At 36.9% G+C, this 288,358-nt stretch overlaps 17 protein-coding genes across 35 annotated transcripts in view; 8 read left to right on the forward strand and 9 right to left on the reverse strand.

Annotated features, from left to right (window-relative positions):
* Positions 1-1,674: 1,674 nt before the first annotated feature.
* Positions 1,675-7,430, reverse strand: tax1bp3 (Tax1 (human T-cell leukemia virus type I) binding protein 3). The gene is made up of 4 exons (XM_067387451.1): positions 7,270-7,430; positions 6,220-6,339; positions 4,567-4,644; positions 1,675-2,478 (listed from the first exon to the last, which is right to left on the reverse strand). The coding sequence occupies exons 1-4, from the start codon at positions 7,306-7,308 to the stop codon at positions 2,338-2,340; spliced, it is 378 nt and encodes a 125-aa protein (XP_067243552.1). The 5' UTR covers positions 7,309-7,430; the 3' UTR covers positions 1,675-2,337.
* A 1,992-nt stretch (positions 7,431-9,422) lies between these two features.
* nr2f6b (nuclear receptor subfamily 2, group F, member 6b) lies at positions 9,423-20,476 on the reverse strand. 3 transcript variants are annotated; one of them, XM_067388564.1, is made up of 6 exons: positions 19,893-20,063; positions 18,914-19,074; positions 18,485-18,835; positions 16,573-16,667; positions 15,772-16,347; positions 9,423-11,140 (listed from the first exon to the last, which is right to left on the reverse strand). In XM_067388564.1, the coding sequence occupies exons 3-6, from the start codon at positions 18,751-18,753 to the stop codon at positions 10,866-10,868; spliced, it is 1,215 nt and encodes a 404-aa protein (XP_067244665.1). In that variant the 5' UTR covers positions 18,754-18,835; positions 18,914-19,074; positions 19,893-20,063; the 3' UTR covers positions 9,423-10,865. The 3 variants fall into 3 exon arrangements, with proteins under 3 accessions (XP_067244665.1, XP_067244664.1, XP_067244666.1); XM_067388563.1 differs by lacking the exons at positions 18,914-19,074; positions 19,893-20,063 and adding an exon at positions 20,071-20,476; XM_067388565.1 differs by lacking the exons at positions 18,914-19,074; positions 19,893-20,063 and having other exon boundaries at positions 18,485-18,901.
* A 14,951-nt stretch (positions 20,477-35,427) lies between these two features.
* On the reverse strand, positions 35,428-60,948 carry ushbp1 (Usher syndrome 1C binding protein 1). Of its 9 annotated transcripts, none has more exons than XM_067388568.1 (14): positions 60,769-60,948; positions 55,861-55,979; positions 55,630-55,793; positions 52,879-53,042; positions 52,580-52,789; positions 52,032-52,252; positions 47,211-47,351; positions 46,916-46,983; positions 46,703-46,814; positions 43,734-43,962; positions 42,014-42,172; positions 41,083-41,180; positions 40,854-40,976; positions 35,428-38,585 (listed from the first exon to the last, which is right to left on the reverse strand). In XM_067388568.1, the coding sequence occupies exons 1-14, from the start codon at positions 60,775-60,777 to the stop codon at positions 38,420-38,422; spliced, it is 1,983 nt and encodes a 660-aa protein (XP_067244669.1). In that variant the 5' UTR covers positions 60,778-60,948; the 3' UTR covers positions 35,428-38,419. The 9 variants fall into 9 exon arrangements, with proteins under 9 accessions (XP_067244669.1, XP_067244670.1, XP_067244668.1 ...); XM_067388569.1 differs by having other exon boundaries at positions 55,630-55,778; positions 55,861-55,982; XM_067388567.1 differs by having other exon boundaries at positions 55,861-55,982.
* Positions 60,949-63,692: 2,744 nt separating this feature from the next.
* LOC137021726 (uncharacterized) lies at positions 63,693-84,053 on the forward strand. The gene is made up of 3 exons (XM_067388578.1): positions 63,693-64,467; positions 81,499-81,641; positions 83,869-84,053. The coding sequence occupies exons 1-3, from the start codon at positions 63,993-63,995 to the stop codon at positions 84,001-84,003; spliced, it is 753 nt and encodes a 250-aa protein (XP_067244679.1). The 5' UTR covers positions 63,693-63,992; the 3' UTR covers positions 84,004-84,053.
* On the forward strand, positions 81,550-94,251 carry babam1 (BRISC and BRCA1 A complex member 1). Its single transcript, XM_067388576.1, has 9 exons — positions 81,550-81,636; positions 84,431-84,843; positions 84,925-84,983; positions 85,092-85,212; positions 87,044-87,122; positions 87,264-87,288; positions 87,378-87,507; positions 89,643-89,729; positions 89,813-94,251. The coding sequence occupies exons 2-9, from the start codon at positions 84,442-84,444 to the stop codon at positions 90,014-90,016; spliced, it is 1,107 nt and encodes a 368-aa protein (XP_067244677.1). The 5' UTR covers positions 81,550-81,636; positions 84,431-84,441; the 3' UTR covers positions 90,017-94,251.
* A 92-nt stretch (positions 94,252-94,343) lies between these two features.
* On the forward strand, positions 94,344-99,637 carry plvapb (plasmalemma vesicle associated protein b). The gene is made up of 5 exons (XM_067388577.1): positions 94,344-96,571; positions 97,037-97,121; positions 97,201-97,889; positions 98,000-98,080; positions 99,148-99,637. The coding sequence occupies exons 1-4, from the start codon at positions 96,185-96,187 to the stop codon at positions 98,069-98,071; spliced, it is 1,233 nt and encodes a 410-aa protein (XP_067244678.1). The 5' UTR covers positions 94,344-96,184; the 3' UTR covers positions 98,072-98,080; positions 99,148-99,637.
* Positions 99,638-101,422: 1,785 nt separating this feature from the next.
* Positions 101,423-122,353, reverse strand: gtpbp3 (GTP binding protein 3, mitochondrial). Its single transcript, XM_067387452.1, has 8 exons — positions 121,924-122,353; positions 118,364-118,450; positions 117,807-118,009; positions 112,960-113,032; positions 112,251-112,394; positions 104,650-104,815; positions 103,316-103,615; positions 101,423-102,405 (listed from the first exon to the last, which is right to left on the reverse strand). The coding sequence occupies exons 1-8, from the start codon at positions 122,252-122,254 to the stop codon at positions 102,174-102,176; spliced, it is 1,536 nt and encodes a 511-aa protein (XP_067243553.1). The 5' UTR covers positions 122,255-122,353; the 3' UTR covers positions 101,423-102,173.
* A 2,333-nt stretch (positions 122,354-124,686) lies between these two features.
* Positions 124,687-164,271, forward strand: ano8b (anoctamin 8b). The gene is made up of 17 exons (XM_067387453.1): positions 124,687-124,977; positions 139,637-139,747; positions 144,210-144,342; positions 145,785-145,923; positions 147,507-147,603; positions 147,855-147,971; positions 149,955-150,082; positions 150,530-150,691; positions 150,787-150,939; positions 151,307-151,433; positions 151,790-151,845; positions 151,957-152,031; positions 154,220-154,957; positions 156,684-156,875; positions 156,990-157,121; positions 159,478-159,588; positions 160,093-164,271. Exons 1-17 carry the CDS (start codon positions 124,803-124,805, stop codon positions 160,783-160,785), a joined length of 3,339 nt encoding a protein of 1,112 aa, XP_067243554.1. The 5' UTR covers positions 124,687-124,802; the 3' UTR covers positions 160,786-164,271.
* Positions 164,272-166,289: 2,018 nt separating this feature from the next.
* On the forward strand, positions 166,290-174,059 carry dda1 (DET1 and DDB1 associated 1). The gene is made up of 5 exons (XM_067387455.1): positions 166,290-166,520; positions 168,753-168,833; positions 168,988-169,039; positions 169,179-169,240; positions 173,726-174,059. The coding sequence occupies exons 1-5, from the start codon at positions 166,512-166,514 to the stop codon at positions 173,834-173,836; spliced, it is 315 nt and encodes a 104-aa protein (XP_067243556.1). The 5' UTR covers positions 166,290-166,511; the 3' UTR covers positions 173,837-174,059.
* A 2,537-nt stretch (positions 174,060-176,596) lies between these two features.
* On the forward strand, positions 176,597-179,281 carry abhd8b (abhydrolase domain containing 8b). Its single transcript, XM_067387456.1, has 4 exons — positions 176,597-177,351; positions 177,440-177,610; positions 178,586-178,802; positions 178,970-179,281. The coding sequence occupies exons 1-4, from the start codon at positions 176,597-176,599 to the stop codon at positions 179,279-179,281; spliced, it is 1,455 nt and encodes a 484-aa protein (XP_067243557.1).
* Positions 179,282-181,870: 2,589 nt separating this feature from the next.
* On the reverse strand, positions 181,871-185,558 carry rps15 (ribosomal protein S15). The gene is made up of 3 exons (XM_067387457.1): positions 185,417-185,558; positions 182,227-182,461; positions 181,871-182,018 (listed from the first exon to the last, which is right to left on the reverse strand). Exons 1-3 carry the CDS (start codon positions 185,422-185,424, stop codon positions 181,905-181,907), a joined length of 357 nt encoding a protein of 118 aa, XP_067243558.1. The 5' UTR covers positions 185,425-185,558; the 3' UTR covers positions 181,871-181,904.
* Positions 185,559-188,162: 2,604 nt separating this feature from the next.
* dazap1 (DAZ associated protein 1) lies at positions 188,163-212,819 on the reverse strand. 5 transcript variants are annotated; one of them, XM_067388580.1, is made up of 13 exons: positions 212,678-212,819; positions 211,787-211,827; positions 209,233-209,399; positions 208,990-209,055; positions 208,718-208,825; positions 208,308-208,356; positions 204,598-204,731; positions 199,247-199,400; positions 198,858-198,887; positions 197,439-197,591; positions 197,060-197,227; positions 191,739-191,828; positions 188,163-188,950 (listed from the first exon to the last, which is right to left on the reverse strand). In XM_067388580.1, the coding sequence occupies exons 1-13, from the start codon at positions 212,743-212,745 to the stop codon at positions 188,778-188,780; spliced, it is 1,401 nt and encodes a 466-aa protein (XP_067244681.1). In that variant the 5' UTR covers positions 212,746-212,819; the 3' UTR covers positions 188,163-188,777. The 5 variants fall into 5 exon arrangements, with proteins under 5 accessions (XP_067244681.1, XP_067244682.1, XP_067244683.1 ...); XM_067388581.1 differs by having other exon boundaries at positions 188,164-188,950; positions 204,598-204,680; XM_067388582.1 differs by lacking the exon at positions 191,739-191,828 and having other exon boundaries at positions 188,165-188,950.
* Positions 212,820-215,218: 2,399 nt separating this feature from the next.
* On the forward strand, positions 215,219-218,891 carry LOC137021209 (protein FAM13A-like). Of its 4 annotated transcripts, none has more exons than XM_067387459.1 (7): positions 215,219-215,516; positions 216,518-216,635; positions 216,732-216,938; positions 217,030-217,207; positions 217,716-217,780; positions 217,961-218,047; positions 218,279-218,891. In XM_067387459.1, exons 1-6 carry the CDS (start codon positions 215,487-215,489, stop codon positions 217,996-217,998), a joined length of 636 nt encoding a protein of 211 aa, XP_067243560.1. In that variant the 5' UTR covers positions 215,219-215,486; the 3' UTR covers positions 217,999-218,047; positions 218,279-218,891. The 4 variants fall into 4 exon arrangements, with proteins under 4 accessions (XP_067243560.1, XP_067243561.1, XP_067243562.1 ...); XM_067387460.1 differs by having other exon boundaries at positions 217,719-217,780; XM_067387461.1 differs by lacking the exon at positions 215,219-215,516 and adding an exon at positions 216,139-216,250.
* Positions 218,892-233,907: 15,016 nt separating this feature from the next.
* Positions 233,908-238,885, forward strand: gamt (guanidinoacetate N-methyltransferase). Its single transcript, XM_067387463.1, has 6 exons — positions 233,908-234,141; positions 235,877-236,022; positions 236,107-236,170; positions 237,711-237,778; positions 237,871-237,981; positions 238,091-238,885. The coding sequence occupies exons 1-6, from the start codon at positions 233,967-233,969 to the stop codon at positions 238,229-238,231; spliced, it is 705 nt and encodes a 234-aa protein (XP_067243564.1). The 5' UTR covers positions 233,908-233,966; the 3' UTR covers positions 238,232-238,885.
* Positions 238,886-240,713: 1,828 nt separating this feature from the next.
* On the reverse strand, positions 240,714-248,601 carry ndufs7 (NADH:ubiquinone oxidoreductase core subunit S7). The gene is made up of 8 exons (XM_067388585.1): positions 248,546-248,601; positions 247,828-247,864; positions 247,434-247,502; positions 247,177-247,294; positions 244,064-244,243; positions 243,502-243,548; positions 243,296-243,384; positions 240,714-241,995 (listed from the first exon to the last, which is right to left on the reverse strand). Exons 1-8 carry the CDS (start codon positions 248,559-248,561, stop codon positions 241,898-241,900), a joined length of 654 nt encoding a protein of 217 aa, XP_067244686.1. The 5' UTR covers positions 248,562-248,601; the 3' UTR covers positions 240,714-241,897.
* A 2,456-nt stretch (positions 248,602-251,057) lies between these two features.
* ctdspl3 (CTD (carboxy-terminal domain, RNA polymerase II, polypeptide A) small phosphatase like 3) lies at positions 251,058-258,103 on the reverse strand. Its single transcript, XM_067387464.1, has 11 exons — positions 257,820-258,103; positions 257,117-257,228; positions 256,908-257,021; positions 256,447-256,555; positions 256,231-256,348; positions 256,017-256,103; positions 253,729-253,791; positions 252,664-252,743; positions 252,390-252,516; positions 251,819-251,914; positions 251,058-251,492 (listed from the first exon to the last, which is right to left on the reverse strand). Exons 1-11 carry the CDS (start codon positions 257,928-257,930, stop codon positions 251,427-251,429), a joined length of 1,083 nt encoding a protein of 360 aa, XP_067243565.1. The 5' UTR covers positions 257,931-258,103; the 3' UTR covers positions 251,058-251,426.
* A 4,593-nt stretch (positions 258,104-262,696) lies between these two features.
* The window catches only part of arid3a (AT-rich interactive domain 3A), a 38,673-nt gene continuing 13,011 nt past the window's right edge, over positions 262,697-288,358 (reverse strand). For both annotated transcript variants that reach the window (XM_067388586.1, XM_067388587.1), the window contains exons 2-9: positions 286,148-286,646; positions 283,585-283,867; positions 270,912-270,984; positions 270,187-270,370; positions 268,513-268,760; positions 267,497-267,760; positions 264,166-264,255; positions 262,697-264,064 (exon numbers count right to left, since the gene is read on the reverse strand). In XM_067388586.1, coding sequence (XP_067244687.1) covers positions 263,934-264,064; positions 264,166-264,255; positions 267,497-267,760; positions 268,513-268,760; positions 270,187-270,370; positions 270,912-270,984; positions 283,585-283,867; positions 286,148-286,458 — 1,584 coding nt within the window. In that variant the 5' untranslated portion in view covers positions 286,459-286,646 and the 3' untranslated portion in view covers positions 262,697-263,933. The remainder of the gene's footprint in view (positions 264,065-264,165; positions 264,256-267,496; positions 267,761-268,512; positions 268,761-270,186; positions 270,371-270,911; positions 270,985-283,584; positions 283,868-286,147; positions 286,647-288,358) is intronic.

The following is a 288,358-nucleotide window of genomic DNA, read 5'->3' on the forward strand; positions in this document are numbered from 1 at the left end:
ATGACATTACTCCACTGTCCTGATGCCTACACTGACCCACAGATGATGAGGGATAGGTAGGGCCGATGGCAAAAGAGACCATGGTGGAGCTGGCAGTTGCTACAGGTGGGCAGGCAGCAGACAAGACCAGAGGGGAGCCAGCAGCAGATGAGACCTCAGCGGGACCCAGAAGCTGGCCAGGAGGATGGTGACCCCACTGCGGAAACCAATGGAGTCCGAAGGGCGGAAAGACCAGGCGACACCAGAGGACCAGGAGACCAAGGCGGAGCCGTGGTGATGCGTGGCTGAGGTGGAGCTGGTGGACTGAGTTGGAGCCAGTGGGAGAGAAGACTGAGGCGGAGATAGAGGGGAGGAGCCATGGTGGAGGCGACTGGTCGACGGGCCAAAGTGGAGTAGTGGGCTCAGAGGCCAAAGCGGAGCCAGGGGATTAACACACCAAGGTGGAGTTGGGGACTGGGAGGCCCAAGGCCTCGCAGCACCGCTTAACTGAATCGGGCTGGAGGAGCCAAGGAGTCGGAAGCCATCATTGAGGAACTGGATGGCTTACTTGGAGGAGGAGGGAGTGGGAGGCTGGTCATAACCATCAGCGACAACAAAAACTTGAAGTTGGGCGGACAAAGGAGACTTGAATCTGGATGAAACCAGCGGTGATGAACAAGACCTGAAGCTGGGTGGGACCAGCAGAGACAAAGGATAAGAAGAATAAAACTTGGAGCTGGGTGGAACCATCAGCAATGAAGGAGACTTCGAGTTGGGCAAAACCAGTGACAACAAAGAAGACATTGAGCTGGACAGGACCAGCAGAGACAATGGAGAAGATGAAGAAGAATTGGAGCCGGATGAAAAAAAACAAAGGAGACTTGGGGCTAACAAACTAACAACAAACTAAAAGTCCATGAAAATTAAACTGAAATAATAACACGTGACAAACATATTCCATATTTAATTTATCAATCTTTGCTCACAGAAATGTTTGTTCAATATAAACATCTCATTTTAGTATTCTGTAAGTTAAGCTTGATGCATATATTTGATATAGTTAGCAGAACACTATTTGTGTTTATATACGAGTACTGAGTAACACTTTTTTTTAGTTTCCTCGTTACATGTACTTACCATAGTAATAACAGCAAATTATGCATAATTACATGCACCTAACCCAAAATCAAATCCTTACCTTTTAGTAAGTATATGTTGTTAATTAATATTACTCAGTCCTTAAATATATAACTACACTGTAACAATGATTAAAATGTAACCGAGTATTGTAGAAAAATGTGAGTAATTCTGTTCATACATCACATATCATATTCGTATCACATGGTTGTATCTAATATGCTCTAGAACATGGATGTGTTAATACACAGCTAGCATTTCCCTATAATTATTGGCAGCCCCACTTTTATAACACTTTATGAATCGCATCGAGCTACCTGGTTGCATGCTCACCTTTGCCTGCTAACATTAAAGAGATGAAAGTAGCCTAAAGTACAAAACTGCCTGGACAAACAGCAAAAGGTCAGGAAATAGATTTGTTGCTTTGAAATGTCACCATCTTCAAGCTTAATGTGAAGACACAGACATTTACAGCCCTGAACAAAGAGCCCATCAGAGACTCATTAGACATCAGAGCTGAAACACAGAACACTCCATTTAGTTCAATTACAATTAAAACATACAAATCATGTGCTAGAAGATTCCTTTATTCGCTTAAGTGAAAATATATCTTCATACAATCAAAATGCCAAAAAAAAAAATCTATCAAAAACACTTTCAAATCAAAAGAACAGAGAAAAAAAGAACTGTAGTTTCCTATTGTGCCAAATCCATCTTTTCCATGGTCAAAAGATACCACGGTAATATTGTTTTAATTAATAACAAAAAGAGGCATAAGAAGAAGAGTTACAAAAATGTAAAAAGAGAAATTAGTGGTCATTAGTGATTAATTAACAGGCTTACAAAAATGTGTATGTAGGTGCAAAGAGAAATGAGGTGACAATTCACTATAGCCCTTGGGATCTATAAATGAAATGATATGGAGTTTACAGGCACCATGATACAATCAGGAGTATATGTAGTACAGATAGTGTAGTATTTGGCATAAAGTGTAGCTAAAAGAAAATTAGTGTAGCAAATTATGGAATGCAAACCATTGTCCTCCAAGAGTGATAATTCACACACACTGTGGTTCAGTTAGAGTCAAAATGATCTATAACAGGTGACTGATCAAGTCCATACAGAGTGTAAATTGTTTTTTTGGAATCACTCTTTGGCTGAGGGAAGCTGTTTGTTTTTTATTATACATTCAATTAGCTCAACGAGTGTTTGAGATCTGCATTAGTGTTGCATCATGGACTGTCTGACTACTTCCTCCAGGGATTTTCTAGTGATGAGAAGCCTGACCACATCTTCTTTCTTCTTAGTGAGTCTTTTTCGTGCCTGATCGTGTGTCACCATGGTCATGTCCCAGCCATTCACCTGAAATTAACATTGAGAGCACACAAAAACTAATATGACATTTTATTCCACATAAACAACTATACACACACAGTATACACAGGAGGACATCGTTTTTATTGAATTGTTGGTATTTTGCCATTTTTATTAGAGAGAAAGAGAAAATTACATTGGAAAAAAAGGAACTACTGTCTTTTGAAAGGTTGCCAGACAGATTCAAACTAGTGTTTCCCGTATGAGCATTACAACTCATTTGCTAACCAGTTTTAAATAGCATGAGGGTGACTACATAAAATAGGTGAAAACTAATAACCTGACTAAGGACCTATTATGCCCTTTTACAAAGTTTTGATTTTGTTTTTGGGGTCTATTAATATAAGTTTTCATGCTTGAATGTTCAAAAAAAAAAAAAGTGTCAGTAATGCTCTGTTTAGTTCCTGTTTCTATAAACCCCTCCCTCCGAACAGTGCATTGTGCTCTAACAGGTCGGCTGGACTAGTGTGTTGTGATTGGTCAACTGCATCAAGCATGATTAAGAAATGTCACAGCCCTTACCATAACATGAGTTTCAAAACACAACTAATGTAACTAAGCCAGGCCCCACCTTGGGCAGGAATTATTTAATGAGGAATATTGTGATATGTATATTCCCAGAAGAAACTCAAGACTGCAAACGAGGCAATTTTAGAGAGTTTAGAAACAGTGCTTAATGATATAGAGAATAACTCCCTTTGTAGTGGACTTTGTGCTATAAAGAATAAGATATAAATGTAAAAAATATTAACAGGTTCTCTTTAAAATAAGTAACATACATAAGACATTGTAAAAAGGGCAAGTATTTGACAAATAAATGACAAAGCTCTATAAAAGTGTTCTAGAACAATTTAGAACAAAGGAAAATTTAACAAAATAGGACATTATTTCTCTTGTTAACTTTTAAAGAGTTAGTTTAGTTCACCCAAAAATGAAAATAAATGACAGAATTACGCACCCTCATGCCGTTCCACACCCATATAACCTTTGTTCATCTTCAGAAGACAAATTAAGATGTTTTTGATGAAATCCGATGGCTCAGTGAGGCCTCCATAGCCAGCAATGACATTTCCTCTCTCAAGATCCATTAATGTACTAAAAACATTTAAATCAGTTCATGTGAGTACAGTGGTTCAATATTAATATTATAAAGCGATGAGAATATTTTAGGTGTGCCGAAAAAAACAAAATAACGACTTATATAGTGATGGCCGATTTCAAAACACTGCTTCATGAAGCTTCGGAGCATAAATGAATCAGTGTATCGAATCATGATTCGGATCGCGTGTCAAACTGCTGAAATCATGTGACTTTGCCGCTCCGAACCGCTGATTCATGAAGCAGTGCATCACTATATAAGGCGCACCAAAAATATTCTCGCCGCTTTAAAATATTAATATTGAACCACTGTACTCACATGAACTGATTTAAATATGTTTTTAGTACATTAATGGATCTTGAGAGAGGAAATGTCATTGCTCCCTATGCAGGCCTTACGGAGACATCGGATTTCAACAAAAAATGTTGAAATCTTAATTTGCGTTCCGAAGATTAACGGAGGTCGTACGGGTGTAGAACGGCATGAGGATGAGTAATAAATGACAGAATTTTCATTTTTGGGTGAACTAACCCTTTAACTACAGTGCCAAGAGCAGATGTAAAGATTTTCAGTGACGTAATTTGTAGTAAAACTTGTGAAAACTTGATATATTCCATGAGTCATATACTACTTTTATGTTGCTTTTTCATTTATTGTGATGTCTGACAGCCTCAATACTCAGTTACTTTCAAAAAAAAAAATAATAATAATAATAAATGAATAAATAAATATAGAGAGAGAGAGAGAGAGATGTACGATTTCAAACCACATGTAAAAGTAAAATAGTAAGCAAGTAATGATTTTTTGGGAAACCACTGCAGGAAAAATAATAGACAACAATATAGACAAAAAACATGATGTCACAGCTCCCTCTTGTGGAGATTCATTTAATAAAATCAGGTTTTGTTTTGGAGAATAAAAGAGAAATCATCACTAATAACTTCTTACAACATGGATGACAGGTTTGGATCTCTCACCTGCATAATTTTGTCTCCTATCCTGAGACCAGCCACTTCTGCAGGTCCACCTTTAGACACACGTGTGACATAGATTCCCTGTGAAATACATAAAGTTACAAGGGTCACCTCTGAATTACTGTGACCAGAAAGTCCCCGGAAATGTCTCTGTTTTACAGCTTGTTCAAAACACCCACAAATACACTACAAAAACCCTGACCAACATAGCCTACTAGTTACCAGAGCAATGGTGTAGTAATTCTTTCCACCAACAGAGGGGGCTGCAAGCTACACTGATAACTTAGTAACCTGAAGAGTACTATTATAAATTATCCAAGAGAGACACTGTTATTGTTATAAGGTAGTCACATATTAGCCTAACTATTCATGTTAAATTAAAGTCACCATGAAACCAAAATTGACAATTCTTTTATAGAAAGTTGGAGTTGCAGTTATTATGAATTATTTATCAGTGCACATCATTTTTTTGAAAATCGTATGCCCTTGTAATCTTTAATCAAAATTTCTAACCCCTTTAATCAATTTCTAAAAGTTTTCAGGTACAAATAACCGCTCACACAGATCCGTGAAAACGACTAAAAACAAAGAAACATTATGTGCCTATAAACTGAACATGTAATGACGTCACCATTTCCACAAATTCACACTTTTGTAGTTTACACAAAGTCGATAACGCTATGCAGTTTTGCACATATGAATAAAAAAAAGAAAGGAAAGAAAATCAACTAAACTTAGTGGATAGAAGTAATAAAAAAATAGCATTAATAATAATAATATAGATAGGAACCAAAAATAAATAAAAACTAAAACATACAAAAATGTACTGCCTTCGTTTTTTTATTCGTAGATAATACGTGTCATTTCAGTTATATTTTGATCACTGAACTAGATAACGCCCCCAGTTAAAGGGTTAGTTCACTCAAAAATAAAAAAGTAAATTATTACTCGCACTCATATCGTTCCACACCCGTAAGGCCTTCATTAAATACGATGGCTCAGTGAGGCCTGCATAGGGAGCAATGACATTTCCTCTCTCAAGATCCATTAATGTACTAAAAACACATTTAAATCAGTTCATGTGAGTTCAGTAGTTCTACCTTAATATTATAAAGCGATGAGAATATTTCTGTGTGCCAAAAAAAACAAAATAACGACTAAACACTGCTTCGGAGCTTTAAGAATCGAATCAGTGAGTCGGAACAGTGATTCGTAAAGCTCCGAAGCAGTGTTTTGAAATAGGCCTATCACTATATTGTTGAAAAGTCATTATTTTTTAGTTTTTTTTTGGCACACAAAAAGTATTCTCATAGCTTTATAATATTAAGGTAGAACTACTGAACTTGCATGAACTGTTTTAAGTATGTTTTTAGTACCTTTATGGATCTTGAGAGAGGAAATGTCATTGCTCCCTATGCAGGCCTCACTGAGCCATTGGATTTAATAAAAAATATCTTAATTTGTGTTCTGAAGATGAGCAAAGATTTTACGGGTGTGGAACGACATGAGGGTGAGTAATTAATTAATTCATTTTTGGGTGAACTAACCCTTTAACATTTCAGACATCTGATCACTTTAAAGACACTGACCTCAGCAGCAGAAAGGAAAAATGCCTCACTCTAATATAATTAATTATAATTAAACATGATTTTTCACCTTGTCTGACTTGTCTTCAGAAAATGGATTCTGGCTTGCATCTTGGTCGATTCCCCCTCCAATGCTGAATCCTAATATTAAATTATCACCATCCCGTAGTTTTTGAATCTCAATTCGTTGCTGAAATAGAGAGAGAAAAACACAAGACAGCTGTCTTTATGAAGCAGGCACACTGAATTTATGTTTCAAAATGTACTTGGCTATCAACATAGGCAGTCTTTTTGAGAATGATGCCCAAAAATCCTGTCTGGGTAGGTGGTTCACTAGGATTTGAGACACATCCTACAGCACAGCTGTTCATGACCATATATGGCAGCACTACCTGAGGAAAACTCAGGAGCCACACCTGAGTGACATCAGCACAGTTTAAATATAGCAATGAACAGTTAAACCCTAATTAAAATGCATCGTTCAGTATTGATTGGATCTTTGTACAAACAGTAATTCAATGAGCCCACATACACTCTCTGGTTTCGCTCTCCCTTACGAAAATTACCATGGTATTACTACAAATAAAACCAAAACCAAAAAAACAAAAAACAAAAACATGGTCATTAAACCATGGTTTTGCCACACTAACCATAGTTTAACCATGGGATTTGTAGTGAAACTGGTTATACAAATGGTAATCAATCTGCCAAAAAAAAAAAAAAGTCACTTTTAACAAATAAAACCATGGTTAAATTTTATAAGGTCTGTTTTACTCGTAAAAAGTTTGGTTTTGTTATATTGTGTCCCACAATATTTTTTTATAATCTTAAAAAAAAAAAAGAGAGAGAGAGAGAGAAATAAATAAATAACAGTTTTTCACTTTGTTCGCCCCTGGCTAACGTTAGCCTAGCATGCTAACTATTTCGATTATATCAACTGTTAGCTTAAACTCAAATAAACTTTACTAAACTGTCCTGAAATGTCATAGATTAATGTTAGGAATAAAAATAAAGTTTAAATTAACCGCTTCTCACTCATTTTCGGAATTAAAAACACCAAAGCAGTGCACTAATGCTAGTGAAGCTTCACATGCTAAAACTTTCTCGAACACAAACTCACCACAACAGCTGTGACAGGCTGGCCGGGTATGAACGACATTTTCTGCTCGTTAAAAAAAAAACTTATAACCGGTTGGGTCTCCTGGGTGTTTATTTCAGTGATTTTCACTGATAACAATGTGAGTGATTGTGTTCGATTCCTCCTCTTTGTGTGTCATGATGGGGCTGGGCTGCACCACACACACCCTGCCCTCAAGTCTACGTTACACTTCTCTCGTATTATTCGTCTAATTCATTCCTTTACTTAATCACTTCTGTGAGTTGAGCATGTGTACATGTTGATGGGATTAATTAATGGGCATTTATACACAACTAAAACATTGATTTCGCTCTCATGATGTTGATAAGAGCCAGCACTGAATCACCTGCAGATGACGCTGCTTTATCAGTATTCATGTGAGAGTCAGCCACATTATCAACAAACCCAAAAATAGCCAAGGGTTTTCTTTTCAGCATTTGAAACAGCAGGTGGGTGGTATGATTATCATAAAGTGATATGATCATCATTTAAATTTCAGATTTTTTATGGATGAAAAGTAAAAAATAACAAGGTGGTGTAATTATCTTGTGACCATAATGAAGAAAAAGTCTCAACTTATTATTATTAAATAAAAAAGAAGTAAACCTAAGTTTAATTTTCAATTATTAATATTTGGAAAACCTTCAAAAGACAGTGTAGTATGACTTGAGAATTTTTATAAAGGAACTTTGTTTTTCCTCACTTAATGGACTACAAATTTATGAATGTATTCTAAATTACTTTGAAAAATTTTCCTTGTGAAAAACAAATACTGAATCTGCACTTGTAGTGTACTTCAAATCTTAGAAGTGTATTTTTTATAAAACATACTATATTTGCTATAAACGACTTAAGAGTACTTAAAGGATTAGTTCAATTTCTAATTAAACTTTTCCTGATAATTTACTCACCCCCATGTCATCCAAGATGTTCATGTCTTTCTTTCTTCAGTTGAAAAGAAATGAAGCATTCCATTCCAGGATTTTTCTCCTTATAGTGGACTTAAATGGCCTCCAAACAGTTGAAGGTCAAAATTACAGTTTCAGTGCAGCTCAAAGCGTTGTACACGATCCCAGACGAGGAATAAGGGTCTTATCTAGAGAAACCATCATCATCATTTTCTTAAAAAAATAATAAAATAATTATATATATATATATATATATATATATATATATATATATATAAGTTTTAACAATAAATGATCATCTTGAACTAGCTCTCTTCTCTATTAGAATTCTGGCAGTGTAGACATTGCTAAGTGTATTACTGCCCTCCTCAGGTCAAAGTTTGAACTAATTGGTATATACTTGCACTAGAATACTTTATATGTCAATTTAACTTTGAGCTGTGGAGGGCAGTAATAAACTTAGCAGTGTCTACACAGCTGGAATTCAAATAGAGAAGAAGAAGAGAGCTAGTTCAAGATGAGCATTTATGGTTAAAACATAATTTTTTACATATTTTTTAGAAAATGAGCGATGGTTTCTCTAGATAAGACCCTTATTTCTCGTCTGGGATCGCTGTAAACTGTAATTTTGACCTTCAGCCGTTTGGGCTCCATTTAAGTCCACTATAAGGAGAAAAATCCTGGAATGTTTTCATCAAAAATCTTAATTTCTTTTCGACTGGAGAAAGAAAGACATGAACATCTTGGATAACATGGGGGTGAGTAAATTATCAGGAAAATTTAATTTGAAAGTGAACCAATCCTTTAAAGAGAGCACACTTTCATAAATGTTTAACACACACATTTGAAAAATGTGCACTTTGTAATAAAGTTTCACTTTAAAGTAAATATTAAATAACTATGTTTTAATAAAATTTTGTCATACTTTAAATAAGTAACTACACTTATTTTGATGTGTTGACTAACATACTAAAGCACATACTTGATTTTAGAATTACAAGTAACATGCAGTTGTCTGAAAACACTACATTCAGTTTGCGCTAAATCATATTTTTAAATTATATTATTTCCATAATAAGTACTTGTACTTCTTCAAAAGGGTATGCTTTTATGAAACCTGTAAGTATAGTAAAGCAAATGAATAGATTTCACATAGTTTCACTAATCACGGAAATACAGTATTCATAAAATTCAGATGAAAAGTTGGACCAAATATCCTTTTATATTTTTAGCAGTTTGTTTATTTGACATTTTTCAATACACATCTGAAAATGCAACGGTCTTCTTACATAAGAGCTTATTTATTTATCATTCATTTTTTTAGTATGCAAAAATACTCAATACTTCCCACAGTCAGCAATGTAAAACTTTGTACCATTTTTCCACCCCAATGAAAAACTCACTAAATCTGTTTAAAAAGGACAAGACATGGTCTATGTTTGGAGTAGCATACTACCATACTACTCTTCATATTTCTTAGTAGGCCTAGTATGTATAATGTGCATAGTGTGTAATACCTGGATGGCCATTTGCCAACATATGCAGTACACAACCAGAACACACTGCACTGAATACTGTATCCCACAATGCAGTGTATCATATTTATATGATAAACATGCAATATGATGAGGTCATGTGACAAAAATGTAGCATAGTACTGTTCAGAACATGTAGGTTGCATATTTCATACTGTTTCACATAGTATTCAATATAAAGCAGTATACAGTAGTGTGCAGTTTGCAGTAGAGATGTGCCCAAGGCCTAAATCCGAATTCAGAAAGGCACGGAAAAATGAGTGACGCATTCTACGGAGTCCCTAAAGGGGGAAGGCTTGCTGCAGTAGTTGGTTATATCACAGATTGTACTTATCATGTGAAGATAGTAAGGAGAGATGACTGACAGGACGATGTCAGACGATTTGGTGTGCAACAGATCCTGAGCATCATTGACAAACATATTATCTTGTAAAATGTGTGGTCAGTACCGCCGCTCCCTTTACATAGAGTATGCGTGAAGGCAAATTTGAAAGTAAAAAGTGAGCACACATTCAAAAGTGATTTCGATACCCTGCATATTGATAGCATATTAAGTATACAATATTATTGAGATGGAACGCAAAAGCATTAAAATCAAATTTTTCCCATCACCATGTTAGGGGCTCTGTAGAATGTAATTTCCTTTCTGAACATATTCAGCTTCGGGCACATCCCTAGTTTGCAGTATGCTAGTATTCCGTTCTAAACATAGCCATTGACTGTTCACCATTGATTTTTCAAGTATATATCCCAACATTTTTATGCAGCCTGTTACAAAGATTCTTAATGTACATCTACACTAGTTCACTATGCTCTCAAAAAGAAGGTATTACAAACTCTTCTTTAAAGCTTTGGATCTGTGTCACATATCAGCTGACTTCTTCATAATCAGTCCTTGTTTTATCATTCATCTTGTCAAATGTTTTTGACAGAATTTGTTGATGCTCATGATGTGAAACATGAGGTATCCTGGTACTGGATGGCTCAATTTAACTGCATAGGAACAGAATCTTTTAGTCATACAGTATATACACAATCAACAAAACCAGCAACACTACATCTATCCACACAGTTACTGTGGAATCACAGGAGCAGCCTGAGACGGGACATGGGAACAAGTTCTCTGATTGTTCATCTACTGTCCAGGTGCGTATGGCCAGCTGATGGAGCTTCCAGAGAGCTGCATGTCCCGGATAAGCGTCTCGATTGGCGTCTTGCCTACCAGCCGCATAAAGAAAAGTTGAGAGATGAGGTTGGCGGGAACGGCTCTCAGGGCAGGCAGTCGCAACAGGAGTCGGCCGAAGCGCTGGGGCTGACCCGGATACTGCATGCGCTCGTACTCGGTCAGGGCCACCTGTGCTTTCTCCTGCAGGCTCTCGATGTGCGCCGGATCTGACAGCCCACATGCGTCTGCAGGGAACAGAGAGTTTACAACACTGGAAGTGAAACAACAGTACACAGCAAGCACAATGGACATTTGGAAATGTTATTTTCTCTTTTTCAAAGATGTGTTTCAGAGAAACACTTGGCCTGACTGGGCCTCTTTACTTTTTATCTGCAAACAACTTCCTAGAAAACTAAAATTTGACTTGCCTTTTTACAAACTAAATAGAATTTTACAGTTTGTGAAGAGTGGCATTTACTGGTGCAAAACTTGCTGCCACTAAGGTGTTCTGAATGGTTTTTGCACATAGATATGCATTAACATGTTCTTCCATGTTTTAGCATGTTACTATGCCCTTACTGACATGTTCTGAGTGTTTTAAACATGTTGCTATGTGTTAATGTGTTCTGAGAAGTTTTAGCATGTTGCTATGTTTTTACTAGCATGTTCTGAGTGATTTTAGCATGTTGCTATGCGTTTTTATGTTGCTATGCCTGTACTAATGTGTTCTGAGGGGTTTAGCATGTTCCTATGCCCTTAATAACATGTTCTGATTGATTTTAGCATGTTGCTATGCCTTTACTAACATGTTCTGATTGATTTTAGCATGTTGCTATGCCCTTACTAACATGTTCTGATTGATTTTAGCATGTTGCTATGAGTTAATGTGTTCTGAGAAGTTTTAGCATGTTCCTATGCCTTCGCTAACATGTTCACAGTGATTTTAGCATGTTGCTATGCCCTTACTAACATGTTCTGATTGATTTTAGCATGTTGCTATGCCCTTACTAACATGTTCTGATTGATTTTTGCATGTTGCTATGCCCTTACTAACATGTTCAGAGTCATTTTAGCATGTTGCTATGCCCTTACTAACATGTTCTGATTGATTTTAACATTTTGCTATGCCTTTACTAACATGTTCTGATTGATTTTAGCATGTTGCTATGCCCTTACTAACATGTTCTGAGTGTTTTAAGCATTTTGCTATGCGTTAATGTGTTCTGAGAAGTTTTAGCATGTTCCTATGCCTTCGCTAACATGTTCAGAGTGATTTTAGCATGTTGCTATGCCCTTACTAACATGTTCAGAGGGATTTTAGCATGTTGCTATGCCCTTACTAACATGTTCTGATTGATTTTAGCATGTTGTTATGCCCTTACTAACATGTTCTGATTGATTTTAACATGTTGCTATGCCCTTACTAACATGTTCAGAGTGATTTTAGCATGTTTTTATGCGTTTTTATGTTGCTATGCCTGTACTAATGTGTTCTGAGGGGTTTAGCATGTTCCTATGCCCTTAATAACATGTTCTAATTGATTTTAGCATGTTTGCTATGCCCTTACTAACATGTTCTGAGTGTTTTAAGCATGTTGCTATGCCCTTACTAACATGTTCAGAGTGATTTTAGCATGTTGCTATGCCCTTATAACATGTTCTGATTGATTTTAGCATTTTGCTATGCCCTTACTAACATGTTCTGAGTGTTTTAAGCATGTTGCTATGCCCTTGCTAACATGTTCAGAGTGATTTTAGCATGTTGCTATGCCCTTACTAACATGTTCAGAGTGATTTTAGCATTTTGCTATGCCCTTACTAACATGTTCAGTGATTTTAGCATGTTGCTAAGCCCTTACTAACATGTTCTGATTGATTTTAGCATGCTGTTATGCCCTTACTAACATGTTCTGAGTGTTTTAAGCATGTTGCTATGCCCTTACTAACATGTTCAGAGTGATTTTAGCATGTTGCTATGCCCTTACTAACATGTTCTGAGTGTTTTAAGCATGTTGCTATGCCCTTACTAACATGTTCAGAGTGATTTTAGCATGTTGCTATGCCCTTACTAACATGTTCTGATTGATTTTAGCATGTTGCTATGTATTAATGTGTTCTGAGAGGTTTTAGCATGTTATTATGCCTTTACTAACGTGTTTTGAGGAGGTTTAGCATGCTCCTATGCCTTTACCAACATGTTCAGAGTGATTTTAGCATGTTGCTATGCGTTTTTATGTTGCTATGCCTGTACTAATGTGTTCTGAGGGGTTTAGCATGTTCCTATGCCCTTAATAACATGTTCTGATTGATTTTAGCATGTTTGCTATGCCCTTACTAACATGTTCTGAGTGTTTTAAGCATGTTGCTATGCCCTTACTAACATGTTCAGAGTGATTTTAGCATGTTGCTATGCCCTTACTAACATGTTCTGATTGATTTTAGCATTTTGCTATGCCCTTACTAACATGTTCTGAGTGTTTTAAGCATGTTGCTATGCCCTTACTAACATGTTCAGAGTGATTTTAGCATGTTGCTATGCCCTTACTAACATGTTCTGATTGATTTTAGCATTTTGCTATGCCCTTACTAACATGTTCTGAGTGTTTTAAGCATGTTGCTATGCCCTTACTAACATGTTCAGAGTGATTTTAGCATGTTGCTATGCCCTTACTAACATGTTCAGAGTGATTTTAGCATGTTGCTAAGCCCTTACTAACATGTTCTGATTGATTTTAGCATGCTGTTATGCCCTTACTAACATGTTCTGAGTGTTTTAAGCATGTTGCTATGCCCTTACTAACATGTTCAGAGTGATTTTAGCATGTTGCTATGCCCTTACTAACATGTTCTGAGTGTTTTAAGCATGTTGCTATGCCCTTACTAACATGTTCAGAGTGATTTTAGCATGTTGCTATGCCCTTACTAACATGTTCTGATTGATTTTAGCATGTTGCTATGTATTAATGTGTTCTGAGAGGTTTTAGCATGTTATTATGCCTGTACTAACGTGTTTTGAGGAGGTTTAGCATGCTCCTATGCCTTTACCAACATGTTCAGAGTGATTTTAGCATGTTGCTATGCGTTTTTATGTTGCTATGCGTTAATGTGTTCTGAGAAGTTTTAGCATGTTCCTATGCCTTCACTAACATGTTCAGAGTGATTTTAACATGTTGCAATGCCTTAACTTTTTCTTTGAGTTTTAGCACGTTGCTATGCCTGTACGAGCATGTTGCTATGCCCTTACTAACATGTTCTGATTGATTTTAGCATGTTGCTATGTATTAATGTGTTCTGAGAGGTTTTAGCATGTTATTATGCCTTTACTAACGTGTTTTGAGGAGGTTTAGCATGCTCCTATGCCTTTACCAACATGTTCAGAGTGATTTTAGCATGTTGCTATGCGTTTTTATATTGCTATGCGTTAATGTGTTCTGAGAAGTTTTAGCATGTTCCCATGCCTTCACTAACATGTTCAGAGTGATTTTAGCATGTTGTTATGCCCTTACTAACATGTTCTGGTTGATTTTAGCATGTTGCTATGTCCTTACTAACATGTTCTGAGTGTTTTAAGCATGTTGCTATGTGATAATGTGTTCTGAGAAGTTTTAGCATGTTCCCATGCCTTCACTAACATGTTCAGAGTGATTTTAGCATGTTGCTATGCCCTTACTAACATGTTCTGAGTGTTTTAAGCATGTTGCTATGTGATAATGTGTTCTGAGAAGTTTTAGCATGTTCCTATGCCTTCAGTAACATGTTCAGAGTGATTTTAACTTTTTATTTGAAGTTTTAGCATTGTTGCCATGCCTGTACTAATGTGTTCTGAGGGGTTTAACATGTTGATATGGCCTTACTAACATGTTCTGATTGATTTTAGCATGTTGCTATGCATTAATGTGTTCTGAGAGGTTTTAGCATGTTGTTATGCCTTTACTAAAGGGTTCTGAGGGAGGTTAGCGTGTTCATATGCATTTACTAACATGTTCAGAGTGATTTTAGCATGTTGCTATGCCTGTACTAATGTGTACTGAGGAGTTTAGCATATTGCTATGCCCCTACTGACATATTCTGATTGATTTTTGCATGTTGCTATGCATTAATGTGTTCTAAGAAAGCATGTTGTTATGCCTTTACTAACGTGTTCTGAGGGGTTTTAGCGTGTTCCTATGCCTTTACTAACATGTTCTGAGTGATTTTAGCATGTCGCTATGCATTAATGTGTTCAGAGAAGTTTTAACATGTTGCCGAGCCTTTACTAACATATTCTGATGTTTCTATGCGTTAACCTGTTCTGAAAGGTTTAGCATTTTGCTATGTTTTTTGATTGATTTTAGCCTGTTACTAAATATATACTGTACCAACATGTTCTGACTGGTTAATGCACTATGCTGTTAAGGTGTTCTGAGTGGTTTTAGCAGATTGCTAAGCATTTACTAAGATGTTCTGAGCAGTTTTACTAATTTTCTATGTAGGTAAAAATGTTCATAGTGGTTTTAAGCAAGTAGCTATGCAGTTTCTAGGGTGTTCAGGGGCTTTCTATGTGGTTACTTAAGTAAAAATATTTCACCCCAAAAGCCCAAGTTTCTGTGATAGTTATAGACGTGGCTATATGCCTTTTGAATGTGTCTATGGGATTTTGTTCCGTCTGGCAGGCGAAAATGTTTGATAACCTGCAATGTAATGGTACTCTCCTCCAAGACAATATCTGTGTACAAATAGTGTAGGATGAGTCTCAACGAGGTAATTCAAATGTGTATCCCTGAGTATGAACAGTAGTAATTGCATTTCTATGAATATCTAGTTAAATATTGATTGGGTGAGAATTCTACAAGACTGTACTTTTGGAATACATTTCTAACATAGGTTCACCACTCACCTGGTGAGAACAGAGCAATGGCTTTCAGACAGCTGTATTCAGCAGAATCCACCTGCAGTCGTGCCAGCTTGTCCACCTGGTCCTGGAAGACCCGCACCTGGTCCATGAAGGAAACGACGCGGTCAGCGGGCATGGGGGAGGAGTGAAAACCAGCAGCTGCTAGTAGGGGGGCCGTGTGCAGTGGCAGAGCCGATTGAGCTGCATTCAGGATGAACAGTTCACTCCAGCTGAGCCTCAGAAGGGCCACCTGCTCCGACACGGGCAGGTCAGGAAAGTATGGGATATTCCGGGCCCACTCTATGGTACTGAAGAGCAGTCGGGCTGCCAGCTCACATATATTGTCAATCCCCATGATTGAGCTGTTGGCTCCTGGGAGCTGCTGGCCGCATTGGGCTCCATAGCGGCTGTTGGGGTATGGCTCTGCTCTCAGCAGCTGAGAGATGAGTTCAGACACTGGCTGACCATTGAAGAAATCAGCACCCATGCCCGGACCTCCTCCAACATCACCACCTGCTCCAACTATGGAGGCTGGGCTGATGCCTGCGTGGGAGGGAGGAATTCGACCACGCTGAACCGCTGGAAAATAAAAGAAAAACAAAACAGAGAGAAAGGAAACATCAGTATAATGATTATAAACAAATAACTTCCTATTCCAATGAGGCAAGTAACATGAATCTAATAAAGTTATGTAGGAAATTGTTTGTTCAGGACAACACAGTCAGATATTTAATATAAATAAACAAGAATATGCAGAATGTTACATTACATATATACATATTAGTCGACTACTGGTTTGCTGACCTTCTTTCCTCATACCGACCCGGAAACACTTCTTCAAACGGCAGTACTGACACTGATTACGGTGGTGCTGGTCAATTTGACACTCTCTGTTCGACCTGTGAAGGTATTTAAATACATTTGAGTCAAGATAGTACATGAGATAATGAACAATTAAGATTTATCACTTTTCAAAAGGTAATGAGCGTTCAAATAAACAGTGAAACTGCAAATATGTGTGAACATCACTATTTACAGGTTTGATTAGTTTTGTAATGTTGCATGATTACAACAAGATCAAATCCTTAATTAAATAAAATGTAATCATATTTTCCCTAAATATTATTGAAATCTCTGCTTGGGGTACATTTACACGATAAAGATGTACTAAAAAAGTTTTTCGCGTACAGACGACAACATTGTCAAAACGGATGCACGAAAACAACTAAAAACGCTGTATTACGCATGCCAGGCCAGTAGTTGGCAGTGTCACTTTGTAAAGAAACACTACACGACAATAGACTGAACACATAGTACATATATGCGTGACGTCACTGTTTTCACAATTTCGCATTTTTGTAGTTTACGTAGAGATGATAATGGTATCCTTTTGAAAAACCTGCATTTTGAATCCCTATTTTTTAAAGTTTGAGTTTTCAGGCCCCAGTTTGTTAATGTTCAAAAGACAAAAAAATTCTAAAGCTAATGGAAAAACACACTAATTACTAAAAATATTTTGCTTGCAGGTTATAATCCACCATAAACCTGAATGTATTGGTCATTTTTGTGAATTAATCTCTGTCCTTCGTGAGCTGTCATGTGCGAAGAGCTCTCAAGTGATTCTCAGGTAAATTATCAGTCGCATAACCTTGGCACAAACGCAAAGGACACAGTACTGTTCATTCATTCCTAAAGTTCCCATGGCAGCAGGGCTAATGTTAGATCTGCTGTAAGAGACCAATTATAACACAACATGCACAATTGTGTTTCGACAGCCATGTATATTTGTGCAACATTCAGCTGTAATGGCTGGGTATTTTTGTGGAAATGAAATGTCACATCGTGCTCGAAGCAAAACAATCACTTCCAATCAAAAATGTCTAATGTTTGACACTGACAGTTATGTGGAGCAGGACTTTATACCAATGAGATCATTAGTGGGCAGATCTAATCATGGCAGCGGTGCAGATATAAAACAAAAAAAACAATGCAACCAGCAAAATGCTCTGTCACGGTCGCAGTTGGTTAGGACAAAAACTCAGGTTTCAGGGACAGGTGGTTAATTAACTGTTGGTTACGCTGTTGTACATTTAAACTCTGCTCAACTTTGTTGCAATTTCTGTTACACCTTTCACCTAAAAATTTAAGCTGAAAATGACTTGTCGTTGTCAGTATGAGCACTCATCAATGAAAAAGCTCGGCTGTGACCGACATCGCAAACTTTCTTGAGTAGGTGTTTATTTTAAATAAGTAATTATTTATTAATAAAAAGTATGTTCTATATAGTATGAATATGTGTAGTCTGGATGTAATCCGGATGTACTACATCCACCATGTTGTCATTGTCATGTGACCTACCAGACAGTTGCGTCGCTTCACTGCCATTTAAAAAGTGTTCATTGTATCCACACTTCAGAATCTCTTAAAATTGATTAACATGATTACTTTATTTATTCATCTCCTTTATTACAGGCTCTGATTCACAAATATGTAAATGTTCACGTACATACACTAATTTAAATATCAGTATAAGGGGTTAACAGAGTTCACAGAAAGTTCAGCCAAATTCCTTTGCTGAGCTGCATCTGGAAACTGAACCTGTGATTGGCTGTTGTGTCTGACCAATCACAAATCATTTAAGGGGAGTTGGAAAACACAAACTTGTTTGCTAAACAATGGAAGATGGTGTGAAGGATAATGCATCTGTGTTTCTCACCTGCAGGTGTAGTTGAGGTTCCTTCTGATGCTCCTTTTAAAGAAACTCTTGCACCCTTCGCAGGTGAAAACACCATAGTGCTTCCCGCTGGATTTGTCTCCACAGACCACACAGTCCACCACGCAGGCCTTGTCCTCCTCGCCACCTTCCACGTCACTGTTCCCTGCCCGGGGCGAGCTTCCCTCCTCCTCCCCCCGCAGGTAACCTTTCTCACTCAGTCCATTAGCGCTGCCGTTGGGGTTGGCCCATCCCCCGCTCACCATGGCCATCTCTGTGTACACCAGCCGGAGCTGCTTGAGAAACCTTCCCGCGTCGAGAATTCAGAGCCGCCCCAGAGCGAATCCCTTTAAGCTGCAGACAGTAAGCCGAACAAGTCAGACTTGGAGGAAAAACACGTTTAACAGGACTCTGAAGACCTCCAAGGCTTACCAGGCTGACATGTTATTGCTGGCAATGTCATATCAAAATTCCGTCAGGGGAGCGATCATCCCTGTTGCTTTTCTTCATGTCCCCTAACAACAAAACCTCTGAAGATCTCAAGATCCCTTTCGATTCAATGAGCAGTTCAGAGTTGGACAGCTTACCTCGCCCTTTTCACAGGAAACAATAAATTGCACATAAACGCACCCAGACTTCAGGGAAAAAGACAAGCTCATCCACATGCTGCACAGCTATGAGCATGGATAAAATGAAACGCCTTCCTTCTCAGCTAGCAGTCACTGTGACATTACACTAAGAAAACCAAGTCGACATGCCCCCTAGTAACCAACAAGTTAAACCAGTTCCTTCAGTACTGAGAAACACACCGTTGTGTTTAGAAACGTTGAGGGTATTGCAGGTCAGTTGGGTAGGTTTGACTCAGCCTGCAAGTGTAGTTCAGATTGATTTGTAATCATTTTAATCACCTAATCACAAATTAGGTTACTTAGTATCCTGATTGTTTCTCCTAGACGGCGATATGATTAAAAGGAGAGCAAATACAAATTTTAGATTAAGCCTTCTGCTGAGAAGAACATCTCTCTAATCTCATAAGTGTCTTCTCCAGAGTTTCTCCAAAAGATACCAAAGTCTTTGAACTCGCACATTTCTCATAAAAATCTTCCGAGACCAAATTACCTGAGATATCCACATTCATTTTATAGCTTTATGATTTAATTGCACATTAAAAATGGTCTCATTTGTGTCTACTTTTACTTTTTCTAAGTAGGAGAAACATTTGAGATGAACTTGATAACTGAAAAACTCCAGTCCCCTGAGCTATGAAAGAGCAATAAAATTATCTCAACTTCATGTAATCCAAAAAGAAACTGCCTCCTTCAATGAAGAGTTGATTTCCAAACAGCACAAAACCACAATGCCAAACAAGCAGACAGCAACCTGGTAATGATAAACAGAACTCAGCCCCCACCCTGCTCCTCAAGGATCAAAGTTCAAGAAAGTTCCTTGGTCTTTCTTGTTGTTAAACAACACAATCCTGAATGCTCTTTCAACTTAGTTCTCACAGTAGAGAAGGAAGCACCTTTTGGCCATGCAGAGGAAAGTCTCAGTACGCTCTGTACAAAATAGGACAGAGAGTCCTTCCGTACCTTGTGTCGTCAGTGCCGGTTCGTCCAGCCGTATGGTCTCCGAGGCCTCAGCATTTCCAGGAACTGATCCGAAGCTCTTTTAGCCGTCTGCCACTTCCCGTCCCCTGCCTTTCTCCATTCATCAGTAAATCATGAGATCCAACAGTCAGGAGAGACAGCTGACCCGAGCGTCTGTGGTGACTGGCCAACAAACCTCGCTCTGTTCTCTGTCTCTTTCTCTCTCTCTCTCTTAGTAGTGGCGGGTGAGCGAGCGTGTGTCTGTGTGTTCAGGGATTTGACACTGCTATTCAAGCCCTCTGGTTGCCATGGTGCTGCCTGCCTTATAAGGGTAATAGAGTCAAAGAGCAGTGAGTGGGCTGTAGCCACTCTACACAAACAACCAGGAATGTGTTACCACACACACGGTTAACCCCTCAAGGGATCACCATAGGTACACTTAGCATGCATCTTAGGATGGTGAAGACTTCCTAAGTGAAGATCTCAATATCAGAAGGTAATGATAAGTTGTGTTAGCGTGATTAAAATCAAATCACATGACAGAATGCAGCCAAAGATTTTCTTTTCAAAGCTTGTTCCTGACCAAACTTTAGCTTGGACAGTGTCAACAAACACATTATTATTTCACCAGTCATAACCTAATATTATAAAATAAATCTTTATTTAGATGTATTCTGGAAGAGCATTTTGTGCTGAGCTGCTGTAAATGTAGTGTATTTATGCAGTGAAGAGCTTAGAGCTGTTTTGTTAATCTGATTTAGAGCTTTTTTAGATCACTCTCTGTGGAGGAAGCTCATGGAAATCTTTTTGTCTTCTCATCTGATTGTTTTGGCTTTTACCCTACTGAGAAAACCGTCTTAAAGCATCCGAAGCTGATTTGGCCTTATTTGGTTTAGGTTGCTCTAGTTTGTTTCCAAGCGTGACCTACTGACAAAACTCTCCTAAAACCAGAAAAACAAAGTTGTAAAATGTCAGATGGTACAACCACAAAAGTTTAAAAACGTTATTTTTTTAGTAGCTATATCATGTGAAGATGCTACTTGTAGCGGATCATTTATAGCCTTTTCTCACAGCAGCTGAAATAATTTTGCTGGTGGATTGTAATCCAAAAAGGTCCAAATGACAATCATCAGTGACAACTGAGATTCACTCGTATTCAAAAGCAAAAGACTTCCAACTGCGGAGTGGCTACAGAAATTGAAATCTACAGGTAACGCTAATACACACTAAATACACATAGTCACGCAATGCTGATGTCGTTAACATTAACAATTTGAGAACAAAGTATAACAGTAATAATAATTTGCACGGTTTGACGTGATCCGAGCTCGTTAGATTTAATCATCATTGGCAGCGTGATTTATTGTAGGCCTAATGCTTTTTTTCTCAATTGGTCAGAACAAAAGTAGCAGAAATGTTACTTACTTGTTCAGATGATATTTTCCGGTGAAAATCTTTATTTTGGTCATACTTCCAATCTGTGTTTCTGAAGTACAATATCCACACCGATGCGGTGACTGACACCAGACATTAGATTCATCGATTCACCGATGCACGACGCACTTAACGATAATAATTCCACATATAACTGCAATTGCAGGTTTTAAACAGAGATGGCGACAAAGAGGCAAATCTTACAGACTGCAGCTTTTAATATTTTCACTTTGGAAAAAAATGTTTGAACATACAGTAATTATTATTTCAAACTGGATCATTTTATTTCTTTTCCTTATCATGGACACTCTTAAATTACTTCTTGAAGATACAGTATATTCTTATACAAATTGATGCTATTTCTTTGTATCTTTTTCCAAGTCATGTTTATTTTTTATCCATTTACTGATTTGTGTTCTACAAATTTCAGATGGCACCTTTTGAGCCATTTGTTCTCTGCTCTCTTTGCTTGCTTGGCTGTGTTTGTTTTCACTCTATGTGTTTCCAGGTTTCTGGGATTGAATTGTTTGAATCCTTTGATCCAGAATGCAGCCTCTCCTGAAGTCTGATTAGTCAGTATCCTTGCAGTCTTTCTTTCCAACATACAAAAGGCAATATATCTCTGATTATCATTGATCATTTACCTAGTATGGCCTGCATAAACAGGAACTTGGTTTACCTCAAGGAAGTATTTTAGTGGTAACTTTTTTTTCCATTTCTGTCAGCTTTGTTCTTTGTACAATGAACCAGAGCTGTTTATGCATGGAGTCCCCATTAAAGTTGTAAAAGAGACCAGGTTTCTTGGTATCACCTTTTACAGCAAACTGTCTTTGATTCCACACATTAAATAACTTAAAAACAAATGTTTTTTAAAGGTTTTATCCAAAACCAAACGGGAAGCAGACAGTTCAACTCTTATGAATTTGTCCAGCTCAAAGCTGGACCATGGAAGTATCATTTATGGATCAGCCAGGAAATTATATATACGACTTTTGGATACTGTACACCACCAAGGCATTCGATTGGCTTTAGGAGCCAGTCCAAAGTTTATATATGGAAGCCAATGAACCTTCCTTGGAAATCAGGCGACTAAAGTTGTCTCTACAATCAAATTTAAAACAAATAAGGAAAATCTAGCCTATTCAGCTTTTTTCTTTGCGAGAAAATTCAAAAATATTGAAACCATGTTACATCCATCCATTTGGTCTACTCATTAAAACCCATCTGGAGAATCGGAAAGTGAATATAAACATTTTGGAACAAACACATTTTTCACATTCCTCCATTCAAAATCTATCTGGATTTAGCAAGAAACCAAAAATCAAAACTCATCCAAATGATTATCACCAGCAATTCTTGGACACAACAAAATACCCCAATATACACAGATGGTTATAAATCTGGAAATCAAGTAACAGCAGCTTTTGCAACAAATCAACTACATCAGGGTACACGCATCCCTGACCAAAGTTCAGTTTTCACTGCAGAGGCAAATGCTGTATTATTGGCACTGAAGTTCATTGAGATTTCTTTGCAAAAGGAGCATTTTTTAAAAAAGAAAAATAATAATAATAACTGATTCAAAATCATGTCAATCTATATAAACTGATCACCCAACAACTGTTAAGATTTTAATCAAATTGTCATCTCTTGAATCAAAGAATTTTAATATTATTTTCTGCTGGGTACCTGGTCACTCAGTAATCTCTGGTAATAAGCAAACAGACAGTGCTGCCAAAAAAGGCATTATCTACAGAACCAGTAAAATTCTCTATACCTTTTACAGATCTGAGACCAACATTAAATGCATGCACCAAGAATAAATGGCAGTCAGACTGGGATAAGTGCTTAAACAAAAAATTACCTTAAATAAATCTTGATGTGGGAAAAAAAAAAAAAACATGTATTCCATTTTAATAATAGCTGGGATCAAAGCATTTACACATGATGCCAGATAGGATAACACGTAATTGTTTACTATCAGGAGAAAATTCACCCATCTTGTCAGAATCCACTGACCATTAAATATATTTTGCTGGACTGTAATACGTCTATCCCTTTTGAAAAACTTGTTTTATTTAGAAAAAAAGTTCTCTCCATGAACATAGCCATAGAAGCTGGAATGAATCCCTAGTACACGCATGCACACTCATTGGAACATCCAGTCATAATTTTAGCCCTTTTAAATAAATAAGTTCAATCTTTAAATCTTATTCTGCCCTTAATTCTTTCCTGTTGTCATCTGTATTATAATATTTGAGATTACAAAGGTTTTATTCTTATCTGATTTTTTAGGAAAAAGCTTAGTTGCACCAGTGCTGTGGCCTTACAACATCAATAGCCCAGACAGTCTGAGCTCTTGGTTCAGGTGTTGAGGAATGCGGTAAGTGGGTTTAAACTTTAACCATTTAATAGGTGTAAAACCATTTGCCCAAGCAACACACACTGAACTCAGCCTCTATTAGCATCATGGTGCTCTCTGACCCATGCGAGAGGTCTGTCTCCCGATGTTGCTGGACCTTTGACCTTAACAGAGAGACTGTGCATCAGACACTGACCAGCACGCCGCAGCGGGCCGTACAGGAACATCTGCTATGGCCACAGCAGAGCACGGCAGGGCCAAGAATCAACATCCACCACCCTGAGAAAAACAGAGGAAACTGCCCTCATTTGGTGGGAAAGTCACACTTGAGCAATTGTTATTCAAATAAGTTGACCTCGGTATTGATTACGGGGTTTTTAAAGATGTCTCACACCAACTAAATATTTAGTCAAGTGTTCCTCTAAACAAAGGTGGAATAATTAAAATAATACTTGAATATGTTCCTATAGAATCTATAAAAGTATCACCTCTTCTTCAAACACTTAACTTTAGCACAAGTAAAGGCATATACTATTATTATTTAAAGATGCACTATGTACATTTTGGCACTCTAGCGGTTAATAAATAAATTACTAAAAATAAAATAAAAACAATGGATTAATTTAAAATAAAATAAATTATTTAACTTTATTCTGTACATTTCTGCAGCTTTTGTTTTTCCGCTGCAACTGAAGAAAACATACAAATAGAAAAAAAAAACAACAAATTAAGAAAACATCATCAGTTGACAACACATGTGCTGCAAATACCCACAATTCAAGCAAATACTTACAACAACCAAATATAGAAACACGCTGCAAATACTGTATTTACAACACACATACAATATTTGCAGCATGTTTCTGTATTTGGTTGCGTTGTGAGTAGGGTTGGGAATTGTAATAAATTTTCCAGTTCCGGTTCTGCCTAACGATTCCGGTTCCCTTTCCATTAAAATAATTAAACAACTAATAAAAAATAAGAGTAAGGGGAAAATGCACAATACTCAACTCAAACAGTCCTTTTTGTGTTTATTATTCTTATAAAATTAATTTAACAGACTGCTAATCTCATATTCGATAACACTTTACAATAAGGTTCATTAGTTAACATCAGGCCTACATTAACATGAACTAATAATGAACTGCATTTCTACAGCATTTATTAATATTTGTTAATTACTAATACATTATTAAAATCAATAGTTGTATTTGTTAACATTAGTTAATGAACTGTATACTAAAACCAACAAACTATGAACAGTTGTATTTTTATTAAAAGTGCTCTAAGCGATGTCACGCATTTTTAGGCCAAAACATTTTTTGTCACATACAGCAAACATCTCCTCACTATCCGCTAGCTGCCTGTCCCCTGAACACACTGTAAAAAAAACGCGGTCTCTTTAGTCGCCACAAGCTCCGAAAATGTCAATAAAAAAAAACTGGTGCAGCCTGGACTACAAATCATAATAAACATGCTCCAGCCAATAACCGACAAGAATGATTTTAAATGCGCGTTCATGACTGTTTCAGGAAGCACAGAGGGGAGGGGGAGGAGGAGGAGGAGGGAGGGTCTAGCTAGCCTCTGTTTTGTTTGACAACACTTCGAACGTCAACAGGAAGTTACTCCACCCAGGATCACTTAGAGCACCTTTAACTAAGGTTAAAGATTAACAAATACATTAACAAATGCATTGCTCACGGTTAGTTCATAAATGAACCTTATTGTAAAGTGTTACCACAAATTAGACAAGATGCTTGAACACACATGTAAGATCCAGACAGGTGAAACAGAATATTTTTGTAAACTGGATTCATAGATTGTTTCTGAAAGAATGATTCAGTGATAGACACATTTTTCACAGAAGATTTGTTGCCACCTAGTGGCGTAACAATGCAATCGATACAGTCGATATTTGAAGTCGTTACTTTCAGAAGGTAATTTATTATATTTTGATCGGTAACATCAGCGCTTCTATCTGAATAATAAACTTTTGTATAATTCTGTGATAATTGGAATATTTGTCAGACAGAAATAATGATACTGTGCGTTTGAAAAGATTGTGAAGCTGTTTATATCTACACATGTGACATGACAACTCTCTTCAGATCAACGGCAGCGCGAACGCAGATTTGAATGTCGATATTTTATTTTTGTCAAAGGTTTAATATAATATAGGCCTACATGGGTGAATCGTTGTCTTTTAGGAATTAGATCATGTGGGTGATTAAATCGAGAACGCGAACTTTTAAAGATTAATCGTGCAGCTTTGTGCATCTGTCTCTCTCTTTGTTGATATCTGACACGAGTAGCGCGAGGGCTTTTCAGTGCATTCATTGGTATAATATTCATGAGATGAGACGTCTCTATTAAAGAATATGCTCCCCGCACTTCGTCCACCCAGTAGGGTGGCCATTTCCATAGCACCAAAAAGGAGGACACTTTGCGGCATTTAGTAGGACTCTGGTGTACTCGCAACTACAATGTTCTCATAATACAATTTTGTCCATTATATCGATGGTATCATGATACAGTGATTCTGAAAAAGCCTACTCTATTCATTGCCGGACAATTTGATGTAGACCTATGTGTAACAGAAGAAGCAAAAAAGTGTTTGTTCACAGTATTTGTACATTGTGATGTCTGTTTCAAAAAAGTCTTCCAAAGTGCACAGTGCCTGAAAACATAAAATTTCTGGACTTCTGGAAATAAAATAAATAAATAAATAAATAAATAAATAAATAAAATAATCTGGCAGACTGGTACAGTGCCAGAAAACGTCTCGGGTTACGTCTGTAACCCTGGTTCCCTGAATAAGGGAACGAGACGCTGCGTAGTCGCTTTGGGAACGCCTCTGCGTGTTTTGTCTTGAAGCACTCGTGAAATCGAACCAATAGTGTGACGGGACGTCAGTGCGGGTGACGTCACGGACCAGGAAACTATAAAGCACTCCTGAGAACAAAGAACGCCAGCTTCTGATATGGATGAAGCAGACGCTCACAGGCGTGCAGGGAGTATGGCTAAGCTACGCAGCGTCTCGTTCCCTTATTCAGGGAACCAGGGTTACAGACGTAACCCGAGACGTTCCCTTTCATGGGAACATCGACGCTGCGTAGTCGCTTTGGGAACGCTATCCCAACTAGGCCATAAGACCGACTGCCTGTCTGTTATCTTACGACGAGAGCACCGAGGACCCTGGAGTGGAGCCCAAATCAAGGTTATACAACCTAATGAAGGTATGCTGAGATGACCACCCAGCCGCATCACATATCTCGTTAATGGGAACCCCCGAGATCAAAGCCTTTGAGGCAGCCATACCCCTAGTAGAGTGTGCCCGGACAGCCAAAGGTGAAGGCTGCCCGTATGACTCATAGGCAAGAGAGATGGCCTCAACCACCCACTTGCTCATTCTTCCTGATCCGGATTAATCAAAGGAGGAGGACAAAAGGCCTGCAGTACAATCGGTCCTGGGACGTTGGTGGGGACCTTGGATTTATAACCAGGTCTAGGATGAAGGAAAGCCCTGAACATACCAGGCGCAAATTCCAAACATGAGGGAGCAACCGAAAGTGCTTGAAGATCTCCAATTCTTTTGAGAGATGAAATTGCCAACAGGTGGACAGCTTTGAGAGGAATCTTCCAGACACCTCCTCTAATGGTTCAAAAGGGAGCCTCAGCTAACCCTTCCAACACAATAGCCCAGTCCCAGGCCGGAGTTTTGTACGCACAGAAGGCCTCAGCCTCTGGGTACCACAGAGAAAGCGTATAAATAGGGGGTCTCTTCCACAGAAGAGTCCCCAAACAGAGCATGATAAGTGGAAATAGCCACTATATAAACCTTCAAGGTAGAAGGAGATAAACCATCCAAGTTTTATACTTGGAGAAATTGCAGCACAAGACTGATAGAAGAGTGGAACAGGTCCAGCTGACGTTGTCTACAGCAAGTAGAAACCAACTTCCATTTATTTGTCTGTATAGCTTTCTCGTGGAAGGAGCTCTGGAGTGGAGTATGGTCTCGACAACCTCAGTTGGGAGACCGGATTCTATGAGCCTAGCCCCCTCAGAGGCCAAGCTCAGAGTTTCCACAACTCCAGGCGGGGGTAAATTATCATGCCGCCCGCTTGAGACAGAAAGTCCTGTCTGATGGGGATCTCCACGGGGGAGCCGTCTACAAGAGACACTAGGTCTGCAAATCAAACTTGGGTTGGCCTTAATGGGGCTATCAGTATGAGATAGACCCTCTCTAGGCAAACCCTCTCCAGAACTCCTGGGAACAGAGCGATCGGGGAAAAGTGTGTACAGACGTAACCTCGGCCACGTCTGCACCATGGCATCCAACCCCAGAGGGGTGGATTAGTCAGAGAGCACCACAGTGGGCAAAGAGATGTTCTTTCGAAGCAAATAGGTCAACTTCTGCACGACCGAAGTTCTCAAATGAGCTCCACCACCTCAGGGTGGAGACTCCATTCCCCGGGCCTCGGCCCCTGCCTCAACAGGATGTCTGCCCCCACATTTTGATGGCCCCTCGGGTGTGGGAGGAAGTATTTGAGTACTCGAAATACCGCCATCATTTCCAGATGATTTATGTGTCAGGAAAGTAGATGGTCCTCCCAAAGACCCTGAGCCGAGCGACCACTCATGATCGCCCCCCAGCCTGTGAGGGAAGCATCCGTCGTTAGCATTACACGACGACAATGAGCCCCCAACACAGGTCCCTGGGACAGGAACCAAGGCTTCTTCCACATGACTAAGGCACGAAGGCATTGCCGCGTGACCTTAATCATGCGAAAAGGATTTCTTCTCAGAGAAAACCCCTTGGTCCTGAGCCACCACTGTAAGGGTCTCATGTGCAGCAGGCCAAAAGGTATCACGTTGGACGCAGCTGCCGTAAGACCCAACAGTCTCTGAAACTGTTTTGCAGTGTGTGACTGGCCTAATTTCACCCCATTCACGGCCGAGAGAATGGAACGCACCAGAGCAGGAGACAGATGTGCCTGCATCGTGATGGAATCCCAGACTACCCCTAGATCGTTGGTAGTTTAAGCTGGAAGAAGCACACTCTTCTTGGCATTAATTCTCAGCCCTAGCCTTCTGATGTGAGACAGAACAACATCTCAATGTTGGACTGCCATATGCTCAAACTGAGCTAAATTCAACCAATTGTTGATATAATTCAACACGCGAATGCCCTGGAGTCTCAGAGGAGCCAGAGCTGCATCCACGCATTTTGTGAAGGTGTGGGGTGAAAGCTAGGCAGAAAGGAAGAACCCTGTATTGGTAAGCTTCGCCCCGAAAGCAAATCTGAGGAACCTCCTGTGCTGAGGATGGATGGATACATGAAAGTACCCTCCAACCCTCTTTGGAACAAAGTACAGACTGTAAAACCCTGACAGCTTGCTGGGAGGAGAAACCCTTCTATAGCTCCTTTTTGCAAGAGCGTCAGAACTATGTGTTCCAATACCAGAGACTGCAAGGGGTCCACCACTATAGGGAAGACCCTGTTAAATTGGGGCGGGCGAGACCCGAATTCTGTAACCCTTTCTTTGTGAGCAGTACCCATTGAGAAATACTTGGAAGAAGTTTCCATTCTACCAGAAATCTACTAAGGGAACCAGTCTCTCAAGACTGGCCTCTGGTTTTTTTTTTTTGTTTGTTTTGTTTGTTTGTTTTTTTGAACATTTGACTCGGCGCCCTGAAGCGGCGAACCGGCAGGGAACAACCGAATCAAATGTCGACCGGCCCTCCTCAGAGGGTCAGTGGAGACCGCTGCACCCTGAAGCACACGAGGTGGCAGGGTTGGCAGAACGGCCCCCTGAGGGCACCGAGGAGGGGCGGATACCATATAGTGTGGTAAAGAACCCTCTTCGGAAAGGGGCTACCCTCGAATGTCCTATGCCACTGGCGTCAGGACCTTTTCGAAGTCTTCTTGGTGATAACAGTCCGCAGATCTGTCTTACCCCACAAAGACTTCAGCTGTGTTGCCTGTCCCGGTCCCCAAGCTTTCTGCGGGGGAGCACGGGTGACAACACTTTTTTTTTTTTCAGTGCCCTGAAACGGCGAACCGGCAAGGAACAACTGAACTGACCACTCTATGACCCTCCTCTTCTTAGAGGATCACTGGAAACCGCTGCACCCTGAAGCACACGAGGTGGCAGGGTTGGCAGACCGGCCTCTCTTCTTTTAAATTCCTCAGAATTTAATGTATTCAATATTTCATTTAATCCTTAAATTAAATGCAGCCAAAAACAAACAGTCAAAAAGACAGGCTGAATATATTGGAATACAAAAAGAATTATAGCTCGTAATAGTTTGCAAGATATTATAGGGAAAAAGAGAAGGGGAACTCCCGTCTACTCAGTTCCCTCCAAATATATATAAACATTTTATATATAATCGGCTATATATTACGGGCACGATATCTATGCGCAGCCTCGGCAAACGCGAGATCCGAGCCGTATATTCTTTATTGCAGACTTAATCTGCGCTGCCTCGGCAAACGCGAGATCCGAGCTATATATTCTTTATTGCAGACTTAATCTGCGCGCTGCCGCGGCAAACGCGAGATTCGAGCCTTACGTTGGACTTTTATTCCCTCGAGAATAAAGCCAACAGGAGTGGAGCTAAAAACTCCCGCTAGTGCATACTTCTCTTTACACTTCGGGACATTTTTATGAATGAACACTGTCAGCTGTGAACTGACGTGCATGCTCCACTCTCAGCGTGTGCATCCCTACTCGCTTTGTAGTATAGCACTCAAACTGCTGTTCACTTTCTTTATATATATAAATATATCTTCAATATTTGTAAGTTGACAAATTCAGAAAGATATTTAACTTCTCAGTTAAATCGAGAAAATAATCAGACAAGTCTATCACGGTCTGAATATTTCAGATTAACAAAATAATCATGGCTTTCAAACACAACTGACTATTTCTTCTTTTTTTTGTTTCTGATGTTAGAATAATAAACGTGTGATTTTGAAACACGATATGTGTGTGAGGTGGCGAGTCCTCAAATCAATATCACAATATCCACCTCCTCAGAGCTGGACATGTGTACCGGTGCCTCAGCCCGGAGGAAGAAACCGCAGAGCGTGCTTCCACCCGGGAGAGGCACTGAACCTGGCAGGTAAGGGCAGAGAAAGGGCAGCGCCCGTCTCTAACCCCTCTGCCAAATTCATCTGCGAACCCCATGATCTGAACCGCCTGTCTGCCTCGGCAGATGCGGGATCCGACCACGAAGAACGCGAGCCGCGGCGCCCTCCTCAAAGAGCGCCCGGCGGGAGTGGAGAGGTTTTATATTACAATGCTCGCAAACAACCCCCTCGAGGGCCGCCTGGGCATGCTCCGCTCCCGGACAAACAACACAGAGCTCGTGTGTATCCCCACCCGTGAAGTAATGAAGGTAGGGAGAAGCACACGGTCTGATGCCGTTTGCTCGCCATTATAGTGTCTTTTATATACATATATATGTGGTGTAATACTGATACTCTTGTTCTCAAACAAAAGAGATCGTCTCTGTATATGTAATTGACAGACAACACCAAATAAGACACACGATAACACAGAGCGCTGCTGAAGACACAGAAGCTGGCGTTCTTTGTTCTCAGGAGTGCTTTATAGTTTCCTGGTCCGTGACGTCACCCGCACTGACGTCCCGTCACACTATTGGTTCGATTTCACGAGTGCTTCAAGACAAAACGCGCAGAGGCGTTCCCAAAGCGACTACGCAGCGTCGATGTTCCCATGAAAGGGAACATAACATTTCTGGATTCTGGAAATAACAGAAATACATAAACAAATAATGAATTTGAAAAATAAATACATACACATTTCAGTTCTTAACAAATAAAGTTCACCCTCTGCAGCAGCTCAGGCGACAACAGCACCGAATCAACATGTTAACGTGATGATATGACGTAGCCAGCACGTGGAGGCTTGTTTACGTTTTTAACCAATGATATATCAGAGAATTATTTGACACCGCTTTCAGCCAATCGTTTTTTTGACCAGAGATCTTACAGCATTAGACGCTATGCTGCTGCGTCCTAATAAAGATTCTAGAGCGTTTTTTTTTTTTTTTTAGGCTGATTAAGCGCAACTCCAAAAAGGAGGACAAATGAGTGTCTGGCTTGAGGCTGCACCGGACGCCGGACAGGGGGCTTAAAATCCGGACTGTCCGGCCAAAATCCGGACGTATGGCCACCCTACCACCCACACTAGAACCGTTTTTGGAACCTAAACTTAGAAATCTTGCACGGTTCCGGTTCTTTTCAAAAAACACTACCAGTTCCGGATGAGAACCGGTTCTCGGTTCCCAACCCTAGTTGTGAGTATTTGCAGCGCATTTCTGTATTTGGTTGTGTTGTGAGTATTTGCAGCATGTCTCTGTATTTAGTTGCTTTGTGAGTATTTGTAGCATGTTTCTGTATTTGGTTTCTTTGTGAGTATTTGCAGTGTGTTTCTGCATTTGGTTGTGTTGTGAGTATTTGCAGTTCTGTATTTGGTTGCTTTGTGAGTATTTGCAGTGTGTTTATGTATTTGGTTGTGTTGTGAGTATTTGCAGTTCTGTATTTGGTTGCTTTGTGAGTATTTGCAGTGTGTTTATGTATTTGGTTGTGTTGTGAGTATTTGCAGTGTGTTTCTATATTTGGTTGCTTTGTGAGTATTTGCAGTGTGTTTCTGTATTTGGTTGCTTTGTGAGTATTTGTAGTTCTGTATTTGGTTGCTTTGTGAGTATTTTGTAGTTCTGTATTTGGTTTCTTTGTGAGTATTTGCAGTGTGTTTCTGCATTTGGTTGCGTTGTGAGTATTTGCAGTTCTGTATTTGGTTGCTTTGTGAGTATTTGCAGTGTGTTTATGTATTTGGTTGTGTTGTGAGTATTTGCAGCGTGTTTCTATATTTGGTTGCTTTGTGAGTATTTGTAGTTCTGTATTTGGTTGCTTTGTGAGTATTTTGTAGTTCTGTATTTGGTTGCTTTGTGAGTATTTTGTAGTTCTGTATTTGGTTTCTTTGTGAGTATTTGCAGTGTGTTTCTGCATTTGGTTGCTTTGTGAGTATTTGCAGTTCTGTATTTGGTTGCTTTGTGAGTATTTTGTAGTTCTGTATTTGGTTTCTTTGTGAGTATTTGCAGTGTGTTTCTGCATTTGGTTGCTTTGTGAGTATTTGCAGTTCTGTATTTGGTTGCTTTGTGAGTATTTGCAGTGTGTTTCTGTATTTGGTTGCTTTGTGAGTATTTGTAGTTCTGTATTTGGTTGCTTTGTGAGTATTTGCAGTGTGTTTCTGTATTTGGTTGCTTTGTGAGTATTTGCAGTTCTGTATTTGGTTGCTTTGCGAATATTTGTAGTTCTGTATTTGGTTGCTTTGAGTATTTGCAGTTCTGTATTTGGTTGCTTTGTGAGTATTTGCAGTTCTGTATTTGGTTGCTTTGTGAGTATTTGCAGTTCTGTATTTGGTTGCTTTGTGAGTATTTGCAGTTCTGTATTTGGTTGCTTTGTGAGTATTTGCAGTTCTGTATTTGGTTGCTTTGCGAATATTTGTAGTTTTGTATTTGGTTGCTTTGTGAGTATTTGTAGTTCTGTATTTGGTTGCTTTGTGAGTATTTGAAGTTCTGTATTTGGTTGCTTTGTGAGTATTTGTAGTTCTGTATTTGGTTGCTTTGTGAGTATTTGCAGTGTGTTTATGTATTTGGTTGTGTTGTGAGTATTTGCAGCGTGTTTCTATATTTGGTTGCTTTGTGAGTATTTGTAGTTTTGTATTTGGTTGCTATGTGAGTATTTGTAGTTCTGTATTTGGTTGCATTGTGAGTATTTGTAGTTCTGTATTTGGTTGCTTTGTGAGTATTTGCAGTGTGTTTCTGCATTTGGTTGCGTTGTGAGTATTTGCAGCACATTTTTCTGTGTTTGGTTGCATTGTGAGTATTTGCAGCACGTTTCTGTACTTTGTTGCATTATGAGTACTTGCAGTGTGTTTGTGTATTTGGTTGCGTTGTGAGTTTTTGCAGCACATATCAAATTGATGACGATGTTTTCTTAAGTTGCTGGTGTTTTTTCTATTTTCTTCAGATGCAGCACGTTGAGCTCTCTCGGTTACTGTGATTACAACAATTTTGTTTGATTTGTGTTTTTGTTGTGATTAATCGCATTTGAATAAGTTGTCATTCTTTAAAAATGTGTATCTGTAATGATTAGCAAAGTAAATAACTTGCACTAAAATACAAAACTACCATTTAGCAGCTCAGACAGGGAAAACAGGGGATTGAGAAAGAAGGAGGGAAAGAAAAAGGGTCAGCTGGGGTTATTCAATGGGCTCTAATACGCTCAATGAAGACATCTTATTGGGTAAAGGGATTACAAACCTGCTCCCTTCACTGAAGGCCCATGCTGCCTGCTTTCACCTCTAAGGTTCTTACTCTCTTAATCCGTCTCTTACTTGAAAAGGGAGTTAGGGTTTTACGTGAGATTGGTGTTTGTGTGTGGCACAGTGGTTTTGGGTCAGTTAAGGCTGCGCACGGAGACTTCAATGTATCCAATCTAGCAATGATACAGTATGTTATTGGAAGGGTTAGTTCACCCAAGATCCACTATAACAGTGGTCAGCATGTCCATATGAACAAGTTTTTGAAGCCATACAATAGCTGTATGTGAACAGACCAAAGTTTAAGCCACTATTGTTTAAAAGTCTCTGCTGATAGAAAATATCAGTTTGGGCATTTTGCTAGATATCTACATTTCAGTTCCATTAACGAGTTTGGAAGGAGTGTGAGTAGATGATTTAATTCATTTCTTCACCCTTTAATAGTCTGTAGGACATCTGAAATAAAAGAAAGAAAAAAAGAGAGAACAGAAAAACATTCACTCAATTGATCAGGGTCAAACCTCTTTTTTATCTGAATAGCAACATGTTTTACTGCTAAGTACTGAGTGTGAGAGGTTAAGAGTGAAGAAAAGGAGGGGCAGAGGAAATGAGAGGAAAACAGAAATAGAGTACAAGAGGAAAAAGAGAGCACTGACGTCTGTGAGAAAAAGAGCATCGGCCAGTCACAATTCGCTCTTGCTGTTCAGGGGGAAACGTATTTAAATGTGACATGATGTTTAGGGTAAATGAGGTGACCTTAACCCTGTGGGTCAGAGCCTGCTGTGCGTGCGTGTGTGCTTTTGAAGTGGGGGTGGGGTCCTAATAACCCATCCCCCTTGTTGTGATTGACAGCTCTTGTTTTTGTGAGTTTTTTCCCAGGGATCGGAGCATCCCAAAGCTCTTAAAACATTTCACACGACACAGATGCTGCTGGATTTGTGTGACATGCTCTTCATTGACATTTCCCTTCACTTTCCATTTCATAGATTATTGTATTTGAAATTCTTGCTTTGTATGACGTGTGTGAATTAGTTATGAATAACTAATAAATAGTGTGTCAAAATTTGTAGGTTTATGTTAAAATATGGGTGACAAATTGACAATTCATTTCAATGGTCCACTTTAGACATTCTACTAACTATAAGTAACTTTGCAACGTGTCAGCTAACTCTAGTTAAAGTATTTGTAGACTGTCTGCTTAATATCTGCTTAACACTTTATTTTGATGCTCCCTAACAGACATTCTACTGACTATAAATATCTTTGCAAGTACATAAATGTATTCTACTAACCCAAACCCTAACAGCCTACTACAGTCTACTAATACTTTAATGAGAGTTGGTTGACGTGTAGTTGCAAAGTTACTTGTAGTTAGAAGAATGTCTAAAGTGGACCATGGAAATAAAGTGTTACCCGCATTTTAACATGGAGTTCAGTAAGAAAACTCAATTCAGTACTCGCATGCTGTCCTGTAGGCAGCTTTTTGTGCTTGCGTTCCAAGACAGAATGGGACGCAAGTAATGTTGGGTTCTAGTTTTGGTCTGGGTCTGTTTCTTGGAGTCTCTGGTCTTCTAGATGGTTGTTAGGGTGTTCTAGGTTGGTTCTTACTGATCCCAAAGTCTCAACGAAATTCTGGTCTGTACATACCTCAGGTCAAGGGTTTTTTTCCAACACACATTTTATCACCACCTAGGTGAAAAATGTCTTTGATCACCACAAATCGTGAAGAAACAAGAATGATTATCTCATCATTCAGTACGTCACATCACTTAAGATCTGAAGTGAGCAGTATATCCAGCACAGAGCTATCAGAGACAAAATGATTATCTTTATCCAAATGATCACTAAAACTCGGATCTTCCCCAGCAGGCGTGTTCAGGACAGAGTCTGCATTTAACGTGACCCCATGACCCCCTTTATTCACCAGCTCCTACAACAGAGAGCAAATCCTTTAACCCCAGGGGTGTGACTCTCAACCTTTGCCACAGCTGCAGTCAGCTGGCCCAGGCAGCACTGAAAGACGAGGATCAGTGAAAAGAGAAGACAAACGTGCGAGTCAGGCTCCTCTGACCTCTCTCTCTATTGTGTGTCCCTCCCTTCCCCCTGTTTCTACTGTGAGAGCGATCGTGAGGCCGAATCTTCACAGGAAGAGTGATCCGCTCTGGGAAAGGCACTCCACTTCTGGCATACACTGACCTATTTTCTGTGATCTCTGTTTTTCTGAGACTCACAAAGAAAAATGCTTTTAAATGAAAATGATTATGCAGCTGCTTTGATCGTAAAGAGGGAAAGGTCTCAGACGAGAGGGAGTCAGAGTTACAGCATTTGCATAGCAATCTCTGTCAGTGCATTTGTGAATTGTAAGATGAACAAAGCTGACATAGTGTTTTTCTAATGTGCATACACCTATTGTTGGAGTTGTTGTCTGCTTTTATACAGAAAACTACCAGTTCACAGAAGTTTTTAAACTGTCAAAATTATATAAAAAAAATGCACTTGCAATTTTTTTATAGACATATAGTCGTACACCTAAAGAAATGAATAATACTGAATAATACAAATATTTTTTTAATGATATTGTCACATGATGATAGAGAACTTCGTTATATCAGTGGCCTATAAAGATGGCCTGTCCCAATACCCACACTTGTCTTTGCACTTGACTACTTACATGACGTATTTCCCATTTTAGTTCAAGTGGGTGTGAAGACCGCAAGTGTGTGTAGAACTTTTGATTACCTGATGGGACACACTTACAGCATAGTGTTATAAAAATGCAAGTAAAGCTTTTTTTGTGCATAATAAAATTGCATTTTTGTGGTGGATCTTATTAAGTGATAAAAAGTTTTTTAAAAATCTGCATACTCATCATGCACCAATAAAATGTGCAAGGCTTTACGTTTTACCAAATTATACATAATATCTAAGCAAAAGAATAACCTTTAAAGTGCACATCCTTGGCAACAATTTTAGCAGCAGATTTATTTCTTTGGAGTACTGTGGATTATATGCTCAGTATTTCTAAGTCTCAAGTCTCAAGTCTACTTTATTTATAGAGCCCTTTTCACTACAAAGTAGACCAAAAGACTGTACAGCAACAAAACAAAACAAAAAAAAACAAAAAAAAAAACAATATACCTCATCCAAAAGTCAGCAGTTAAAAGCCATAGAAAACAGGTACGTTTTCACGCGAGATTTAAAAACATCAACTGAGGGTGCAGATCTGATGTCAGGTGGAAGGGTATTCCAGAGTCTTGGGCCGGCAACCAAAAATGCACGATCCCCTTTGGGACGTGTTTTCGGGACTGAGAGCAGTAAGCAATTAAATGATCTTTGAGATCTACCAGAGTTCATATGAATCAGGTCCGAAATATATTCTGGGGCCAACTCATGGACAGCTTTAAAAACGTACAGTAACATCTTGTACTGAATCCGATATTTAACTGGAAGCCAATGCAGCTTTTCCAAAACTGGAGTAATATGCTCCCTTTTCTTTGTATTAGTAAGGAGTCTCGCAGCTGCATTCTGGACCAATTGCAATTTTGAAATAAGAGTTTGACTTACTCCCAAATAAAGTGCATTACAGTAATCCAAACGGGAGGAGATAAATGCATGTATCACTATCTCAAGGTCAGCAGCAGACAGAAAGGATTTCATTTTTGCAATAGTCCTCAACTGAAAGAAGCAACTTTTCACCACACTTTTAATTTGACGATCAAACGTTAAAGCAGAGTCAAAAATTACACCCAAATTTCTTATGTGGGGCTGCACATTTGTTGTCCATGAACCTAACACATCATTTATGTCACAGTCAAACTTATTTGACCCAAAAATGATTACTTCAGATTTATTCTCATTGAGCTGTAGGCAGTTTTGCTCTAGCCAGCTCTTCACCTCCTCAAGACATGGTAGCAAAGAAGACTGAGAAGTTGATCCTCCAGATCTAATAGGTAGGTAAATCTGAATATCATCAGCATAAAGATGATAAGACATTCTGTGTTTTTTGAAAATAAGGCCTAAAGGCAACAAAAATAATGAAAACAGAATAGGGCCCAAAATGGAGCCCTGAGGTACTCCACAGTCAATAGGAACTGAAGACAATCTAAGTCTAAGACAATCATTACCCAAAGTCTTACTCAAATTCCACTTAGCATTAGCCTTCGTCAGTAAAATGATGCAAAGAACTGTGCTGTAGAGTCTTTCAGAGTATGGTCTCCTCTTTCCTCCACTCCATAGCTTCCAGTGTGGCACTTAGCTCAGCTTCCTTGGTAGCGTGACGTTCGTTCATGACTGCGATTTGCTTCTCCAGTTGCCACAGCTGCTCCTGGTGCTTCTTTCGAGAACTTCTGTAAGTGCTTAAGACTTTACTGTTGAAAAAAAAAAAATGTTTGTGATTGATCCTAGCATTCGAATCCATGTGCAAATCCGTATCCAAGCTTTACTCAACCTCAAGCTATGAATTTCTTCTTTCTGATGAACACAATCAGAGTTATATTAATAAATATCTTGATGCGTCCAAGCTTTATAATGGCAGTGAACGGGACCAACGAGTTTGTAGCTCAAGAAAGTGCATCCATCCACCATAAATGTACTTCACATTAATAAAAGCCTTCTGAATCGAAGCGATGCATTTGTGTAAGAAAAATATCCATATTTAACAAGTTATACAGTATTGTCCCCTTGGAATTATAAGGTTCTATCTGACATTTTTGTCAAAATTGAGTTATTCACGTATTCTGTGACAATTTATTTACATTATGTGATTTTTTTTATGTTGTGTACATTTTGGGACTTTTTATTTAGAAAACAAAAGGGTTCTATCTACAAAGTTCAATGGAATGCAAAAACTTTGAAGCTCAATATCTCAAAATAGACAGAACCTTATAATTCCAAGGGGACAAAATATCTAGCTTCCACCAGACTGCCTTCCATATTCAACTTACGAAGAAAGTGTAATGCCTTTCGCAGTTCAAAACGCTTACACTATGTCCTACGCCTTCCGTATTTAAATTACGGAAAAAACTTAACTAATGTTTCACTTCAGAAGACCTTTATTAACCCCCCGAAGCCGAAGTACGTACGTTTGTAATGGATGGATGCACTTTCTTGAGCTTTATACTAATTGGTCCCGTTCACTGCCATTATAAAGCTTGGATGCATCAGGATATTTATTAAAACTCCAATTGTGTTCATCAGAAAGAAGAAAGTCATATACACCTAGGAAGGCTTGAGGGTGAGTAAAGTTTGGGATAATTTTCATTTTAAAATGAACTAATACTTTAATGCTAAATTGACACAAACAACTACACCTACTCACACTACTCTGAGCGGTATTCAAACCAGCATCAACTGGCATGGGAGTCTGGTAAGCTAACAGGTATGCTAGTGCACACGTAATAGTGTAAATCACGTAGCAGTTCAATTTCCTGTTTGCATATACAATTAAGTTTTAATGTGCTGAGTGAATGATCAGGAATCAAGAGCATGCAACAGAAGTGCGCTCTCTCTGTCTCTTTCTCTCTTTGCCCGTCGGTTAACGTTAGCCTCGCTTTACCTTCTTTGCTATTGCCATATCCAACCAAACTACAAAATTTTTCAGCGATGTCTGTGAAAAAGGGATGCAATCAACAAGCTCTGCAGGAATGCAGCTCTCCAGGAATAGGGTTGGACACCTCTGCTCTCTAGGTATATTAGACCTTCTTGTTGTACATTGTGTGATCCTGTACGGTCACCGTGATTTTGCCAAGTAAGACATGTTCCTGGGTCAACATATTTTGTTGATCCTGGAACAACATTTCAGTCTGAAAATTTAGTCTTAACCCTATTCCTACCCCTAAACCTAATCCTACCCATAACTTATCCCTAAAATCAGAGGGGAAAGATGGGTGAATAACACTGATGTAGAAGCACCTAACCCTGGTTGCAAGCCTAAACTTGACATAAAGGGTAAACTTGTCCCTCAAATCTGATTGGTTGATTGAAATGTTGTTCCAGGATCAACAAAGATGTTGATCCAGGAACATGTCTTACTTGGCAAAATCACGGAGACCGATCAGGTCCACAGCAGCTATATGGGCGTAAATATTTAATTTCTTTAGCATTCTATTAATGCAACATATTTACTTCATAGACAACCTTCTCTGATATATCCATTCTGCTCTTAGTTTGCTCTGTTGTCGGTGTTTCTTTGTCACACGCACTGTACTATACATACTACGTGGTATCGGTTGTTGGCATTTTAATGAGTACGACCACAAGTACTCAAGCGCAGTATCGGATACTGGTATCGGTATCGGTGCATCACTAGTCAGAATGTTAGTGAAGGTTTTAGGACTGTCAGATAGATTTAAAAGATAGTTTTCTCAAAGTCACCTCCTGGAGAGAGACTTCAGTTCCAACCCTGCTCAAGTAACCCTGAACACCTTGATAGCTGGTTCAGGTGTGTTTGATAGGGGTTGTAGCTGAACTCTGCAGGAAGGCAGCTCTCCAGGAACAGGGTTGGACACCTCTGCTCTAGGTATTCTAGGTATATTAGACCTTCTTGTTGTTACTATGACAATCATGTGACTGCAGATACTCTAGTTATTATGCTTATGATAGTGTTGTGATGTAAAATTCATTTGGTTTTGGGTTACTTGTAGTAGCGGGAGAGACGTGCAATCTCCTCTCTGTTGATCGTCCTCTGCGTGGTGCTGTCTGTGAGCGCTGAGTCCAGTGACTCACGTAAAGCCGCCACTCGCTTCCTCAGTGATTGCTCCCTGCAACAGGAAGCACCGCATCCACAGGTTAAGTATTATGTCTTCTTGTTCTTGTTCTTTTCATGAACTGTATGAATTTGTATGTGTTATGATGTTTTTTTCCCACCTTTGCAATGCTGCTTGTAGTTCTCTTAGGATAGAGTGATTGCGAGGACCGGGAATTCCCTCTCCAGCTTCTATTTTTGCCATATTTTCAGCAATTCTCTACAACCAATGCCATGAAGTGGCAGTTAGTGAACCAGTTCATACAAATTCACCTTGATCAGCTGGACTAACCTTCTATTGACAAATTAACTCTACAGATTCCTAATTGAAAGACCAACTGTAACATCAAAACCACTGGGCAGAGGGGCTGAAGTGTTAAAGTGCCCCTATTATGTGCCCCTAATTTTGTCTCCTACAGTAGGTTTACATGCATCCGAGGTCAAAATTACATGCATCCAAGGTCACTTTTTCTCATAATATACATTGCAGCATCACCTCATTTCTTAAAGAGTCTAATTATTACGCCTATTACCATATCTGAATTGCAGCTCCAGTGGTTTCCTAAGCACTTGATACACATTGATGTGAACATTGGCATAGCTTTTTCCATATAAATTCTAGTGTGAACCCTCATCCTTTTAAAGGGCATACAAAGTGGATTTGCAGCACTGAAAACAGCATCTTCTCGGCGTCTTCTTAACAACACAAACCAAACTCTTCCAGTCTCTTCTTTAAACATAAGCTGGTATCACCCAAAAAATATGGCATTTTGAGACCATGCAAACATGAACCAGAGGGGGCCACCTTCCAGCAGAATTTAGCTCTAGCTCTAATTAAACACACCTGGACAAGCTAATCGAGGTCTTCAGGATCACTAGAAACTTCCAGGCAGGAGTGTTGAAGCTAAACCCTGCAAGAAAGTGGCCCTCCAGGAGTTGAATTGGAAACCCCTGTCCTAAACAATCAGGGGTGAAGATATCACATTGTACAGGCTAATACGTTTTTAGGTCATTCGGATTATTACTCATATGAGGTCACACATTTCAAAGCACCTGCTGGGTGGCTCTCCTCTCGCCCAGCTCATCTCGCAGACTGTCCAGGATCAGAGCACCAGCAGAATCTTGGGCACTCTGGACCATCAGCACCAGGTCCAAACACCGCCGCTCTTTTTCCAGGAGCCGGAGATTTCCACGCATCTCTGACATCTCCTCCTGTGTAAAATTAAATCAAGTTATGAGAAACTGCATTGCATCACATTCATAACATACTGTATATACACTGCTCAAAAAAAATTAAAGGAACACTTTTTAATCAGAGAATAGCATTAAGTCAGTTAAACTCCTGGGATATTGATTTGCTCAGTTAAGTAGCAGAGGGGGTTGTTAATCAGTTTCAGCTGCTTTGGTGTTAATGAAATTAACAACAGTTGCACTAGATGGTCAGTGTCACTACTGGTAGCATGAGATGATACCTGGACCCTACAGAGGTTGCACAGGCAGTCCAACTCCTCCAGGACGGCACATCAATACGTACCATTGCCAGAAGGTTTGCTGTGTCTCCCAACACAGTATCAAGAGTATGGAGGAGATTCCAGGAGACAGGCAGTTACTCTAGGAGAGCTGGACAGGGGAGTAGAAGGTCCTTTACCCATCAGCAGGACCGGTATGTGCTCCTTTGTGCAATGAGGAACAGGATGAGCACTGCCAAAGCCCTACAAAAATGACCTCCAGGAGGCCACTGGTGTGAATGCCTTTGACCAAACAATCAGAAACAGACTTTATGAGGGTGGCCTGAGGGCCCAATGTCCTCTAGAGGGCCATGTGCTCACTGCCCGGCACCATAGAGCTCAATTGGCATTTGCTATTGAACACCAGAATTGGTAGGTCCACCACTGGTGCCCTGTGCTTTTCACAGATGAGAGCAGGTTCACCCTGAGCACGTGACAGTCGTGAAAGGGCCTGGAGAGGCCATGGAGAACATTATGCTGCCTGTAACATTGTTCAGCATGACCAGCTTGGTCAGTGATGATCGGGGGAGGCATATCCATGGAGGGATGCACAGACCTCTACAGGCTAGACAATGGCAACCTGACTGTCATTACGTATCAGGATGATATCATTGGACCCATTGTCAGACCCTACGCTGGTGCAGTGGGTCCTGGGTTCCTCCTGGTGCATAACAATGCCCGGCCTCTTGTGGAGAGATTATGCAGGCAGTTCCTGGAGGATGAAGGAATTGATGCCATTGAATGGCCCCCATGCTCGCCTGACCTAAATCCAATAGGACACCTCTGGGACATTATGTTTCAGTCCATCCGACACCACCATGTTGCACCTCAGACTGTCCAGGAGCTCAGTGATGCCCTGGTCCAGATCTAGGAGGAAATACCCCAGGACACCATCCGTCATCTCATTAGGAGCATGCCCCGACATTGTCAGGGCATACAAACTACTCAGTACCATTTTGAGTTGCTACAATGACATTTCAGCAAAATGGAGTAGCCTGCTGCATCATTTTTTTTACTTTGATTTTCAGGGTGTCTTTGAATTCAGTCCTCTGTAGGTTGATAATTTTCATTTCCATCAAACAGTATGGTATCCTTTTGTTCCTAACACATTACCCAGTCCATATCAGTATAGATGACATGATATTTTTCCCTATTGAGATCTGATGTGTTTTCAAAGTGTTCCTTTAATTTTTTTGAGCAGTGTACTAAGTAGAAAACTTGTTCTGAATATAGAAAGTAGGGGTGAACTTTTCAAAATTGCCCACCCTGACTGTCACCAACTCATATAATAGAGCCGCTTTCTCCTCTTTGGTGTTTTTGGAAAATGAACTGGTGCGACCTCTGACCCCTGCAAGCGTGCCAGTGTCGGGACTGATCTTTCCCTCTCCTGATTTGCCCCGCTGCGGGATACACATAGCGGCCCTGTCCTGCTTTAGCCTGGCGATCCTCTGGAGAATTACACCAGCCTTGCCCTTAAACTCCTGCTCCGACAAGCTGGAGTACACAGAAAAAGAGAAGCTTTTTAAGATCTAAGATGACGTCTGTTTCATTATCAGACCAAAATAAATGGATTGATTGAATTGGTTTGGGAAGGTAATTGCATTTTAAGCCATTGTAATTAATCTAATTAGGACTGAAAATTAGACTAGAGCTTTGGTGAGATACTTGCACTCAGATTCAATCTGCACACAGATTTCCATTATTGAAAATAGTATGCCAAAGGTGCACAAATAGATTACCAAGATATTTATCAATGTACTACACAATAGAAACAGAGGGATAAAAATGGTTTACATTTTGACTTTGTTTAATTTTTAAAATAAGCTTAAAGTTGTGTAAAAAAAAAAAAAAAAAAAAAGAACTTAGTTAGATTCTAAAGTTTACATACACACACAAAAAAATTACATAATGTGGCAAAGGCCAGTCATATCAAAGTTAAATTTCATGACATGTTAGGACATGAGTGTCACAATACTCATGTACTATTCCAACTCATAAGTATGTACTTTCCTATATACTGCATAGTACTTATTTTTAATTTATGGCAGAAGTATGGAAATGGGATACAACCTATTATTTTGAATGCACTAATCTTAATCTTGCATACTACATGGGACAGATAGTAAGCGAACTGAGATGCAGGCTTGGATGTCTCTGTCTGACTAAAGCCTTGTCCCAAATGCCACCCTATGCTTTTAAGATCCACATCTGAGTCCATACTTGGGTGACAAAATACAGCACCTTTCTGAAAGCTAAAATGTCAAATGGGACACTCTAGTCTTGTGGACATCAAGAACGTGCAAGTGCAACACACACAGTCAGAAATGTTCCAAACTTGTACCTTTAGGTGCTCAACAGAATCTCTGTACCTTACTTACCCCTAAGTTCCTAACTTAAGTGTATATATATCACTACTCTAAGGTACTGAAATGCATCTTTTAGGAGTTGATAAGGTACAAAGTTGTCCTATTAAGCATAGTTCCCAAGTGACAAGCTGTTGTACCCCTAAACGGTACACATTTTGCACATCTTTTCTGACAGTGTATCATCGCATAACCTCGAATATACATCTAATGCACTAGTTGAGGCCGTGTCTAAAGGTGTGGTCAAATTACAAAACGAAATTTATTAACTGGTGGATCCAAAATGGTCAATATTCATATTCATTCATTTTATTCACATTTTATGTTAATAAGTTATGGCTTATGGTTTATTAATATTACTTTTGATTTCATATATTCATGTACCCCTTCTCCATATATTAATTCTCATCATATTATTTTCAAGTATTTACTCTTTAGTGTACCTTATATGCTTATTCTTATTTTATATTTAAGAGTATGTATGCTTGTTAAATTCAATTGTTCTTCAAAGTGTTTCATTGTGACACGTTTGTGGGTAGATACTGGACGCCTGCCAAGTACTGCAGAAGCGATGATGTTTTCGGAATTAGTTTGAATTCATTTGATCTTGTACCTTTATATCAAATATGTCTGTTTCCATTTCTTCAGACATGTGATGATGAAAGATCTGCAAAATTCCCTTAAGGGTGTCAAAACAACCCCTTTTGTATCTATTTTCATCTATCTTTGACATTTGACCAGTCAACCTGACCTAGCCGTTACCCCAACTATGACATAATGGATAAATCTGTTTGACCTTTTCTTATTAGACCAAAACATAAGTTTGAGTGGGATGTAAGTTTTCCTATGCTTATGGTATAAAAAGTACTGGGTCTTTGATAGTTTAGCTTTCCTTTGCTTTTCCTTTGCTCTTTTTGCTTCTCGCATCTCTTCAGCGTCTTCTACTTCTGGCTGCTTCTGCTTCTTCTACCTCTCATTTCATTCTGCAAATCTCTTCATTTTGTTCCTTCTTTCTCTATATTCTGATCTTTATCTTCATCTGTTAGATACAATACTCTGGATGTTATTATTAACTATTAATTAATTTGTTTCTCTCTATAATTTTTAAATAATAAATTTGTTATTCCTTATTCAAATTTGACCTCTGACATAATCATTGCTGGACTGCCTGGATCTCATTTTCTCATTTTTATGCATCATTAACATTAACTAAAAGCCGTTGGGACAGAACAAGGCTGCTGGAGCATGACACACGCCTCGAGAGCAGTGGAACTTTTATTATGCCTCAGACGAGTGTTTCCGCTTCTTCCAGTCACGCGTATGTGGGGTAACACAGCGCTGTTTATCATATTAGATACATCTGTGTGTTAAAAGTTGTTATAATGCTACTCTGAGCGTTCACTTGGCCGCTATTATGAGACATTTGTTGCACACTGCAGTAAGCTAGATCAAAATTAGGCATGGTAAAACATGATACTCACAGTAGATCAAGAAAACGAGATTTAAACAATAAGACGGTGTTGAGCTATATAACATGATTAGATTTCTGTCAATGAATGTATCCAAACAGTTGTTCCCTTGTCTAATAAAACACATAATATATTAAAGCATCTTTAGTGTTTCCATGGTTTCTACAAAATAAAACCGGAAACTGAGGGTAACTCGGGTTTGATTGATAGGCGACGCACGGACACGGTCCTTGTCCTGGTTAAAATTGCTTATTTTTCTGGATTTAAACATTATTTGAAACATTTGGCATAATGCAAGTACACAAGTCAACAAACTATATAACTGTTCTTGTGGTTTTCGGATATTTTAATCCAAAAATCGTACATGTTGTTCCTTTACGAGATTGTAAATGATGCAACAACCTGTTTGGTCTAGTCTCAGCAGTGCCCTCTGGTGGACTGGAGGATGACTCGCCTTTGCCCGAGTTCTCCTCTGTTAACTTTGAAAGGTCAGGCAGGGGTGTGCACATGTTTTCTGTAAGGGAAAAAAACACTATTTGTATGTGTGTCTGTGTGTGGTTGTATATTAATGTGTTTATGTGTCACATGCGCTGTAACTCAAAGAGTGTGAAGCACCTGCGTTCTGTTGTTTTCTGGCTTCGCACAGGGATAGTAGGTCACTGTATGCCTCCTCACACTCCTCACTGTCAATCAAAGAGCCATTATCAGCATACCACCCTTACACACACTCCCCATGCCAATCTTAGGGGCCAAAGGTCAAGGTTTACGATATTAAAAAGAGTCAAGGAAACAGTTTCAGGATCAGTTTTAGAAGCAATTGTAATATGTAAAAGTGACTAAGCCCTGATCCTGGATCAGTGGCAATTTTAGGCTCCTGCAGTGTGAGACAGAGGTGAAGACAGCAGCACACCAGTATGCCAGAGCCATGTGTAGAGCCGAGCTGTCTGCCTCCTGTCGGCTAAGACTCATGCTCAGCTGCTCTGATTCTCCTTTCCTCCTGACCAGTGCGGCATTCAGACGCTCATTCCGAGCTTTCAGTCGCTCCAGACACCTGCTCAAACAAAACACACCTGTCAGTTCCAGCATTTCGAACATTATCCAATAATTAGTGCCTCGCTATTTTACCAACACCTTAACTCTAAGTATTAAGCTGTTATGTGGCAAGAAAAAATGCATCCATGTATGTTACCTTGTAATTTTTAATTAAAATGTCATAATTACATTCATTCAATTGACTGGAAGCTCACATTCACGTTTTTTTCTATAATCCGTTTCACTCGGATGCACATCACAATGCATGTGTCTACTTCCATTTCATCACATTAAATACATATTTATGGTGAAAATATGAATGGAATCTCAAATGATTTATCTTGTTGAGAAGAGGTGTGCAAATTGTTTAGATTTTTTTTTTAAATTAAAGGTGCCCTAGATTCAAAAATTGAATTTACCTTGGCATGTTTAATTACCAAAAGTTCAGTACATGGAAATGACATACAGTGAGTCTCAAACTCCATTGCTTCCTCCTTCTTATATAAATCTCATTTGTTTAAAAGACCTCCGAAGAACAGGCGAATCTCAACATAACACCGACTGTTATGTAGCAGTCGGGATCATTAATATGTATGACCCCAATATTTGCATATGCCAGCCCATGATTGAGGCATTACACAGGGGCAGCCAGTATTAACGTCTGGATGAAAGTCATTAGACAAGGGCACAACGTCTGGATCTGTGCACAGCTGAATCATCAGACTAGGTAAGCAAGCAAGAACAATAGCAAAAAATGGCAGATGGAGCAATAATAACTGACATGATTCTTGATAACATGATATTTTTAGTGATATTTGTAAATTGTCTTTCTAAATGTTTCGTTAGCATGTTGCTAATGTACTGTTAAATGTGGTTAAAGTTACCATCGTTTATTACTGTATTCATGGAGACAAGAGCCGTCGCTATTTTCATTTTTTAAACACTTGCAGTCTGTATAATTCATAAACACATCTTCATTCTTTATAAATCACTCCAACAGTGTAGCATTAGCCTCAAACATCAATTTAAACATCAAAATAAACACTGTACTTACGCAATTAGACATGCTGCATGACGAACACTTTGTAAAGATTCATTTTGAGGGTTATAGTAGCTGTTTGAACTTTTTTTTATGTTGTTTAAGATTTTAGCTGGGCAGACAATAAAAAAGGCAAACAAATCCCATAGTCTAACAATAAAGGTGGGAATCAATCCCTGTGTAGCGACCAGAACAACATAAAGACTTGGGGTGGATCCTTTTGACTTGTGACTGTGAGAAATTACCCTAGCAACCATCCAGGACAGCCTAGCAACCACACAGCAACATGCTAAAATCACTTAGAACACCTTAGTAATGGTTTTTGCAGAAATCCAGAACACACTAGCAACCGCATAGCCTCTTCTTTACAATTTTCTAAGTGCAAAAATTATGACAAGCCATGGACTAAGGGGATAGAAAAGGCATATAAAAAGAAAAATGCATTATATAGGACATTTATAATAATTAGAACAAAACAAGCTGAAAATTTTTTTAAAAAAATATATCAAAACAAATGAATAAGTGTTATAAGATTTAGTAAAAAGGACTATTATCATAAACTATTGGCGAGATATGAGTAATACTCAAGCAACATGGAAAGTAAATAACATTATAATTAAAGGGATAGTTCACCCAGAAATGAGAGCGAGACATCACTGCCGATCAGACCTCACGAATCGAGTGCTGAAGGCAGTTGGACATAGTGGTGTATTAGAGGTAAAAAATGATATAAATACTGTTCGGTTTCTCACACAAACCGATCGTTTCGTGTCTTAAGACATCAATGTGTCATCACGAGCCGCAGGGTTTAATTTGGACTTGTCTGTCGTGTTTTATTAACTCTTATAGTCCAAGTTCCCGCTGACTTGCATTATATCACTGACAGACGGCAGCGGTTGCAGTTAAAAATCATCATTTGTGTTCTACTGAAGAAACAAAGACACCTACATCTTGGATGTGCTGGGGGTAAGCAGATAAACATGAAATTTTCATTTTTTGGTGAACTATCTCTTTAAAAAGAGTACTGCAAAAGTAGACTATCCAAAAATTTTTTTAAATGAGATAGACATCTTTTTTCCAATTACAGACCAATTTCTCTGCTTTCCCAGTTTTCAAAAAATTTATAGAAATTATTTGTTCACAAGCTTGATAATTTTATGGAAAAACACAATTTATTGAGTAAACATCAGTATGGCTTTAGAGCAAAGAGGTCAACCTCAATGGCAGTGGTGAAACTTGTAGAAGAGATTTCCACCGCAATGGATAATAATAAATATACTGTTGGGGTGTTCCTAGTTTCAAACAAAGCTTTTGACACTATTGATCACGGCTTATTAATGATGAAACTGGAGAGATATGGTATAAGAGCATAATATTAACATATTATGTTAAATCTGATCTAATGAAAGTCACTTGTGGTGTTCCAGAAGGTTCGGTGCTAGGCCCCAAATTGTTTGTACTGTATATAAATGATATTTGTAAAGTGTCTAATGTATTAAAATTGTTCCGTTTGCTGATGATACAAATTTATGTTGTTTGGGGAAAAATTTGGAACAGCTTCTGAATACAGTGGAAATTGAATTGATAGTTTTAAAAAAGTGGTTTGATGATAATAGACTTTTATTGAATTTAAGTAAAACAAAGTTCATAATATGTAGTAATCGGCAAAGTAAACGCTGAAATTATGTAAAGCTAAAGCTAAAATTATGAATAATAATGAGGAAATAGAAAGAGTTAAATTATGCTGGAAACCACATATTAATAATGTAAAAACAAAAATGTCAATCTATTGCAATATTAAATAGAACAAAACATATTTTGAATGAAAACTCATATATATATTGTATTGTTCGCTCATAGTTCTATACATTACTTACTGTGTGGAGGTCCTACATATAAAACTAACATAAATCCAATATATACCTTACAAAAGACAGCAATAAAGATTGTAAAACGAGTTGACTATTACGAACCAACAAATATATTATTTATTAAATTACATGCTTAAAAATTTGTTGATTTAGTTGAGTTTTACACTGTACAGATAAAGTATAAAGTATATAATAATTTACTTCCAAATTGTAGAGGCTGTTCAACATAAGAGAAAATCAGTATAAATTAAGGGGAATGTTTAAAAAATAAGGACAAGAACTACAATAAAAATAAAGGACAAAGGATTGATTGTGACAAAGGATTAAAAATGTGTAGTTGTTTGAAAATGTTTAAAAATAAGGTGATAAATAATTACATAACTCAATATGTGTATGTAATACACGTGTATAATAAACTGTTGTATTAATGTATGGAATGTGTACCTTTGTTGTTATGTATGTACATTTTGGGAAAAGTCTATCCGTTGTTTTGTTTTGTTTTTTATATGAATCAAAGAGCACTTAGATAAATACAGTGGTGTGAATAAGTGTTTGCCCCCTCACTGATTTGTTATTTTTTTGCATGTTTGTCACACTTTAATGTTTCAGATCATCAAAAAAATTAAATATTAATCAAAGATAACACAAGTAAACACAATATGTAGTTTTTAAATGAAGGTTTTTATTATGAAGGGAAAACAAAATCCAAACCCACATGGCCCTGTGTGAAGAAGTGCTTGCACCCTAGACTTAATAACTGGTTGGGCCACCCTTAGCAGCAACAACTGCAATCAAGCGTTTGCGATAACTTGCAATGAGTCTGGCCCACTCATCTTTGCAGAATTGTTGTAATTCAGCCACATTGGAGGGTTTTTGAGCGTAAACCGCCTTTTTAAGGTCCTGCCACAGCATCTCAATAGGATTGAGGTCAGGACTTTGACTAGGCCACTCCAAAGTCTTCATTTTGTTTTTCTTCAGCCATTCAGAGGTGGACTTGCTGGTGTGTTTTGGATCATTGTCCTACTGCAGAACCCAAGTTCGCTTCAGCTTGAGGTCACAAACAGATGGCCGGACATTGTCCTTCAGGATATTTTGGTAGACAGAAGAATTCATTGTTCCATTTATCACAGCAAGTCTTCCAGGTCCTGAAGCAGCAAAACAGCCCCAGACCATCACACTACCACCACCATATTTTACTGAAATGTTGAAATGCTACTTTTACGCCAGACGTAATGGGACACACACCTTCCAAAAAGGTCAACTTTTGTCTCGTCAGTCCACAGAGTATTTTTTCACACTGGCACTTTTTCACACAGGGCCATGTGGGTTTGGATTTTGTTTCCCCTTCATAATAAAAACCATCATTTAAAAACCACATATTGTGTTTACTTGTGTTATCTTTGATTAATATTTAAATTTGTTTGATGATCTGAAACATTAAAGTGTGACAAACATGCAAAAAATCAGGAAGGGGGCAAACACTTTTTCACACCACTTTATACAAAGGGTAGGCATATTAAGCAAAGGCTTCAGCCTACACCTTTTTTGTTTATTGTGTATATTTTTTAATTTATTATGAAAAATTGTCTGTGAGGACCGAAACAAACTTTTGTTGAATTTATTGAATTGAGAACACCTCACCAATTAGTTTACAAACATCCAAAATGCCGTTTTGCATTCTTATATATTTTGTATTATATTTTTTGAGATTTATTAGTCTAATGACCAGAGAGAGGAGGGAATGAAATCAACAGGTCAGCATAAATGAATAAAGCTGTTAATCTCTCACCTCTGCAGCTTTTCGATCTCAGCCTGAAGCACAGAGTCAACGGTGTAGGGAGATGAAGGGGAGTCCGGCCTGGAGCCAGGTAGTTTACGGGACAGTAGAGGGGATCCAAGATATGGAGGAGAGGAAAAGCAAGGACTCGAAGTTCGACTAGAGGACGATGATGGACTTACAGGAGGAGAACGACTCACTCCATACAGCCACTTCCTCTTCAGGTCCACTAACTGCCAAAAGACGAGTTCAGCAACACAAGTTAGAAAAATATAATTAAACGACTGAATGCGTAATGAACATTATTTCATCAAATTACCTAGTTGAAGACTTTTTAACTTATTAGTAATTATAATATTACTTTGAGGTGTGCTACTGCTATACAATATTTAAAATAATGTTTCAGTTGCATATGAACTTTCAATATTGAAAGTTATTTTAATACAACTGTATATGAAATCATATATTTTTAATATATTCACTATATGTCTATTAATGGTATTACTCTAAAATATAAAAATTGCTCTTTTAGTGATTGATTTAGGAATATCCCAATCCACCTTTTCCTGTAACCACTTTTTCTCGTCCTCAAGATCCATCAACACTCCTTCAGCATCTATAAGCTCTTCCTGACGGCTCTTCAAGGAGGTGTTGAGGTCTTGATTGTGTTTGTACAGTGAGAGAACATCCCGCTGATACTGACGTCTCTCATCAGGGGGCAGAGCAGAGGGGTATGAGATCCCCAAATCGCTCTCCATCTCCTCCAGCACCTGGGGCAGATTACAGACATCAGAGCTGGAAGATGTTCAGATGCAGTACAGTACATACAGTATCCTACAGTGGGAGGCTAGATGAGCACCTGTGTGGCCTGAACCCAGCTCTCCCGGGCTGCAGAGAGATGCTTGGCCTGGATTGTCTCAGCATTCTGAGTTTGCAGCCTGAGCATCTTCCTCCCCTGACCGCTAGAGGTCTCAATAGCAGAGAGAACCTTCTGCAGCTCGATCCAAAGCTCACTGCTGCCCCCTGCGGGAAAACTGTAATTTAGTTTTTTGTATTTTTCTTTTTATTTAAATTTCCAAGTTTTTGCTATATCCACATTACAGTTAATAAATCAAATACAAAGACTCAGTGTCCTCCACAATTATTGGCACCCTTAGTAAATATGAGCAAAGGTGGGTGTTTCATTCAAAAAAATCACAAAATTTAACCTTTCATTGAAGGGAAACTGTTGAAAGTGGGGGGAAACTCATATTATGAAATACATTTTTTTCTCCAATACATGTTGGCCACAATTATTGGCACCCCTAGAAATTCTTATGAATAAAATATCTCTGAAGTATATTCCCATTCATATTTACATTTTTTTAGCACACCAGGGTGACTAGGAGCATGAAATTGTCCAGCCATGACTTCTTGTTCCACAGGAGAATAAACATGAGGAAACACAAATGTCAAATTTCCTTAATCATTCATCACAATGAGTAAAACCAAAGAACATAGTTCTGATGTGCAGCAAAACATTGTTGAGCTTCACAAAATAGAAAATGGCTGTAAGAAAATACCTAAAACATTGAAAATCCCCATTTCCACTATCAGGGCAATAATTAAGAAGTTCCAATTAACTAAAGATGTTACAAATCTGCCTGGAAGAGGACATGTGTCTAAATCATCCTAATTCCAAGTGAGGAGGAACGTTTGAGACTCTCCAAGGATCACAGTTGGAGAATTGCAGAGATTAGTTGAGTCTTGAGTCTCAGAAAGCCTAAAAAATGATCAAACAGCACCTACATCCCCATAAGTTGTTTGGGAGGGTTTCAAGAAAAATCCTCTGCTCTCATCCAGAAACAATCTCCAGTATTCAGTTGTCAGACAAGACTGGAACTTCAAACGGGACCAGCTTCTATGGTCAGATGAAACTATATTAAAAAAAAAGAGCTTTTTGGCAGCAAACCCACCAGATGAGTTTGGCGTACATATGGATAAAAAGTACCCCATGCCCACGGTTAAATATACTGCTGGATCTTTAATGTTGTGGGCCTATTTTTCTGCTGGAGGTCCTGGACATCTTGTTCAGATTCATTGTATCATGGATTCTATCAAATACCAACAGATAAAAAATCAAAACCTGACCACTTCTGATAGAAATCCAATAATGGGCTGTGGTTGGATCTTCCATCAGGACAATGATCCAAAACAAACATCAAATCCAACACAAAAATGGGTCACTGAACACAAAATGAAGCTTCTGCCATGGCCATCCCAGTCCCCTGACCTGAACCCTAAAGAAAATGAGTTGAGTGAACTGAAAAGAAGAAGCACCAAAATGGAGCTGGAATCTGAAGGATCTGGAGAGATTCTGCATGAAGGAATGGTCTCTGATCTCTCCTCAGGTGTTCTCCAAACCCATCAGACATTATAGGTGAAGACTCAGAGCTGTTATCTTGCCAAAAGGAGGTTGCAAAACGTTTTGAATAAAAGGGTGCCAATAATTTTGAATAAAAGGGTGCCGTATTTTGGAGAAAAACATTTATTTTATAATGTGATTCAACTTTCCCCCCGCCCACTTTCAATTCTTTTCCTTCAATGAAAGGTTATAATTTCACGAATTTTTTAATGAAAGATCAAAAGGATAAACAATGCAGATTTATTTTCACAGCTGCTTTTGCTCATAATCATAAGGGTGCTAATAATTGTGGAGGGCACTGTCTATATATATATACAGTATATATATAAAGAAAGCGTGGCAAAACCACTAATAATGTTGACATTTATTATTATTAATAACATTAATATTCTCATTAATAATACTCATTGTTGTTATTAGTCAAATTTCTAAATGTTTTTGATTATTATTATTTTATTATTAAAATAATAAAATTATTATTATAAATAATATAATTTTTATTATTATATTAATAATAGGCCGAATAATACAATAACATTACGAATAAAATTCAAAACGTTTTTTATTTTTAGTGTTATGTTCTTTTGATTTCTTTTTGAGTTTTTTTGTAAGAATTAATTTGGATGAAGTTGTGAGGAAAAATGTAGCAAATTATACTGAATGAAGTTTGACAATTATGATTAATAAGTTTTATTATTAATTATTATTATTAATCATAATAATACACTTTTAGATGTTTGCATTCCATTATATTCATTCCTATTAGTATTAGTTTTTCTCCCAAATTTATCCATATTCATTCTTACAAAAAAAAGAATGAATTCCTAGAATTCTTCATGAAAATTATTTTATTAAAATTATTTCATTGAAATATTATAAAACAACAAAAGTATGTATGTATGTATTATTATTAATATTAACTGTAATAATAACTTTTTAGTTGATTATGAACAACTCAGTTTTTTTACTTTAAGTTTTTGATTTTTATTTTTCCTCCCAACTAAAAAAAATCATACAAATTCTCAGGAGTCTTGATTTAGAAAGACATACTTGCATGCGGAAACTTTAAAATTAAAGTTTAATAAGTAGTTTTGCATTTGGAAACAAAAGTCTGGCAGGACCAATAGTGCAGTAAATAGCAGGCTGTCCGTTCTGACACAGCATTTACTGTGATTGATGACGAGGCATTGTATAAACAGAACGTGCCTTCTGAGTCCCTGCAGACATTCTTGGTCTTGGGCTCCACAGATGCCATGCCAGCGTCCACCGCCGTGAGGCTGCAGGCCGGAGATCTCAAGCCCTGCTGCGGGACGCACCCACTGACCCGCGCTTGACCCTCAGACGCTTTCAACTCTCTGTGAGAACACAGACTTTTTCACATAGTGTACTTGTTAGAACAAAAAAACATAGTTTGCAATTGTTTGAGACAGGTATTACCGTGGTATTTGTAGGGAGTCCATCTTCCTGTTGAGCTCAGAAATGATCTGCAGTAAAGTGCTCACCTCCGTCTCACACTGCGCCAGTTCAGAGTCCGCTGACACCAGACTGTCCGATCTCTGCTGGAATGTGTCACTTAGGTGAAATAATGTGCAAAACCAGTCTTTACTTCAGATCAGAATTGAGCTAGGTTGGGTTAGGCAGGATGAAACTATCCAGTAGTCCAAAGTAAGTATTTCATCCAATAGAATCCTAGTAGCATCTGCAAACAAACAATGCTAGAGCTTTCTCAGAAGTAAATTCAATGACATTTAAAGGGGACCCATACTGCTCCTTTTACAAGATAAGTCTCTGGTGTCCCCAGAATGTGTCTGTGAAGTTTCAGCTCAAAATACCCCACAGATCATTTAATATTGCTTGTCAAATTTGACCAACAATACGGCGTTTTTGTGTTTGTCCCTTTAAATGCAAATGAGCTGCTGCTCCTGGCCCGCTTTCCAGAAGAGGGCGGAGCTTTAACAGCTCACACTTCGGTTACTCAACAACAACAAAGCTGGAGAATCTCACGCAGCCAAAATGAGGATTGTCAGTAACGGTGTTCAGCCTTACATTGTTCAAACCGGAGTTGGACACTGATGGACAGACAACATTTAGAATGCATCTGGACGTTTCTGAATGGTTAGTGGATAAATCTATGTAGTTGCTGTGGAGTTGATTCAACTCATCGAATAGCATGTGCCATCATGTTAATATTTTTAGCAAAACCCATATGGATGTAGACTGGGTAAACCCAGCCTGATCTGCCGGCGATTTGAACTCAGTCTGGAAACCCATACATTCATTTCTACTGCTTCTGTTACACTTTTGCGGGAACCAATCACAGACTGGCTTATCCACCTTGCTCGCTATTGGCGAGTATAACACAATGACGTCTACCCGTCTCTCGCACGACCGTCAATCCAATTCCTTTTAACCTCTCGACGATGCTGAATGACTTCTTTAGTTTAGCAAACAAATCGCTCGAGCGGGTGTAAATACCACTCACTTTCATGTTTTTTTTTGCACAACCTGCAAAAATCGCTCGGTGCCATTGCTGCTTCTGCAAACCGCTGATCAATGCTACAAACCAATACAAACTAAACCTGTCTGGTTTTTCGCGTTGCTCTGATTGGTTCGTTGATCTGATTGGTTGAAGGACTATCCAATCCCGTGAATAATGCTCGTTGATCACACCTCTTGTGCAGTAGAAAATACATAGCATACTCCCCAGACCAATGTTCAATTTTAAATTGAGCTTGGTCTGGTGATAGCCAGACAAATATGGATGCCCCACTATACATAGCATACCTGTTTGCCAAACAGAGCCATACACACCAGGCTACGCTTATGATTGCAACCAAATGCTGTGAATAGTTTAATATTTGTGATGTGATCTGCGAAAACCCATCGCATGGTGAAATTTTACCTATCACAGGTTTTAATAGCATACGAAAGCTGGATTGGAGCCTTTTCCAAATCTGTTACTTCTTTCAGAGCTTGTCTGTAACAAAAGTTATGGTTATCTGAAGTCGACTGATCGCTCTGATTTTCAGGAACGGAATTCTGAGAAAAACAGTTTTAATTAACTGTTAGCCCCCTTTTTCGCATAGACATGAAAAGTGCACTATCCAAACATAAATGGTTGTAATTCAAGAATGCTTTGGAATATAGACCTTGTTGGTCTTGTTATAAAGAAGACATTTGTCGGATTATTGTAGAAGTGAAATTAATTAGGAAAGTGAAATAAAAAAAAATAAAGAAAATCAAAGCCAAAAATGTCAACATTCCAAATTTTAGGTTGATATATTTAAAAAATTAGCTTTCAGTAAGATTTTTTTTTGGGCGCAGTACCAAACTTTTTTACTAGATGACATCCAAGATCCATTAGGGGAAAGTGGGGTAAGATTACATTTACATTTACATTTACGCATTTGGCAGACGCTTTTATCCAAAGCGACTTACATTGCATTATACTATACATTTGTATCTGAGTATGTGCAATCCTTGGGATCGAACCCATGACCTTGGCATTGCTAGTGCCATGCTCTAACCACTGAGCTACAGGAAAGCTTGAGCCATTTTTTACTTATGTGGTCCTCAAGATAAGGGAAAATGAGGCAGAAGCACAATGAAAGTATTTAAAGTAATTTCAGGATGTTTCCTATCATTTTAAATGATCAGAATACATCTATGACAAAGGGATCTAAAAATATAGCTTCTTATAAAAAAGTGTTCCTCTGGCTCAATTTACCCCAGGTTAGGGGTAAGTTGAGCCAAGTCAGTAGGTGGGTGTAAACGGACCATCTAATTGAATCTGAATCAAACCCATGTGAAATTTTAAAGATAATGTACCTATTTTAAAAACTAATTTAATAATCAAATTTCCTTTTACAAGTATTCTTTGTAAAAATATTTTACAGATTTTTTTTTTTTAAAGCTAAATTAAACAACATAAAACCAACCAAATGAAGTTGAAATTTCAATATCTTTAATTGTTTGCATTTCTGAAACAATATGTGGAACATCAAAGATGTAATCCTCCCATAAACACACTAAACAGAGAGTTTGTTGAGTAAAATTAAATAAAAACTAAATAAGAATGAATAAATGTCACTGAAACTAAACATTTTAGTCAAAAGGTTTTTGACATGGTAGTTTTTCTGCAATGTCGACCATGTTAGGCCATTAGAGATTACAGGTAGAAAGATATGTATGATTAAACATCCTCTGGTTCGTATCAGAGAAGGATTTGGTGTGCTTGTACACTGTTCCTATCAAATAAACTTGAAAATAAAGATAAACTAACCCAGTTGCGTAATATTACATTGAAATGACACTAGTTTATACTTCAGATTTAACTTAAATCCAGTGCCTTATGGTGGGGTAAGTTAAAATGCTGGCTCAATTTACCCCACAGCATTTGGCTCACTTTGCCCCATAGCTGCCATTTTAGGAAAAACTAGCTAGCTTACCAATTCAGAATAATGTTTAGCTAAATTACTTGCATGGTTTATACATAGATAAATCACCAATATGCATCATAAATAGTTTTAGACCTGGACAAAATTGCTTTGATGAAACAGCTATTGCTAGTTTTTAAAATAAATAAGCGACTTCCACTCCTCCCATGTGCTTCTCCTTTTCACAGTCTGGCAGAAATTATGTGTGGTTCTAAAATATATGATCACATGACGATAAAATGGTACGGTTGCCAAGATATAGGGAGTGGGTCAACTTACCCACTGGCTCATCTTACCCCACTCTCCCCTACTTTATCATTTAAGGGCGCCTTAAATATTTTCATACATTTTATGAAGTAGACATACTATTCAGAAGTATTATGGGCAGTTTGGCAGTTTTTGATTTGAATTCAACCTCTAATAAACACAATTAGAACATAGCTCTGTTGTTCTCTTGTGCTCCGCCTTATCACGATAACGTTGTATTGGAAAAACAAAATCTTTGCTTGCCACAGTTTATACAGGACTGGCGGGAAATTTGCATTAGTACACTTTCATTCTAGATGTTATGTGGTTTATTTTGATAGGTGAACTTTGTAGTGTTAAGAGTGGGAAAGTTATGGCCGATTTTAATGACATTCTAAATACTAGTGTTCTGTGCTCATCTGTGCAGCCAATGAATGAACAGAATGCTTTGCTCAAACTTTTGCCATGGCCATAGTACAGTTTTTGCTTGCGAAAACAAAATGGTGGCGCCGCCGTGGGTGAAAACTTGCAGATTAAGGGGCGGTAATATTATAATAAGATCCCCTTTCAACGTCACAAGGGGAGCGAAATCTGAGCGGCTTGTTTTTTCATATGCTTGCAGAGAAAGGCTTGCCAAAACAAAATTACTGGGTTGTCCCTTTTCATGTTTTTTGGGTTGGTAGATGCACCGGGGACCCGATTATAGCCCCTATAGCCCTATATGTCCCCTTTAAAAGTGATTATTGTATCATAGGAGTAAATTATTGTTATATAGCTCAACACGTTTAGTCTTATTGTTTAAATCTAATTTTCTTGATTTTTTGCGAGTACCATTTTTTATTATGCCTCAGAAAAAGTATCTAACATAGTATAATGAGATACAGCTTTATTTTTTAGTAACAGTAATACAGCATTTTCTCCATCATACAATACGTTTTAAAATTAATTGCAAGCCTTTTATCAACACAAGCCATCCAGCATTTAATATGATATTCTAAAATCGATCTATCTTACTGCAGTGTGTCTCAAACAAGTGTCTCACAGCAGCCGGCGAGCGAACGCACAGAGTAACGTTATAACAACATTTTCAACACTCTCAAATGTATCTAATATGATAAACAGAGCTGCGTTACCTCATACTCATGAGTAGTTCAAAACATTCACTGTGAAAGTTGCACTAATATTTGACAGCCAGAAATAAACCAAATAATGTGTTTAATATTGAACAAAATATCTGTTGTTAAAACAATATGGGTGTTGTTGTTTTCTGCACCCTTTTGTTCTGAGGGGAGGAACAGGAGGAAACAGGCACATCCTGAAACTGCACTTCCTGCTGCTGAGTTATTGTGTTTAATGTAAAAAAACGAAACTCTCAAACTGTTGTTCTCAGTATTCAGATATAAATATGAGTTAACTATATGGTTTCAGGACCTTGCTTGCTGTAGATGTATCATTGAGTTTGGTTTGAAGCTAATGACTATTCCCTTGTAGTACTATTATTATAAATGACATGATTTAAACCCCTTGATATATGCTAAAAATATGCAATATGATCATTATTAAAAAAAATACTGATTTATACTTTACAGAGTTGCAATACATGTATTTAAAAACCAAAATTGGATCAGATTGAGTAAATCACATCACCATCCCATAAACTCACCTCTGTCATTTGTCTGATCTTGGTTCAGGTCCTGTCCTTAGGTAATGTCCTGAATGAAAGCACTTTTAAAGAGTGATTTAAAGTGTGCTGCTGAGTTTCTCATTGAGCATGTGAAGGCAGCGCTGTGAGCTTCAGCACATCCTGATCAAACACTCTTCTTCTCTACTTTACTGGGCTAAAAACCTGCTCTCTGCTGAACATGTCTTGATTGTCGTCTCCACCCACTGTCTTTTTAGATCTTTTCCTGTTCGGATTATTTTTGACTCTTTGTCTCTATAGAAAATTATCTGATCAATCTTATTGTTTATAAATAAAGTATTTAGAAATCCTTTCTTTTTAATGATCACTTCAGTTTTTCAATGATTCTCTAGTTTTCTTAAGGAAAATAGAAGACTAAAATATGCAAAATTATTTCCTTTGGAAAACCTGTAAGTTGAAACAATTTTTCAGGATAAACCCTCACAGGGATTATTATTCAAATAGTGAATCTGAAGCTGTAAAAATAAAGATTTTCTTTATATAAAAAAATGGTAACAATTTACAATAAGTTTCATTAGTTAACATTAGTTGATAACATGAACTAATCACAAGCAATACATTTGTTGCTATATTTGAGACTGTATTTAATCTTTGTTAATGTTAGTTAATAAAAATACAGCAGTTGATTGTTTGTTCATTTTGTTCATTTTACTTCACAGTGTATAATGTTATCAACAGTAAATTAAAGGTAGAATATGTAAGATTTTTGCAGTAAAATATCCAAAAACCACTAGGCCAGTGTTATATATTTTGTTCACTTGAGTACTTTCAATATCCAAAATGTTTCCAACTATTTGTAAATCGTGAGAAAATTGCATTTTTAACCAAGGCTCCGGGACGTGTGAGGAGTCGCCTGTCAATTGCGTCATACCCGCGTTACCCTCGGTTTCCGGCTTTATTTTGTAGAAACCATGGAAACACCAAAGACGCTTTAATATTTACATGTTTTAATAGACAAGTGAACAACTGTTTGGTTACATGTATAGACAATAAAATAATTATTGTTATATAGCTCAACACGTTTAGTCTTATTGTTTAAATCTAATTTTCTTGATTTTTTGCGAGTACCATGCTTTACCACGCCTCAGAAAAACTATTTTGTAAAGTAGCTAACATAGCATAATCAGATGCAGCTTTATTTTTTAGTAATAGTAATACAGCATTTTCTCCATCATACAATACATTTTAAACTTAATTGCAAGAAAATTGGTGTTCATAAGAGCACAATAATAAGCATAATGGGGATGTAAAAGCAGACTGAGCTTACCGGTTCGGCATGATGGTGTTTAATGTGACCGACAGCCTTTGTAGTCCCATTTAGCCACTTGTTAGCAATCGCCTTTTTCAAGACATGAAACAGCTTTAAAAAATCACAGGTGGGTTAATACTGATGAATTTTATGTCATTGAATAAAACCTGAAAGTGTCTTGAGCTTGTGCTCACCACAGACCTTATTTTAGCCAAAAAAAAAAAACAAACAAAAAAAACCTTGACTTAGGGGCAATAGAACCGTCAGTGCTAAAATGCTAATTCGTTTCTGCATTTTGGCCTACAAAGTGATGTCATACTTGCACAATTCTATTAGATTTAAGGAAGGTTATGGTTGGGGTGTTGCTGGATCTTCAATCTCCACCCATTACGTCCATAAACACCTCAAAGCTTTCTGATTAACTAAAAAGAATGAGATCCCAGAACAGTTCTTTCAATACATTCTTAACATTCTTATTTACGTTCTTAATACATAATAGTCCTTCACGTCTATTGCGATCTCAGAATTCAGGCCAGCTGATAATACCTAGAATATCAAAATCAACCGCAGGTGGTAGATCCTTCTCCTATTTGGCAACAAAACTCTGGAACAATCTTCCTAGCATTGTTCGGGAAGCAGACACACTCTTTCAGTTTAAATCTACACTAAGATTTTAATCGCTGGTGTTACGACCCTGTCTTTTCCTTCGTCACCTGGTGGTGGCAGTGTGGCGTTTGGATGTGGTGTAAAGTCCAATTGGATAATTCATGGGTGGAGAGTATAAATAGCCGGCTGATCTACTCAACATTACTTCCTCTGGTAGAACGTGTTTCTCCAGAGAAGTCGTTTGCTCCAACCTGTTTTCATTTTTGTTCTTCCCAACCTTTCCTACCCACTGGATTCTTATTTTCTTTTGGTTTATTTATTCCCCTAGACATTGTGCTATTTTGTTTGGAACAGATAATTTTGTAATAAACAACATGGCAATTCAAAGAACTCATTTGTGTGTGTGATCCTCTTTATGTTACGGTCAAGAACGAGCTGGCCGTGACATAAATTGGGTGGCTCGTCCGTGATCCTTTGGAGTGGGAAATGTTGGTGAGTATAACTATTTTTGTGAATGGTCACCTTTTTTGAATGAGAACTCTGGTTAGGAAGAGTGTATCCAGCTGGGTTGTGCATACAATCCTTCCGACGGAACACTGGTTGTTGTTTTTGTTTATTATTTTGCCTTTTTTATTTTTGAGGATTATCCTGGGTGGAGATATAAATCTCTGTTGGGGGTACGCTTTCGGACTTTCAGTTTGACTGATCGTCACTGAGTTTAGCGTTTAATGCCGCCCCGAGCCCGGTACATCCTCGAAGATTAGATAGTGATTATTTTCGGGTAGGAGCTGGAGTTTCTCAGTTCATGGAGGTGAACCTATACAGCAAAATCTGTGAAATAATAATAATTTGTTTTTTAGTGCGCTCTTTTCTTTCCCGCGAACCTGCAACGTGTTTTCGACTTGTGGTAAGTCTTTGAAGTTTTTGTGAATGAGTGCGTTACGTAACGGAATGACGTAAATGAGGCAGTGGCTTATGGGAGTTGTAGTTCTAGTAATCACGAGTGTTCCACGTGCGTGAACTGTTTGTTTATTGTCGCATAGGTGTGTGAGAACGAAGATGTCTTCGGTGCTCGAAGATTTCTTTGCGTGTCCCTCAGAATCTTTACTTGAGGTGTACAAAGGAGCAATTATTACAAATTGCCGAACGCTTTAGTATCGATCTTACTACTCAAGATAAGAAACTGAAGGAAACGCTTGTGACGACATTAAAACGATCACTCGTTGATAGAGGAGTTTTTGAGGTAAGAACTGAGTCTATTGCTCCCAGTGATTCTTCTGTGTTTTGTCCTTGTGACGTTGAAGTTGAAAGTGAATTGAAATTTCGAAATATGTCACTGCAAGAGAAGCAGCTGTATTTAGATGCGGCGAAAGTCCGTGCTGAGCGTGAGGATCGCGCTATGAGAGAGAGGGAGGTAGAAAGAGAATTTGCAGCAAGGAAATTAGAGCAACAGTTATCCGTACGTAAACTCGAACTTGAGTTGGAGAGAGAACGGGAAGATAGAGCGTTTCAGATAAAGAAGTTGGAGTTAGAGTTAGCAGCAAAAAAAGCGGAAGCCCCGCAAATTGATATGCCTTTTGCTGAATCGCATTCGTCGGCTGATTATGATCCTGTGTTTGACGTTCACAAGAATGTGAGATTAGTTCCTCCGTTTTCTGAAAAGGAAATAGAGAAATATTTCTATCACTTTGAACGAGTTGCTTTGTCTTTGAAATGGCCAAGGAAGTTTTGGACTTTAATGTTACAGTGTGTTTTCACAGGTAAAGCTCGGGAAGTTTATTCAGCTCTCAGTCTGGAACAGAGTGGTGAGTATGATATCGGTCTTTGTCAGACACGTGATTTTGTTGTGTGTGACGTCACCGCGGCGCCATATTTGTGGTATCCCTGCTGACTGTGAGAATGAAAGAGATTACACGAGTTGAGATAACAAGCATATAACTCGCAAATATGAAAAAGCACAAGAACAAAGTTAAAATTTCATATCGCGATAAACTCACCAAAGATGCCAGGGACCGTTATTTGGAGAAATTTCCATCCATTCATAACATAGATCTGTACGAACTGACTGCAGTAAGTTGGAGTGCTACTGACCCCGCATTGCTACCTAAATCATCATACTTAAATATTGTTAACTGTCTTGTTTATGGCATAAACGCATAGTGAACAATTTAAAAACTATAAATCCCTCGAAGCTCACAGATATTTCACTAATGGGTGCAGGATTTATTTATGTTCTGAAGGAAGGACTGCGATAACAGTATAGTAACGATAATGATGATGATGTGTTAACTACCGTATATAACAAATACATGATTAAGGATGGTTTAGTGTTATCAGGAAGAATTTTGAACTAATACTACCCTTTTTTTCATGCATTTTTTTTTCTTTATTGCATTAAGTACATAAACCAATGTATAACACTATAAACATTGTTCCAATAAACAAGGCATCATCAGAGATGTATGTAGAATTTAATAGTGTATTTTATTATAGTACATTCTGATATAGTATACCTTTTAGAGCCAAAATAATTTGTAAATTATTGTCCTCCATCTACCTGTGTTGTCTGGGTCAATGACATTATGAGTCTTTTTTTTTGTCCAAAAGCCTTAATAATAATAAAAACAAAGATATGTCATGCAAGTTAAATATCTGATTTATAGATTGTGTATATTATTAATTATCCTATTAATACTATAAGTGCATATAACATAAATCTACAAATCACCCTGAAAAATTTTATTATACATGCTTTATTGTTCATGCAAGACTGGATAAAGCATCAGCACATTTTTACACTACAATTCTACAAAAGATTCAAACATGCGCAGAGGCACAAAAAAAAAAAAAAAATTGTAATAACGCCATAAAGGTTCCCAGGTTTGGCAGACCCGTATAGTACATTAACATCATCTCCAAAACAAACATCAGACATCCTGTACATATCAAGTCGGTTTACTTCTGCACATGCAGATCACCATCTCCTCCAGCCTCCTGCATCTTCTCAGTGTGAAGATGATCACTCTCTCCAGCCTGATGGACCATAGTGTTAGCTGACTGACTTGGGTAAAGTTGGTTTTATATTCGCACATCCGTATTCAATAGCCTTGTTAATCACACTACACTGGACATTCAGTGGACATTCACAAGTAAATATGTCATTAAACAATACTTGCCTATTTTGATCGACTGTGAAAAATGTTATAAGTTGACAATCGTTGGTTGTCAATATCATGTCGCTGCTTAAAATTCGCAAACATTAATTTATTGCATATTTATTGGAAAGTCTCAATTTATCAGAAGTCTGAATGTGCAAATATAAAACCAACTTTACCCAAGTAGCTGACTGGATTGTTTTTCCTTACGTCTGTGTGTGCATCTCAATCAGCTCTGAGCTCTTGAATCAGTATATTGTGTATACAAATTTTGTGACTGAGACCGTCCTGATCAGTGCCCTAACTAATGAACTAGGGAGCTGATTGAGACACAGCCTGTGTTTAATGCTGATGTGGCCTTAATGTAGGGAGGGATGGTGTCCAGTTGGGGTCAGTCTCCATAATCTTTAAGCAGGCTGATCTGCAATGAAATGAAAAGGTCCACAGACCACAGCTGTAAAAAGTAGTCAGAAAATAAGAATCAGTATATGGATACAGAGCAAAAATGTCGTACCTTAAGTATAAAAATGCTGTAGCAAAATTAAGAAAAAATGTAGACATATTCAAGTAAAAGGGATTCAGTTTAAATTGACTTGTTTCATAGCACATACAATCCAAAACAATGCGTTGCTATAACGTTTTCTACTTTAGAAAACAGAAACCTCTAACTTACCTTTGTGAAATGTAGAAAGCAAACATACATGAATGGAGATATCTTGACGAAAGTGATGTCTCACCGCGGCAACCCATGCGATCCAGCGCCTGTTATTGCCTCTACATACTCTCCGTACAGCCTTTTTTCAAGTAGGAAACCGACTAAATCTAATCTCGTAGTAAAGTTTTTGACATTTTCTATCGTGGGACATATTATTGCAGCTTTTCACACAACAAAAGTGTGCCATTTTTACAATGAAAAGTAGCCAAAGAAGAAACAACTCTGCACTGATACAGAGATTGTTTGGATACCTCAGAAATGGCGGCGACACCCATAATGCACTTCGGTTTTCACGAGTGTGACGTCACCTGACAAAGACCGATAGTGAAAACTGCCGTGTTACATGCATATGAACTTGTGCCTGAGGCATATCGACAAAAATTTAGGAATTTTAACAAAAATGATGAATGCACTTTTGTTGAATTTGCAAGAGAGAAAGAGACATTATTTGACCGATGGTGTACTTCAATGAAAATCACCACTAAAGAGCAGTTAAGAGAATTGGTGCTCTTGGAGGAGTTTAAACACTGTGTTCCTCATGCTGTAGCTACATATCTTACCGAGCATAAGGTGAGTAAACTTTCAGAAGTTGCTATTATGGCTGATGAGTTTGTGTTAACCCATCGTGGGTCGTTCGGTTCAGTCAGTTTTAAGAACGACATGGGTAAGTCTAAGTTTTGTACTCAAGCCAAGACAAAGTCTGTTTCAATGGGGCCAAATATTAAAGCGACAGTAGTTGAGAAGTCAAAGCCTGTAGTTTTAAAAGACATGATTTGCTTTTATTGTAAAAAACCTGGCCATAAGATCTCTGATTGTCTTGTTCTTAAGAAAAAAGACTCTCAAAACCTGTTGCTTTGGTTGCTACATCCCCATTCATAAATGATACCTTTGAGGAAAGCGAGAGCCCTTTGTCTCATTGTGGTAAACCTGCTGAGCAGCGTGTTACTGGCTCTGTTGATTATACACCTTTCATCACTGAAGGAACGGTTTCTTTATCTGGTTCAAAGGAAACAGTGTCTGTGCGCATTCTTAGAGACACAGGAGCTGCGCAATCATTTCTTCTGGAAGGAATTTTGCCTTTGACTTCTGAAACATCTACTGGAACTCATGTGTTGGTACGGGGTTTTGAGATGGGGTTTGTTAAAGTGCCTTTGCATCGAATCCATCTTTCCTCTGCCATAGTATCTGGTGATGTTGTAGTTGGTGTCCGTGCTGCACTTCCAGTTCCTGGGATTACATTTATTCTGGGAAATGATCTAGCTGGGGGGAATGTTTGGGGTGAGAGTAATGTGGCAGCTTCACCCATAGTAGTATCTGTACCCAGAAAAACTGATGTTGAAATCCATAAAGAATTTTCTGATTTGTTCCCAGCTTGTGCAGTCACTCGATCGATGGCTAACCGTCCATCTGAAAACCAGGATGATGAGGTTTTATTGAATGACACCTTCTTTTCTACTGTTAATACAGGTGAATCTGATGTCTCTAAATGTTCTGAACAAAGTGACTTGAAAGTTTGCTTTTTGCCATCTTCTGATCAGGAAGAGTTTACAGAACTGCAAAACGAATCTGATACATCTGAGGTCCTATCCACTTCTGAAAGCATTGGTGCTGAACTTTCTAATGTTGATTGTTCTTTGACTTCTCTTTTACAGATCTCTCGAGAGGAGCTAATTAGAGCACAACAGACTGATGATACACTTAAGTTTTTATTCTTTGCAGCAAGGTCAAATAAGTGGTCTGATCTTCCTTCATTGTATTTCTTTGAAGACGGCCTTCTTTGTAGGAAGGGGACCATGCATAAGGATATGGTGGAACCAAAAATTCAGATTGTAGTTCCTCTGCCATTTAGAGAACCTGTTTTGAAATTGGCTCATGAAGGACTCGCTGGTCATACTGGAGTCCGGAAAACTTATAGTCGTATTATGCAGCAGTTTTATTGGCCTAAAGTAAAACGAGATGTGGCCAAATATATACGATCTTGTCACATATGTCAGATTACCGGTAAACCCAATCAAAAAGTGCCAGTTGCTCCGCTACAACCTATTTCTGTGGCTTCCAACCCTTTTGAACATCTAGTTATTGACTGTGTCGGTCCTCTCCCACGGTCTAGGGCTGGTCACCATTACCTTTTTACCATCATGTGCCAGACTACCCGTTATCCTGCAGCTTACCCATTGAGATCTATCACCACTAAATCTATTTTGAAAGCCCTCACTAACTTCATGTCTATCTTTGGTATTCCCAAGATTATCCAATCAGATCAAGGTTCGAATTTCATGTCGAAGCAGTTCTCAAAAGCTTTGCGTCAGCTTCGAGTTACACACAATGTTTCCAGCGCCTACCATCCACAAAGTCAGGGGATTCTTGAAAGGTTTCATCAAACTTTAAAGTCTCTCTTGAGGTCATATTGTGTGGAACTCGATGCAGACTGGGAAGAGGGTCTGCCATGGATGTTATTGGCTATACGTGAAGTAATTCAAGAAAGTTTGGGTTTTAGTCCAAATGAATTGGTGTTTGGTCATCCAGTACGAGGACCCACTGCAGTCTTAGCTGATGAATGGCGTACTACTAAGCCCCCAGACAGTATTGCAGACTATGTTAGTGGATTTCGTTGTAGACTTTATGAGGCACGGGCGATAGCTCAAAAGAAATTGGGTAAGTCTCAAACAAAAATGCAACGACTTTTTGATAGGAAGGCTAAGTTTAGGAGTTTTCAGGTAGGTGATCAGGTATTGGCTCTGTTATCTCTTCCTACAAAACCATTTCAAGCCAAGTTTACTGGACCTTACAGTGTAGCTAAGCGCCTTTCAGATAATAATTATCTGTTGAATACTCCTGATCGTAGAAGAAAAGTGCAGGTCTGTCACATTAATTTGTTAAAGTCCTATGTTGTTCCGGTAAGTTCTGTTTCTGTTGGCATTGTAACATCATGTGATCCATCTAATATAGGTCAGTCTGTGGTTCCTTCTCTTTCTTGTAGTAGGAGTAGTGAGTCTTCCAAGGATATTGATGAGGACGGGAATCTTCTTTCTCAAGAAAAAGTAGACGGACGACTTAACAACTCTCAAATTCTTGTTAATTTGTCCTGTCATCTGTCTTATTTGGCTGAGAAAGAGAGAAATGACATCATTGAATTGGTAATGTCCTTTCCTTCACTCTTCTATGACGTTCCTGGTTGTACTTCTGTCATTGAACATGACATTGATGTTGGAACTTCTTCTCCTGTTAAGCAAAATGCTTATAGGGTTAATCCAGTAAAACGAAAATTGTTACAACGAGAAGTGAACTATTTACTCACTCACAAATTGGCCGAACCCAGTTTTAGTTCGTGGAGCTCTCCTTGCGTGCTAGTGAACAAACCAGATGGCTCATATCGGTTTTGCACCGATTATCGGAAACTTAATTCCCTAACCAAACCTGACTGTTTCCCATTACCTCGTGTTGACGACTGTGTGGATCATGTTGGCTCTGCCCAATATGTAAGTAAGTTTGATCTCTTGAAGGGGTATTGGCAGGTGCCTTTAACTGCCCGAGCGAAGGAGTTATCTGCGTTTGTTACACCTGATGCTTTCCTGCAGTATACGGTTATGCCTTTTGGGGTCCGCAATGCCCCAGCTACTTTCCAACGTTTGGTAAATCGTATACTGTATGGAATGTCTGGATGCGAGGCCTATCTTGACGATGTTGTCTTATATAGTTCTTCCTGGTTTGAACATCTTAACCAAATAAAAGACTTATTTTCACGTCTAACTGAGGCTAATTTGACCATCAATCTAGCTAAGTCTGAGTTTGGAAAAGCGACTGTTACTTATTTGGGTAAAATAGTTGGAAATGGTTGTGTATCTCCAATCGGTGCTAAAGTCGAAGCCATATGTAGTTTTCCTATCCCTACCAATCGTCGCGAATTGCGTAGATTTCTCGGAATGATAGGTTACTATCAATTTCTGCCAGAATTTTGCCAGCGTGGTTTTGCCTTTGACTGATCTATTGAGTCCAAAAGTTGTCTTTCAGTGGTCTGAGACATGCCAACAAGCTTTTGAAAATTGTAAGGCTTTATTGGCCAATGCCCCCATTTTGAAAGCTCCAAACTTCGAGAAGTCTTTCCGACTTGCAATTGATGCCAGTGCTTGTGGTGCAGGCGCTGTTCTCTTGCAAGAGGATTCAAACGGAGTTGAACATCCTGTTAGTTATTATTCTAAGAAATTCACTCATCATCAACAGGTCTACTCAACTATTGAAAAGGAAGCCCTTGCCCTTGTGTTGGCTATACAACATTTCGAAATATATTTGGGTTCAATTGCTGCCCCAATTATTGTTTATACAGATCATAACCCTCTGTTTTTTTTTAAATCGCATGAGAAATCGAAACCAACGACTTATGCGGTGGAGTTTAATTTTACAGCCTTTCCACTTGGAAATTCAGCACGTGCCGGGGAAGGATAACATAATCGCCGACGCTCTTTCTAGAACATAATTCCATGATGTCTTTGCGTTTTTTCTCTTCTTTCTTTCTTTTTGCGTCTCTAGGGCCCAGAGGTGCTGGAAGATGAGGTGGAGTGAGAAGCGCTTTATAAATGGATGGACCATATTTTTGATTTTTTTTTTGTATTTTTCCACATTTTGCTTTTGTTTTTGTTTTTTTCCTCTTTCTCTTTGATTCTTTGCAGAATCTTTTTGAGGAGGGAGGTGTTACGACCCTGTCTTTTCCTTCGTCACCTGGTGGTGGCAGTGTGGCGTTTGGATGTGGTGTAAAGTCCAATTGGATAATTCATGGGTGGAGAGTATAAATAGCCGGCTGATCTACTCAACAGTACTTCCTCTGGTAGAACGTGTTTCTCCAGAGAAGTCGTTTGCTCCAACCTGTTTTCATTTTTGTTCTTCCCAACCTTTCCTACCCACTGGATTCTTATTTTCTTTTGGTTTATTTATTCCCCTAGACATTGTGCTATTTTGTTTGGAACAGATAATTTTGTAATAAACAACATGGCAATTCAAAGAACTCATTTGTGTGTGTGATCCTCTTTATGTTACGGTCAAGAACGAGCTGGCCGTGACACTGGTCTCTCCTTCCTATATCCCTAATCGGTAGGGTTAACTGTATTAAGATGAGTGTGCTCCCTAAATTTTTATATTTATTTCAGTGTATTCCTATTTTTATTCCAAAGTCTTTTTTTGTTGCACTTGATAGCTCTATTTCTAGTTTTCTTTGGAATAAAAAAAACCCAAAGATTCGGAAAGGCATTCTGCAGAAGACAAAACAATTGGGTGGTCTAGCTCTTCCTAATTTTCTAATATATTATTGGGCAGCAAATACACACTACTCTTTACTGGTTCCAGCCAAGTAATTCTGTCAACTCCCCATCCTGGCTGCATATTGAGAATGCCTCTTGTAAGTCTTCTTCCCTGGCGGCTCTCTTATGCTTCCCATATACACTGTCCCCAATGAAATATTCAAATAATATAATTGTTAAGAACAGTCTTATGCCTCGTTTCCACTGAGCGGTACGGTTCGGTTCGGTACGGTTCGGAACGGTACACCTTGATCAGGCTTGCGTTTCCACCGCAAACAGTACCCTTACTTGATAGGCGTGGTGTAGCCGGAAAATAGTGATCGACGTCATTCTCGCGCGAAGAAGAAAACGATATAGTAAACAACAATGGAGGACATACTACAGCAGATCTTGTTCTTGCTTCTCGGCTTGAGGCTGTCTGTCACAAAAAGACGAGTTTTGCATTCGGCGATTCAGAATACCAAGATTGCAAAGTTCAGACGTCCATGCCGCAGCACCTACCAGCAAGCGGAGGAGAAAACCTGCGTAATTTAAAAACTATTTTACTGTGTCATGAAATGTAGTTTTAAAAGTTTTTCAGGCGAGAATGTAGTTGTTTAAATCTCAAATCTGTGGTTAATTTATAAAGATAGCGCCTATTTGAAAATTTGATCTGACGTTGTCGGAGTTGTGAGATCCAGGCGATCACCGGGCGCTCGGTGCTCATGTACCCAGCCGAGAGCAGCTGTACCTCGGCTAATCCTTCTGACATTCGCCGCTGGCTCTGATGTCTCTGTAATGGTTAAAAACAAGATATCATTCATCTTGTGTATAATGGGCAATCTTTGGTCTCATGAATTTATAATTTGTTCCCGGGCAAATCGTTTTGGCCGAGGGGAAAATGAAGTTTTATAACTTTATATATTTATTTAACTTTACCGTTAGTGCGCTGTACGTTTGACTGAATTGTTTGCTTGTCTTTATTTCTTATTGTAGCCTATAGCTTCTCATATTTTATTTATAATGGTTATTATTGATAATTAAAACTGACGTTTAACAAAAAGAGAACGTTGTTTTGTCTTATTTCATTTTATTATAGGCTACATACAGTGAAGATAATCAGAGTACATATGCACATATTGCCTGAACCACACATTAATAGGTTTCATATTTTTTAAATAAAAACGAAAAGAGGCAGGGTTGTGTTTTATATTATGTTTTGTTATATAGCCTACATGAAGTGAAGATAATTAATGCATGCATTGTCTGAACCACATTTGTGTGTGGCGCCTCTTGTGTTGTCATTCCCCTTGTAGCACGCGCAAGTGACGATTCTCTGTCAACCAATCAACGTTCTGCAGAGTGTAGCTCCACCCTTTTGGTACGGTACTGTTGTGCTTGGTACCCCAACGAAAGGGTCCCAAAAAAGTGGTACGGTACGGTTCGGAATTAGGGTACCACTCACAACTTTTGATAATGGAAACGGAAAAAAATGCGTACCGTACCGAACCGTACCGTACCGCTCAGTGGAAACGAGGCATTAAAATCTGCACCCAATTTGTGCGGCATTTTGGTCTTCATAACCCTCCCCTGTCAATCCCCAATTCATTCTAACCCATTGTTTCACCCCTCCATTTTGGACAGTGCTTACGCCTCCTGGAGGGACCTTGGGTTGGTTTCTATTGCTGACCTTTACATTGATGGTGTTTTTGCCTCTTTTGAACAGTTGACTTCTCAGTTTAATATTTCCAAAAAACATTTTTTCAGATATTTACAAATTCGTGATTTTGTAAGGAAAAAAATGGTTAACTTTCCAAATGCGCCTCTCCCTTCAGATTTGGACACCATTCTGGGTGTGGATCCTTGTACTAAAGGGTCTATTTGTAAATTAGTGAATATAATTTTTCATTTGCCATTTTCCTCTGATAATTTACGTTTTGTCGAGTCCCAGGACATCGGTACTGAGATTACCGAGGAGACATGGAGGGCAGTCCTAAACAGGGTTTACTCCTTATCTCTCTGCGCACGTCACAAGCTCATACAGTGCAAGGTGGTTCATAGAGCCCACTGGTCTAAGACCAGGTTAGCACGCATTAACCCGTCTATTGACTCGGAATGTGACAGGTGTCATTCTGGTTCAGCCACTTTAATTCACATGTTCTGGTCTTGCCCTGCCCTGTCTTCCTTTTGGAGGCAAATTTTTGTCTCATTGTCAGCCATTACCTCTGCGGATATTCCACTCTGTCCAGTCACAGCTTTATTTGGGGTTATCCTGCCTGGCCATTCTTTGCCTTCTCACTTTTCAGATTTTGTAGCCTTTCTGACTCTTTTAGCTAGGCGTTTAATTCTATTAAATTGGAAAAGCCCTCACCCTCCATCTTACACTCGCTGGATAAGAGATGTTCTTTATTTTATGAAACTAGAGAAAATTAGGTATTCTCTTCACCGACCTAGCACCATTTTCATTAAGCTTTGGCAGCCCCTTCGTGAACATATTAAAACTCTCCAGCTTGACCCTGCACTTTGTGTGTGATCCCCTTTTCTCCCCCTGCATCTATTACCAGTCTAGATGTTGATACTAATCTTATATTGCCTGGCCACTACACTGCTGTACTTACTGTATGCATGATTGTACGGTTTTTTTTTTTTGTTTGGTTGTTTGTTTGTTTTTTTGAGGGGAAAAGAATCCTCGGTGTATCTTCTTACTGTAATGTTTTATTGTGTATTATCCCCTGTTTGTGTTATTTTTTTATTATTATTATTTTTTTTGTTTTTTTTTGTAAGTTTCTGTAATGCTTAAAATGTATAAATAAATAAATAAATCTACACTAAAAATGCATCTCTTTAACCTGGCATAGCATAACACATCATCAATCTATATTTTCAAATCTGTTAAAGGATTATTAGGCTGCATAAATTAACTAAAGACAAATTAACTAAATTAATAACTATTGTTTCTTACATCGGAATGAATCAATACTGAATTTACTTAAGACGGATACTGACACCATCTTCTTTAAGAGCTGCTGTGCAGCCAAAATTATATACCAGTTATTAATGTAAAGCTACTTTGACACAATCTGCATTGTAAAAAGTTTTATATAAATAAAGGTGATGTGACTTGACTTGGTTTGGGGGGTGTTCCTGGACCCAGACCCTGGTATGCAGTGGTTACTAAAAGTGGAGCAATTAAGGACAACTGGTGAACCGCTGCCTAAGGCTCACTGACGCTTTTGGGGAGCAAATCCCATCTGCATGGTCTGATCACACAAAAAAGCTACTGTAGCTGAAATTTCTGGGGAAAAAAATCATGATAAATGATTGCTTAAAAAAGCTTAAATTATATACAAAAAAGCTTAAATTATATACACTTAGGCCTGGTTTCTCAGATGGCTTAAATTAAGCCAGGATTAGGCCTTAGTTAAATTAGGACATTTAAGTAGCTTTCTTTAAAAAGTGCCTTAGAGAAAAACATTACTGGTGTGCATCAAGATGTTTTCAGTGAAGACAGCTCAAACATGTATTTTAGTCTGGGACTAGACTTACAGTTTTTTCCAATTGCTAACACACAATTTTTCAAACTAGTCTGGTTTTATCAAAACACTAAACACAATTCACAAAACCACACACCCAAACTGCAAAATACCTCATATATCCTGCAAAATGAAGCACTGCAACCGAAACTACACAGAGCATTATCAAAATCAAACTTTTGCATGAAATGGCACACACTTCATTCATATTACCAGATTTTTGCCTAACCACCTACACACTGTTGGGCATAATGAAAAGCACCCCCATCTTTAGTATGCTTTGCCATAATACTAAAATATGTATCAGATTGTTCACATGCACAGAAATATTTGCAGATACACACACATGCTGTTGCAACATTTTTATTTTTTTTCCTTCACTACAGTAAACAAGTCAGTACAACATAAGCACAGCAGATATATTTACATGGGACTGAACAAAAATATTCTTACAAAAAAAGTAAACTGAAAAAGAAAATTTCTGAAAAAAAAAATATATTACAGTAAAAAAAAACAAAAAACAAAAAAAGGCAAGAATAATAATTAGGCAGCATCTTGCCGCACAGCCGGGTCTGGCCACAACGCCTCGTCAACATCACACGCAATAACTTCCCTTGCCAGACATCGAGGGAAGAAGCGCCTTGAGTGCCTTATCCATCCCTGAATTGCACCCACATCAATCTCATCACATGCCTCTTCCATGGCCTGCACAAGAGGCATGCGCACAAAGGGCTGCCGGTCGTATACCTTCCACCGCCATGCCGAAAAGAATTCTTCTATGGGGTTCAGAAATGGTGAGTATGGTGGGAGGTATTGCACGAGAAATGTTGGGTGGTCAGCAAACCAGTTTTGGACTGGGGCTGCACGATGAAAGCTCACGTTGTCCCATACTACAACGTACCGGTTTCTTTGATGGTCTGCATCATTCATACGCTCTGGTGGTATGAGAATGTTGTGAAGTCTGTCCAGAAATGTGAGAATATGGGCTGTGTTGTATGGTCCAAGTTTGGCATGACGGTGGAGGACACCATGCATATTGGAGATGGCAGCGCACATTGTGATGTTCCCACCACGTTGGCCAGGAACATCTATAATGGCTCTGTGGCCAATGAGGTTTCTCCCTCTTCTTCTGGTCTTTGCTAGGTTGAACCCAGCCTCATCTATAAAGATGAACTCATGTGGGATTGCATGAGCATCCATTTCCAGTACTCCCTGAAAACAAAGAACAAAAATCAGTCAATATGGTGTTATCCAGTACACTGGGAAACAATGTTGTGTGTAGTGTACTGCAGTCAATATAGTACTTAAATCCACATATGCTCGTCTGAACTCTTTGTTTCTTTGAGAGTTTCTCTCAAACGGCACCTTATAAAGTTGTTTCATTCTGATTTGGTTTCGCTTGAGAATGCGAGCCAATGTGGACAGACTAACTCGTTGAATGTTGTTGAATAAGGTGTTGTCTTGGATGATGTGGCTTTGAATTTCTCGTAATCTGATTTCATTATTTTCCAAAACCAAGTTTACAATGGCAGCTTCCTGTACCCCGGTGAACATTTGGCCCCTTCCTCCACCATGGTGTCGTCTCTCAGTCCTTTAGAAAAAATAAAATAAAAATATATATAGGGCTTGGACAATGCAGCCTAAATATTTTCCCCCACAGTAGAGTACATTGTACAGGAAACTTGTACAGTTCATGAATGGCTGATGTCATACACTAAGTAAACAGGTGTCACCCAACTGATACACTATGACATGGGGTATACTACATGTGTACTACATGAAATTTTGGTTACATACCTGTTCTCCAGTCTAAAGGTCTGGATGACAGAGGCGACAGTAAAACGGCTCAAGTTTGGCTGCACTCTCTGTCCAGCCTCACGCATTGTCAACCCATGGTTGATGACATGATCTACTAAGGTTGCTCTGATTTCATTTGAAAGTGTTTGTCTTCTTTGGCCATGAACTCCTCTACCTGCTCTACCCCTACCTCTCACTCTTCCTCCCCCTCTTATTCTCAACCTCCCTCTTCCTCTTCCTCTTCCTCTCTCTGCAATGTCTTCCATTGTTGTTGTAAAAAAAAAGGTTCTCACCTGTGGTCTTTTCATAGTGCTTACATCCTGATTGAAGTGTTAACAATTAACCACTGAGGTGTTTGGCCAGGTGGCACATGTAATTGGCCAATTAGCTCATGTAGTGTCATTTTGAATGGCAGTGTTTTGAAATGGCAAACATGTGACTTTATGTCAGATTGTTGTGTCTTATGCAGAGAACTGTATTTAGTGAATTTAAAAAGTGCTATTTTGAAATGCAAAATGTGTGTAAAACAGAAAAGGTGTTTAGACTTTTGGAGACTTGAGAAGAAGTTTTGCTCTCTGTGTGTCAGTTTCAATAATTGTACTGTGCATGTCATTTTAGTGTGTTAGCAATTGGAAAAAACTGTAATCATTCCCAGCAAACACCCCTAACGTTCCCATATGATTCCCGTTTGTTTTTTTGTTTTGTTTTGTTTTGGTTTTTTGAGGGAACCAAATAAGAACATTCTGGGAACCAGAAATTGTTAGCTAGGTTGTCTGTGAAACCGGCAATTAGTTAAAAGTAGCCTAATAAAGAATGAATGGTCATTTCTTATGGAGATAGAATCCTTCTAATATTCCAGATAAAAAGATTATGATCCAAAAATAAATTTTAAAGAGATTCACAAAAAATAAACATATGCACAAATAAATAGAATGAGATCCACAAATATATGTCAGGAATTTCACACAAATGAATTCAATTCACCACCTGTACATTTGTGGATCTCTTCCTGCGCATTTGTGGATTCTGAAACAGTTCTAGCGTCAAGACTGTAGACAAATCCATAAATAGGTCAACTCCACCCACCAATCCTCTGATGACTGTCGCTTGTCCAGTAGTGAACACAGGGCTTCAGATATATCTGGTTTAAAGTTTTAACACACACACACACACACACACACATATGCTTGTGTTCATTACAAAAACAAATTCCTTGTGTACATTAAAAAGTGAATATTTTTTTACAATCTCCAATGGTTGAATCAGCATGGGAACTGAAAAACTGTCATCATTTTCCTCCTTCAAGTGGAGGGTCACTTTTGTTTGACTACGGCTCAAATGAGGGATTGCACTTCAGACACTGCAGTATTTGGAAGCTGCTTTATCTCAGTGTCTCTTATGAAATAGGTCCAGCAAATAACCAAAACCATTAAACGGTTAGTTCACCCAAAAATGAAAATTTTGTCATTAATGTCATTCCACACCTGTTAGACCTTCGTTAATCTATTAAGATATTTTTGATGATATCCGAGAGGTTTGTTTTTTTTATCCCCCATAGACAGCAATTTAAAGGGATAGTTCACCCAAAAATGAAAATTACCGCATAATTTACTCACCCTCAAGCCATCCTAGGTGTATATGACTTTCTTCTTTCAGTCAAACACAATCAGAGTTATATTAAAAATACCCTTGCACTTCCGAGCTTTATAATGGGAGTGATTGGAGTTTTTGAAGTCCAAAAAAGGGCATCCATAGATCATAAAATGTTCTCAATGCTGCACTGGAGGGTTAATAAAGGCCTTCTGAAGAGAATCAATGCATTTGTGTAAGACAAATAGCCTTATTTAAAAATGTATAAAGTAAACGTCCAAACATTATAAAGTATGTCCAAAAAACATTAACTTCCACGACGTAGTACACAATGCCATGACCACAGCACAGCAATTTTCTAAATTTGTAGTTTAACTGTGTGAGTACAAAAATACCCAGCCAACGACTTGTGCATAATAATGTATAACAATATTTTAATTCATTTATTTTTAACATTAATTTTTTGAGTCCAGATTTCCCTCTGAGTATGAATCATGCCAGTGCGTCTTTTCCAAAAATGAGTGTGGCCAGGTCATGGGTTAAAAGAGAAATTTTTAGATTTTTTGAGTCTTTCAAACTTCCTCTTGGGGATAGTAAGATCAGAATCAGCAAGGGCAATCTGGGTAAAATAAGAAACAAGCAAGGGTTTTATTTCTGGAGTGGTCGTGCAGACACAGACACAGCAAATTTTTACTACAACTATAAAATTGTGTCTTTTCTAACCATTTCTAAAGATGCAGGAACCCTTATGAAACAAAAATATATGGGAATATACAGCAAAATATAATGTGATATATTAAATAATATATTTTTCAATATACTGCAATGTATACATTGACCATGTATGGCTATATATTGATACATAAATATATTTTAAAATGAAGACAAAAATAGCATTAAATGTAATATGCATATAGTTTTATCCTTTATTGTGTACATTTATTGCATTCATGTTCCCCTATAAATGTGAATGTATTGTACACACTTATAACAGAATTAAAGGATTAGTTCACTTTCAAATTAAAATTTCCTGATAATTTACTCACCCCCATGTCATCCAAGATGTTCATGTCTTTCTTTCTTCAGTCGAAAAGAAATTTTGATGAAAACATTCCTGTATTTTTCTCCTTATAGTGGACTTCAATGGTTTCCAAACGGTTGAAGGTCAAAATTACAGTTTCAGTACAGCTTCAAAGCGTTCCACACGATCCCAGATGACGAATAAGGGTCTTATCTAGAGAAACCATCACTCACTTTCTAAAAAATTAAAAAAATTATATGTTTTAACCATAAATGCTCATCTTGAACTAGCTCTCTTCTTCTTCTTCTTCTCTATTTGAATTCCGGCAGTGTAGACACTGCTAAGTGTATTACTGCCCTCCTCAGGTCAATGTTTGAACTAAACTGTCATACACAATATGCTAGTGCAAGTATATAACAATTAGGGCTGTCAATCAATTAAAAATTTTAATCTAATTAATTACATACTCTGTGATCAATTAATCTAAATTAATCGCATACATACTTTTTGCTGTGAAAGTATTAAATATTTCAATTCAAATGAATCACTGCAGGGTTTTTCCTAGGTCAAAAATGTTCTTCGGTTGTGATAGACATGGTCATCCACACAAACAGTAAAAAGTGCCCTACCCACGTGACCTGCAAGCCCGATACTGACAATAAAGTACCCGTCACTCTCACTGTAATTCTTTCTTGCCCCCTTTGCAAAAAAAAATTTGATTTTATAGCTTTGTAAGAGAAGATGCTTTTTTGCTAAACCTGAAAAGAACTAAAAAGTAGCATTTAGAAGTTATATTAACTAATAATATAATTTTCTACCATATACAATTGAATGCACCAGCTAACAACTTGCTTTGTTCTGGTTTCACCTCACTCCAGTCTAAACTAACTGATTTTATAGGTAGGCCTAATTTTTCACACATTGTCATTTAAATAACCTGAAAATATTGTGGATTATTAAGGCTAATTTTACTAACCACTCTTGCTAAATGGGGTAAGCACACTTATGTTCTCATTTCAGAGTTGTTTGAGTAAATGATTCATTATAGACCGTGTGGACAGATCAGTTGTTGTCATGATTCATTAAAATGAATCTGTTCAAATGAGTCATTAGGTCGTGAATTGGACATTAGTGGACGTTGACGCGTTGCGTGCGAATCGCGACTGTTATTAGGACATCGCAAAAGATTTGTCAACACAGAAAACACTTCACCGCTGGATAGGATTTTCTTTTTGTTTACTGAAAGTGTGGTTTATGTCAGCTGCATGTGCAGGGCGCCTGTCAGAGAAGATGAGGTGACGTTTTTTTGAGCAACACACCCAACAGTTATTCAGGAAAACATTCTCCGAATGCGCCTCGGGAAACATGGATTTGGTCTTACGAACTTTTACCATTGTGTCAGTTGATTTAGATTGTTATGTGTGAGGTAGACAGAGTGCAAAGACGGTGCTTACTTTGAAGACACTCGCTTTGAACCTGGAGAGGACGGCTCCAGGTTCAAAGGACAATACGGAATGGATTAATCTGTGTTATTTTTTTAACGCGTTATTTTTTCTCAGATTATTTATTTGAAATGAACGTGTTATTTTGACAGCCCTAATAACAATTAGTTCAAACTTTGACCTTTGGAGTGTAAAGTGTATTACAAAGTCAAGGCAATCCTTGGTACATTTCTCACAGTTACAGGAGTAAATTGGGTAAAGTAGGCTACTGTAACCCTTCTATTCTGCTTATGTCGTCACACTGCTCGCACAGATCTGGATCAGCTCGTCCTCTTTGGAGAATGCCAGAGGGAACAGCCATTCGGCAGCCTGTTTTTCACTCATCATACGCAGGCAGCGGTGCCCAGCCTACATGGCACAGTTTGCCAGCTGGACATCCTCCTGCTCACATGTCAGGTTCAGTATGACCCCAAGGCCCATACATGCCACATAATCCCTGCAGAGAAATACAAAAACGAGCATTTGAAAGAATTGATGCAAAAGCCTTCTGTCCAACAAATAAACTACACTAATATTAGATTGCTGCTGAATACTTGAATCCAGAGGTGTAAAGAGTACCTGAAAACAATACTTTAGTAAAAGTACAGATACTTTACAGAAAAAAATGACTCCACTGAGTCATTCCACGAAACCGGTACGATTTAAGTCCCTCTGACCTTTTTCAAAGTATTTAATCTATTGGGTCACCAAAATATAATTTTTATAAGGTTTTTGAAAAGTAATAATGTTTAAAAACATGACATACATTTTATCTTCATATTAGAAATTATTTAGATTTTTTCAGTTGACACCACCTATTTTGTCATGTCCCTCAAGGCCTTCTATGAAAGTGTACTTGGGATATGAATAATAAAATGAGAAAAAAGTCCATTCATTTTGGCATTCACAAAAATATCTATCTGTGCTTTTTTGCTGGTAATGTTTAAAGTAAATTCATGATTATTCATTAAAATCACATCATTCAGTAACCCTTCAACCCCGTTACACAAACCATTCTCCCCCTATAAAAATACTTATGTGACATCATTAATAGGAAGTGACATCATAGAAGTCTTCTGAACAACATTGTGAGCAGACATAGGCAAGATACCTCCTTCTTTAGTAATTATAACTAAATTATGTTGTGAAATTATGTTTGTCAAGTTTAACGACTCAACCCCGTTACATCAATTAAAGATAGAAAACTATTACTTGTGAAAATGATCTTTGTTATGTCAACATTATTCATGATTTCTTAATATCATGATATCATATCTAGATTTAGAGCAGTGGCCAATTTGGGCAAAAAATCACAACCCCGTCACTCTCAACCCCATCACACCTACATTTTTATTATTATTATTTTGTTGTTGTTTATTAAAAAGTTAGTTGAATTCTGTCTGAAATGTTCAGAGCAATCATAAGAATACTGATTTTAGTTCAAATTCTGAAGTTAAGCCTTTGATAAATAATGATGAGGTTGCTGTCACAATTGACAGGCTTTGGTATAAGAAAAAGTGTGAGTTTTTATCTAACTTTTATATTTGCAATTACTGAATTAGTGTGAGGGACATCTGATTAATAGGAAAATGTTGATTTTATCACAAATACATTTTATAATAATATTCAGAGAGCTCCCATAGTGTCCATAACTTAAAATAATGACCAGTAATAATAGGGATTTGATGCCTGAGATGGGAAAATATGTTTTTCTGGAAGTTAAATATGTCATTAATGTTGTGGGGTGTTCAGAAAAGTAATACATTTTGGTAAAAAATCGAAACTTGTGTAAGTCCAAATCATACCGTTTAGTGGAATGACTCCACTACAATTTACAAATAACCAATTCCAATACGAATTGAGTAAAAGTCTGAAATTATCTGATTTTAACAGTACTTTAGTGTTTTATTCATACTGAATGTAGGCTCAGAGATGCACTAGTCCTGAGAGACTGCCAGTGAAAATTAGAAACGTGTTTATTTTCATCATGTTTATTTTCTAAAATCAAAATAAAACTGAACACCTCAATATTGCAATAAATTAAGGTCGACAGAACAACCTTTTAAACGTCTACAAAGTACAAACTCTCAAGTCTCAGTTGAGCTCAAGTGCACAGAAAGTCCATAAGTAAACCAATATCCTTCAAAATGGTCTTGTATATAGCGGATAAATGAAACAATGTTAAGTAAAATTAAATAGTCAGAGTCTACTGTATGTGCTGGTTTCAGTCTCATCACCAGGGTAGTCATTTCCTCATCTAATAAATAAAACACCTGAGATCAGAAACCTGCCAATGCACTCGCATTCATATAAAGTTGACAAGTTTGGGTGAGTAAAGGCAAAACGTACCTTCAATGCCCTTAGATGGTGATATCACTTCTTTATATCAGAAACAAACTGCTGCAGAAAAAGTTAGCTGTCATGAAAAATGTAATGCGTTACTGCATTACTCATCACAAATGTAGTGGAGTAAAAAGTACATTTACTTGCTCAAAAATGTAGTCAAGTAGAGAGTAAAAGTTGCTAATATCTTTGATACTCAGTACAACTACTAAGTAGCCAAAAAGATACTTAAGTACAGTAACTAATTACATTTACTCAAGTACTTTACACCTCTGCCCTAATCTGATTTAATGCTGTGCAGGAAAATGCACGGCTAAACTGGGCTCTAACAACGCTTCTCCAGTCCGCTAGAGGCGCCAAAGATCATAAACACTCTTCAGCACTCGGCTCTGAATGTCACCGACATACAAGCGAACGAGGAAGTGTTGAAGAATAAATTTGAGGTCTTTTTTTCTCTGCTAAACTCATATTTTCATCTGTTGAATGTTCGGTAAGTTATTGTTATACGTTATTGCGCTATTCTACTTGTGCTGTCTGTAGCCTCCATGTCTCTCATGTTTATTAAATCTCTTGAGAAATCACGAATGTTGATTCACTGCTTTTGCTTTATACAAACGAATGTTTACAAACGTTTTTTTTAAAAGCTAACTTAGGTTTAGAATTTACGATAAGTCATTTTAGAATACATATTTAATATGTTTTTTTTTTTTGTTTGTTTTATTGAAATCACCTGAGAATGTTTGCTTTCATTTAACCCAAAATATTAAATAAAAGTTCTGTATATTATACAGTATTTTAGGATATGTTTGGTTTATACTGTTATTTTTGATTTATTACTGCTGTTGGTGTGTCTATGGGATGAGGTCAGGTTGCCATGGAGACACCTGAGCCCGGTCAGGCAGATGGAGAGGAGCGGATGATGGACCTGAGACCCAGGACCCGGTCCAATCCGGAGGGCGCGGAGGACCGGCGCAGCAGCACCGGCAGCCTGAACAACAGCAGCCTGGCATCCCCCCCGCAGCCGGCCGTGGGCAGCCGTGTTGAGGGAGAGGGGGAGGCCTCCAGCTCCGATAGCCCCCCGATTTCTGCCACCACCATCACAGCCGCTGCGCCTGCTCCTGTTGCTGCGGCAGGAAACACCACAGCCAGCATGCCTGCGCTGGCTTCTGCAGTGAAGGAAAGACCGAAACCCCCTCAGCCGTCCATGGCCACCCAGATCCCCCCATCAGCAGAGCTACACCTGCGGGCTCCACGAGTCAACTGCCCAGAGAAAGTCGTACGTGTGTCAATAAACACAACTTCACAATATTTGCATCTGAAAACACTTTTGTCATTCAGTTATATCTTTCTTGAACAGATCATCTGTTTGGACCTTTCAGAGGAGATGTCTCTACAAAAGCTGGAATCCTTCAATGGGTATTTTTACAATTTTTTATTATTTTCCTTGATATATTTCTATTAGAAATGCCAAATATATTTTTATGTAAATGTTTTGCATTAAATTTAAATGATTTGCATTTCCAGATCCAAGACAAACGCCTTAAATATTTCACAGAAAATGATTGAGATGTTTGTGAGAACCAAGCACAAGATTGATAAAAGGCATGAGTTTGCTCTGGTGGTGGTGAACGACGATGCCATGTGGGTGAGTGGACAAAACCGCAGGTTCAACTACGCTCATTTTAAAATTCAAACTCACTCTAATTTAAAACATTTCTGAAATTGAATGAATCTGTCTTTGCGTAGTTGACAAATTGGTCAGTGACATGATGTTAATTTTTGTCTGGGTCTGTTAATTTAATCAGAAATGGTTATTCAAATATTCCAAATGTTCATTTTCATTAAAAAAGAATGAAATTCTTTCAGATAAATTCTTTATTTCATAGAAAATGCTTACACAAAATTGTTTTTCTTCCAGTGTTAATTTAGTATTATTTATATAATATTATTGGATATTTTTTTAATTAGCTTTTATTTTTATATTTTTATTTTAGTTTGTTTATCATTTTTGTTATGTGTTTTTGTCATTTTTATTAGTTTTTATATTTCTATATAGATTTAATTAATTTTTATTTCAGTTTTTATATTGTACTTCAACTTTTTATCTAATATTTTGTTTTGGTCTGTTAATTTAATCAGAAATGGTTATTCAAATATTCCAAATATTCATTTTCATTAAAAAATAATTAAATTCTTTCAAATAAATTCTTTATTTCATAGAAAATGCTTAAACAAAATTGTTTTTCTTCCAGTGTTAATTTAGTATTATTTATATAATATTATTGGATATTTTTTTATTTAGCTTTTATTTTTATATTTTTATTTTAGTTTGTTTATCATTTTTGTTATGTGTTTTTGTCATTTTTATTAGTTTTTATATTTCTATATAGATTTAATTAATTTTCATTTCAGTTTTTATATTGTACTTCAACTTTTTATCTAATATTTTGTTTGGGTCTGTTAATTTAATCAGAAATGGTTATTCAAATATTCCAAATATTCATTTTCATTAAAAAAGAATTAAATTCTTTCAAATAAATTCTTTATTTCATAGAAAATGCTTAAACAAAATTCCAAAATGTAGTATTATTTATATATTATTTTTTAGCTTTTATTTTTATATTTTCAGTTTTTATTTTAGTTTAAATTGATTAATTTTATGTGTTTTTCTCATTTTTATATCTCTACATAGATTTAATTTGTATTTGTTTTAATATTTTACCTCATTTTTACTTTCATCTAATATTTTTTAAAAGTTTTTTTCAATTACAAAAATGATTTTTAATAGTTTTACTTAACAACAGTTCACTGCTTATTAATATTTGAAGATTTGTATGCCAAATCAAAGTCATATGGTGCGACCAACATTCATAAACATAAAACAGGAAATGATATCATAGAGATGACCCCTGCAGACCCTCATGTGTGTGTGTCAAGGTCAATTTTTATGTCAAGGCAAGGTTAGTTCAGGTTGTAAAATGTCATGTGGAACAACTTCCCAGAAACACCAATAATCTTTACCTTGAAAAAATATATTTTAATACTTAAAAAATTGATGAGTTCATTGTGTATAGAAAATACATCTGCTTCAAAGATAAAATGTATTATGTATTTTGATGTGCTTAATTCAGATATGACAATTAAAACAATGTATTATCTACTGTTTTCAAGATATTTAAGTTTTTACATTTTACGTCTATCTATATTGTGTAGATAGATAGTACCAGTCACCTGTCCTGTGTATGTAACACTTTAAAAATCAGCAAAGGTTTTATAGACATCAAATTTATTATGAAACAAAAGGCTAAAAAAAAATTATGTTAATAGTTTAGTCCTATTCGGTGTTAGTAAAGTTTGACTACCTTTATTTCAGAAGCATTTAGGCTGTAGACCAATGTTATTTTGAATTAGCTTTTATTTTTATATTTTCAGTTTTCATTTCTGCTATCAGTGCTTGACATATTTCTTTCACACAGTTATCAGGCTTCACCTCTGACCCGCGAGAGCTGTGCAGTTGTCTGTACGACCTGGAGACCAACGTCTGCGAGTCCTTCAGTATCCTTATTTTTAGAGTTAGGCCCAATATGATGTGCTTTTGGAATCAAGTCGGTCCAGATGAACATGGAAGGGGATACAGAGGAAGCAGTGAGAATTAATCATGATTACACTAATCATTTCCTTAACTGTTACTTGTAGATCTGGAAGATCTCCTCAATGTCATGTAAGTAGTTTTTGTCTTTTGTGTTTGATCATTTGACTGCTACAGATTAAAATTCCTTCATCCAGTTGTATAATTTCTCTCTCTTGTAGTTTGCAGAAAATTGAACTTCCTCAGATGGAGAACATTCAGACCATCCCGCCTCCTTTCGTAGTTCGGACTCTCCTCGTCTTCAGCCGTCATGCTGGCATGCTTCAGTTCAATCCTCCTGATGCTGTCAAAGTAAGTCTGTCTGACCCATCTTTACTATACGATCATGGATCAATGACAAGAACACGCTGTTTTTTTCTGGATCCGGATCTGTTTGTTTATTCAAAAATACATACTTATTTTTCAATTCATACAGCTCACACAGAAGTTACCTCTAAACCAAACAGCTTTCTGTTAGTCAACACTGAACCCCGTTGGACTTGAACCCGTTGCAAAATTTGTGCTGGGAAATCTTTATTTTGTGTAATATATGAATCCTTCAGATTTCTATTGAAATGACTGTACTTCATCTGACAAAATTTGCAGAACAGTAAATGTGACACATTTACACACCTTTAGGAGGAACAAAGCAGTGTTGCAGTTTTGTTAAGACAGTAGAAATATAGAAATTGAAACTTTTATGCCCTTTTTCAAAGTCTTGATTATGTTTTTAGGCTCTACTAGAATAGGTTTTCATGCTTGAATGTTCAAAAAACACAACTTTTCACATATTTCACATTGTCGCAGCTCCTCTCTTCCCAGTCTGTCAGTAACGCTCTGTTTAGTTCCTGTCTCTATGAAGCCCCTCCTTTCAAAAAGCGCAATGTACTCCGATTGGTCGACTGGACCTGTGTGTTGTGATTGATCAACCGCTTTGTGCATGTTTGGGAAATGTCACGCCCCTTACCATAGCCTCGAGTTTCACACAACTAACTCAACCAGGCGGATGGTGCAGAATTATTTAAATGTTTTGTAACTTTTTCATGCTCAAACAGCAAAATTACACACTAAAGAAAGTTGAAAATGTAAAAAAGTACAACTCTTTAAAGAATTTTTGTTCAACCACATGCAAAAATATGTCAAGGTTCAGCTTTTAAAGTGTCATGTGGTACGACCCCTTCAAAAAAACGTAGATGTGTAAATTAATAATTTATGATATTTGCCAAAAAAAATGTATTTTATTTTGAAAAATAGATTTAAAGGTGCTGTAGAACATTCTTTCACAAGATGTAATGTAAGTCTAAGGTGTCCCCTGAATGTGTCTGTGAAGTTTCAGCTCAAAATACCCTATAGATTTTTTTTTTATTAATTTTCTATTTAATTTTGGGGCATCATTAAATATGAGCCGATTCAGGCTGCTTCCCCTTTAAATTCTCACGCCCCCTGCCCCCCCTGCCTCTCGACTATAATACGGGGCATGCATAAACAATGTTCACATAGCTAATATAACCCTCAAATGGATCTTTACAAGATGTTCGTCATGCATACTGCATGCATGCATCGGATCATGTGAGTACAGTATTTATTTGGATGTTTACATTTGATTCTGAATAAGTTTGAGGCTGTGCTCTGTGGCTAACGGGCTAAAGCTAACATTACACACTGTTGGAGAGATTTATAAAGAATGAAGTTGTGTTTATGAATTATACAGACTGCAAGTGTTTAAAACTGAAAATAGCGACGGCTCTTGTCTCCGTGAATACAGTAAGAAACGATGGTAACTTTAACCACATTTAACAGTACATTAGCAACATGCTAACGAAACATTTAGAAAGACAGTTTACAAATATCACTAAAAATATCATGATATCATGTCAGTTATTATTGCTCCATCTGCCATTTATCTGCCATTCTTGCTTACCTAGTCTGTTGATTCAGCTGTGCACAGATCCAGACGTTAATACTGGCTGCCCTTGTCTAATGCCTTGAACATGAGCTGGCATATGCAAATATTGGGGGCGTACATATTAATGATCCCGACTGTTACGTAACAGTCGGTGTTATGTTGAGATTCTCCTGTTCTTCTGAGGTCTTTTGAACAAATGAGATTTATATAAGGAGGAGGAAACAATGGAGTTTGAGACTCATTGTATGTCATTTCCATGTATTGAACTCTTGTTATTCAACTATGCCAAGATGAATTCAATTTTCCATTCTAATACTTTTCGGAAATAATTATTAAGACGTGTATACCCACATGTATTGTAAAGAATATTTACTTTATGGTTGAATTTAAAATTGCTTTTTTGTTGAAAATGGTATGTTTTTCAAAACCACATGAAATCAACATTTGAACATGCATTTTATATTAGATTTTAAAAATATTCTTTATCTTTCAGCTTTAATTAAACCTTCATCATTAAATGTCTCTAAAATTCTCTTTCCAGAAAATGCTGCAGTCTCCGTATTTCTTCTTTGATGTTGTGTATCTTCATAATGGAACTGAAGAACAGACAGAGGACACTAGCTGGAAGGTTTGAGATTCACCAACTCAAGTTATTATTGTATAGTTTTGATTTCTATTAGAGGTACTGAACCTTTGTGCCTGTATTTTCAGGACGTGTATGCCTCCTTCAGTGAGTTGGACTCTAAGGGCATGTGTTATCAGTTTGAGGTGTCACTGTGTGGTCCTGCTATTGAGCTGCATAACTGCATGGCCAAGCTGCTGTGCCACCCACTGCAGAGACCCTTCCAGAGCCACGCGTCCTACAGTCTGCTGGAGGATGACGACCACACGCAAGAGAATGAAGCCACAGTGTGAGATTTTACTCAATAAAGAGCCCTCAAATATACCTAGATCTCCTAGAGTAATAACCAGAGACTTATGAACTCGAGAACGAAGGAGTGACCTGTGAGTAACTGCATATATATGCTTTTGTCCACTATTTCTCTCTTGGACTATTTCTATTTCTATGTCCACTATTTCTTCTTACTTTTGAAAACTTCAGTGTCTTAATTTACTACACTAGCTCAAGACCCTATTGTGGAACGTTCAAGTTTTGATGGTTTGATCTTCGCACAAGCTAAGCTAACCAAATAGTTTTGAGAATGTCATCTGGTTTCTGAAAACTTGTGAGAGAGTCATTTAATGTCCATTTGATATGTGGCGGAGATTCACAGATGAGCTCATGTGATGGGTGCTAATGGTTTGGTGAGAGTTTATCTGGACAGTACCTAATAAATGTTGTTTGCTTGCTCCTTTTAAATAAATTCAATTCTCTGTGGGACTCATTTGCTACACAGGCAAGAGAGGTTCCTTATACACAAACCACAAAAACGTAATGGTTGCAGAGAAACTGCATCAAAATTGTTGTAAAAGACAAGGCAATTGAACTGAAAATCAATATTTAGTGGGAAGTAATAGATGATGAGGCTTGAAATCATAATTTGATTAGATAGTGAAAAGCATTCTATGATATTATCGGTTAATATTATTTACAGAATCCCACATAAACATTATTTTGTATTGATGTATGCTGCACTGAATTGTTTGTGCTGTACTAAATGTATACCCTGGTAATAAAGTTCTGGAAAGAGCCAGTGAATTTTACATTTTGAGCTATAGAACAAGGCACACTGATGATAGTGTGGACATGTCAGCGACATGCTTTTAAAAGTAGGGGCAATTTTGTTTTGTCATGGAGAATGTAATATCCACTAAAAATACTTCATACTTTTAATGAAGGATGGAAGAAATTGAAACAGGAATGCAATTGTGTCCACAAGAGGTCACAAGAGTCTTCACAGTAAATAATGTTAATTACTTTGGTTAATTCACCTTTGGGGTTATTGTTTGGAATTGTTTGTGGTTTCTTTAGAAATCACTTTGTTTTGATTGTTTGACCACACAAACACGTGTGAATGTGAGGTTGTGTATCCTGCTGTTGAGTAGCACGAAAGTTCACAGATAATAGTCGGAAGAGTGTTCAGGTCACTTTTTGTTCTCCTTTATTGTGTTAATAATCATTAACCTCTTTCACTTTGCAACCTCCTTAATTCTGAGAAGTATTTTGTTCCAAGCTGTAAACAAAGATGGAGCAAAAAAACTAAATCAATGCTAAATTCTTAGAAAGGGTCTCTAAACACATGCCAACGCTCTTTAAAGTAAAGGTTCCAAGCGTTTTTTTGAGTGTGAAGAACATTTTAACCATCCAAAAAAACTTTTTTTCCACTATAAAGAATCATTTGTGGTATGAAAGTTTCCATGGATGTTAAAAGGTTCTTCATGGAAGCATAGATGACAATAAAGAACTTTTTTGTACCCACAAATATTCTGAATTGATTAATTCCTTTTTCTTGTTCACCCAATATTTACTAACCCTCGTGTTGTTCCAAACTTGTATGGCACACACTGTAATAATCAACTTTTCTTTGAGTAAATCATGACAGAATTTTACATTTTAGGTGAAATTATTTTAAATAAATTATTGTAAATAAAACGGACTTATTCATTTTAAGGTTTAGTTCATTGTCAAATAAACTTTTCCTGATAATTTACTCACCCCCATGTTGTTATCCAAGATGTTCATGTCTTTCTTTCTTCAGTCGAAAAGAAATTAAGGTTTTTGACGAAAACATTGCAGGATTATTCTCCATATTGTGGACTTCAATGGAGCCCAAACGGTTGAAGATCAAAATTACAGTTTCAGTGCAGCTTCAAAGGGCTTTAAATGATACCAGACGAGGAATATGTGTCTTATCTAGCGAAACAATCGTTCATTTTCGGAAAAAAAAAAAAAAAAATACAACTGTATATGCTTTATAAACACAAATGATCGCCCATTTCATTGAAAACTCAAGATCTTCGCAATTTAACATCGGTATGGTCTTAAGATTAGACTGACCATATATGATGTTGATCTGGTTAAATCTCGATGAAGAGTTAATCAGCTATGTTTACGTTACATGTACCCAGTTAATCATCAGATTTGACGGCTCAATCGGATTCAAAAACGTTCATGTAAACACCTTAATCGATCCGATTGAGGTCAATCCGAATGAAATTTCGATTGGATTGGAAGGGGTGGTTTTTTCCTTTTCTAATCCGATCCAACAGTAAAAAATTACCATGTAAACTCTTGAATCCGACTACTTTCTCGATCGTATTCAGAAGTATCTGGGGCACATGCGCAGTGCAATGTTGACACGCATTACGCAGTGCGCAAGTTCACGTTCATGTCTTTAGTTGTAAAGATATATGAAGACTTCATTTTTATCAAGCTCTTATGTTTATGTTCAGTTATTTCACTTTAATGGCAATGAAAATTACATATTAATTGCCATTAAGATGAAATTACTGAACCTAAACATGCGAGCTTGATAAAAATGCTAATTTTAGAAGAAAATTTCAGATGGCACTTAGAGGCTTTTGCATCTGAAGTCTTCATATGCTAACAAGCAGTGGCGTATGTATCCCTTCATCATAATATTGGAAATCTTCCGTTTAAAAAAAAAAGGGAGCCAATGGATATCACACAAGTGTTATGCTGGTGAAAAAGTCTCAACCTAGGTCAGTATTCACTACAGAAACTGAAGGTAAAAAGTGGAGCTGTCTGCTGCATTAACGTAGCATATTCTCTCAGAGATTAATTTCAGCATAAAATGCTGATAACGGTATATAACTGTCTTAATTTATTCCATTATTTCTCTTGTGGCAGTACATATAGGCTTGTGAAACAAATGAGAATAAAAGTATTTCGTGTTTTTTTTTTTTTAAGTCGGTGCTTGAAGTAAAGCTGCGCTAATTTTGATTGGTGACTGCGGTGTTTGGAAATATAGCTTACTCTATTAATAATTTTAATTAGCTATAGGCCTATAATGCATTGTATAATAGACCTTAAAAAGGGTTTAAAACATTTTCAAAGATAGCTAATAGCCTAATCTTTTATTATCCTCACAGCACGTAGTATTAATTTTAAAATAAAAGAAGACGAACCTAATAGTAAAAATAATAGACTAGAAGAATGTAACAGGCCTACATTAATTGGAAATACCAAGTCCTCTTAATATTGCCAAGATTTGATGCTTTTGACAATATCTCTAATACATGATCGTCTGTTGACGCAACCCGGGTTACGAAAGTGTGATTGATGTGACGGCACACGTGTACGCAGAGCGCGTGCGCAAAAGTTTTGATCGGAATGTATATAAAATGTATATAAACGGATATTTGAATCAGATTACAGTGTTTAGAGTACGTAAGCAGATCTGCAATCGGATTCAATTCATTCGGATTGAAGAAAATTGGTGCATGTTAACGTAGCCAGTGTAAAACAAGCCATTTCCTGTTGCCCACAGTTGACGCTATGACTGTGATTTAATATTGCCATGTAGATGTCTTCAGGCCAGGACTCTAATAAAGCATGCAAAGTTTGTGGCAGACCAGACATTGAATGCCTGAGTTCACTGGCGTAGGAACCGGGGGGGACGGGGGGGACGTGTCCCCCTCAATATTGGAAAATGCTGCATGTGTCCCACCCAAAAATTAGCCTATACACCGCAGGAACAAAAACTGTACATTTTGAACTTTTATTTTGAATACGCGACGAAGAAGATATTCGGTTTTGTCAGTCAAACCCAGAGTGATTTCATTCATGTTTGAATAATCACCATTCGCCAATCACCAGCTTTATATTCTTCACTTTTCACCTATAGTCGGACTCGGAGCATCTGATTGGTAGAGAGAAGTCAACATTACACTACGAACATTCAAATACGTTATTGGTGCGCACCAGCTTTGAACGACTCGACTTTGTATGAGGTAAATTAGTCTCAGTCAAGCGGTTTAAATTAACAAGCTTTTTAAAACTGAATTATGGATACGAGGCATGACATTAAATCAACAGTGGAATTTTGTATGGCACGTATGTTATGCTTTGCGAGAGGAGGTTAACGTTACGTTAGGTAGATAGCCATATAGCGGGCAATCGATTTCTCTGTTAACCTTAGCAAAAGTAAAACGTTCTGTCATCTCTTTTCAGCATAATGCCACCACAGAAAAAAAAAAAAAACCAAAGGAAATAACGTTGCTGAAGTTTTTTACAAAGAGTAAGGTTAGTGTAAATAGTTATAATACAACACATTTTACACAAGGACAGGGCGACATCATAACCTTCATTTCATCAAATATTTGCCTTGTAAAGTGCCCCTTTCCTTTCTGCCCGCAATTGCAGGGGGGCTTGTACACTTTTATGTTTCCCAACTTCAATATTTATGTAATAATAAATAGATAAATTAAACAGATGAACAGATGATAAACAGATGATTTTGTTTATTTATTTTGCTGTTATTTCATATATGTCGTACCACGTGACGTCACCATACTGTATGTTACTATTATGGTGGCGAGATGGACGTTGATTCATAATGGCCAAAATGTCCCCCCCAATGTCAAAGTGGTTCCTACGCCCCTGCCTGAGTTACAACAACTTCCAGTTTCATGGCGAAACATCAGACTTTGTCAGGCCACGCCCTTCAGCAAAAAACTCAAGTTCTTCGCAATTTAATATAATTAATTTATTAATTATATATAATTAATAACCATAATTTAACCAAATATTATGTTGATCTGATTAAAGGTCTAAAGAACAACGTCTGGAAATGGCAAAAGTTTTGCTGTAAAAATTCAAAATATCTCACTTCCTGTTGGTTTTCAGGTTTTGCACCAAATTAATTGAAATTTTATACGTGCGTTTATCGAGCCATTTTGCCACACCTAATTCTGAAACCCTATTTCAGACGTAAATTTTCACCACTTCTGACGTGTGTGCAAAGTTTCATGAGCTTTCGAGCATGTTTAGGCCCTGAAAAATGCGATTCTTTTCGGGGAAGCAGTATAATCATCGGTGCCCGGGCCCAAATAACACCAAAAACTCTTTGGAGTAATGGATAGATTTTGAGTCCTTGCTCTGATGTCCTATAATAACCACAGCTCATCTGTTTTTATGAAAGACAAAGACAAATGTCATTAGTGTTCATCTGTCTTTTGCAGATTCAGCTTCCTGTTTTTGTCTTAAAGCTCATCTGCAATCTGTAAGGGATTTTGTGAGAACTTTTAGTCTGTTTCAAAAACCCTCTGTAAATTACTTTCCGCTGAGGATGGATTGGCAAGGAGACAATGGCCTGCAGGAAAACCCCTGACTTACTTTATGTTCCCTCTTCACACTCTCCCAGACACGGCTGTCAGCTGCGAGCGTCATCAGCAGCCCTGGATCAAACATGCTGCCGCCTCCTGGGCTTCTGGGAGAGTTTGTTATTCATTCCTGCGAGGAGGATGACGGGTCACCATTGTTGTCCCTCCGACTCCACCGATAGTCTCTGTGGCTCTGCAGGAAACAGTTTCAGATGGGCTGTTTTGATCATGTGTGTTTATGTATCTGATCCGATCCAGGAAGAGATGGAAGGACCTGCTTTTGACCTTTGCAGGAACATTGTTTCTCTTGGCCAAAGTGGGCGATTTCAAAATGACACGATATAAAATTCATTAACTCCTTATTAAATATTGAGAAATATCAATATGGACGCCAAGAACATCTACACACAAATCCCACAGTGAACTTATGAAATAAGTGTTATCTAGATGTTTGATGGTGGTCTGCATTGCTAGTCAGGGTTTGGTGTGATTTATGAGGGAAAGTAAGGGAGGAGCCCTGGTTTGTATCTCAATTGGATATCTCCATAGGTTCAGTGTGAAGTACCGATAACCTCTGGAGCTTTCCTGGGGAGGACCCGGAAAGAGTCACGTCGCGGGAAGTGTGTCTGTGCATTTATAAACACAGTAACCGCCCTGTGTCCTGGTAGAAGTGTTTACATGTCTTTGCCCACAAGTGTGACAGCACTGCAGGGTATTTTGGTAACCTTTTGACCATTGCTTTTTCTCAAGAATCAGTCTTCAGAAGGTTCATCTCTTTTCCATAACTTGACCGCAGAAATGTACAACAACAGCTACTCCCGGGCCACATTCGGGCTGGAGGCGAAACATATTCACAAGGCGAAGGGGAAAAGCTGCGGCTACTACATGAGGATTGTGTTCTTCTTTTCGTCTCTGATCCAGTCCCTCATCATCGCCAGTTTGGTGCTCTTCCTTGTGTACGGCCAGCCAGAGAAGACTGCTGAGGAGAAGAGAATAGAAGAGCTGGAGCAGGCCTATAACAAGCTCTCCATGGACAACACCAAACTCCGAAAAGAGAAAGCTGACCTCACCGGTGCCCTCAAAGCAAAGACTGGAGAGAAGGATGCGGCAGACAAAGAGATAACGAAGCTGAAAAATGACTTAAACACAACAAGTTCCAATTTAAAAAACTCGCAGAAGGCACTTGTAAGTCCATTATTTGCTTGATTCTGAACATTCAAGTCACATTTCGAGTAACAGCCTAAAATGAAAATAGTCATTTACCCTTCCTCATGTCTTTCCAAAGCTGTATGATTGACTTTTTCTGTGGAAGACAAAAGATGATGTTTCCAATGTTTTGGTTAGTGGGGCTCAAAACTATTTTACATTTGACTCTATTGACTTTCAATGAATGGACAAAATAAACAGACATTCTTCAAAATGATTTATTTTGTGTTCCACAGAAAGTCATATAGGTTTGGGACGATATGAGTGCGAGTAAATGATGAGTGAAGTTTCATTTTTGTGTGAAATCTGTCTTTAATTCTAAGATACTATTAAGTTTAACTATCTGTGATGACCTTTAAATTCATTAATTGTACCCATGGTATATTAATCTTGTAAACCTAACCCTACCAATCATTACAAGTTTTGATTTTGATTGTTTTACAGTCTCTTTGTGAGCTCAATAAAATGAAGCTTACAAGCACTCGGAATACTCCACTGCCGTGTCCACCAAGCAACAACAATCAAAATGGTAAGTGCAATAACCGATCAATGAATAATCAAATTCATAAATGGGCTGTCCTGTAGATGTGTCTCTTTTCTCTTGTCAGGTGAAATAAAATCTCTGACAACTCTTCTGGATCAGCAGAAAGTTCTGTATGGTATCCTTAAAAGTAACTTCAGCCAGACAGTGGAGTACCTTAAAGCTGACTTGGACAACGCAGTGAAGAATAAAAATGAGCATCATACCCAGGTGATACAACTGAGACAAGAAAACATGAATTTGAAATCCCAGCTTGATGTTTACACCAAGAAATGCAAAGAAGACTTTGCCGACTCCCTCCAAGGCATCCAGACGGTCACAAGTGCCTTCCTAACCAAAATTGACAACTTCTTCACCAACACGGTCACGTTTCACCTCACCTGCCCGAAACAGGAAGAACAGATGAATAGGATTCGCTCCAACTGCTCCAGCCTTTCTCGGCAGGTGGAGGACAAGTTCCAGAGCTACCTGGACAGTGTGGGAGAGAAAGTCTCGAACATTCAAAAACGGAGCAGCTGGTTAGAAGTACAGAATACGGGGCTGACTGCAGAACTGGACAAGTGCAAAACAGGTCTTGAGAAAGAGGCTGCAGAGAGCAGCAAAAAACTGCAGGACGCCCAACAGACTTATGACAGACAACTGGAGCAGCTTCTCAGAGAACAAAGCAGACTGAGGGATGCCAAAGATCTGCTAGACGCCCAGCTTGCTGTGAAGGACGCCACCCTCATATCTCTGCAAAATGGCTGCGTACAACAGGTAGGAGTTATGTTGGGATGAATAATGCCTAAAACATCTGGAAAATGGTGATTCATGTTTCATTGTTATAGAGTGTACCATAATTAACTCAATCTTCACTGCTTCTGCAGCCCAAACCTTCTGGTCTTCAACCCCCGGGCAAGCCTGGCCTATATCCCCCGGTACCTGGTAGAAGCCATTAACTACAAGAGGTAAGTGGTCATCATCCATCATGGACAGAATTCTATTTGAAAGTCAGTCTAAAGGGGCACTACTGTCCGTTTGGTACATCCAACACTCCTGCTCCTGGTGGGCCAAAGTCCTGTGGAGTTTAGAACCAACCTGCTCCAAAACACCTGCCTGGAAATTTCCAGTAATCCTAAAGACCTCGACTAGCTGATTCAGGTGTGATTAACTAGGGTTAGAGTTTAATTTAGCAGGGCAGTGCCCGTCCAAGAGCAGGATTGGACACACCTGCCCTACACGAAGACATACGTCACTGTCACTTTATTATGAATCAGAATGTTACCATGAGAGTGTCAAATCCTGCTTCTGGAGGGCCAGCTTCCTGCAGATTTTAGCTCAAAGACACCTCCCTTCAAGTTTCCATTGATCCTGAAGACTTTGTTTAGCAGGTTCAGGTCTATTTAATTGCGGCTGTAGCTAAACCCTACTGGAAAGTGGCTCTCCAGAAGCAGGATTGGACATCTCTGAGCTACTGAGGTGGTTGTAGCAAAGAAAACTTCGAATAAATATAGCCTTTTAAAATGCTACTCTGATTCCATGTGTGGCATTTTGTCCAAACAACGTGAATATATAGGGAATATTTTCGGCCAATAGTCACAATTTAGGATTTCGAAATAATAAAATTACCCCACAATTAACTGCAAACCCAGGATCATGTGATGAAATATGACAAAATTATTTCCCTCATGTGATTCATATGTATACTTCACTGCCTCAGTTTTGTTCACTTTTCCATATGTGAACAAAAATGCCTTTTAAAACTTGCCCAGGACCTTCGGAGCTCAGATAGGGGCACATGTAACTAATCATTAACATCTGAAACAAAACATACAATTACTTTGTGAAGTGCTATTCTGCAAGTCACATAGTGGCATATAATCTGAAGATATTAAATATTACGCCATGTAAAAGTAATATTAATAACTCTTTAAGATTTAGATTTTGAAGAGCATATAGTTTGGCGAACTAGTGTTAATGACTCATTTCAGGTGGAGTCATTCAGAATTTTTAACTGTTTTCCTTTTTTCCGTAGGTTGGGTGTGGAGAAGGGAATGATCTGAATCTCAAGGTCGGACTCTGAGTTTTTGAGTGTCTTGTATGTGGGAGTTTCCTCATTTTGAGCCTGTGTTCTCTTTTGTAAATAATGTTGTCACTGTGGATCACTGTAAATTTACATGAACTCTAATGTTTAGCTCAATGTATAGTTGTATTTAAGCGTTATGGGCTATGAACATTACATGAAGTACTTTAGGGGTTTGATTTAGTTGTTAAAGTAATGCAGACATAAAAATGTGAGTAAATACAAGACTGCCTTTCCTCAAGCACACACTTGATATTAAGTAAAATATCATCAGTTAATGTTAAAATTCTGTGAAACCTCCGCATGTGCTGTGATGTATATAATATTCTTTACACATTAAGAATTGTGTTTCAGCAATTACTTCTTTCAGCCATTTGCAGGTTACAATGACCTTTTCCTGATTTTTTTTTCTAAATAATGTCCTTGTGAATATATATCTGTTTTAATAAATAGATATTACATAAAAATCAACTCCTATTTCTGTTTTTTTTTTACATAAATTATGACATAAAATGAATTATGCACTATAGCTCACTAATTAAATATGCTTATATTAACACAGCTGCATTATTTTTGCATTATGGGTGTCATTATAAATGTTGTGTAACCCTGCACAATATGTTAATAACCAACTAATTCTGGTGAAAACCTGATATAATTTAAAAATATTCATAATGAAGATATAAACTGCATATTTAAAGATTAAATGTCATTTTTAGGTGTGTTTTATATGAAGGGGAGGGAGTGAAAGATTAGTTACAAGAATGAAGATTCATCTATGCTGGATGTTTTCTGCCCCCACAAATAAATATACGACACCGTTCTCAAGGAATCTATATGTTCCATGGCAGTTTTTATGTACATGGTGTCCTCTCCACCAACCTCATACAGTATAGCAAATTCCAGTGAGATTTATGGGTCCCTTTTAACCCCACAAATCAGCAGAAACAACAGCATCATGAATGAGAGGAAGGCAGAAGGTACAGCGTGCTGCGCACAGCTCCTCACACCCTCATGTCGCCAAACGGGTGAAGAGTTCAGCAAGCACACGTAAATATTTAAATGAATGTCAGATTGACAGGAGAACAAAGGGCCGTGGGGACTAGTTCTGAACACGTCCTTCCTACACAGCCGGTACAGTCGAATTCAGAATGCTCAGCTGCATCAGAACGTCGCCAGTGTGTTTGAGCTTAATGTAACTAGAACAAATAAGAATTCCCCCTGCCAAGGCTAGTGTGAAGTCATTCCTTTAAAAAGGGACAACGCAAGGAAATGTAATTGTTTTTTAGAGGAGCCGAGATTTGAAACTCTGCCTACTATATGCAATAAAAAAATGACTTTTATCTGGTTATAGTTCACACTACAGAGTTGGCTGCTTGGACCGAAAACCCAATAACACTTGTGATGTTCCTGGTCAAAAATGACCGGCCTGCAAAAAATTGCTTATAAATCTGTTGTTGTGCTACCTTGTCACCAAATACTGGATTCAATCAATTTGTCAGCTTGTTTTCTTTCAATTAGGACAGGTTTTGCATTTATTTTTTGCAATCGTAGTCCTTATTTATCTGAGCTCATGTACCTCAGTTTTTGAGTGAAAAAGCATTATTTGGGGATAATTGTGTCAATTTTACATTAAATATGGAAAGTGTGACTTTTATTTTGTACAAAGCATTTCAAAACAAATTTCCTAGTTAAATATTAAAGCACACTAGTGTGATAAACAGTGCAATTTGTTCATATTTAATTTAATATGGGCAAATTTATCCACAAATAATGCTTTTTTTCACTCAAAAAGCTCAGATAAATAAGGCCTACGATTGGTCAGTTCAAAAAAGAAATATAAAACCTGTCCTAATTGAAAGAAAACAAGTTGTCTAAAAGGTTGAATCCAATATTTTGTTATGATGTAGCATAATGACAGATTTATAAGCAATTTTTTGTAGGCCGGTCATTTTTGACTGGGAACATCACAAGTGTTACAATGTGGGGGTATGTAATTTCCACAAGAAATTACAAAAAGTATCAAAAAAAAGTTTTGGGAAGTTGTTAGACTCTGGGTGAGTAAAGTCAGTACATTTTAATCCAATGCAATAACATTAACTAGCAGTTTCGGGTACGGGAAAATCATCTCCGGGTCAAAATGAGCCAAACAAAACATGACGGGTTAAGCATTTTATCAGATACATTGTTATTGTTTTGTTTAAATATCTTTTATTTAGTACCTCCCTTCAGAAACTACATAAGATAATGGCAAACTTCCTTCAAGACAAAATAATTATTTATACGGATCATGCTGTTCAAAAGTGTTCACCCCAGCTCTTAATGTAGTGTGTTGGCTTCTTGAGCATCAGTGAATTCTTGCACCTTTTGTAATAATTGTGTATTACTCTCAAATATTATTACACTTTACTATTTGAATATATTTTAAAATGTAATTTATTCCTGTGATGCAAATCTGAATTTTCAACATTCTTCAGTGTCACGTGATTTCAAAAATCATTCTAATATGCTGATTTGCTGCTCAAGAAACATTTATCATTGTTATTATTATTAGCAGTTGTTATTAGTATTTATTATCAGTACTTATTATTATATATTACTTTTCAGTTTTCAGTTGGCTGGCTTAATATTTTCATGAAAACTACGATAAATTTCTTTTAGGATTCTTTGAAATATGTTATTTTCGTTAAAAAATGTAAATACTGTGTAAACCTTATATAAAATATTTTGAAACAAATATTTGTACTATAATTTTTGATCATTTTAATGCATACTTGCTGAATAAAAGTATTAATTTCTTTTAACAAAAAATCTTACTGACCCCAAGCTTTTGAACAGTACTGTACATGCCCTGGAAATCAATCAGTTCTCTAAATGTTTGAGTCTGATTTTTATTTTAGAATTACAAATGATAAATAATAAACATCTTTCTTGTTGACCCATTTACACTTCTATTGTTTTATTCTGCTTATTTTATTCTATTTCCCAATACAAAAGTCTTTGAAAATGGTGTCTAAAATTTCCTCAGGACTGACTCTACCAGTGATCCTGCCCAGACTAGAGAGGCCCAAACGAAGCCCTTCTGCCGCCAGAACCAGGTCCACGTCCTTGTACTGATGGTACTGGTGTAAAGCCTCGATGCTCTTCTGCAAGTGAGTCCGGTGTCGGGTCTGAGTCAGACTAGGGCTGCCGATCAGTGGGTCGCCACACCTTGAACAGACAGAGATCTAAGACTTTATGAAAGTGTCATAATTAGATGACGGATACACTGAAGATAGATAGATAGATAGATAGATAGATAGATAGATAGATAGATAGATAGATAGATAGATAGATAGATAGATAGATAGATAGATAGATAGATAGATAGATAGATAGATAGATAGATAGATAGATAGATAGATAGATAGATAGATATAGATTAGATGCATTTTGATCAATCTGATCACAAGTGGATAACGCTAAATAAGGTATACATGGGGTCTAAAATGTTTTGAGCTTGTCTATTTTCGATCACTTCCAGAGGCAGTCGAAAACGCATTCGAACAGATTGCTTTTGTAGTGTGGTCATGTGTTCAAAAAGCCACAAAAGACCACCTACTCTCTGCCTATTGACTGTGTAAACATTATGGGAAGCGCTTTTGCCAGATGGGATTTAAACTTTGTTGGTTGGAGACCCAAATTTGGTTTGAAGACGAAAAATGTACCAAGCACAATGTTCTCTCACCACTCTTGATTTCTAACACACACTCACAGTGTTCTATGTGGTCTTGCGACTGGCAGAGCAGAAACGAAAGCTGCTCTCCGTATGTTTCTCCGTCATCTCTAGGAACGTTCATATGTACATTGCGTTATTTTGTCCATTAGACCTAAAAAAGCCCATTCATTTACCCACCCATAGACGCTCTCCTGAAAGAAATCAGGACTGAAGTGGTCAAAAGACGAAAGAATAGACGGAATAAAACACCAGGTGTAAACGGGTATGTGCGTCCATTATATACGTGTGCCCGCCTGCCAGATTGCTATGGTGTCTAAGCACATGAACTGATGCATCTATCTATTCATCTATCATATTTCAGTAATTATAGAAGTGCTTTCTGGGTTGTCCAGTTCCACTCACAGAGTCTTTAGTCTGTTTTGTAATAAAGTCAGGAGATCCTCCAGCCCATCCCTTGTCTGGCATGACAAAAAACATGCAGGAGGAACATCAGCCGACTGCTCGAGGGAAGCCTGGATGCTGCGGTTTTGCTCCGCGGAGATGAGGTCACTTTTGTTGAGGATCAGGATGCACTCCTGCCTGTGAGATGAGTGCTCCAGGATATTCTTCAAGTGTCCACGGAGGAAGACAGGCACTAGCTGAGGCGCTGAAGGAAGCTGCGTCAAATCGACGACCACTAGAGACAGATCTGCCTGCTCCACCCTGCGGGCAGCAGAGGAAGGTCATTTCTTAAGCCTGTTTCCTGAGCCTGGTCAGCATCTTACAACCTTTGACATTGCAGAAACAAACTTCCTGTCTATGCCATCTCTTTAGTAAATCACAGCATACTGTACAGTCATTCACCATAACACACAAAGGCAAAATGTGATAAGGGAAAAGGCCTAATGTGCGGTTATGGCAAAAATTATTTGGACACTTAGATGGACTTAAAAATGCATTACAAAATAATTAAAATTAAAAAGGTAATCCAGACTATCCACAAACAAATTATGATAGACTTTTTCATAGAATTAACTTTATTTTTGCTGTAATTGGCTCTTATTTGAGTGACTATTTTTTCTGCATTTATAAAATAAACTAAATAAACATAATATAGCAATATTTTATTGATTAAATACAACAATTAATAATGATTAATATGTTGTTTTCTGATCTAAAAGGACTAAATTATCTCTATAAACTAGTCTGCAATTCTGCACGGTCGATTAAAGGTTTGGAATAATTTATCAGCATATCAGAATGATTTCTGAAGGATCATGTGACACTGAAGACTGGAGTAATGATGCTGAAACTGATTATCTATCCCTAAATTTTAAATCAGTTTTCATTGAATTCAACTTGGACAAACATCTATTGTTTTAGGCCTAACAAACTTCTTTTGAAACAAAGTGTTTTTATGCTACTTGTTTTGATATTTTGTTATATAATATCTAGCTAATTTGTGGACCGTCACCGCTAAAGTGCCGCCTTTTTTCTGCAAACATTATGTAACTGAACACTTGTGCATTGCATTATCTCAATCGTGAAAAAAAATTGGCACACCTTTATCTAAATCTGTGAATAAACAGATAATTTCCCCTCACAAGGCACAATGAGTGGCAAAAAATCTTAAGAGATATTTCCCCTCTGCAGGCCATTTTTAGTATGGCAGTATTTATCACTTTGGATTGTTTGCGCAAAAATGCCTCACTGTTTATTCTACCTTGATTTTCCCACACGTGTCCGTAAATACATACCGCTGACGGGCGCGCCGGACGCCCTCCTGCTCCACACTGTCTGTGGTGTCCCGTAGCCCTGCGGTGTCACTCAGCAGCACAGGATAACCCCCGATGTCCAGAGGGACCTCCACCACATCTCTGGTGGTCCCGGCTGTGGCAGACACTATGGCAGCAGGACGCTGAGCTACAGAGCAAGAGAAGATACTGAAATTAGTTCAGAAACTAATAAGGAGAACAAAGAACAGCAATTATCATATTGCAACTCCAAATAACTAGTTCACGATTTCCCCTTTAAGAGCGGAGATGTTGGGGGGCCCATGAGACGTTTTGTTCTTGGACTCAGACTTCTCAGAAGTCCTTCATTTCTCAGGATGGAGGGCAGAGGGCATTACCAAGGGAGCTCACGCGACTTCAAGAAAAACAAGATTTACTATATTTACATTGTGGTGATTGCAAGTACACAGAAACCACACAAAGTTCACATCCTGTAAAAACATAACATCTAACAGTATTACAGTGAAAGGCAAATAATATGCATGAGCAGGAACATATAACCTTTTAGATGAGATGACCTAAGGAAACCTTAAATTGGCGCTTAAAGATTTGTAAGGGTTGTACAAAAACTAAGTTCACCACTTTTGAAGCAAAAGTTAAGGGAGAAAGCCAACAACAACCACTGAAGTATCTATTTGTCCAGTTCAGGTGAAGGTTCTGGATGGATTGGGACTGGGCCGTTTCCTTTGGATATACGCCACAAAAAGAAGGGGAAAAAAGACTAAATCGCAACTTCCGTGTCATGCTGACTTGAAGCTCAAATGTGGACAAGCGCATTCACTCCATCTATAGAACACCCACAAATATCACTTTGAATTAATTCATTAATTTCAGTGACATTATCACAAAGCAGTTGCTCATTTGCACAAATACAGACGTGGACAAAATTGTTGGTACACTTGATAAATATGATCAAAGATGACTGTAAAAAATATATCTGCATTGTTTATCCTTTTGAACTTTAATTCATAAAATTAGCAAAAATCTAACCTTTCATTGAAGGAAAAGAATTAAAAGTGGGGTGAAAATCACATTATGAAATAAATGTTTCTCCAAAACACGTTGGCCACAATTATTGGCACCCTTTTATTCAAAACTTTTTGCAACCTCCTTTTGCCAAGATAACAGCTCTGAGTCTTCACCTATAATGCCTGATGAGTTTGGAAAACACCTGACAAGAGATCAGAGACCATTCCACCATAAAGAATCTCTCCAGATCCTTCAGATCCCAGCTCCATGTTGGTGCTTCTTCTCTTCAGTTCACTCCACTCATTTTCTTTAGGGTTCAGGTCAGGGGACTGGGATGGCCATGGCAGAAGCTTCATTTTGTGCTCAGTGACCCATTTTTGTGTTTGTTTTGGATCATTGTCCTGATGGAAGATCCAACCACGGCCCATTATTGGATTTCTAGCAGAAGCAGTCAGGTTTTGATTTTTTATCTGTTGACATTTGATAGAATCCATGATACCATGAATCTGAACAAGATGTCCAGGACCTCCAGCAGAAAAACAGGCCCACAACATTAAAGATCCAGCAGTATATTTAACCGTGGGCATGGGGTACTTTTTATCCATGTGTGCACCAAACCCATCTGGTGGGTTTGCTGCCAAAAAGCTCTTTTTTTTTAATATAGTTTCATCTGACCATAGAAGCCGGTCCCGTTTGAAGTTTCAGTCTTGTCTAACAACTGAATATACTGGAGATTGTTTCTGGATGAGAGCAGAGGATTTTTCTTGAAACCCTCCTGAACATCTTGTGGGGATGTAGGTGCTGTTTGATCATTTTTTAGGCTTTCTGAGATTCAAGACTCAACTAATCTCTGCAATTCTCCAGCTGTGATCCTTGGAGAGTCTTTGGCCACTTAAACATTCCTCCTTGCTGCGAATTAGGACGATTTAGACACTCGTCCTCTTCCAGGCAGATTTGTAACATCTTTAGTTGACTGGAACTTCTTAATTTTGCCCTGATAGTGGAAATGGGGATTTTCAATGCTTTAGCTATTTTCTTACAGCCTTACACTTACACTTCTTACACTTTCTATTTTGTGAAGCTCAACAATCTTTTGTTGCACATCAGAACTATATTCTTTGGTTTTACTCATTGCGATGAATGATTACGGGAATTTGGCCTTTGTGTTTCCTCATGTTTATACTCCTGTGGAACAAGAAGTCATGGCTGGACAATTTCATGTTCATGATCACCCTGGTGTGCTAAAAAAATGTAAATATGAATGGGAATATACTTCAGAGATATTTTACTCTAGGGGTGCCAATAATTGTGGCCAACGTGGCCAACATGCTTTGGAGAAAAACATTTATTTCATAATTTGAGTTTCCCCCCACTTTCAATTCTTTTCCTTCAATGAAAGGTTAGATTTTTGCTAATTTTATGAATTAAAGTTCAAAAGGATAAACAATACAGATTTATTTTTACAGTCATCTTTGATCATATTTATCAAGGGTACCAACAATTTTGTCCACGTCTGTAGTATGTATATAGTGATTGTCTATTTATCTTTACATTTTAATAAACAATGTTGGATTAATTGCTCGTATATATGAACGCAAAAAGTTAATATATATGCTCTTCCATTGGCACACGCATAAGAAAAATTTCCCATCAGTTTTTGCCTATATAAATCCTGATTTTTGACATAGGATGAAATCCATGTCATTTAAAAGGTAGTTTACCCAAAAATAAAAATTCTGTCATTTACACATGCTCATGTCATTCCAAACCCGTAAGACTTTTGTTCATCTTCGGAGCACAAATGAAGATCTTTTTGATGAAATCTGAGAGCTTTCTGTGCCTCCATTGACAGCCTACGCAAATACCACTTTCAAGCCCCAGAAAAGTAGTAAACACATCATAGAAGTAATCCATATGACTCCAGTGGTTTAACCTCAATTTTATGAAGCTACGCAAATGCTTTGTTTGCAAAAAAAAATAATTAATTTAAAAAAATAAAAATCTCCAACGCAAGTTCACACAACGTCAGATCTCGTGTCAATGCAACACGCATGCGTCGTGGTGCTCTTGTGAACATGCCTTGGAGATAAATATTTTGTTAATAAAGTGGTAAATTGTGGGGTTTTTTTGTGCAAACTTGATGAATTACTTTAATGATGTCTTTACTACCTTTCTGGGGCTTGAAAGTGGTAGTTGCATAAGCTGTCAATGGAGGGACAGAAAACTCTCAGATTTAATCAAAAAGACCTTAATTTGTGCTCTGAAGATGAACAAAAGTCTTACACCGTGTCCTAACTACATGCGATGTGACACTGCAATACACGATAAAAGGTATCTTTTCCATGTTAATCAGAGTTTTTGTCCTAACCAGCCACGACGGTAACAAAGGAGCAACAATTCTATTTTAGAAACAGTTTCTATTTCATCACGATGTCGCGGCTGGAACAACAACACAAAGTATGGTAATGATAATATCAGGTACTGTTTATGTGTTTTATTTAATGTTAAAAGTCTCTAATGTGAGTTTGAATATCACTCTGTGCTCCCAGCTTTTTAGCTGTAATGAAAACAACAATTCACCTCAGATCTTGAAAATAAATAAATGGGCACACTCTCTTTCTGATTGGCTGTGGTTTTTGATTGATTTTATAGCTTCTCATTGACGCGTCTATTGTGGACAGTCAAATTGCTCGTCGCTGGAATCTTATCGCATCGCATGTAGTTAGGAAACAGCGTTTCGAGTTTGGAACGACATGAAGGTGAGTAATTAATGACAGAATTTTCATTTTTGGGTGAACCCAAATAAATAACCCTTTAAGGTCAAATCTGACTGCATGCACATTTAATAAATGAGGCCCCTGGTCCAGAGCCAAATAGTTGCTTACTTGCCCAAGTCAAAGGAGCTATGATATTATATGAATTTACTCTTGCAGTACAAATCTATGGGATTTTTTTCACCTGTTTAATTATCCACCAAGTGAATATTATAAATTCAGATTGGATTCTGAGATGACAAGTAAAATATCTTTTCTTTTAAGACATAGACTAGTCAACCCTGTTACCATGATTTTGCAAATAAACTATAGTATTAAAAAGCTGAAGAAATATCAGCATTAAATTCTCTTTTTAAAAAACACCTGTGCTCATGACCTTGAACACATGTAAAATGGTCAACCCTGTTACCTTTATGAAGCCAGTTATCCCATGACCCTAACTTTACTATGTTACTTCAATACACCAATCCAGATGCTGCCGTGTGTTATGAACAAATTTATGGATATTCTTCATCTCAAGTAAGACAAATGTGCTTATTACACAGCTCACTGATAAACAAGACACTGACATATATATAGAAAGTTACATTATTTTTATATACAGCATAGTCACATATTTGCATATAATGACAGCTATTAAGATTTCATGGCTATTTAATTATTTGGCAAGTACCCTTGTATTAACTTACATATTACTTTATAAATTTAATGTATGCATGCTGGCATTACATTTACCCCAATAATGTGACGATCATAAATAATTTAAACGATCTGCTCAAGAATCTGATATCTGTGCATGGTCCTTATAAGAGATAACCACAGTTTAAATGTTAGCTGGCTATCAAATTGTAGTCTAGTGGTAAGTATAACAAGTTTTTTTTTTTTTTTTCCTCGATGAGCATATATAGACAAGACCTTAAAAGGGTTGCATTAATTAGCAAGGCACTGCAACATTGAATGTTTTCAGTATCCAATGATCCTTTGTCTTGTTCTGAATGCATGTTAGCCTAGAACTGGATAACTTTTAAATAAAACACCTTTAGCAACTCTTGTCCTTTTGTCTTTGGTTTTTTTGCTGCTCAGCGCTGAACCAGAATAACTGCAGATTTATAAACCGCTCTAAACCAGTGCTGTGCTTTGCAGTTTCTTTGAGCGGATGAAAGTATGTTTCACTGCTGTACTGGATACGTGTTCTATTTTTTGCCATTCTGGTATAGTCTGGTATTAAAGTATATTTCCATATGTCCACTGGAAGGAAGAGGCCAGTTTCACTCAAGCACTCTTTGTGTGAACTTCCTTAAAGAGTTTATAGAACTTATCGGTCTTAAAATCAGCATAAAATTTAAATCTTAAAATCTTCTACACTGTTTATTGCATATCTCAATTCTTCAAATACATAACGTTAAATTACTATTCCATTTTTAGCTTTCAGTTTTAAAGAGAATTCACAAATTGCTTAATTAAATTCACATTGTTCAGGAAGTGACACCACAAGACGGTCAGCATTCCAGCAGAGCACACCGCTGCATGCTGGACCGCAAACAATAACAGGCCTGATGAATGTGGGGTAATTCAGGGCAGGAAGTGTGGTGATATCCAAACATCCCCCTCTGCTACTGGAGAGGTCAGAGGTCAGAGATAAACGTCATTTTATGAGAGTGCATGATAATATGTTCATTTATCACAACCATTAACCTTCTGTCATAGGACAATAAGACACTTTTGCCCTTAAAATGTGTTTAACCATTTTAAGTAAAAACATGGTATTCTCGTACAATAGAAATTTGATTTGGAACAGTGTTTAGAGTGAGCAAAAGGAACAAAGTAAAGTACAAACAACAGTAGAACAGCAAAACTGTACGTATTACAAGTAAAAAGAAAAAAGGGAGGGTGGTAAAGAGGTGCTAAAGGATCCATGAAAAATTGAACAGAAACAAAATGTTTTAAAAAACCTAAATGTATTTTAAAGCTAATATAATCACTTAAGATTCACTACCATTCAAAAGTTTGGGTCGATAAGAATTTTTCATGCTTTTTTCATATCTTTTATCCTCACCAAGGCTGCATTTATTTAATAAAAAAAAACAGTTACACAACAACAAAAACATTCTTTACAAATTTAAGAAAAAATGTTTCCATTTTAATATATTTTAAAAAGTACTTTCCTGTGATGGCAACTAAAAAATGAAACTAATTATATAATGTTGCATAGCCCAAACAAAAAGGCTTTAGGGAGAAAACATTTGCAATTTCCTTTGTTGTAACATCAAAGGCTGTACATCCAATAAAATCCTTCAGCACAAACTCATCTGGTGTTTTGGAAGAAGCTAGCCAAATTACACAGATGGGCAGGTTGCAAAACATATCCTTAACAATAAAAACCATTAAAAAAATAAGAGAGGTAAAAGGAAATACAACCTAGTTTAAATGCGGTTTCACTTGTAACAAAGATAAACAGTGTGCCAACCACTGGCTTTTGGGCAGTGAATTACTCGATTTTAAGTAAATAAAATTCAATTCAATAATAATATAATATAAATAATTACAACTATAATATGTGTGTGTGTGTGTGTGTGTGTGTATGTGTGTGTGAAATTATATATATATATATATATACAGTACAGTCCAAAAGTTTGGAACCACTAAGATTTTTAATGTTTTTAAAAGAAGTTTCGTCTGCTCACCAAGGCTACATTTATTTAATTAAAAATACAGTAAAAACAGTAATATTGTGAAATATTATTACAATTTTAAATAACTGTTTTCTATTTGAATATATTTCACAAAGTAATTTATTCCTGTGATGGCAAAGCTGAATTTTCAGCATCATTACTCCAGTCTTCAGTGTCACATGATCCTTCAGAAATCATTCTAATATGCTGATCTGCTGCTCAAGAAACATTTAATGTGTACAATTGTACAAAATATTTGTGTACAATATTTTTTTCAGGATTATTTGATGAATAGAAAGTTCAAAAGAACAGTGTTTATCTGAAATCTAATCTTTTGTAACATTATAAATGTCTTTACTGTCACTTTTGATTGATTTAATGCATCCTTGCTGAATAAAAGTATTCATTTCTTTCATTTCTTTTCAAAAAAATAAAAATAAAAATTCCCCAAACTTTTGAACGGTAGTGTATAATGCTACAGAAGCTTTGTATTTCAGATAAATGCTGTTCTTTTGAACTTTCTATTCATCAAGGAATCCTGAAAAAAAAAGTACACAACTGTTTTCAACATTGAAAATAATCATAAATATTTATTGAGCAGCAAATCAGCATATTAGAATGATTTCTGAAGGATCATGTGACACTGAAGACTGGAGTAACGATGCTGAAAATTCAGCTTTGCATCACAGGAATAAATTACTTTGTCAAATATATTCAAATAGAAAAAAATTATTTTAAATTGTAATAATATTTCACAATATTACTGTTTTTACTGTATTTTTAATTAAATAAATGTAGCCTTGGTGAGCAGACGAAACTTCTTTTAAAAACATTAAAAATCTTAGTGGTTCCAAACTTTTGGACTCTACTGTATATATATTTATTAATTTAGTTATTAATATATTATTTATTTATAAATCAATATATTTCAGTGTGTGATTTTATAGATTTTAATTTTTTACTTTTGTATGATAATATGCTGCTGTTGGGTCACCACACACATGACATCAAATGTAAAATCTGGGTCCTGGAGCTATACCGGGGGGAAGCACTGGTCTGCCTGAAGCAAAGGTTTAATTCGACACTCATTTTTGACATGTCAGATTTAGCATAATCGAATATTCCACATAGATTGTGTGTCTGATCTTACTGAGCATGTTGAGCAGGCTGCTCTTGCCCGCGTTGGTGCTTCCAGCAATGACCACATGAACACCGCTGCGCAGACGCTCTCCTCTCCGCTGATCTGAAAGGTGATTTTCCATATCTGTCTGCAGCTGCCGAACAGCTGCGTCCACTGCAGCAGACAAAACACTCAGTATAGTGGTTGAAAAACAACATCCAAACATTTCTAACAAATTTTAAGCATCTTTATCAAATTGATGTCATAATTTTACATTTTGTAAACTGAAATGACATGAAACTTAAAGGACATGGAATCCTCATTTGTACTGAACATGTACAAATACACAGAGTTTGGCACATTAGAAGTGTGTCACATTTTTCGTGACCTCTAATAGTGACTTTACAGCCGGTCTGTAACTCTCAGAGGAAGGAGATGGTCTGTGACAGGCTTGTTCCTTGACGCACAATGAAATCCCTCAATTCTCCAGAGACAGTCTATAGTGTAAATATAACACCCAAACATCTGTGTAATGTTTGATAAATGATGGCAGGGGCATTAACTGTACATGCAGTATTCTTAAGGCACTACAACTATGTCTCTATATGGCATCTCAATGTGACATGGCAATGGTTTTGATCTCCTCTCTCAACAGCTGCTGTGGATACTAACAGGAAAGTCCCACAAAATATTCTGCAAATGAATCAGTGTTTTTACCAATCTACCTGAGGAAACATACCATCATTTAAGATTCCATCCTCTATGAGTTCATCCTCACTGAAGTCGATGAATGCCTCTACGTGCGCCAAGCACTACATTGAAAACACGTACACACAAACAAAAACTTAGTCATGATTCCACAGAACGTAGTTTAAAGGATCACAATTGCTAGGACAATGGTTCAATAAACTAGCTGGATATTTAAAGTGGATGTTGAGTAACTTACACTACCAGTCAAAATTTTGGGGTCAGTAAATTTTTGTGTGTGAGATTTTGGAAAGAAATTAATACTTTTATTCAGCAATTACTGCATTTGTGTGATCAAAGACAAGACATCTATTTCAAATAAATGCTGTTCTTTTGAAATGTCTATTCATCAAAGAAATATCATGGTTTACACAAAAATATTAAGCAGCATATACTGTTTTCAACAATTTGGACTAAATCACTCAATTCATTTGGATTGGTTTTGCGATCTCTTTATGAACTTTTTGAAGAGTCAAAATTGTAGTTACGTAGCGGTCTATGGAGGTAAAGAAATCGCTCAGATTTTATTAAAAATATCTTTATTTGTGTTCCGAAGATAAATCAAAGTCTTACTGGTTTGTAGCAACACAAGGGTGAGTAAATGATGGCAGAATTTTAATTTTTTGTGAACTAATCCTTTAAACATCAAATCATCATATTAGAATGATTTATGAAGGATCATTCATCCTTCAGGAAAATTCAGCTTCATCATCACAGGAATAATACAAATAAAAATGTTATTTTAAATCATAATATTACACAATATGAATATTTTTACAATTTTTGGACCCACTTTATATTAAGTGGCCTTAACTACTATGTACTTACATTTAAATTAATCATTTGTTACAATGCACTTATTGTGTTCATACATGTTTTTACATTGTACTTATATTTTAAAAACACCTGCATGTAATTACATTTATAATTACACTGTTGACCCATCCCTTAACCCTTACCCCTACCCTTAAACCTACCCATACCACCAAACCTGTCCCTAACCTTACCCGTATTCCACCTCAATAGCAGCAAAAGTGTTTTGCAATTCAATATGAACCCAATTAGTACATTGTACTTATTTTGTGATGTAAGTACATAGTAGTTAAGGCCACTTAATATAAAGTGGGACCCAATTTTTTAATCAATAAATGCAGTCTTGGAAACATGAAGAGACTTACAAATTTTTTTTTTTTTTTTTTTTTTACTTACTGGCCTCAAGTTTCTGAACAGTACACTACGAAAAATGCTGTTCTTACTTAAAATTTTTGTCTTGTTTTTAGTCAAAATATCTTAATGTTCTTAAATCAAGAAGCATTTTCTTGACAAGTAAAAATTATTTTCTTGTTTTCAGGAACAATAAGTCAAAATTAAGTTTTTCCTTAAAACAAGCAAAATAATCTGCCAATGGGGTAAGCAAAATAATTGTATTTCAAACCAAGAATAAGCTATATAATCTTGTTTTCAGTTTGGACTAAGATTATTTTGCTTACCCCATTGGCAGATTATTTTGCTTGTTTTAAGGACTTTAAGATATTTTGACTAGAAACAAAACAAAAATTCTAAGTAAGAACAGCATTTTTTGCAGTGTAGTGTAAATTTTAGAGTTTCTTTGTCTGTTTTGTTCCTTGAACAAACTGGTTCAGTGAAAGATTCAGTGACTCACTTGTCGCCAGTCTTGGAAAGCCACTCAACGAATCAAATTTAAGGACAAGAACTAATTGTTTGATAACAGAAATGTTCAGCGCAATTTAAATGAAAAGTCTGAGAAACTACCATGAATATAAAAATGTCTCAGTATTTATTATGCTGCTGTTTTGTTTTAATAAAAGATCCACAAGTTCAAAATGTGATGATCATGTTATCCAGCATAATTTGAAAATGATCCAAAGAGCATATGGTGCTTCAGTGGAAGCAAGAACATCTGACCGTCTGTCACAAATTTGCTGATGCAGAATTTTATATTTACTATTCGTTTTATATCATAATTTTTCTTTGTTTTACATTTTTGAAAATCCCAAAACTTTGTTTATTTCCAGAATTAAATAAAAAATCCTTGAATTTAAGTACTTTTGACCAAAAAAGCTCCCTCTAGGTGTCTTCACACAAACCATTAGCCAACATCACATTGGGTCCTGAGAGCTCAGGGCTGATGGCTTGGCGCACACCCTGCTCAGGATGTCCTGTCTCCTGCTCTCTGCTCCTCAATGACTCAAGCAATCAGCAAGCTCTTACACACAAACAATAGATGGACACCATCCGTGACAGAGTAACAACACTGCCAAATCTAGCAGTAAATTCTGCAATTATTTAAAAGACCTTAAATAAAAGAATAACCTCTTATATAAACACACTTCTGTTGGTGTATAAATCGTGTTCAACAGCCAATTCTGGCTCTGTTCCTCACACTAAAAGGAAACCAGGACTTTTCCTATTATTTTTGAACTTTAGTCAGAGGTTCTCCAATCTATCTATCTATCACACTGCATTTATTTCCAGCATTACAAATATGAGGTGAGGAATGAGAAAACTGAGTGCTTTGTTCCTTACAGATTCCATACTGTGGTGGTCAGGGAGTTCTCTCATTGGTTGTTAGCATGGTTACTTATTGGTCCAAGTCAAGTGTGCCACACATGTACTGAAAAGTGAAGCCAAAGCATTTCGATCGCCCCCTGGTGGCTGGCTGCAGTAAAAAAAGAAAAAAAAAAAAAAACACCCTCTGCATGTAATTGAATGGGATGTGAGCAAAACTAAGAAAATAATCCAATTACACTTCAAATATTTTTTTCCAAAGATAGTTTGTGTAATTTTAGGTAGTTCTTATCATGCTGAAGTATGTTAAAGGGTTAGTTCATCCAAAAATGAAAATTCTGCCATTAATTACTCACCCTCATGTTGTTTTACAGTTGTAAGACCTTCGTTCATCTTCAGAACACAAATTAAGATATTTTTGATAAAATCTGATTGGTCAGTGAGGCCTGCATCACCAGCAATAACACTCCTTTTTCAATGCCCAGAAAGCTACTAAAAACATATTTAAAACAGTTCATGTGACTACAGTGGTTCAACCTTAATGTTATGAAGTGACAAGAATACTTTTTGTGCACCAAAAAAACAAAATAGCGACTTTATTCAACAATATCTAGTGATGGGCGATTTCAAAACACTGCTTCATGAAGCTTCGAAGCTTTACGAATCTTTTGTTTCGATTCAGTGGTTCGGAGCGTGTATCAAACTGCCAAAGCCACATGAACTACTGAAGTTTCAAAACACTTATGATGTACTTACGAAGCCTCATTTACTGAAATCATGTGATTTTGGCGCTCTGAACCACTGATGAACACTGATGAATCAGTGTTTTGAAATCGCCCATCACTAGATACTGTTGTATAAAGTCGTTATTTTGTTATTTTTGGCACACAAAAAGTATTCTCATTGAACCACTGTAGTCACATGAACGGTTTTAAATATGTCTTTAGTACCTTTCTGGGCATCTGAAAGTGTTAATTATCTTGCTGTCAATGGAGGCTTCACTGAGCCATCGGATTTTATAAAAAAATATCTTAATTTGTGTTCTGAAGATTAACAAAGGTCTTACGGGTGTGAAGGTCGACATGAGGGTGAGTAATTAATGACATAAACTCCGTTTTTGGGTGAACTAACCCTTTAAAGTGTTAATTTTTCCAACAAGTTTGGTTGGTTGGTTTTAGATATTTGATGCTATAAAACTAGGATGAAACATCATGACTGACAGCTGTGCTTGCGGTCAAGTCTGCAGGAGGGGGAGTGTGGGCGGGACCTCCATATCGCAGTTACACCTCATTATCACTACTACACAGACTCAGGCTCCAAATGGTGTAATCTGGAATGACCATTTCTCAGATATTTTTCTGCAGTGGAAGGAAGTAGACATGTCATCCATCTTTTTTATAGTCAATAGTCCAAGTAAAAAAAAAAAAAAACATCCTCCAATTGATATTTTGCTCTGTAGATATGACTTGGTTCAAAGACTATAGAATAACACAAGACGTGTTAATGACTTGTCTTAAAGGGACTTTGCTTGGTTCCCTCCTTCAATGTAAGTCTATGGATGTTTTTTTTTAAAATCTGTTGTATCATCAACTAGGTGAAAATTGTATTTTGTTGTTCAAAAGATTGGAGTCAGTTTTTTGTTTTGTTTTAATGTTTTTGAAAAAGAAGTCTCTTCTGCTCACCAAGGCTGCATTTGTTTGATCCAAATTACAGTAAAAAACAGTAATATTGTAAAATTTAAAGTACAATTAAAAAAAAAATTGTTTTAATATATTTTAAAATGTAATTTATTCCAGTGATTAATTTTAAGCATCATTACTCCAGTCTTTAGTGTCACATGATCCTTCAGAAATCATTATAATATGCTGTTTTGCTGAAGAAACATTTATTATTATTATCAAATGTTGAAAACAGTTGTACTGCTTAATTTTTTAGTGGAAACCATGAAGCATTTTTTTTTTGTTGTAATATTATAAATGTTTTCACTGTCACATTCCATCAGTTTAATACCTAATAAAAGTCTTAATTAAAAAAAAAAAATCTTACTGACCCCAAACTTTTGAACAGTAGTGTACATCCAACTTATTTTACATTTTTCTATAAAGCATTATGCAGTGCACTGACTGCAGGAACAGTTCTCCTGGAGCAATTTTAATTGTTCTGCTCACTACACCCAGACATTTTCATTTGTAGCATTGTTTCCATCAAACAAAGGTGTCATTTTGGCCTGTGATGGTCAGATGACATAAAATATGTTAACATAAAAAGTTCTCAAAATAAAAGTTATACCCTGATGAATATTTTACTAACTCGTTTAAGCCGAATACTCCAGTCTTGGTAAATGCGGCCCAGGTCTCCCGCCATTTGTCGGAGAGCCTGTCGCCTCTGTGCTTCTGTCTCTGCATGGATCAGGTCACCCAGACCCTCTACTTCTGTAAGGTCCAACTTTCCAGCACAGAACGCCCGTCGGGTAAACTCACCCGCCTCTGCAGGCCGCAGCCCTGGCAAACTCCCTGAAACACATAAAATAAGACATCTTTTAAATAACATGAACTTTAGAATGCCGCCTCTTTCACAGCACTGTTTAAAATTACATTTCATAATATCTTCATATAAAGGCTACGAGTTTTGCATGAAATTAGAATTTTATGAGTTTATGAGTGACATTAGTTCAAATAAAAAGCTAGATATCTATAAGCACAAAGCAGATGCTGCCATCTAGTGTTAAAATGGTGAATCAACAACTACCTGTCATCTGTTTGAACACAATACATTCTGATCAGTTTAAAAAAAATTATTAAAAAGTTTATAGACAAAATTCTGGTCTTATCCAAAACAATTTGGGACAATAATGGTTGATCTCATACCAAGTGCCTGTAAGACTCCACTAATGACAGCAGGACCCCCATGAATGTGAAACTCTGCACTGTCCTCTCCTGTGAAACTACCAGGACCTGAAAGAGTGAAATAAGTTATGCCAGGATTTATACCTAATTTATATATTGTTGTAACTATAAATTCAATATACACCACTGTTCAAAAGTTTGGGTCAGTGTTTTTTTTGTTTGTTTGTTTAAGTAAATTAATACTTTTATTCAGCAATGATGCATTGAATTAACCAAAAGTAACAGTAAAGACATTTATAATGTTGCTTTTGACACTGAAGAATGGAGTAATGAAGCTGAAAATTAAATTTTGCCATCACAGGCTTTATTACATTTTAAAATATATTAAAATAGAAAACAAAATTGTAAACAGAATTTCACAATATTACTGTGTGTACAGTATTTTTGATCAAATTAACCCCAAACATTTGAACTGTAGCATAATATATATTTCCTAAACTTATAAACTTTCATGAATATATAGCTCTCAAAAACAAAAATGTAAATAAGGTACAAGAGGTTGTGCTGTATCATGAATAAGTCACAGCTGAAGATCATTCAGGCAGAAGTGGAGTAACCCCGCTTATTCACGATACAGCACTAGTATCGAGTACCTTATTGCTTTTATGAAATGGTTACCACACAATACAAATATTAAAGCCAAAAAATGTGTATCAATGCAACTTTCATGAAGTAAACTTTCACTAAAAGCCTTCCTTCCACCGGAAAAAAATGTCCCTGAACGTGAACAGCAACAGAAGTTACATTATTACGCCATTAGATGGAGGCAAAGACTGTCTTTATGAGTGAGTCACTAAGTAGCGATGACTTTTACATTGACTTTTGTAGTGAACACGGAACAAGACACAACTGACAAACGCTTTGACTAGCGCTGTCAGACACGGGAAAACCCCTAAACTGTTAAAAGGACAAGATATTGCATATTAAACATATTTTATATTATGAACATAGGACTGACCTGAAGGAAATTGCTAAATCTGAATGCAGGTAATAAACTCACTCACTTTTCACAATACTAATAATCTCTTTCTCACAATACTCTTCTACAGTAGACTTCAATGAACAATATAAATTGAGAACAAACAGTTTACGTTGCTAAGAGTGGTTGCTAAGGGTGTTGTGTAGTGATACACAGAACTGTTGGGTGAAGCGGTCATAGCCATGATTTATAGTGAATAAAACAAAGCTATTGACCAATCAGAATCAAGGACAGGAACTAACCGTTTTATAAATTTTATATAGGGGAGAGCGGGGTAAGTTGTCACACTTTTAACACTGTCTAACATTTACTGAGCACCATACATCACAATGGTATAAATGTCATACCAAATGAAAGAATGAAGTCTTCTTGGGCACATATGTTGTATTCATTACATTTTCATATCTTATCTCATTATGGAGTAGTACTGTTGAATAGAGAATGTGCACTTGTGACAATATGCCCCATCGGCGGGTAAGTTGTCACACTAGATTATCTAAAAATAAGAACAAAACTACTTAATTGTGATTTATTGATTTAAATTTTTAAATTCAAACCATAAAAAATCATGCCTAGAGAATTTGGAAAAACAATTATTTCAATCCAAACAATACACATTTCAATCAAAACACAATAAGTGGCAAGACCACTTTACTTTGAACTTTAAACTCAAACTTTCTCTGGCTTGCACATAGATCCGTGATAACTGAATGGAATACTGCAGATAACTCGCTTAACTTAACATGTTTAATCTCTGAACATAGCTGACTTATGTTGAACCTCTTTTTTGAGCATGTTCTAAGTGTTTATTTGCACTGACATGTGTGCTAATGTTGGCTAAACTCAAGGTGAGCTCAACATAGCACGTCAGCTAAAGTATCAAAAGACACGTCATTGTCTCCTCTGTTGTGAAAAATAATAATTTTTAACATTCATATCTAACAAAGTTGTATTGCATAAAATGTAAAGTGCAAATTTTTTACTTTTTAAGCCAAAAAATAAGAAAATTGTGCTAACTTCAGATTAGAGCGATCTTGACCACATGTGACCAGGAAGTTGACTGGAAGTCAAACAAAGTGGCTATTTGATTTTTGAGATAGAGTCTCTAGTTTTGGAGTTATGAAGATATGTGACAACTTACCCCACTCTCCCCTATATATATATATATATATACAGTACAGTCCAAAAGTTTTGAACCACTCAGATTTTTAATGTTTTTAAAAGAATTTTCGTCTGCTCACCAAGGCTACATTTATTTAATTAAAAATACAGTAAAAACAGTAATATTATGAAATATTATTACAATTTAAAATAACTGTTTTCTATTTGAATATATTTCACAAAGTAATTTATTCCTGTAATGGCAAAGCTGAATTTTCAGCATCATTACTCCAGTCTTCAGTGTCACATGATCCTTCAGAAATCATTCTAATATGCTGATCTGCTGCTCAAGAAACATTTAATGTGTACAATTGTACAAAATATTTGTGTACAATATTTTTTTCAGGATTATTTGATGAATAGAAAGTTCAAAAGAACAGTGTTTATCTGAAATCTAATCTTTTGTAACATTATAAATGTCTTTACTGTCACTTTTGATTGATTTAATGCATCCTTGCTGAATAAAAGTATTCATTTCTTTCATTTCTTTAATTTCTTTTAAAAAAAATTCTTACTGACCCCAAACTTTTGAACGGTAGTGTATAATGCTACAGAAGCTTTGTATTTCAGATAAATGCTGTTCTTTTGAACTTTCTATTCATCAAGGAATCCTGAAAAAAAAAGTACAAAACTGTTTTCAACATTGAAAATAATCATAAATGTTTGAGCAGCAAATCAGCATATTAGAATGATTTCTGAAGGATCATGTGACACTGAAGACTGGAGTAACGATGCTGAAAATTCAGCTTTGCATCACAGGAATAAATTACTTTGTCAAATATATTTAAATAGTACACAGTTATTTAAAATTGTAATAATATTTCACAATATTACTGTTTTTTACTGTATTTTTAATTAAATAAATGTAGCCTTGGTGAGCAGACGAAACTTCTTTTAAAAACATTAAAAATCTTAGTGGTTCCAAACTTTTGGACTGTACTGTACTGTATATATATATATATATATATATATATATATATATATATATATATATATATACATATAATTTAATTTTGGAACGTTTCACTAAGTGCAAACTTAAAAAAAAAAAAAAAAAAAAAAAAAAAAAAAAAAGCAACTTCTTCAACCTGTTTCAACAACATTATAAAGTCATAATAGACATTATAGTAACATTATAGTAAGTTATAAAGTCTGAGTGGAACCCTAAATGAAATTCTGGAAAATTCAAATACTTCAACACTCTTAAAAATAAGGAAACTGTATTTAAAGTTACACACTAAAACGTTTAAAGCTAATAAAGTCGATCCTTTAGGACTTGAATGACTTTTGTTGTCTTTTTCTTTACAGTAATCCTAGGATGCAGTTAAATGAAGAATCCCCCATACAGTAGACAAGCTATTCTGTGATTAAAACTTCAGACCTGGAAACCACAGGACCAGGCCGCGGTCCAGCAGCTCTTTGGTCTGCGGGTGTGTGATGCTGCGGAGGCTGGCGGTGCGAGCTGCGGGGAAACCTCGGGTCAGACTGCGGACAGCGTGTGCTGATGCCGGACCACTGACCCGAACCACCGCCACCCCACACCTGCCCTGACCCGACGACAAGGCGAAGATAGTGTCATCCTCCGACCCGACAGAACACAAGAGCCTTCTGACTGAAAGAGATCTGCCAAAGACAAACCAGTCATGTTTACTATGCCTTAAAGAAAGCTTTATGACAGCGGCACTTCTTCTCCAGCTACTAAAAAAGTGCATGTTAATGAACTCTATGACCTGATATACGGGTTTAGTGTATCAATAGCCCGCCTGGATCATTGTTTACCACTTCTAATGTCGCTCCACGTGAGTTTAAGACAGTTATCCAGGCTGTTAGTTATTAATCCCGCAAATTTCATTGGTCCGCGTCGCTATACGTACGAGCAAAGATGCTTGCCATTCGCCAGCTTCACTGTCAATCAAATAAAAGTCTCTCCCCTTTGTGCGCCCTACAATTCTCTCCGTGTGACACTAGTGACTGAAAGATCTAAACTACTCAGACTTTTTTTGATATATCTATTATATTGTTAAATTCACTTTCATATATCATATATTCAATATAATCCAAGAAGTCTCAGCAATGTCTTTGAGGGTGATATATTATAATTAATTTAAAATTATATTTATCTACTATGTTTGTAGGCTAGTTTTTATAACCTATTATTAAAATATTAGTTCAATCAGGAATAGTTCACTATTATGTTTTATTGAACAGAAAATGAGAAGTGTTTGTTGATGCTACCATACTGTAATAGGAGGTAATATGAGTTACCAGGGACTTAAAAATTTGTGATTTATTTAATGCAACATTTTCTAATTCCTGTCTAATTATTATACATGTAGTTTTAAGACTACACTCAAGACTTGTATTAAATATTTGTACACTTCAAAATACATTTGTCAAATAGCAGAACTATTTAAACAAACGCCAAATTTTGATATTTAAAAAAAGTTTATACCCATAGTTCAAACGACCAAAAGTGCAGCTTCCACAGTGTGTACCTTCTGGCTTACTTATTTATTTATTATTATTATTATTATTAAGTAATGAGGTTGATGAGTAAGCAAAAAATGGTTATTGCTGGTTTAATGTCAGCTGAGGTCATTGCTTTCGCAAGCAATAAGGCAAGACTATGTCTAGAAACCTCTGGTTAAGCTGTTTCATCTAATGATCAAATCCTTAATACTTATATATATATATATATATATATCACATTAACATCTTTTTCATCACAATGCAGAGTACATATCATTTAGTACAATCCGATTCAAATGTTAATGAGAATATTTGAAAATGTGGTGGGAAGTTCACAGATAACATATGCTTAGATCACATGTGTTTTATTATCATTTACTTTTTTTTTTTTTTTTTTTTTGAATATCTTACATTATAAAAAGGTTTAAATGCAGAACTGTATTTAAACTAAATTTGGTCAATAATATAAATCACAATTACATCTTTGGGCAGTACATATCTTGAGTCTGGAGAAACCGATACATGCCTTGTGCTCTTTTGTTCAGTGAGAGGTAAAATAGATCACCTTAGTTTAGCCATACTGAAATATTCAGCTGGGAAGATATTTTTTGCATTAATTAATAAATAATACCCTTCTTCATCCTTTCGGACAGGCTGTCTCATTTTTTAGTTCCACAGAAATGCAGAGGAAGAAATATAACCATTTTAATCATTGAAATGAACATTCATGCATGCGAGGATTAAGTTATTATAATCAAGGATGGAATTAAGAGCAGTTATATTTTAAATAATGGTTAGATGGATACCTAAATACTTTTGGAAGTTGTTAAATATTTTAAACAACATTTGCAATTATTTTATAATCATTATGAATGCATTTTTAATGAGCTAATATTAAATGAGAGACTATTTAATACTTGTACTAAATTGGATTTGGACTATTTAAAACCGAAATATGTTGCCATATACATTTATATATATATATATATATATATATATATATATATATATATATATATATATATATATATATATATATATATATATATATATATATATATATATATATATCAACTTGGTGTTAATAATATTATATAATATTATATATTATATAATTAATAATAATATTATATTTATTAATATTATGATTTGCTCTCAGTTATTTATTAAAATAACTAATGCAGGTTCCAGTTGAAAAAACTAAATGGTGTAGAAACAATTTCCATTCAGAAATTGCAAGTAAATTTCAAAGTGAAATTTTGAATTAGAAAGACTGAAATAGCTTAGTATTTTCTTGTAAAGTACTTTAAAATCATCTTTACAGTTTAGTCTTGAAGTTATAAAATATGGTGATAATATATTGCACAGATAGCATTCAAGTCAGCCAATTTCTTTAAAAACCTTCAGCCCAAAAGAATGATAGAGTTTTGACATTCTAAATGCTGAGGTTTGAGAACAAATCAATAGTCCACATCAACACACTCATGCTGAGGTCAGCCAGCTAATGCATGTCTCATGAGAAGGTGGCAGTAGCCTGTCTCTGAGAGTATTTGAAAGCATAGACAGACAGAAAGAGGCGGTGTATATCTTCTCTTCTTTGTCCCTCCTCTCCTCCTCCACCATAGTAGTCTACTCCTCACGCCGCAGTCAGTCTCTCCTCGCATCCCGCTGCAAACAGGATGACTCACAACAACCTTCACTTCACCCTCACCTTCATTTAACCCAGCCGGTGTGTATCCACACACACTGCGCACCATTTCTGCATCATTTCCCCGCTGAAACAGCAGCAGCATGATGCCCGACACGGCGGCGGCCGCTGCTGCATCATCGGCGAGCAACATCAGCAGCAGCAGCAGCGACAGCGAGAGCTCGCGGCACAGACACCGAGCGCAGGGAGACGCGGAGCGGCCAGAGCAGCAGCAGCAGCACAGCGCTGCCACTCAGTCCACATCAGCGGGCGTTTTGGGTGAGTATGGAAGGTCCGGAGAGGGCGAATATGGACGGGACAGGTGGATGTGACGGGAGAGGAAAGCTGGCATAAGGGACACACGGCATATCCTTAGGGCAGAATAAACAATGCGGCGCTTTGTTATGCTGTCTGCCCCTTATGTCCATTATTCTGCCCCGATACATACAACTGTCCCTGCTGATATATGTGTGGCCTATAGAAGGTCATGCGGCAGCATCACTTCGAATGCGAGACTCGAGCTTTAGTCAACATAATGTGGGCCGTGATACTTTTTTGCGCTCGATTAGTCCATTTTTACGGGCCTTTGAGCAGGTTCAAGTTGTCTGAGGCGATTTTATATCTCTGTTTTGAAACGTTGCTGTTTTGGGATTTGTTGATGCTTGGACGGCCTTCTTATTGTGGCTTATTGTGAACCATTATACAACAGTTAGTCGAATCTCTTTGGATGAACGCATTTCCAATAGTGCTGATATTTAGCACTAAATATCAGTCAACTGCTATCACTCCCCAGTAATGTTATTATCCCTGTTTATATCTTTTGAATGCGTGCAAATGATGTGAAATGTAGAGCGGAATATTTGAAAGTAGAATCGTAATAAATCGATTTGATTAATTTCATAATTAGTTTTACTAATAAATAATAACCATAACTTAAGTCATTAATCTTTCGAACGTTTTATTCAAACATTTCCTCATTAAAATAGGCTTACTTGCTTTTCAAATTTACAACATAAAAAATATATGTCGCTGTACACGTGAGTAGCACAACGCATACCTCAGGGATGACGTAGACAAATCCCGGAAGCGAGTTAGCATTTTAGGACTTCTGGTTCTATCGCACTAAAATATGTTTTTGCTAAATCGCCTGAAATAAGGTCTATGGTTAACAAAGCCTCTAAATATTTTCACGTTTCGATCTATGACATAAAACACACCAGTTATAACCCGCTTGTGATTTTTTTAACCTTTATTGTGTCTTTAAAATGGCGGTTGCTAACAAGTTGCTAAAAGGGACTACTTTCTTTGGCGTGGACTTTAGACGTCATCTTGACAAACAAGACATTTGGACAGCATTTCTCATGAAAAAGTGGATAAGTATTCATTAACAGCACAGATCACAATCAGTGAGCATGTTTTTAAATAAAGTTGTTTTTTAAATAAAGTTTGACGAAGCTTGATGTTGATCTGCGACCATGGTGTGCTGTAGTCCGTTTATAGCCTACTGTTAGCTTTTTATATGTGACAACTTTATGTAGGCTTCAGTTGTGTTAACTTGTAAAGATTATCTTGATAGAAAAAACGTGTAAGTGTCACAACCCTTTGTTAAACGCAGTGTTTATTTTTTGCGATTTTACAAAAGTCTATGGGAAAAATGCTTAGGCTTTCAATCGAGGGAACCCATGCGCCGCTAACTTCTGGGTCGGCCTACGAAAACACGTCATCCCTGAGGTACTCTATAGTAAGACGGCGTTCTGACGTAGAACATGGAAGCGCTGCACTGCATGTACAACGTAAACAGTAAAAGAGAATGACAGGGAAGAGTAGCCTATAAAGTCGTTATTTTTGTTTTGTTTTTGTGCACAAAAACTCTCGTCACTTCATAAAATTGGTTGGGCCTTGAAAGTGGTAATTAAATTGCTGTCTATGGAAGGGTCAGAGATAGCGCGGGACAATATGACCTAAAATCAAAATCTTGATTAATTGAGCATTTTACCTCGATTGATACCTCGATTTACCTCGAATGAGAACATTTTTATTTTTGCTTTGTTTTTTTCGCTTTGTTCACTGACAAGTTTTGTACTGTAAATATGTTTGACCATTGAAGGTGGGATATTTTTTTCCTAATGAAAGAGTGCTGTCATAACAGCTCAATTTCCACAATTATTTTATCTATGGTTCATAACATTTCTTACAGATTTCTGCTTGTTGTAAATCAGACACAGATTAATTAGCACAGTAACAGTACATTTATTTGAATGCATTAATGTGAGAGCGCTTGCTTTACCGTCTCTCTATTAGTTGTGAAGCTGTGGGTTGTAAGTAGTTACTTCAAAAGTAGAAAAATATATGCTATTACTTAGTTTCTAAGCTACTTTAGAGATAAATCACAGGACACTGTGTTCCTCTCTGTGCACAATCTTCACGTGATGTGCAGCTACTGTCTGTATGAGTGTTTGTGTGCCACAATGCATCAGCACGGTAGCTCAATATAACAATGTATATCCAATGGTCTAAAATCGCTTGATTGTCCAAACTGGCAAGCCTTAAAACACCTACAATTGACAAAGTTTAGTGAAGACGCAAGTGAAAGTGATCTGGCTTCAGGGTTCACATGTTGTCAGAGACACAACATGGCTCAGCTCTCTTGTTTCAGAGAAAAACACTTGTTTTCCATATTGTTGTTCTTGAATGGTGTAAAATCACTTGAATGTTCAAACAGGCAAGCCTTCAGATAATTGACATACTTCCATGAGGACACAAGCGAAAGTGATCTCACTTCTGGGCTCGCGAGCCGTCTGTGTGTGTTGACTCGGTGCCTCCATGTTGCTTCCATGCCACTGACTGAACGGGGCGGAGTCACATGACTACACACGCGGTAGTATGTTTTTAAGGGGAAAGTATTAACAGGATTAAACAAACAAAATAACGGACATGGGAAAATGACGTCGGTTAGAGGTTCTGAATTTCGTTTTCGATTAATCGCCCAGCCCTAGTCAGAGACCTCTTGGGATTTCATCAAAAATATCTTAATTTGTATTCCAAAGATAAACAAAGGTCTTACAGGTTTGGAATGACATGAGGGTGAGTAATTAATGACTGAATTTTCATTTTTGGGTAAACTAACCCTTGAAAAAGCACAAAATATGGGACTGGCATTTGTATTCTTATTGTGTTGTGAAAATGATAGTTATTATGAATGTGTTGTGTATAACTTGCATTAGTGGCTTATTGTAGCGATAAAGATAATGAGAGTGACTCATTAATGGATTCATTTTTTTTAAATTGATGATGATGCAACGTCCCAGTAATTTTATAAACATAAAAGGCAGCAAAGTTGTGTTATTTTTTTTTTTCTGAATTATGTTCAGCAGGTTTTTCCCACTAGCGAAGAAATCAAACACCAGGAGTGGATGAGCCTTTTTTCTTACATGCGAAGCTTGATGCTTTGGCTACTTTTTGAACTTTGCTTGTTGTCAGTCTGTCAGTCGTCTGCTCATTTGTTAAACCAGTAGTTGATGACTTAATGGTTTGTGTATGGATGAGTCATTGAATCATTCACCAATGTGTTCAAAAGGATTGATTCAGGAACAGAAACATCATTACGGTCACTACCCTAAGTACTTGGTACTTTAAGTTTGTTTGGTAGTTTTGTTTCTTTGGTACTTTAAGTTGATTCTGCTTTTGCTTCATTTGGATCTATTGCGCCCTTCATGTGGAGTTAGATAATAAGGACATCAGTAGTGGGGCAGACAGAACTCCATTTAACTGAACCATTAGCACTCACATGATGTCACTGCCTCAGTTGTTATTTCATAAGCTAAACAAAGGGCCAGCTTGATAAAGGATGCCAGTTTTGGCAGTTTTGGTTCTGGTATCTATTTTATTGTGTTTATTTATAAGAGAGATCTGTTACTGTTGTAAACGGGTGACGTCGACCCAAATCTCTTACAGTAGTAAAACGGTTGTTAAAGCTGACATTGTTTTAGTCGGTGTGTTGGAGCTTGGCAGTGACTAATGAGGTTCTATTTTTGTGACGTTACAAAACAGTTACATGATTATTTTTCAGCCTGAAGAATACCAAACATAGGTTCAGGCTATTGCTTTTGTTGTAAATTCATGGCAAACCTAAGCAAATCAATTTTGAGATTACTTGTTTCCTCGCTGTAGGACTGTAAGTTTACAGCTGTCTTTAACAGCTAATGATCTCATGTTTCAACTCCAATGTTTCCAAATGACAGACAGACATTTCGAGATGACTCTCAGGACTCAAGATGAGTTTTCGCTCCTTCAACATCTCATAATAACAGCTGTTGTTATAGCTATGGAAGTGTGTTCCTCCTCACACTGATAAACAAATGAAGACTTCAGATTCAAAAGCCTCTAAGTCTGAAATTTTCTTCTAAAATGATCCTTTTTTTTTGATTGTGTGTTTAGATTCAGTAATTTCACAATTAATAGGTCCTTTTCATTGCCATTAAAGTGAAATAACTGAACATAAACGTGAGCTTGATTAAAATGCTCATTTTAGAAGAAAATTTCAGATGGCACTGACACAAAAAAAACAACACACACAAAAAACTTTTACCAACCCCATACCGAACTTTGCATGGTATATATACATTAGGGGTGTAACGGTACACAAACATGATGGTTTGGTACGTATCTTGGTATTGAAGTCAAGGTTCGGTATGGGTTCGGTACAGCAGGGGGAGAAAACCAAACATAAAATTGCTTCTTTTTCTTCTTTTTTTATTAAACAATGGTTTATTGAACAAATTGTGTCTCTCTTTTTAAATAAATTCAATTATAATAAATTTTCTTAAAGGTGCCATCGAACGTTTTTTTACAAGATGTAATATAAGTTTAAGGTGTCCCCTGAATGTGTCTGTGAAGTTTCAGCTCAAAATACCCCATAGATTTTTTTTTCATTAATTTTGGGGCACCGATTCATGCTGCGGCCCCAATTCCTCACGCTCCCCGCCCACGGAGCTCGCGCTTGCCTTAAACAGCATAAACAGCATAAAGTTCACACAGCTAATATAACCCTCAAAATGGATCTTTACAAAGTGTTCGTCATGCAGCATGTCTAATCGCATAAGTACAGTATTTTTTTGGATGTTTACATTTGATTCTGAATGAATTTGATAGTTCTCCGTGGCTAAACCTAACATTACACACTGTTGGAGAGATTTATAAAGAATGAAGTTGTGTTTATGAATTATACAGACTGCAAGTGTTTAAAAATGAAAAAAGCGATGGCTCTTGTCTCCGTGAATTTAGTAATAAACAATGGTAACTTTAACCACATTTAACAGTACATTAGCAACATGCTAACGAAACATTTAGAAAGACAATTTACAAATATCACTAAAAATAACATGATATCATGGATAATGTCAGTTATTATTGCTCCATCTGCCATTTTTCGCTGTTGTCCTTGCTTGCTTACCTAGTCTGATGATTCAGCTGTGCATATATCCAGATGTTAATACTGGCTGCCCCTGTGTAATGCCTTGAACATGGGCTGGCATATGCAAATATTGGGGGCGTACATAATATTAATGATCCCGACTGTTACCTAACAGTTGGTGTTATGTTGAGATTCGCCTGTTCTTTAGAGGTCTTTTAAACAAATGAGATTTACATAAGAAGGAAGAAACAATGGAGTTTGAGACTCACAGTATGTAAATTCCTGAACTCTTGTTATTTAACTATGCCAAGATAAATTCAATTTTTAATTCTAGGGCACCTTTAATGTTAAAAAAAACAATCTATCTCTGCTTATGCTGTAAACAGTAAAATGGAGAAGGGAGCCCTTTCTTGCACATTATATAATATTAAAGGTTACAGTTAAGAACAGAGCTCAAACTATTTTGAGTTTGACTATTTAATTTTAGATATAATAATCAACACTCAAATAAAAACATGTAAATTGCACATAAGACAGGTTTTGCATTACCTTCTAAATCTAATTATAAAATTATTGCTCCAATTCATTTTTGAAATATAATCATTTACGCAGTTACGCATAACTTGTTTTCATGTCAAATTTATATAAACTTAATATTAGACATTTCCAACAGTTAAAGTAAATATAATGTTTATATAAGCTAATATAGTGCATATATTTAATGAAATGCTCCCTCTAGAGTTAATTTCTCTAGTGAACTAACATGCTGTGGACACTTAATGACTTGCCTGAGGTAAATGTAATGCTGCGTGAGATATTATTCTCAAGCTGTTTTATTGATGTCTTTCCGCAGTTGAAACACTGGTTGAGAGACTACACTCATATCTAGATCGTCCGTTCATCTTCTTCTGTGCTTTTTGATGTTGTGGCGGTTAGCAAACAGCGTTGCATTACCATGCGCCCCCTTCTGGATTGGAGTGTGGATCATGTGTGACTGACTGTATTTGTCACTGACTGACTGCATAAACTGAACCATGGCGTCCATACCGTATGGTTCGGGATGAATACATGTACACCCCTACTATACATACATATTTACATTCATACATATATTTTTAACTGACGCTGATGTTCCATTGACGATGACAACATGGCGGATGTAGTATGGATTTCATTTTCTTTTCTTTTTTAATAGAGATTGTGATTATCCCAACTAAACAAAACAGTTTATTTAAAATATTTAATTCGATTTTTTCATCAGATTGAATGAATGATTCAATGACTCACTCATAAAGACTTCACTTGTTTCTGAATAAATAAGCGTTTTTGAAGGAAACTCTTCAATGAATGATTCAATGACTGGTGGAATGTCAAATAGCAAAAATATGTTTAACATCTGTGCGAAAGACTGTGAATGAATTTCATTGCAACTGCTTGTTTCGTATTTCCTTCTCTACATACTAAAGACCTGACTTTCAGATATATTTGATGATACTGGTTATTAAAGTCTATAAATCAAGTACTGTGGGAAGTGCCAAAGCTTGTATTCAAATTCCAGCCCATTCAGTCATTCATAATTTCTCCTTTCCTTCACAATACCCCATTCATTTGAGTAGATAACTATCTGCTTCACAGGAATTGCTTTGTGGAGGGACTAGGCTATATATTCTCAGTTGCACATGAAAGACTTGCTGTTAATACATGGCTTGCTGATACATTGGAAATATGTTCTTCAGATTGTGATGTTTAATATATCACCTTAGTCATTTCAGAATGCAGATTTAACAAATATTTTTGCTTCCTCTAGTAGTTATTGTTGTCCACAAGCCTGACTCCATTCCTGACCACGCAGTAAATTCTTCAATGGCTTTGTTCAAATGATTTAGTAATTACCAGACTTTTTGGCTCATCGGCAGTATGAATTATTGCTGTTTTGCAGTACTTTCATTTTCAGAACCCTTTTATTTTGGAATAATTGTTTGTAGCACTCCATAATGTCTTGCCTTGATGACCTCTCTGATAGGAGAAGTGCACTTACAGTGATAAATCACTGTAGCTTTTGAAAAGAATCCAAAAATTGTATTGCTTATTATTTGTGGAGCATTCTCTCTGCATGTCCAAAGCACGCTATCTGCCATCATGTTTCTCACTGATGTGTTGCATTATGTCAGCATGGTATCACGCCTGCATTAGGCTTTACACACTGGGTAAAAATAAAGCTGAGAGTTCTAGGAAAACAAGCCAGTGAGCGATGACTGATGATTGGCCAGATCACAGGTGTCTACTTTTGACATGTGTTATAAGTGAGATGCTGCTGCTGTAGGGTTTGGATGCAATCAAGACGCTCGATCATGTTTTAGGCACTGTAAAACCTTCCCCCGTACCCTTTTTGCTACACTGCCTTACTCCAGGCAATTAATGCCATCTGTTTTGACTTTCTTTGTGTGTATTACAGTGGGAAAGAAAAAGAATATATACATATTTTTAGGGCTGCAACTAACGGTTATTTTGATAATCGATTAGTTGGTCGATTATTTTTTCGATTAATCGGATGAAATTTTTATTTTATTTTATTGACAAAAAAACACACTATTGCACATCCTGCCCAATGTACTTCAAACAAATGTGCCAACTGAATGCTATGAAAACATACAGTCATTTATTACACTACCTGTCATAATAAATAGAGAACACAAATATTTTAGGAATCTATCAAAAACTAAAAGTGGTATTCCCATTTATTAGGAAAATAACAAACTGAAACAACTAAATAGTTTTTTAAATAATATTCACACATAATATCCAAAAAAACTTAGTAGTTTATATTGACTGTATGGCATCTGAAAAAAAACAACCTCTTACTGTAATTTCTTTATCCTGTAAATAAGCTATAAGAAACGTCTTACATTTATTTTCAATTAGTTCTCCCTTTACAGTTACTACTGTTATAAAATACTTGAATGACATGTTGACTTTTAAATCTAAATTTGACTTTAAACAACAGATATTTCAGCAAAATGAATATTTTTGCGCTGAATATTAATAGTCTCCCTCTCTCCCGCGTTCCATCAGTCTGACGTGGGTGTGCGCGCCGTCGCTTATTCAGTAAAGTTTGAAGTTTAACGCAGACTGTAAGTCTTCCGTGCACGGTGGGCGGAACCAACTAATCGATAATGAGAATAGAATCGTTGTCGATGATTTTCATTAAAGATTATTATCGATTTTATCGAATAGTTGTTGCAGCCCTACATATTTTTACTAAAATATTTATGTGACGAGCAGGGCGGGCGAGAGCCGTGAGGGAACGGCGTGAGGCCGGTGACGCGAGTGATAATGAGCGTCACCTGCGAGGCGTGCCGGCCTCGAGTCTCTCACGGAGGAGCTCCGGAGGCATAAAAGGAGGAGCGACTACAATGAAAGACGAGAGAGGACCAGGCCTGGACTTCTCTCGTCTTTCATTGTAGTCGCTCCTCCTTTTATGCCTCCGGAGCTCCTCCGTGAGAGACTCGAGGCCGGCACGCCTCGCAGGTGACGCTCATTATCACTCGCGTCACCGGCCTCACGCCGTTCCCTCACGGCTCTCGCCCGCCCTGCTCGTCACAATTTAACACTGATATTATGACAATTATACGCTCATTGAACAATTAAAATGTCTTTGTAACTTTAAGAGATAGTTCACCCATAAAAAGTCATAATTACTCACAAACCTGATTGACTCTCTTCTGTGGAAAGTAAAAGAAGATATTTAGATATTTGACTGTTGACTTCCATTTTATGGACCAAAAATCACAGAGACATTTCCCAAAATATATTCTTTTATGTTCCACAGAAGAAAGAAAGTCATACAGGTTTGGAACCACATGACAGTAAGTAAATCATGACAGTTTCATTCTCTCATATCTTTACCGAATACACAGCATTAACAATATCAGGGTAACACAAATTATCGCACAATAATGTAATCATTAACATAAACATCTTGATGTATATAACAATCTATTTTAAAGGTGCCCTAGATTCAAAAATTGAATTTACCTCGGCATAGTTGAATAACAAGAGTTCAGTACATGGAAATGACATACAGTGAGTCTCAAACTCCATTGTTTCCTCCTTCTTAAGTAAATCTCATTTGTTTAAAAGACCTCCGAAGAACAGGTGAATCTCAACATAACACCGACTGTTACGTAACAGTCGGGGTGTACGCCCCCAATATTTGCATATGCCAGCCCATGTTCCCAACATTATGAAAGGCATTAGACAAGGGCAGAACGTCTGGATCTGTGCAGAGCTGAATCAACAGACTAGGTAAGCAAGCAAGCAAAAATGGCAGATTGAGCAATAATAACTGACATGATCCATGATATAATGATATTTTTAGTGATATTTGTAAATTGTCTTTCTAAATGTTTCGTTAGCATGTTGCTAATACTGTTAAATGTGGTTAAAGTTACCATCGTTTCTTACTGTATTCACGGAGACAAGAGCCGTCGCTATTTTCATTTTTAAACACTTGCAGTCTGTATAATTCATAAACACAACTTCATTCTTTATAAATCACTCCAACAGTGTAGCATTAGCCGTTAGCCATGGAGCACTATCAATCTCATTCAGAATCAATGTAAACATCAAAATAAACACTGTACTTATGCGATTAGACATGCTGCATGACGAACACTTTGTAAAGATCCATTTGAGGGTTATATTAGCTGTTTGAACTTTTTAATGTTGTTTAAAGCAAGCGCGAGCTTTTGGGGCGTGGAGCATGAGATTTAAAGGGCCACACACCCTGAATCGGCTCATTTCTAATTATGCCCCAAAATAGGCAGTTAAAAAAATGAATTAAAAAAAATCTATGGGGTATTTTGAGCTGAAACTTCACAGACACATTCAGGGGACACCCTAGACTTATATTACATCTTTTTAAAAAAAGTTCTAGGGCATCTTTAATATCTAATCCAGCAGTGATGCATAATGCAGGGAATTTAGGAATGTCAGAAATTTTATTAGTATTAATATTTCACTGTATAACTATGGCTACGTTCAGAATTTCTTTTCTTTTTTTCTTTTTTTTGCTCATATCCGACAGAGATCTGTTTTTTCCTATCAAAGTAAACAGCACAAACCACATGGAATCTGATCTGAAGGCCACCTCCATATGTGGTCCTAAATCAGATACATGTCTGAGGTTTTGCAACGCAACCTCAGTCTGAACAGTCGGAATTCATGTGACTATGTCAATCTAGATCAACATTCGTCAAAATTCTGCACTGATGGGAGTCACTCCAAAGTTTTTACATACCAGTAGTTTTTTGAATATGGAAAATGGCAGTGAAGTTAGTCAGTGGAGGGATGGTGAGATCTTATACTTATAAGTATTATCACTGTAAAAAAAATCCCCATAAAATTTACTGTAAAAAAAAACAGAAGCTGTGGTTGCCAGAACTTTACTGTAACAAATACGGTAACAAAAAATCAGTTAAATTTACTGTAAAAAACGTATTTCATTAACTGATATAATGTTATTTTACCAACCTATTGAAGTACTAATATTTGTTTTGTACCTTTGTAATATACTGACATCCACCAAACAGAGGTGATGAGAGTCATATGATGAATCAAAGCTCATCACAAGCAGCTTTTCCACAAACTGAGAAGGACAATAGTAATATATAGAAGGTGCACACAGTGTCATTCACACAAACACTAAACACCATCATGGTAACACACATGACATTTTAAAAATGCAATTAACATTAATTTAAACAACATTAGATGTAACATAAAACCCTAATGTACATAACTGAATAGAAAAAACTAAGAAGAAAGAGTTATTTCAACGAAAATACATCAAATGTGGGAGTGTCAATTTACGTTTTTTTACTGTAAATTATACAATGACTTGTTGTTTTTCACTTCCAAAAATGTAAATTTAATGGCATTTTACTGTAAAATTACATTAAATGTAGCATTAAATCTATTACAGTTATTCGCTGTATATAGTATGGAAACTTTCTGTAAACCAATTAACTGTTTTTCACCGTAGCATTTTTACAGTCTTTTACCGTTAAAATCACGGTCATTTTTTACAGCTCTACACAAGCAAAACTTAAGGAAAAAATGTACGAAACAATTGTGCTCTCTTTTTCCTCTTCCTCAACTGCTTCCTCCTTATTACCTGCACACAAATTAGCTGGCTTCCGAATCACATAACCTTATAAATGAACACGTAAATGCTGACTTCAGTAACTTCCGTGTTTACTTCCGTATAATTCCGTGCTGCGTGCCGTCTGTCAGGTATATGCTTTGGTTCTGTTTAGTTTCCGTGTGTTTTAGTTTGGTTCTCCCTGTTTACTGTTCTTGATCCTTGTTTGTTTACTGATTCCCTTCACCTGTTGTTCCTTGAGTTACCTCATTACTCCCTAGCTGTGTCCTAATTGAGGCTGTATCCTTCGAAAGCCACGAAGGTCGGACCGAGCGTTGTTAAATGGGACGGTCTAGCCTACGGAGGATTGTTCTTGTCACCTATAGACCTTATGTACCAGAGAAACAAGTGCGCCGCCATCTTTAGAATATTATCTTTGAACTTCTGTTTTTGCGGTTGGATTTACCTGTTGTAGAGTTAATGAAAGTTATCATGAGCATTGTTATGTTTAAAGCAGATGTCTTAACAAATGTCAGTAGACCAGGAAGATTTTAAAGGTGCCCTAGAATGCTTTTTCACAAGATGTAATATAAGTCTAAGGTGTCCCCTGAATGTGTCTTTGAAGTTTCAGCTCAAAATATCCCATAGATTTTTTTTTTTTAATTAATTTTTGTAACTGCCTGTTTTGGGGCATCATTAAATATGCGCCGATTCAGGCTGCTTCCCCTTTAAATCCTTGCGCGTCCCGCCCCCGAGCTCGTAGACTCTAATACATTGTATAAACAAAGTTCACACTGCTAATATAACCCTCAAAATGGATATTCACAAAGTGTTCGTCATGCATGCTGCATGCATGCATCAGATCATGCAAGTACAGTATTTATTTGGATGTTTACATTTGATTCTGAATGAGTTTGAGGCTATGCTCCATGGTTAAGGGGCTAAAGCTAACATTACACACTGTTGGAGAGATTTATAAAGAATGAAGTTGTGTTTTTGAATTATACAGACTGCAAGCGTTTAAAAATGAAAATAGTGACGGCTCTCTTGTCTCCGTGAATACAGTAATAAACGATGGTAACTTTAACCACATTTAAGAGTACATTAGCAACATGCTAACAAACATTTAGAAAGACAATTTACAAATATCACTAAAAATATCATGTTATAATGGATCATGTCAGTTATTATTGCTCCATCTGCCATTTTTCGCTATTGTTCTTGCTTGCTTACCTAGTCTGATGATTCAGCTGTGCACAGATTCAGATGTTAATACTGGCTGCCCTTGTGTAATTCCTTGAACATGGACTGGCATATGCAAATATTGGGGGCGTACATATTAATGATCCCGACTGTTACGTAACAGTCGGTGTTATGTTGAGATTCGCCTGTTCTTCGGAGGTCTTTTAAACAAATCAAATTTACATAAGAAGGAGGAAACAATAGTGTTTGAGACTGACTGTATGTCATTTCCATGTACTGAACTCTTGTTATTCAACTATGCCAAGATAAATTAAATTTTCAATTCTATGGCACCTTTAAAACGAGCATTTCATTCATATATACGTAAGATCGCTGTGGAAATACAAACCGGAAGTCAAAAGACAACGAGTGCAGCGCTGAAAAGGGACACGGCTACATAAGGACTAGAGCTGCCATTGATGAGTGGCAGTAACATTTGTACAGGACTTTTTTGAAAGTTATAATGAACTGTCTGCAAACAAAACAGGGTTCACAAACTGTCAAAATATGTTCAACATGGTCCATTTCTGTATATAATAAAGAAACTATATACAGTCCACCTTAGTAAGATACAAGTCAACATTTGAACCACTTTAAAGTTTTTTTAAAAATTATTTTTACATTTGTATGATTAGATATTTGAGTAAGCTGAAACCTAATACTTGTAATTCTGCAATTTCTCTCAAAAATCCTGTTGCTGGCGCGCAGTGAATTCTGGGATATGCAAGGCCGTGAAGGATCTATCTGTTGTATCTTTCAGTGCACAGGAAATGAAGGACGCATTTGGAGGCCGCATTTGAAGGAGCCTTCGTTGCAACGCTGTGACACAGTAAGCCTTCGAAGGTGCAGGCTCTGAACTGGGATGCAGCTCCTGTGTATAGCTAAATTATCTCCTGAGTTTTGTTTTTTGGATATTCCTCTCCGTCATGCGCTTACTGCTTCAGCAATGTGTTACACCGTCTTTGTTCTCGCTCTTTTGCGCATGCAGGTCAGTTCAGGATCGTGACCTGTTCACACTCCAATCTGATATTGACCACATTTAAAAATGTAATCTGAGCAATAAATCAGAATTTTGTAGTGTGAATGTATAGCCAATGTTTTTACTTACAAAACACAATTTTAAAATATATTAATAATAATAATAATTTATTATTATTTAAATCCTTGATCCTTCACGTTATGTAAAAGCTTTATGCTAGATATCAAGTGCAAATATTTAGGCTTTAGTGTTAGCACTATTTTATGATAACCTTATTTTCTTAGCAGATGATTTAGTAGGTGCTGGATAGTGAACTGAGATTGTGTTAGATTTATGTAGACTGTGTCCCACTTTCTGAAGGTCGTGCATCAGTGAGCATGAAGCCACTGTGAGCAGCTGAACATTTATAGAGTGATCACTGCCAGAAACACAACACAACTAACCAGAACCTTTTTATTTGTTTTAATGCATTTGAATCTGTCTATCCAATTTTGACTTAATTGGATGATTTGGCTATGAATTGGATCATTTTTCTAGTACCTTGGAGTATGTTGAATATGAAAATCACTGAGAGTATTTTATATACATACACTTGTGTTCAAAAGTTTGAAATCAGTAAGATTTTGTGCTGTTTTTGAAAGAAGTCACTCATAAATGTAATTTATTCCTGTGATCAAAGCTGATCATTACTCCAGTCTTCAGTGTCACACGATCCTTAGAAATCATTCTAAAATGCATAAATTATATATATCTTAATTTTTAATTATTAATATCTTAATTTCTCGTTCTCTGAGCTTAAATACGTTCATTCATATTTCTTTGTCTTATTTACTTAAAAAAAAAAAAACACAAATATTTTTCAAATCTTCTCCAAGATTACCAAGAGCACAAGACCCCAGTGGCACACATTGAGCAGACTCTCTGGTCTCTGAGGTCATTGTTCATATTCAGACACTGGCCGCTGTGCTGTCAGGGCTTCAGCACTGGAGCATTCAGTATGTCTCCTCTTCTCATGTTTCAAGGGGAGTGAGAGTGACATTTAAACTCGTCACTGTGAGAGAGAGGGAGAATGAACGGCTTGGAGTGAGTCTGTTTGTCCATAGCAACACTGCAAAGTGACTGACGTTTGTTTTCTTTTCTCTCTCCTTGTTCTGTCCCTCAGATAAGCTATTTGGAAAGCGGCTGCTGCAGGCCGGGAGACACATCATGTCCCATAAATCCTGGATGAAGACGGTGCCCACAGAGAACTGTGATGTCCTTATGACGTTTCCAGGTGCCTCAGATGTTCTTTCTTTCTTTCTTTCTTTCTTTCTTTCTTTCTTTCTTTCTTTCTTTCTTTCTTTCTTTCTTTCTTTCTTTCTTTCTTTCTTTCTTTCTTTCTTTCTTTCTTTCTTTCCTTTCTTTGTTTGCACACACTTTGTCTCATTCACTAACCATGTACAAATTTGTGTGTGAAATCTGCATATGAACGTTTTTACAAAAACATGATTCAGCCATCAATAAATTTCACGCAAAATCTAATTCTAAAATAACAAAAAAATATAAAACCACATGTACACAAAAATCACATAGTCTTATAAATGTTTTAAGATGAAATTTTACTCTATATGCAAGGGATAATTGACAATGGAGTCATCTTGTTTATACCATGGTTGCCACCTCATAAAAATTGGATGAGAAAAAATATTACAAAATCTGACAAATAAAAAGTATAACTAATAGCTAGATTTTTAGAAATAACTAGATTTTATAAAGTAACACTGTCCAACAGTGACAACAGCAGGTGAAGTTACAGCAGGAGTCTGTGTCACTCTTGCCTCCCCTGAACCCATTGAGTTTTAACAGACCCCCTAAAGCATGCGGTGGGATTGGTAGGGGGTAACTTAGAATGAATGGGTTAAAGTCACATGAGAGGAGGCAATGCCTCCATCACGCTATGAACGGATAAGATTGGTTATGATTGGTTTGTGTGATAAATCTCGCCTCTTGTTTACATGCACATTCGCGAATCGGTCTGAATGAACAAAATGTTGCCGCTAAAGGATTAGTTTTAAAAAAAAATTTTTTAAAAAAATTATATACTTTTTAACCACAAATGCTCATCTTGCACTGCTTTGTGATCCGCCACACATTACATAATCACATTGGAAAGGTCACACGTGATGTTGCACATAAAGGGTGAAAAACTCCATCTCATTTTCTCCTCCAACGTCAAAATCATTCAACATCATTGTTTTAACTATTTTGTAAAGAGCGTTTGACTTAGTCTTTGCACATTTGCATTGAAGACACTGGATCGGTACTTCCGCCTACGTCATGCGTGACCTTTTTAACGTAATTACGTCATGCGTGCTGATCGCAGAGCAATGCAAGAAGAGCATTTGTGGTTAAAAAATATATGCAGTTTAATTTAATTTTTTAAAATATGGCCAATCGTTTCACTAGATAAGACACTTGGATCATGTAGAGCTCTTTGAAGCTGCACTGAAACTGACATTTGGACCTTCAACCTGTTGAACCCCACTGAAGTTTGTTTATAAGTAAACATTTCAAGCTTTCTATAGATATATTTCTCGTGTCTGTGAGGCAAGTATACACTGAGTTTCAGTTCATTTTCATGTGCTCAAGTTCAATGAGACCGAGACGGCAGAAAGCGCATCCTGATTATTTTACAAAAGCACAAGGATTTGCTATTATTGTGAGTTTACAGAAATAAAATGCACTTTACAGTTTGCATTACTATTATCTGTATGACCAAAATGAGTATTCTGGGCCATATAATACACCCGACGCAATGCGACGCAAGGCGCAGCACAAGTGTGTTTGCTAGTTTGCGTCCGGCGCCGTTCACGTTTTCCCGTTCAGCGCCACGTCCTTAAATTAGTAAATGCATTTGCGCCATAGTGCACCCATGGGCGTGCTGGTCTAAAAAAGAGGTGTGTTCAGGCGCATTGCCGGCGCATTGCTATTTTAAGGAGCTGAAAATAGACTGCGCCATAGACCAACTCAAACCTGGTCTAAAGTCTAAAGTCAATGGCGCAATATTTTTTGGTTAGCGCGCGTTGGTAGAAACTGCGCCTCTGGGCGCGTCCACAGTGCGCGTTGACTTTGCTCATTACACACAGGGATGCGCATCACACAAACATGCCAAATATTAAAAACTAAAGGATTACAGTGTAAAAGAATATTATTGTGTAGGCTACATAAATATAAAAAAGTAATGATCAATAGTCATTGCGTGTATTAGAATTAGCCTACCTGTTTTCAATTCAGCCTATTACTACTAATAATAATGAACGAAATTGGCTAATTAATTGAACAATCGTGCCAATACACACACATATATATATTAACTGACTCATCGCCAACAAATTCCGCAATGTAAATAGCAATCCGCCATGGCGAGAGCGCATCTCGCTCTTAAAGGGAATGGGAGATGACACTCTGATTGGTTTATTGAACGTTACGCCCATTACTCATTAAGAGAATAGGGACAACCCATTTCAAAAATGCGCCCCGGCGCACGGACCGTTTTTCCGTCGTTAAAATAGCAAAAGTGGATTTGGACACGTCCTGAGTGCACCTGCGCCGTGCGCTTTACACTTTGCGTTTAGATCGTTAAAATAGGGCCCATCAAGTTAAATGCAAGTGATGTATGTGCCTCCATGTTGTGCAGTAAGTTTAAGCGGACTTGTAGAGTTGCTACTACTTAAATGTTTCAAGTGATAAGCAATTTGAGGTTGATGAATGATAGGCAAATATTTGGATTTCCTTCTATTAATGATCTGTCCCTCACAGACTGCGTGACTTCACTATATCCTGTTGAGGTTTTTTTTCTGCGACTAACCAACTAATAAAGTCTTGGTCGACCAAGGCTCTCCTACTCGGTTGGTCGAATATTAGGTGGCAGCCCTATTAATTACACAGTTAAAGGTGCAATATGTCATATTTTTGCAGTAAAATATCCAAAAACCACTAGGCCAGTGTTATATATTTTGTTCACCTGAGTACTTACAAAATCCCAAATGTTTCCAACTATTTGTAAATCGTGATAAAATTGCAATTTTAACCAAAGCTCAGGGACGTGTGAGGAGTCGCCTGTCAATTGGGTCATACCCGCGTTACCCTCGGTACCCTCGGTTTCTGGTTTTATTTTGTAGAAACCATGGAAACACCAAAGACGCTTTAATATATTACATGTTTTAATAGACAAGAGAAGAACTGTTTTGATATATTTATGGACAGAAAACAAATTACTGTTATATAGCTCAACACATTTAGTCTTATTGTTTAAATCTAATTTTCTTGATTTTTTTTGCGACTTTGTACCATGCTTTACCACGCCTCTGAGAAAACACTATTTTGTCAAGTGGCTAACATAGCATAATGAGAGACACCATCGTGATGCCACACGCCCGACCCACCCCGCTCTGCTGCGAGTCTTGAAAGTCGCCACCATAGACTGTAAAAAAAATACACACACTAATCCAAGTCTCTTCTATAGACTATAGTTAACCTAAAATCTTTGCAGGAATTGCTCTGTAAATTAAATTGAGAATATAACTAATGTATATATGCTATTTTAAATACTGTAGTCTATGCTAGAGACGTGACGCGAGTTAGTCTGTGAAAATACCGTGTCAGGCATTTGATCTTGACACTGTTAGAATCTTGTCTTTTTTTACATGTCTAACACTGTACATTTAAAACAGCCCTTATTAATGAATTATTAGTAGCCTATTGTAGTGTCTCGGGAGATCGTGCTCATTGTTACATAGCTCTGTGGCTATACTGCACTGAAGCTCCAGTTTAAGATATAAACCCAGAACTCAGCGAACGCCAATTAACTTTTGTCTGGCTAATAAATACCTTTTAAAGACAATTTTCGTTGGCCATAATGTCAAATCAATTGAAAGAATGAAGGTGATTCTGATAACACAAATTTATTAAAACACAGAAGAACAACAAAGAACAAGAAAACTTTTTCCCCCTCATGTGCAGCTACTGGAAAGACCGGATGAGTCATTAGTTGGGTTAGTAAAATAACGAAATTATAGCTTTTAAGTAGAAAATAGTAATTATGTAAAGAGATATATTAAAATAAATAGTGCACAACTCTTCTTAAGTGTACCTTTAAGCTACCTTTTTCCCCCCTCACGTGCAACCTGTTGGAAAGCCCGGATGAGTCATTAGTTGGGAAATAAAATAAATAAAGTACAATAACGAATAATAATTATATAATAAAGAAAAATTAAAATACCCCTCATAAATCTTACATATTGCACCTTTAATGTAAAAATACAAAAAAAAATTGTATTTGGTTTCTCTTTTTTGATGTAATGTTTATTTAACTAGGAGCATATGCCAATTTACATTTGATTTATATATTTAAAAAAAAAAAGAGGATGTTGCCTTCATTTCAGAACACCACTGAATAGGATGTAATGTAATCGTAATCTGAATGTAATAAAGTAGAATTCAAATTGAAAGGATGTTGCTGTTTTATCATGTGTTTCTGGCTGAATTTACATTATTTAGACTTGTGATGTAGTATTTTAAACAACATATTTGTTATGGATGTTAGTCCATAGCAAGGCATGCTAGTTTAAACCAGCCTGGACCAGCATGAAAATTCAGGATGATTTTTGCTGTATTTTTCAGCAGTGCATCTGGACATGATAAATCATGTATATTGGTCATCACAGAGACTGAGGTGTATATTTGTCTCTGTCCAGACACCACAGATGACCACACACTGCTCTGGCTTCTGAACCACATACGGCTCGGCATCCCAGAACTCATTATCCAGATCCGACATCACAAACACACCAGAATGTATGCCTTCTTCGTCACGGCCACATACGAAAAGTGAGAGGGGACGGGAAGGAAACAGCTTTTATCTCTCTTTTAGTTTCTTCTGTTATATTTATTAATGGTTTTTTGAGATGATGTACTATGATATGAGATGAGGCATGAGGTCCAAGCAGAGCTTGTTTGATGTTTATTGTCATGTTCTAATTTGAGCGACTAAAGAATGCCTGAGGGCCTCATGGGACCTCATTGCATCAACACACTACCGTTCAAAATATGGGGTCAGTAAGATTTTGGAAGAAGTCTCTTATGCTCATCAAGACTGCATTTATTTGATCAAAAATACAGTGAAAACCTTTATATTGTGTACAATTATTACAATTTAAAATTAATGTTTTCTATTTCAAAACAGTTCTGCTGCTTAAAATTTTTGTGGAAACTTTTTTAGAACACTTTTATGGATAAATAAGTTCAAAAGAATAGTATTTATCTGAATTATAAATCTTTTGTACATTATAAATGCCTTCACTTGTGATCAATTTAATGCGTCCTGAATAAAAGTGTTAATTTCTTACTGACCTCAAACTTTTGAATTGTTGAATATAGAGAAAGTTTGTTTTGGCACATTAAGATGGATATTTTTCTTTGCTTAAAGGGTTAGTTCACCCAAAAATGAAAATAATGTCATTTATTCCACACCCGTAAGACCTTCGTCCATCTTTGGAACACAAATTAAGATATTTTTGTTGAAATCCGATGGCTCTGTGAGGCTTACATAGCCAGCAATGACATTTCCTCTCTCAAGATCCATTAATGTACTAAAAACATATTTAAATCGGTTCATGTGACTACAGTGGTTCAATATTAATATTATAAAGTGACAAGAATATTTTTGGTCCAAAATAACGACTTATTTAGTGATGGCCGATTTCAAAACACTGCTTCAGGAAGATTTGGAGGGTTATGAATCTTTTGTGTCAAATCAGCGGTTCGGAGCGCCAAAGTCACATGATTTCAGCAGTTTGGCGGTTTGACACGCGATCCGAATCATGATTCGACACAAAAGATTCATAACGCTCTGAAACTTCCTGAAGCAGTGTTTTTAAATCGGTCATCACTAAATATTAAGTCGTTATTTTGTTTTTTGGCGCACCAAAAATATTCTCATCGCTTTATAATATTAATATTGAACCACTGTACTCACATGAACTGATTTAAATATGTTTTTAGTACATTTATGGATCTTGAGAGAGGAAATGTCATTGCTGGCTATGGAGGCCTCACTGAGCCATTGGATTTCAACAAAAATATCTTAATTTGTGTTCTGAAGATTAATGAAGGTCTTACGAGTGTGGGACGGCATGAGGGTGAGTAAATAATGACATTTTTTCATTTTTGGGTGAACTAACCCTTTAATTGTAGGACCTTTCATAGTGTTTATGGTTAGAGGGTAGCTTAAGTTTGACATTGATGCTGATGTATTTTTGTTGTGTGGTCAGTCTTTTACGAGGGGCTGAAGAGATGGGACTGCAGAAAGCTGTGAAGCCGGAGTTTGGTGGCGGGTCTCGCAGTTTCTCCTGTGAGGAAGATTACATCTACGACAACATTGAGAGTGAACTCTGTTTCTTCACTTCACAGGTCCTTCACAATATTGAGCATAAAATTTGACATACCTTTATACAAAATTAAATTCAGGATTTATTTGTTACTGGACTTTCACTACACTAATATCATGAGTGCTTTAGACATCTTATTTAAACAGAAAAACAATGCAAACACTAAAAAAGTGGTAATCTAAAAATGATAACTTCCTAATTAACTTTTATTAAAGTGGAAAATATTGTTTAATATCACTTAATAAACCTAAATACATTAATTCATACCAACAAAACAAAATGTTATGGGTTAAATCAGGTAGAAATTGCTCTTTAAAGGTGCCCTAGAATTAAAAATGTAATTTATCTTGGCATAGTTAAATAACAAGAGTTCAGTACATGGAAAAGACATACAGTGAGTCTCAAACTCCATTGTTTCCTCCTCCTTATATAAATCTCATTTGTTTAAAAGACCACCAAAGAACAGGTGAATCTCAACATAACACAGACTGTTACGTAACAGTCGGGGTGTACGCCCCCAATATTTGCATATGCCAGCTCATGTTCAAGCATTAGACAAGGGCAGAACGTCTGGGTGTGCACAGATGAATCATCAGACTAGCTAAGCAAGCAAGAACAATAGTGAAAAATGGCAGATGAAGCAATAATAACTGACATGATCCATGATATCATGATATTTTTAGTAATATTTGTAAATTGTCTTTCCAAATGTTTCGTTAGCATGTTGCTAATGTACTGTTAAATGTGGTTAAAGTTACCATTGTTTCTTACTGTATTCATGGAGAGAAGACTGTCATTCAAAACTCATTCAGAATCAATGTAAACATCCAAATAAACACTGTACTTACGCGATTAGACATGTTGCATGACGAACACTTTGTAAAGATCCATTCTGAGGGTTATATTAGCTGTGTGAACTTTGTTTATGCTGTTTAAGGCAAGCACGAGCTCCGTGGACGGGGAGCACGAGGATTTAAAGGGGCCGCAGCCTAAATCGGCTCATATTTAATGATGCCCCAAAATAGGCAGTTAAAAAAATGAATAAAAAAAAAATCTATGGGGTATTTTGAGCTGAAACTTCACAGACACATTCAGGGGACACCTTAGACTTATATAACATCTTTTAAAAAGACGTTCTACGGCACCTTTAATGTAAATTGTATGTTACAATGCAGTGTAAATAAAAACATTCTTATATAAGTAACTCATAATGTAAAAGGAAGTATTTTGATTGATGTTGGTAAATCATTGGTAAACTTGAAAAGTAGTACCACCAAACCCTGGCTTACAGGTTAAATTTTATGAGTGCTTTAACAAAAAATATGTTTAGCTTTTTTTACTTTTAAACAGTCATTATTTTGCCTCATAGACTTCCATTGTAATCACATTACTGTTAACAATTTATTTTGGTTATAAACTGAGAGCTGAATAAATTTTTCTTCTGTGGTAATCAACATCACGGACATTGTCGATAGAGATAAGGTTTTAGTTAATCCATAATATTCTTTTAAAGAATGACGTCATTGAGACATCGAATTGGGTTGCACATTCTTGTTTCGCTCGGACATTGTTATAGATTGAAGTGTATTCTTTTCCGTATCATAGGAACGTCAAAGCATAATCAAATACTGGCTGGACAATCTCAGAGCTAAACATGGGGAGGCCCTTCACAACATTCACTTCCTGGAAGGGCAGCCAATCAGTGAGTCCTTATATTTAGACTTCCTGAGAGCCCTGAGAAGTGTGTGCCTTGATCTGTACCAGTGGCCTGTATATTTGTGTATCAGTATCTGGATTACCTGAAATCAATTTGATTGTGCAGGCTGACATTTTATATGTTGCTTGTGACAGATCTAGTGAACGTTTCTAGAAGGAAAAATTTTACCAAAGTTTTGAATACCTGTTCATGTTGTGTGTGTGTTAGTGAGCGTGCACTGTGTGTATATGTTCCAGTTCCTGAGCTGAGGGCGCGAGGTGTGATCCAGCAAGTCTTCCCGCTTCATGAGCAAAGGATTCTGGGACAGCTGATGAAGTCATGGGTGCAGGCCGTGTGTGAAAAACAGCCACTGGGTTAGTAGTAATCAATGGGAAGTCAACAGCGAAATGTATTTTCACTGTCAGCTTTGTTGTTGTTTTGTGAATTGAAAAGTAATGTTGCTATCCCCACTGCTGGTTTTAAGTTTCTTTTAAATGGTCTCCCAGCTTAGCCAACTGGTGTTTAGCTGGGTTGTCAGATGGTCTCTCGGATGACCAGTTGAAAAGTGGCCAAAAACCTGGTATAAGAAATCAGCTTAAGTTAGTTTAAGAGTTTTTAGCAGGAAACTCCCTATTTAATCTTGTGCAAAAACACACAAGATAACTCTTAATTTCAACATTTATTTATAGTATGATGCAAAGCATGCTGGGAATTAGAAATCTGCTGCAACTCAACTCAATCATATTATGTTTAGCTTACTACAATGAAATTTTTTAGTTCAAACAACTTTTTTCTTTTAAGTACAACAAACTTTCATTATTATTTGAGTGAAACAAACTCATTTTGTTTGATTAATTTCACCATTCAGTTTTACAGTGTAGCAAAAGTGAATCCAGGTATATAAAATGGAAGCAAAAACAGTAAATCTAGATACGACAAGAAAACAAGGTAAATCCAGACAAGGGCAAGGCAGGTACAACTGAAGTGAGCATCAGACACATGATACCTCCATAATGGACAACACCAGACAAAAGACAAAGGCAACACTGAGATACTGACAGGCTAACAAGTGAAGTAAATTAATCACTAAGGCAAAAAACAAGGCAAACAGGAACTAAACCAGGAAGTTAAAAAATAACAGGAACAATGGGAACAAAAATACACTTCAAAATAAGAGTCTTAGAACACCAGACAGGAGAAAACGAGATGGGAAACTTAACAGTATTCTATGCTGAAAAGGGTCAAAATACAAATATTACATTCTAAAAAACAAGCAAACAAACAACTGATTACAGCTAACCACTTTAAAGTTAAAGGAGCAATATGTAAGATTTTTGCAGTAAAATATCCAAAAACCACTAGGCCAGTGTTATATATTTTGTTCACTTGAGTACTTACAATACCTCAAATATTTCCATCTCTTTGTAAATCGTGAGAAAATTGCAATTTTAACCAAGGCTCCGGGACATGTGAGGAGTCGCCTGTCAATTACATCATACCCGCGTTACCCTCGGTTTCCGGTTTGATTTTGTAGAAACCATGGAAACACCAAAGACGCTTTAATATATTACACGTTTTAATAGACAAGGGAACATCTGTTTTGATATATTTATAGACAGAAAACCAATTATTGTTATATAGCTCAACACATTTAGTCTTGTTTATTAAATCTAATTTTCTTGATATTTTTTTTTTTTTTGCGATTACCATGCTTTACCACGCCTCCGAGAAAAACACTATTTTGTGAAGTAGCTAACATAGCATAATCAGATGCAGCTTTATTTTTAGTAACAGTAATATAGCATTTTTTCTATCATAATATGTTTTAAAATTGTTTTCATGTCATTTATCAACACAAGTTATCCAGCATTTAATATGATATTCTAAAATCGATCTATCTTACTACAGTGTCTCACAGCAGCCGCCGAGCGAACGCACAGAGTAACGTTATAACATCATTTTTAACACACTCAAATATGATAAACAGAGCTGTGTTACCTCATACTCATGACCAGAAAAGTGGAAGCAGCGTCGGCAACTGTGGCAAAATAAAAGTTCTGCTGCTTGTGAGGCGTGTGTTGCGCAATCACTCCAGCTCCCACAACACTCAGTCCTGCTCTGTCCTATCCCTATTCTTTTGCATCGTCCGTTGAAGTGAAGTCCACATGTCCCAAGTTTCCGCTCTCAAAAATTCATTATGCTGTGCTCCGTTTGTTTGTGACTGGCATGCTCAATAAACAAATTCATTGTTGATTATTTTTTTATAACTAATTACTTTTGATTTAATCTCTTAGTTGCTGCAGCCTTACTTGGATACTTGAAAGATTTGTCTGTGTCCTCTTTGTTTTCTGTGTTAGATGATATTTGTGATTATTTTGGAGCAAAGATTGCCATGTACTTCGCCTGGCTGGGTTTCTACACCACTTCCATGTTGTATCCAGCTGTTATTGGCTTTGTATTGTGGATGCTCACAGAATCAGATCAGGTATTTGATCACTTATTCACCATAACATACCATAAAAGTGACTAATCCACTATATAAGAGTTTTGAAAGATGAATTCAAATTTAATTTATGGAATCCACATGTGTGATCATTTCTCTCAACATGGGGACAGGAGAGTTGACAGTCAATAAATGGGAAAACAAAGTAACTTGCGTTACTTATTTGAAAAAGTAACTCAGATATTTTGTTATACATTTAAAAGTAATGCGTTACTTTACTAGTTACTTGAAAAAAGTAATCTGATTACATAACTGCCGTTACTTGTAATGTGTTACCCTGAACACTGCTGTAGATCTAGTCCACCAAGACCAAATACATTAACATTGCCATATTCATTACATGCTAAAACAATTTTAATAGTTATGATTGAAATGTTTATATTGGAGTCTACTATTGTTCATATTGTGTTCCTGTCGCTGTCCTCTCAGACCAGCAGGGATATCTGTTGTGTGGTGTTTGCTCTCTTTAATGTGGTGTGGGCCACGTTGTTCCTGGAGCGCTGGAAACGCAGAGGGGCGGAGCTCGCTTATAAGTGGGGTACACTGGACACCCCAGCCGAGTCCCTGGAGGAGCCCAGACCTCAGTTCAGGGTAATGACAGTGTGAAAGATATGTCTAAAAAACACATATTTCTTTTTAAAATGGTTCTTTAAATATTTTTTTTTCTCTCTTGCTCTTCGGGGCAGGGTGTGAAACGGTGCAGTCCAGTAACGGGCTGTGAAGAGTTTTATTACCCTCCATGGAGGAGGAGAGTGTTCAGATGGCTGGTCAGCTTTCCTGTCTGTATATTATGCCTTTGCTTTGTATTTCTGGCCATGCTCGTCTGCTTTGAGCTTCAGGTGAGTTACACACTCTAACACACACATACTGATCTATGGTAGATGACGTCCTGCATTGTGATAGCCTATTTTTCAATATTTTTTACATTATTATGCATGCAGATTTCATGACCTCATATTAATTGAGAGACTGCGTGTGCTTTTTATACTTGTAAAAAATCTTTTATAACATCACAAGATGATTTTGTATATATAACATTTTTAAAGAAAAAAAAGCATTAACATAAAACATTATAAGTGGACCACATGTGGAAAAAAAAAATAATATTTGTAATATTCATAATAAAAATAATATATGGATTTGCATATTATTCGGTACAAATACTTGTTCATGTAATGTGAGTTGTAATGAAGTGATGTTTGGCAGGAATTTGTGATGGGGATTAAGGAGCTTCCACGAGTAGCACGATTTATCCCTAAAATCATGTTGGCCATCACTGTGACGGCGTGTGACGAGGTGTACAGAAAGATCGCCTGCTGGCTAAATGACATGGGTGAGTCAGAGGATATCTGCATGAGCTGAAGTTTATATTCACTCAATCAGTGCAGCTGTCACTTGAATGTGTATCTTTGTGCTAAACTACTTAATTATTTTTTTAAGATGTTCATTAACACTGTATTCAACCAATCAAAATTTTATTAGGCAACTGTGCACTAAATTCAGTTGGTTTTGGTTGAATAGTCAATAGTAAAAAGTAGCCAGGCTGAAATGGATAGTGGTCTGGATTTGTGGAATACAGCCATCCAGAAACCAAACACAGGAGTAAGGAGGAGAAAGAAGATAAATACTGACTAGTTGTTAGGCCTCTGTGAGATGAATACTAATGTCTGAATCTTCTGTTTCCCACAGAAAACTACAGACTCCAGAGTGCCTATGAGAAAAATCTCATCATTAAAATGGTTCTTGTAAGTACTTGTGAAAAAATATATATAGCTACATTTTGGAGTACTCAACATTTTGTATCTAAAATGCTCACGTTTTGCTCCTGAAATGTTCTTTCTTTCTTTCTTTCTCAGTTTCAGTTTGTAAATTCTTATCTCAGCCTTTTCTATATTGGATTCTACCTCAAAGACATGGAGCGTCTGAAAGAGGTGAGAGTCTCTGACTGGACTGCAAATTAGTCGCTTTTCTGCAAAATTCGCCGTTTTGATTCAAAATATGTAATTTATGTGAATTGTGTAGATTCGAAGAGGTTTTTTTTTTCCGTTGAGATCTTTGTCGCTATCTTTCCTGGCGTTCTGTGGTGCGTGACAATGCCTCAATTCAAAGCATAACGCACAAACCGATCATCTCTCCAACTTTACTAGTTACAACATGAAATAAACATGAATGAACCTTTCAAGGCATCTTGAAACATACTTAATGAAATCCGTATCATATCTCATGTAATCGCTCAATGAGTGTTTCAACCATGGAAAGACGTCAATAAAACAGATTGTAAAAAATGTCACATTTACCATCCCATTTACATCAGGAAAGTCTTTCGGTGTCCAAAAACTCACTAGTCAGCAACAAAAATGAACTTAGAGAGGAGTATTTTGCTAAATATATGCACTATAGGCTATTGCGTATACCTTGTATTTGTACTTAACGTGTGCTTTAATATTGAATGTATGTTTGAATAAATCCGTTTTATGGCAGCCATCATTTAAATGTTTATACCCTAAAAAACAAGTAGAAACATAATTATGTCATTAAAAATGTATTATAACATTATTATAAAAACTTCTTTATGGGTAATTTATATGCAAGTAGCTTATAAAGCGATTAATTGTAACCTTTAATAATATAATGATGCACCAACTGTGGTTCCCTGTATAGTTTACAACATTAGTTGAGAGATATTTTTTTTTTCTTTGAGGAAATTTGCCACATACTTTACCTTATAGGCCCCGAATTAATCAATATTGAATCGAAGGTAATCAAAATCAGATCGCAAGCTCATGAATTGAAATTGAATCCAATTGTGAAATTTGTGTCAATGCCCAAGCCCTAATGTCAGTTTTTATTTATTTATATATTTATTTTTATTTTTTGTGAAGCAAAAAATTTTTTTTTTCTATTTATCTTCTTAACGCCTCGTTTACATGTTAAAATCACAAAAATGTTCTCATGGGGGACGATGCCCCCAGACCCCCCTACAACTATTTAGTTCGTCACCTTTTTCACCTCTTGTGAGTTTGCAGGTCTGCAGGTAGATGTACATATAGAGGCACAATGCAGAAAATTGCAAGGTCCAATCAGATTGCCCTACTGCTTAAATTTAGTCGGTATTTATCAGGTCTTCGTGAAATAAAAATGTACCCACACTGCTGAATATACAGCCCCACAAGTTTGCAGTCCGTAATTGAGATAAAAAGGTGGTGTAAAGTCCCGTTCACACTAAGAACAATAACTATAACGATAACTGTATTTGCATTCACACCAACGGATGACCTCGTTCTGTTTATTATAAGCACGCAGTTATGTTATCAGTCACTTTAAATGCTCAATGTTTTTTATCATTCGTCAGCTGGAAAAAATGTATCCTGAAAGTAATACAGTATATATTCAAAATTTGGAGACTTTTGAGTCAGTTTCAATGCTTTTATATTTTTGAAAGATGTCTCTTTTATACTGTTTTATTCTATTCAGGATTCTATGATGAACAGCATTTATTTGAAATAGAATCGTTTGTAACATTATATATTTTCACTTTTGATCAATTTAAAGGTGCAATGTGTAAATTTTAGGAGGATCTATTGACAGAAATGCAATATTACCTTACAAACTGTTATGTTTTTATTAGAATAAACCATTGTCTACATACACCGTGGGTCCTCTTACATTTTAAGTCGCCATTTTGCGGCGGCATGTTTCTACAGTAGCCCTAAATGGACAAACTCTCTACAGAGCGTGTTTGCTTGACTCTGCTGTCTCAGACGATGACATCTTTGTCCTGTGTTGGTCCCCGTAGCTTCTCTATATTGCAATTCGCAACCTCACTGCTATATGCCGCTAAATGTACACACTGCACCTTTAAAAGGATCTTTTCTGAATTAAAAAGTATTAATTTCTTTTCTTTTTTTTTTTTTTTACCATAAAGTTTTGAACGGTAGTGTGTAATATATAGAGAAAGAGAGAGTAAGAATTTCATATCTAATGAAAATTTACATTTTAACTGACACATGGCCAAATAAATTGGAATCAAATAAAATTAGAATTGAAATTGTGATATCTGTATTAATGTTCGGCCTTGTCATGCGAGAGTATAACTTGTTGGTGTCTCTATTGCTGTAGATGCTGGCCACGCTGCTGATTATCCGGCAGTTTGTGCAAAACATGAAGGAAGTCCTGCAGCCCTACCTGGCCGAGCGGCACAGATTGGGTGAGCTCACGCTGCGGGCTGTTTGGGAGCTGCTGGTGTCTGCACTGCTCAAGTACGGGCGACTCGCAGCAGGGCGAGCGCAGGTCTCGCCCAGCGACCCCACTGTGCTCGGGTCAGGTCTGCACGGCCCACAGATGGGTGAAGAGGGCCCACAAGAGAGGCGAGAACGCAAGTGTCTCAATGGAGGCTGTGGCGTCCCGGACGAGGATGTGGAGGAGGAGCCTGGGGAGAGGCACAGCGAAGAAGAGAACGAATCAGAGAGCCTCATCGACTGCGGCCTGAAGCTGCGAAAGGTCAGCTTCATTGAGAAGGTGGAGCGCAAGTCCGCAAGCTGCGTCAGCCCAGTGGATGACAGCTTCTTGGAGGAGGGGAGCCCCACCATGGTGGAGAGGGGCATGGATCCTGCCTCGGTTTTTGAGATGTGCGATGATGATGATGAAAATGGGGTTCCGGAGATGAAGGAACTGACAGCGGAGCCGCTGCCAACAGGACTGGAGAACAGCACGTCAGTCAGGCTCAGGAGGAGGGGGCGGAGCTTAGAGAGGGCTGACAGTAAGACGAAGAGAGATTCATGGATGGATCCTCCTGAGGAGCAAGAAACCGCTACGCTGACACAGGCCGAGATCGAGAGCTGCATGCAAACGAACCAGGTCAGAAGACACTCCATACATATAGTCTAAGATAAACAACATACACATATCTTTTCATTAGCGGTGCTAACAGAAAATGTTCAAAACTAACTGAATCTTTAGTTATATATGTTTGTAACACTTTACAATATGGGTGCACTAATATGCATTAATTCATGCTTAACTAATGCATGGATAATCATGTGTTAATGTATGACTCATGACTCACAAGCATGGACCTCTGAATCTGAAGGATCTGGAGAGATTCTGTATGGAGGAATGGCCTCAGATCTATTGCCATATGTTCATTAACCTTACTACGCATTGTAGGAGAAGATCCAGAGCTGTTATCTTGGCGAAATGAGGTTGGACAAAGTATTAAATGAAGGGGTGCCAATAATTGTGGAATATGCTTTATTATAAGAATTTTATTCTTTATTCTGAGCATAAGAAACTTTTAAAAACATAAACTGAACATCCTTAAACTTTTCAACGGTAGTGTAAAATATTATTTATTTTTAACAGTATTTAAACAGAACACAATGCTTTCCAACTAAAGCAGTATACTGCAAATGTCTATGTAATGTATGTGTGTTATCAGAAAACAATGAATATCTGTGTGTTTTAGTTTACTGATATTTTACTGTCTGCAGTCAAACATATACTTCCAACTGACATAATTTCAGAAAAACTCTAAACTTATAAAACAAAGTCCCTTAAAGGTAAAGTATGCAATTTTCAGTGAGGCTAGCAATAGCGAGCTAGCTTTGAAAGCATAAGATCTAAGACCTATGCGTTCCACAGACGATACATATATACATATAAATACATTTAGACCACTTAGTGATTGCTATCAGGATGTGAAGAAACTTTCAACCAGCATAACAAAAAATGTTTCTGGAACAAATCACTTTCCCTGCCTTTAAAGGTTTAGTTCACTTTCAAATAAAATGTTCCTGATAATTTACTCACCCTCATGTCATCCAAGATGTCCATGTCCTTCTTTCTTCAGTCGAAAAGAAATTAAGGTTTTTGATGAAAACATTCCAGGATTTTTCTCATTATAGTGGACTTCAATGGCCTCCAGATGGTTGAAGGTCAAAATCACAGTTTCAGTGCAGCTTCAAAGAGCTTTAAACCATAACAGACGAGGAATAAGGGTCTTATCTAGCGAAACAATCAGTCATTTTCGAAAAAAATACAACTGTATATGCTTTATAAACACAAATGATCGCCCTTCACGTGCTTCCGCTTTCCATATTCTTCAAAAAGCTTACGCTGTATGTATGTCCTACGCCTTCTCCATTCAACTTACGGAACGAACGTGGCGCCAGTTTTGTTTTTTTCCGTAAGTAAAATAGGGAAGGTTTAGGACATACGGCGTAAGCTTTTTTAAGAATAGCGGAAGCATGTGCAATCTGTTTATATCATCTGTTTATATAAAGCATATACAGTTGTATTTTTTTCGAAAATGACCGATGGTTTCTCTAGATAAGACCCTTATTCCTCGTCTGGTATTGTTTAAAGCCCTTTGGAGCTGCAATGAAACTGCAATTTTGACCTTCAACCGTTTGGAGGCCATTGAAGTCCACTATAAGGAGAATAATCCTGGAATGTTTCCATTAAAAACCTTCATTTCTTTTCGACTGAAGAAAGAAAGACATGAACATCTTGGATGACATGAGGGTGAGTAAATGATCAGGAAAATTTTATTTGAAAGTGAACTAATCCTTTAACTGCTCTCCAGGACACATTTCAGGACTACCAGGAGATGTTTGTCCAGTTTGGATATGTGGTGCTCTTTTCCTCTGCCTTCCCATTGGCCGCCATGTGTGCCCTCATCAACAATATCATTGAGATCCGGAGTGACGCGTTTAAACTGTGCACCAGCCTTCAGAGACCTTTCGGCTTGAGGGTGGGGAGCATCGGACAATGGCAGGTTAGACTACACAGAGTACTCTGAAATACACAAAGGACAAATGTGTTCATTTGATATTGTTCTAGGAGTGTCTTTATATTACAAGGTTGTGTAAAATCCTGTATCATTGCACAGACAGTGATGGAAGCCATGGGTCTGATTGCCATCATAGTGAACTGCTATCTGATTGGTCAGTGTGGGCAGCTACAGAGACTGTTTCCCTGGCTTAGTCCTGAGATGGCCATTATCTCCATTGTCATCCTAGAGGTACACACGCACTCTCAAGCACATACACGCACTCTATATAACTCTAATGCCAAGTTCAGGCTACACAATATCAGCCAAATTTTGGCACGATCATAGGTTGTCATGGTTATTTGTAAACAACAATGGGCGTTGGAACGCAAGAATCGATTGTTTTATCTTAACAGAAAGACTTGAATGTTTCATTTTTTTTCGGTCCTTCGCAACGGGTTCTGTCACATCTGTGACGGTGACCAATAGGCCTTTATCATAGTACACATGTCGTCACATCCTTCTCCAATTAGTAGCGTAAAGGAAATTCCTCCTGTATTATTGTCAAAGAACAGACGCCAGTTTTGAGAAGAAAATTAAACTAGCTTAGTTTAACTTAACAATAAATGTCAATATTTAAAACTGTTTATTTAGTCTTACGTGATACACTACTATGTATGTCATCTTTTATTTTATTGTGTAACATTATCTGAGAGATGCGATTGTCAGCACTGCTGGTGTTGCCAGACTGAATAAATTTTATTTTTAATGTTATCTTGTTTATTTTTACATTATATTACCACCCATTTTTGTCTACAGTGTAATGTTATCCAGTCATTGCACTCAAACACAGAGGATATGATTCCTTTATAAAATGATTAGTTCCTGTCCTTGATTCTGTTTGGTCAATAGCTGTATTATTCATGATAAAACACGGCTATGACCGCTTCACTCAACAGTTCTGTGTATCACTACATAACACCCTTAGCAACCACTCTTAGCAACGTAAACTGTTTGTTCTCAATTTATATTGTTCACTGAAGCCTACTATAGAAGAGAATTGTGAGAAAGAGATCGAGTGATTGAGTTTATTACCTGCATTCAGATTTAGCATTTTCCTTCAGGTCAGTCCTATGTTCATAATAAAAAATCTGTTTAAATGTCCGATGTATTATCTTGTCCTTTTAACAGTTAAGGGGTTTTCCCGTGACTGACAGCGCTAGTCAAAGCATTTGTCAGTTGTGTCTTGTTCCGTGTTCACAACAATTCAGTCTTTTCAATGTAAAAGTCTTCTACTGACTGACACACTCATACAGACTGCCATCTAATGGCGTGATAATGTAACTTCTGTTGATGTTCACAGTCAGGGACTATTTTTTTCCGGTGGATGGAAGGCTTTTAGTGAAAGTTTACTTCATGAAAGTTGTATTGATACATATTTTTGGCTTTAATATTTGTATTGTGTGGTAACCATTTTATAAAAGCAAAAAGGTACTCGAGGCTAGTGCTGTATCGTGAATAAGTCACGCCTAACAATGACCTTCTGCCATGACTTATTCACGATACAGCACAACCTCTCATACCTTAATTACAATTTAATACAACAAAGTTTCCAACAAACATTTGATTTAATCCCTCCAAAATAGATTTTAGTCATAATTAATACACATACAGTACTGTTTGCGCGTTCCCCTTTAAATCACAAAATTTACATTGGAATATTATGACACCTTTTTTCTTTCATCACACGCATTATTAAAGATGGCAAGCATTGATTGGTCAGCAAGCAGTTTCTTGTCTACGACATGGCAAGAATTTAGAAGTCAAAATCGCATAATCTATGACTATCGTAACAAACAAAAATATTATGTAGTCTGAACCTTGGCATATTTCAATTTAACTGAACCTTGACACCATTAGTGTTGTAGGTTATGAAGTTACTAAATGTACTGTAAATCACTTTGGATAACAGGGTGTACTAGCATGCTTTTCTTTGTTCATGTAATTGTTAGTGTAATGAGCTCAAAATATCAAAACATGTTTGATTTTCTCATACTGAATGGAGTCAAAGTATGAAACTAAAAAAAGTAGTCTATGCCCATAATAAACTACTAAATTTTATCATTAATCTGCCAACTCTGACTGCCCAAAATATGCAGACTGTCTCAGCAACTAGCGTCAACTTGTTCAAACTGCAAATCAGGGCTAAATTCTGGACAAAAGTTGTGTAGTGTATTCCAGCCTTTAGAAATAAAGCTATGGCACCCTGAGGGCTGAAATCACATGAGTTTAGCTTTGTCATTCACACTCACTCACACCCAAAAATGTCATCATTGTTACTTGTGTGCTTCCAGGCCAGTCATGAAGCATACCTCTGTTCTATTCTCAATCCTTGCCCGTTAGTCTGAAGTTTCTTCTGAACTGACCTCTTTCACTTGTAGCCCTCTTTTTTCTTCTGTTTATAGGATTTGGTGTTAAAAGACTGTATGTTCTGTGCTGTGACTCCAGGAGAACTGTATTCAGTTTTTTGACATACCACACATGAGGGAAATGATAATAAACAGACTTTAACTTCTGCTTTTCTTTCTGTCTTTCCATTCATGACCAGCACTTTGCAGTACTACTGAAGTATATAATTCATGTGGCAATACCAGACATCCCAAGCTGGGTGGGAGAGGAAATGGCCAAGCTGGAGTTTCAACGCAAAGAGGCATTCAAGGTAATAGCACATCCATCGCCTCAACCCCTCAAGAGCCATTCTGATGATTCAAACAAAGAATTTAGCTTTATATTAGTAGTGGTGTTTGACCAAAGAATATTTAGGAAACTAAGAGTGTACCCAGTAGGCAATCTGAACAATGCCCTGAGCACGTTTGACCCCAAAAGTCTAGTTCGGGTCTAGGGGGCCTGAGCAAACTAGAATCACAATGTATCATGGTTAATTAATATATCAATACTCCCAGTTTCTGTTCATAAAAATGTTTTAAATCAAACAGCTCTGTCATAATAATGGCTGAAATAATGAAAATAACTTCTCAATGTCTTACCCTATATGGGGGCTTCGAATATTGTGTTGAGAACCACTGAGCAAGAACACCCTAAGAATAAACATACTAAAACAACCAGAATGCCTTAGCAATTGCTTAGCAACATCCTGACAACTCTCAGCTCTCTAGAATTGGGGCAGCAACTGGATTCATTGCTGGTGTACATGTGTTTTCAGAAGCATGAGCGTCAGGCACAGCAGCATTACCAGCAGCAACAGAGGAGAAAGCGTGAGGAGGAGGAGCGACAGCGCCAGGCGGAGTATCAGGCTCGGCGTGATCGAGACGACGGCCGCTCTGACTCTTCGGGAGGCGACCACCACCATGACAAGAGCCAAAGTGGCAAATCCAGACCAGGGGGTGGGGGAAGTGCTTCTGGTGGGGAGAAACCCAAGCGACCCAGCTCACTTCTCGGTAACAACAATGTCATGAAACTGAAGCAGATCATCCCTCTGCAGAATAAGTTTTCTTCCGGCACGGCCCGTTCCCCACAGTCACCCACGGGTAGTGAACCCAAGCTACCGGGTTTTCTTAGTTTCAAGTTCCTGAAGTCTCCTGAGAACAAAAAAGAGACCGCAACAGCTTCCTCTAGTACGTCAACAGTTCCTCCAGTCCAGGAGAGGGCAGAGAGGTCCCAATCACCCAACAAGTCCTTCAATCCTGGGAAACTCTTTAACTTTGGGAAATCAGAAGGAGGGGCATGTGTAAACGGGGCTCAACCTTCAAAACCAGGGGATGGGGGACAGATGCACGACAAGCCCCCCAATAAGTCCGACCTCAATGGGGTTCCGGACGAAATCCCATCCCCTTGTAGAGAGAATGAGGAGAATGGATCCTCATCCGATGCTGATCCTTCAGGTCCTAAGATGTAACAAGAAAATGATCTCCATTAAAAAACAGTGTGAGAAACTACTTAGTAACACTGAGGGAGGGAGGGAGAGAGGGAAGGAGAAGGTCCTCTTCTGGTTTTTGAGGCTGTGTAAGGGGCTGTTTACACGACACCGTTTTAACTAAAAACAAAACTTTTTATGCGTGTTGGTCGTTCATTTACACAACAATGATGTTTTGGGGTCCTGAAAACGGGTTTCAAAGTGCAAGTTTTTGAAAACGATACCGTCATCGTCTCTGTGTAAACTACAAAAATGAGAATCTGTGAAAACGGTGAGGTCATGCGCATGGCATGCGTGATACTTGTTCAGTCTAAAGGTGCGTAGTGTTTCTTTACAAAGTGACATCGCCATCTACTGGCCTGGCAGCATAATACAGCGTTTTCAGTCGTTTCTGCGGATCCGTGTGAACAGGGATCGTTGTTTTCTGGAAAGCATGAAGGATAAACTTTTCCGTTTTTAGTACATCGTGGTCGTGTAAACATACCCTAAGACTTGACCTGGAAGCTGTTAAGTAAAATATATAAGGGGAAATTCACTAAAGGTCCAGGTTCACTTCATTTTCCGTGTTCCGCTTCATCTAACGCACAATGGGGTGCGCGAGCACTTAAAAGTGTACTCTATTGACTAGGTAGCGCAGATGGATGTTCAACGCTACCTTTTTTAAAAATCTCTCACACATGCACTATTGGACATGCACAAGTCCACATGGACACAAAAATTGGGCTGCAAGTATGGTGTGCACAGACATCAGCGGACTGTGCTAATGACGAAAATTGCGTCATGCTGACTGTCTGCAAGCCGGAGCGGAACACGGACTAGAGAAGTTTACTTTCGGCTTTCGAATATATTGCGCCCACAAATTAGCGTTGTGTGTTTGCACGTGTTGTCCGCGTTGTTTTAGCACCCGATTCACTTAAGTAAGCGAATCAGGTAATGGTTGCCACGAAAGTACTTGCGCCTTATTTCCAGACAATAGCTTAGAGACGGCGGCTGGTACAATTTTCACAGCAGGAACTTTTTAAAACTGTCAGAAAATATTTGCTTGCTACAATTACTACTGGAAAATGCACACAAACATCCATTTTAAAATAAAACGTTTTCTGTCAGCGCTTCATTTGGATAGAAAGTGAGCTGACGATGAAAGAATGACAAAGACATCATTTAAATACGCATGACACTGTGCTATATTGGCGCATATAGAACCTGGTTAAGTTGGATTGCAGCTGGTAAACAAGACCCGCGGTTTTGTGCGGAAATGCCACACGCTACAGTGGTGCAACTGTTTAGTGAATTCGCCCCATAATGGCTTTGCTATTTCAGAAGAACTCCATAGAAAAGACCCCCTCCAAACACGTAATCACACACACATTGCCTTTTCTGCAACCCAAATAGGAATGCATGAGCTGCGTTTCTGACGGTTTTTAAAGAGCAATGTTTAATTATTAGTTTGATAATTGTAACATATTGGGTTGCCTGTGGAAAAAAAAAACAAGTTTATACCAATCACACAGTATGACCTCCATAACATCATAACAATAATCACACAATAAGCAGAAGTTCCAACTATGGGTGATATTAGGCCTGAAAACTTTTGTATGTGTTTAAAACAGCTGGTTTAGTAGAGCAATAGCAACTTTACAAGCAAAAACGACTGGTGGTTTAGTAAGTCCATACCGAATAATAGGCCCCGAATGGCAATATTTTCATGTTAATTAATAAGATAAAAAATCAATAATGAAAAGTGCAAGAGACAAATGCGAAGGGGTGTGTGATGTCGATTACTTATTTGTTTGAAATTCATGTATCCATTTCACACTATTGTGAAGCACTGTACACAAATGCAGAAGGAGAGGCCGGATGGACACCCATCATAAAAATGTGTGTCATCTCCTGAATTTGACAGCCATCACATTGCATTGCCACCAATATTCTTATCATTATAGCTCTGTTTTGAACATTCAAGCTGATATGTTACCTACAGAGTAGACTTTAACCCCTCTTAACTACATCACATCAGATTGGAAACTACTCTAAGATGACTACATAATTCCCATACTTCATAGTTTTGATGGCTTTCCTATTATTCTAAAATTTGGAAATTAGTAATAATGAGTATTTCCAAATCTTTCACTGGTATTATGATAATGATTTAATAATTAAATATTAATTATCCTGCAAGCCAATATAAGCAGTACCATGCCTCATTACCATCCTCATTACATATGAAAATGCTCTAATTTATTTTTTATTATTACACTACTGAAATAATATACTGTCACTTTTTTACTCCAATTTAATATTCAGCATTTGTTACCATTCATGGCTACCTTTTTATATAATTGTTTCATTTTTTACTGAAGCAAAACTAATATTTGCCTCCTCTTTGCACATTATTTTAGTGTAAGACACGTTATTTTAGTGTAATGCTGCTAAGCACGTGCTTCGGTTTAGAAATGTGAAGGAAGACGTAATAGTTTCTCAAACAAACCGTCTCTGTCTTTAGAGGGGGTTTGAATGTGTGTTCTTTGAATTACTAAGCTTGTCCTGAGCAACTACGGGAGGGTCTTATCTTAACACAATGTGCTCAGTTGTTGCTATCAAAAACCCATTACACAAGTCACGGTGTCACACCCAATGAAGGGTTTCTGTGAAGCAGTGGAATCTGTGTATGAGCTTATATTCCAGCGTAAGGTCATGAAGAAACAAGAGGTGCCTCAAGTAATGGATTATTACATTTTTACTTTTTAGTTTCATAGAAAAAAAAAAAACAAGCTATGCATTTGTTATTAATTTGGTTGGCAGGATTTGCTGAGCAGACATTGTTGCAATAATATTTTGGCCTGAATGGTGATTTGAATCTGTTTTATGTTTAGTACATGTTTATCAAGCCATTCATTTATTTCATCTCATTGACAACAACTACAACAACCTGGCCTGACACAGCAATACACTTCCTGTGGGTCTTAAAATGTTAGTTATATTATCACGACTACTAATACACACTCCACATTGGATTTGAAAATTGTAAGATGTAATTTGTTATGTGAAAAGGTTGGATATGTTAAATATTTAAAAGTCACTGAGGCTCCTGACTGATGGGCTGTCAAAAATTTTTATTATTTTTTTTGCTTTCTTTTTCTGCTGTAATGTTTTGTCATCCCTGTATCATCCGTCCACATCATATGGTTAATGTAGTCAGACCGTCGGCTCTGGCATAAAAAACATTTCCGTTTCTGTTATTGTTGTTTAATTGAAAGATGTGAATAGTTAAGCTGCCGATAGCTGGAAGCATTACGAGGATGCATAGGTTTGTCGTGTAAGAACTGCTTTACATTCGGTCTAACTGTGAAATATGAACTGATTGTGATGAGGGGGCCACAGAATTCCCTCTCTGAAGGCAACCTCACAAACCTATCATGAGCTCTTCCAATGTTCCACTGTAAAACTTTTCTTTATTAAAGAAGGGAATGGGATTATTTATTTCTTTTATTTTGTCATATTTTTGTAAGAATTGAAATGGAATAATAAACAGATTTAAATTTATTGTTTTTCTGAGTTGTCTTTCAGTTTCTCTTTCAGTTACAGTTTTCTACAGTTTTAGCATTTTTAACACTTTCGTTTTGGCAAATTCATATGAATTTGCACAATCTTTGTCGTACAGTTTAGTAGGCTACGATATGGTTCAATTTCTGATTTGACATAAAAACTGATTAACCTATGCTTGTCTTGAAACTGTGATTTATTTTTCATTTAGGGGCATGAAAATGACTGCAAAATGTCGATACTCTGTTGTCTTGTGGAATGCGCGTACAAAATTACTATTACGATAATAATATTTGCGTCTCAATTTGACTGCAGCTGGGCAGCTGTGACCTGAAATAAAAATGTTCTTTTATGTATTTTGTTATGTCGCTTTCTCAAGTACCATCTTAGGGTATAAACATTTATGCAATTGGCAGATGCTTTTATCTGAAGAAACTTAATAAATAAATTTTGAGTTCATTGGGAATCAGAAGAATTGCTTTTTTTCAATTCTTCTATTTAAAGTCAGCATGAAACGTAAGCTGTGCTAGCCTTTACTTCCCTATTGTGACGTATATCCAGAGATTGAGGGTCTGTATCTCTTACCATTGGAGAAAGCGTAACGGCTAACTTAATCACGTGCGGCACCTCTCAGCCTATCGTGTAATGGCAGTGACATCAGTCGCAACATTCCCTAGTCTGCCTTCTCTTAAAAAAAATGCATTTTTATAAAGCTAAAATTTACATATAGTTCCCAACAAAAGTATCGTTTAGTGTAAAACATCCTGAAGATTAGCAAACAGGCTGTCGATTAATTAAATGATTAGCTATTTCCCCACAACAGCTGTTTAATCAGCATAGTGAAGCCTCTCACCCATTGACATCCATTCAAAAAACAGCCTCTGGTCTCCTTCTCTGCGTACCGCAGGAGGCGGAGTGTTAGCATTAGCCATTACGCTTTTTTGGCTAAAGGTTGCAAGCTTGCCTTCCAGTGGCTTTGGTATATCCAAATGTGAATAACATTAATTACTCACCCTTCATGCCGTTCCACACCCGTAAGACCTTCGTTAATCTTCGGAACGCAAATTAAGATATATTAGTTGAAATCTGATGACTCAGTGAGGCCTCCATAGCCTTGACATTTCCTCTCTCAAGATCCATTAATGTACTAAAAACATATTTAAAACAGTTCATGTGACTACAGTGGTTCAATATTAATATTATAAAGCAACGAGAATATTTTTGGTGCGCCAAAAAACCCCAAAATAACAACTTATTTAGTGATGGCCGATTTCAAAACACTGCTTCGGGAAGCTTTGGAACGTTATGAATCAGTGTGTCGAATCAGCGATTCGGAGCGCCAAAGTCACGTGATTTCAGCAGTTTGGCGGTGGGTTTGACACACAATCTGAATCATGATTCGACACAAAAGATTCATAACGCTCCGAAGCTTCCTGAAGCAGTGTTTTGAAATCGGCCATCACCAAATAAGTCGTTATTTTGTTTTTTTGGCGCTCCAAAAATATTCTCGTCGCTTTATAATATTAATATTGAACCACTGTACTCACATGAACTGATTTAAATATGTTTTTAGTACATGGATCTTGAGAGATGAAATGTCATTGCTGGCTATGGAGGCCTCACTGAGCCATCGGATTTCAACTAAAATATCTTAATTTGCGTTCCGAAGATGAACGAAGGTGACTTTAATTAAGAGAAACATAAGTATATTATTGGACTAATTAAAATTGCACAACCTTATAAAATTTACTTTTTTGTATTTATTTTTTTTTTTGATAGCGGTAATAGAAGGTTACCACAGTTTTATTATAGTAACAACAGCAGTAAGTATGGTATTTTGAAGGACACGGTTACCATGGTGAATTTTTGCGAGAGAGGGAGAGAGAGAGAGAGAGAGAGAGAGAGAGAGAGAGAGAGAGAGAGAGAGAGAGAGAGAGGGGAGGTCGCTTGTCAGTCGGTAGCCTTCAGTTGTAGCTGTGTTAGCTGCTGTTTATTTGTGTCGCTCGCTGTATTCACGCATATTTCTGTGTGTTGGTCTGTGTATTAGTGTCGTATTCAGTGGTGAGTGAGTGGTACCGGGTTCAAAACTCTGATTTCTGTCAGTGTTCAGGCCTGTCTGAGCACAAACGTCTAACGTTACAGGACTGAACTGAACTGACTTCACCATGGACAAAGTAAGTTTTTGCACTCTACTCAATAACTTCGTATTTTCATGTCTCAGCTGAGTTACCGAGATTATAAAGGACTGGACGCTGAGATATCATGTTAAAGGCTAAATTCTGAACTACATAGATGATATTTTAGTCGTTTTGGCTGCTTTGGTGATTGAGTTAGCATGCTAGGCCGCTTTGAACACTCATGACTAACGTTACTTCATGTACAATTTTCTTATAGCAACAGCCTGAAATAACATATTTGAATCCTGTTACTAGGCTAACTAAAACTTTTATTTTATGGCTATCGCTTGATTTGATATTTTAATCTTTTAAATCACCTCACACATGTCATGCTAATGTGTTAGCTCGTATTAGCATGCTGACAAGCGCGAGCGAGACTCACCTAAGCTTTTGTTCAGTCACGACCTGAATATATTTATTTTATTAGTGTTGTTTTGGTCAAATATGATTTATAAGACTTCAATTAAAAAGATCAAGCATATAACCTCTACAGATCTAGTGGAGTAGACTGGCAACGCCCAAAGGTTGACATGCATCATCCTCCATCTGGATATGAGTTTACTCTCTCAGCATATGTTTGGAAATGAGATGCATTTTATTTATTTATTATTTATGTATTATATAAGTGCTATTAAGGTTTCTCATGTTATTGATTGTTAGCAAAATACGTCATGATTTTTTTGTTCTTGCTTCTCTGACTACTTAAAATCATTAAGATCATTGGCTGATGGGTATTATGATCAATCAGTGTACATTCATGGGCAACTGGGATTATTTTTTGTGCAATAGTTGTGTCTGTATCTAAACTGTTAGTAAAAATGTGTGTTGTAAAAGATCATTTATATTCACTAAACCATGTCTTTAATGCCAACTAACAATAAATGAACTCAGAAATAAGCGAACACCTAGGAAAATGTTTCCCCCTTCTAGATGAGAATCTGTCCAATATCAAGTGTATTAACTTAGCACTTCTGGTTAGGGTTGCATAATTCCAGGAATATTCAAAGCTGAAAACTTTCCATCGGAATTAACGGGAATATATGGGAATAAACAGGGAATTTGCAAAATTGCAGGTTAGCCTATAACAGGGTACTTAAATGTTGTTTAAAAAAAACATAATTTTGGTTCAAACAACCAGATTTAATGCAATTCAGTTGAATTTTTCCCCTGCACATTCCACATTCACACAGCACACTACTTACTGCAGGGCTATTGATGCCACACCCACTGCATACACTGTGCATTCCTCCATAACATGCACATTTGATCAAAAATACAGAAAAAAACAGTAATATTGTGAAACATAACTTAAAATAATGGTTTTCTATTTTGATATACATAAAAATATAATTTATATCTGTGATGCAAAGCTGAATTTTCAGCATCGTTTCTCCAGTCTTCACTGTCACATGATCCTTCAGAAATCATTCTAATATGCTGATTTGATACTCCAATATTATCAATGTTGGAAACAGTTGTGCTACTTAATATTTTTTTATTACCTGTGATACTTTTTTCAGGATTATTTGATGAATAAAAAGTTAAAGAACAGCATTTATTTAAAAAATAAATCTTTTGTAACTATATACACTACCGTTCAAAATGCTGGGGTCAGTCTTCTTCTTTTTTTTTTTTTTTGAAAGAAATGAATACTTTTATTCAGCAAGGATGTGTGAAATTAATAAAAAGTGATAGTGTTAGAACAGATTTCTATTTTAAATAAATTCTGTTCTTTTTAACTTTTTATTCATCAATGAATCCTGAAAAAAAGTGTTACAGGTTCCAAAATATTATATTCAGCAGCACAACTGTTTCCAACAGTGATAATAACAGTATCAAATCAGATATTAGAATGATTTCTGAAGGATCATGTGACACTGAAATAAATAATACATAACAATTGCTGCAATGAAAATATATTTTTTACATATTTACTACATTAGAATTAAGTAAATGTGAAAAATAAATAACTGTTATTTCAGCAAAATGTTTATATTTGTTTTTATATGATACATTTTATATAAATATTATACATTTATATAAATTTCCAATTAATTCCCATAAATTACTGTTAAGTTTCCAAATTGGAATATTTCCAAAATTCCAGGTTAAGTTCCCGTGGAAAGTTTCCAGAAATTTACCGGAAACTTTCCGCCACTTTGAAACCCTACTTCTGGTATATGTTCTAGTAAGCGTTTTAACCTCTTTTTGTCTCTGAATACTTTGAAGGCAGATTTCCTGAAAGGACTACCTGTGTATAATAAGACAAACTTCAGCAGATTTCATGCGGACTCTGTATGTAAAGCATCGGTAAGCTTTGATTCACTTTGCAGTGTTCTTCATGGCTGAGCTGTTAATCATCATCTTTCTGAATATTCAGTGTGCGTTTTCACACGGCAGTTGTGAATTACATTTTCAGGTTTTGTTTTAATCCCATTAACAGTCCATTTATTGTGTCTTACAGAACAGAAGGCCGTCAGTATATCTGCCTACACGAGAGTATCCCTCAGAACAGAGTGAGTGCTTGTGTAGCCTCTGGATGAAGGCCTGTTTTACAGCCCCACAATGCATAATAAAAATGAAAGTTTCTGATCTCAAAACACTTTTAGTTTCAGTCTGAAGCCTAATTTTAAGTTGTTCTTTCTCTCCTTACAGTCATTGTAACAGAGAAGACAAACATCCTTTTGCGTTATCTTCATCAACAGTGGGACAAAAAGGCAAGTGTTTTCAAGCTCTGCTGACAAAGCAACCGTATGGTGATGGATAAATTGACTCATTTCATAACTGTTCTCTTTACTGGCGCAAAGGCAGGACAACCTGTCACTCATGAGATCACAGCAATGGCAAACCACAACCAGCCAATCAATTCCCAATGGAGAAATTCAAGTCCCACCCTACATTTTTTGGTTTACCTATGGGCTCTCTCTAAATAAAAAGCCTATCAGTATATCTGCAACCAGCTGCAACACACTTTGTACTGCAGTTTGTGGTGCTATTGTAAGTGGTGGAAAAGTTCTTCCACTTTTGAATGCAAAATGTATTTTTTAGTCAGAATTATTGCACTCCCATTCTGTTGCACTCCATCTGTTTGATGCGTGTTTGCATGCCGGCTGTCCTTCTAACAGTTTAACAGAGACCTGTTTTCTGTCTGGACGAATCAAAATGGGAATATGTGAATTTTTAAAATTACAGTATATAACCTTAAGATTATATATAGAAAGTTATGCACTACGGAAAACAGGTCTCAAATGCATTAAACAGCACATGCATCTGGCCCTCATTCTGAACCTGTCTGAAATGATCTGTTTTAAGGGGCGGCTCCTTTTAAGGCTTGGCAGTATACGGCCACTGTTACGATTGGTTAACGTCATTGCATAGGAAACAGTATCGACGCCCCCTTGCTATTGCATATAAAACTCTTATTTACAGATAAAGCATTATGAATAGGGCTGGGTATCGATTTAGATGTCCCGATTCGATTCCGATTCACAAGATCTCGATTTAATTTTGATTCTCAATTTCCGATTTTTGATTCCATTCAATTAATTAAATGATTCAGTTTTCACTTGCCCCTCCACAAAAAAAGTAATAAATGAATAAAATAGTTATGTATTGTAAATAAGGTTATGACACCCTATATTTTAGAGACCAGTGAAATGGAACAATTCTCGATTCCATTTTCGATAACACAGCTAAAACTACTAACATAAATTTCAAAGATTATTAAAGACAATAAAACAGTCATTAATAAAAAAAGAACAAATAATTAAATTAAGCAGTAGCATAAATAAATAAATACAATAGAACAAAGATACAAATGAAATAATCAGTGCTTTTAAGGTTTTTCATGTAGGTCTAACAGTAGTTTTCAGGTACAGAAATTGAATAAAGTAATCAAATGTAAAATAGAACTGCATATAATCTTCACTGTACAGATTAAATAAAGGTTAATCCTTATTAAAGTTACAAAAATGTTATTCAGTGAAGAGCATGGAGTGATTTTTCTCTCTCTTTTGTAGCTTGGTTAACATTAAAACACAGACAGCTGCAGGAATATTAGGTTGCTGTCACTTTAAGACTAATGCACGGACCCAATAATGATACACATGCGTTCTTTCTCTACTGCTTACCATAACAGGCTATGTTTACCTGGATACTTGCAATGGCGGCAAATTTGTCCATTTAGGCGCAAAGAGAGGTGAAAAATTAATTTTATTATTTGAATGCTGCCTGAGATGCGCAGCTGTGAGCACTTAGGGTGTGTGCTTTCAAATGTTAACTACTATCTATACATCTCTCTCTCTCTCTCTCTCTCTATATATATATATATTAGTACAGATATATACTATTTTGGCAGCTGTTACAGAAACATTTTTACAAAAAAATCTTCTGATTTGAAGTATTAGATAGCTTAGATATTTGCACCACTACAATGACACTAATAATTCTTAATTTCTGATAGAAATGCAAAATCAATCAGTAGTTATTAATAGAATAACGAGACACAAACCTTAACATTCAATCGCGTTTGGTCCCATTTACATACAAACTTTAAGTCCAAAAGTGCGCACATTTGGAGAAATGCACATTTACCTCATAATTCATTAGATAGAATATAAGCTGGGCCGTACGCAGGGTTTCATACCGAAAGTGTTTGCTGGGGGGGTACGGGGGCCGAGAAATCGCCGACAAATGCCCGAAATCACAGGCAAATCGGAGCTCGTTCACGCGAGTGACAATCACACAGTGTGAATGAGCAAAGACGCGATCTGAGAGAATCGCCGACGAGTCGAGACGAGTTCAAAATCCTGCTGTGTGAAAAGCGTTCTGACTGAAAACTACATCGGCGATGACCGACAGCCAATGAGAGAGCAAGATACAGAGCAGCGGGGAGTTCGGGGAGGAGTTATAGACCACAATATCAGCAGGTGTGGCTTCAGTTCATACACATAAACATTTCAATTCTATCAAACCGAAGCAAAGCACAAACATTTGTTTGACCATCAGCAACAGCAGCACATTGAAAAGTTATGTATTTAGCTCCAACTGTCATTGCAGAACACACAATCCTTGTTCTTCGTGTCTCCCCAAACATTTCTTCCTCCATATTCTTCTTTTCTTTATGTTGTTTTCGCTGCAAATCAGCGCACAGGCAATTCGTATTTCAAGCTTCATGCAGGCTACTATTTTTAATAATAATCCCACCGTGTGTCTCAATCAGCTCCCTAGTTCAGGGCACTGATCAGGGTATCAGCCACATTCACTTTCATTATGTACTGATTCACTACCTAGGGAGCTAGGGAGCTGATTGAGATGCTGTGCCTGTCTCACGTGAGAACTCTGGTCTTGTGCGGGTTGTTTCCTTGTCATGTCTCGCGTGTGTTTTGGTTGTGAAACGTAGTTTGCATGCCAGACAGAGTTGTCGGCGATTCTTCCTATTGTAAAGTCATGCAGTGTGAAACCTTCTGTCGCCGATCCATCGTGCAGTTTGAACACAGCAGCGAATGAATGCTGGCCAAGATAGTCATGCAGTGTGAAAAGAACAGTGACCCGACTACTTTGAAAATCGTGCAGTCTGAACTCGGCATTAATCGCGTGTTTGGTAATTTCATGACTTAACTTACAACAGAACAACGACGGTCATTGTTCGTAGTTTGTTTTGCGCTTCAGCTATAATAAAGTAATTATGCAGTGTGCGCTGGCGCATTTGCGCATGCAATTCTTGAGTGCGCGCCACGAGCACAGTATAACGGCTGATTGGACAGTCATGTTAATTTTTAGTTTTACCGACATAGCCTGACAACATCTCATCTGACCGCAGTTCACTGTTGTTCAACTGAAGCTCCCTTGTCGTCACCTAACGTTACCTTTTCCACAGGGTTTTAGGTGCCCTTTTTTGGAAAGACATCTAAGTTTACCTTGAGAAATGCTGAAAAAAACAGCTTTGTGAAAATCACACTTCAATCTGATGGTTTACTTTGATGGATATAGGCAATGATGGCAAAACGGACATGTTAAACAAGCTAAATGGTGTATGCTTAATTTCACGACAAGTGCGATTAATCGTGATTAATTGCAATTAAAAAAATGTATCTATTGACAGATGTGTGTGTGTGTATATGTGTGTGTGTGTGTGTGTGTATGTATATATATATATATATATATATGTATGTATGTATGTATGTATGTATGTATATATATGTATGTATGTATGTATGTATGTATGTATTATATATGTATGTATGTATGTATGTATGTATATGTATGTATATGTATGTATATGTATGTATATGTATGTATATGTATGTATATATATATATATATATAATATAATATAATATAATATAATATAATATAATATAATATAATATAATATAATATAATATATAATATATATATATATATATATATATATATATATATATATAGACACACACACACACACACACACACACACACACACACACACACACACACACACGTATGTATGATCTGTCTAATATTGTCTTACAATATAATTATCTGCCAGTCTCTGATAAACATATTACCAGATCATCCAAATCAATATCATACATACCATATCGGCTTCCGGGGTAACTCTGGGCCTTTCGCCCTTCAACAGCACGGACTTGGCTGTCACCCGGAAGCGGCCGCATGCAAATCAGACAGTCCACTGTTCACCATATTCATCATTAATTGCTGGACAAGACCCTCTGATCACTTTTTTTCTCCATACAGTTCTATATTTGGAGAGCCTTTTGGCATACTGCTGTATCCACCACACAGGCTCATGGCATGATTGAGAGCGAACCTGAGATCACGGCACGGTGTGGCCAACAAGTGACAGAGTTTAATTGTCCAAACAAAAATGCTAATTTGCTTTAAATATAGCCAAAATAGTTCCTCGTCGCAGCAACAATGAGAAAGTCCCACAAAAGTCTGACAAAATCCCCAAATTGGCAACACTAGTTGAAATGTTTGCTAACAGTAACAGGTTTTTTGAACTTCTTTCACCCCTAAGTGAAGCAAAGTACTTTACCATGAGCATATCAGGGCCTTCAAACATGCCCATCAAGTGCATGCTTAAATAGGAAAAATCCATGGAAAAAGCAGCACAGTGGAATGGAAAAATATTCTTCCCTGTTGAGAAATGCAGCTACCAGAAAGATGAATTTAAACGTATGCTTTTTTTTGTCATGCAGAATGCAGCTAAAAAGCGAGAGCAGGAGCAAGCAGAAGGGGAGGGTGGCAGCCCAGCACCTCCCCGCAAAATCGCCCGGACAGACAGCCAGGAGATGAACGAGGACTCATAGAGGAACCCACCATCCAACAGCACAAGAACGGACACAACAAGCCCAAACACCCGCACACCACACAGGAATATCATCTCAGAAAGAAGGAAATGGAACACTTATCTTACAGTGTGCTTTTTTATTTTACTGAGTGCTTCCTGATGCAGTCAGTGCCCAATTCTGAATGTGTGGGGGCACAATGGGTTTCCACTGCCAGCTTTGAAGATTCTGCTGAACTCTGAACTGCTTGGGGGTGAGAGGGGGGGGGGGGGGAGGCGGGTTCTGCGATATTCAACAAGCACATAATAAGGAATGTCTGCTGTGAAGAAGTGTTTGAATTTTTTTTTTTTTTTTTTTTTTTTTTTTTTGGGACACTATTAAAGCAATTTAAGTTTAAAAACACCCTAGTAATCTCAGCTGTGGATTTATGCTTTCATGATATACTTTGCCACAGGCACTAAAAACACAGGGTCTCTCTTAAGTGTCCAAAAAGGGAAATTTCAGAAATGTACAGCCTCGTTTGGCAGATTTAGATGTAGTGTTTCGTGTTGGTAATGTAACAGTCTTCCTAGCAGGTGCATACTTGTGCATGAATGCACTGTTAGGACTGTTAATCTGTTGTCACAGATTGAGGATGACATTTCTGGTGATGTGAAGAGATACAAATGGTGACTTACAAATGTTGATGTCTCACTTCCTCCTGTTGTCATATAAGCTTTCAGTGCTGTGTTAGTTTCAGCAGTTCTCTGGAATCATAAATCGATCACCTGCCTTCAGATGCCTGACTCGATCATTTACTTAATCCCTGTGTGATCCATTTCTGCGTATGATAGGATTTTCCCAGGTTAGAGATTAATAATGTCTCTCTTGTTTTCTGGGTTTGTAGTTGTGTTGGAGTTCTGAGATTTAAGGTGCATCTATGCAGCAGTTCCTCTCAACCTGCAGAGGGAGTCAGTGAACTGTGGTTGTGGTACAATAAACAGTAGAAGCTTTACACATGGGGCTTAATAGTCTCAGCCAGTGTTTAGAGTCCACAACATCCGTAAAACTGTGTTTTCACTGTGTCTGGAGACATAATGTTAGGTTAAGTCAACAGTTTTAAGCTGTTTCCTGGCAAAGTTTCTTAGTTTGTTCTTGTTAAAAAAGACAATTATATTGAAGCCATCAACATAAAACAAAAATCATGCATGCATTAAGGAAAATGTTTTGGGTAAAGGAAATATTTAAAACCTCTACGGGGGGAAGTGTGCAGAGAGCTGCCCATGTCGAGTCTAAATCTAGCTGAAAGAGTTCTTGCAATTACACCTGCATTTGTATGTTCTTGTTCTTATGAAGCCTTCCCAACTTCTGTGTTTGAGGTCAACATTTTTTTTTTTTTTTTTGTGAATCAAAATAAAAATTAAATTTAAAAATAAAATGTTGTCAAGCCAAGTTTAATTTTCATTTCAAGATGATTTCTAATAAATTCAAGGCAAGAGATTATGGTTGAATACTTGAAATTGGACAGCCAGTGGCACATTTTCAGTGAGGCTGTGAGAGCATATGCTCAACAGGTGTAATCCGCTTTAATCTTGAGTTCTTACAGTGACCATGCTGCCACGTAGATGTGGAAGTGAATGAAGGTGAAAAACAGTCCCGTTGTTGCTCTAGTAGTTTGTTTTTTTGTTTTTACATCAAATTAATTTGTTAAAGAATATTTAAAGAAGTTTATTGTGCGGGACAGATTATATTTAGATTAGATTATTGGATTGAGGGTAGCAGATTACCAACCCTCAATTTCATTACACTGGGAAGAGACGGTACTGGAGTCGACGGTCCAGCTTTTTCATGTATTGGGAACATTGGTAATCAGGTAAGATATTTCACTGTACAGTATGTGAAGGAATATAAATTTATTTATACCTAAATTGGAGGCAACCTACTAGGCCAAAGCCTTGACGAAAGGAAAGGCAGATGCGACTAATTACACCGCTTTCGAATAGCATTCACTCCCATCAAATTAAGCTATTTACAAAGGATTTTTGTCTGACAGCCATAGAAAAGATGTTTCATTATGTCCATATGAATTTGAGTACTTGAATGTCTGTTATATAAATAAAAACCTATTGATTTTAGAAAAAGGCCAGACCAAAGCACTAAGACACACAGAGGAACAGTGTGCAAATATAAAATCTATAGCCAAAAAACTAAATCCATAACAACTTAATTCCAATGAGATTTTCAGGCACTATTAGTTTTCTATGAATGTGAAATGTAATTCCATGATTAATATGATGGTATTTATGTTTTTTTAAATGTACTGTCCAATAATGATCCAAATGGAACATATTTGTGGGGTTGAATTTTGAGAATGGGGCAGAGTGAATTACCCAAACTCCATATAATTCACAATTACATTCCTTAAAAAGTATAAAATCATTATTGCCCTATGAAACTTTTTACTCATTCGTGGAAATGCTAGTAGGTTGCAAAATTCTATGGTCCTGTGAGAATAAGTGTACATAATAGACCTGAAAGCAAAGTATTGTATTTGATGCAAAAACAACCCAACATCCAACTTAATTTCTAACATCAAGCATGGTGGATGTAGTATCATGCTCTGGGGTCACTTTTTGGCCAGAGGAACTGGGTAGCTTGTTGCACCCAACACACTGGAGTTAAATCATATACGAGAATGTGTGGATCCTTGATCCGCCGAACTGAATTTTGCAGAAGCCCATGTACTAAAACATTGATTCTTTGAGAACCCAAGTGTACTTCTTATTTCCCCAGGCGTTCACCATGCTCACCAGCTTTGTGGATGGAATATTCTGTTGCTTTACAGGGAAGTCTACAAATGTGGTGGTCCCTATTGAATCATCCGAGCCCACCGATGGTTTTGAATTTGTAGAGGTGAAACCAGGAAGGGTTTTGAGGGTTCGACATATTATCCCAGACAGACCAGTGGTTGAGGAGCCAGGGACTGGGGAAGGGGGTAGTGTGAGCTGCAAACGCAAAATCTCGGTGTACCGAAATGGACAGCTTCTGATTGAGAACGTCAACGAAGCCACCCATCCAGAGCTGGTCCGCTATCAGAATGGAGACAGCACTGTGGATATGGAAGTTTCCAACTGTGAGGCTCCTGCAGCAGGTCAGGATACTGAGCCCACACCAGAGTCAGCTGCAGGACAGGCTACAGATACCAAACCTGTACCACAGCAGGAGCAGCAGCAAGTGCAGCGCAGGCGGCGCAAACCAAAACGCTCCATTGTGATTGACTGCGAGCGGAAGATTGCATGCTGCAAAGGTACTCACCCAGACGTGGTCTTGTTTTTCATACATGGAGTCGGGGGATCGCTGGATATCTGGGGAAGCCAACTGGACTATTTCTCCCAACTTGGTTACGAGGTAATCGCCCCAGACCTGGTCGGCCATGGTGCAAGTTCAGCCCCTCAGATACCTGCTGCCTATACCTTTTATGCTCTGGCTGAGGACGTTAGAATCATCTTCAAGCGATATGCAAAGAGGCGGAATATTTTAGTTGGACACTCATATGGGTGAGAAATGGTCCACAAATGTACTCATTTGCCTGGTTAATGCAGATACATTTTCCCTCTAATTTTAGCGTTTTCTTTCTTTGAGCAGTGTCTCGTTTTGTACCTTCCTGGCTCACGAGTATCCGGAACAAGTTCATAAAGTTGTGATGATTAATGGTGGAGGTCCCACAGCACTCGAGCCCAGTCTCTGCTCTGTCTTCAACTTGCCCACGTGTGTCCTTAATTTCCTGTCCCCGTGCCTCACCTGGAGTTTCCTCATGTAAGAATAATGGTCAACAGGACATATTGACCCTGCCTTGCCTTTTGCCAGCTTGAACATGAGTATCTATGTTTGTCAACCACCTTGTCCATTTAAAGGACTAGTTCACTTTCAAATAAAAATTTCCTGATAATTTACTCACCCCCCATGTCATCCAAGATGTTCATGTCTTTCTTTCTTCAGTCGAAAAGAAATGAAGGTTTTTTCTCCATATAGAGGACTTCAGTGGAGCCTAAACGGTTGAAGGTCAAAATTACAGTTTCAGTGCAGCTTCAAAGGGCTTTAAACAATTCCAGACAAGGAATAAGGGTATTATCTAGAGAAACCATCGCTCATTTTCTAAAAAAAACAAAACAAAATTTTTTTTATACGTTTTAACCATTAATGCTCATCTTGAACTAGCTCTCTTCTTCTTCTCTATTTGAATTCCAGCAGTGTAGACGCTGCTAAGTGTATTACTGCCCTCCACAGGTCAAAGTTTGAACTAATTGTTATACAAATTGCACTAGCATATTGTACAGGACAATTTAGTTCAAACTTTGACCTGTGGAGGGCAGTAATACACTTAGCATTATCTACACTGCCGGAATTCAAATAGAGAAGAAGAAGAAGAGAGCTAGTTCAAGATGAGCATTTATGGTTAAAATATATAAAATTTGTTTTGTTTTTTAAAAAAATGAGTGATGGTTTCTCTAGATAAGACCCTTATTTCTCATCTGGTGTCATGTAGAACACTTTTAAGCTGTACTGAAACTGTAATTTTGACCTTCAACCTTTGGGCTCCATTGTAGTCCACTATAAGGAGAAAAATACAGGAAAGTTTTCATCAAAAACCTTAATTTTTTTTTCGACTGAAGAAAGAAAGACATGAACATCTTGGATGACATGGAGGTGAGTAAATTATCAGGAAATTTTAATTTGAAAGTGAACAATTCCTTTAATGTTTTTTGATAATAAATGTTTTTCTTTATAAAGGGCTGGATTTGCCCATCAGGGAACAAGAGAAAAGAAACTACTAAAAGAGAACAATGCCTTCAACGTGTCTTCCTTCGTTCTGCGGTCCATGATGAGTGGACAGTACTGGCCGGAGGGTGATGAGGTTTACCACGCTGAAATCACAGTGCCTGTTCTGCTGGTTCACGGCATGTACGACAAGTTTGTACCAGTACAAGAGGACCAGCGTATGGCAGAGGTACAGTGATTTTATGTTCCAAGCTTTGGGCCTCATCCATAAAGGTTTTTTCCTCCTGTAATTAAAGAGATTCTGTGAATAGGGTTTTAGTGGCAGTAATTAATTTGATAAGCTGGTGTGCAAAAACATATCAATAACTCTTTACTCATTTACTAACCTTCTTGTAGATCCTCTTGCTGGGGTTCCTGAAGGTCATTGATGATGGAAGTCACATGGTCATGATGGAGTGCCCTGATGTAGTTAATACTCTCTTACATGAATTCTTCCTGTGGCAGCCAGCTACTGCCTCGAAACCCAAACAGGAAGCAGCCCCCACAAAGACCACCACCAAATCTCCAGAGGACACAACAAGACCAAAAACTGCCCCTAAGTCACCCTCCAAATCTCAGCCAGACTTAATAAGACCAACAACTGCACCAAAAACCATCAATACTGGGACAGAGGCCTCAGTGGACATCAGATCTAAGGGCAAGAAATAGCTGGTCTACCAAATGTTACGGTATCCATTTAAAGGTGTTAAATTTGCTCTGCTCTTACATGTGGGACAAATTTAATGGCACAGTCTGAACGTAGGATGTCCTTGGATATTCGCCAATTGGTCTATGTATGACTGCAGCAAACAGACTCAGAAAGAGCTCAGAGGGACATTTGTCCCAGAGCAGTGGTTGAATATTTCCAGCTTTTGAATGAAATGAAGATCCCTAGAGGATGCTTTTTTTTCTTTTCATTTGAGCTTACTCAAATGAGTGGTTTGCATTCTTATGTCTACTATGGGATTTATGTGCTTAAATAGGATAAAATGTGTTATGATAATGTCAGCTCAAAGATGTTTATATCACATGAGTGATGATCTCAATATTAAATATTCAGAGTTCACAAAGAAATACTGTTGCTTTGGATGCATTTGTTGCAAATAGATGGATTTATTTACCGTTTAATATCAGCTGATGTCCTGTCTGTGATAGACAGTAGAATATTCTTTTTTTTTTTAAACTTTCATATTAGTTTATACTTTAACCCCCGGTATTAAGGCTTAAGCCTTGTCCCAGACTAAAATGCACATTTGAGGTGTTTTAACCAAAAGCAGCTTGCACTGACATATCTTAAAATATGTCAGTGCCATTTTTTTGTCTCATGATGCACACCAGTAATGTTATTTTTTTTTTCTAAGGCATGTTTAAAAAAGCTAAATGTCCTAATTGAACTAAGGCTTAATCCTGATTTAATCTAAGCCCCGCCAGGCCTTAATGTTGAAAGTTCTCCAGCACTGTTGAATTACTGTTAAAACAAAAAGCTCTTTCTGCTTCATATTCATAGACATTAGCCTACCTACACAGCCCACATTAATTTCAAGAGAGATGAGAGAGACAGAAACTTACAAGGAAGCACAAATGCAGTCTTTGACAGGCTACCTATTATATTGCATGCTGCCAAGCTGGTTTTTCACCAGTAAAATGTGTAGAGTTCATAAATCTGGTAACATTTTAGGTTTAAAATGATTAAAGAATGCACAATTCAATTGGAATTCAAACATAAAATTAAACATTTAGGGGTGGTTTTCCATACAGGGTTTAAATTAAGACAGGAATAGGCCTTAATCTAGAATAGTTAATCAAGGCTTAACTCTCTATGGTGTTTCGTCATTTATAAATGATGCAGAGAAAATCGCATTTAAAATACAATAATAATATTCAAACAAAAAGATTATATTTTAGTATTATCTCATATATAAAAAAAAAAAATTAAAAATTAAACTCTGTGCCATGTGCTTGACATGTTTGGCAACAAGGACTTTAAGGCGACATGGGCACGTTCACACGCTGTCAAGTGAATTTTAGACTAAGAAATACATTTAAAAAATAAATAATTGCACATCCAGATGTCTTTTCTAAATTTGTTGGCTATTTTAATGTACATTTTGTAAATTTAATAACTCAAATACCAAAAAAAATTGTTATGCAGCCCTTTTGCCTGCATTTTAGGTTTATGTTATTTGTACATTTTTATGTAAATTTATAGAAGACAGACAGATAAAGCTGCACCTTTTACATAAAGAATTGATGATAGTGATGGCAGTGCATCAGAAAATAAGGTCTTAGTAAAAAGAGAAGTTGAAGATCAAAGAGAACAGAAGCAGTCATGGCTGTCCTTAAGAGTTTTAGCTCAAATATAAAAAAAAAATCCCTACAAAATTAGGTTAACCACCGTGTACTCTGATCAATTATTTATAACTTGTGAACCAAACTGTTATAGATATCTGTTCTGAGATAAATCTGAAAAAGTATACAGTAAAATTCAATATTTTGGAAGTATAATATAATATAATAACCATCGGTTTCAATTCAAGATAATTTATAAATTAGAACAAAGAATGCTGCAACATTAAAAAAATTCACTAAATCTGTAAAACTGAAAACATGCCAGGGTCTAGGCCAATCACAACCAACAGCCCACTAAAATCAGACTACTACAATGCAAACTTCAGAGTCTATGGCCAACAAAGTGTAGATATTTTTGAGTCATTGTTGTCCTCAGCTCATATTCGCTTATATTAAAATACTTTTAAAATGTTTTACTCAGTTCAAGGTAAGGTCTGAAATAAATGTTTTCCAAAAAGGAATTGAGTGCTGAATGTTTGCAATATTAACATCTATACAGCTACTTACATAGTTTTGAGAGGTTTTGAACAGAAAATTAAGCTAAAAAAACGACTCGTTTACTCTTTCTTGCCAACAGCAGCGGCTGCAAAGTACAACTTGAAAGTGCAATGCTGATGCTTCTATAATGGATTCACATCCATGAGCGAGGCAGTTCCATCTCATTTGAAGGTTCTATTTGTTTATTCCTATGGAAGTTGAGCTTCACAGAAAGGAATGAACTGAAAACGCTCAGTCTGTTCTGCACCAGTGGACACATTATAATGGCTTCAAAATGAAAACGCGCGTGCTGCAGCAGTATGTGAATCCAACAATAGATCATGCGCCTGCTGATGCACACAGAGGAAAATAAACTATAAATGTAGCTTTTATGGAGAAAAAAAATAAATAAATAAAAGGCAAAATCAGAGGCTGTTTTGGAGGCTTTTATTTACATACTCAATTTTTACTTCAGAGGAATGAAGCGGGAAGAATGAGTGGCTCCAATACCCGGACGACCGTGTTTAACAGGCTTGTATGTGATGGAGAACTCTCCAAGGTAATGACCAATCATCTCAGGCTGAAAAGAGACAAAATACATATTAGCTGCAACCTGCCGGGTCTTGTAAATTATATTTACTAAAAATAAATAAATAATTAATTAATTCACAATGCATTCAATACAATGTCATTAATATTTAATGTCTTTGTGGGACACACGGTGAGTCCTTGAAATGAACTTTAATACATTCTTCACGAACTTTCAACAGTGCATGATTCATCCCCACCTTGATTTCAACCTGATTGAAGGTCTTGCCGTTGTACACGCCGACCATGGATCCAACCATCTCCGGCAGGATGACCATGTCTCTCAGGTGAGTTTTCACCACCTCTGGTTTCTCCATGGGAGGCGCCTCTTTCTTGGCCTTACGGAGGCGTTTAAGGAGAGACTGCTGCTTCCTCCTGAGGCCGCGGTTCAGCCTCCTCCTCTGTCTGGCACAGTAGAGCTGCATCAGCTGCTCACTAAGGAAAAAAACAGACACTGGCTTAAATCAACATTTCTACACAAGCAGAACTAGATCAATGATAATGACACCTTAATTCAGAACTTTGGCACAGAACAAGTATAGAAGTTTGACGGTCAAAGACTATAGAACAACAAGACGTGTCATTCATTGTTTTGAATGGGAGAAAGTGCAACGCACAATATGGTGGAATAAGTCCCGCTTTCTAAATAAGAACTAAAGGCAATTGGTAAAGCCACAGTGTCACTGCAGCGGCCGTTAGTAGCTCTGGTTTCTACAGAAATAGTCAGACGTGCACTTCCTTAGAGACACGCTCTTAAGACTTCGGATGAGCTTGATCCAGCCTGAAAAACACTTTTTTTTTGTCATTATTCGAGCTTATGAGACAGTTATTGTCAGATTTAATTGGTGATTTCAAATATGAATTTTAATCGAAAGCTTGGCAAACAGCTTGAGAATTTGATGTTTCCCCATTCAAAGAGATAGAAGCTGCAATTGCATGCCCGAAATGACTTGTCTTAACCCTTTCGCACGTAAGTTTCAAATATTCTGGCTGACCCCCCAGCGTGAGTTTTTTTAAGGCGACCGTTATTTAGAACGTATCACTTTATGGTTTCCATGGTGACGCGTCATTGCTTGTTATGTGACACACTGCAGCACTGTATGAATGATAATCTGCTTTCATTTAATTTTTCCTTTTTTATACAACATATTCACAAATTTGTTAACTATAGCATGAAATATCTAATATTCCGATTGCCAAATATGTGCAAGTGGATGTGTTTTGCCGTTTAAACACCTTTATAACAATTGCGTTAGTTGAGCTATATGAGCGATGGGCGCCGCCATGTTAGTTTGCACCGCACAGAGAATCGGATCTGTTGGATTTACAAGCCGTGAATTTATCCACTTCTCCTGAAATACATGAAAGTAAGTGTGCCGGTGAACTGGGGAAGAATAGAGTAAGCTTTTAAGTTACTTTCACAATGTATATCTGATATGAATTAAACGTGTTGTCAAGTTATAATGGAAAGGGTTGTTATTTCCACTTCTATAGACATCATTGTGTATAAATATATTGTTTAGTTAGTACTTATGTGCATTTAAATGTCTGAAACCTGAAATGAACATTTGGTTGAAAACACTGCATATATGTGATATGCAAAGCGCTGCGCGCGTCGGTCTCTGGTTTAGCGCCAGTTAAAGCGCGCACGCACATTTGAATTTGGCAGTTGATCACGTAATGCACTGAACGTTCTAATCACACCAGTCCACACCACACCACACGGCCAGTCAAGACTGATCACACCGGTGTGACCGTACGCATCAAAGGGTTAATGGGACTTGGATACAGTACAGAAGCGCATCTGTTTAGAAAACATCCATTCTGGCTGTCTTACATACTATGAGATTTGAGATGCGGTAGAGGGAGGCATTTTGACTATCGATTCTGTTCAGAAAACCATATGACTTGAAGTACTGACATTGCACAGTATGGACTACTTTGATGGTGCTTTGTCAATTTTACAAACTGTTGCATGAGAAAGATCTATGGAAGCTTGTTTCTGCCACAATAAAAAATTAAAAAAGGTAAACATTTTTTTTCCTCTCACAATTCTTACTTTTAAAATTGTGAGATTGAAACTCGCAATTATATACTTTTTTTCATAATTCTAGCTTCCATCTTACAGACTTTATCCTTCAGAAACCCACCACAGAATAAGAGGTAACTGCAATCTTTTCTAAATCTTGTAAGAAATAAGTCAGAATTGTGAGTTTATATTCAGACTTTACCAATTAGAACTGCGAACTTACCAATTCTGAATTGTGAACAAAGATCAGAATTGCGAGATAAAACCACAATTTTCTTGATTTTTTTTTTCTCCCATAGAGCACTATGGAAGCTTGTCTGCACCACTGATTAAAAAAAAAAAAAAAGGTTATTACAACTTTATATTGCAATTATGACTCGCAATCGTGATTTTTAAAGTCTAATTCTGAGGGTGATGCCTTTTTTTCTCAGAATTGCGAGTTTATCGCTCACAATTCTGACTTTTCTCAGAATTTACCCTTTGCCTTGAGTTTGATTGACAAGCGATCCAACCAATCATAACTCAGAATCCGCCATTTTGTCCGACAAAGCAGTCAGGAGTTAGATTACCTTGGTGGATTTGAACTTGAAAAATGTTGTGATTGCATCTTTCCGTGTTTGAAACAACATTCCTTCATGTTCATTTGATGCTATAAATGATTTAGTAGGAAGAGATGATCGGTTTACGAGCCTCTTGAGCTGAGGCGCTACAGCAATCTGTCACGACACATTAAAAGAGCCACAAAATGTTTTTTATTGTTCGAATTTCTTTAAAAAAAAAAATTACATAATTTTAAAGCTGGGACTGTGTTTAATTTCATAAGTAACCTGCTCTGTCTTGTCTGTCGACGTGTGGTCAGTGTCCTCTTTGCTCCGCTGTGTATTTTTCACTCTGTGTGTCGTGACAGCGCCATGGCTTTCAGGACAAATCAGCAGTAACTAAGGGGAACGGGTCTTTGCGAAGGGTCAATTGCAAGATATAAACCAATTATAACTAGCAATTGCGAATTCATATCATGAAATTCTTACTTTATAACATGCAATTCTGAGAGAAAAAAAAAAAAAAGATTGCAAGCGATAAACTCGCAATTCTGAGAAGTCATAACTGCAATACAAAGTTGAAATAACCTTTTATTTACTCAGTGGCGGAAACAAGTTCCATAGAGAACAGCCAGGACATTCCACCTAATCTTTTGCTTTCCTCACAAAAAAGTCAGTTTTGAAACTCAGTCATTTCAACTGACTTTTTTTGTCAGTTGCCAGTGTCTTGCTCCTTGTTTCTTTCCTCGTTAATTCATTCACTTGATGACACTTTCCCTGGACGCTTTACACGCAATGTGAAGCAATAGAAGCTCGACTCACTAGGACATGTCCAGCAGCTGGTCCAGGTCCACACCTCTGTAGGTGAATTTCCTGAAGGTACGCTTCTTCTTCTGCTCAACGTCCGCCTGTGGGAATCACAACCACCGTCAATCAGCCGCTTTTCACGGGCTTTTACTTAGCCGTTAGCGTCTTAACCAACAAATAAACACTGACTAATAAAATAAAAAGATCATTTTCTACTTAATCACGTTACACAGGAACACAAGAACAAACAGTCTGAGAATCCATCACGCTGCACTGAGAACTACATCGCACGACTGAAGCTACTAATCGAACGAGCATCTATCTAAACATTCATCCCAGGCGAAAAATAACGGCCTGAAAACATGCATTAATTCTTAAATATGCCTTATTCATATTATCTAATCTAATATACATCATGATTATAGTAGATTCGTTTGGATTATTGTCGTTTTATTATTCACAAATAAGAGGTGAACCTACCATCTTGAGAGACTCCCGGAAAAGGAAGGAGGCAGGAGATACGCGATAATATCGCGAGAGTTCAGTGAATATTTGACGAGTTTAGTAAGTCTCCCTCTAGCGGAGAGGAGGAAAAAAATATTATTTTATGTTGTTGACATGAGAATGCGGTTTTATTTTTTGAGCAAATCAATTAATGAAATCAAAATGTTGTTAATTGATCCGTAAAAACGAGAAATCCACGCACTAAATGCACTGTGGCGTCGATGAAACTGTGCTTGGGTAAAAATTAATAGTTTTATTCAGTAAAAACGTATTAAATGTATCAAAAGTCAGTGTAGACATTTATAATCTTACACAGCACATTTTTATTGCAAATAAATGCTGTTCTGTTGAACATTTTACTTACTTTTTTCTTTAGATTTTAATTCAGTATGAGTTATAATATTGTATTGTTAATAATGTGTGAATGTATGTTTCACTTTGTACTTTCTTTTTCTTTTTTGCTATATAAATAAAACAACCTTGAACCTTGAACATTTTATTCATCAAAGAATTACAGAAAAATGTTTTCAACATCATTAATCAGAATAAATTCTTTTGGGCCCCAGATCAGCATATTTTAATGATAATCATGTGACACTGAAGACTGGAGTAATGATGCTGAAAATTCAGCTGCCATCGCAGAAATAAGTTACTTGTAAAAATAAATAAATAAATAAATAAATGTCTGCTCACCAAGATTGCATTTATTTAATTAAAAATACAGTAAAAACAGTAATATTGTGAAATATTATTACAATTCAAAATAACTGTTTTCTATTGGAATATAATATAAAATGTAATTTATTTCTGTGTTGGAAAAGCAGAATTTTCAGCATCATTTATCCAGTCTTCAGTGTCACATGATCCTTTAGTAATCATTTTAATATGATGATTTGCTGCTCAAGAAACATTTATGATTATTTTCAATGTTGAAAACAGTTGTGTACTTTTTTTTCAGGATTCCTTGATGAATAGAAAGTTTAAAAGAACAGCATTTATCTGAAACACAAAGCTTTTGTAACATTATACACTACCGTTCAAAAGTTTGGGGTCAGTAAGAATTTTTATTTTTATTTTTTTGAAAAGAAATTAAAGAAATGAATACTTTTATTCAGCAATGATGCATTCAATCAATCAAAAGTGGCAGTAAAGACATTTATAATGTTACAAAAGATTAGATTTCAGATAAACACTGTTCTTTTGAACTTTCTATTCATCAAATAATCCTGAAAAAAAATATTGTACACAAATATTTTGTACAATTGTACACATGAAATGTTTCTTGAGCAGCAGATCAGCATATTAGAATGATTTCTGAAGGATCATGTGACACTGAAGACTGGAGTAATGATGCTGAAAATTCAGCTTTGCCATCACAGGAATAAATTACATTTTCAAATATTTTCAAATAGAAAACAGTTATTTTAAATTGTAATAATATTTCAAATTTTACTGTTTTTACTGTATTTTTAATTAAATAAATGTAGCCTTGGTGAGCAGATGAAACTTCCGATCCCAAACTTTTGAACAGTAGTATATATATATATATATATATATATATATATATATATATATATATATATATGTATATGTATATATATATATATATATATATATGTATATATATATATATATATATATATATATATATATATTGATTATTTTAAATTGTAATAATATTTCACAGCATTACTGTTTTACTATATTTTGATCAGCTTTGGTGAGCATAAGATACTTCTTTCAAAAACATTAAAAAAAATCTTTTGAAGACTTTTAAACAAATGAGCAAATTCAGTTTTGTTTTATGATTTCTTGTACCAGTAAAAACTTTCAGGAAAATATACATATATAAATATTTACTTTTGGGAGTAGAACATGCTATTCTCTAGCTATTTTAAACAGCATTTTGTTTTTTTAATAATTATGCATTCAACTTTCATGACCTCATATTGCAAATCAAAGTATATTTGTACTTCTAATAATTAATTTGTCACACCAAGTGAATCTAAAATGGTGATTAAGAGTAAAAATAAAATTCTTGAGACTTACTCTTTCTTCATATGAACTTGCAAAAGAATCTTGATGTTCAAGTTATATGTGAACTAATATATTTACTATAATATAATATTGGGATGATGACAGATATCAAACTGTGGACACTCCTATAACAGAACACTTAATATTTAATAAGTTCATTTTGTCTTTGAAAGTGAACAGATTCATTTCTAAAACAATTAAACCGTTACCTCAATGAATTTCCACAACATTGTTTCTTTAAATCATTTATTTCAAATAAACTCTCATTTTTGTTTTTTCTTTTTTGCATAAGTGCAAAAGTGCACTAACAGCCACCTGAGGGAAGTCTACGTCCTTAAATAAAAAAACAAGAAAAGCGCACATATATTAGTACAAAATTCTTTAAAAAATTGCACAGTTTAGGTGTATAATACACATTTGTAATCTATTTCAAACTTAAATAAAACAGTAAAAGGCTCATAGAGTAAACAAAATTCACAAAATTGAAAATAAAGACATTTCCCCACTAATATAATTAAAGCTGAATAATTGGGAGACCCTGTCGTAGACGTCTGGTGCGTCTGTTCTGTGCTGATGTTTGACCAGACAGTCCAAAACTATTGCTAAATACTTCAGTAGTTCAGTCCGACTACAAAATATAGAAGAGTACTGTGGTCTCCTGTTATCGGAGTAGAGCCCCTGTTCACAATTTACACACAATAAAACCCCTTTTATTTACTCTGCAATGTTCAGAAAGACAATCCCAAAATCCAGTTCAGCTTGTGCTCAAAACGTCTATATCCCTGACGATGAGTATTGCATTGGGATGGGGATGGGGTGGGGGGTGGGGGTCAGCTCAGCGCCGGTAGGGGTGGAAGCCCTGTACATTGTGGTTCTGTCCTCGTCCGAAGCTGCTGGCTGCCGGTTGAGCTCCTGACGAGGGTGCGGAGGGGGCTGCGGCGTATGAGGCAGTTTGCTGGCTGGGGTCTGCAAAGCTATGACCAAAAGCACTCAGGTCCTGCCCATAACCTGTCTCAACAGACATGAAAACATGGAAAGTGATATTAAACACCAGTGACTCCAAAGAACAAACATGCGACTAGGCTTTCTGGGCGTCTCTCGTAACCCCTCATCATTTTGCATTAGGTCCATTTTTCACTTCTCAAGACAAAGGTCATGTACACACTGCAGTTACATACAGTCGCCACTTCTCTTAAGCCCAAAGTATACCTTGTTCTTTTATATGTACAAGTGTACTTTTGTTCTTTTATATATACATACTGTTGGCGCAGCTTGCACCTTGCACTTTATTTTTGCACTAATTAGTTTATCTAGAATTATTCCCATATCACACAATTTATAAGTTTATCAAAATATCTCATGGCAATAAAACATAACCCTAGTAAAAGAAAACGTACATTTATTTCATACTAAGGGTGATTCAAATCTATTAACATATTTATTGACATATCACTTCAAGACTTACTGATATAAAATTATTTGGAGTATTTCTTTAGTGCACAATGCACATTTCTTAATATTATGCCTAAGAAGTGTTTTAATATCACTATTAATAAGGATTGTATGATCTCTGTATAATATCAGTCTTTAAATGCAAGATATTTAAAGTGTACCTAAAGTATACTCGTAACAGTTCCACTTTAGCACAATCAAATATACTTAAGTATAACTTTAGTTGGACGTCAGCACTACTTCTGCACAATTAAAGTGCATTAAGTACTAAATTAGTTGTTCCAATTTAGCAGACTTTAAGTATACCAGTTTAGTACACCAACCCCCGGTTTCACAAACAAGGCTTAAGCTAATCTTAGACTAAAATGCATGCTTGAGCTGTTTTAACTGAAAGCAACTTGTACTGACATATCTTAAAATATGTCACGACCGTTGTGTCTCAAGATGCACACCAGTAATGTTTTCTTCCTTCTAGTGAAAGTTTATAAAAGCTACTTAAATGCCCTAATTGAACTAAAGCTTAATCCTGGCTCAGGCTAAGCCCTGTCTGTGAAACTGGGCCCAAAAGTACTATTGCAGGGTTAAAAGGAAGAAATAACTTCCTTAATATGTTTATGTTCAGTTATTTCACTTTAATGGCATTGAAAAGGACCCATTAATTGCCATTAAAGTGAAATTACTGAACATAAACATACAAGCTTGAAAAAAATGCTAATTTTGGAAGAAAATTTCAGATGGCACTTAGAGGCTTTTGCATCTGAACTCTTCATTTTTAATTAGCAAAGGGGTTAAAAACCCTTCTAGTTTACGTTGGTGCAAGTCGTGCAAGGTCTTTTTAAATTATGTGGCTGTTTTAGACATTTGACCTTCTACGTAGTGTTTTAAAGTAATAAATTCTCAATAGAATTCAAATAAGTTGTCGTGATGGGAGCATCTCGCACAAATCATAAACTTTTAGAGCACACTGGTGAACGCACGCACAGTACACAATGATTTCTGCGTCACTGCAAAGTTAAATAAACATGTTGCGCAGATAAATGGTCCTAGTTGTGTGTTTTGGAAAAGAACTTAATGCTTGTCACAAAAGCTCAAAATGCATAATGTAAATAGTTGATTAATAATTCCAGTCATTCCCCCACCCCCATAAACCATGCGCCTGACAACAATAGACGCCTGATAACGAGTGTTTGTGTGAAGGGTTAACAGATAACCGCAACTGCAGTTTAAATGAGAACAAAGACATTTTTATCAGTCACTACTTCTGCAGAGACAAGAATGAAACTATACTTCAAGTATACTTTAAAGGGTTCTGCTGTATGCATACGCTAAGCATAGTACGCGTTAAAACAGAAGTGCACTTTGGGTTTATGAGATTCAATCCCGTTTTGTCCACAAAGACAAATGAATTTAATTCTACAACCAAATTCACTCCTAAAAGGATGTGATCAATGATGTTTTACTAATTATTTCAATGCAGTTTTATTTTTGCTATTATTACTTTGCTTGAACATGGGCAACACTGAGCAGATCGAACTGTTAGCATCCATGTTTGTTGTTGCTTTGGTTATCACATTCAATTTGAGTTCATAATGAAGTGAATTCACTTTTAAAAGCAGCAACTTTGCAGTGTGTACGTGGCCAAAATATCTAAGATTATTCTACAACAGAAACAAATAACTGAACAGAAAACATCTAAAAACAAAGGTATGGTGGTCATGAAAACACATTTAAAGCATTCTAAAAAATAGAAAAAATTAAAACAGAAATACCAAGGCAGAAATGCATTTTGGAAAGAGTTTATTCGAAAGTCTCTAAATGAAAGTGAAACATTAGACTACATGAGCACAAATGAAGAGAAATGGATTCTTTTTAGGAGTCAAAGATGTAAAGAATTCGCCGAATCCGTACAGATTTGTTCAGCTGTGACTGTCACACGCTGCATGAGGGGCACAAAATCCACAGAAAACCCAGTAGAGACACCATTAGATCATCCTTTTGGCAGCAAAGCAATGCAGTGACTGAAAAAAGAACATCTGAAGCAAGCCGTCTGTTTTTATATAGTAAACTACAGCTACAAGCCATACGAGTTACAATATTGTCTAGTGACGAGTTTATTTCATTAAACATTTGCCGCTCAAGGCCCCCTGAATGACATGTAGCTGTACTTTAGTATATCCCATTGAAAACCGAAGATATGCCTCAAACAGATGTAGAATATGCATACGGCATATGCATATTGTACATGGGATGCATGAGAAACAGAACTGAAGCCTTATGGGTCCACAGGCTGTTGATGTTTGTTCTATTGGGTTTGAGTGATTGTAGGATGCAGTTGCTCACCTACCTGCACTATATCCCTGCTCTTCCTGTACATAAGTGTGAGAAGGACGCGTTGGTCCGTAGGCAGAGGGGTCCTGAGGATAGTTACCCAAGCCTAGCAGGGAGATGAGGAGACCAGGTTGACAGAGTCTGACTTAACTACTACCTTACAGCTCCTACCCAGGTGAACGCTGCCCTCTCCTGCTCTCAGGGCTCATGAACAGAACATGTGGATGGATCGGCCCTGCACGGTTTCTAAATGAGCATGTTTATCAGGCTGCTCGGCCACTGAGGTGCTGATGAATGGGAAGCGAAGCGGAGGCGTGACATAAAGCGGCTGATGAGACCATCTCGTAAGACCATATGTACATACATACAACCCACACAGACAGCCTGACCTCCACGCTAACAGCACTCTAATGTACGTCAACCCCGGTGATGCGAAGAACAGTGCTATTTTAAGATCTACCATAGAACTGGACTAATTCCGGTTTAAAGACTTCCATCTTGATCGTTCTGGCATAATGCGCTTTCAAATCATTGTTATGTTTGTTATGCCCAAATAACTTGACATTTTCAGTATTGATTACAGAGCAAGGCCACATGTTTACCTCTCAGATTGATATTAATTTGAGCATCCCATAATAACTACACTTGTATATTATGTGAAGCAAATATTTTTACTCAATACTAGACAGTTGTTGCCTGTAAAGTTTGCGATTGTTAGAGTGATCTGGGTGCTTGCTGGGAAGTTCTGGGTGGTTGCATTAGTATATGATAGCTAAGGTTTTCTACTGTAAAAAAAAATGACAGTAAAAGACTGTAAAAATGCTACTGTGAAAAACAGTTAATTGGATTACAGAAGCTGCTTGTGATGAACTTTGATTCATCATGTGACTCTCATCACCTCTCTGTTTGGGGGTTGTCAGTGTATTATAAAAGGTACAAAACAGATATTAGTACTTCAATAGGTTGGTACATTAACATTATATCAGTTAATGATATTTTTTTTTTTACCGTAAATTTAATTGATTTTTTTTTTTACTATGTGTAAAATAAACAGTTATGAACCATAATTATTACAATATAAACCTTTAAATTATACGATTTTGAACTGTGAAATCTAAGTGCTGTCCTGTAAAACATAAAACGTTGCTACCGTATTTTTAACGGTAAAGTTCTGGCAACCAAAGCTGCTGTATTTTTATTGTAAATTTTACAAGGATTCTTTAAAGTGTAAAGTGATCTGGATGGTTGCTGCCATGTGGTTGGTAAGGCTAACTGGGTGGTTGCTAGGATGTTGTTATGTGGTTTCAAAGAAAAGAGTGTCTGTTAATAGGGATTCACCAATGTATCGGCCAGTAATCGGTATCAGCTGATAAAAGACGATGACGATGACCAGGGCGATTGTATCCTGTCAATCAAAAGAGGGCGGCAAACAGTGTCAGACCTCAACTCATACTGTGCGTGAAGAAAATGTCTCTTGTGTTGAATTTAGGGCTGCTAAAGTTAACCTGACAATAATGCATTAACAGTTAAAAAAATAGCTACATTAAGGCGGACTACTTTGACCCTATGAATCAACTGTAGTTCAAGCAAAGGTTGCCATGTCCATAGCCTTTCCCTACACCAGACATTATTTGTAGCGTGCCTCCCATCCAATAATCGCAAAGAGCTTTGTGCTGTGTAACTTCTGACAAGAAACAAAGTCTCAGCTTTGAAGATGAAGTGACGGATTGCCGTAAAGCCTCAGTTCAATCGGGAGTGAGGAGCGTGAGTTATTTCTTCCTCTTTAATACAGAGTTATATCTCGAAAATTATGCATGAACATCAGAAGGTATGTTGAAAGATACAGTACAACTTACTGAGATGTGTCTCAATCGGTCAATCAGTGTTTCAACAGCAATAAAACAGCTTGTGAACAATGTCACTTAACGTTGCATTTACCTCAGGAAAGTTATCCATTATTCACAGTTCGTTAGTCAGTAGGGGGTATAACATGACGGTTCGGTACGTACCTCAGTATTGAAGTCACAGTTCAGTACAGGTTCGGTACAGCAGGGGGAGAAAACTAAATATAAAATTGCTTCTTTTTTCTTCCTTTTTTATTAAACAATGGTTTATTGAAATTTTGTCTCAAATTGTAGCAATCTCTGCTAATGCTGTAAACTATATACAGGAAGCCTTTTCTTGCACATTACTATAATATTAAAGGTTACAGTTAAGAACAGAGCTCAAACTATTTTGTTTGACTATTTACTTTTAGATATAATAATCAACACTCAAATAAAAAAACATGTAAACATAAGGAAGGTTTCACATTAACTTCTAAATCTAATTATAAAAACATTACTCCAATTCATTTTTGAAATATAATAATTTACAGTTACTGTCGTAACTTATTTTGATGACAAATTTATTTAAACATATATTAAACTAATTAAGAGACTACTAACAGGTAAAGTAAATATAATGAATATATAAGCTAATATAGTGTATACATCTAGTGAAATGCTCCCTCTAGAGTTAATTTCTCTATTGAACTAACTTGCTGTGGACACTAAATGACTTGCCTGATGTAAATGTAACGCTGTGTGAGATTATTCTCTGAGCTGTTTTATTTATATCTTTCCACGGTTGAAACACCATTGAGAGATCGTTCTTCTTCTTCTGTGCTTTTTCCTGTTGTGGTGGTTGGCAAACAATGTTGCAATACTGCAACCCTTCTGGTTTGGAGTGTGGATCGCCTGTAACTGACTGTATTTGTCATCTGACTTCATGAACCGAACTATGACATGGGTACAGTTTGGTTCGGGACGAATACATGTACCGTTACACCCAATTAGTTAGCTATAAAAAAAACTAGGGAGTTTATTTACTGTTAATTAGATATGTATGTTTGAATTAATTTGTCACGAAGACAAGTGTTTATGAAAACTACCTTTTGTGCAACTGAGTTGAATACAAACAATTAATTTCCCATTCATATTATTTTTTTATTTGAGTGTAATTATTATATCTGAATATAATAGTTTGGGCTCTGTTGTTCATTTTAACCTCTAATATTATAGCAATGTGACAAATGAGAGGGTTCCCTGTATAGTTTACAACATTAGTTGGGAGTTGTTGTTTTTTTCCTTAAGAAAATGAAACTATAGGAAACAGCAGATATCATTCTGAATAATCGCCTATCGGTATCAGCTGAGAAATTTAGTATTGGTGCATCTCTTGTTAGCAAGTTGCTAGAGTGTTCTTGGTGGTTGCTAATGTTTGCGGATGTTTAGGGTCTTTGCTAGGACATTGCTATGCGGTTGGTAAGACCTTTGAGTGGTTGTTACCGTTCTGCTGCGCGATTGCTAGGACATTGCTATGTGTTTGGTAAAGTTAATTTGGGTGGTTGCCAGGATGTTATGGAGTTGCAAACATGAGAGAGGTTGTAAGCATTGCAATGCAGTTGGTAGGTGGTTGCTAAGGTAGACAGTGTTCTGAGTGGCTGCTATGTTGTTATGTTGTTGCAAAGTTGACAGTGGCTGTTAGCGAGTTGCAAAAATCCAAAAATTAAAATTCTGTCATTAAGTTCTCACCCTCATGTCGTTCCAAACCCGCAAGACCTTCTCTCATCTTCAGAACACAAATTAAGATATGTTTCATGAAATCCGAGAGGTATCTGAACCACACATAGGCAGCAACGCCATTGCACTTTTCAAGGCCCAGAAGGGTAGCAAAGACATCGTTAAAATAGTCCATGTGACTACAGTGGTTCAACCTTAATGTTCTGAAAGTAATGAGAATCCTTTTTTTGTGCAAAACCAAAACAAAAAATAATGACTTTACTCAACAATTTCTCCTCTTCCCTGTCATTCTCTTACACTGTTAATGTTGTATAGAAAGTGCAGCACTTCCAGGTTCTACGTCAGAACGCCAACTCAGTATTGGCCAATGCTGTACATGTGAGCAGCAAGATCCATGTGTGTGCAATAACGCTGCTGCCGATGTGTGGTTCAGATACCTCTTGGATTTCAGCAAAAATATCTTAATTTGTGTTCTGAAGATATACAAAAGTCTTACAGGTGTGGAGCAACATGAGGATGAGTAATTAATGACAGAAATTTAATTTTTGGATGAACTAAACCTTTAACATTTTTAATATTTTTTCTCAAACCATTTTCCAATGCCACCACCCCCCAGTATATAAGTAATTAAAATTAATATCATAAATGTGCAACTAGTTGAATAAGGGCTTAAATGAATAACTACTAGTCGACTAGAAGATTCTTTAGTCGAGGGCAGCCCTAGTTGTTATTGAGTTGCTAGAGTGGGTTTTCTGTGCCTAGATATGGACCCATATACCCCAAAATAAAAATTCTGCCATCACTTACTAACCCTCATATCGTACCAAATGTATGCAACATAAAAGAAGATAATCTGAGAAATTCTGAGAAGTGTTTTAGTTTATACAATAGAGGTCAATGTCACCAGCACTGTTTGGTTAGTAACATTCTTCACAATATCTTCTTTTGGGTTCTTTGGAATGAAATGAGGGTGAGTAAATCATGAGAGAGTCTTCATTTTTTGGGTGAACTATCCCTTTAAGTGCAAGTGCAGGTTTTATTTATGGGTAAGTCTAATCGCTTGGAAAAGTAAAGCACACCTGTCCTCAACGATTGGAGGCATCATTTAGGTTTGTAGCACAAATGGTGCTGCAGAATGAATTATGTGCCAAAATGATGGCAAAAATAATACTGAGGGTTAGAGGTCTGTTGTTGTTGTAGTAATAGCTGCCTTAGCAAGCACCACTAAATGTACCATATCCCACATCTCACTGACTTCCAGATGCTTTTAATTCTGGCCATTAGGTGTCCTTGTCTATATCTGTAGGGTTAGTTCTATTTTCTATAGTCTAATGGATGCTCTAGATGTTGTATGTACTGTGTTGGCACCTGCAAAAGGAGACATTCTTTGTATATCTTATACTTGGTCAGTGTCTAAAGTCAGTTAAATCTAAAATTAAATCTCCCATGCCCTGCAACTTTACTTTATCCTTTCGGCACCCCCACCATCCAACGCTGCAGCATCTACAGATGAAAACTCTCGTCTTAGTTAGATGAAGCGTCATCTGGTCAAAAGCAGCATTGCAGTACAGGATGATCTAATTCACACATACCACTGGATAAACCTCCACAGACCGAAAATCAAAATCTAAAGGTCTTGATTGAGGGTAAATAGACTGAGGGTCTGTGTGGAAGCGTGTGTATGTGATGCCATCATGCCCGTTCAGACGTGTGAACAGGAAGCAGAACCTCAGTGATGAGCTACAGCACATCTGCAGTTTCAGTGCGCTCTTACCATACTGGCTGTAGGAGAAGTCTGGCTGTGCTGGGGCGGCTTTGCTCAGGTCCTGAGAGGGAGTCGTAGCCGGGGCAAAACCTAAAGGCCCTGCGCCCGGCGTGTTGGGAGGGGGAGGCATTCCCTGTGCTACAAACTGGTCACCTTGAGGTGTTCCAAAGCTATATCCTATGTTGACAAACACATAAGAAAAGTAATGCAGTAATTATTAAAATCTTGTTTCAGTTCTTTTAATTTCCCATTCATATTGCATATTTATATTTTATACCAGAAATTTTAATTTTGGACTAAAATTACTGCAGTATTTAGTAGTCGACCAGAGTCACATATATCAATGCTCACCAACACTAATACTGTAAAAATGTGATGTTTCACCTACCAAACTGAGGTTGTGCGCTAAAGCCCTGTTGGGGGTATCCCTGAGGTGCCCCAAATCCCCCTGTAGGTGCCGCTGCAACTAGAAATGCATTAAATGGAGAAGGAGGTTGTGCAGGTGCCCCACGGCCAGCAGGTATAGGAGGTCCATACCCACCTGAAACACAGACACATTTCACTCAAAATTTAATTGAGTCAAAATATACTCAAGTCCTATTCACATCAAGTCCAACTGAACAACATGCAAGTATAAAATATTTACACTATCATATAACTATTTTCCACACCATCTATGCACACAAAATAGAATCATAATAATAAATCTATCTAAATATATACACTGCCCTCCGAAAGTTTGGAAACACCCTTGGCAAAGTGTGGTTTTGGACGATATCGGCATAAATCCTTATCATTTTTTGGTGCAAATACATTAAAGTAACTTGACATTATCATTGAAGACCAGCAATAATAATTTTCATTTATATTACATAATAATGGTAATATATACATGTCAAAGTCAGACATGCCCCTTTGCCAGCTGTGATGCCTTGTTACTGGTTTAAACTTGGCCTAGGTTTGTAAAAGATTTTTGGGTCAGCACACCTTAATAGCTTCAACAATTGATTGCCAATTAAGTTTAGAATACAATGAACCAATCAGAACCCAGTTTAGGTCAGATAGCTGCTAATGGAGGATTATTTTGGATATTTTTCTATGTATAAACTGTTTATGTAATAAAATATGTTTTCGTAGTTTGTGTTGTCCCTTATCAGTGCAAAATTATCACAAATTAAAAATGATTCATGCCAATATTGTCCAAAACCCCACTTTTCCTGGGGCGTTTCCAAACTTTTGGAGGGCAGCGTATATATATTTCAAAAGTTTGCGGTCAATAAGAATATTTTTTTTGAAAAATTATTACATTAATTTGACATGGTGACATTAAATAGATCAAAAGTGACAGTAAAGACAATATATAATGAAACAAAAGATTTTGATTACAAATAAATGTATCAAGGTTTTCGTAAAAAAAAAACCTCAACTGTTTTCAAAATTTATAATAATAATAAATGTTTCTTGAGCAGCAAATCAGAATATTAGAATGATTTCTGAAGGATCATGTGACAGAAGACTGTAGTAATGATGCTGAAAACTTTATCACAGGAAAAAATACATATTAAAAAATATTAAAATAAAAATTAAGAGACTTCTTTCAATAATATTAAAATGTCTTGCTGACCCCAAACAAGTCTGAATATAATATAATATAATATAATATAATATAATATAATATAATATAATATAATATAATATAATATAATATAATATAATATAATATAATATAATATAATATAATAATGAACAATATATAATACGATATATAACGATAATAAAATATAATGAATATAATATAATAACATACCAAGAGGTTGTCCTGTAGTCACCCAAACACCTGGAACAAAAAAAAAAAAAAAAAAAACACATTTGCATCCACCAGACCATGAAACCACTTTTAAATTTAAAACTTAATCAGAATCATACAGCAAAATGTGGGTGAAACCAGAACGCGTTTGATTAAAGTGTTGCATTTCTGGATTTAAGCCAGGCAGAGCAGGCTTATTTTGGGCAAGATCTACGTGAAAACATTTCTCCCTGCACAGTGGACAAACCCAGTGTGGTTTGGCCAGATGGCGCAAACAGCGCAAGCTGACCTAAAGCAAAGCATGACTGAAACCGTTTGGCTCTTGGTATCATTTTTCAGGTTGGGACGTGTTACGCTCCCGCTGCGTTCTGGCCCACCGTGTCACTCACCCTGAGGCCCGTAGCTCTGCTGCCAGCTTGGAGCCGGTTGTGCTGCCCAGCCATTGGCTGCGCTTAAGATGGCTCGGGGCCCCCACTGATTGGCTCCCAGCTGACCAGGGGCGGGAGCTTTGCTGTCCCGTGGCTCCGCCTTCTTCACTTCAACCTGCACAAAGGACAAGAGGTCGTAACTAGCAAGAGGAGAATTAACATACTGCCTACTTCCCCCACTCACCTATCAGAAACTTTAGCCCTCACCTCAGAAAAGATACGCTTACTTAGGCCAAATACATGACCGTAGTCCAGACGGAATGGAATATACTTGGTCTCTTCTATTTGATAACTTTTTAAACAGTGTTTCTAAGGTACTTGGGTATGAAAAGGACATTTAGGTCCACTAAAACTCTATGGGTCATATCAGGCAGGATGACTTCTTCTTAAAATTGATAATAAATATTTATTTTTCATGACCACAGACGTACCTCAGAAACAGTCCCTGTACATATATTATATCTCAGCTCTTTTAAGTAGTTATAAACTGCTGATAGAAAATGAAGACTTACCTCCCCCTGGCTAATGCTTAAGAATCTCAATTTACATAGAAATATAAGGGTCAGTGATGTTTAAATGTATGATTATCTAATTGTACCAAATACTTAACATGCAGATAATAAAAATGGAGAGACAAAAGTCTAACCATAATGGAATCTTCATACTGTGTCAAATATGATAATTAAAATGGCTAGATTTGTACATGTTTTGAAGAAAATTAGAGTGTTGTTTGCCATTGCTTATAATGCTAGTTGATGTGAGTGGTTGCCAAGATGTGGTTAGGTAGTTGGTAATGCTCTCTTAGTGGTTTAGTACCACAAATATATGTGGTTTCTTAATGGACCAAATCAAGAGTCTCTAGATAGGTCTTGTTTCTCTTTAAAATCGTGACATAACCAAAGGAGCAACAGGTCTTTTCCTCCGTATTGTGATGTACATCTGAGTAGGGTTGGGAACCGAGAACCGGTTCTTATCCAGAACTGGTTGGAACCGTGCAAGATTTCTAAGTTTCAGTTCCGAAAACAGTTCTGGTGTGATGGGTGCGAGGAGCGTATCCTTTAATAGAGATGTCTCGCCTCATCAATATTATAGCAATGAATGCACTGAAAAGCCCTCGCGCTACTCATATATGTATATACATTATATATATATGTAGAGAGAGAGAGAGAGAAACACACAAAGCTGCACGATTAATCTTTAAAAGATCGTGTTCTCTATTTCATCACCCATATGATCTAAATCCTAAATGACAATAATTTGCCCGTGTATTTTAAAACTCTGACAAAAATAAAACCGCGACAATTCAAATCTGCGTTGGCGCTGCCGCTAGTAGAGAGCAGTTGTCATGTTTAGATATATAAACAGCTTCACAAACAATCTTTTCAAACACACGGTATCATTATTTCTGTTAGAAATATTCCAATCATCACAGAAGTATACAAACGTTTATTATTCAGATAAACGCTGATGTCTACATTACCGATAAAAATAGAATAAATCACCTTTTGACAGGAACTGGTTCTTCAAATAATGACTGTATCGATTGTATTGTTACACCACTAGGTGGCAACACATTACTGTTAAAATTGTATATATCACTGAATCATTCTTTCAGAAACAAGTGAAGTCTTTATGAATCCAACTTACAAAAATATTCAGCTTCACCTGTCTAGATCTTTTGTTAACATTACTTAATGTATTAACTAACATGAACTAACAATGAGGAATACATTGTTACTGTATATGTTCAACTTTGTTAACGTTAGTTAATAAAAATACAGCTGTTCATAGTTTGTTCATATTAGTTCACAGTACATTAATTAATGTTGACAAATACAACTCTTGATTTTAATAATGTATTAGTAAATGTTGAAATTAACATAAACAAAGATTAAAGCTGCAGTCCTCGATTTTTGGCCCTCTAGCTTTTAAAGCGTAATTCAGTAAGATTTGCGAAGCTCCCCCTACAGTTTCCTTCAGTGAAACACTGTCGTAAATACTCCAAGCGCAGCTCTGGACTACAACGCTCACCAGCGCAGTAATTTTGCAAATACAGTACAAGAAAGAGGAGGTGGGTAACTTGCAAATACAGTACACTCGATGGAGGTGGGTAATTTGTGAAATTGTCTTGTAAAGTCATAATATATACTTTGTTATTGAATTACCGTAAAGAATTTTGTCACTCTCGCGTGAACGTGAACATGAGGCGAGATTGTTTCGGGTCGGTGCAGCTCAACTTGCAAGTGCTGTATTCTGGCGTAGACGTGCCAGAGGGGGTTAGTGCTCGCCTCAAACACACCACTACAAGTCAATTAACCATCGTAAGGACTTAGAAAACTATTTATAAAGGTAAAAAAAGTTATTTAGTTCTGCTTTAATTAAAGGTGCTCTAAGCGATGTCAAGCGTTTTTAGGCCAAAACATTTTTAGTCTCATACAGCAAACATCTCCTCACTATCCGCTAGCTGCCTGTCCCCTGAACACACTGTAAAAAAACGTGGTCTCTGTAGTCGCCACAAGCTCCAAAAACGGCAATAAAAACAAACTGGTGCAGCCTGGACCACGAATCATAATAAACATGCTCCAGCCAATAACCGACAAGAATGATTTTAAATGCGCGTTCATGACTGTTTCAGGAAGCACAGAGGGGAGGGGGAGGAGGAGGAGGAGGGAGGGTCTAGCTAGCCTCTGTTTTGTTTGACAACACTTCGAACGTCAACAGGAAGTTACTCCACCCAGGATTGCTTAGAACACCTTTAACAGAACTGCACACGTCTTGCGGAAGAACACTGTAGCCGGAACTACTTTTCTCTGTGTATGTCTATTGCGAGTCATGCAGTTACTGTGATACTCTGCGGCGGATCCTACCAGTCCGGTCTGAAATAGTCAGAATATAAATAATATACAATAATGATTCAGGGTAAGACAAAACACGGTATAGAAAATGTTGTACATTCTCATTATATAATTTTTGTACATTTTGAACACAAAAAAAAGTTACGGACAGCAGCTTTAATAAATGCTGTAGAAATGCAGTTCATTATCAGTTCAAGTTAATGTAGTTAACTACTGTTAACTAATGAACCTTATTGTTAAGTGTTAGTGAATTTGTTGAGAATAGCAGTCTGTTAAACTCATTTAAACACAAAAAGGACTGTTTGAGTTGAGTTTTGTGCATTTTTCCCCTTACTACTATTTTTATTGGTTCTTTAATCATTTTAATGGAACCGGAATCAGAATCGAAACCGGAATCGTTAGGCAGAACCAGAACTGGAAAATTTCTTACGATTCCCAACCCTACATCTGAGTAAAAATAAATTATAGAAAAAGAAAAAAAATGTAGGATGTAAACTAGGCTCAGTCCATTAATTGTTGACTGGATGGTGTTAGATCTGAACGCGAGCTTGCAGTCGATTGCAAGAAAGGGACAGGATTTATGCAGACAAAATGATTAGAGAAGTCACCAAAGGGAAGTCTGTTGTTTCAATGGCAAGCAAAAAAAAAAAAAACTGAAAACTGAAATGTGCATGGATAAATCGTTCACAGTAAGATCAATAAGATGCATTTGGAAAATAGATAAGGGCCAATTTTAATTTCATTCCAACTTTAATAATAATAATAATAATAATAATAAAAAAACGATTTGAGCTATCATTCATATCTTTAGCACAAGATCTTAACTCATCACGAGATGAGTTAAGTAGAATACAGAGGTTTGCTTTTCAGATACCCGCCTTAGCAATTACCACTAATTAAATAATTAGCCAATTAAGCCAATGACATTCTATTACCTGCTACTCAGATAAAAAAAAAAAATGGTCAAACATAGTTTAACACATGGAGGGAAGTTTCACTCCAGTTAAAGTGGAGATCCAGAAATAGACTTGAGACTCTAAAGGGGGTGAGTTATTGGGGTCACCTTGCATCAAGAGCGAGAGACGATATTTTTCCGTTGGAAAGCAGCATAAACGTAACGACTCTCTTTTCGTCTCTCTCCTCCTCTCTCACTGTCGACCTAATTAGGTATCAGTTTGAGCGAGTGGTCTGCAATCCTCGAATCGGCAACACGCCCCCCCCCCCCACTCCCGCGGGCATCACCGCTCAGAGTGATGGGAGGCCTCGCGCAAGTCTTCGCGTCCAACAGTAGAGCTGGGATTTGGTACACAGTTTGATATGCTCCAGTTTCTAATTTTATAACGTATGGCCCCACCCCCCTTAAAGCCCCAATGAAATAATGTCATGTGAAGAACAATAGCCCAGGTACCGTAGCACCTGATTCCTTCAGGAACACAGACCAGAGTCAAGGAGAGCGTCAGCGGGCGAGAACAAACTCAATGTAGGACAGAAACTACGGAGCTATTCTGGAGTCTTGAACAAACTTGCTGCAAGTGGTTTTTCACTTTAAATCAGCACAGTGCAGTCATGACAGAGCAAGGAAATGCCTCGGGAGACCAAACGCTTAAAGTCCAAGACAGGCCCACGTAATTCGCTCTGAATTCTGGGCCTGCATGAGACTATTAGTCAAAATAAGTGAGAAAAGCTAGTGTTATATTTTCAGAATGCAGATCAACTTCCTCAAAGCGACCATGCTGGGAGTGATATTTTACCAAGTCGAGCTGGTGAGGTGAGATAACACGTCATGCAACTTGTTCGGTCTTGCGCTATCCCTCGAAACAGACTAATACACCTAGGTATCAGACAATAATCTTACACTACAGAGACATTTGCTACCCGCCCAAAGCCAATTTGGAGTAGACTAGCAGACACAGTATGGAGATTCAAACATTGAGGTCACTTAATTGAGATTTCTCTTTGCCTTCTGAGATAATATAGAACTCAAATAGTAAGTGACCTGACAGTATTAACCTGAATTAAAAAAAAAAAAAAAAAAGAAAGAAAAAAAAGGAAACCAACCAGTTCTTTAGGTGAGTGCTGATGCAACACTTAATGCAATAAAGTTACCTTATGGTCCTTTATAATTCAATAATAATAGCAAAGTATACTAATAAATGAATTTAATTTACTTTAATACTTTAATTAACCTAAGTTTGTCACTTTAATACAGCATTACAGCACCTAAAGGAGCGGTCCGAATGAACCAAACCTTGGGTGACTAACATGGACAGAGATAAAAATGTATAACATTTAACATGTTTGCAAACTTTCTCCAGTTTGGGAGAGAAATAACCAATCATGTGAGAAACAAAAAAACTCCCTCTGATGTTAAATGTCCATTCTATAAATTTTAATGTTTGTTTGGTCGCCCAAGCTTTAGTTTCTGATGTAGGGGAAAATAAAACTACAACTACACACTTTTTTGCCCATGATGTCGTGAAAATGCATGTTGACAGCCTGGTCCACTGATTGTTCGGCCTCGAAAGTAATAAATCCAAAACCTAGCCAACGACCAAAAGTCAACAGAGCAGCAGGGTGTTGGGACAGAACAGCTAGAAGAACATAAGAGGGATGGGGTGGGGGGTACCTGAGGTTCGGATGACATCACGGCCCGAGTCACCAGGAAAGGTCACAGGTGGAGGCCAAAAGGACAGAAGTGTTATGTATTATTCTGTTCCCTTCAATACTTTAACCCTGGACATATTTAATCATTAACAGCCGTAGAAGGCATTGGATAACTGAAGCCAGGTCTTATGCAACCTCAACGATACTGACGACAGATCACGTCAAGTGAAATGTGAAATGTATATATATATTTCTGCCTTATTCCGTTTCATCCGAACCTCACTTTCATCGCCACCCCAATCTTACACAACAAATGCGAGCAGCAACCACAATTATCAATGCATAACAAGAATGATCATTACAACTACAGGTTTTTTTACTGGTTTTCTCGAAGCTTCCCAAAATGCCACAGTACTTTGGGCAAACCAAGAGAACATAGATTGTAACACTGCAACAAAAGCACCACAAGGATATAAGGATATTTGTGAAACATTTAATGCAGCCCAGTTTCTCGTGTGGTGTAAGCCCAGTTAATGCTCAATTTGAGAGATCTACTCAGAGGCTCGGGGACAGTAAAAAAGAAGCAACTGCGTGCACCCTCGCGTGCAGGGGTCACGCGGGCAGAACTATCAAAGTGGGCCGCCGAAGCGGAACGCGATTCCAAGGTCACTTACGCGATAAGACAGAGCACAATCCTCCAGCAGCAGCTGAGTTTAGCTGCGCCAGATCCACCAGTGTGAACTAGTTTCTGTCAGATCAGATAACTGTGGCAGAACTGGGCTGCAAGAATCTCCACTTTGGGATCTAACCTGATTCCGATTGCACGTCCTTTGAGACTGAAGAGATCTGAGAATTCGTACACTATTTGGAGCAGAACCATCTGTCTAAATGAGGACTAAATATACCCAACCTGCCCTTCATCATCAGGCCTGGTTTCATTAAAGAAGAAAGTTGCCATTGATAGAGGCTGTTAGAAGTCAATTTAATGCCTGTTATCAAAATTGACTAGTCACTGGGTTGTCTAGTAGGTCTTGTTAAGGCCCCGCTCAAAAGGGACACATTCTTGTGTTTTTAAAAGATCTTAACTTTTTTCAATTAAAAAAACTCGTAGCACAACTGGACTGTATTTATGTTTAAAGCTGGAAAAATTGGAACGAGCAATTCTTTGACAACTGGTGCTTTAAGTGGGATGAATTTAGAGACACAACTTCATGAAGAGTGTTTTGCATTGTTGAAAGTACTGCACGCTAATGCACAGCACTCTAAAACCCTCTCTGTGAAGCTGCATCTCGGAATTAATTCCCATTTCCATTTGCACTGATGCCCCAAAACTAGTAATTGACTAGATGTTTGCTGGATGACAAGTCGACCATCTTGGCTCATCCCTATTGCAGTCAAGAACATTGCTAAGTCCTGCATCCATGAAGCTACTGAGAACACAAACCCGCCTTTATGCCTTTAACAGTGTGTAATTATGCTATTAAGAAGAACGGAACGCAAACAGAACATCTGCCACACTGAATCTCTTAACAGGAAGTGTTTTATGCAGTATTATTGAAGAGAAACGAATGCGTAAACTGTCTGAGGATAAGCCACTGCCACAAACTGAAGCATTAACCGTGTTTACACCAGAGAAACGGGCATGAGTGTGTTTCACACCAGGCCTTAATCTGTGTGGTGCCACTATCTGTACTGTATCCTACAAGAAAGAACAGACATATCTCAGGAAAAACGTTAATGCATTCAAACACTTGACAAGGAAAACAGGGACATAAAAAGAAAGATAGAAAGGGCTTACTTAAATGTACTACATTGCAATAAACACTCATTTTGTAGATCAATCAAATGTAATGTGCATTAAAAAAAACTTATGTAAATGTCTAAATGTTAATAGAAATTAATTTCAGTGATTGAAAATTCAGTAGGTCAACTACAAATGTTCACATGACAAACTATTCCATGTATACCCAACGAGAGTGAAAGGTGAAAAGCATTTTAAGTTTAAACAGTAAAAGCAGAGCAAACTATTTTCTGAAAGACATGGTTTAAGTGAATGTAAAAACTACACTGCAATCTTTCCATAAGCACTGTGTAAAAAAAAAAAAAAAATTATTTATTCAGTCATACTGATGGCTTTGTTTCACATTTAGTTCTTCAGCTAGACCGGGTCATGGCCACAGTCTGTTTTCAATAATAATGAAACAATGGCTCTACTGAATCCTATCTGAAAGGTGTCAGCCATAATGTATAACAATTTTACATTTTAAAGTGGTAGTTCACGCAAAAATTAAAATGATCTACTCACTGTCCTGTTATTTATTTTTCCCATGTAACACAAAAATTGACATTTTTAAAAGCTCTATTCCATACAATGGTTTGTAGTGCCCACATCTGTCAAGCTCCAAAAATCAAAAAATATATTAATAATTTTACTTTTTACTTGTCACAATGGGTTAGTTCACCCTAAAATGAAAATTATGTCATCATTTACTCATTTACAGTATGCCGTTCTTTCTTTTTTGGACCACAAAAAGAGAATTTTAAAAAAATGTCCTGCTCAGGCTAGTAAAACATCACAGAATGATCCCATTTGACATGAATCATATATCGCCATGTGTTCTGGGGGTATACGATAGGGTTTGGTGAAATTTAATGTATTAACTTTGGCCGTTGGTCTTCTGTACACGGCTGCACGACATGTGTGTTCGCGAAAAAGCACATAAGTTGTGAGAAATCAAGACTTATAAATATGCGACAGGAAATACAACACCTAAAAATCCCAAAAAAGTTATCAGTGTATTTGCTTAGCTGAATACATCCAGACCAGAACTCTGTCTGATAACACATAGAAAGGCAGTTGACAGATGCAAACATGATAACTTCTTGTTACGATGAACACAACAGATATATTCACCTTCTCACATTTTCTCACAACTTGTGTGCTTTTCTGGGTGAGACATTAGGGCATTAGGAGCATTACAACTACACCAGGGTGAGCAAATGATGACCTAATTTAATTTTAGGGTGAACTATCCCTTCAAAGGCACAGTGAGTCCCTTTTTGTTTTTCAATCCTCACAAAGCACCATTTAAAAGCAGTCAAACACTGCTTGTAACAGATTCAAATTGTTAGGGTTCAAATTTAAATTGTTATTCACTGATAAATATCTTGCATTCAGCAAGCATCTATTCAAACAGCGAATCACATTCAGTTACTACACAGAAGAAATTAGATGGTTCCAAAATGTTTCCTTTTGTGTCCACAGGGGGAAAAAAAAGGTCTGAGCACATTTTTGAATGAACTACTCCTTTAAGACACAAGCAGATGTGCAAGAAGCTGAACTGACTGCACACGTTTGATGCAAATGTTTGCGTGTCATGTGGATGCTGCTGATTTGAATTGCCACCATATGCAAGAGTTGAGACACACCAAACCAAGCATCGCACACATGAGAGGGACGGATGGCCTGCGTAATGTTCTCTTCTCTTTGGGTCGGAATAGTTTGTCTTGCGCATGAGGTGAGAGAGAGACTGAATGGGAGCAAATATGAATGTGTGTTTTACCTCGAGGCCTCTGTTTCTCTGCGTCATAGATCATTACCACCTCTGTGACCTTCAAAAGGGAGAACAGGACCAGTGAAGGACGAAACGGTGATAAAAAAAAAAGCATCATATATTAAACATATTACATACAGTGGGGTCCATAGGTGTGAGAAAATGTTGAAAATCATAGATTCAAAATCAAATTTAAACCTGGAAATAGCAAAGAAATGTCATGATTTTGCACTATTTCTAGATCACTAATCAAAAAAGCAAGTTCATGACCATGTGACCTTTTAGACGCCACTGTATATGCTCATTTGTGCATCATCTGACATCATTGCAACATTATGGAATTTATGTAGTTATTAATAATGCCCTGTGAGTCTGATTAACAAAAAAAAGGTACATTTCTGCATCTGTGTCCATCTCACCACTCCAAATCTGTTGAAATAATCCCTGAGTTCAGCTTCACCGCAATTATGAGGAATTCCACCCACAAATATCTTCTTAGACTTATTGCTGTCACTTTTGCTTCCTTTCTAAAACACACAAAAAAAGAGAATATTTTAGCTTTTTTAGAGTTCGGCAAGAATTACAGTAATGAATAAAAAATAAATAAATAAACTCTAGTTTTCAGACTTTAATGAACAAACATGGATTTAAAAAACACATTAAATGTGACTTTACGTTTCTGAGTTCTTACCCAGCCATCTTTTGCTCGAGTCTTCTCGGGCTGCATACCTCTAGGCGTACAAGGCTTTGGGTCGATCTGCGAGAATAAACAGACAGCACTTATTCAGTAAAAGAAAAAGAAAAATCAAACCAAACCAGTATGCCATTAGAGCAGACGTTTTTGACTTTGGTGTCACAAGATGCAGATGTCTTTAAGTGAGAAGCAGTTATCATCATAATTGGGCAAAGTAGAATTATCAGTCTTTCTCCTCACATTTCTTCCATCCAGGTTATGAGGTTTGGTGTCCAGGACAGTCCGTACGCAGTTGGGGTCTTTAAACTTCACAAAGCCGAAGCCCCTGGACTGATTTGTGCTTTTATCTTTCATGATGACGCAATCCACAACCTCTCCATATTGAGAAAAGTAGTTTCGTAAAGTCTCTAACAAAACACAGAAAGGAATAATTAGCAAAATGGTGCCTTTTAATACATTTAGATACAACTAAGATTGCAAACAAAAAGACTCATCAGTTGTAAAAAGAGAGGAAAAACCATTTCCTATCATTTTCTTTTTGATTTTTTTGAATATATTTCTCTTATACCGTTCAAAAGTTGGGGGCCAATAAGATTTTTTTAAAGAATTTAATACTGATCAAAATTGACAGTTAAGATAATAAGAAATGTTTCTTGAGCAACAAATCAGCATATTAGAATGATTTCTGAAGGATCATGTGACACTGAAGATTGGAGTAATGATGCTGACAATTCTGCACAGGAATTAATTAAATTATAATCTTAAATTATATTGAGACAGAAAACAGATTTTGATAATATTTGACAAAATTGCTGTTGGGTCATTCAACCAGAGGTCCCTGGCCCAAATTTTTGATTTTGTTAATATTTTTTCTGTTGAAAGACAAACATAAATAGTGATAAAACCCAAAATATTAAATGTCATAGATGTATATTTACTGAGTAATCCACTATTTTGTAGAGGGGGTCAAAATGACAATTTTCACCTGAGATTTGGAGCCAATTTAGAGGGGTGTAAAAATGACTTTAGAAAGACGGCAGCATCATTATTTTAGTTTTACACAGAGATTGGTAGATCTATTAGTAAAATCAGTTTATTTTAGCAATCTTTGTTTCATTATATGCCAACGGTGATAGTTCAAAAATGGTAAACAGCACTTCTTGTGTTTTTTTGCATCAAGTTTGCATGCCTGTAACTCAAAGTATTAAAGATATCTTAATATCCTTTTAGATTTTGGTTCTTAACAAACTTTCCTTTTGGTATCTTTTTTTAAAGTCCCTCAATGGTTCAATCCCAGACATATGGAGATCTTAATGCAGCTCCATAGGTAAATTGTGGTCAAAAACCAAATGTGGGTCACTTTGCATACAGCTGATACTTTTTTTTTTGTTTTAAAGAGGAATATCTAAAGAACAAACTAGAAATGTATCTCAATTTTTATCACCTGAAATGAACAGAAAATACCTGAGTGCCATAAATATTCCTTTTCTAAAGTTGTCATGCCTGTAACTCTAAAAGTATTCAATATCCTTCGAGATTCTCATTCTTGATAAACTTTTCTTTTGGAATCTTTATTTTTAAGGTCCCGTAGATATTGGGACCCCAATGTGACTCCATGTTCAAATTGTTGAATTTTACCCATTTTCAATGGTCACAAACCAAATGTAGGTCATTTTTAAACAGACTAAAATATATAGGGCCTTGAAAATGAAGATTAAGAACCAGAATCTAAAAGTCTAAGAGTTACAGGCATGCAAACTTTATGCAAAAGGCACAAGAAGTGCTTTTTACCATTTTTGAACTGTCACCGTTGGCATATAATGAAACAAAGATTGTTAAAGTCAACAGATTTTACTAATAGACCCACCAATCTCTGTGTAAAAATAACAGTCATTTTTACACCCCTCTAATTGGCTCCAAATCTCAAAATTGTCATTTTGATCCTCCTCTACAAAATAGTGGATTACTCAGTAAATATACATCTGTGACATTTAATATTTTGGCTTTAATAACTATTTAGGTTTGTCTTTCAACAGAAAAAAATAATAACAAAATCAAAAATTTGAGCCTCTGGTTGATCTGACACAGAATTACTCTGTTTTTACTGTATTTTTGATCAAACAAGTGCAGTTTCCCCAAACTTTTTAACAGTAATGTATGAATTATAAACTGCAGTACATATCTCAATTTAGCAAAAAGATATGTTATGTGTATATGAGTAATGTGTATCCATGCACACTACATAAATCTTATTTAGCTTTCAGTCGTGTGCGAGCAGATGACCCAAAGGTCAAAATTCAGAACGTTACAATTTTTTACAGTTTTATACGTAGCAACATGTCAAAGCAAGAAAAGCAACAGACATTACATAAAATCAGCATGTGACAAGTACAGCAGACAAGGCTTTGAAATATATGATAACATTAATATATACGCCATGTACAATATTAGATCATTCTCCATCGATTTCCTCATTGCATTTTACGCATGCTACTTGATACGGGCTTTATCCGATTTCTGGAGCTTGCGTCTAACCCAGGCTCTCTCACTTGCAGCCACATACTGAAAAGGCAAGCTCAGCCCCTGAGTGACAACCTGGTTTCTACGTCCGGAACATGCCGAGCAAATATCAACGTTCATGCAGAATATTATAGCGTGCAGCAGAGCAAAACAAGACTGTGCTTTTAATGAAACACACTATGTGATAGAGGCTTGCATTATTTAAGAGCCCCTACATAGCAACTAATGTTACTGTATAAAACTATATGGTGGTTAATAGGACAGTTACACTCACCCTGGGTGGTGCTCCAATCCAATCCACCCACAAACAGCTTCCTGCAACACAAAGACGAGGGAACGTCACAATGCATTTGAGATCATTCAGAAAGGAACATGAGTCAAGGTGAAGGAGGGAAAACACGTTTGCCCTTGGCTGAAAGCCTGATCAGACTGATCTGTGCGGTTTAACGGGTCATAATCAGAATACATTCAAATTACCCTGACCCACTCCGAAACCATCTCAGACATGAGCTGGTTAACAAATCTACCTGGCTAATGTAAACTGCTGCAGGCTGGGTCACTGGATAACACTGTGAATGAAGATTTCCGATTATACATCTTACAGCATAAAAGAGAGAGATAAAATCCTTCAATGTGGTTACTAAAAAGCTTACAGAAATGATATCAGTCTTCAATTTTATTTGACACAAAAAAGGAAACCTCCAGTTTGTGATTATAAACATGATAACAACACAGCATACGAGCCTCCAGTTTGATTATAAACTTATGAAAGAGAGCGATATAAACCTCCAGTTTGTGTTTAAACAACTTAAACTATAAATGGAGAGTTATAATACTCCAGTTTGTTTATAAGAAACTTACAGCATAAAAGGAAAGTGATACAAGCATCCAGTTTGACAGCTTTGACAGCTGATCCTTTTCTGTCAATCTTTCTCTTTGCTTCGTTAACCAAGCATTTTATCAGCTAAATTAACCGAGGACGTGTCGCTGTCGCCGTGCTCCTTAAATATGAGGAGTTTTAGCGGTGCACCAGTGTGAGTGCGGAGCCCGGCGGACTGGTTCCCTGCTATCTGCTGTCCTCCGGCGGCCCGCTGCGCATCTCTCTCCGCTGGAACGGACGGGTACGTTACATCCAAACACTGTAACATAACACACTGTGTCTTACCCGATTTCATCTCCAGCTAAGTTGTTGTTCATCTCTGTGGCGAGGGTTGTGGACGGGAGTGCTGACATGGGTCCGCTCGCTCGGTCTCCTGCCGGTCTCCGCCGCCCGGGAAGGTCACACTCCGCTTTCGGTTCAAACCGAATCTGCGCAACACTGACGCGAGCCACGGGGCGACCCAGCAAGGGCGGTGCAATGACAGCACAGCATGTTGGGAAATGGAGTCCACTTGGCTGAATAATTAAAAATAAATGACTGGTGATGAAAATGTGTTCTCAAAGGAATTGTTCACTCAAAAATTAATTTAATTTTTGAAGAATTTCCTGGCTAATGAACGTGAATGAGAACTGAGGCTGATATCCACTTGATTCAGCTCTCCTTGATACATCCATGAGAGTAGGCTAATGCTGCTTTCAAGTGCTGTCGGAAATTTGATAATTCCCATTTCTGAAGTCGTGATTACGAACATTTTCGAAATTGGGTGTGCAATTTTTACCTAGGAAACTCATATTTACGATAATTCCGAAAGCATGTGAAGGCAGCATTACAGTCACATTTGACAATTTTTTGGGGTATTTAATATAAATGATTTATCTGTGCATATTATAGCTAATTTTTTAATTCATAATCTTTAATCAAAATAACTTAGCCTCCCTCTTGCAGCGACTTCTGGTCTGCCTTTAAGTTCACCCAAAAATGAAAATTCTGTAATTTATTACTCACCCTCATGCCGTTCCACACCCACAAGACCTTTGTTATATTTTTGTTGAAATCCGATGGCTCCGTGAGACCTCCATAGGGAGCAATAACATTTCCTCTCTCAAGATCCATAAAGGTACTAAAAACATATTTAAATCAGTTCATGTGAGTACAGTGGTTCAATATTAATATTATAAAGCGACAATAATATTTTTGGTGCGCCAAAAAAAAAAAAGACTTATATAGTGGCCGATTTCAAAACACTGCTTCAGGAAGATCCGGAGCATAATGAATCAGCATGTTGAATCAGCGGTTCGGAGCACCAAAGTCACGTGATTTCAGCAGTTTGGCGGTTTGACACGTGATCCGAATTATTATTCGACACAGAAGGATAACACTCCGAAGCTTCATGAAAAATTGAAATCGGCCATCACTAAATAAGTCGTTATTTTGTTTTTTTTTGGTACACCAAACATATTCTCGTCGCTTTATGATATTAATATTGAACCACTGTACTCACATGAACTGATTTAAATATGTTTTTAGTACATTAATGGATCTTGAGAGAGGAAATGTCATTGCTCCCTATGAAGGCCTCACGGAGCCATCGGATTTCAACAAAAATATCTTAATTTGTGTTCAGAAGATTAATGAAGGTCGGGGTGGAATGGCATGAGGGTGAGTAATAAATTACCTTATTTTCATTTTTGGGTGAACTAACCCTTTAAACTCCACCTTTAGACATACACTCGTGAACATCCCTAAGCACTTCCCCTCAGCAGAATCCCCACCGCCATTTTGAAGTGCGTTCAACTTCATCAAGTTTATTTGGACAAACCTGCCTCAACCCCTTGATTTTAACCATTTTTGACTGGGTTAAACAACAAGTGTTAATGCTTCCCTCCGTCTTGTGGACTGGGATGTGTGTCATTGCTTAGGTTGCATCATGAGTGCCCACTACTGGCAGAACTCGTGCATAAGGTTTAATGAGAAGCACCAAGCACCTTGATCACTTGGAATTCACTATGGAGCTGATTTATTATTTAAACCCCTTTTGTACATGCAATAACTAACAATGAGCTGTTACAGTATTTATTAAGTGCAACTGTTTATTGTTAGTTCATTTTAGCAGGTGCATTAACAGACAACTTTAATATTAATAAATGTTTTAGAAGTCATCTTTTATTGTTTTTGTTAATTGAAGTTACTAAAATGGATCCTTACTGTAAAGTGTTAATATTTATTTATTTTTAGTGGTTTGCTGTTCAGTCTTGTAATATGTTTTAAGTTAATGTATGTAGGCTATATATTATTTTAGCCTTTGTTTGTGAATGAATTTGCCTTATAAGAAAATCCTTTTCTGAAGTTTTGATATTTTTGCACATTTTTTTAAGTTAAATGATGGTTAGTTTTTGTAGCTCTATTTCACTATTAAAAACCCCTATTTTGTGTTTAAATATTGTAAAATATGCTTTAAGGTTGCTTATTTGTATATCTTTGTCTCTTAATTGTTAATGTATGCACATATGGTTTGTTTACATTTACATTTACATTTATGCATTTGGCAGACGCTTTTATCCAAAGCGACTTACATTGCATTATACTATACATTTTGTATCCGAGTATGTGCAATCCCTGGGATCGAACCCATGACCTTGGCATTGCTAGTGCCATGCTCTAACCACTGAGCTACAGGAAAGCTGATGGGAATCTCACACAGCCAGACTTCAGAAGACTCTATTCTCAGTGAAGCGCTATTATGACGCGAGTGATGCATCAGGTATATGACCAAACTGAACTAGATTCTCTGTTGGGTGATTTGGCGATTGATGCGGTTGGTGTTTTTGGTGCGGTTGGCGAGTTTCTACAGTTATTGAATATCTTTGATTATTGATTTTCGGTTTTTGACTCTCTTTCGGACTTTGACTATCGGCTTTGGATTCGTGACACATTTTGATTCTCGGTTTTTGACTCCCTTCTGTTTTTGACACTCGATTTTTGACTTCTTTGGATTCCCGTTTTTGACCCTTTTCTGGTTTCGACTCTCGGCTTCGGACTCTTCTCGGATTGGTTAACAGTTTGGCGACTGAAAAAAAACGATCCTTTCATTGAAATGGGAGTGTTCGGAGTTTTATCAGTGTGTGTAAGTATCAATATACACAACACAGCAGAGTAAGGGCGTCTTTGAGTCATTACAGTGATTACAGGAAGGTTTTTTTTAGACGCAAAGACGCGTTCTGTGTAAAAGGGACTTAATTTTTGACATGGAAAAAAAAAGAATAATCGGACTGGATATGATCTCCTCCGCCATGTTACCATCTAATAAATCAGTTGCCATGGCGACTTGCTATGTACACATAAGACCAGGGCATCTTTATGTGATTAGTGATTACAGGAAGGGTTTTTAGACGCAAAGACACACTCTGTGTGAACGAGCCGAAAGGGACCTAATTTTTGACATGTAAAATAAGAGAATAATCGCACTGGCTATGGCCTCTTCCATCATGTTGCCACCGTCAAATAAATCAGTTGCTATGGAATTTAATGCAATCCCCAATTTTGTTTGTTTGTTTGTTTTTTATGTTAATGTCATTGTATGTTTTTCTGGAAGTTAAATAATAAAAAAAAAAATAATAAAAAAAAATAAATCAGTTGCCATGCCAACTTGCTACTGTAAACAAAAGCTCTCAACGCTTGCCCCGCCTCCGAGTTCTTCTGATTGGTCCACTGGCGCTGCGTGTAAAAGTTGTAATGCTTTGACATGGCGTCTTAAAAACGCGGCGCGTCTTGTTTTCGTTATCAAGTATTGAAATTAACAAACGATATCCTGTAAAGTTGTGTTAATGTACATGGAGAAAAAGGTACAAAGGTAAAAAGGTACTAATGTATACTTTTACAGTACTGATATGTACCTTTACGGTACTAATATGCACCATTTAGGGGTAAATAAGGTACAAAGATGTACCTTTTCACTTTTGTAGCTAAGGGTACAAAAGCACCGTACCTTTTTTTATGACAGTGTAAAATGCACACTTGTTAGACAGCTTCATGTAAACTTATTTTCTTGTGCACTCTTTACAGTGCATTATTTCCCAGTAAACCTTTCTGATTTGTTTGTTTTTCCTGAACTTTTGTCTTGTGCAGCTGGAAACACAGAGAGCTGTGTTTGGTGTGCCCCTGATCGGCCTGAGGAGGAGTGGACAGATGAGGCAGGGTCTTCCTCTAGCGCTCATGCACATAGTGGAGTTTGTGGAGAAGCATGGTGAGTGCTGTGTGTCTGTATTTGACAGTGTTTCTTGGTGTTTGTCACTTGTATGCTGAGATTGTGTGTATTTGTAAAATGTGTGTTTGTGTTTAGGTCTCACAGAGAGTGGCCTGTTCAGGGTTGGCGGGAAAGTGAAACGCTGCCAGGAATTGAGGAAAAGTTTTGATCAAGGAGGTGTCCCAGAGTTTGACAGTGAGGATATTCCTACTTTTGCCTCATTACTGAAACTTTTCCTCAGGGAATTACCTGGTGGACTTATTCCAGAGCCACACAGGACACAACTGCTGAATGTGTTCAGGGGTAAGTGAAGCTGGTGTGGTGATGAGTGAACATTTTGGGTACTTTCTGCACAACAAAACTGATTTATCAAATTCTTCACTTTATCTTGCAGATTCAAAAGAGGAAGAAATGAATCAGGCGTTGAGGACAATCCTGAACAGTCTTCCTGAGGAACATTTTAACGTCCTCTGCTACCTGTTGTTCTTCCTGTCCCGTGTGGCTGCCGAGAGTCATCTAAATCTTATGACATCCAAGAACTTGTCAATAGTTTTTGGACCCACCATCTTTCAGTAAGTGTATTAAAAGCACATTACAACTTAACTCAAGGACTGAGGTTTCTAGAATTACACACATACGTTTTCAGGATTTTTTGAGACCAGTCTGATGGAGCTGTCGATCATAAAAAGAAGACGGGTGTCTGGTGTATATGTGACACGTTTGTTATTTGTGTGAACAGCGTACCTCTCAGCCCCACCATGGTTGAGGAACAGGGGCTGTGTAATGCTTTGACAGAGCACCTGCTGAACAACCTGAAACATTTGCTGCCAAACATGTACCCTCATGTGTCCACCAGCAACACAGCAGTGAGCTTATACCGAGTTATAAGTTTGTTTAAAATGATGGTGGCATCTGTGTGTGACTGGGTTTATGAATTTGATCAGAACATTGTTAAACTATTACTATTAGTCACTGCTAGTGTGTAAGAGTGAAAACGATAATATAATAATATAATATAATTCTTTAGTTTTGTATATGTATGAGAGAGATTGAAAATGCTTAGAAATGTTTGTGTTTAAGGAGGCAGGGGACTGTCACTGGACTGATGCAGAGTGTGTCCAACAGCTGCCACTCGCAGAAATCAGGTACATATGCTGAACACAAACTCACACATGCATGCAGATCTGTGTTGTTGGCAAACAGTTGTTGATCAAATGCATGCACACATACTGGATGCTGGTTATTATGGGTTTATTATAAATCATTTATTGTATAGCGTGCTTGTCAGTCCATCTTAATGCTTGTTCTGTGTATGTATTTTCCAGATCGGAGCTACCTAAAATTGGACAACTTGGGCGATTGAGAAAAAGATTAAGAAGTTTTGGAAGAAAGTTTTGCTCATGCTTTGGCAGGTACTCAGAAAAATCTTTATAAAAAAAAAAAAAATTGTCAGAATGAGAAAGAGACTCAACTGGTTGTTGTCCTGTGCATGTGTCCGAAATTAGGGTTTATTGTAAATAAGATTAGATGCAATTAAATTAAGATATATATATATATATATATTAGTTCGATTTAGTTAAACAGGTAATGAATGTAAATAATCGTGATCTGTTTTCTTTCTTTTTCATTCCTTCACCACATAGTAACAAAATAGAGAATGGAGAGGTCTCTGGATGAATGGAGACCTAGACGTAGGTTAGTAGAAAATAATTGGGTCGATGATCCTGACTGCAAGACACTGCGATCATTAAGGGTCACTGGAAGACAATGAGGCCAGTGAGGGTCACTGCAAGACATTGGGACCGGCGTCGCAAGACACTGGGGCCTGTGAGGGTCTCCAGAAGACAATGGGGCCGCCCTGTAAGACACTGGGGCTGCTGAGCCTCATCTCGAGACACTGGGGCTGTTGATCTTCACCATAAGACACTAGGGCTGGTGTGGGTCACCGGAAGACATTGGGGCCAGAGAGGGTCACAGCACAGCACTGGAGCCAGTGACCCTCACCACAAGACACTTGGTGAGGAAGACACTGAAGATGGTTGTTACATCGTGTACTTCATTAAACAACGACGCTGACATGAGCCTTGTACTGATCTGTTCACTGGTATACAGATGACATTCAGGGCATACTGCGCATGTGCCATAAAACAGAGCATCATGGGGTATCGTAACGACAATGTACAATGCTTGAAATGCAATACACAACAATGGTGATGGACAACAGCAGGTGTGATTTTGGAGATACAGACAAGACAGATGCTGATGTTGACTCTGAAGTTGGTTCAATTAAAGCTTGTCATTTTCAGTCAATTAGTATTGTCTCTCTTTTTTCTTTACGTCTTGTTTGTAGTTGTTTAGTATGGAAGCCCGTTTCCGCCACAAAAAAAAAAAAAGATTAATTGCAACTTTTTATCTCAGAGTTCTGACTTTTTATCACGCAATTGCGACTTTATATCTCAGAATTCTGACTTTATATCTCAGAATTCTGACTTTATATCTCAGAATTCTGACTTTATCATGCAATTGCGACTTTATATCTCAGAATTCTGACTTTATATCTCAGAATTCTGACTTTATATCACGCAATTGCGACTTTATATCTCAGAATTCTGACTTTTTATCACGCAATTGCGACTTTATATCTCAGAATTCTGACTTTTTATCACACAATTGTGACCTTATATCTCAGAATTCTGACTTTATATCACGCAATTGCGACTTTATATCTCAGAATTCTGACTTTATAACTCGCAATTGTGACTTTATATCTCAGAATTCTGACTTTTTATCACGCAATTGCGACTTTATATCTCAGAATTCTGACTTTATCACACAATTGTGACTTTATATCTCAGAATTCTGACTTTTTATCACGCAATTGTGACTTTATATCTCAGAATTCTGACTTTATATCTCAGAATTCTGACTTTATATCTCAGAATTCTGACTTTATCATGCAATTGCGACTTTGTCTCAGAATTCTGACTTTTTATCACGCAATTGCGACTTTATATCTCAGAATTCTGACTTTATATCACGCAATTGCGACTTTATATCTCAGAATTCTGACTTTATCATGCAATTGCGACTTTGTCTCAGAATTCTGACTTTTTATCACGCAATTGCGACTTTATATCTCAGAATTCTGACTTTATATCACGCAATTGCGACTTTATATCTCAGAATTCTGACTTTATATCTCAGAATTCTGACTTTATATCACACAATTGCGACTTTATATCTCAGAATTCTGACTTTTTATCACGCAATTGCGACTTTATATCTCAGAATTCTGACTTTTTATCACACAATTGTGACCTTATATCTCAGAATTCTGACTTTATAACTCGCAATTGTGACTTTATATCTCAGAATTCTGACTTTTTATCACGCAATTGTGACTTTATATCTCAGAATTCTGACTTTTTATCACACAATTGTGACCTTATATCTCAGAATTCTGACTTTATAACTCGCAATTGTGACTTTATATCTCAGAATTCTGACTTTTTATCACGCAATTGCGACTTTATATCTCAGAATTCTGACTTTTTATCACACAATTGTGACCTTATATCTCAGAATTCTGACTTTGTAACTCGCAATTGTGCCTTTATATCTCAGAATTCTGACTTTATATCTCAGAATTCTGACTTTGTAACTCGCAATTGTGCCTTTATATCTCAGAATTCTGACTTTATATCTCAGAATTCTGACTTTTTATCACGCAATTGCGACTTTATATCTCAGAATTCTGACTTTTTATCACACAATTGTGACCTTATATCTCAGAATTCTGACTTTATAACTCGCAATTGTGACTTTATATCTCAGAATTCTGACTTTTTATCACGCAATTGCGACTTTATATCTCAGAATTCTGACTTTTTATCACACAATTGTGACTTTATATCTCAGAATTCTGACTTTATAACTCGCAATTGTGACTTTATATCTCAGAATTCTGACTTTTTATCACGCAATTGCGACTTTATATCTCAGAATTCTGACTTTTTATCACACAATTGTGACTTTATATCTCAGAATTCTGACTTTATAACTCGCAATTGTGACTTTATATCTCAGAATTCTGACTTTTTATCACGCAATTGCGACTTTATATCTCAGAATTCTGACTTTTTATCACACAATTGTGACCTTATATCTCAGAATTCTGACTTTGTAACTCGCAATTGTGCCTTTATATCTCAGAATTCTGACTTTATATCTCAGAATTCTGACTTTTTATCACGCAATTGCGACTTTATATCTCAGAATTCTGACTTTATAACTCGCAATTTGACTTCATGTCTCTGAATTCTGACTTTATAACTCGCAATTGTGACTTTATATCTCAGAATTCTCACTTTTTATCATGCAATTGCGACTTTATATCTCAGAATTCAGACTTTTTATCACGCAATTGTTACTTTATATCTCAGAATTCTGACTTTATAACTAGCAATTGTGAGATATAAACACACAATTGCGAGTTAAAAAGTCAGAATTCTGAGATAAAAGTCGCAATTAATTTTTTTTTTTTTTTGGCGGTTTTTTTTTTTTTTTTTTTTGGTGGTAACGGGCTTCCATAGTTTAGGCAAGCTGTATCAACAAATTATTATTATTAACATTTTAGGCAAAATGTCAAATTTAGAAAAAGCCCCAATTCTGCACTCCAAAGTAAAGCTTTTTACATTTACATTTATTTACACCAAAATCAACACGGGTATTACAAATCACCTGATATACAAAATTTCTGAAAATCAGATTTTTTTTTAATTATTAAAAAAAAAGTTTAAACACTTGTATTGGTGTTGTTTTCAATAAAATCTAATATGGAAATGCTATTATGAAAAAAATGTACTGTAACAGTTTTTTCACAATTTATGCCTATTGTAAATTTTCCTTATCTTTATATAAATAACTCCCTTCATGTTTAGGGTCTGTTTACTTTGTGCTTCAGTCACTTTATCATTCATGAGGAAGGTTGTCATTTTATCAACCAACAATCTAGACAATTTTAGGATTATGTAAGGATGATGAGACCTGTACCACAAAGCAAGTTTAGCCAGGTAAGGTATAGTACCGCAAGTTTGTGTTCACTGGATTAGTAACAAACACTGTATGACTAACTTACCCCAGGCAGGGTAAGTTATGTTTTCAATCACAGATCACCAATCAGCTGAGAATAACGAAGTCACTCACCCTGTATCTCTTACTCCATTTTTTTTATAATGATCATATTGTTCATCATGATCTCTTGTGCCGTGTATTTAAATTCTTGATGTTTTTAATAATTATCAATGATCAAACCAATCCTGTAATGAGTTTCTTTAACTTGCGGTACAGGGCTCTGGTACATCTGTGTCAGTGGGAGTTTTTGTTTAACATTTATTTGGTTTAGACTTTACAATAAGGTCCCATTAGTTCATGTCAGGTGATGTACATATGAATTTGTTTTATGCACCATTCTATATGTTTATAAGTTGTTGGAGAAAATATATAAAATCCTATAGGTATATGAGCTGTTGGAGAAAAATAAAATTACACAAATGAAATAGCCTATCAATAGAATAAACTTTGACTGTCCCTGCATTCCATTTGGAAGGGCTCATCCCTATACCCTAATTTCTTCAAATGGTTTACCCTCCGGGGTGAGAGCCTTGAAGGGATGAAGTGTAGGGGTCAAAAAACTTTTTTTGGAACGCACTTGCGTCATCTTAATGAGACAATCAAGGAGGCGCCTTCATCTTTTTTCCCCTGGTTTACTCTTTGTATGCATTCATTTACTGTAGTAACATTATAAGCTACTGCCGGTCTTTATGTTAAATATAATGTATATTGTTTCTATGTATTTGAAACATTTGAATTATACTGATAAAGGTAGCTGTAAAGTATTATATTTGACCATAATAATGTAGCAAATCTAACTCGTATAAATATTATAGTATAGAAAAATACTTTACATACATTTCTAGGTAAAATCGAACTCTGAGCCTCCTGTAGCTATTCTGTGACGTTGAAAGATTATGTGTATTGTCATTATCTTTAGTTAGATGTATTTACATTGGGACTGCGCCTCAGATGCAATCAACAAGATTGTGTATTGTCATTACATCGGGACCACGCCTCAATCAACTGTCTCTGTTTGTAAGGTGTGAACCAAGTGGCCCTACAGACATATGGCCCAGAGCAACTGATGGGTGTGAATGACAAACAAAACGGCATTGCTCAGAGTGGATCGCAGGGTAGATCGATCTCCTGTGGGAGGTCCTAACAGTGTTCTATTGTTGTAGCCCTTTTGGCTTCATGTATAAAGTTCCACATACAGAACTTTGGGTTAAGATATTTTGAAGTCTGAGACGCTGACATCGATGCTGAAGAACTGTGCTACACTACTACCTTCAATAAATTCATCCCCACAAGAACTCTGGTCAAGCTTACTTATTTTATGTATTAGAGAAATCAAATACATTGGCGAGCCACCCAAATGACTGCACGGCCAAATACAGCAAAATCTAACAACGTCAAACAACTTCCCTGTGCAAAGGATCATGGGGGCCTGCCCCGAAGTGTCCATCAGTTGTACCCTTTGGAATCCTTCATTCCGAAGGGCCATTTGAAGTGGCCAGTTGAGGAATTCGGTTTGGAAAGACCCTTCAATATGGCAGCCATGATTGTTTTCACTCCGAAGTGCCCTTTGGAGGGCGATCCCATTTGGAATGCAATTCGAATATAAGTAGCTACAAATATTATGCGATTAAATCTCAACATAATTAATATTATACACTATTATGAGATTAATTCTCAAAATAATCAATATATCATACTCTTTGCGATCTGTTGTGACATCACAAGTTGAATTCTGGGATATAGAGCTGCTTGAAGTGTACATCAGAGTAGACTCGCTCCCTCTGTCAAAATCAAGGGGACGAGGGTCTGTCCATATAAACTCCCCTCATCCACTTCACAAAGTGGAACGCACTTACCCTGAGGGGAAGTGCTCTGGGAAGTTTGTGAGTGCATGTCTAAAAGTGGAGTGGAACACAGCCAATATGTGCACTTCAGACAGATTCATAGACCACACCACAATGCAACATGATTGTGACAACGCAGCAGATCGCTCTTAAAGGGTTAGCTCATCCAAAAATGAAAATTGTGTCATCATTTACTCACCCTCGTGTCCTTCTAAACCTGTAAGACTTTCGTTCATCTTTGGAACACAAATGAAGATCTTTTTGATGAAATCTGAGAACTTTCTGTCCCTCCAGACACATATGTGACTACCACTTTGATGCTTCAAAAAGTTCATAAAGGGATCGTAAAACTAATCCATATGAATCAAGCAGTTTAGTTCAAATTTTCTGAAGAGACCCTGGACCACAAAACCAGTCATAAGGGTAGTTTAAAAAAACAAAACAAAACATTAAAGCTGCAAGCAGCGATGAAAGGGCCCTCGCACCCGGGCTCACCGCCACCCATTGGCCTTAGGAAAACAGTGAACAGTGGGCAACATGCATGTAAGCCAGTGAATACAGGAGAATTATGCCAAAGTCATTTCGAAATGCCACACTTCCTGTGGCCAACAGGTGGCGCTTTGACCGTCACTGAATATTGCCATGTTGATGTCTTCAGGCAAGGACTATCGTCGAACATGTGAAGTTTGAAACAGATCGGACATTGTATGCCTGAGTTACAACAACTTCCTTTTTCTTTCGTGGCGTTATTTGCATACATTAGCACTCAGCCAAGTGTTGCATAATTGAACATGTTTCTAGCATGTTTGGTACTTCGTGGCATAATGAAACGTGAATCTGGTAGTGAATTACAGTGTAAAGCATGCCATTTCCTGTTGCCAGCAGGTTGCGCTATGGCTAACTGAATATTGTCATATAGATGTCTTTAGGCCAGGACTCTTATCACACATGTGAGGTTTGGAGCAGATCGGATATTGTATGCTTGAGTTACAACAGTTTCCTCTTTCATGGCGAAACATCAGAATTTGCCAGGCCACCACGGACACGCCCTTCAACGAAAACTCTAGATCTTCACAATTTAACGTCTCAAAGGCCTTTAGATTAGACTGGCCATATATGATGTGCTTCTGGTTTAATCTCTATGAGGAGTTAATCACAGTGTAAAACATGTCATTTCCTGTTGCCCCCAGGTGGTGCTATGACTGTAACTGAATATTGTCATATAGATGTCTTCAGGTCAGGACTCTAATAAAACATGTAAAATTTGGGGCAGATCAGACCTTGTATGCCCGAGTTACAACAACTTCCTGTTTCATGGCGAAACTTCGAACTTTGCCAGGCTGCCACAGACACGCCTTTCAGCGAAAACTCTAGATCTTCGCAATTTAACGTCACAAAGGCCTTTAGATTAGACTGGCCAAATAAGATGTTGATCTGATTAAAGCTCTAGGAGGAGTTCATTAAAGTACAACGTCTGGAAATGGCAAAAACTGCACAAATTTTGCAAAGATAATTAAAAATATCTCACTTCTAGTTGCTTTTCAGATTTCACTCCAAGAGACTTTTTTGTAGGTATTGGGCTGTTAGATGTGTGTACCAAACTTCATACCTGTACGTGAAATGCAGTGTCAGGGGCACTTCGTTGAATTTTTTTAGGTGGCGCTATTGAGCCATTTTGCTACACTTAATTCTGAAACTCACATCAGATGTAAATTTTCACCACTTCTGACGCATCTGCAAAGTTTCATGAGTTTTCGAGTATGTTTCGGCCCTCAAAAAAGTGATTCACCTTACATGGCGAAACATCAGACTTTGTCGGTCACCACAGACACGCCCTTCAACGAAAACTCAAGATCTTTGCGATTTAACATCTCAAAGGTCTTAAGATTACACTGGCCATATATGATGTTGATCTGGTTAATTTCTATGAGGAGTTAATCACAGTGTAAAACATGTCATTTCCTGTTGCCCCCAGGTGGCGCTATGACTGTAACTGAATATTGTCATATAGATGTCTTCAGGTTAGGACTCTAATAAAACATGTGAAGTTTGGGGCAGACCAGACCTTGTATGCCCGAGTTACAACAACTTCCTTTTTTATGGCGAAACATCAAACTTTGCCAGGCCGCCATGGACGCGTCCTTCAGCGAAAACTCTAGATCTTCGCAATTTAACGTCTCAAAGGCCTTTAGATTAGACTGACCAAATATGATGTTGATCTGATAAAAGCTCTAGGAGGAGTTTGTTAAAGTACAACATATGGAAATGGCAAAAACTGCCAAAATTTTGTGGAGAATTCAAAATATCTCACTTCCTGTTGGGTTTACAAACTTTGCACCCAGGGGCTTTTTTGTAGGTATTGGGCTGTTACATCTGTCTACCGAATTTCATAACTGTACGTGAAACATAGCACGAAGGGCGCTTAATTGAAATTTTGTAGGTGGCGCTGTCGAGCCATTTTGCCACACCTAATTCTGAAACCCATATCAGATGTAAATTTTCACCACTTCTGATGTGTGTGCAAAGTTTCATGAGTTTTTGAGAATGTTTAGGCCCTCAAAAATGCGATTCATTTTGGAGAAGAAGAATAATTGGCTGAGCAATTCCAATAGGGTCCTCACACCATCAGTGCTCGGGCCCTAAAAAACAGCAACATTTATACATAAATAATCTTTCCGTGGATGTATGGTTTGTTAGGATAGGACAATATTTGGCCGAGATATAACTATTTGAAAATCTGGAATCTGAGGGTGCAAAAAAATCAAAATATTGAGAAAATGTCCTTTAAAGTTGTCCAAATGAAGTCCTTAGCAATGCATATCCACTCACAAAATGTTTGATATATTTATGGTATGAAATTTACAAAATATCTTCATGGAACATGATCTTTACTTACAAACCCGATTCCAAAAAAGTTGGGACATCGTACAAACTGTGAATTTAAAAAGAATGCAATAATTTACAAATCTCATAAACCTATATTTTATTCACAATAGAATATAGATAACATATCAAATGTTGAAAGTGAGGCATTTTGAAATGTCATGCCAAATATTGGCTCATTTTGGATTTCATGAGAGCTACACATTCCAAAAAAGTTGGGACAGGTAGCAATAAAAGGCCTGGAAAAGTTAAATGTACATATAAGGAACAGCTGGAGGACCAATTTGCAACTTATTAGGTCAATTGGCAACATGATTGGGTATAAAAAGAGCCTCTCAGAGTGGCAGTGTCTCTCAGAAGCCAAGATGGGCAGAGGATCACCAATTCCCCCAATGCTGCGGCGAAAAATAGTGGAACAATATCAGAAAGGAGTTTCTCAGAGAAAAATTGCAAAGAGTTTAAAGTTATCATCATCTACAGTGCATAATATCATCCAAAGATTCAGAGAATCTTGAACAATCTCTGTGTGTGAGGGTCAAGGCCGGAAAACCATACTGGATGCCTGTGATCTTCGGGCCCTTAGACGCCACTGCATCACATACAGGAATGCTACTGTAATGGAAATCACAACATGGGCTCAGGAATACTTCCAGAAAACATTGACGGTGAACACAATCCACCGTGCCATTCGCCGTTGCCGGCTAAAACTCTATAGGTCAAAAAAGAAGCCATATCTAAACATGATCCAGAAGCGCAGGTGTTTTCTCTGGGCCAAGGCTCATTTAAAATGGACTGTGGCAAAGTGGAAAACTGTTCTGTGGTCAGAAAAATCTAAATTTGAAGTTCTTTTTGGAAAACTGGGACGCCATGTCATCTGGACTAAAGAGGACAAGGACAACCCAAGTTGTTATCAGCGCTCAGTTCAGAAGCCTGCATCTCTGATGGTATGGGGTTGCATCAACATTTGCCGCATCATAAAGAGGAAGATGCAACAAAGAAGACCTAAGACAGTTGAGCAACTAGAAGCTTGTATTAGACAAGAATGGGACAACATTCCTATTCCTAAACTTGAGTGTAACACTGTCCCAGGGGCACGGCCTCGAGCTCTCCGTCCCACCGGTCACTAGGCTCCAGTACCACCGCCTCGGGCAGCCTCTCGCGGTCTTGTGGGAAGAAGGAGGCGGGAACCGGCGAACATTCAACAAAACTTTAATACCAAAATAAACAAAGAACAAAACAAAAGTAATGCCGGCAGGCCCTCGCGGACGTCTGCCGGCCACACAAACATAATAAAACATAAAATAATATCCAGGCCTGGTCCTCTCTCGTCCTTCACTGACGTCGCTCCTCCTTTTATGCCTCCGGAGCTCCTCCGTGAGAGACTCGAGGCCGGCACGCCTCGCAGGAGATGCTCATTATCACTCGCGTCACCAGCCTCGCGCCGTTCCCTCATGGCTCTCGCCCACCCTGCTCGTCACATTGAACAACTTGTCTCCTCAGTCCCCAGACGTTTGCAGACTGTTATAAAAAGAAGAGGGGATGCCACACAGTAGTAAACATGGCCTTGTCCCACCTTTTTTGAGATGTGTTGATGCCATGAAATTTAAAATCAACTTATTTTTCCCTTAAAATGATACATTTTCTCAGTTTAAACATTTGATATGTCATCTATGTTATATTCTGAATAAAATATTGAAATTTGAATCTTCCACATCATTGCATTCTGTTTTTACTCACAATTTGTACAGTGTCCCAACTTTTTTGGAATTGGGTTTGTAATATCATAATGATTTTTTGGCATAAAAAAAAAAGAAAAATGGTAATTTTGACTCATACAATGTATTGTTGGATATTCCTACAAATATACCTGTGTGACTTATGACTAGTTTTGTGGTTCAGGGTCACATTTATTCCCATATTATCATTGATTATATTCTTCACACAAACATGCTTCATGTGCGAGAACACACCTCTTGTGGAAGCTCAAACATGCTGCGTACGTGCTGCAATGAACCTCATTGGTTTTCGCACATCAAGCAAAGATTCTTGAGCTTTACCACAACTGATGTGTGAGTTGATGAATGTTTATGTGTGAATAAAAGCTTAAATTCAATCTGTTCCTCATATAAAACAATTGTGTCTCTTCATAAAATTTTAACTAAACTGCTTGATTCATATGGATTAGTTTTACAATCCCTTTATGAACTTTTTGAAGCATCAAATTGGTAGTTGCATAGCTGTTAATGGAGGGACAGAAAGCTCTCAGATTTCATCAAAAAGAACTTCATTGGTGTTCTGAAGATGAACTAACCTGAACACCTGTGCAATAAGTCCATTTGTGAAATTTCCTCACTACTAAATATTCCACAGTCAACTGTTAGTGATATCATAACAAAGTGGAAGCAATTGGGAACAACAGCGACTCATGAAGTGGTAGGCCACGTAAAATCACAGAGCGGGGTCAGCGCATGCTGAGGCTCACAGTGCCCAGAAGTCGCCAACTTTCTGCAGAGTCAATAGCTACAGCCCTCCAAACTTCGTGTGGCCTTCAGATTTGAGAGCTTCATTGAATGGGTTTCCATGGCTGAGCAGCTGCATCCAACCCTTACATCACCAAGTGCAATTCAAAGCATTGGATGCAGTGGTGTAAAGCACGCTGCCACTGTACTGTAGAGCAGTGAAAATGTGTTCTCTGGAGTGACAAATCACGCTTCTCTGTCTGGCAATATGATGGACGAGTCTGGGTTTGGTGGTTGCCAGGAGAACGGTACTTGCCTGACTGCCAAGTGTAAAGTTTGGTGAAGGGGGGGTTATGGTGTGGGGTTGTTTTTCAGGGGTTGGGCTTGGCCTCTAAGTTCCAGTGAAAGGAACTCTTAATGCTTCAGCATACCAAGACATTTTGGACAATTTCATGCTCCCAACTTTGTGGGAGCAGTTTGGGGATGGCCCCTTCCAGTTCCAACATGACTGCACACCAGTGCACAAAGCAAGGTCCATAAAGACATGGATGAGCGAGTTTGGTGTAAAGGAACTTGACTGGCCTGCGCAGAGTCCTGACCTCAACCCTACAGAACACCTTTGGGATGAATTAGAGCGGAGACTGTGAGCCAGACCTTCTCGTCCAACATCACTGACCTGACCTCACAAATACACTTCTAGAAGAATGGTCAAAAATTCCCATAAACACACTCCTAAACTTTGTGGAAAGCCTTCCCAGAAGAGTTGAAGCTGTAATAGCTGCAAAGGGTGGGCCAACTCCATATCAAACCCTACGAATTAAGAATGGGATGTCATTAAAGTTCATGTGCATATAAAGGCAGGTGTCCCAAAAATTTTGGAAATATAGTGTAAGTGCACATTCTCTTGGGTTAGAGGTGAGGAGCGCATAAGTTTACCAATGCCTGTAAAGTTTAAAACATAAAAACCCAACGAATGGTGGTTTTGTCCGATGTACTATGACAGTGTTCTATTTTTAAAATAGGGGTGAAGTGCATGTCATGCTTAAGGTTTATCACCTCTGAGAGTGAATAGACACTAGACACCGGTGTAAAATCGTGAAACTGACTCTCAGCCTCTTACATTCCAGATAGGGGATCCCTGAGCTTAGTGAATGAGGCAGTCAGGAACAGAACTTTAGCTTTTAGTCGAATTAGACGAAATAGAAATAGGGTTTGTTGGTCAGGGATGCACCAGGACTGACCCCGAAAATAAAACTGTAGCCATGATTGGATTGGACAGTATATGGACATTCTGGAAAATACGTTGCAGTTTCATCACACAGAAGCCAAGCTGTTTTGTTTCCTTTGGTGCGGGCTGGTGTCTTACTGAAAGCCATCAGAAGCAGATGGTCGGTGATAACTCCACCCCATCAAGGGGTCAGAGGACTCCAGTCCACTGGGGGGTTGGAGGGACACTGGAAGCCATCAGAGGCTTGCTACTAGTTTGTCTCATGAACCGAAGCTCTCTGACTCTCAAATTCAGAAGGGCACCAGAACTTAGAGATATGGGCAGTTAGAGCCTGACTGTAAGTCTGACTGATTGCACCTTATCTTATCTATGTAACCCTTTTATTAGGGCCCGAGCAAAAAAGCTACAAAAAAGCCCTTGGGCACAAAATCTGAAAACCCAACCAATTTTCTTTGCTAAATTTTTGCAGTTCTTGCCATTTACAGACATTATACTTTAATGAACTCCTCCAACAGCTTTAATCAGATTAACATCATATTTGGTCAGTCTAATCTTAAGGCCTTTGCAATGTTAAATTGCGAAGATCTAGAGTTTTCACTGAAGGGCATGTCTGTGTCGGCCTGACAAAATTCGATGTTTTGCCATGAAACAAGATGTTGTTGTAACTCGGGCATACAATCTCCGATCTGCCCCAAACTTCGCATGTTTTATCAGAGTCCTGGCCTGAAGACATCTACATGGCAATATTCAGTTAGTCACAGCGCCACCTGTGGGCAACAGGAAATGGCATGCTTAATGCTGTAATTCACTCCCAGAAACACATTTGTATATGCCATGAAGTACCAAACATGCTAGAAACACGTTAAATCATGCAACACTTGGCTAAGTGCTAAAGTATGCGATTAACGGCATGAAACAGGAAGTTGTTGTAACTGAGGCATACAATGTCCAATCTGTTCCAAACTTCACATATTTGATAATAGTCCTGGCCTGAAGACATCTACATGGCATTATTCAGTTATAGTCAAAGCACCACCTGTTGGGCAGCAGGAACTTTAGCACGTCGAAATGACTTTGCCATAATTCTGTATTTAGTTGCTTACATGCATTTCGCCCAATATTTATTGTTTTCCTAAGGCCACCAGGTGGTGGTGGCCCTGGGTGCAAAGGCCCTTTCATCGCTGCTTGCAGCTATAATTCTCTGCACTCTAAAAAAAATATATATATTCTCTGCACTCTAAAAAAATACTGGGTTAAAAACAATCCAAATTAGGTTGAAAATGGACAAACCCAGCAGTTGGGTTAAATGTTTGCCCAATGTGCTGGGCAGTTTTATTTAACCCAACTATTGTTTAAAAATTACTAAATGGCTGGCTTAAAATGAACGCAAAATAGGTTAGGAAATTAAAGAGCAGATACATGATTATTAGAGGCAACAATAATAATCAAAAGGTGAACATTTATTAATAAGCATCTTAATAAATGTTTGTTTCCTTATCATTCATTAAACTTATTAATTAATGTTCATTTATTAAACATTTTAATAAGTATTAATTTCTAACATACGTTTGGTTCATTTTAAGCAAGCAATAAAGTTTTTTTTTTTCTTTAAACAAAGTTGAATTGAATAAAACTACCCAGCAGGTTGGGTTAAAACAACCAAATTGCTGGGTTTGTCCATTTTCAACCCAACTTGGGTTGTTTTTAACCTAGCATTTTTTAGAGTGGGCTTTTGTTGTTATTTTACTACTTTAATTCCTTTTCTATGTAAAGCACTTTGAATTACCATTGTGTATGAAATGTGCTATATAAACTTGCCTTGCCTAATTTTCCCACAAGTGATCAAGGGCTTAATGTATTCCATTTAAACACATTGCATTGGTTCCGCCAGAAGTGAGCACTCTTATGACATAAGCAATGATGTACATCCGAGTGAATGTGACGGATTTAAGTTAGTAAGGGAAGGGCATAAAAAGTGTACCTAAATGCAGCCAAGCAGTGATAACCAATTCAGGAATGAATCATTACTTTTATCATATCTTTTCAATAAATCAGCTGGTCACAAAACAAGTCTGAATGATTTGTTCGTAAATCAGGCTGATTTAGTACTTGACTCATTGATCCAGTCAAAGTGAACAGCTCACTGGAGGGAAGAATTATTCAGTATGTTTGTTTCCCACACGAATCCACCTGGCTTCAAAAGGATTGAAATGGAGTGCAAGTTGTATGAAGCACTTTTCTGATATTTTTATATAGCTTTTACAACAGTCACCATTTACTGTAATTGCATGGAAAAGAGTGGCCATCAGTACATTCTTAAAATGTTTCAGTTTTTATTCCAAAGAAATAAAAAGGAGAGCATACACTCACTTATTACAACATATCGAATCGTCCTTTTTTTTTTTTTAATGAGTGAATGATCCCTTTAAGAAATTTCACACTCAGAAGTTCTGAGTGTGCTTAATTGTGACATGCTGTTTGGATTGTATTATCAGTTAACTTGGTTCAACAGGTTCACGTATACACTGCAGATATCTGTGTTTACACGACAAGAGAAGGAGGTGCTAGTATGAAAAGCAGAGGATTTAAACAGCCACATACTTCTGTTGATTAAATCTACTATATTAATCGGTTGTGACTTTTGACTGAATATCATACAATCACAGAACCTAGACAGTACAAAGAATTAGCTCTAAATATTGATAAATATTCATTCATTTAGATAGGATCAAATGTTCTTGTTTTCTGCTCACAGAATATTAATTTTTACATGCAAAGTGATCCATTAAGATGCTGCAGCAGAAAATAGATCAATATCACTATGAATTTTTTTAACCATTTGTAACAGCAGGAATGTTTGGTATGCAAGTAGCCTTAAATTATTGACAGAAATATTGACGAAAACTACAAAGCTGTGGCTGTCCAGCATGTAAATAGTTCAGAAAGTCCACTTGTTCTGAACAATTGCACAACATTAACTATCAGTCTTACGTCAAGAGGGTTAATATGCCGAAACTGCACTAAGTATTACAGTGTGTGTAACAGAAATACCATGTTTTTGGACATAATATACATGCATAAGGTAATTATTCAGTACCATGGTATACAATGGGGTCCAAGTCTAAGAGCACTATGGGGAAAAATGCCATTTAAATAAATAAACTTACAATTAATTTGACAATTACTTCTGTCCCTATTTTGCTTTCATGACAGTGCAGCACTGATATGAGCTGCAAAACTTGATGATCCAACATGATCTGAGAATATTACAGAGATCTTCAGTGGAAGAAGCATATCTTACATTTGGTACAAAGGAGTTTGCATGTCACACATTTTCGTATTTGATTGTAATAGATCATAAAATTAAATATTTCTTAATAATTTTATTTCCACTTTTAAATCAGGTGTTGAGTCCCACATTTTCAATGCGGTCTCAGACTTTTGCACAGCATATCGGTCCGTACACAGGCCCATATCAAAGTGCATTGTATTATCATCTCAAACCCTCACTGTACCATGATTCTGCCACATGGAAATGCATAACCATGGCATTTAAATAGTGAAGAATAGTGAAGGCTACAGCTGTTGGGTTAACCATCATGAATCAGAAGCTGTCTAGCAATGCATGTGAGAGACCACCCCCTTCTCACTGGACTCCTTATCAACACACTCTTTGACTGCACTGATTCTTGCACAATCAGCAGTTCTTTAAATATATAACACTCAAGTCAGGGCAGAGACGATCTCTTCAGCCACTGCGCGTTCATACACTCAACAATCCACCATGACCACCGCACAGCCGATCTTCTCAAAGGGCGAAAACTGCAAACAAGTGTGGCACGACGCGAGTGCTGACTACAATGCAGCAGACACACACCTGGAGATCATGGGAAAACCTGTTATGGAGCGCTGGGAAACTCCATACATGCACTCTCTTGCAACAGTTGCTGCATCTAAAGGTAATTTCAGACTATTTAATTTTTGATTCATCTGAAACAACAACAGTGAGATAAATGAGGTCAGTTCCATTTTTGTTTTCACTTAAAAGTGACTTAATTTCAATAATATAAATTAACATCATGCAGACGCCAGTAGCTATTATCTGTCGAAAAATGAAAACTTTTTGTTCTCAATTACTCAAAAACAGAGAATTCTACTATGGCGAAGGGATCCGATTCTTGAACGAATCTTTTTATTCGATTCGTTCGTGAATCAGTCTGAGCAATTCGCGAGTCAACACCTCACCAACTGATTGAACAGAGAACTGGCCCAAAGTCCACACTAACTAACCTACTGTGAAACAGTTCAGAACAAACAACATAGAGGATGTGTGTTCAAGAAAAACATGCTACATACCACAAAAAAAGGATGTAATTATACTACACACACCTATCAAATTCAGTACATGTCCACTTGATGTCATTGTCAATCTTTCACGTGTACCAACAATTAACTATTTGAGCAAAATGCAACTTCAATAGCAGAAATGTTAACAAACTTAATCGTAAAACCGTAATAAACACCCGTATGTGTCTACACTTGGCTTTATTAGAAATAAATAGAGAACGTACACCACGCCGTGATGACTTAAAGCACCGCTAAATAAATTTGAAACGATCTGTTCGAAAGAACCGATTCCAAAAATGAGTCTTGCCAGAGACTTCCCCCTCCCTACTATGGTGAAGACGTAGCTTATGAATATTCATTTGGAAATGCTGACGTTGCTTCTTTACCTTCTTGGAGCGCCCAGTGGCGTTAACGTTACCTAATTAATATTCATTACCAACAATTCCTAGTAGGCGAACCAAGTTCACGTTGTATTCGTGAGATAAGAATGCGTTATCTGTAAATGTGACAAACACGTGCTTGTGTCACGACGACAGGTGCAGGACTTCCCCACGAAAACTATAGAGGTGAACTACTAGTAAAAATTTGACAGTTCACTGAAATTGATTCAGTTATTTCTCACTTAACACGCCACGAGGGGGCGCGCTTCAATTGCGCGTGGCTTTTGTGTGGCTGCATTGAGTTGCAGTGCTTTTTGCCTGAATATATTCACTTACATGCATAAAGTTAGTCCAGGCTGCTACGTTTCATGTCTTTAATGTATGTTCATATTTATAGAGAACGTGTCACATCAATGGTTTACTAACTAAATTTCTAGAAATGCCATTCATTTGAGAAGGGTGGGTCTACTTTGCTCCTCACATGCCTATTTTTACTCTTTGAAATATCACCTCCTGCAACCCCAGGGGCAGGACCTTTCCCATGACCACCACGCTGTCATTCATATCTGGCATGGTAAGATTTGTGTGTAAATCTTACTATGCCATATATATATATATATATATGTGTGTGTGTGTGTATGTGTGTGTGTGTGTGTATGTGTGTGTGTGTGTGTATTTTAACCAAACAGTTGACAGGGATCTATAGTATGGAAAAAAAAAAGTCAGTGGGGCCTATTACCTTTTTGGTTACTGACATTCTTCAAAACATCTTCTTTTGTGTTCAACAGAAGAAAGAAATTCATACAGGTTTAGAACAACATGAGTGTTAGTAAATGATGACAGAATTTTCATTTTTGGGTGAACTATCACTTTATCACTTTAAAAGGCAGCTGTAGTGAGGAGCAATAAATTATGAAATTGGAATTGTAAGCATTAACAACGTGTCTCCTCTTGTTTGGGATTGTAGGTGGAAGGGTGCTTGAGATCGGCTTTGGAATGGCCATAGCAGCCACTAAAGTGGAGTCCTTCCCCATTGAGGAGCATTGGATCATTGAGTGTAATGATGGTGTATTCCAGAGGCTACAGGAATGGGCCAAGAGTCAGCCACATAAAGTAAAGCGAAAAACATCCATGATATTTGTATTGTGTTGGACTATTATGAACCAGTTAATGACTTGACTGGCTTTACCTGCACAGATTGTTCCTCTGAATGGCCTGTGGGAAGATGTTGTGCCAACCCTACCTGACAATCACTTTAATGGTAAAATGATTTTAATATACTATAATGTAAGCAAAATATCTTAAGATTGTTAAAATTGATAGTTAGTGAAAAGTGTTTTTTACCTTCCCATGACTGTACATTAAAAATAAGTAAATATACACTACCATTCAAAAGTTTGGGTACACTAAGATTTTTTTCTTTTAAGAGAAAATAATACTTTTAATCATCAAGGATGCATTAAATTGATCAAATGTGGCAGTAAAGACATATATGTTACAAAAGTTTTCCATTTCAAATAAATGCTGTTCTTTTTAAAAGGTTAATTCACCCAAAAATAAAAATAATGTCATTAATTACTCACCCTCATGTCGTTCCACACCCGTAAGACCGTCGTTCATCTTCGGAACGCAAATTAAGATATTTTTGATGAAATCCGATGGCTCGGTGAGGCCTCCATTGAGAGAAAGCCATTCAAACTCTCAAGGTCCATAAAGGTACTAAAAACATATTTTAAACTGTTCATGTGAGTACAGTGGTTCTAAATATAATAAAGCGACGAGAATACTTTTTGTGTGTCAAAAAAACAAAATAAAGACTTTTCAACAAAATCTATATGGGCCGATTTCAAAACACTGCTTCATTATGAATCGAATCAGAGCGCCAAAATCACATGATTTCAGCAGTTTAGCCGTTTGATAGGAGATTGGAATCACTGATTCGAAATAAAAGATTCATAAAGCTCAGAAATAGTGTTTTGAAATCGGCCCATATAGATTTTGTTGAAAAGTCGTTATTTTGTTTTTTTGGCACACAAAAAGTATTCTCGTCACTTAAGATAGAACCACTGAACTCACATGAACTGTTTCAAATATGATTTTAGTACCTTTATGGATCTTGAGAGTTTGAATGGCTTTGCTCTCAATGGAGGCCTCACTGAGCCATCGGATTTCATCAAAAATATCTTAATTTGTGTTGATCGAAGGTCTTACGGGCGTAGAACGACATGAGGGTGAGTCATAAATGACATTATTTTCATTTTTGGCTGAACTAACCCTTTAACTTTCTATTCATCAAAGTATCCTGATCACAGTTTTCACAAAAATATTTAGCCCCACAACTGTTTACAGCATTGATAATAATAATAAGAAATGTTTCTTGAGCACTAAATCAGCATATTAGAATGATTTCTGAAGGAAAGTAATGTAAGTAAGAAGATAATGATGATAAGAGTAATGATGCTGAAAATTCAGCTTTAAAATCACAAAAATAAATTACATTTAATATCAAATATTAATATTTTACAATATTACTTTTTTTTTTTTACTGTATTTTAATCAATAAAGAAATAAAGTCTTACAAGAGATTTCTTTCAGAAACATTAAAAAAATCTTACCAACCCCAAACCTTTGAACGGTAGTGTACATTTCATCTAATAATACAGTATATGTAATATATTAAACTAACCCTTAAATAAATACATATTAAGATGAAAAAAAAAAAGTAGGCTATTTGAGTATTAAATTAAGTTGCAATTAAGAATGTTGTGACAAATCTGCATATATTTGCCTTCCAATCACAGGTATTCTTTATGACACATATCCTTTGTCAGAGGAGACCTGGCACACACATCAGTTCAACTTCATCAAGGTTTGTGGACGGTTAATAATTCATTTAAACTATCAGCAATCACACTCCATTTTGTTGAACTGCTCCCTAATGGCAATGAACCGTGTTCTTAGGGTCATGCTAACAGACTGCTGAAGCCCGGCGGTGTGCTCACATACTGTAATCTCACTTCCTGGGGCGAGCTGCTGAAAAATAAATATAATGACATCGACAAAATGTTCCAAGTGAGTAAATAAACTCATGACACAATCTTTTTTTTTTCTCAGTACTTTTATCCATCCCATTGTGCTCTGGTCTTATAATGCACTTTTTAAAAAACATTTTTTTTTTTAGGAGACACAAGTTCCCCACCTGCTGGAGGCCGGATTCAAAAAGGAGAAGATCAGCACCACATTGATGGACATCAGTCCTCCCAGTGAATGCAAATACTATTCCTTTAATAAGATGATCACACCAACTGTTGTTAAAGAATAAGAAAACACAACGTGCATATAAATCATTCTATTGTCAATTGTCTCTGAAAGTTATTTAATTTATCTACAAGGGTGAACTGCATTAAAATCTCAAAATTACTAGAAAAAGGTTTTTATAAATGACCGTACATAGTTGTGCCATTTTTTGATAGTACTTCTTGGAAAAAAAATCTACGTAATTTACATATTGTTAGCTGTTGTGCTTCATATGCTACAGCCTTCAGCTGCAGTCCTCTTGTACTTGTTTTTTTTTTGTCTAAGTCAGCTGTTCAATTTGGATTTTGCAGACACTTTTTTTTTTTATCATTGGGGAATTACAGTAAACTTTGTTTCAGGTATTGTACCCCTGAAGTATCCAGGAGTTTGTGTTTTGCCCAAGAACGTCATGGAAATTCTAAGGATAACAACAGGAATTTAGGGGTTAAAGGGATAGTTCACCCAAAAATGAAAATTATTCCATGATTTACTCACCCTCAAGCCATTGTAAGTGTATATGACTATCTTCTTTTGAACATAATCAGAGATTTACTGTATTTAAAAATATCCTTAGTCCTCCAAGGTTTATAATGATTGTGAATGGTAAGCAAACTACACATTGCACGTCATGTCATTGTGTATTATGTCGTGGAAGTTAGCGCTTTTTGGATGTACGTCGAATGCTTACGGCTGTCGTGCCGGAAGCTCATTATTTTACTTCATAAAGTTTTAAAAAAACTATACTTGTCTTACACAAACGCATGGATTCAGTTCAGAAGGCCTTTATTAACCCCGTGGAGTAATTTTTCTTTGGAAACAGGAGAATCGATGTGCACAGTTTATTCTGCACGGAGTTGGGCAGCTGTGGTTTTTGTTTTTTAGATATAATTCAGGTTAGTACCTGCACATCCCTTTCAGACAGCTTCAGACATAAAATGCCGACATTACCCTTATAATAGATCTCAATTCAACACAAATACTTGCTGTCCTGGTCACAGATGAGCCAGCGAGATGCGCACCAACAGTTTGTCCTCTGTTGAACTCTGATATGTCTCCCATTATGTTGTGTGGATTGCAATATTTTATGTACAGATGCGCTTTTGCTGACGGAATATAAAAATCAGTGAAGATTGGCGCACATATATAAGCACAAAACCTCCGATACTATATTGTCCAAACCCTTTAAGTATTAAATTACTAATTAAAAAAACAAACAAAAACTAATGAAAATGACAAAAGCACTTCAAATTTGTAAAATGTAAACAAATTAAAATGAAAACTGAAAATATAAAAAGCCTAATTCAAAATATAAAATATAAAATATATATATATATATATATATATATATATATATATATATATATATATATATATATATATATATATATATATATATATATATTATAAAATACTAAGTTTTTTTTTAATATTTAGATTTCATGCATTTATATTACCATTTTCTTATATTTGATATTAACATTTTACTTTTGAGATTTTGTAATTCTAAATTACATTTATACAATAATGATGGTAACACTTTATATAGTAAATCCATTAAATAAATCCATTTGTTAACATCAGTTATCTACATTTAGTTAAAGTGTTAGTTCACCCAAAAATGAAAATTCTGTCATTTATTACTTACCCTCATACGTTACCCACCCGTAAGACCTTCGTTAATCTTCGGAACACAAATTAAGATATTTTTGTTGAAATCCGATGGCTCTGTGAGGCCTCCATAGGGAGCAATGACACTTCCTCTCTCAAGATCCATAAGGTACTAAAAACATTTAAATCAGTTCATGTGAGTACAGTGGTTCAATATTAATATTATAAAGCGATGAGAATATTTTTGGTGTGCCAAAAAAAATAAAATAATGATTTATTTAGTGATGGCCGATTTCAAAACACTGCTTCATGAAGCATCTGAGCATAAATGAATCAGTGTATTGAATCACGATTCAGATCGCGTGTCAAACTGCTAACGGCTTACATCACGTGACTTTGGTGCTTCGAACAGCAGATTCCATAAGCTGATTCATTTTTGCTCCGATGCTTCCTGAAGCAGTGTTTTGAAATCGGCCATCACTAAATAAGTGGTTATTTTGGTTTTTTTGGTGCACCAAAAATATTCTCGTCGCTTTATAATATTAATATTAAACCACCGATTTAAATATGTTTTTAGTACCTTTATGGATCTTAAGAGAGGAAGTGTCATTGTTCCCTATGGAGGCCTCAAGGAGCCATCGGATTTCAACAAAAATATCTTAATTTGTGTTCTGAAGATTAATGAAGGTCTTACGGGTGTGGAACGGCATACAATAAAGTAACTTGTGAAAGTGTAACACTGTGACGCTGATTTTTAAGCATATTTCCCCCAAATTCTAATTACAACAGTTTAAAAAAAAAAAAATGATATAATAAATTTTAATCTTAATGGTAACACTTTACATTAAAGTTCCATTTGTTAATGCATTAACTTACAATGAGCAACACATTTGTTACAGGGTTTATTAATCTTTGTTAACGTTGGTAATTAAAAATACAACTCTTCATTGTTAATTCATGTTAGCTCAAGTCCTTGAAATAATATTAACTGCTACAACTTTTTATTTTCATAATGTATTAGTTCATGTTAATTTCAACATATACTAAGATACATAAATGCTCCAGAAGTACTTTATAGAGGTTCATACTTTATAAGTACTGAGTAATATTGATTATTAACAACATGTACTTACTGTAGGTTTAGGGTTGGATTAGAGTTTGGTTTAGTTGCAATTATGCATAATGTAGTGTTATTACTATGTTACTCAAGAACATTACATGTACTTACTAAAGTGAGTTACACTTTATTTTAAGGTGTCTTTGTTACACTGTATTTATACATTTAATCACTGAGTAATATTAAGTAACTACATGTATTTAGTATAGGGTTAGGATTAGGGTTTGATTTAGGGTTAGTTGCGTGTAATAATTATGAATAATTTATAGGTATTACTATAGTAACTACATGTAACAATGACACTAAAATAAAGTGTTACCCCCCAAAAAATGTAATGGTACAAAAAAACGGGTTCATTTACCCAAATGAGAAGTGTCCCAACAGCTATAACAATGAGTGCGTTTACATAAACCCTCATAATGCGATTATAAATGGGATTTTGACAATACTGCGATTAAACTTTACCTCATGTAAACACAATACTTCGATCAAATGAATGCGATTAAGCTCATAATCATAGAAACAGTAATTGCATTAAACTAGGTGGTGTACATTATTACCGCTTTGACTAAAGTGCGCATATGTTCAGACGCACATGGATGGCGTGTTGTTCACATAACTTCATGAATGATATCCGTGACACTGTTCTGAAGGTTTCTCTTTTCTCCAAATCGCTAAACTCCGTCAACACAACTCACTGCACAGTCTCATCTCATCATCCAATAATCGCATTACCGGTGCACGTGTAAGCGTAGTCAATGACAAAATACAACTGACAAAAATACAATCTGCATCAAACAGAACTCAGTGCATTCAGCGTTGAAGCAGAAAGTCTTTTATTGTAGCTACAAAGAGGAGGAGCTTTACTCAAACCAGAGCAGCTCCTGAAAAATCAGCCTTCTGAGCCCAACAAATGACCAGTATTAAATCAACATTTCAGACCAGACACAAAAACACAATCACACCTCACTTGCGATACCAAATTCTCATTTTCTTTTCTCGCTTGATCTTCTTCTGTAACTGCAGAGTTCCATAAAGCAGAGCCTCTGCTGTGGGAGGACAACCTGGTAGGACAGATTGACACATTATTATGTGATGAGATCATTTTATTATCTACTTGTTAGAAAAAATTATGATAAAGGCTACAGTTTGATCTTCTTTCAGAATTTTAAAAAGGGTTATATGATGCTTTTTAATGTTTTGCTTTTCCTTAAAGGGATAGTTCACCCAAAATTGAAAATTCTGTTGTCATTTACTCACCCTAAAGTTGTTCCAAACCTGTATATATTTTATTCTTCTGCTGAACACAAAAGAATATATTTTGAAGAATGTCAGTAACCAAATGGTTGTGGGGCACCATTGACTTCCATATCCCCCATATTCCATAAATGATGACAGAATTTTCACTTTTGGATGAACTATCCCTTTAAGTGTGTAATGTATCCGTTTATGCATGTATAAGATCTGCAAAGTTACAAAGCTCAGTGTCCCACAAAGGGATTTATTCGATCTAACAGAACAGCTCCAGACCTGCCTAAAACACCTCAATCGAAATCTAGAGTTTGCTTCTGCAAATGTCTACATCACAATATGAGATATTAGCATAATGCCCGCGCAAAGGCATACACAAAGAGAGAAGACGAGGCTTTGGTGAATTGCGGAGATGCTGTGTGGATGTGGAAGCAAAACCCCTTTGTTTGGCCATCCAAAAACGGATGAAATTAGGAATCAGTGGAAGCAGTACAGTGCAAAAGTTAGCGGAGGACAGCTTCCTGAACCTGAGAGAGTACAACACTGGCTACACACACCTAAAAGAAATTAGAAATGCACACTTCAGTATGGTTTTAAACTGTATTATGCCGTCACCTCAGGTCTTAAAGTTGTTACAGTGGAGAAGACAAATTAAACTGCTATAAAATCATATCCGATAGGTAAAAGACTTACAAAATAGAAACTTGCCACTGTGAAAAGTTGTGCTTTCAAAATTGGTTCTGACTCGGGCTATGGTAACAACTTGATACGGTAATACCAAAGATTATTAACTGTGTTTAGAAACCATGAAAGCTAAAGCTTGCAATTATGGTAATGGGCATTACATTTTTGACACGCGTTTGATGTGTTTAGCCAATCACAACGTACTAGGTCATCTGGCCAATCGGAGCACTCTGGGATTTTCAGAAGGAGGAGCTTTGTAGAAATCAGTATGTTTCAGACAGACTTGGAATAGAGGAGATGCAATGTACAGTATGTGAAAAATAATGTGTTTTTTTGAGCATTAAAAGCATGTTAACCTATTCTTTTATACCCTATAAACAAAATAAACTTTTAAAATAGCATCGTATGACCCCTTTAAATAAAACACACCTGGGACGTAGATGTCCACTGGAACGATGCGATCACAACCCCGGACCACAGAATAAGAATAATGATAGTAGCCACCACCATTAGCACAGCTAATAAAAGAAAGAAACAAATTAGTTTTAGTCACAAAAAACAAAACATAATATGATAAAACAGTCTTTTTTTGATCAACTCATTTATGAAGTAGGTAATGAGAGAACTGATTTTACCTTCCCATGGAAATGACGTATCTGGGCTCTGGCATTTGATCATACACCTGCCATCAGCAAGACATTCAGAAATTACAGTAGCAGAACAGTCATTAACCAAAGCACAAAATGGAAATTAAACACAGTCAAACCAAAAATTATTCAAACACTAGATATAATTGTTTATTTTTTTTACTAGTGGGTGCAGGATACTATATTTCATTTATGTAAGTGAGGATAGCAAAATAAAGTAAACTGTGAGATATTATACCCAAAATGTCTTCATACAGTGGACTACCAGTAAAAAGGATAACAATCTGGGACCAAAAATTATTCAGACACTTTGACCTGACCATGTTTTGCTGTAGTGTTATCTGACATAATTAAGATTATTTTTTTCTGACACAGTTTAACTCTGAGATCTTGTCATATTTTATTACCATTTTTTTTAACTATAGTGAATAAACTGTATTAATGAATGAAATGTTCAAGGTGTCTGAATAAATTTTGGTTTGACTGTAGCTAGCAAAATATAATGAATACAGGAAATTAAAATTTATTAAAACTGATATAGTGCAAATACCTTCCGCAGTGCAGGGGCCATTTTATTGGTGAGTGTCCCTGCAACTATCATGACATCAGCCTGTCTGGGGCTGGCTCTGAACACAACACCAAACCGATCCATGTCATAACGCGGGGCGGCCATGTGCATCATCTCCACAGCACAACACGCCAGACCAAAGGTCATGGGCCATAAGGAGCTCTAAAATACAAACAGACATGTTCATTTAACTGCTTTAGAAAGGGAATCATTTGTCTGCTTTTTACAGCAAAAAATTATTAACCGTTTGGGGTCAGTAATACTCGATTAATACTTTTTTTATTCAACAAGGATGCATTAATTTGATCATGTGACAGTAAAGAGATTTAGAATCCTCAGAAAACAAAAGATTTCTATTTCAAATAAACACTGTTCTTTGGAACTTTCCATTCATCAAAGAATCCTGAAAATGCATCACAGTTTTGTATGTTTGTATGTAGTTTCTGCAACACAAGTGGCACCGAGCGACATAATTACAAAAATAAAGCATACTTTCAGAAAACCTTCCAAGTGCCCCTTTTGTGTGTCGTGGCTTTGGATATAACGAGTCTATATACTAAAATCTCACATGAGAGAGGGCTTAGTGCCCTTAGACATTACCTCTCTGCACGCGGCGACGTCATATCACCTTCACAGTTCTTGATTGAGATGGCTTCTTATGTTTTGAAATATAATTATTTTAGTTTTGACAAAGATTTTTTTCTTCAGATTAGTGGTATGGCAATGGGCTCGATTTTTGCCCCTAATTAGGCCAACTTATTTATGTCTTTTTTTGAGCATTGTTATGTATTTAATACAGGAAAAAATTATTTCACGCATCATTAAATGGTATAGTTACATTGTCGGTATATTCTGTATTTTTTGGGAGATTACAATGAGTTTCGAGAATTTGAGTCTATTTTAAATAACTTGGTTGATGACTTGGAATTTACCTTGGATGTTAATTCTTCCAGAGTACACTTCCTAGATATGAGAGTACAGAAAAATGAAGGCAAGTTGATTAAGACTTTGTTTACATAAGATAAGGATCGCTAGCAGCTTCCATTTGACTTTTTTTTATTTATTTTTTTTAAAAAGGGACTACCTAAGAGTCAGTTTTTTAGACTGAGGAGGATTTGTAACGGCCCCGGTATACTTCAAACAAATTGAAGAACGAACTGATGTGACGTCATTTCGAACAAAATCAGGCCAAAACGAAATTCGTTTTGTGTTCTTTTTGGAAGTTCGAAATGGCTTGCTAAAGCAAACTTTCAGGAAAAGTTCGCTTGAGCTCCAAAACAACTTCGTACTACCATTTGTCAGTGACGATAACGTAATAGGAGGTGTGCGCTGAGGCTCCGCCTTCACTCGCGTGGGACGCATCTTTGACTCATTTTGTGTGTTAAGAGCTCCGCGGGTGAAAACATGAACACACTGGATAGCCGCTTTATAGTACAAAATGAAGTGAAATGAAGAAATGAGGCACTAACACTGTTTTTCATGTTTGATACTGTAAAGCTGCTTGATTTTAAGCAATCTATTGAATAAAGTGCTATATGAAGACATGACGTGACTGGAGTGCTACTTTGCAGAGCTTGTGCTCGGGGGATCATGACTTTTAGATAGGGGTTATGCTTCTAAATGGATTGATGAAGCATTCAATACATCTTTACAAAAGACATATTTTGAGTTGTTAAAAGAGACGGCAAGAAAATAAAAAAAGCACTCTTTTACTTGTATTACTACTTAGTCCTCCAAGTCTTATTTGATAAGATCAATTTAAAAAAAAAAAATCTGGTATTTGTTGTCTTCGCATCCTGAGTTGAGTGCAATTGTACAAACAGGGCAAAGAATGAAAAAAAAAAAAGTCACTTAGTACATGCTCGTTTTCAGAGTTATATTCCGACAGATTACTCAGCCCTGTACAAAATGGAACTTATCAATGTGGTAATTGTGCTCAGGGTAATAATACAATTAAAACATCCTTTTTTGTCATCCAAGAACTGGTAAAAAATACAGAATCAATTCTGTGATCACTCATGTCTCTACACACGCCGTTTGTCTGATCCTGTGCCCTTGTGGTTTGGGTTATTTTGGAAAAACTTCACGTCAACTAAAACAAAGAATTATCCAGTTGCAGCCTATTTTTTTACTTCGAATCATCTCTACGTTTTTTTGTGGTATTGAAAAAGTGAGTGTGCCACCTAGAGGGGTGATACTGAATTCCTCTTACAGGCACATGAGTTGTTTTGGATCTTCACCTTTCAGACTTTATCACCTATAGGTCTGAATGATGAAGTATTATTTAATGCGATGTTATAATTTTTTTTTGCTATTTCCCATTGACAACATATAATTGTGGATTTAGCCTTATGATGATGCAGTGTTAATGAGGTATTCAGTCATTAAGCTTGATTGGAAATTGATGATTCTTCACTGTGATTGGTCAAGTCATTTTAAATGTAATTGAGTTTGAACATGTTGATGGCTGATGAAGGTCATGAGAAAGAAACGTTTCTAAGCTAATAAAATATATTTTTGATGTATTTTTTAAGGATTGACAGTGTGCAGGTTTTTCTTTGTTTTGTTTTTTTGTAAGATGTGTTGTGTGCCAAGAGTAAGCAATTGTGAGTCATTCATGGTCCCACACTGGCTAAACCCCCTCTGGCTCTACCTGATACAGTAGTCACGCCCCAAACTCACCCTATTGGTTGAGCTGGAAAGAGCTCAGTGTTTTGATGGTGCCGGGGAAGCTCAGCGGTTACACTTTTGGGGGAGATAAACCAATGAATGGCATACTGATAGCATGAACAATAAACTGGATTAATAGAATGAATTTAACATTAAAAAAATCTTACATACGTTACATGTAAGCAGAGTAACATTGATATGTTTCTTGTGCACTAAATCAGCATATTAGAATGATTTCTAAAGGATTATGTGACACTCAAGAGTCAAGACTGGAGAAATGGCTGCTAAAAATGTAGCTTTTCCATCACAGTAATTAAATGTACTTATAAATATATTACAATAGAAAAGTTATCAAATTAATGCAGCCTTGGTGAGCATAAGGGACATTTAAAATCATTTTGGTAAATGTGTAGAGAGTTACATACTCTGCGTGCCCAGTTGACCAGATCATCCAGCTTTGTGATGACGTATTCACCCTTACTGCTGGCCGCTGAAGCTGGTTTTGGTGCAAGAGCTGTGCTTTTCTCTCTGAATGGGACCAGACTGGAGAGAAGGGTGTGCTCAGTTAATAAAAATAACAACAACAACAACAACAATAACTACTCCTTGTAATAGTAATAGATATTTCATAATTGCCCAGGATGGGCATCATACAACTATAACAAAACCATTCATTTTGCACCTTGAGGAGTTTTCATCCTTTTTGTCTGTCAGATGAACCTTTTTATGAGCAGAAAACGATGAAATGGCCCTACATTACAAACACAAAATCAAGAAAAAAAGCTATTACAACATTTGTATATAATCTGCAGTTATATATTATATGCACAATTATATATTCACACATACATATTATGGACTTACAAAGACAGCATGTTATTTCAAAAAGATTATTATTGACATGCATAAAGATTAAGGTTGATCTGCAGAACACCTGTCAAACTCTCATTTTAGTCTTTACCTGCTGCCAAACCAAAGTTACCAGGTAATGTAGAGCAATCATGAACACACATATCTATATTCTCCATTAAAGATCTAACAGACAGACTTTAAGCAATCTTTAAATCAACGCTTACCTTAGATTAAAAGAGCCAAGGGCGGGGAGGCGGGGAACTGAAATAAAAACATGTTACTTAAATTACAGTCACAATATTTGCCATTAACTTCAGCACAGACCATGATCTGGTTAAGTTATATATTTTTTTTCTTCTCATAACATCTGTCAGTCTACAGCAGTCTGTTTAAATCTCAAGAAAACAGCATAAACAAACTTGCACATACCAGCAAAAAATAAAACTATACCAACAACAAAAATTATTATTCACTATGTGGTTAAATATTTTTTTAACTGCAAAAATATTCTTTTTATAATTCTATACTTGAACCTTATGCGGTTATATACTTATATATATATATATATATATATATATATATATATATATATACTTTGTGATAGGGATTTCTGTAAACCACAGCATATCGCTTGTCCAACGGGCATTTTTGATTTTCCATTTTGAATTGCATAAGTAACATAACATATCTTTGCTCAACTATGATCTGTAAATAATGTAACGTTAAGTTGTTGTTATGTGACAGGGAGTCTCGGATCAAGTCATGTTGAGTAACAAGGTCAGCGAGTAAAGTCCTTCATAACACGAAAAAATTAATTTAACAACTGAAGAAGCGCTGTAATTTAGTTACATCTAATGCACTCAATCTATATATGATGCAGTAATAGCAATAGTGCGCTTTCCAGAAGCTTAAAATCGTCTAGGATTAAGCTCGTTTACTCACCCATCAACGCCGCCATCTTTGCAAACTATCCACTTCCGGTGGTTACCCAACTTCCGACCTGTGTCAAACGAACACTTATTTTAAACAAAATACAATACAATGCTAACTAAATAAACTACAGCACTGCACTATAGTACTATAGTTATTATGTAAATTATGCACAAAAATGAAAATAACATTATATATAATAAAAATAGTGGCCAACCATTATGGGCCAAATATACTAAAAATAAATAATAAATACTAAAAATATTACAGTAAAACGTGCAACAGAAATTGTAAACTATTCATTTACAAAGCTGCAAGTAGGCTATGTGTCAATTTTATTTCATTGTGTTTCTTTGAAGAGCTGAAAGATGGTCTTTTCAAAGAACAGCGTTAAAGGATTAGTTCACTTTCAAATTAAAATTTTCCTGATAATTTACTAACCTCCATGTCATCCAAGATGTTCATGTCTTTCTTTCTTCAGTCGAAAAGAAATGAAGGTTTTTGATGAAAACATTCCAGGATTTTTTTCTCCATATAGTGGACTTCAAGGGCCTCCAGACGGTTTCAGTGCAGCTCCAAAACGTCCTACATGATTCCAGACGAGAAATAAGGGTCTTATCTAGAGAAACCATCGCTCATTTTCTTGATATTTATTTTATAACATATGATATAATTAAGCAATATCACAATATTCACAAATATGAGCATAATTGCAAACGTGATATTGATTTTTTACAAATGTTCAATAAACAATATTTTATTTTTAAAACATTGATCTCAACATCATTTATGCATTTGTAATTGTACCAATTCAGATGCAACTTCTGTTCCACCTCTGCAGTGTAAAGATGAACTTTGTTGTTAATGATTTCAGTTGATTGGTAACAGCTCTATATAGTGTTCTCATTCTAATTGTAATTATTGATTAAAAATAAGACATTTCTCAGTCATTAAATGTGGATCTTTCAGATGGATTTGTGGAGTGTTAGTCTGGTCTTACCACATACTGGTCTTGTATCTGAACAAGATGTCCAGGACCTCCAGCAGAAAAACAGGCCCACAACATTAAAGATCCAGCAGTATATTTAACTGTGGGCTTGGGGTACTTTTTATCCATGTGTGCACCAAACCCATCTGGTGGCAAAAAGCTCTTTTTTTAGTTTCATCTGGCCATAGAAGCCGGTCCCGTTTGAAGTTTCAGTCTAGTCTGATAACTGAATATGCTGGAGATGGATAAGCAGAGGATTTTTCTTGAAACCCTCCCGAACAACTTGTGGGGATGTAGGTGCTGTTTGATCATTTTTTAGGCTTTCTGAGACTCAAGACTCAACTAATCTCTGCAGTTCTCCAGCTGTGATCCTTGGAGAGTCTTTGGCCACTCAAACTTTCCTCCTCACTTCACATTAGGACAATTTAAACACAGGTCCTCTTCCAGGCAGATTTGTAACATCTTTAGTTGATTGGAACTTCTTAATTATTGTCCTGATAGTGGAAATGGGGATTTTCAATGCTTCAGCTATTCTCTTACAGACACTTTCTATTTTGTGAAGCTCAACAATCTTCTGCTGCACATCAGAACTATATTATTTGTTTTTACTCATTGTGATGAATGATTACAAGAATTTGGCCTATGTGTTTCCTCATGTTTATACTCCTGTGGAACAGGAAGTCATGGCTGGACAATTTCATGTTCATGATCACCCTGGTGTGCTAAAAAATGTAAATATGAATGGGAATATGCTTCAGAGATCTTTTACTCATAAAAAATTCTAGGGGTGCCAATAATTGTGACCAACGTGTTTTGGAGAAAAAACATTTATTTCATAATGTGAGTTTCCCCCCACTTTCAATTCTTTTCCTTCAATGAAAGGTTAGATTTTTACAAATTTTATGAATTAAAGATCAAAAGGATAAATGCAGATTTATTTTTACAGTCATCTTTGATTATATTTACCAAGTGTGCCAATAATTCTGACCACAACTGTATATATATTTATATACATAAATGACAAAAAAATAGGTTCACCCACTTGAAGATTTCTGGCCTCGCCACTGCTCTGCACGCAACATATTTGCACGCTGCTTGTATGGATGCAGTTTTGACTGCAAAAGACTGGATGTCATGCATTTACGACATTTTGCCTGTTAGAAATACTGTTTTGATTATTTTAAGGTGGGGTAGAATTAAATGAATGGCAAAACTCAGCATTTTGTTTGCGTAACCCCTCATCACCTCGCGTACCCCAGTTTGAGAATCACTGGTGTAGAACTCAAATTTGACTCCTGGTATTCATTGAACATATTGGTCTCTCTTTTTTGGGGTCAGACTGTGTTTGGGGCACATTGGACACTGTATGCCCAAGTTAAAACAACTTCCTGTTTTATGGCGAAACATCAAACTTTTGTCAGCCATTTTATCATATCTGATTACTTGGAAAATTATAGCACACCTTTTCTCAGCAAACCACAATCTAAGGGTGGAATCAGCACAAAACAGACCAATATACAAAGCAAAAGTTTTGCAGGATTTTATTTTTTATTAATGGGTTATGAAAATGTTTTTAAAAACACTTCTGTCTACAACACATATTGAAATTAATTTAACAACTTAAAGTGTGAAAACACTTCCAATGGTACAAACCTGTACAAATCTCAAGATTTATCAATAAATTAAAGGCAAGATTCTAGCCCTAATTTTCAAAATGGGTCAGAACACCAGCTGATCACCAGGGTGATTAAAAGTGAAACTGTAAGACTATTACCTATCAACTAAACACTGATTATGCCAGAGTAATTTTCCAGACTACAAATTTAGCCTTTGCTAATATGTAGCCTGGTAATTTTACTGCATTTATTAGGATGGCTCTACATGTAATTACACTTGTTGCAGATTTTAGTCTTCAGAGAGCAGCCTGTGAAAGTGATCGGTTCTCTTCTTTAAAACATTTCTGAAGTCATCCTGAAAAGTCAAAAAACAACTTTAGTCAAAAAAACAAAACAAACAAACCTTAATCATTACTACAAAAACAGTTTTTATTCAAATAAATCAAGTGCTTAGAACAAAAAAAAAAAAAATTATTTTGTCCCAAAGCCAGTCAAAATTTAGTTTTTCTAGACACATTTTCACCCTCTCTCTGGCCTGAAATACCAAATATATTACCAAATAGATGTTGCTGCTATGTCAGTGTAGGTGATCATACCATGACGTTCGGACAGCTCAGTTTTAATAAACAGACTTTTTTAACTGGGAAATTTGAGTTCTGGAAATTGCTGAAAAACACTCACCGCATGCACTAGTTTCTCCATGTATGGAATGAGCTTTTGCAGCTCACGGTCCTCTTGATCTCCAATCCAGCTCTTTATTGGAATCATATTCATCAGCTACATAAAAAAAAAAAAAAAAAAAAAAAAAAAAAAAAAATGACATTGATATACTGGTTAGACCAAGAGCTGCACGATTCAGCAAAAATTACATAATGAGAATGTACAACATGAATCCATTTCCCAAACCGTGTTTTTGTCTAACCATGAATTACTACGGTACACCTATAATAAGTGTTTATATTCAGACTAGTTTAGACCGGTCTGGTAGGAACCGCTTTGGAGTAGCGCAGTACCTGCGTCCCTCGTCATAGACATAAAAAGAGAGAAGTAGTGCAGGCTACAATGTTCATCCGGTCACTTGTCACTATCTAGTGGCGAAAGAATGTATTCGATTAAATCATTATTTGATTATTTGATAGACGTTGGTGTTTATAACTGAACTATAATCTTTTATCCCAGTACTTCTGTGATCATTTGAATTATTGCAAGACAGAAATAGCGAAACCGTGTGTGGTGGTGAAGACAAACATACATGGTATGGGAAGGTGTGGGGGGCGTTGTCCAGGATGACCGTCTTTGACAAGTCTCTCTCCAGAACAGTCAAGTCTTTAATGTAGTGTCCAAGCACACAGGCGCAATCATCCTGATACAAACGATGTCTTAAAAACAAGAATTACATTACATTACATTTTCATGCTTCCTTCAAGGTAAAATATGTTACGAGTTATGAGACAGGTTTGCAGATGCTGGGAACCATCTCCAGGATGATTTTGGGCATATGGGATTCAAAGTGTAAAATGTCTCACCTAAAGAGCTTTTTATTAGGGTCCAATATATCTACAATCTTTTCTGCATATTCCTTTTTTGCAGAGGTGTAAACAAACATCTGGAACAGAAAAAGACAACAGATTTATTAATAGATTTACTCACTGGTGACAGTTCAGGCCAGCCACACCAATATTAATGAAAAAATATTAAATCTGATTTGTAAAAAACGGCAGGTGGACTGAATGATAATCACTCTCTGACAGTAGGTGGCGCTTATTGAAAAGCATGCTATGCAACTTTGTGTTTCTGCCACCAGTTCATTTTTTTTTCTTTTCTGTATTCAGCATAGTGTTTATCAAAGAACTTTTTACCATTTTATGTTTTATGTAACAAAAGCAGCTTTGGGCTTCTGACCAAAAGTGCAAATCTTATTGGTTGGCCAGCTTTATTTGCAAAGAGATGAGAACAGCTCTCTGTAAAAAGTCTGTACATTAACATGCAAATGTCTGTGTAAGGCTGAAGCATTAACAGCTGTTCACTCACATTAAAATGTTTATCACACCAAATTTTAGCACCAGACATTTGTCTTGTTGTGAACAGTCCTTATTGGCTCATTTCCACCGAGTGGTACAGTATAATACAATATGATTCGGGACCCTGATCCGGCTCACGTTTCCACCGCCAACAGTAAAGGGTACTATAAGTGCGTTGTATGCTGGAAAGTAGCGATCGACGCCATCTAGCGTGAAGAATAAAGTGACAGTAAACAATGGAGGACATACTGCAGATCTTGTTCATGCCCGTTTGTTTGCTGCGTGCTGAACTGTATATTTTAAAAAAATGCCACCTCGTGTAGTCATTCCCCTTGTAGCACACGCAAGTGATGATTCTCTGTCAACCTATCAATGTTGCTGCAGTGAGTCTAGCTCCACCCTTTAGGTACCTGACCATTGTGCTAGGTATCACAACAGAAGTTGGTACGGTATGGGTTGGTATTTTGGTACCATTCACAACTTCTGACAAGTACCGTACCACTCGGTGGAAACGAGCCATTAGTGTCTCAAAACCATCTCTGACAAGCTGTCAGTCTTCACAACATTTACCTCAAAATGTTTGGTCATGGCTTGTAGAAACTCTTTCACATACGGTCTGAGAATCACGTAGACCTGTGAAAAGACGTTTAATTAATCACTTCGTACTTCAAGAACAGAAGAATTCCAAAACTTTTTAATGGCAGTCAGAGAATATTAACCACTATTCCAAGAATGTTATTTACAATTTCATTTGAATCAATCCTTTCACATGCAAGTTTAATATATGTCCGACATTTCCATTGCGATGCATCAAGCTTGTCATGTGACATCACAGCCACAATTAGCACTGTATGACTGATGTATCGTTTTATTTCTTGTATGTATCTTTTTATATTTAAAATATTCACAAACTTGTTACCTATATCATGAAACATCTGATATTCCTATTCTCAAACGCATGCAAGTAAATGTATTTTGTTGTTTAAACACCTTTATAATAATCAGGTTAGTTGATCTACAATGGGGCGCCGCAATTTGGAGAATCAGATCTGTCGGGTTTACAACACGTAAATTGATCCACTTCTCCAGAAAGATATGAAAGTAAGTGGCAGGTGAACTGGTAGAAGAATAGAGTAAAATTTTAAAGTTACCAACACAATGCGTGTCTGATACGAATAAAACAGTTACGTTTAAAAGGATTGTTATTGCCGTTTCCATTGACATCAGTGTGTATTTAACAAACCATGAATGTTTTTTGTTTATTTAAATGTCTATAATCTAAAAAGCATTATGGGGACGAAAACACTGAACAGTTGTGATATATGACATAGGTATATGATTCAAATTTGCGTTCACACTTTAGCTTGCCTTGATCAAGAGATGGATGCCCTCAGCGCCAGCCAAAGCGTGAAAGCTAATTTGAATTTAGCAGTTCATCACATGATGCACTGAACATTCTAATCACACTCCAGTGTGATCATACATATCAAAATAGTTAAGCCATGGTCACACTAGACTTTGAACATGCGAAATTTCTTCGGAAGCTGTAACGGTCGTGATAGGACGTAGCGGTCTACAGCATCTTTTTTATAAACATGAATTCAACATATATCTTAAAGTAATACATTCAAAATGTAAAAATATATAATTCTTTTAATTCAGCCAAGAGGTCATGCCGTGACGAATCGATCTTCTACTGGTCGCACGTCTTCGCATGATGCGAATTTGCAGGTCAGAGTTCACCAAACTTGAACTTTGGAATGCAGCGAAATTTTTTCGCACGAGCTTGCGTTTCTGGTTTGACGCATTCGCATGCGTTTGAATGGAAGTCAATGGAACAAAAAGTGCAGTGTGACCGCACCTTAAAGGTGCCCTAGAATTAAAAATTGAATTTACCTCAGCATAGTTAAATAACAAGAGTTCAGTACATGGAAATGACATACAGTGAGTCTCAAACTCCATTGTTTCCTCCTTCTTATATAAATCTCATTTGTTTAAAAGACCTCCGAAGAACAAGCGAATCTCAACATAACACCGACTGTTACGTAACAATCGGGATCATTAATATGTAGGACCCCAATATATTTGCATATGCCAGCTTATGATCGAGGCATTAGACAAGGGCAGCCAGTATTAATGTCTTGATCTGTGCACAGCTGAATCATCAGACTAGGTAAGCAAGCAAGAACAATAGCGAAAAATGGCAGATGAAGCAATAATAACTGACATGATCCATGATATCCTGATATTTTTAGTGATATTTGTAAATTGTCTTTCTAAATGTTTTGTTAGCATGTTGCTAATGTACTGTTAAATGTGGTTAAAGTTACCATCGTTTCTTACTGTATTCACGGAGACAAGAGCCGTCGTTATTTTCATTATTAAATACTTGCAGTCTGTATAATTCATAAACACAACTTCATTCTTTATAAATCTCTCAAACACTGTAGCATTAGCCATTAGCCACGGATCACAGCCTCAAATTCATTCAGAATCAAATGCAAACATCCAAATAAATACAATACTCACATAATCCGATGCATGCATGCAGTATGCATGACGGACACTTTGTAAAGATCCATTTGAGGGTTATATTAGCTGTGTAAACTTTATGCACTGTTTAAGGCAAGCACGAGCTCCGGGGGCGGGGAGCGTGAACATTTAAAGGGGCCGCAGCATAAATCGGCTCATATTTAATGATGCCCCAAAATAGGCAGTTAAAAAAAAATAATTTAAAAAAAATCTATGGGGTATTTTGAGCTGAAACTTCACAGACACATTCAGGGGACACCTTAGACTTATATTACATCTTGTAAAAAAACGTTCGATGGCACCTTTAAGGTAAAAATTTCACCAACCTTGTACTTGTGATCTTGAAAGCGGGTACTAAAGGTGTATTCTGCGTCAGGGATCACATTGAGTGAACTGAACACAAGGGTTTCATCCTAGAATCGGAATTATCATTCAGTCAATAAACTGCATCCTAATTCAATCAGTTCAGTGACATTTTGAACAAAATGTTGAGTTATCCAAAGAAGTGATTTCGAGCTGGCTAGAGGGAAGATAACTCACCAAATCGAGCACCAGGTTAGCAGCAGGTGTGCTCCTCGTCTTTGGTGGGATGTCCCGCACTGCTGAGACAGGCCTGGACTGTTGCGAACGGTTCGGAATGTTCTTAATAAACGTGAAGCTGAGGCAAAAACAGAGACAACAGTCAAGATTAAACCACAGAAGAATCACTTCAATCAGTGCACAAGCCACAAAAACTTCTTGGCAGAAGAGACTCACGGGCTAAACACTTCCTCATTCTCCTCATCCTCTGAAAGAGGGCTGGCAGCGCTGTAGCCAAACACACAGTGTTCAGGACTGAAGATGGGACTTGCGTTTGGATGCTCACCTATTAAAATAAAAAATAACTGTGTTACAAAAAGTCCCTGCAGTCAAGTCTCACGTCTTTGAGGTCCAATTCAAGTCTCAAGTCAAGTCTTTGTTCTATTTTATTTTTTTCAGCTAGTTGTTATTGTAATTTACAGTGTATTTAAATACTATAGAAAAGATGATCGCAACTTCTGTTTCATGCTGACTTTAACTAAAATGAAGGAACAAATTAAAAATGGTAGGAATTAATTCTTCATTTTTTCTTCTTCATAGCTCCGTACTAATGACTGTTGGCAAAAATGTTTAAATTCAAGGCTAAAGTACATAAAATGGAATAAATTAGCAAAAAAAAAAAATTAAAATGCACTCACTGTCTCTTGGTGGTGTGAGAAAGTGAACTGAAGGAGAGTAGAGGCTCCGAGCAGCAGGATTCAATAAGGAATGCCTTTCCCGGAGGTGACGGACTGGGGTCTTGAAATCTGACTCTAAAAATACAGTGGTGAGCATGACATTTTCTTAATACTACGTCATCATTAATGGACTCTAACATAACATTAATTTGCCAAATGAAATAATGTACCTTTATTGTCAACAGTTGATAATGCTTTTCTCCTCCTCCGTGGACGTTTGGCCGCTGTTGGGACGTCATCAGGGTCCAGATTTGAGCAGTCTTGAAGACATTTTACTTCATCCTAAAGCGAGGGCGTAAAAAACAGTTAAAAAAAAAAAAAGATTGAGAAATGGTACACATTTCATATAAAGTACAATTTTTTTGTTTTTAAATATCTATATTTTCATAAATTAATAAATTATAAAAATGATGAATCATCAATTTACTTTATTTGTTTTAATAAACAATAACTACAAGATCCAAAAAAAAACTACAAGATCCACGTGCTCCTTGATTGACAATACACAGAGAAGCTGATTGGCCGAGATACAACTTCCCAAATGCCATTCAAAAATACTGAAATCTTATTGGCTACACGGTGAGAACGGGCCCTGTCCATAAACACATCTGGAGCAGCACTGAGAAACTTTTACCAGCAGCACACGCAAATCATTATTATTCATATAAACGATAACCTGTTCTGTATTTAATGTTTTGATGAAGTTACAGTTACAGTAACGTTGTTTAATTCCGCTCCGTATATCTCTTGCTTTAAATCGGTTAGCATCATGCTAACCAGTCATGCGCAGATCATTCATAATGCGGAATCACACCAAACACACGCAACTTTTGTTTTCTTTTCATATCTAGTGTTCAATACAGCAGGACTGACCTGGTTCTTGATCAGCGGGGTTTGCGGTCTCGGGGTCTCCGGAGCGGCTCGACGGCGGCGGGACGGCGTTTGTGGGTTTTCATTTAAAATATTTCTTGAGCGAAGTCTCATTTTCCCGCAGCCCGATTAAACGATGTCGTCAACGGTTATAAACACTGTAAACGCTCAGGAATAATGCAATAGTTCAAAAGTCGCGTTAATCTCCATGAATTCGGTTAATCGGCTTCCTCTCGCTGTTTCCAGACGGACTGACCTCAGTTTAAACTACTGAAAAAAACACAATCGAGCTTTAGCCAGTCAGAACACACGCTCGAAGCGGTAGGCGGGGCTTAAATGAAAAACGGCGCAACGTGATGCGGAAGTCACATTGACAGGACAAAACATGTATTTCATTGCAGAAGTATGTCATTTTTGGCTGGACAGGTTTCTACATCTCTGAAAAATGCCTAGAAGCTGGATGTAATTTACCTCTTAGCAATACAAGTATTAATTATTAAAGGATTAGTTCACTTTCAAATAAAAATGTCCTGATAATTTATTCACCTCCATGTCATCCAATATGTTTATGTCTTTCTTTCTTCAGTCGAAAAGAAATTAAGGTTTTTGATGAAAACATTCCAGGATTTTTATCCATATTGTGGACTTCAATGGAGCCCAAACGGTTGAAGGTCAAAATTACAGTTTCAGTACAGCTTCAAAGCGTTCTACGAGATCCCAGACAAGAAATAAGGGTCTTATCTAGAGAAACCATCACTAATTTTCTAAAACAATTTTTTAAATTATATACGTTTTAACAATAAATGCTCACCTTGAACTAGCTCTCTTCTTCTTCTTCTTCTTCTTCTCTATTTGAATTCCAGCAGTGTAGACACTGCTAAGTGTATTACTGCCCTCCTCAGGTCAAAGTTTGAACTAAACTGTCATATACAATATTCTAGTGCAAGTATATAACAATTAGTTCAAACTTTGACCTGAGGAGGGCAGTAATACACTTAGCAGTGTCTACACTGCCGGAATTCTAATAGAGAAGAAGAAGAGAACTAGTTCAAGATAAGCATTTATTGTTAAAATGTATGTAATTTAAATTTTTTTTATTTTTTTTTGAAAATTAGGGATGGTTTCTCTAGATAAGACCCGTATTTCTCGTCTGGGATCGTGTAGGACGTATTGGAGCTGCAATGAAACTGTAATTTTGACCTTCAACTGTTTGGAGTCCATTGAAGTCCACTATAAGGAAAATCCTGGAATGTTTTCATCAAAAACCTTAATTTCTTTGCGATTGAAGAAAGAAGGACATGGACATCTTAGATGACATGGGGGTGAGTAAATGATCAGGAAATTTTAATTTGAAAGTGAACTAATCCTTTAAAGAACATGGACTTTAAATAACTTCTCCATTATCTAATTTAAACATTATTTAATGACATTTGCCAACGTAATACCATGGTAATACCTAACGTTTCATAAAAATTAGAGACCTTAATGTGACATTTTTCTTATTGAATGATATGGCTTATAAACGAGTTGTTCGTTTTACATTTTTTTTCATTGGTATACTGTTGGCCATATTAGTTTGGAAAAAAAAATACTATGGAAATCAGTGAGATCCCAACTGTTTGGTTACCCATATTCTGCAAAATATCTTCTTTTGTGTTTAGCAGAAGAAAGAAACTCATACAGGTTTTGAACGACTTGAGGGTGAATAAATGATGACAGAATTTTTACTTTTTGGGTGAACTATCACTTTAAGGGAAAGGAAAACATTAAAAAGCATCACAACCCCTTTAGAAAATTCTAAAACATCAACCTCTAGCCATATTTAAGTTTCAAAAGGAATGAAAACGAGACTGTGAGGGATACAAGTAGCCTACAGTGCGTTCAATGGATTGTACTGTTGTCTAACAACATGACTTGTTCAACTGAATTTAATTTAATCTGAATTTGCGTTTAGTTTTAGGGGTCAATTTTGACAATTATGTGTTTTTTTTGCAAAATAAGAAAATTCTGAAATAAAGTTTGGTGGTGTCCGTTACACTTGATATCATTTGAAATGTGTGCATATTTAAGTGGATAGTTACAATACAAAAAAATATATATACTTTTTTTTATGTGCATTTTAATATAGCATGGTTTAGTTAATACAAATTAATCTGTACCTCTTCTAAAAGTTCTGTCTGAACAAGACATTTTCACATTAAAAAAAAGTATTGTGTTGACATGTTTCCAGAATATATATATTTTTAAAACTGAAAAGAATAAATAACTGCACTAACAACATTACATCAGAATTACATTTTATTGTATTCAACGTCTATGTTAACAGCTGAAGATCTCAATTTTGAAAAATCAAACATTGAAAAATCTGATGCTTGACAATTATAAAATGTAAACGTTGAGAGTACATTTCGCAAACTCTGAAACAACAAAACTCATCAACATGAACTTTCTCTTTTAAACAGGGCAATAACGTACTGAACAACAAAAAACAGACACACCCGAACTGAAGCTCCAGAATTACCATTACATTACATCATATATATATATATAAAAAAAAAAAGGCAAATAACTTCAGTTAAAAAAGAAAAATTCAATTTCATCTGTTAACTGCATTTTGTTTTGAATATGTGTTGAGGTCTTTTGTTTGTCATTATCTGGGTTTTCAGTATTCAGACTGAGAGAGGTACAGTTGTTGTGTGATTATTTCCTAGGTTATAGAGTATTTTGAATCTATAATATTCCGGCCATAACAGCACTTGTGAGACATTCTTTGGTTCCCCTTTCCCCCAGTTACATATCAATAGATAGATTAAATGGGTTAGGATTGTCTTTGTCCTTCACCCCTAATAGAAGCAGTCAAGAGGTCGACACGCAATTCAAACGTTTTAAAAACGCACAAGTGGAAATACACAGACTGGTGCATCAGTGGTGTGTTCAGCACCGTAACCAAAAGCTGGTCTCTCCGAGGAGCAATTTCAGATTCAAACTAAGCAAGCCAAAACTCAAAAGCACTCACATAAGAAAGGGATATAGAGATTAAAAAAAAAATACATATAATATACTTGCAATTAATAAAAATCCTTGAGTCAGTGTGCCAAGGGAACATTTACCATTACCATTATAAAAGGGTAAAATAAATGGTACATGCACTGTGATCACAGCACTATGAACATATCTGTAAAACTAGAGGTAGAATTGTATTTCCTGAGAAGACGACAAATGCCTTATTATAATGTAAAACCTAAATTTCACAGCTGTCTATGTATTGGACACGTGAATTACTTGATTTTTAGTGTAACATTAAGTTGTGAAGAGAGAAAAGCTAACAAAGAAATATCAATAAGGCATCCTGCAATAATAGCGAAGTTTTATTGTACAGCAATTTTGGTTGTCCTTGCAATAAAGTTGACTACATTGGCATGCTATATTTACTTTAGAAAATTTGCATACTTTAAGGCATACATCAAAGTGAAAACAGATCTGACACCCCTCTTATGGATACCAACTGCTTTAAGCGGGTGTTATGTGTATCTGTCTTACTCTGTGTAGTAACAGTATTGTTTCCTAAGGAAAATAAAACCAGCATCTCTGATCGGAAAACCGGGTAAAGGCCATTACAATAAAGAACTACTGTTACATGATCACTTAAAGTTGAGAATTTGATTCTAAAACTCAGGCCGGCAGACGAAACAGTTCTCTTTAAGATAAGCATAGAAGAAAAATGCCATGATCCCAGTGTGGCGTTTTTACAATTACGAATAAGAAGGGGCTTTATGGATATCATGGCTAATATATTCAATTGAATAGAAAGGGTTATGTACACCCTGTTCTACTTCACAGCAGGTAAATCCATGTGAAAAGTGACAAACTGGGAAGGCTTGCAAACAATTGAGCTGATGAATGAGTCTTTGAGGTAGAGATTTGGCAGTAATGACTTTAAAGTGTGTTATGATAATGAGTTGTCCTGATATAAATAGAAAAAATATATATGTACAGTTGTACAATACAGAAAGAAACGATAACATTTCCTAGACTGTTTCCTGTACAGCAGCTATGGTCCTTGTGAATAATAAAGGGTTCAAGAGTGAGCATTAAAATAAAAAAAAAGAGAAGGTGGTAGCTTGACGGTTAAGGATCTCAGCTGTGAAAGCAAAGGCCGCAAGTTTGATCCCAAATAAAGGATCAAGGCATTTAACTTCAAGTTGCTGCAAATAATCTGTTTTGGATATAAATAAAGCTTTAAGCTTATATGGAAACCCTTTTTTCCAAACACCCAACTAACTTGAAATGCAAAATAAAATTATTCACCTTCACATGAGCTAAAACAGTAGTTGCTAGACAACTATGTGTCAGTCAAAAGAAAGTGTTACCCCTAGATGCCCTCCAAGTGAGTTTTTTGACCTTGCATACAGTGTAATGCTAGAAGAGCTTGACATAATTCATATATTGCAGCTACATGTTGGTGAGGACAGGAAAAAGACCTTCTTACAGTCAGGAACAGTTGATGACATGATTGAAAACAACTTTGAAGGGTGTGATCTAATATTTCTAAACAAAGGAAAGCAAATCCTTTTAGAAGAGAATATTTCATTTAGGGCTGCAACGATTAATGGTTTGCAAAATAAAAGTCTGTTTTTACGTAATATATATGTGTGTGTTCTGTGTATAATAATTATGTATATATAAATACACACACATTCATGTATATATATTTAAGAAACATTTTATATTTATATATAAAATATTTATGTTTATATGTAATATATATATATATATAATACATGCATATATTTCTAAACTTTATACCTGTATGTGTGTGTATTTATATATACATAATTATTATACACAGAACACACACCTATATATTACGTAAACACAGACTTTTATTTTGCAAACCATTAATCGCTGCAACCTAATTTCATTCCGCTCAAGACACTTTCAAAATATCCCATTGTAATTAGAATTTGCTCTGATTTGCACTTTTTTTTTTTTTTACATAATCAGAAACTGCCCTGCATGATGAAACAAAAGCTATATCGTTGGACCCCTCAATGACACTCAAAACTGCATTACATTAAGCTAAAAGACCTGATGAAGTGACAAACTAAATCTTCAGTTAGTGTAGTAATCAAACACAAGATGAATCGTTTGTTCAAATCTTAAAACAAACGTATTATTAAACTGTCATGCTTTGAGTCAAACTGTGATTATTTTCATCCAAACCACCGATCTGAGTGAAAGCTACACAAACAAGTAAAACAACCTCTGAGCTCTTTCTACTTTGGAGCAACTATGGGCCAAAAGAGTTTGTGTGCTGTGGCAGTTCCAGGTAACGCCGTTCGGTCCCTGAAAAACCTCAGACACTTTTGCGAGGCTCATGGCGAATGTAGCCTGCAGAATTTGCCAGGAGTCGTGAAAAGGCAAATATATACATATAAAAAACACAAATAATGAAAACATTATGAACGCAAGTATACACATCTACAAATGCATGCCTATGAGTTTCCTTAGCATGACTGATATTAAGATCATTGACACCATCTGACCTCTGAGATGGGAAACCAAACGGTTGAATACTTGTCAAAAAAAACAAAACCTTCACATCAATTTGTATTGTTTTGTGTTAGCGCTGAAGTTTAGACGCTCGTCTGTCAAGAGCACATTCAAACTGTGCACTGCAGATACATATACAGAGAAAATAAAATCTATAGTAATATATTATTAGTTCAGACCCTTAAGCTGTTTGCATCACACGTTATAACAATACTACTATTGTTATGGTTTTGCTTATAGATGAAAAGCTTTCATCAGTCAGAGACTATAAAACCCTAAAAAGCAGAATCCTACTGCCTTGTTAACGCCAGACAGTGTGCTCACAGAAAGAGAAATAAATTATTCACAGGTTTTGCATATACATTATATATCATTATCTTTATAATAAACTCTGTTGTTATTTTAGATTTCTTTCGGCTCCTGAACAAAGGAGAGTGTAAATAAAAGACCTGAGCTAGTGTACTTCAAGTTGAGAACGGTTCAGTTATTCCTGCACTATTTTTTGGCATATCTTCTGTAGTAACTGAGGTTTTGGTTTTGCTTTGAGGGAGAGAGTCTGAGGTGCTATGGCGATTGGTTGTTGGAGGAGGATGAGGTAGGTGTGTGGAGAACTGATTGAGGCCCGCTGTTGCCTGCGGAAGATTTGTTAGATGCCCCCGATGAGGTCTGTGCCGCGGCCTGGGCGAAGAGAACACCTATTAATGAGAAAACAGGAAGATTGGTCACAATCAAAACAAACTTGAACACAGACAAACACACACAAAAAAAATAATCTACATAGGGACAGAATCCTCACCGGTGTAGACGACACCATTAAGCTCCAAAGACATGCTGATGCTGTTTAGGCCATTGGTAGTCAGGTTCATGGCAGAGTCTGATCTGCTCTCTAATGGACAACAAACAGAGTTTACATTTGAATAAAAGCACATTAATTTTTTTTTCACTTTGGAAAAGTAAACGCACAACTCTCCTCAAAATGTAGCATGAGGTATTATTTATTTACGCAACACAAACAGTCTGGTACAAGTTAAGTGCCAACATTTATCACGTGGGGTGGGGGATTTAAACAAATCACTAACCCAAAGTATGTGCAATAGTAATCATCTGTGGCATTCAGACAGTATAATCTGAAAGCACATTGGCTTACAGCAGGGGGCGCTGCCTGTCAGCCATTTCCCAGTCAGCTATTTCTTAGTCAACAGTTAAAAGAAACTTAATGCAACGCAAACGGTTCACATGCCGCGGCAAGGGGAATTTCTTCAGCGTCTTATTCATGTTCCGATAAAATATGTGAGGCGAAACCTCTAGTATTTAACACCTCTAACCAAGAAAAGGAAGTCAGGCAATGTTGAGGCAGGGATTCCCCACAAAGCAGAGCTATTTGTCTTGTATTTTTGTCTTTGCGGTTAAAAATGGGTCAACACCTTCTGTCTTCTAATGAATCCTTCAAGCCACCATCCTTTAGTGTAAATACATAAGTGCAACTCTCAATTCTGATAAGATCTAATCAGATCACTTTGAACAATTTTCTTTCCTCATTCACAAGAATGGCATTTAGTAAGAACAGTACTAGAATTACTACTGTGGGACAAAGAGAGCTCAGACCAATGACTCACACTACAGAAGGTGGCTGACATCTCCACCTTGACAAAATGCACTTACCACATGCCAGTAATTTAGTTTGGCTGTGGTAGTATTTTCACACCCTTTCCTACAAAATAGTTAGTACCAGTGAATGATGATGTAAGAGTGTGTTTTCTAGTGCAGTACAGCAAAGCCCCTGAGTTCATTTCATAACCTCAGGAACCAGAAGTTGGATATTCCACACACAGGTTTCCCTGAAACATCAGACATTTTAAAAAAGGTGTTTTTTTCTCAGGTTGGTGTTTATAGGAAAAGATAAAACCACAGTAAGAATGCAAATTATGGCAACTCTATGTAGGCGAACTGTAACTGTAATGACTGTTTCACATACATTTCAACATACAATGTATATAAATATATAGGACTGTAGTCAGTGCTAGGTAGATTACTTACAAACTGACAAAATTGCAGTTACATTACACATTTTAGGTAATATAATAGGTCAAAAATAATCTAAAAAGTAGTCCTAACTTGTTTAATCACATTGAATTGAATAGAATAATATTGTACCATATAGATATACAAATAATACAAAGAGAAAGAAAATATATTCCATTCTTTGTTAACAACACAACATGATGTGCATTAAATGTGTCAGGGTTTTCCAAAACTGGGGTTCATGATGGAACCGCCTGGGGTTTGTGAGTTTAATGAAAGCTAATAATTAAAGAAATCATACAAAATTAAAAATTAAAATGGTTTTAAAATGATAAAAATTATAATAAAAAAATGGTTGAAAGACAAAAGCCTTACTGAGTTATATAACTTACTGAGTTATAATTCAAACAATAATTCATGCGTTTGTCAGGAGTTGATTCGATATGCAATGTTGAGAAATAATTTCTGTAAATCCAGTGGTAAAAACGCTTTGTGGAGAATCAATAAATTATGAATGAATGATTTACTACCATTGTGTGAATATGTGATCATGTAATCAATGAAGTAAATGTCCAATTACAAGTCCTTTATTTTTTTGGAATCCAGATTATATGTAATAAATTACTACCCAGCACTGATTGTACTATATTTATATATAGAATGTTACACGATTGATTAACACAAACAGATAAAGCACATCCAATATGGTAAAAGACAGCTCAACTATACTTACTTGAGGTGTATAGTTGAGAACAAACCTCATTGGTTCATGCACAAGCTCAACCGTGTTTGCACGCCCATATGAGCTCCTATTTACCATATTTGATGTGTTGATCAATGTTTACATGTGAATAATTCAGTCTGTTCATCATATAAAGCAATCGTGTCTCTTCAGAAGACTTGAATTAAACTTCTTAATTCATATGGATTACTTTTACAATTTCATTTTGAACATTTTGAAGCTTTTTGGTTGTATGTAACTTTTAGTGGAGGGCCGGAAATCTCTCAAGCTTAATTAAAAATAACTTAATTTGTGCTTGAAAGATGAACGAAAGTCCTATGGGTTTGGAATGACAGGAGTGTGAGTAAATGATGACAAAATTTAATTTTTGGGTGAACTAGGCCTTTAAGACAGATCAGCCAAGCCTCAAGATCCACTTTCCTGCAGAGTCTAGCTCAACCCCAATCAAACACCAATACAAGCTAATAATAATGGTCTTTGGGTTATTAGAAACAAAGCCACTTTACAGGGATAGTTCACTCAAAAATGAAAATCCTGTCATCATTTACTCACCCTCAGGTTGTTCCAAACCTGTAAAAAATGTCTTTGTTATGCTGAACACAAAGGAAGATATTTTGAAGAATGTGGGAAACTGAACATTTCTGGGGCACCATTGACTTCCATAGTATTTCTTTCCCTACTATGGAAGTCAATGGTGCCCCAAAGCAGCCTTGTTACAAACTTAATTGAAAATATCTTCCTTTGTGTTCAACAGTACAAAGAAATTTATACAGGTTTGGAACAACCTGAGGGTGTGACTGTAAGGCTCGCCCTATGACCGCAATAATATGTTTTTTGTTTTTGTTTTGTTTTTTAAAAAACTGGGTACAATGAGATGACATTATTCTACTCATCCTTCAACCTTCGAACATTAAAAAGACATTTAAAAGTGTAAAAGCATCAACAAGGTACTTTCAACAGACCATGAATTAAATGACTTATTCATTTCTATGGTATCTGCAAACATTGACTGACTGTCACAACTCTGAAAGCAATTCCATGATGTCAAGGCTGTAATGTGATTTGCTATCCAGGCACACTTCATCCAAGTTGGCTGTTAAGCTTTCTCCAATGGTAGAACCACGGACCCTGATATCTCTATCAAGACCATCTCTGCTAGAAAGCTACAGGCATGTGAGTTTGATTAGGGTTAGAGCTAAACTCTGCAAGAAAGTGGATCTCAAGAGCCAGAGTTGTCCAGCCCCGGTCTAGTTGGTTTTAAAATATGTGCGCGCATCCTTACTGATAGATTTGGTCTAGAAATACTGATCATGTACCAGACTGATATACTTGTTTAGAGCCCAGAATGTTAAAGTGTCAGTACCTTGATTGTTGATGCGAATGTTCATGGGGATCTGTGCCGTCATGGCCAGCAGGTTGTGCTGCAGGGCTCTCTGCAGTAGCCGCTGGTGTTCCTCCAGTGGTAGTGCAATCTTCTTCTCCGGGGGCTCGCCGGACTCCAGCTTGTCCCGCAGCTGCTCCAGTGCAGCTACCTGTGCGATGGTGGCCTGTGCAGCTGCAGCCTGGGCCGCAGCTACTGTCTGAGTGGCCAGAGACACTGGCAGACGGTTCTGAATCCCATCATCCTCTACAACAGAGAATGAGATAGAAAGAAAGACAAAACACATTTGAAATAAAGCAAACCATTTGGCAACATTAAAGGAACACTCCACGTTTTTTTAAAATAGGCTAATTTTCCTACTCCCCTAGAGTTAAACAGTTGATTTTTACCGTTTTCAAATCCATTCAGCCAATCTCCGGGTCTGGCGGTACCACTTTTAGCATAGCTTAGCATAGTTCATTGAATCGGATTAGACCATTAGCATCTCGCTCAAAAATGACCAAAGAGTTTCAATATTTTTCCTATTTAAAACTTGACTCTTCTGTAGTTACATAGTGTACTAAGACTGACGGAAAATGAAAAGTATGGCAGCCAAGTTCCTTGATTATTACGCCTGAATGAGAGTATAGTTCCTAGCCATATCGGCCTAGAAAATTGCAACTTTTCATTTTCCGTCGGTCTTAGTACACGATGTAACTACAGAAGAGTCAAGTTTTAAATAGGAAAAATATCAAAACTTTTTGGTCATTTGAGTGAGATGCTAATGGTCTAATCAGATTCAATGAACTATGCTAAGCTATGCTAAAAGTGGTACCGCCAGACCTGGAGATTGGTTGAATGGATTCGAAAACGGTAAAACTCAACAGTTTAACTCTAGGGGAGTAGGAAAATGAGCCTATTTTCCAAAAAAGTGGAGTGTTCCTTTAAAGAACACATGCACACCATGAGTCATGTGTTTTTAAGATGTCATTAAAGAGATGTCTGTGAGCAGGTTTTACCTTTTTTAATTTTCTGTAAGGATAAGACGGAGGCTCCGTTGCTGGGCAGGGCAATGCCCATTGGAGGCATGGAGAGTTTGGGAGAGGAGAGCATGGTGGGTGTTCCATTGGGTGAGTAGGTGAAGAGCGAGCTGCCAAAACCTTGCCTGCGTCCCTCTCGCCGGTTACTGTCGATGGCCGCTTGCAGCTCGTTTGGATTGCTGAGACCCCTCTTATCACATTCATAAGGATACAGATACTTCATATATCTGCAGAGGGGTGAGAAATTAAGAACACACAATAAGTTCACTGCTAATTAATGCTAATTGAGTCTGTAAGAACACTGCAGGTTGGTTTGTCTGAAAGAGTTGGGCTCCCTGGAGTAACCTGGTATTAACTAGTCCCAAGCCCAATGTATACATGACATAGGTTAGCTGTCACAATAAGCCAGAAAGGTTGAAATGGAGCAGCTAAATCTCAAACCTCCGGGAATCACCGCTTCAAAAAACGCTGAACAGAGTCAGCTGGCAAAAACAGAATGTGACAGAGTTCGTAATAAAACAAGAATCAACATTTTTATTATTACAAAACAGGTAAGGCATTTTAGATTAACTGCCATATGTAGTTCTCAAACAGAGTTCACTGTAAAGCATTACCTATTGTGAGGGGTTATTTTCATCTGCACAGTCAGACAGAGCTGAAGCACAACTAGTTCACTTTCAAATAAAATTTTCCTGATAATTTACTCACCCCCATGTCATGAAAACCCGAAAATGAAATGTCTCTTTTTAAAGATGACACTTGTTGACATTATTGCTGAAGTGAAAAAGTTTTAAAAAGCTAACAAAGTTACAGAATTTTACATTTATCGTTATGAAAAGTGCACAAAAAATACTCTAATTTTATATGAAATATATATTTTCAAAAACACGTTTTACTCTAAAACTGCAAGAAAATCAAAGCCATAAATCTAAACAAGTTGTGTTCCAAATTTGAGCTTGATATCTCAAAAAATGAGCTTTCAGTAAGATTTTGTTTGGCCGTAGTACCAAAATTTTTCACTAGATGAAAACACTCACTACTGTGCTTCTGAGATATAGCCAGTTTAGATGGAAAGGATCTCAGGCTGAATAGCTGAAGAAATGACTGTAGCTATATCCATTAATAAACACGGTACTTCCTTGAAAATAAATTCCAGCACAGCATTACAACAACCATAACGAAACGACTCTTCACAACAGATAATGCTTTGCAATGAACTCAGTTAGTGAGCTACATACGGCAATTTATCTGACTCTCCTCTGTTTGGCGTTTTTTTAAAAACCCTTGATTCCTCGGATGTTCGAGATTTAGCTGCTCCATGTCAACCTCTTGCTCATTGTGACAACTAACCAATGCCACTCCATGTATGCGTCAAAGTACCCGGATAATCTTTTCTTTATTTACGGATATGACGAGACATGCACAGGCACATGTGACACATGTACCCAATGTGAAAACCATCCCATCCCGACAGGTCTAAAATGTAAACACTTTTTGGAAGAAGGATTGATGATGTATTGACTCATTATTTAAATTTTGAACAAAAAAAAGTTACATAGTGCACCTTTAAATAAAGACTATATAAATGCCAGGCCTGTACATGTGTAAGTAAACATCATTTCTCCTGCAGTGGAGGTGTCAGCGAGGACGTACTGTGTTCGGAGAGTGAATGCAGCGCTTGTGATGGAGGTTGGCAAGTTCAGGCCCTTCGTGATCTCCCTCCACAACTTTTTATTTATGACCTCCACCAGCCCCCCCTTCTCTGTCACCAGTTGGTACAGCATGTAGAGATCTAGCACCTGCTTGGCCATGATGGGAATCCTGTTCACTGGCGTCCCTGCACAAAAACAAACAGCTGCGTTGAGCGTCATAGCAGTTTGAAAATATATATGATAAATGAAGAAACTCCCATATCAGTCTTTATTTGGGAACAGTTTTTATAGGCAGCGGGTTGTTGTACACATGCATTTGTGCTATAAATAAACATGGCTGATAAAATTTCTCTCCCAGGTCATTCATTTATTAATCAGGGGAGGGTTTAACAGGTGTTGGAGAAGATTTTCCACAGCCAGTGCAGCGGGTTTAAGTACATTTAGATGGGAACACATGCTTCAACAGTTCCAAGGCCAGATCATGACATGGACATGTGTTAGCACTCCCACGTTTATAATCACACATGTGAATTTGGGAGCCCAGGTTCAGCATGTTATAAACAGAGGAAACTGTAGTGCTTGATATAAATACACATAACCATCACCGTGGAGATGTGAAAGATGAGCTGGGTGTTGATGTGAGCGCACAAGGTGCAGAGTTTGGGCAGGGCTCTATAAGATTTCATATGGAAATGTTTTTTAGCAGGAAAACACATTTACACACACCTCTCTTCTGCATAAAGCTGAACAGATCATCCAGGAACTCCTTCCTCTTTGGGTCACTGTCCAGTTCATAGAGCTGCATAAGGAGAAACACAAACAGACAAAAATGGTTAAAAGCACAGTGCATGAAAATGTGTTCTCATCATTCTTGACCTCCTGATCAGGAATTGCATTTTAAGCAATAAAGCACAAGAAACCATGCTATATTTTGAAGTCATGGCTAAACAGTATGGTTAGCTAGCAATAGGCTTCATGCTGAATGTCACAGCTCTATATTTAATGAAGCACATTCAAAGACCTAAATTGGAAGCAATGCAACCCATTTTACAGAATATGGAAGTTTGTTGTGCATAACCCACATTACGTCCTTGCAACATATTCTTTAACGTCAAGTACACCGTTGCATCAACCAACCAACCAACCAACCAAACTATCTTTCTATAGGTGTGCTGTGCAGATTTTGTGCAATACAGCCGTTACCATGGCCATGTGTGGAACAGCATTCTACCATACTATGACCTGCTATTCTTTCCAAAATGAGCAGTTAAACGAAGCAAATTGTGTTTAACAGTATACACTACAATGCAAATGCTATACCTTACTTTTCCACTGCAGTGGATGAGCCACAAGTAATACCTGCCATGATTACCATTTTTCAGTTCAGTATTTGATCAATTACATTTTTTTATGCATTTATTTTTAATCTTGTTGTTTTTGTTTGTTGATGTTGTTAAATGCATGTCATTTGCGAAGCATTTTATGTATGAAAGGTGCTATACAAATAATTTTTCAATTATTTATAAAATGTTTTTCAAAATAATGTCCACAAAATGCAAAAGACAATAACCGGACACCACTGGCTGAATGAAATATGCATTGTGATGAAGTGATGTGACACACGTAGAGAGGTCAAGTTATAACAATATACAGTAGCATACTATACTGTTCACACAGCAATGCTGTTATTGTATAATGCATTCTGTTTCACATACAATAAAAAAGTAGTCACTATAAAGAACACGTGGTTCAGTACTTAACGTGTGTCAAGCTAGCACCTTACAAAACTGTCTGTATGCATTGTTCAAGTACACTGTATTGACCAATCATTATACGTTTTATGATGATTCATTAATGCACACATTAAAAACTGTACTGTAAAATGATATTTGGTTTTCAACTTAAGCAATATTTCTAAGAAACGTGTGAATGCCTGAAGAGTCTTAATGATAGCAGAAGCCACCTCACGTGCTCAAAAAGGTCATGCTATTTAATCATGCACAGCAGGAAAAAACAGTGAAGGTAGCTGAGCAACGGCCAGCATTAAATTGCTCATTCTTTCTCTCTCCTTCCCTTTTCGCTTTCTGCCCCTCTTCCTGAGCTCTCATTATAGCAGCACAGAGATCTCTGTATTCTGTCAGTGAGTGAGTGTAAAGGTAATGAGGGAGCCAGTGGGTTAATTACAGGATATATGCGTTTTTGAGGAGTGCCACACAATAAATCTCTCAAATGGCTTGTTCTCTATTTTCAGTAGGGTACTCAGAGCCCACCCTTAAATTTTTAACCATAATTTTACTATCTTTACTGTCCCTTTTATCTGCCAGTTTGTACAAAACCAGCCACCCAGCAGGGAGATGATTATAGACACTCCATGCCATTCTAGGTCTTTATAAGAAAACCTCATGCTTAAAGGGTTAATTCACCCAAAAATTAAAATTCTGTCATTAATTACTCGCCCTCATTTCGTTCTACACCCGTAAGACCTTTGTTCATCTTCAGAACACAAATTAAGATATTCTGATGAAATCCAATGGCTCAGTGAGGCCTCTATTGAAAGCAAAGCCACTGAACCTCAAGGTACTAAAAACATATTTAACAGTTCATGTGACTACAGTGGTTCAACCTTAATATAATAAAGCGACGAGAATACTTTTTGTGTGCCAAAAAAACAAAATAACGACTTTTCAACAATATCTAGTGATGGCCGATTTCAAAACACTGCTTCTGAGCTTTACGAATCAAATCAGTGGTTCGGAGCACCAAAGTCACGTGATTTCAGCAGTTTAGCCATTTGATAGGAGATCCGAATCAATAATTTGAAACAAAAGATTCATAAAGCTCAGAAACAGTGTTTTGAAATCAGCCATCATGAGATATTCTTGAAAAGTCATTATTTTGTTTTTTTGATGCACAAAAAGTATTTTCGTTGCTTTATAATATTAAGGTAGAACCACTGAACTCACATGAACTGTTTTAAATATGTTTTTAGTACCTTTATAAATCTTGAGAGTTTGAATGGCTTTGCTCTCAATAGAGGCCTCACTGAGCCACCGGATTTCATCAACAATATCTTAATTTGTGTTCAGAAGATGAACTAAGGTCTTAGAACAACATGAGGGTGAGTAATGACATTATTTTCATTTTTGGGTGAACTAACTCTTTAAGGAATCATAAGTCATGCTTAAGGAATCATAAGAAATTTAACAGTTGTTTCATAAGACTCAAAAGCCTTAGAGCTCATAAAGCTGCCCTTGATTCATTTCAAGTTAGACAAGACTTGATTATCACAAAATCTGATTCATAGAGTGAATGAGTCCAATGTCTTTCATATAAAAATAATTAAAAAAAAAATAGGCTCACAAGAGACAACCGAGATTGTGTAACAATGGACAAAATACTGTTAGAGTACTTAATGTGACATTCATGTCTTGTCATAAATAATAATTACAAGATGAATTCATTTCTATATTCTGGTTATGTCTGAGCACATTAAGTGTGAAAATTATGATTTTTCCTCTAGCAAAGTATTGAAAAACAAGGCTATTATGAAATGACATCAAATGTAAAATGCGTGATTAATTGTTGAAACCATTTTGTTTTTTATACAATGTGACGTCTAAGGGTACGTTTACGCGACAACGATATGGTTAAAATGGAGAAACCAAAAAAAACGCTGTATTCTGCCGGAAGGCCATTAGATGGCGATGAAACACTATAGACTGAACATGTAATGTGCATGACGTCATCATTTTCACAGATTTGCGTTTTTGTTGTTTACACTGAAACCTTTTTCAAAACTTGCACTTTGAAACTCGTTTTCAAAAGTTTGTGTTTTCAGGCCACCAAAACACTCGTGTAAATGAACGGCCAAAACGCATAAAAAGTTATCCGTTATTAGTTGAAAATGGTGTCGTGTAAAAGATTCCATCTTGTAACAGCAAGTTTGAAAGAAAAATTTGTATATACAAATGTGCAATACAAATGTTTAAAACCAAACATACTAAAAAAAAAATTGTTTTGTTTCATTGGAATTTTGATTCCCAACTCTAGTACTGTAAACAGGAACCAATCATTAAGAATTTGACTCTCGCTCTGAGATCTCCCCCTCAGGCTCCACTATCTAAATGGATAAATCTATAGATCATTTTGCCCCAAATTCTGCTGATACACTCTAGGTCCCCTCCCTCATACCATGGAAACACATCTGTTTATCTGTTTTAAGCGGGTGGAAGCAGAGCCATCTGACATTACCTCAAATACAGGGTGGAGACATGTAACATGAAAGAGTCGGTTGGATGTTAATTTTTCTTCAACTGATTTTAGGCTCTAAATGTTGCCTCAGACTTGGTGGTTAAATAGAAGTATTGACTGACGACAGAGTAATGCAAAGATAAACATCCAACATGAACAACCTAACCAACAGAATACAAATTTGCCTCCTCATTTGAATTCAGGAATGTTGATGAATTTCCCAAGAATTGGGCACATAAATAATAACACAAAAACACAGGTAACATACCTAACAATCACATTAAAAGTAACAAAATAAAGGTGTGAAATGGTTTTGTGGGTCAGTTTTACATCTCAAAAGGTTTCAGAAGTGAGTGAGAGAATGAATGCTGAATTGGATACCTTGGATTGACATTGAGAAGGTCTGACATTGTATTTCGACGACACGTGAGCTGTTGGCCTCGAAACAACGCAGCAACATTTCACACCTGCCAATCACCTCAAGAGGCAGGCAAAACGACAACGGGGAGGATGGGCCGGAAATGAGTGAGGCCCAAATGGGGGGAAGGTAACAATGAAAGCACATAAGAACAGTATCGATCTCACAGAGACGCCTGTTCTCAGATGCCTCAATCTTACTTCATTTGAGTGAAGGGGTTGCATTGAGGGCAAAGGAAACTGAGGTTTCTGTATTACTGAGAGAAACTAGAGGGTCACAACGTCCCTAGCTAAACCACGCCTCACCAGAAACACCTGCAGGGAATGAGAAATTGATTTCAGAAACCTGAAACTCTGAAATTCTGGCTAAATTATTCAAATATTTTATTAATTTAACCGATACTGAAATCTGTGAAGGCTGAAAGTCTTGAGTATGTTTTGAATACACTCAATAGATAGTATAAAAAACCCTGAGATTAAAAATAATGATCAATTGCTAGCAAAATGAAAGTGTTTAATACACCACAATAAAGCATTTGATTGAACTCAAGAGTAATGATTCAATCATTATCAAGCGGTTATAACGAACACATTAAAAATGTAACATGAAATAGAATCCTAATCAGATCTTTGGTTTTAACTAAAGCAATATTTCTGCCAAACATCTGAATGCCTGAAAGATCTTAATAATAGGAGAATCAACATTTATCATCCATTACCTAAATTTAATTGTTTTTAATACACCATATTGAAGCTTTTTATTGAACCCATGAGTTACTATAAAAAGGTTTTCTCATGTCTTAAGTCACAGAAACAGAAAAAAGTTGCATAAACAATGAACTTACACAGATGAAACAATTAACTGAAATTTGAGATGCCTGCTCAGACAGAAATAAATAGAGCAAGGGAGGAAACTATCTGCTCAGAATCAGGTTACATTTGGTATTGTAACAGCTCCAGTCTTTTATTGCACCCTGAATCCTGTTCACTTCACATGGCCTGTTCATCTCCATCAATTAAAAAGTGTTCAAACATTTGACTTCTGATCCCAGATTTGTCCAACTACCCTCTTTTTGTGTCACATTCACCAACCATATGTACACAAACATCTGTGAGTAAAACCTGCGTAGGCGAAAAGTTTCACATAGAAAGCATGATTCATAAATAAATGTGCACATTTTCATAAATTTAGAACCAACTCAAACCACATGTACTGAAGAAAAAACCCCAACTCATTGTGGAATTAGAAAAAAAAAAAAAAATTCGTCAAAAAGGTAAGACATCTCCTTAAAGTCCAAGAGACACTTCAGTTTGAAGCACAAAAAGTGTGAGAGAGATAAGTGTGATGCAATGTAAAAAGTGCTAAGCTAAGCTTTTCGGCCACCTTTGTTTACATTCCAATGTCTAGAACCCTCAGTCTGACATCAGCTCAGAAGCAGCAGCAATGTCTGGACAATATCCAGCTATGAACTACTCCCCATAACAGCAATTCCTGTCTACAAGGGTTCGTTTTCCTGCTCGGACATGAGTAAGTGGTTTGTGCAATTAAAGCTGTTCGAATAGTAGAATACCTATGGGAGATGTCTGTCTGAAACAAATATGAACACATGATGTCACGTCTGCATTAATCACGATTTATTCCCTGTTTAGATACTTTCATGACTTCTTTTCCGAAACGGCTGACTGATAATAGGTCAGTGGTGAAAGCAAATCTGTGAATTAAGCAAATGAGGCACTGATATGTTTTCATCAGGAACTATGAGAACTTAATTTGTTTAAACAAAGAGTGGAAACACATAGAACTGTTTAAACTACAAAAAGAGTGATTCCAAATGTAATTAATGCAAGCATACTGCAATTCAACTATAAAAACAAAGAGACGATACCGAACATAATTAGCAAGAGTTTACGGCAATTCAACAACTGGTGATAACAGCAAAATGTTAATAAAGAACATAATTAGCAAGAGATTATGAAAATTTGACAGTCGCTCAAGTGATAACATTGAAAATTCAAACTGTAATTAGTTTGACAGATACAAACAAAGCGAGGACACCAAAACCAATTAGCAAGTGTGTAAGTGTGAGACACTCTCTTCAAGAGTATTAACAGAGTAAAAAAGGTTTCTCACAGTGTTAAAACCGGCCTAATAAAACATGCGTCAGAGATAAAGGGTTTTGACCGAAATTCTAAACTTCACCTAACATTAAAAACTTCTGTGTCATGCTGGTATGGCCAATTCAGCAATGGGTATAAACAATCTGGTTCCATTGGTTTGAAAATTTATAGAAGCTTCTTCTCCCAACAATGGGGCTGAATTTATTCAATGTATATAGATCCCACTCCGTTTGCCATTTTCAAAAATGATATATAAAGATTCCAAGCTCCACACAGCTTTGTGTCTTTAATGGTCACCCCCTTCAATTTGCAGAGAGCAAATCAATGTTTAATGTTAAAACCACTAAATGGCAACTGACTATAGAGGGTGTGATGAATTTTTAAAGAGCCCTTTTCTTTACTGTCCATCTGGGCTCCATTTGCCCTGCTGTTCACATATGCAGCGGACATCAAAGTATACTTCTCCTTTTCTCAGGAAGTTTGTGTGAGAGGAAGAAGCATAATATTTTATAGAGCTACAAAATGAAAAATAATTGACCGTCATATATGATGTCATGGTAGCCTCTTATTAAAGAATAGCCACGCATCCAGTTGGTTTATGACAACGTGAACTAAAAGTAAATTCTCAAAAATACAGTTACGTTGGAAAGTTCCAGATCTGCTTGGTTACAAACATTCTTCCAAATATCTTCTTTTGTGTTCAGCAGAACAAAGAAATTCATACAGGTTTGGAACAACTTGAGGGTGAATAAATGTTCATTTTTGGGTGAACTATCCCTTTTTACGCAGCTATTTTACTAAAGTAACAGATATTATGCATGAACCATCACATTTTTATGGAAGCTTGTTTCTGCCACTAAATAAAAATTAAACAGGTAATTGTGACTTTCTCTCACAATTCTTCCTTATTTCTTGCAATTCTGACTTTATAACTCACAATTCCTGGAAAAAAAGTCAGAATTGTGAAACGACCAAAAAAAAAATAAAAAAAATAAAATCGCAATCTTCAAAAGCTTCCATAAATTTTTCCTTACATTGAAATTTAAATACATTTAGAATAAAAATTGACGCAAGTGGCTGACATGAAATAAGTGACACTCCCTTTGAAATCCGATCAAATGTAGAGTGTAGGGGTGTAACAGTATATCGTGTCACAATATATCGCAATACAAAAATGCAACAATATGTATCGTGGATAGTGACAATATGTATTGTGTATAGTTCACTCAAAATTAAAATTACCGTGAGAAAAAATAAAAATAAAAAATTCAAGTTTACAGATTTTCAGTGACAATACTACATTAAACTACAAACCCAATTCCAAAAAAGTTGGGACAGTACAAATTGTGAATAAAAAAGGAATGCAATAATTTACAAATCTCATGAACTTATATTTTATAAGAATAGAATATAGATAACATATCAAATGTTGAAAGTGAGACATTTTGAAATGTCATGCCAAATATTGGCTCATTTTGGATTTCATGAGAGCTACACATTCCAAAAAAGTTGGGACAGGTAGCAATAAGAGGCCGGAAAAATTAAATGTACATATAAGGAACAGCTGGAGGACCAATTTGCAACTTATTAGGTCAAAAAAAGAGCCTCTCAGAGTGGCAGTGTCTCTCAGAAGTCAAGATGGGCAGAGGATCAACAATTCCACCAATGCTGCGGCAAAAAATAGTGGAGCATTATCAGAAAGGAGTTTCTCAGAGAAAAACTGCAAAGAGTTTGAAGTTATCATCATCTACAGTGCATAATATCATCCAAAGATTCAGAGAATCTTGAACAATCTCTGTGTGTGAGGGTCAAGGCCGGAAAACCATACTGGATGCCTGTGATCTTCTGGCCCTTAGATGCCACTGCATCACATACAGGAATGCTACTGTAATGGAAATCACAACATGGGCTCAGGAATACTTCCAGAAAACATTGACGGTGAACACAATCCACCGTGCCATTCGCTGTTGCCGGCTAAAACTCTATAGGTCAAAAAAGAAGCCATATGATCCAGAAGCGCAGGTGTTTTCTCTGGGCCTAGGCTCATTTAAAATGGACTGTGGCAAAGTGGAAAACTGTTCTGTGGTCAGAAGAATCAAAATTTGAAGTTCTTTTTGGAAAACTGGGACGCCATGTCATCCGGACTAAAGAGGACAAGGACAACCCAAGTTTTTATCAGCGCTCAGTTCAGAAGCCTGTATTCTAAATAAAATTTGAAACTTCCACATCATTGCATTTTGTTTTTATTCACAATTCGTACAGTGTCCCAACTTTTTTGGAATCAGGTTTGTACTATATTTTATATATATAGTATATAGTATATAGTAGATAGATATATATATATATATTATATTTTAAAGGGTTAGTTCACCCAAAAATGAAAGCAATATCATTTATTACTCACCCTCATGTCGTTCCACACCCGTAATACCTTTGTTCATCTTCAGAACACAAATTAAGATATTTTTGATGAAATCCAAAACATATTTAAAACAGTTCATGCGAGTACAGTGGTTCAACCTTAATATTATAAAGCAACGAGAATACTTTTTGTGCAGCAAAAAACCCCAAAAGAACGACTTTAACAAAATCTAGTGAAGGCCGATTTCAAAACACTGCTTCAAAGCTTTACGAATCATTTGATTCGAATCACTGATTCGGATCACGTATCAAACTGCTGAAATAACATGATTTTGGCGCTTTGAACATCTGATTCGAATCAAATGATTTGCAAAGCTTGCGTTTTGAAATCGCCCATCACTAGATAGTTGAAAAGTCATTGTATTTAGTTTTTTTGGTGCACACAAAGTATTCTCGTGAACTGTTTTAAATATGTTTTGGATCTTGAGAAGTTCGGTGACATTGCTGGAAATGCAGGCCTCACTGAGCCATTGGATTTCATCAGAAATATCTTAATTTGTGTTCCGAAGATGAACGAAGATCTTACGGGTGTGAAATGACATGAAGGTGAGTAAAATTACATTATTTTCATTTTTGGGTCAACTAACCCTTTAAATACATCTAGTCAGTGACAGAGTGCAAGCATATTAATCTAAAATAAGTCTGTATTTTCAGCTTCAGAATCATGAATATTTTTATTCTGGTGTCACCATTGTCCTGTGCATTGGGTTACCAGCACCAAGTCCAAGCCTATTCATTTCCAGCCCCAATGTAATAGCAAATGTAGCATTTTATTCAACAGTACATTTTTTGTTAACCTTTTACCCTATGTCTTGGAGCATGGCAATAATATCGTATTGTGAGTTCAGTATCGTGATATGTATTGAATCGTGACCTGAGGGTATCGTTACACCCCTACTGTTTAGGGTTGCCAAGTACTGTTGCAACATTAATATACAGTCAAACCAAAAAATATTCAGATATTTTATATATATTTTTACTAGTGGGTGCAGAACACTATAGTTCATTTATGTTAGGATAGCAAAATAAAGTAAACTGTGAAATATTATACCCCAAATTTCCTCATACAGTGCACTACCAGTAAAATTGATAAACATTTAGAACCAAAACTTATTCAGACACTTTGACCTGACCATGTTTTGCTTAAGTGTTATCTGACATAATTAAGATTATTGTTTTTTGACACAGTTTAACTCTGAGATCATATTTTATTACCATTTTTTTTAAACTATAGTGAATAAACTGTATTAATGAATGAAATGTTCAAGGTGTCTGTATACATTTTGGTTTGGCAAATTCAAATAAATAATGGCTTCAGGCATGGCGACCAATCAGAATTTAGCTTCAGAATGGTTTGTTTTATAAACAAATATACAGTGAATTGCAAATGTAGTTCAAGTAATACAAATAACTACATCCTAAAAAGGCTAAAAACAACATTAAGTAAATGTTTGGCACTGAGCTCAGTTATCAGGAAGAGGAAGTTGCATAAAACCACCTAAACTGTTGATATATATACACTGTATATATACACTCCTATATGATTTCTGCTCACAGGATGATTTAGTTAAAAAGAAACGTCTCTTGGAGGTTAGATGAAACAGTGAACACCTGGCAGCACCGAGAGGAAAATTTTCATAGGGACAAAAATCAGCCTCAAAAAAACTTTTAAGATCCAGTATGTAACTATTTGCTGCATACAATTTACAAGAGGATGAATTTAAACTTACAATATAGGAAAAAAGGGAAAATCACAACAATTCCAAAGAATTTAAACCACAATCTTGGCCGGTAGCAAACAACAGCAATAAAGCAATCCTCAGTGTGTAAATGATTACGACATGTTATTTTTGATACCAGCAAATAAATCTGTTTCTTTATTCCAGTCACTTAATGGCAGGCACAGATAGTTATACCAGAGACATTGGCAGCATGCCTTAAAACATGATTAATTAATATCTGTATCAAACATAATCAGAAACACAGAGGTTTTTGCATTTATTCTGGCCTTGTCCCAGCTGGTTCAGGAAAGTGACCAGCTGACAGCCTTTCACATGCTCTGTGTAATGCCAGAGAACAGGTTGACTTGTAGATTGATGCGAGTTTTTACTTGAGTAATGGGTTTTATTTGTTAAAATGTGCCAGAGTTCAGTTTGGAAAGGTTCCAGCTGTGACAGCCGATAAAGACTTTGGCGTTTTTTTTTTTTTTCTCTGACAGGGTCCAGATTATCACTTTCCCTCAGGCACATTCCTGGCTGCCCCCACCCACCTGCCCAAAATAAACCACAGGCCTTAACCCTTTCCTAACATACAGTAGCACATGCTTGCTCTCTCTCAAATACTACAGTTTCCAAACAACAGGCAACAGGCAAGTATGTATAAAACCATTCGCGTGTTGTTGTAACTAGGTTTATCATCCAGTTTCAGCATTCTCATATTCAGAACGGGGGTGGGGGTGTAAAGTATACATTTTACAACCATTCAAGTGCCACCCAATCATTGTGTAACATCTCAACGTACAGAAAGTCCTGCTCGTCTCGATTACGCAACTGCCCACAATATTCACGTTTTCTGGCAACGACTTGATATGAAGATCAAGCTTCGAACTGAATGCTAAAGCCCCGATAGCATTGCTGCCGCCCGCCAAACAACAGTTGTAAACACCTGCAAATGCTTCACTCAGCACATCACATGGCCAGCATACACAAATCACATGACCTTGTTCTCAAGCAGGGTACAAAATGTACAAATCAAACATGATCATCAAAAACACACAGAAAAAAAACCCTGCACTGCTCCTTAACTGGAAATATGTTTAAAAATGTCCTTAAGAAAGATACAGATGGTCACCGCACTTTTAGAGCAAATAAAACAGTTATGAGTGTATAAAACAGTCATTATGGGAAAGCAGCATTACGACGATATGGAACATATTCACAATAGAGCTACTACATGGTGCCTTTCAGTTCCATAAATCAGCCATAAAAACATGAACATATATGGCAGCTGTTTAATGGACAGTCACCAGAAAGAAAATCATAATAAAAAAAAGCTTATTTTTATTTATTTTTAGGTGGTTTGTTTTTTTTACTTTATTCGGTAGTATAGAGGAGAGTGGTCAGGAAGCAAAGTGGGTCAGGATCAGAAAGGATCTGTATTGGCTCTGACTTAATTGAGACTAATTGAATAAAAATGTTTTAATAAAACACTTTTATTTGGCTAACAGGAGTCATTGTCATGACAGCTGCTCCGAATGAAGGCTCTTTATTGGCTCAAATCACACAGCAACAGAACTTTTCTTTTTTGTAGGTACTAATTTAAAGGGAGAGTCCTTCAATGTTCAAAGTTCATTACGACAAACCACAAATATGATGCGTGAGATTCAGCATGATCCAACGTTTGCCTTTATGTTCTGAGATCATCAGTAATTATGTCTTGAACCTACTTCATTTTTATATCACAAGTATTTGACATAAGCCACAGCCTGCACTTACGGGCTAAACCACAGCTAATCTATAGCTATGTGACAGATCATATGTGTGACTCTTTGATATATGGTTCAGCTTGAACAAATGGCGAGAACAAATGCATGTAATAAAATCACTGTGGCTGTGTGAGAGAATGGATTTCAGGATCATAGCTACAGTCTGGTAGAAGAACGATCTTCTAAATAACACATAGTTTGCAATTAGTTGTGTAAAAAGCACACAAACATGATTAAAATGTACATATTTTTGGCCCATGATGGTCAGATGTACTCAAAAGTTCTAGCTGTATATTGCTTGGTTCAGGAGTTCTGCTTTCATAACTCAACAAGATCATAAAATCGCACAATCAGCATTAAACTTTGCAGCTTCAGGGAGAACTTTCAGATAAATTAGTCACGTTATTTCCTCAAGTTCTGCACCCAGTCGTTGCTTGCAAATATTTATTTGATATACTGTTTTGCTTCAAAAAACTTCCCTGAAGACCATACCATTGCTATTTCAAAGCATGTTGTTTAACATGATGTTGCCGTTCCAGACAAATATTTGCGAAAGTGAATGCAGCAAATACTATTCTTTACAATTCTCCTATACAACTGTAACCGTCCAGGTGTGCGAGGAGGAGTGTTTGTTTAGTTTGCATTTCCTCTAGACTAACATCATTGTGGCAAAACCTGTTTTAGGATAGAATTACCCACAGTGCCCACCTGTCTGAACTGCTCTTCATAGGTCCAGTCTGCGTGGTCCTGCCCATGGAGCGGCCCATGGGATGAATGAGCGGAGTGAGTCAGCGCTCGCGGTTCTGTTTCAGAACCAGGCCGAGCCTTTAGCAGCTGGGAGTGAGGGTGTAAATGGCGGTGGGGTAAGAGGAGGATGCCTCTGCCTGGGGCGACGGCCTCACGGCCCGACGGCAGCCCTTCGTCACCTAGATCGTCATCGTAGTCTTCCTCCATCTCACCCTCAAAGTCATCTTCATCCCATTTCTGTTTTCTGCACAGAAACACATTAGATGGTGAGATGTTAAAAAGGCAACACATGAGAGACGGTTATAAATTCAGGCAACTCATTAATTTAATAAAACATTGCTATGGGTTCAATGTTCTCCAAATTTCTCCAAATCACAAGTTCTGTTAAAATGAGAAAATAATTTACAGAGAGCTACACATTAAACATATAGTAGGTGCAAAGTAGAGTTGTACATTTTCTGAAGATGTTAGGGATGTTTGTCCAGTTTCTTTTTTAGCAGCCTTAAGGAAGCAAAAATTTGATTCTTGGAATCTTAAGTATTTTACTTCCCTTGACATGACAAGACTACTGGTCAAAAGTTTGGAATAAATAAGCTTTTATACATATAATAATAATAATAATAATAATAAATTATAATTATAATTATAATTATAATTATTATATATATATATATATATATATATATATATATAAAAAAAAAAAAAAAATCACACACAGTACAGTCCAAAAGTTTGGAACCACTAAGATTTTTAATGTTTTTAAAAGAAGTTTCGTCTGCTCACCAAGGCTACATTTATTTAATTAAAAATACAGTAAAAAAACAGTAATACTGTGAAATATTATTACTTTGTAAAATATATTTAAATAGTACACAGTTATTTTAAAAGTAATTTATTCCTGTGATGCAAAGCTGAATTTTCAGCATCGTTACTCCAGTCTTCAGTGTCACATGATTCTTCAGAAATCATTCTAATATGCTGATCTGCTGCTCAAACATTTATGATTATTTTCAATGTTGAAAACAGTTGTGTACTTTTTTCTTTCAGGATTCTTTGATGAATAAAAAGTTCAAAAGAACAGCATTTATCTGAAATACAAAGCTTCTGTAGCATTATACACTACCGTTCAAAAGTTTGGGGTCAGTAAGAATTTTTTATTTTTTTGAAAAGAAATTAAAGAAATTAATACTTTTATTCAGCAAGGATGCATTAAATCAATCAAAAGTGGTAGTAAAGACATTTATAATGTTACAAAAGATTAGATTTCAGATAAACACTGTTCTTTTGAACTTTCTATTCATCAAATAATCCTAAAAAAAAATATTGTACGCAAATATTTTGTACAATTGTACACATTAAATGTTTCTTGAGCAGCAGATCAGCATATCAGAATGATTTCTGAAGGATCATGTGACACTGAAGACTGGAGTAATGATGCTGAAAATTCAGCTTTGCCATCACAGGAATAAATTTCTTTGTCAAATATATTCAAATAGAAAACAGTTATTTTAAATTGTAATAATATTTCACAATATTACTGTTTTTACTGTATTTTTAATTAAATAAATGTAGCCTTGGTGAGCAGACGAAACTTCTTTTAAAAACATTAAAAATCTTAGTGGTTCCAAATGTTGGGACTGTACTGTATGTATATATATATATATATAATTTATTTATTAATTTTTTTATTATTATTTATTTTTTTTATTAAGTCTCTTATGCTTACCAAGGCTGCATTTAAAAATACAGCAAAAAATATAGTTTGATTAAAAATACAGTAAAATTGTGAAATATTGTTGCAATTTAAAAAAAAAAAAAAAAAAAAAAACTATTTTCTATTGTAATACATTTTCATATGCAAGTTATTCATGTAATGATAAAGCTGAATTTTCAGCATCATTACTCCAGTCTTTGTGTCACATGATCCTTCACAAATCATTCTAATAGGCTGATTTAATGCACAATTATTATTGGAACTCATTTATTAATAATGGTTCATTTTTGGTATCAGCTCTGAAAACAGTTTTTGCCGCTTAGTATTTTCATGGATTTTTTCCCCCCAGGATTCAATGGTAAATAGAAAAAAAATATTATTTTGTTGTTTTCTAATCCCAAACTTTTGAACAGTAGTTTATCACAGTTTCCACAAAATATTAAGCAGCACGAGTGTTTTCACAATAAAAATAAGACATGTTGCTTGAACCGCAAATATTAGAATGATTTCTGAAGGATCATGTGACACTGAAGACTGGAGTAATGATGCTGAAAATTCAGCTTTGATCACACAAGAATAAATTATATTTTATATTATATTAAGACTGAAATAAATATTTATTTTAAATTGTAATAATTCACAATACTGATGTTTTTACTTTATCAAATAAATGTAGCCTTGGTGAGCCCAAAAGACTTATTCCAACAATTTCAACAACAACAAAAATTAAATTATTAAACTTTTGATCAGTAGTGTATGTAAACAACCGCAAACTTATTTGCATTCATTTGCATGTGACTGCCCACTTACATCTGCTCTTCCTCCTCAGACCCCATCATATCTTTGTACCGCTCCTCCCCTTCCTCTTCATCCTCCTCTTCATCATCTTCATCTCCTCCACTGCTACGATCAGACATGGGGCTGTCGGCCCTCTGAAGTCCAGCTGCTACTGCGCGCATTGCTGCTAGCGCCGCCATCTGTGCCTGCTCTGTGTCAGAGGCAGAGATTGGTTTAAGCTCCTCCCCCATGGGGGCGGGGCTGTGTGATTGCCCCGCCTGCTCCATCAGCAGTTTGGCTCTCTGCTGTCTGTGCAGGTTCTCCATCACCGCCTGCAGCTTCATTGCCTGGGAAACAGGACAAGTTGGGATTCTGGCCCCTTCACTTCCCCCCAAAACCGAAAACAAACGGGACTTTTTATAAACTTGATCCAGAAGACAGGGCTTCAGGAAACAGGAAGTGTTGGTCTTTTACTTGACAGACACCCGCAGACAGCCAAGGGGAAGATGATCCCCTACAAACAGGGGCCTACCTGGGAGAGAAAATAGCAGAAAAATTATAAAATTTAAAAAAAATTGCATTTTGACAATATTTGATATATACCAATGTGTATGTCTTTTTAATATAATCAGTAGAACTGTTTGGACTTTGAATATACTGCATTGTGCTTTCTGCCATTTTGGATTTTTAAAGTCTTCCGAAACCACACAACAGCTAGTGTTTATACACTTCAAATTTTAATATCCATTCAAGTAGTAAGAAGTAATGACATTTGATAAATGCATGTGAATTTCAGACTGTTCCTCGCAGAGTTTAAATATAGTCCAATTTTTCATATGGATTACATTTATACACTGTTTAGTGTCCCTTTTTAATCCTCAGTCCTCATTCCCTCTGGATTGAAAAAAGCTTCTGTGTTCCACTGAAGAATAAAAGTAACACTTGAACAATATGTAAATGGGTAAATGATTCCTGCAGTGCAAGAATTAAAACACAGTAAAAGTTACACGTTCACTGTTCTTCACAAAATGAAGACTATAATTATAACTAATAAAATAGAGCAAAAACATAACTAATATTTTAAAACAGTAATTAAGAGCAATAATTATGTCTTCCCTAAAACTTATTACATGAAAAACTGCACACTCATTTCAGTGAATATTTTGGAGCGATTACAAAAAAATTAATAGTTGTATCAGAAATGATCATTTGAAGTGATTCATGTAATTCAAATAAACTTACCAAATGTACATCAGAAATACAGTCTTCAGACTTTTACTCACAGGACATGATACAAGAAGGGACTATGAGAAACAGCCCATTCACAATTGCCTTTAAGGAAATAATCACACACTATTTGCATTTCACCATTTGTCATCAATCAATCATGGCCACACCTTACTTCATTCACTGCACATCAAAATCTGTTATATAAAATCATCTTGACAGTGTCTACATGTCATTGTTGATTATACTGGGAGTGTTCTGGTTTTGTCACGTTATAACGATCTTTGTGTAAAGTAGAGTATGACAACGACTTAGTACCTTGATGCTGATGTTAAATTTAAAATTTGTCTCAAATTTAGTTTTTAATATACACTGTAAACCTGAATAAGTTGGCAAAACTCAAATATGAGGTAATATTTGAAAATCTCTCTCAAATATTTGAATTAATTAAATTAATTTAACTTAAAATGATCATGTAACCTTAAATATTTTTAGTAGTGGAAACTTGGCAGCTTTTTTGATAGAAGCAACATAGCATAGCATAGGAATTGCTAAAAGAGTATAGCAATATAGAACATTTATCATATATCTGTTCTCAAACTAAGCTCATGCTCCACTCATCATCAACCTCCTCTCCAAACAACCAACATAACAAAACTTCTTCTAAATTACCTTAGCAAAATATTAAACACTACTAAACCTCCCACTTAACATTGCACAAAAACCATTGTATAACACTTAACTTTAGCATTTACCTTCCCTTTCGAGTGTCATGGCAAAGCATGCTGGGAAATAGAAATCCCAGTCCAGTTTCAGGTAAATTTAATTTTCTCTAAATTAAAAGAAACAAGTTCATAAAACTCAACACAATGAGATTATTTACAATCAGATTATTTAAAATGTCTGTTTTGTGAACTCAAAAGAAAAAAAAAAGTTCTAAATATATTTCTATAAATTAAATATACATTTAAAATATAAAATAAGTTTACCCTACTCAAACAAATTAATTGGTTTAAG

Source organism: Chanodichthys erythropterus, chromosome 6, assembly GCF_024489055.1.
Source record: "Chanodichthys erythropterus isolate Z2021 chromosome 6, ASM2448905v1, whole genome shotgun sequence".
NCBI classification, from domain to species: Eukaryota; Metazoa; Chordata; class Actinopteri; order Cypriniformes; family Xenocyprididae; genus Chanodichthys; species Chanodichthys erythropterus.

What these genes read in the sequence shown, in the direction of transcription:
- nr2f6b (XM_067388563.1), bottom strand. Translation starts at nt 18,753, where the DNA reads ATGGCCATGGTGAGCGGGGGATGGGCCAACCCCAACGGCAGCGCTAAT. An exon ending in AACCTCAACTACACCTGCAG is followed by an intron (nt 16,668 to 18,484) that starts GTGAGAAACACA and finishes ATACCTTCACAG; the next exon opens with GTCGAACAGAGAGTGTCAAA. An exon ending in GGTCGGTATGAGGAAAGAAG is followed by an intron (nt 16,348 to 16,572) that starts GTCAGCAAACCA and finishes TTTATTTTCCAG; the next exon opens with CGGTTCAGCGTGGTCGAATT.
- ushbp1 (XM_067388567.1), bottom strand. An exon ending in GACTCCCTACAAATACCACG is followed by an intron (nt 55,794 to 55,860) that starts GTAATACCTGTC and finishes TATGTGAAAAAG; the next exon opens with TCTGTGTTCTCACAGAGAGT. An exon ending in CACATGGCTCTGGCATACTG is followed by an intron (nt 46,984 to 47,210) that starts GTGTGCTGCTGT and finishes TTTGATTGACAG; the next exon opens with TGAGGAGTGTGAGGAGGCAT.
- ndufs7 (XM_067388585.1), bottom strand. An exon ending in TGGTCAACTGGGCACGCAGA is followed by an intron (nt 244,244 to 247,176) that starts GTATGTAACTCT and finishes TTTGTATTTTAG; the next exon opens with AGCTCCTTATGGCCCATGAC. An exon ending in AGTGGACATCTACGTCCCAG is followed by an intron (nt 241,996 to 243,295) that starts GTGTGTTTTATT and finishes CTGTCCTACCAG; the next exon opens with GTTGTCCTCCCACAGCAGAG.
- LOC137021209 (XM_067387459.1), top strand. Translation starts at nt 215,487, where the DNA reads ATGGGAGTGTTCGGAGTTTTATCAGTGTGT. An exon ending in TTTGGACCCACCATCTTTCA is followed by an intron (nt 217,208 to 217,715) that starts GTAAGTGTATTA and finishes TTTGTGTTTAAG; the next exon opens with GAGGCAGGGGACTGTCACTG. An exon ending in CTGCCACTCGCAGAAATCAG is followed by an intron (nt 217,781 to 217,960) that starts GTACATATGCTG and finishes TGTATTTTCCAG; the next exon opens with ATCGGAGCTACCTAAAATTG.
- babam1 (XM_067388576.1), top strand. Translation starts at nt 84,442, where the DNA reads ATGGAGACACCTGAGCCCGGTCAGGCAGATGGAGAGGAGCGGATGATG. An exon ending in GAAGATCTCCTCAATGTCAT is followed by an intron (nt 87,289 to 87,377) that starts GTAAGTAGTTTT and finishes TCTCTCTTGTAG; the next exon opens with TTTGCAGAAAATTGAACTTC. An exon ending in ATCCTCCTGATGCTGTCAAA is followed by an intron (nt 87,508 to 89,642) that starts GTAAGTCTGTCT and finishes TTCTCTTTCCAG; the next exon opens with AAAATGCTGCAGTCTCCGTA.
- dda1 (XM_067387455.1), top strand. An exon ending in ACTCTGTATGTAAAGCATCG is followed by an intron (nt 168,834 to 168,987) that starts GTAAGCTTTGAT and finishes TGTGTCTTACAG; the next exon opens with AACAGAAGGCCGTCAGTATA. An exon ending in ATCAACAGTGGGACAAAAAG is followed by an intron (nt 169,241 to 173,725) that starts GCAAGTGTTTTC and finishes TTTGTCATGCAG; the next exon opens with AATGCAGCTAAAAAGCGAGA.
- gamt (XM_067387463.1), top strand. Translation starts at nt 233,967, where the DNA reads ATGACCACCGCACAGCCGATCTTCTCAAAGGGCGAAAACTGCAAACAA. An exon ending in ACCTGACAATCACTTTAATG is followed by an intron (nt 236,171 to 237,710) that starts GTAAAATGATTT and finishes TTCCAATCACAG; the next exon opens with GTATTCTTTATGACACATAT. An exon ending in ACATCGACAAAATGTTCCAA is followed by an intron (nt 237,982 to 238,090) that starts GTGAGTAAATAA and finishes TTTTTTTTTTAG; the next exon opens with GAGACACAAGTTCCCCACCT.
- ano8b (XM_067387453.1), top strand. Translation starts at nt 124,803, where the DNA reads ATGATGCCCGACACGGCGGCGGCCGCTGCTGCATCATCGGCGAGCAAC. An exon ending in GTCACGGCCACATACGAAAA is followed by an intron (nt 144,343 to 145,784) that starts GTGAGAGGGGAC and finishes TTGTGTGGTCAG; the next exon opens with TCTTTTACGAGGGGCTGAAG. An exon ending in GCTGCATGCAAACGAACCAG is followed by an intron (nt 154,958 to 156,683) that starts GTCAGAAGACAC and finishes ACTGCTCTCCAG; the next exon opens with GACACATTTCAGGACTACCA.
- abhd8b (XM_067387456.1), top strand. Translation starts at nt 176,597, where the DNA reads ATGCTCACCAGCTTTGTGGATGGAATATTCTGTTGCTTTACAGGGAAG. An exon ending in CTCACCTGGAGTTTCCTCAT is followed by an intron (nt 177,611 to 178,585) that starts GTAAGAATAATG and finishes TTCTTTATAAAG; the next exon opens with GGCTGGATTTGCCCATCAGG. An exon ending in AGGACCAGCGTATGGCAGAG is followed by an intron (nt 178,803 to 178,969) that starts GTACAGTGATTT and finishes ACCTTCTTGTAG; the next exon opens with ATCCTCTTGCTGGGGTTCCT.
- LOC137021726 (XM_067388578.1), top strand. Translation starts at nt 63,993, where the DNA reads ATGTCACTGCAAGAGAAGCAGCTGTATTTAGATGCGGCGAAAGTCCGT. An exon ending in TCTCAGTCTGGAACAGAGTG is followed by an intron (nt 64,468 to 81,498) that starts GTGAGTATGATA and finishes CTGCTCGCACAG; the next exon opens with ATCTGGATCAGCTCGTCCTC. An exon ending in TCCTCCTGCTCACATGTCAG is followed by an intron (nt 81,642 to 83,868) that starts GTTCAGTATGAC and finishes AATGCTGTGCAG; the next exon opens with GAAAATGCACGGCTAAACTG.
- tax1bp3 (XM_067387451.1), bottom strand. Translation starts at nt 7,308, where the DNA reads ATGTCGTTCATACCCGGCCAGCCTGTCACAGCTGTTGTG. An exon ending in AGCCTGTCACAGCTGTTGTG is followed by an intron (nt 6,340 to 7,269) that starts GTGAGTTTGTGT and finishes TCTCTATTTCAG; the next exon opens with CAACGAATTGAGATTCAAAA. An exon ending in CTGAAGACAAGTCAGACAAG is followed by an intron (nt 4,645 to 6,219) that starts GTGAAAAATCAT and finishes TGTATTTCACAG; the next exon opens with GGAATCTATGTCACACGTGT.
- gtpbp3 (XM_067387452.1), bottom strand. Translation starts at nt 122,254, where the DNA reads ATGCACTTTTTTAGTAGCTGGAGAAGAAGTGCCGCTGTCATAAAGCTT. An exon ending in GGAGTATTCGGCTTAAACGA is followed by an intron (nt 113,033 to 117,806) that starts GTTAGTAAAATA and finishes TTTTCAATGTAG; the next exon opens with TGCTTGGCGCACGTAGAGGC. An exon ending in CAAAACAGACTAAAGACTCT is followed by an intron (nt 102,406 to 103,315) that starts GTGAGTGGAACT and finishes TGTCTGTTCAAG; the next exon opens with GTGTGGCGACCCACTGATCG.
- plvapb (XM_067388577.1), top strand. Translation starts at nt 96,185, where the DNA reads ATGTACAACAACAGCTACTCCCGGGCCACATTCGGGCTGGAGGCGAAA. An exon ending in AAGCAACAACAATCAAAATG is followed by an intron (nt 97,122 to 97,200) that starts GTAAGTGCAATA and finishes TTCTCTTGTCAG; the next exon opens with GTGAAATAAAATCTCTGACA. An exon ending in AAAATGGCTGCGTACAACAG is followed by an intron (nt 97,890 to 97,999) that starts GTAGGAGTTATG and finishes CTGCTTCTGCAG; the next exon opens with CCCAAACCTTCTGGTCTTCA.
- ctdspl3 (XM_067387464.1), bottom strand. Translation starts at nt 257,930, where the DNA reads ATGAGACTTCGCTCAAGAAATATTTTAAATGAAAACCCACAAACGCCG. An exon ending in TTCAAGATCACAAGTACAAG is followed by an intron (nt 253,792 to 256,016) that starts GTTGGTGAAATT and finishes GTCTTTTCACAG; the next exon opens with GTCTACGTGATTCTCAGACC. An exon ending in CCCACACCTTCCCATACCAT is followed by an intron (nt 251,915 to 252,389) that starts GTATGTTTGTCT and finishes TTTTTTATGTAG; the next exon opens with CTGATGAATATGATTCCAAT.
- rps15 (XM_067387457.1), bottom strand. An exon ending in TCAATCAGGTTGAAATCAAG is followed by an intron (nt 182,019 to 182,226) that starts GTGGGGATGAAT and finishes GTCTCTTTTCAG; the next exon opens with CCTGAGATGATTGGTCATTA.
- dazap1 (XM_067388580.1), bottom strand. Translation starts at nt 212,745, where the DNA reads ATGTCAGCACTCCCGTCCACAACCCTCGCCACAGAGATGAACAACAAC. An exon ending in TTAGCTGGAGATGAAATCGG is followed by an intron (nt 211,828 to 212,677) that starts GTAAGACACAGT and finishes TTTGTGTTGCAG; the next exon opens with GAAGCTGTTTGTGGGTGGAT. An exon ending in CTCGAGCAAAAGATGGCTGG is followed by an intron (nt 208,826 to 208,989) that starts GTAAGAACTCAG and finishes TGTGTGTTTTAG; the next exon opens with AAAGGAAGCAAAAGTGACAG.